General features: G+C 43.9%; 5 protein-coding genes and 1 pseudogene across 5 annotated transcripts in view; 3 read left to right on the top strand and 3 right to left on the bottom strand.

Annotated features, from left to right (window-relative positions):
- The window catches only part of PDZD2 (PDZ domain containing 2), a 156,517-nt gene extending 137,556 nt beyond the window's left edge, over positions 1-18,961 (top strand). The window contains exons 18-24 of the mRNA XM_054397824.1: positions 187-331; positions 2,013-5,622; positions 6,277-6,394; positions 12,177-12,278; positions 14,559-14,829; positions 17,003-17,137; positions 18,549-18,961. Of these exons, the coding sequence (XP_054253799.1) occupies positions 187-331; positions 2,013-5,622; positions 6,277-6,394; positions 12,177-12,278; positions 14,559-14,829; positions 17,003-17,137; positions 18,549-18,715 (4,548 nt within the window). The 3' untranslated portion in view covers positions 18,716-18,961. The remainder of the gene's footprint in view (positions 1-186; positions 332-2,012; positions 5,623-6,276; positions 6,395-12,176; positions 12,279-14,558; positions 14,830-17,002; positions 17,138-18,548) is intronic.
- Positions 18,962-34,355: 15,394 nt separating this feature from the next.
- On the bottom strand, positions 34,356-34,850 carry PMAIP1 (phorbol-12-myristate-13-acetate-induced protein 1). The gene is made up of 2 exons (XM_054398157.1): positions 34,799-34,850; positions 34,356-34,468 (listed from the first exon to the last, which is right to left on the bottom strand). Exons 1-2 carry the CDS (start codon positions 34,848-34,850, stop codon positions 34,356-34,358), a joined length of 165 nt encoding a protein of 54 aa, XP_054254132.1.
- A 60,329-nt stretch (positions 34,851-95,179) lies between these two features.
- CCBE1 (collagen and calcium binding EGF domains 1) lies at positions 95,180-206,372 on the top strand. The gene is made up of 11 exons (XM_054398057.1): positions 95,180-95,280; positions 95,412-95,492; positions 181,684-181,736; positions 188,319-188,453; positions 189,255-189,392; positions 194,262-194,368; positions 200,653-200,773; positions 204,204-204,343; positions 204,439-204,474; positions 205,019-205,054; positions 206,139-206,372. The coding sequence occupies exons 1-11, from the start codon at positions 95,180-95,182 to the stop codon at positions 206,370-206,372; spliced, it is 1,182 nt and encodes a 393-aa protein (XP_054254032.1).
- Positions 206,373-213,052: 6,680 nt separating this feature from the next.
- On the top strand, positions 213,053-214,030 carry MRPL17 (mitochondrial ribosomal protein L17). Its single transcript, XM_054397973.1, has 3 exons — positions 213,053-213,226; positions 213,322-213,390; positions 213,479-214,030. The coding sequence occupies exons 1-3, from the start codon at positions 213,053-213,055 to the stop codon at positions 213,746-213,748; spliced, it is 513 nt and encodes a 170-aa protein (XP_054253948.1). The 3' UTR covers positions 213,749-214,030.
- A 2,740-nt stretch (positions 214,031-216,770) lies between these two features.
- ARHGEF39 (Rho guanine nucleotide exchange factor 39) lies at positions 216,771-235,466 on the bottom strand. Its single transcript, XM_054397528.1, has 12 exons — positions 234,934-235,466; positions 231,947-232,124; positions 231,288-231,382; positions 230,782-230,902; positions 229,671-229,789; positions 227,607-227,677; positions 226,492-226,620; positions 222,867-223,096; positions 221,873-221,961; positions 220,158-220,234; positions 219,230-219,324; positions 216,771-216,920 (listed from the first exon to the last, which is right to left on the bottom strand). The coding sequence occupies exons 1-12, from the start codon at positions 235,464-235,466 to the stop codon at positions 216,771-216,773; spliced, it is 1,887 nt and encodes a 628-aa protein (XP_054253503.1).
- A 26,447-nt stretch (positions 235,467-261,913) lies between these two features.
- LOC128979889 (U1 spliceosomal RNA) lies at positions 261,914-262,064 on the bottom strand (annotated as a pseudogene).
- Positions 262,065-288,358: the final 26,294 nt, after the last annotated feature.

Here is a 288,358-nt window from a genome sequence, read left to right as displayed (position 1 = left end):
AGTTCCCCTATTGGCAAAAGCACAGTCTGATCTTTATTTACCTCTTGGCAAACTGACATTAGTGGTACCTCTGCTCTGTCATGATGTCAAATAGGGAATGTGGCTCATAAGCAATTCATTACATCTCTGCAATCTTTGCCCCTGTGGCAAGACTATATAATTTCTTTGAATCTGTTGTTGCATCAGGGATCCATGGGCAAGATGGCTGTAGGAGATGAGATTACCACCATCAACAGTATCCCAGTCAGTAAGATGACGTACGAGGAAATCTGCTCACTTATGCAGTGTCTTCCCACATCTGTAACCCTGGAGATCCAGAAAGCAGCATCAGGTGAGGGTCCTGTCAACCCATTTTACTGCTCTTTTTACAAGCACATCTGTCTTTCTTGAATTTTAAATTATGTTTTTTGTGGATGGGCAAAGTAAGGTAATAAAAGTTTCTCTTCTTTTTTCCTTCCCTTTCGTGTGTCAGAATTCTGTAATGTGCAGAAAGATGAAAGGGAAAACCCAAGAAAACTAGAATCTTACCAAAATGTTTATTTGCATGTTTCTTCTAAAGATTTTTCTAGTCTGAACTGAAATGTTTGATACCTCCTTAGTTTCTGCTCAGGGGCAATTTATGCTGCTACAGCAATATATATTCATCCCCAGGGACTGTACAAATTACATGGTGTGGAAATGCATGTTTTGAAATTCAAGAAGAACATAATATTTTGCTTCATTCTAGCTTGTGATCTTCTTTGTGTGCTTACTAATACCTGGGAGCCTAAAGTGCTTCCAGATGCTTCAGTTCTAGTTGTTCTTTAAGGAATTCCTGGCTTGATAGAGTCCTGTCCTTGTTTCCTTAGATTCCTGTGGCTTTTGCAAGCTAGTAGCATTGAGGTAGAGGCACATTGGCTCTCCTTTATCAGGCAGCTCTTCTGCATTAGGCTTCACCTCACCCTGTGCCACTGGCAGTCAGGAGGATCTCTTCAGTGTGTGATCCAGCATGCTGAAGCAGGGCAGTACTTGAGATCCTAACCTACCTATTTCAAATGGCCCTTCTGAGATGTCTTCCCTTTTGTTGACTGCAGGAGGAATCTGCACTTCTTAACACGGCTACCTAACTTACCTAAGTTGTGTGGACAGTCCTGCAGATTTGTGCAAGGATTAGAGAGATATGCTGGCACGTTTGAATATGTAGATAGGGATGCTGATTCTGTGAATACACCCCTCCTTCTCCATGCACCTTTTGGGCCTCATCTGGTAGCAGTGGGCCTCTGGAACACAGCTTGGATGAGGACAAGTGTCCCAGAAGCAGAGTAGAAAGGTGCCAACAGGTGCTTAGGGTGAAGTGCTGAAACTTGAGGAGCTGGAAAGCAGTGTGAACAGGAATGTGTCATAGTGCATCAGTGACAGGGAGCTCAGCGTGTTGCCCAGGAGTGGGTTAAATGTGTATTAGAAGCAAGGAAAGGTCTCTGCCAGCAATCCTGTAAAGCCCATATGCTTAATGTGTGTATAAAATCACCCATGCGTGTCACATTAAACACCTGCAGAAGTGCCAAGGGGATCAGAGTCAAGTTATTTATGCACAGTTTGTCACCAGGTCACCTGTTCACCTTTGCTTGCTATGCCAGGGCTTTGCATACTCTCTGCAATCTATTGGAGACATCTTCGATGAAATAGGTAATGAGAGGCAGTGCAGCTCAGTCTGATTTACTGCACACTGACACTTTGGTAGTTGGCTGCTTGTCGGCTGAGATTTCCAAGATGAGAATTAAACAGATTGTGCCTCTTCACCTTGGATAAGTGGATTGCTCCTTCCTGTGTGCTACTCAAACACACAGGATGATGATTAATTTGAGTTATTGTAAACATCATTACAGAAGAGGAAGAGTGCAGAGCAAAAGGAAAATAATCTGTCTGACTATGTGGGTGTCTATTTTTGTAACAAAACCTAGTGTTTTGTATATCTCTTCCTATATTTGACAATATTATGCCTTTTCTTTAAATTTATTTTTATCATGATGCAGCTGTCAGCAGATTTACAAACCTCATCATGTCTCCAGGGGTAGAGAGTCAAAATCAGGCCGATGTCAACAATATCCTTGCAACTGAGGAAGAACTGGGTGCTGGGAAGAGAGAAGGACCAAGTCTGCAAAGTGCTGGTGGTGTCTGTGTGGTGGAGAGAGCAACACTGCCACCTGAAGCCACAAGCAAAGACGTGCGAAAAGGTACCACGAGAAGCAGCCGTGCCGGGGAGTGCGCCGCCATCCCTATCACTGATATCGACGACTTGCTCAGCCAAATGGGTGCTCCTGAGAGCAGGGCTTCGCGCACCCCATCGCGAGCAGAAAGCCCCCTCCGAGATGAATACACCACGATGTGCTGCTGCGGGACCGACGAGGGCTGCCCTGGATCTGAGCCACGGCCAGCCAAGGAGGAGCTGATGGAAAAAAATGTGAATTGTGGAGCTAGTGCACAAGGAGTTTTGGGGCTCTCTGTGTTGGACTCCCTTAACACAGGCAAGCTTTTTACTGTGAATAAAAACTCTTTAAATAACTATTCTCGGAATTTTAGCAGCTTGAATGAGGATGAGTTGCCTGCAGCAAACTGTCTGGAAGGTAAAAAAAGCGACCCATTTCCAAAGTCAATGTATGGGGCTGCGGAGGATTCTCACTCAGATGCAGAGTCTGTCACAGAAACCCTCGATAATGCTAATGAGGTGTTGCTTGGGCCATGCACTTCTGCTAATGCCCCTTCAGCCTGTACTGTAATGGAATCAGATGAGGAGCAAATTGAGATTTGTTGTGTGAACAATGAGCCACAAAAGCCCACACTGGATCAGCATCTCACATCTGCAATAAGCTCATCCTCTCTGTCCGTGCTGGACTCTTACAGTGGCAAAGTTTTGCAAACTGAAGGCTGTGCAATGTGTGGGTCACTGGAGACAAGCATTAACAAGCTAGGCTTGGAAGATGATGGTGGTCCCACTCCATGTCCCTCACAGTGCTCAGATGTGTCCTCTGCACCCCTGTGTTCTCCTTCCTCAGTTTTCCTGCCAGAAAAAGACATCGTAAAGAATTCAGTCAGTATCCCTGAAGTTTATTCTTTCTGTAACAATGGTGCCTTAAGTACAGAAGAACAGGTGGGATTGGGGAACAGTAGTGGACATATGAAATGCTGTGAATCCAGTGAAGAGGAAGGGTCTCTGCACTGCAAAAACATAAGCTTTTGCTCTGCTACGAATGGCAATGGTGTGGAGAACAATTTGCTTCAGAAAGAAGGATGTCATGATAAGCAAAGATCCAAATCTGAAAGTGAAGCAGTGGTTGATGACTGTAGTCATTCTGTTAGCTATTGCTTAGTGAAGAAAGAAAACAACTGTTTGTCCAGCTTCTCTAAAACAGACAGCAATAATGTAAATGCATCATCATCAAGAGCAATATCACTCAGGTCTCCCTTTCCTGCTAGATCTAAAGATCCAAAGGCTAATACAACTCATGACTTGCCAGGGAAAAGTGAGAAAGTTAATTCTGTAACTTCAGGAAGGACTTCAAATGGAAAAGTCCAAAACTCAGGCACAAATCACTGCAAAGGAGCTGCTGTACCACACAGTCCCTCCTCACAGAAAAAATCCTGTCAGGAGGCTAAGGGAATGGCACAAAAAAGTATAATGGACACCCTTTTAAATAATCAGAAAGCCAAAGTAGGACCAAAGCTGAAAGGGTTCACCATCAAAAGCAAAGCAAAGTCAAATGCAGATTCCTCTGGCACTAATCCTACCAAAGTCAGTGGGGCTGATCAGAAAAGGGCTTCTGTTTCTCCACAGCTGTCCCCAAAACTTCTGGGGAAGAAAATGCCATTGTCCCGTAATTCACCTACAAATCCAGAACCTGGCAGGACCATTTCAGCAGCCTCAAGAACTCCAAAGTCAGATCTAGAAAATAAACCATCTTTGATAATTTCTGAAGATTCACTTCTGCCTCTCTTGAATGGCACCAGCAGCCCAACAGCAAGCAATGAAATCAAATGTGGCTGTGGGGAGCTAACAGACCTGCAGGAGTCATGGGGAAAGCCAAAAGAAAAGCAAGTTTCCATGCAGCCTATGGTGTGTCAGGGTAAGGGTACTAAGGTGGATGACTGTAGAGCCAGAGATGGTCAGTCCAAAGTCACTTTGTCTCCACATGGGATACCAAAATTTGAATATGTGAAAGGGAGAACTGAGAACCCTGAAACAGGCCTGAAACCAGTCAAGAGCATCTATACTGCAGATGACCATAGGCAATTAGATCTGCACAACACAGGACCATCTGCTGGAGGCTCTTCTTCATTGAGGTCCTCCTTGGTTCAGCAGGATCAGCTGGAAGGGCAGGAGATCCAGCGCACTTTCATTGAGGTGAAGCTTTCTTCATCATCCTCCTCTTCCTCCTCCTCCTCTGCCTCTTCCTCACCAGCATCATTTTTGCAGCTGCCATTGCTGGAGAAAACAGAAGAGGTGAACACAGAAGTGCCTCAGCTGGCTGAGGAGATGGGCACCATGCAGTATTTCTCAAAATCAAATGCCCCTGGAGACAGAAATCTCTGTGGCTTGTTGAAACCTGTGACAAGGACTTACTCAATGCCAGCCCAGTTATCAGGTCACTTGAGGGAGGACTGCCATGTTGCAGAGGTTCATCCTGTGGAAGGCCCCCAGGGCCATGCTGCAGAAGAGAGATACCCCCAGGCAGTGACAGGGATGTTAAAGATGGTCCATCTGAATCTGCCAAATGGTCAGAGTGGGAAGGAGCAGACATACACCTCCAAAAGCACACATAAGGTCCGTGACCCCAGCTCCTCATCCAGTGATGTTAGCTGCCCTGCCACCAATAAACTGAGGAGCTTCAGGAGGAATTATTACTACTATGAGCTGAACTGGCCACATGAACCTACCTCATCCTTCTCTGTCAAACAGAGGATAAAATCCTTCGAAAACTTAGCAAATTTTGACCGGCCCATTGTGAAGACCATCGATATACATTCAGCTGTGAGGTCCTCTCTCGCCAGGAGGTCGTGTGGTGGAATGCCTGCTGCAGCCAGCCCCACCGAGACGCCACGGGCTTTACGGCGGAGCCTGAGCTCCTATGGTGCCAGCTCGAGCCCAGCCAGTACCATGGCCAGGTCTCTCACCAGCACAGAACCCAAGCGTGTGGCGGAGGGTCACAAGGGGGAGGGAAAGCCCCAGAGGAGCGAGGAGGGCAGCGCTGGGGCAGACGTGTCTGCCTTTCCCCCCTCAGCCTCGCAGGCACGCCGCAGCCGGGGACTAGGACGTCCATTGCTGTCCCGCTCCCGGCTGCGGGAGCTGAGGGCCCTCAGCATGCCCGACCTGGACAAGTTATGTGGAGAGGGCTTCTCGGGACCACTGCAGCCCGCATGCTTCAAGACAGAACTGGAAATCACACCCCGCAGATCCCTCGACATGCCCACCCAGAGAAACACACCCCTGCCAACCCGCTGTTGCCCTGCTGGGGCGAGTGGGATGGGAAAGGAGAGCAGCAGCCCTCGGAACAGTGGCTCAGGAACACCAGCATCTGCCTCAGATGATGATGTGCCCCATGGCAGCTCTCCAGACCGGGAGTGCTCGGGAAACAGCTGGTCCATCAGGTTGGTGTTGGTTTGCTGCCGCTGTTTTGTTTTAAACCCCACAAGCCTCTCCCAAGGCAAAGCTTCCCCACTGCCCCATGTCCACCCCAAAGCATATTTCAGCCCCAGCCCCCATTCCCCTCACAATCTAGAATGCCATTCTTCACGGTCTTGATTGCTCAGAGCCGCCGTGCTGCTGTCTGGAGGCAGCCACAAGGTGAAACACTTTACCCTGGCAGGGCCAGACTCCTCTGTGTCCACTCTAGGTGGTTTGGGTCAGCTTCTGGCCATGTTAACAGCACAGCAGCTTCTGTGAAGACAGCACAGTGCTGGCTGCCAGGAGGGCCTGCACTGACAAATGAGCTTGTCCTGACAGAAGCAATCTTCAGATGTGGCTGTTTCCATGGTTTTTCACTGTCTGTTGCTAAAACTATTGGGGAAAGCAGAGCGAAACAGAATGGGGACTAATTTTCAGCATAATTTTTAAATTGCCTCCTCTGCCTGTTCCCATTCTCCCAACATGCACCATTTCCTACCTGTTTTCAAGATTTCTACTTGTTAATGAGCTGGTCCTTCATCATTTACCCTAATGCAACCTATGTTGTATACCTGATATCTAGCTCTAGATGCTGTAGAAATCTAAAGCTGTCTTTTATATTTTTCTGTTAATTTTAGTTTGGATCAGCTTCTCATCTCAAGTCTGGACCAGCAAAAACTGCAGTCTGTCTTATCGGGAGTAGTACCAAAATGTAATGTTGATGCTATGCTCCAAGAAGTCAAAGCACAAATAAAGGTAAAAACTCATAAGATAAAGCTAGATTATCAGTGACATTTTTAAGGGTTTTCTTAGTGGCAGCTCAAATATCTTCCAATCAGTTTCAGAGCTCCTTCAGTAGTCCTGTGGTAGGTTACAGCTGATGGTAGTTTTACTAATGCTGGTTTTTGAATGCCTGCTCTAAACTCATAATAAATTTGAATGGTTTTTGTATAACAAAAGGGTATTGTTTGTCCAGAAGGAAGGCAGTTTTGGGCCACAATAAATAGACCTATTTTAAGTGGAGAATTATGCCTCCGTTTCAGTTATTATTACAGCCAAGGAACTTCTGAATTTGCCAATGAGGATTTTAACTTTCCACGAATTATCTGGGTCAGACTCACTTACCCAACAGTACAAGAAAAGCTTTGCTCCTCTCTGTGCCTAGAATCATTTGCCTTTTGCTAGAAATAGCAGTGATGGAAATTGGAATTATTACATTTAATGCCAAATGGTGAGTTGAACATGGGAAAGCAACTGCTGGAGAGTTTGTGGGAAACTACTGTGACCTTTCCATTCTCTCCTGTGGAAACTGATTATTGCATTAAGGTAACTGCTTTGTTATCTAGGTGTTAATAGAAGGCATCCAAAGCTAAGTGATTGCCAGAATATTACTTCTTTGTTTGCCGTATTTTTGTTAGTGAGGTACATCCATAACCTTTTAAAATCAGAACATAAGTTGATAAAATAATGAAGGCACTGTAGGGGAAACTGCCATCTGTTCTGCATGACTGCTGGGTGAGCTGCATTTACAGTATTCCTGAGTCTTGTTCACAAAGATTGCTATTTCAAATGCAGAACAGGCTGAGACGAACAGGACCCTCCAAAAATACTCTACTTTACCAGGGGCAGCATAGCTAAATCTTGCAAGTCCCAAGATCTTGGTAAGTCAAGGGAGTTTGGTAGGTTTACTGATAAAATAAGGATTGGATTGTACTTCTGACCAACAGTAATTAGGTGTTCTATAAAGTATTTTGCATGAAGGCTTGGAAAGATTTATGCTACTTGTCAAAGGTCAAGCACTCAAATATTTACAAACCTGAATGTGTTTTGGAATGCAGTCCTTGTCTGCATAATTTCTTGCCCGTATTTCAGCTCAGCGTGGCATTCTGGAAAGTTTTATTTTAGTCAAATACTGGATTTTGGATTTAAATGTACAGTAGGACAGTTCTTCGTAGTTACACTATTGCTGAACAATGAGATGGACTGCCTGATTTGGACTGAGAGCTTCCCAGGAAAAAGTTTCACAGTATCACAGTATATCAGAGGTTGGAAGGGACCTCAAGAGATCATCAGGTCCAACCCCCCTGCAACAGCAGGATCATTTTGGGTAATCAGCACAGGAACACATCCAGGTAGGTTTTGAAAGTCTCCAGAGAAGGAGACTCCAAAACCCCGCTGGGGAGCTTGTTCCAGTACTCCGTCACCCTCACCGTAAAGAAGTTTCTCCTCATGTTGAGGTGAAATCTTCTATGTTCTACTTTGAACCCTTTGTTCCTTGTCTCATCACTGTGAACCACCAAAAAGAGCCTGGCCCCCTCCACTTGACACCCACCCCTCGCATATTTATAGACATTGATCAGATCCCCTCTCAGCCTTCTCTTCTCAAGACTAAACAGCCCCAGGGTTCTCAGTCTCCCTTCATAGGGGAGATGCTCAAGTCCCCTAATCATCCTCGTGGCTCTCCATTGGATTCTTTCCAGCAGGTCTCTGTCTTTCTTGAACTGGGGAGCCCAAAACTGGACACAGGATTCCAGGTGTGGTCTCACCAGGGCAGAGTAGAGAGGTAGAAGAACTTCCCTAGACCTGCTAGACACACCTTTCTTGATACACCCCAGGATCCCGTTGGCTCTCTTGGCCACAGGAGCACATTGTTGTTCCGTGGAGAACTTGCTGTCCACCAGCATTCCAAGGTCTTTCTCTGTGGAGCTGCTTTCCAGCAGGGCAGCCCCTAACCTGTACTGGTGCTTGTTGTTACTTCTCCCCAGATATAGGACCCTGCACTTGTCCTTATTAAACTTCATGAGGTTTACCTGCACCCAGCTCTCCAGCCTGTCCAGGTCACGTTGGATGGCTGCACGGCCTGATGGGGTGTCAGGCAGCCCCCCACCCCGAGTTTTGTATCATCAGAGAACTTGCTGAGGGTACTTTCAATGCCCTCATCCAGGTTGGTGATAAAGATACTGAACAAAACTGGACCCGGTACTGATCCCTGGGGGACACCACTTGCCACAGGCCTCCAGGTTGACTCTGTGCCACTGATGACAACCCTCTGAACTCTGTTCTGGAGACAGTTTTCAATCCACCTCACTGACCAACCATCTAGGCCACATCTCCTGAGCTTTTCTATGAGGATGTTATGGGAGACAGTATCAAAAGCTTTACTGAAGTCAAGATATATGACATCCACTGCTCTTCCCTCATCTACCCATTTGGTCATAACTTCATAGAAGGCTATCAGATTAGTTAGACAGGATCCCCCTTGGTAAATCCATGTTGGCTACTCCTGATAACCTTCTTGTCTTCCATGTGGTTAGAGATGACCTACAGGCTGAGCTGTTCCATCATCTTTCCAGGGATGGAGGTCTGTAGTTGCCTGGGTCCTCCTTCTTGCCTTTTTTGAAGACTGGAGTGACATTTGCTTCTTCCAATCATCAGGCACCTTCCCTGTTCTCCAGGACTTTTCAAAGATGATGGAGAGAGGTTCAGACACAGTATCAGCCAGCTGCTTAGCACTCGTGGATGCATCCCATCATCCCATGCATCCCATGCAATCCCATGGATTTGTATGTCTTCAGATGGTATAAGAGATCTCTAACCCTGTCCTGACTGAATCCACATCTCTCCAGTTCTGCTCCCTTGCTTTTAGAGACTGAGCTTCGTGAGGGGCTGCTCATGTTTGTGTGTCCCTTCACTCTTACCCATAAGCTTTCAACGCTTTTATCATCTCCCCCTGGGTTGAGCTCAACACATTCCAGTTGTTTATTCACACAGAGAGCAACTCCACCACCTCAGCTTGTCAGCCTGTCCTTCCTGAAGAGAACATAGCTCTCCATAACCACATTCCAGTCATGGGAGCTGTCCCTCCATGGCTCTGTAACTGCAACAGGATCATAACCCTGCGACTGCACCCAGATTTCCAGTTCATCCTGCTTATTCCCCTTGCTTCTTGTGTTGGTATACAGACACTTCAGAGACTTAGCAGAGGAGTATCTGTTACCATTGTGGGTGTTGCATAATCCACTATCCCCTACAGCCCCTGGGATAGCAGTGGAGCTGGTACCCTGCCTCACAATTGTCCCAGGAATGTCCTCAGTGAGGGTTGTTTTTCCCTCTTCCCCCTTCAAAATTAGTCTAAAGACCTACTAATCAGCTCTGCCAGTTCTTGTCCCAGGATTCCTTTTCCTCTCAGAGATAAGCAGGTTTTTTTCTATAGTCAGCAGGCCTGGAGTCTTGTAGAGTAGCCTGTGACCAAAGAACCCAAAAACCTGCCGTTGACACCAGTCCCACAGCCAGGCATTAATCTGCTGGATTTTCATGTTTAGTCCATCAGTAGGCCTAGCTAGTGGGAGGACAGAAGCAAATACTGCTTGTGCTCCTGACCCCTTAACCATTCATCCCAGGGCTCTGAAGTTCTTCTTCATTGATCTCAAACTTCTTTTTGAAATTTCATCATTGCCTACTTGGAAAACCAACAATGGGTAGCAGTCATTTGGGCAGATCAGGGTAGGAAGTTTTCTTACTACATCCTTGACCCTAGCCCCAGGTAGGCAGCAGACTTCCCTAAAGAGTGGATCAGGTCTGCATATAGGACCCTCAGTGCCCTTCAGAAGTGAGTCCCCAGTGACCAGCACGCAGCGTTTCTTCTTGACTGCAGATGTTTTGGCAGTAGGTTTGCTTGCCCCTAGCCTCTCTGAACGACATAAACTAGGTAAGTTTGTCATCATCTTTTGCTCTAAAAACTGCAGAATTTAATAAGTGCTAGGATTTAATAACTACTACTAATATTTAAAAAAAAGGTAAATATACAGGCATTTTGTTGTTTAAATTTCTACTTACAATGATCTTTGGCTAACAGGCTGAAGAGAGGTGATCACCTGGCAGCCTTGTGTGTCTCCATTATGGGGTCAAACAAAGCAGCAAGCATCTTTAGCCAAATCTCTGTGCTATATATTACACATGCTGTCTGAGGAGAGCATTGAGAGCTGGAGTGGAAGGAAATGCATGACCTCAGCAATGGAAAGCCAGGGTTTATATTGTGTTGCTGACTGGCACAGGACATATGGTCTTCACACAGCCCTCTAATATCAGAGCTCTGATACTTTTCTTCTTCTCCAGTGCAAGCGAAATAAGTTGTGATAGCAAGGACTAGAAAGAATATGACCTCTTAGACAAATAGGTTGCTATAGTGAACTCAACTTTGACTGTCATTAATTCAGTCGAAGATACATACATGTTTCTATTACCCTCATTGCGCTTTGAAAGGCCTAGATACTTAACTGATTTTGTCATTACTAGCTTAATATAAAGACATTCTCACTTTACAGATCAGAAGGGTCTTAGCATCTGAAAAAGACTGTGGGCTAAGATGTTCATCCCTGACTTCTCCTCCCTCCTCAAATACTGATGGATCACTGATATGGAGCAGGGTGGCATCCGTTTCTGACTTTGGCTTTGTGCATTGCAAAGATGCCTCTAATGAAGAAAGTCTTTCAATGCCACTTCAGTGGACTAAATATGTCACTGATTGCTAAATAGATTAAGAGGTTGGTTGCTGTTGATTTCAATATTGACAGTTTCTGGAAATGACTGATGTTGGATATGATCCCAGGGAAAAGCTGAAAGATCTACTTTCTACTCCCTGCTTCTGATGCTCTGACCCACAGACAGTTACTATCCCCTTAGTCCCCAAAATGCTGGCTTATAGTACCCTTACACCACAAAATGTGGTCTCTCTAACAGCGTCTGGTTTTGTCCTAAAAACAGTTAGGAAGATATCATCAGACATGCTGGACAGGACTGCTTCTTTCTCATGGCAATTTCTGCATTTTGTCAGCAGGCAATTACTTGAAGAGACCAGCTTTATACCTTTGTTCTGCTCTGGAGCCGACTGGCAGTCTGGCACCATTCCCTTCATGTGCTATATGCTCTCATTTCCACAACAGCACAGGTTTTAGTCCCTTTCAGATCACTAATAGGCACCTTACTTTAATCTGCCAAGTGAAACAGTTTTCCTGATGTCCCATGTAGCCTTCCAAAGCTTCAGTTTGTAGCACTTGCCCCTTGGAAGACTGACCAGCACTGTGTAGAACAGGTTGATGCCCTGCTTTACATCTTAATAAGTGTCTTTCAAGGGGACAACAAAAATTAATAATTCCTGGAAAGTACAGTCCTTAGTCTAGAAAGGTGTGTGGGAACTATTGAGTTTTGACTGCAAAATGTCATGCAATGTAAATTCGATTACAGCCTGTGAAAATTAGACTGCCCAAGATATTAATACTCTTCCACTATACTAATTCCAGCTTTGTTTTCTAGCCTTGGGATGACTGTATAGATCTCTGCTATCACCTGAGTTCTCTTTTCTGGATGCTACCCATCCGCAGCCTGAAAAGAAATTCATTTAATGACTTGGGTTTAATTCCTTGAATTGCTTTTTTTACCTGCCATAATCTGAGGATACCGGGAATGTATGCAGGAATTTGGTCCTGATCTTCATTTTTGTTTTTCTTCTTCTTCCCCTTGACCTCCGCTTCTCTGCTAGAATAAAGAAGACACATACTTTGTAGTCTTGCACAAAGAAGAAGGAGCTGGCCTGGGATTTAGTGTTGCTGGAGGAATAGATCTGGAACAGAAATCAGTCACAGTAAGTTTGGTTGGGGGTTTTGTTGGTGGTGGTTTTGTTTGTTTTGTTGGGTTTTTGGTTTTGCTTTTTTTCTGTGGTTTGGTTTGGTTTGAGTTTCTGTTCGGGTTTTGGGGTTCTTTGCGGGGGGGTTGGCTGGGTTTTTTGCAAAGCTTGCTTTATTTCAGGCTGATGATTAGATCAAGTGTTTGTTTATCAAGACTCAATGCAAGTTATTCACAGTCATAAAGCAGCATCTCTCAGAGCTGGCTGCATTGCCATCTGCTACTGAAATCAAAGAGTGTCTGGGAAGCTTAATTTTTATTATTGGAGATGGATGTCAATTATGTTTTCAGTCTGTTAAAGGCCTGTTACTGGGTAGGATCAGCCAGATCTAAATCCTATGCCTGTAAATAAAATTGTGTGTGCAGCTGCAGTTCATGCAGCCTTTCAGGGGAGATTTTTATCCCTAGCCCTTGAAAATTATCTTCATGCAGCAAAGTTTTTTAAGGATTTTGCAAATCCTGAGAGTGACTGTTTCAGACCTCAGGAAACATTCTAGATTTCACCTCACAGATTATGTTTTGGTGTTATTTAAGACCTGTGGGTGGCCAGTAAATGAGGATTATTGTTTTGTTAGCTTGCTTTAAAAAAAAAATTAAAATTCTTACATGACATTCTGAACCAAAGATACCGTGTGGCATTAAATGACATTGGTGTGTAAAAAAATGATAGCAGGCAACTGATAGGCTGTTAAAAAACAGACCCGTGAGATAAAAATACAAGACAACCCATGTCCATGTGTCAGTTTCTTTGCACAAGATAGACATTTAAGTCCTGCCCAGAAAGAGAAAGATCTATTAAGTGCTGACATTAGAAGAAGGTTATGTTTTCAGTCTTCGAGGCCTGCAGCAGCCCTTGCAGGAATCTGGTTTTTGCTCCTAGACAGGAGCAGTATAAGTACACAGAATATAATAGTCTATTTCAGCTGGATGGGACCTGCAATGATCATCTAGTCCAACTGCCTGACCACTTCATGGCTGACCAAAAGTTAAAGCATGTTATTTAGGGTATTGTCCAAATGCCTCTCAAACATCTGACAGGCTTGGAACATTGACCACATCTCTGGAAAGCCTGTGCCAGTGTTTGGCTGCCCTCTCAGTAAAGGAATTTTTCCTGAGGTACATCACCAGATGTCTTTGATATGATCTCTGTATTCCACTTACTTCTTGCATCTAGATGCCTGCATCTATCAATTGAGGCTGTTATTCCAGGTTTGAATGGCTGCTTAGACTCCCTGGAAATGTCTCTCCCTGGATCTGTATAGGGTTGTGGCAGGTGCTATTCTCAGCATGGCCCTGCAATGAGAGAGAATGGGAACCTTTTAAAAGGCTTCCAGTTCCTTGCTATTATTCTGGGTATTAGGAGAAATTCCAAGAGAATATGATGTAGAAATGTGTGCTTGTGTCCAGATTTGCTGCCTTGGACCTAGACCTGTGTGCATGGGAAACCATGTTCTGGCTGCTAAAATTACACTGCCTGATAGGCAAGTCTTTAAATACTGGGTCTTGAGTCTTCCAGTCAGTTCCTTTCTATAAATGACACACATCAAAGCCTCAGATGCACTTGCCTGAATTGACTCCAAGTTTAATCGACACTGAATAGAGTTTTTTTTTTTTTCTCTAGGAAAAAATATTTCAAGCCACTAAATCATCACTTTTACATCTGTTTGCATGCTTTTTGATCAGCCAAATTGTGGTGGACAATTAAATACTTTTTCATCTGCAGTAAGTCAGAGCCTTTCTGTGCGCAGGTGCTGTTCACTGCTTAGAAGCATGCATTTGAAAACAGCACAGGATGCATGTCCCAGTCAGAGTGAATTTGGAGAGTGGGTGTCACACACCATAAAGTTGTTCTTGGTGTTTACTGTAGCATGGGTGTAGATTTAACCTGTGTGTTACTTGCTATATGTTAATTGAATACCTTTGAAGAGTTCAGGAAGAGCATAAGTGACTTGTGACATTACATTCCTTAGCTGGTTTTGGCTATCTTTGGCTTAGAAATGACCATGCAGTAATAGCACTTTTTTCCTCTGTTTTCTCCTCATTTCTAACTGCAGTTCTTGTCTAATCACTTGGCCCCTAGTATTTGAGGCTGTTCATTAGAGAAATGCTTTGTGCCTGATATCCAGGCAGTGCACATCGATTGCAAACTTTGGTGAGCTTTCCGTGTTCACCTTGGCTTGTAGAGCCCTCTGTGTGGTCATGAGGTTAAAGCAACTTTAAGTTAAAATCTTTCTTGTAGGTTCATAGAGTGTTTTCCAAGGGAGTGGCATCTCAAGAAGGGACTATTCATCGAGGAGATCTTGTTCTGTCAATCAATGGCAAGTCACTTGCAAGCTCAGTCCATGGGGATGTTCTGAATACTCTTCATCAGGCAAGACTACACAAATACGCTGTCGTTGTCATCCAGAAGGAAAAAGACAAAGCAAACAATTCCTCCAGACCTGAGATATCAGCTACTGGCAGAAAATGTGTGGGGTCTGGAAAAGATGTTTCCATGGAAACAGGAACAGGTATGATCTTTGTCCAAGAACAGTTGGAAGGCTTCCCTAGCAGAGCAGACTGCAGGGGAAAATATCCATGTGTTTTAGATTAAAAGTGTCTGTGCCTTATGTCATTGAAGACAGCAAATGAAATTACTTTTATATTTTACTTGTTCTTTTTGGAGCAGTTTGGGGTGGTTTGGTTTGTTTTTTGTTTGGGTTGGGGTTTTTTTGTTTGGTTGGTTTGTTTGGTGGGATTTTTTAAATATCATAATCAGCCAGAAACTTAGAAGAACATTTAGGGCCTGATCCAATTTCTAATCAAGTTAGTGATTCCACATATTCATCCAATCCAGGATAAACTCATTTTAAGTCATAACAGTAGTCCGCACAAGAAAGCAAACAAGAAAAAAGGAAAAGAAAAAACAAACCCAAACCTAAACCTCAAAGAAAACCCCAGGCCCTGCAATTTGTTGTGCATTGGAATATTGGAATTGAGTTTGCTCTTTCTAATATCAGATTTTGTACTGTTTCTTCTAAAACTGCTGCTATTACAGTAAGCGGAGTTAAGCCAAATCCAAGTCAGCCATCCCATAAGAAGCTAGGGATAAATAGTTTAAGAGGCATTCTGGCACTGGAATGGTAAGTTCCTATTTAGGAACAAGACAGCATTTCAGTGTGAAGATTGCACTGTTACAAAGAGATCTCTCAGATTTTTTTGTAGAATTAAGACACCTGTTTGTATACCACTGCTTTGCAAGCAGGGGGGTGACCTGCTTCAGTCCTGTGCACCGTCCTTGGGAGGTCATGTGCAGTGGTTATGGCTCCCTGCTGAGAGATTTGGAATGTGGCTTCCCCTGCCTTCCTGGGCAGTACCAAGCATGCAGCTCAGACCACCCCAGAACGTGACCATGGAGCAGCCACTCACCCAATTTTAATCCACTGGCTGTAATTTTTAAAACATTTTTTTTTCCTCTCTGCCTTCCTGGGCAGTACCAAGCATGCAGCTCAGACCACCCCAGAACGTGACCATGGAGCAGCCACTCACCCAATTTTAATCCACTGGCTGTAATTTTTAAAACATTTTTTTTTCCTCTCTGCCTTCCTGGGCAGTACCAAGCATGCAGCTCAGACCACCCCAGAACGTGACCATGGAGCAGCCACTCACCCAATTTTAATCCACTGGCTGTAATTTTTAAAACATTTTTTTTTCCTCTCTGCCTTCCTGGGCAGTACCAAGCATGCAGCTCAGACCACCCCAGAACGTGAACATGGAGCAGCCACTCACCCAATTTTAATCCACTGGCTGTAATTTTTAAAACATTTTTTTTTCTTCTCTGTAACAGTTGTTACAGGCTGGGCACAGGCACTAGAGGGCAACATTATCTCATAAACAACGTAGTAACGGGTTATGGAAAACATCCACCCTGCGAGGCAAAGCACATCTCTAATGTTTTAGATTTAAACATTTACAGTTGTTTGACATAATGGTATCAGTAATCTGTGATAATGCGGAGTGTGTGATTTTTACATTCATACAGGACAGAGAGGGTCCTGTTTCCAAAACTGCAGATTTACTTCCTCCTAAGAAAAATTATATTTTATGTCAGGTACAGCTATATTGTGTTCTAAAAATATTTGCTATGTAGGAGGCAGGATGCTCTCACAAGTAATTGTGGTTATTTCTATAGAAATGAGACCAGAAGTGGTTATTCACACTTGTGAATGAGTACAAACTTGCCCTTGAGAGGATAGAACATGTTCATGCAATGTAACATTTAATTCATTTCTGTTACTTAAAAAGATTAATTTTATTGAATAAGCAGGTAGTAACAAATGAAAGAAAAATAAATGCTCCCTACTCACTATTTTTGTAATTTTTCAGTTATTTTGTTGGTGTTTAGATTCTTTGGTAAGTCTGCCAAGCTTTAATTTTGCCCAAAAATATGCCATGGCAGGTTTTTTTGCATGTTGAACATGCAAAATGAGAATGTCTCCGTATGTAAATACATTTTGTACTGTCTTCCATTCACAGCTGCAATAATACACAGTCACTAGGTGACTGCATGTTCAGCATGTTCTAGTCTGAATAGGAACTGAACTCTGAACTGCTTTGTCACTGCAGCCAAAACAATCTCAACCAAAGACAGCTTGTCATTTACTGTCGAATGCCTAACAAGATGCTGTCTGTATTCTGTCACAGATCCAAACCTGGATATGAGTGATGTCATCTGTGTTGAATTATTGAAAACCTCTGCTGGTTTGGGATTCAGTCTTGATGGTGGAAAAGCTTCCATTGCTGGAGACAGGCCCTTGCTTGTAAAAAGAATATTTAAAGGTACTACAAGCATGCCATGGATATCATCCCAGTTTTCCTTTTGCGCATCATTCAGACATTTAAATTCTTGGGGTCTTTTTTCTTTTTTTTAAGCAAGGGTGGTTTTTTGTGGCCTTTGTTTATTACTACTTGCTAGCCAAAGTGGTCAGTAAAAAAAAAAAAACACTCCTGGGAATGTCTAGGGTTTTGCATCTGCTAGTAAATGTTTGTGAAGCAATCTTATTTACTAAATATGATGCAGTTACTTCCTGGACTTGTCCACTACTATATAGACATTAAATTACAGCAGTAGTAGTGTAAGTAACGTTTGAGAAGTTTATACATCATCTGATGCTCTTTTTTAAGAGAAGTACTATGCAGGTAATCAGTGTGGTTTCAAAGCACAATCCTGCATTATTACCAATTATTAATTTTAGTCTTCTTGGTTTTGTTTTGGTTTGGGTTTTTTTGGTTGGTTGGTTGGTTGTGTTTTTTGTTACATATCAGTATTAGCTTTTGCCAAGAATATGTGATGTTTATATTCAAAACTTGCCACTCCTGGATGTTTTGTTTGTTAGTAGGTATAGTTAAATTTATATGAAACATGTATAGAAAGGAAACAAATCCCAAAACTATCCTGTGATTTTAGTATGTCTTAGTCTGGGATTCATTAGTGAAAAAAAGCAGAACTTCCTAAAGGATGCTGCAACTCAATGAGAGTGCACAGCATTTTTACAGGAGTACTTCTCAGTGGCTTGTTCTCTCATCAAGGCAAAAAATCAAACTGATACTTCCTGAATTTCACATCAGTTTCTATGTGTGTTTGTTTTCTCCTCTTTAGAAAGTGATTCTGAAGGTAAAGGATATGTTCAATTTTTGGTCTCACTAATTTGTATCCTTCGATACAGTTCAATTCCCCTCCCTGTGATAGCTGATACTAGTTATATTATCATTACAAAAAACATTTTTCTTGAGCTTTGAAGGGTATGTTCTGCTCTATCTCTACTGTGTTTGTCCTACATTTGCCACCTGTGTTGGCGTGTTCATTGTTACCCAGGTTTTACAACCTACTGCATTATCTTATTATTACTGTATTAAAATTCCATTTGAGAAAATATATCAATTCTACATACAACCTGCATGTTTGTTTTATCATCCAGGTTTTCTTATAGCTACAGAGATAACATACAGCATCTTCATTTACTCATGCTGCTTCCTTCAAAACCTGTCATTTTTCCTGGGGACAAGGGTTTAAGGTTAACATAATGTTTTCTGTGAGATGCAGCACGGGGTAGGTTGAACATAAGTGATTTGTGCTGAAATTGCCACTATTGGGAAAATGGTTCATCACAGTAGAAAGCAGATTTCTGTGGGTTTACTGGGTTTTCGTTGTTTTTTTTTTACACTGACTTTTTCCTTCTTTTCTTCCTAGGTGGTGCTGCAGAGCAATCTGGAAACATAGAAACTGGAGATGAAATTCTTGCTGTTAGTGGAAAATCATTACTTGGCCTCATGCATTATGATGCTTGGAACATTATTAAATCTGTGCCAGAGGGCCCTGTTCAGTTACTGATCAGAAAACACAGATCTTCAGTATGATGGGAGCACTACATGTTCACACTTGCTAAAACAAAAACATAAAAGTGGCTACAAGCTATCTTTGTTTCTAAAGTCACACAAAAGTGTCTTAATGTTCTACAGAGAGGTGCTAAGAGCCTTGAAGAACCACTGAGCAAGCACGTGATGAGCATCATAAAATCTCACTTAATTATTGGGGATAAAGAAAGCCAAATGTTAAAGACATTTTTTTATTATGTGGCAGTTTTAATGGAACTTCAAGACCTCTCCTGGGTCTGATTTAAACTATTTTGACTGAGACAAATAACACTGTGCCTGTCCCTGATATTTTTAGTATCTGCAGAGCGCTGGGAATATAAATTGTTGGTTGCCATCCTGTTGACAAGGATGGGTATTTAGACTGTACTATATCACTTAGTTGTAATAAGACTTTAGGACACTTACTTAGGGTCTGGTCCTTTTTTCTTTTGTAATAAGAGAATGTCTGGAACAATCTCACTTTATTCTTCTAAGTGCAGTTTTGCTAAAAATGCATGACAAAAGTATAATTTTGCACAACTTTTATGCCTAAAACATGAGCAGTTTATTGCAGATCTGAAAAATCCTCTGATTAAACTGATGAACTAACTCAGCATCCACCACAACTGAATCTGCTCTCGGATGCAACTTAACTCTGAAAGCACTTGTCATGAATGCAATAGAAATCTGTGAGCAAGAAAATCATGTCCAAATAATAGGTGATTGTCCACCGAGATGTGGACTGAGTTGTTAGTTATGCTTAAAATGGAAGCGATAAAAATTGGGGTCTGAATCTTCAAATTTAGACTTCTAAAATTAGGCACCTTTACTATATATATATTTTTTTTAAAGAAGGATAATTTCAAGTGCTGAGCACTTGCAGAGCCCACAGACTTCAGCAATTGCGAAGTACTTCTGAAAGCTGGGCTGCTTTTATTTGGCTACAAGAGGTTTAAGGCTGCCTGGCTTGAAACACTCAAGCTGGAAAGTGGTGGTCTAATGACGGGGATTATAACAAATTAAATCTGAACAGGCCATACTTGTGGTGGCTTTTAATTGCTCTTTTTTGTGTTATCCTGTCACATATTTATTTTTGCTTGTGTGAGAGTGGGTGAGGATGTGTGTGAAAAACACAAGTATGCCCAGCTGCATCAGGAATGGGTTGATGCTGAGGGTTCTGGATGATGAAACTGAAAACTGTACATGGGAGAAACCATGGTCATAGAAACAGCAAAATTCAAAGGGGTGTAATGCTGCAGGCACTTAGTTTGGTTTTTCTCACTTCTACTCACAATAGAGGTATCACAGGATCACAGGATGTTAGAGGTTGGAAGGGATCTCCAAAGGTCATCCAGTCCAACCCCCCTGCCAGAGCAGGACCATAGAATCTAGCACAGGTCGCACAGGAACACATCCAGATGGGCCTTGAAAGTCTCCAGGAAAGGAGACTCCACAACCTCCCCGGGCAACGTGTTTCAGTGCCCTGTGACCCTCACAGTGAAGAAGTTCCTCCTCGTGTTGAGGTAGAACCTCCTGTGCTGTGGTTTATATCCATTACCCCTAGTCCTATCACAGGGTGCAACTGAGAAGAGCCTGTCCTCTCCCTCTTGACACGCACCCCTCAGATACTTATAAACATTTATCAAATCCCCCCTCAGTCTTCTCTTCTCCAGATACTAAACTGCCCCAGGTCTTTCAGCCTCTCCTCATAGGGCACGTGTTCCAGTCCCTTACTCTTCCTGGTTGCTCCCCGTTGGATCCTCTCCAGCAGATCCCTGTCCCTCTTGAACTGGGGAGCCCAAAACTGGATGCAGTATTCCAGGTGAGGTCTCAACACAGCAGAGTAGAGGGGGAGGAGAACCTCCCTCAATCTGCTGGACTCACTCCAGGGATCGGTAGTGGCTGAGTGTTATTTATAGTCTGCTGTGTTGCAAGGAGCATGTATGGGTACAAGAGATTAGACTCTTGTTATTTCTCTTCATACATTGAGGATAGCTGAACAACATAAAAGAGATACAGGAAGAAATGGGCCCGTGTCCTTATCAGCTGAGAACAAGCTGTTTGTTCCAGAGTGCCAAGGTTGTTCAACACATTAGGCTGGAAGCTGCTTGCAGGCAACATACCCAGGGTGAAGAGCTCTCATCTTGGAACCAGTCCAAATCTGAAGTGCTGCCTACATTTATAGTAACGCAACACATTGCATAGCTATTACAAAAAGGTCTGAGCTTGTCACATGGTGCTACCCCAAGACAGCATTATAGTTCAATTAATTTACATTTATTCAAGAGTGCTTGGAGCAATTGCTTCCAGTTTAGTGGAGCACTCACTTTGGCACATTTCTGTGACAGCTGCATTAGACTGCAGCTGATGGTGTGCAGAGGAATACTCAGTTCTGCAAAGGCAACTGAAGACCAGGTGAGCGGAAAAGCTGTGCAAGGTTTGCCTAAAAGTTAGAACAGATTTAATTAATTTTCAATGACATATTAGCATGTGAGTCCAGGGAGAGTCACATCTTTTTGGTTACAGGAAAAGCAATACTACATAAGTAGTCCTACAGCTGTTTTGCCTGCAGGATTTCTGCTGAAAATAATTCAGGTTCAGTGCTGTGAAATAACTATGGGTTGGGTCCTCTGTGACCCCGAAGCTCAGCCACTCTGTCAGGACCAGTCTTTGCCTCCAGTCACCTCAGTGGTGGGAGAATGCAGCACCTGTGGTCATGGGACCCCACTGAGGGTGCAGGCCTGTGCTGGAATAAAAGAGGTTACCCCTGCATATTTACTGTATTACCTACATGGAGAAGACATTTGGCAATGACAATTAAAAGGTGAGGCCTTGTTCAGGAATGACCAAAATCTGACCGTAACGGTGTGTATAATAGGTACATAAAATGCATGTGGAATTTAATGCAGCGTAGTGAATACATACCTGTATGCGTATAATATGTACAAGTGCAGTACTGACTTTTTGCTGCTTTAATGTGGTAAATCACAACTGTGTTTTAGGAGATGGCATTTTTGTTCAGTTTAAAATTTTGGAGGTTCCAGTGCAGGGAGGCATGTATCTCCCTCACTTCTAAACCGGTAAGAGCTCAAAGGTAAAGTCTTCATTTTGTAAATTAATTTGAAGTGTCTTAAGATGATAGGTGGTGAATATTTTCAGACGCTTATTTGCAGGTACTGTTCATTGTGAGTGATTTAGAAGGCTTTGATTTTCCAGTAATTGAATACTGTTGAGTATTTTACTTTACATGCACGTAGATATGTGTTGGATGAGTAACAGCAAAGAGAGGCGGGGATTTTTTGTGTGTGATTCAGTAGTGGCTATAATTTAAGAGATAGGTCTAATGTTTTAAGTCTGATAGTTACTATGGGTAGAATGATACAATACTAACATTACAGCAAGAAGAATAGTATTTAACCCTGATTGTTTCTGTACCTGAAAATACTCTCTCTTTTTTTGGTGAAAGAACAAGAAACACTTTTATTGATGCTACCGGTGTTGTTGTGATTACAGTAGCATTTCCTGATGTCTCTGCTGGGGTGACATTCCCCATAAAATCCCCAGGATTTATGCAGTGTAGGTGTCTGCTTTATTACAGGATGGGTAGACAAAGCAGATGCAGTGAACCTTTGGTTATGCACCTGGAAAAGTATGTGTTATTTTCCTGAGAGCCTAGCCGCACCAAAATGACAGAGGGCATTGCGTTAGTCCATCAGTATTCAGTAGTTTCGCAAGCATGTTTGGCATATCAGTCCCCAGGGTGATTCTTTGCCAGGCTGGATGGTTGCCCAAGCCCTAGGAGAGCAGTGACTCTTCAGAGGCTTGCAGCTGCGTCTTGCAAGAACAAAAAATCAAGATGAAATTATGCACTTGGTCCACAAGTCATCACTGGGGACTTGAAGGCATTCTGTATAAGGTGAATTTGTTTATAGATGGAGAAGACCTGGTGAAGGTTTTTGTCGCTTCCAGGCCTGGGGCAGCTCCAGGTGTACATCTTGAATATGAGAGTGGGCTCTGGTGCAATACATGCATATTCTGCAGCCTTCTGTACTGGGAAGCTCTTTCCAGTTTCTGTGGGGACTGCATCTGTATTAAAAACTGTGAGGGAGGGAGCAACATCAGTTTATTTTCTTGCTAAAATAATGAAGGTAGATAAATATTAAGAAACTGTTGAGTGATAAATATTTTCTAATGACTCTCACTTAAAATTAATCCTAGCTAATGTTCTGCGGTGGTTCTTGTCAAAATCTGAAGGAACTGTTCCCAGATGGGAATGTTTACCTGCTTCTACATTTAGGGTATGTAAATGTACAAGTGAAAATATTAATGAAGAGTAGACTAGATCATGTGAGTAATGGGGATCCCACTTTAAGTAGGTTTTGTGTGTTATGCTGATACACTTATTGTATGATACTGTATATTTACACTTTTTATTTATATAAATAAAACTTCTTTTAATGAAAGCTCTTTAATATGCCTTGTATATTATAAACAGGTGAGTGCAATAACATGAAATAGCTTGTACATTTTTCAATTTACTGTCTCTGTTCTGTAAATCTGTATCGCCATAAACTGTTTTGTTTGGGTTTTTTAGTGATTTTGAAAATAAATGGTATCCTTAGTACTCCTCTAGATATTTATTTCTGTTAATCTAACGTCTGTCAGGCCCACAATTGGCCCATCACCAGGACAAAGCTGTCACGGAGAGCACTGTCGGGGATGCAAATCTTAACACTGTCCAAATGTGCATCCATGCTAGAAGTGAAATACCACCATCTAAGAACTGTCATTCAGTTTGAGGAAGATTAAAGCATTTATGAAGTGTTAGAAGGTGTTTTAAAGGACCTGCCTTAGGATCTTGGAAGCTGTACTTCTTCTGCAAAGACACTGGAGGGCAAAGGTGAAATGTGGAGCTTCATCAAGAGCACGTTGCCTATAAACTCTACCTCTTGCCCAGCCTCTGGGCAGGTTGTATGCATAGGGAATATGTATACACAACTAGTCCTAGCCTGATACTTCTTGTCTTCCACCTACCCTGTGGACAAACTCCCCTTCAAAATCCCAGGGAGCTGGTAGAATGGGTTGGGGTGGAGGCAACCTCTTTGTAGATGGAGTGGACCTGAAATGGAGCCCATAGTGATAGGTGAAGGCCATAACCTCCAAACTGGGAATATTTGTTTCAAGCAGTCCCCCTTTTTACATGCACAGCTGGCTTCACCATAACTGGCATAGCAGCTCTAAGCAAGTCTGCCTCTGAGAAAGATGCATCCCAGAATGCTGTCCTCACTGCTGCTTTGATGTGCGGAATGCCAAAGGTGTCCAAAATCACAGAGGTAATTGGGCAGCACGCAGACACATAAGCTAGTAAGTCACTGCAGGGCGGGCTGAGCTGGAAGAAGGAACTGTTAAGTGTTTATATCCATACTGCAAGGCCACGTACATTCCTTCACGTTTTAAGCATTGGACTGGGTGCTTGTTGCTTCCATGCTAATGGCTGGAAGTTCCCATCCAGCTCACAGCATGGCACAGTTCTGCCCTCTCCTTGGTGCATGTATGGCACTTACCTCTATCTCTGCAGCCATGCCTTGCACACCCCACTGTTTCTTCTGGTGTATAGTGCTGCCTGAAAGGGCTGAGTGTGTTTTCCTGCAAAACAAGAAAGGTGTTCATTTTGTGGCACAGGGGCATTTCCCTCTTACCCTGGGCTTGTGCCCTAAAAGCTGCTGTGTTTAGTTTTTGTTTTCTTCTCTGGCTGCTGTGCCATGGGGGAGCAAGAGGCATGTGAGGAGGAAGAGGTCCCTGTGATTCACTTCACAAGAAAGGCTGACAGGTCAAGCTCCCAGTGTGCTCTGGGTAGAGGGGCCATTTCCTTGGCTGGAGGAGAAAGGGAGGAGCTGGTCTGCCATCTGCATTGGGACCTTTTTTTTTGTCTACATTCCCCTCTCTTGCAAGAAAGCCATAATGATGGGATTTATGGAGCCTGTGTTGTTGTGCAGATGACATTGTGTAAGGTGTAAAACCAGTACTGTGGGAGGGGCATGAATGTGTTATGTGGTGGGTGCAGCCCCCTTGAGGCACGTCTGCCTCTGGCTGGAGCCTGTCTTCTCCCCCAGGACTATATGGGAAAAGAGGTGGTGTGGTTTAAGCCAGAAAACAAGCACGACCCAGCCACTAGCTCACTCTCCCACATGGCATGTGGGTTGAGATAAAGGCAGTTTAACAGATAAAGAAAAGTCACATGCACAAGGAAAACAGCAAAATGAGGAATTAATTCCCTGCTTCCCATTGGCTGGCAGATGCTTAGAGCTGTCTCCAGGAAAGCAGGGCTCCAATCACACAAAACAGTTACTTAAGAAGACTGTCACTCTGAACATCCCCCACTTCCTCCTTCTTCCCCCATCTTTGTATACTGAGCATGATGTCATACAATGTGGAATATGCCTTTGCTCATTTGGGGTCAGTTGTCACAAAATCATAGAGTCATAGAATTTTTTTTGGTTGGAAAACACCTTTAAGATCATGAAGTCCAACCATTAACCTAGTATTACCAAGTCCACTTTTAAACCATGTCTCTAAGCTCTATATCTTTTAAACGCCTCCAGGGATGACAACTCAACCGTTTCCCTGGGCAGCCTGTTACAGCGCTTGATAACCCTTTGAGTGAAGAAATTTTTCCTAATATCCACTCTAAACCTCCTCTGGTGCAACTTGAGGCTGTTTCCTCTCATCCTGTTACTTGCTTCATTGGAGAACAGACCAGCACCCACCTTGCTACAACCCCCTTCCGATAGTTGTAGAGAACAACAAAGTCTTCCCTGAGTCTCCTTTTCTTCAGACTAAACAACACTGGTTCCCTCAGGTGCTCTTCATAAGACTTGCTCTTCAGACTCCTCTCCAGCTTTGTTGCTCTTTTGCAGACCCACTCTAGCACTTCAATGTCTTTCTGCAGTGAGTGCCCCAAAATTGAACACAGTTCTCAAGCTGCAGCCTCACCAATGCTGAGTGCAGGGGCTTGATCACTTCCCTACTCCTGCTGGGCACACTGTTCCTGATGCAAGCCAGGATGCTGTTGGACATTTGAGCCCCTGGGAGCACTGCTGTCTCACATTCTGCTGGCTGTCAACCAGCACCCCCAGGTCCTTTTCTGCTGAGCAGCTTTGCAGCCACTCTGCTGCAAGCCTGTAGCATTTCATGGGGTGGTTATGACTCAAGCACAGGACCCAGGACTTGGCCTTGCTAAACCTCATACAGCTGACTGCAGTCCATGGATCCAGCCAGTCCAGGACTCTCTGTAGAGCCTTCCTGCCCTCAAGCAGATAGACACTGCCATCAAGCTTGGTGTGATCTGCAGACTTACTGAGGGATGAAATCTATGCCCTCATCTAGATCATGGATATTAAAGAGAACTTGCCCCAGTACTGAGCCCTTGGAAACCCCACTCATGACCAGCCACCCACCATTGGGATTTAATTCCATTCACCACAACTCTTTGAGCCCAGCTATCCAGCCATTTTTTAACCCAGTGAAGTAGTCACTCCTCCAAGCTGTCACAGCTGTGTCGCCTCTCAACTTCTTTATGTACCCACTCACTGGTGTGGTGGGGTGAGGTGCAGAAAAAAACCTTTAGTCTTTGTAAGCACTGCTCAGCAGTAACTAAAACATCCCTGTGCTCCTGACACTGGTTCCAGCATCCATCCAAAACAGAGCACCATACTAGCTCCTATGCAAAAATTTATCCCAGCCAAAGCCAGCATGAAAGGGAAAAGACACTTCACCATGAAGATCTCTCTTTTCCCCTTTTCCCTACTGCCCTCAGTTCTGGGCCCGCCCAGCCCCTCTCCCCTTTTTCACTGATTCCCCTGGATCCATCCTTCTGTCTCCCCAATCTCTCCTCCTGCTTCCTCCAAACACATGGCATGAGCTAGGGTCAGCAGGGCTCAAGCCTCAGACCAGGCCTGGCTCTTCAGAGATTAGACCTCATCATCTTCAATTAAAATCTTAATTGCCCTGGATAGCGGCTAATTAAAGAGTAGTGCAAAGAGAGAAGATACAATGGACTTAATCTGTAAATGGATTAGTACATGTGACTTCATTTATCCACTAAGACACGTGGAGTGGTACATGTCCTGGTTTGAGTTAGAACTGGATCACTTCAGTTCAGTGATTTTACTTTTCAGCTCAGTCTCTTCTAAATAACTTCAGTTTCTTAAGTCAATGGCATATTTTTGCAGACAGCATCTGCTTCAAGAAGTGACAATAGCTGATGTTTATAGTTACTACCAAGGATTGAGGTGCAGGAAGGTTCTTGCTTATACTTGCTCCCATGGTGACTAAGGTCACTGCTTGTATGCCACATGGCGGGTGCAGTAAAAAAGAAATCGCTCCAGCGGGGAGGACTGGACAGCACAGGTGTCCCTAAACTGACCAACAAGGTATTTTATTCCATATATGTCATAGTCCTTATGATGCTCAGGGATCACAAGGTTTAAGCTCTCTTATTCTATGGCCAGTGTGCAAGGAGGACTCTGTCCATTCTGCCTTTGATACCAACCTGTATGTTCCCAAGTTCTAGAATCCAGCTCCTCAATCCGGTTCCTGTCTGCAGCTGAGTCCATCCTGGGACTTCCCCAATGCCTGCCCACAGTCAGTGGTGAAATTGACACAACTGTCATAAGAGTGGGCTGGGCTCTTTATTGGGTTTGTATGTATTTCATTTTATTGTTATTATTTGCATTAAAGAGATTTATTTTTATTTTCTAATACATAAGTCTCTCTCCTTTACTCATTTTCTAGGAAGGAAGAGAGTTTAATAGAGAGTATCTGTCATTTGTCTAGTGGTCAGCCCAGCCCTAACCCTTTACAGTGGAAAACTGCATTAAAGTTCTACCTAGGTCAGTTGTCTTTCAGGCCTTCTGAAGGCCTCAGGGCATTGGCATATGGGGAACTTGGCATGAAATGCAGGAGGAATTTTCAGTTTCAGACATGGCTGCTTCTTATTCCTGTGTCATTAACATAGAAAACTCAGGTCTAAATGAGATAAGTAGACACCTGCTTTGTTGTTTGCAATCAAGTTTGCTATTCTACTTTAAAAGTACTGATTTATTTGTAATTTTTAATACTTTTGCCATTCTCCTGTTCCCTGTTTGCATTGCTCAACACAACTTGTATCCAAATAGGGTCCCTGTGTCTCTGGTGTGGCTGTTCATTGCTACAAAACCTCATCTTTACCACATTTGACCGAAGGCTAGGAGATTTCTATCCAAAGACTTTGGTTTCTAGTGTACAAAAAAACCCCACAAATAGAAGCTGTTCTTTCACGGTTAGCTACTTTACCAATTTGACTGAAGGCTAATGGTCACTGTCTCTGACTTCATGCAAAGGTGGTGTGAAGGAGAGCCCCTGGAGGGGTTGTTTCCCCATGGCCCTCCCCAGAGTCAGTGGCTGACAGGAGTAGAGCACTAGCCCATAACTGGGCATGATCACAGAGTCACAGAATGGTACAGACCTCTAAGAATCATCAAGTCCAACCCCCCTGCCAGGGCACGATCACCTGATGCAGATCACATAGGAACATGTTCAGACAGGCCTTGAAAATCTCCAGAGATGGAGACTTCACCCACTTCTCTGAGCAGCCCATTGCAGTTCTCTGCCACCCTCAATGTAATGAAGTTTCTTATGTTTAGATAGAACTTGCCGTGTTCAAGTTTATGGCCATTACCTCTTGTCCTGTCACTGGAGACCACTGTGAAGAGTCTGGCTGTATCTTCATGACAACCACCCCTCAGATGGTGTGTAAGCATTAATAATCAGCCTCCTCTTCTGTAAGCTAAACACTCAGCTCTCTCAGCCTTTCCTTATATGATAGATGTTTCAGTCCCCTAATCATCTTATTGACCCTGAGCTGGACTTTCTCCAGTAGATCTGGAAGCAAAGGGAACAAGGGGAAGAAAAACTTCCTGGTGCCCAGTTGGTCCATCAGTTTGGTGGTTTTTTTTTTTTCCTTATTATTTATGAAATACTAGATTGTGTAAGCACTCTCACAGCATCTTCACCCTGTGTCCAGTATCCCTAGATCAATAAGGGCTTGGAAAACACATGTTATCTAGGGCTGATTTCCCACTGCTTCTGGTGAAGGAAATTGGGTCATTTCTCCTTGTGAAGGAGTATGGCTGAAACCAGACTGTCATCACTAGCACTTAGCAAAAGCTTAGCAAAAGGCCAGTTTGGACCTTGCCTTAATGAAAAAAGCCAGACATGTCTTGCTCTTTTCATGTAGTCACATTCCTCAAAGCACTCATTTCAGCTAAAAAGACTCCACAAATAAATGATGCCATGATTTATAAAGCTTTTTTTCCTTTTAAAAGTATAAAATCCCTCTCATTAAATACTCATAAGAAACAACACTTCATGCAAATAAACATCCTTCCCCAAAACAAGAAGTGTGAATAGAAGGATGTTTTCTGGCAGCCATGGTATTTTCTGAAGTTAGGCAATAGGCTAATTTTGCCTTTCCCTGGATAGTCCTGTATGTGCTGGCCTCACCTCATCATGCAGCTGAATCAGTCTGATACTGCTGCACTGAGCAAACAAGTTACCAGAAGCTGTTGTTACTTGGACTTTTCTCTGCCTATCAAAGCCATTTCTTTGATGTGCTACTGACACCATGGTGGTGCTGGGGAAAGCCCAGCTGTTGTCAGTAAAAATTACCTCCCTAATTCCTGATCCTGGGCAGAAGGGATCTGAATGTCATGGCTAGATTACATTTCTTTAGGGAGCACAAAGGGAAAGTGCATGCAGAAATTTGCCCTTAATTGCTGCCACACAGTAAGTGGCAAATGTGGCTGTGATCCCAGCTTGGATCCCAGAGCAGAGGGAGGAGGCACAACCATGATACCCTGACCTGGACAGAGCATGACAGTACAGGCAAAACCCCAAAGAGTGATGGATGCCATCCTGGGGCTGTCCTGTGCTCTGAGGCCCCCAGGCAGGCACTGCAGCACTGATGGCGGTAATACAGCTGATGGCAGCTTCAAGACCTCTTCACTGGCTTTATTCAGTGATGCTGAAAGCAACTGGTTTGAGTTTTGCAGATGGATTGTACCCTGCAGGAAGGTGCATTGGCACTTCAAGCAGTGGCAGTGGCACAGAGGAGACGAAGGAGCCGAGCCAAGTGGTACTTCTACCATCCTTTCTTGTGGAGGAGGGCACAATGGCAAAGACCATGCAATTTGAAATGGGTAAACCAGTCTTATTTGAAGTCATTGCCATTTCATGGGTTATCTCCTGTTCTAAAGGAATGGTGTCTGCCTCTAAGCTTTCAGAGGGCTTGCTGACTGGTGAGATTTGCATGGCAAAGAGACTGCCTGAGAAGGGAAGATAGACTTGGCATGGCCAGTTCCTTACACCATCAGCCAGACAATATAGTGACGCACTTGGCTAAAGACCCTTGTTTGCAGCTGTGACAGCCTTCTCACTGGCAGTCCTACCATCAGACAGTCACCTACTTCATGGAAAACCTTGCCAGACTGAAGGCAGCGCATAATATCCCCAGCCCTTCCTGTCCATCCATGTTGCACCTTTACAAATGCACATCATACCCTCACACCATCATGTGTCAACAGGAGGAAAATGACAAAATTAGTCCCTTCCAGCAGCATGTGCTAAAAATAATGACCAGCATCAGAGACATTGTTTTTCAAATGGCTCAAAAAATATCCCACAGACTGAGGGGAGGAAGAAGGTGTTGTCTGTTGTCTAGCAGTTTGTTTATGAAATACCACTTGTGCATCCAGGCTCAGGTGTGACCATGTGAACTTGCTGACGGCACTGAGCAGATTTTGGCCCAGGCGAGCACAATGTAAAGGCAGCTCAGGCCACATGTGTTGCTCTGGCTGGTGCCTGCTGGACATGGCTAATGGGGAGTGCTATGGGGTAGCAGTTCAAGCAGTTTGCTTCAGCAGGTGGGTTTGGTTTGTTTTTTTTTTGATACCAGCTGCTTTTGAGTGAGTCAGGCACCTTCAGACAGCAATGCCCTGCCCTGGTGATGGGATTTTTTTCCCCTGCCCTTTAGGGAGGAGCAAATCACAAACACCATGCTCTGACTGTGACCTGGCTGGAGAGGGGCTGGTCTCCAGCTGGCACTGGGTGAGAGTGTCCAGATGTTTTCACATGGCTGATGACTCTTATGGTTTGCTGGTGGAGCCATGCAAAATGCACTGTGCAGCACCTGTGGCAGCACTTGGACACTAGGTTGATGGGCCTTCTCAGGACATCTTTGCTGATGTCCCCTGAAGTAAAGCCCTTCCAAGCCTCTGCTGGTGGCTAAGTGGGAAAGAACAGCTTGTTTGCGGGGATTTTTTGGTACACTAGAAACCAAAGCCTTTGGCCAGGAATCTTAGTCCTCTTCTCACTGGCATTATATGCACTGGTCATGGTGGTCCATGTCTGTGAAGCCACAAAGCAAAAGGCAAAGTCTGTTGTCTGTGGCATGGCAGGTGAGGATCTCAAGCTCTCCTCTCCACAGACACATTTCAGTTACTGCTTTAGGAAGGAAGAATAAGCTCTGTGTTACCCTTTTGCTGTTCCCTTGTAGTAAGCAATATAATTTCTCCCTCTTCCAAAACTCCAACTTCAACCTTCAGTCAAAATCTGACCATGGTGAAATGCTGCATTCCTTTCTGTCTGCAGCCAAGACAAAACCTTTAACTTGGATATCTATCCTTCACTGATTCCCAGAGATTTTCTCCTTCAAAGCTGTAATACCTCTGGTAGGGATAATAGAACCCCTGAAACCACCAACTATTCTGCAAAAGGCAGTTACTAGAAAATATTAGGATATGGTTATGTCTTGTTCCTCTTAAAGGGAGGAGTAAAAGCCTCATCTCCCAATGCATAACTACTGGCACTCTGCTTCTGCCTGGGTGTGTGCCTGCTGACTTGGAAGTATGGAAGGAATTTGTATAATATAATGACACATTCAAAATCCATGAAAACCCACTGAATTATAGCAATGACTCATTTTCTTTTCTGCAAACACTTCGTATTTATTATCTCAGCAAGAATACAGGACATACATACACAGAGCATACAGCAAAACATCTGACCCGTATCCAGAATAGGCCTTAAGAATAACTAACTCAAGTTGAAGAAGCTGTATAGAGGATCCTTCGCAGAAGTAACAAAAGGAATCCTAGGGCAATGTAAGCAAAGGCTTACTTATATACTGGCACTGATAGCTTGGATCTAGGTCTTTTCCTGAACTCCTGGTGAATGCTAGCACTCTTCAGAATATTCAAGCACAAAAACATTTCACAACAAAATAGTCTCTGCAGATCTAGATAGCAAAATACTGTAACTCTGATATCCCCATCATTTATAAAGACACATTTTATACAGAACATTCATATGTGCTACACAGCCTGAAGAATTCGGCAGGCTCTATGAAGCCAGCACCTTGTTTCCTAGGGAATTTCAAAGCAGCATACACTGAGCAGAACACTTTTACTCTAATACGTTTGAGCTAATGCTAATGCTTTCCAAGCTAATGCTTAATTTTCCTGAGTCCTAGATAGGCACAATCATTGTTTAGTGATGACTCCACCATTGTTTGATGAAGATTGCAACAGGCCCAGGGCAGCCTTTGATGAACTACTTTGTTGAGTTGCATGTGGTGCTATCCTGGGGAGCTGGTGTTCAGATGAACAGAAACCCCTTAAATTTTAATAACTGAAAAAAACCAACCTCTGTGCATATGAACAAAACATGTTACTTTGAAGTACTAAGGTGAATGAAAACTATTTGTGAAACATCATGTTCTCACTGAAAAGGTTTTAGAGGAGGGAACCATGTGTGGCTCAAGCCAACAACAAAGCTCCCAGTAATTCCACTGTGATGGTGTTAAGTCAGCTTCTGTTTAGTGAAATCAGTGGCAAGTAACAGCTGTACACAGTTGGTTGTGACAGTGACCAGAGCTGTATGACAAAGGAATATTCAGAAGAGCTACCCCAAAAATATAAATTATCAATACAAGTAAGAATTCACTTCAAGGCATGAACAAAAACATGTTGTTTGAACAGAACCAGAATGTGGAAAATGCAACTATCCAGCCTTACATACAAGGTTAGTTAAGAGAAGGAACTCTGACCATTGACATAAGAGGTAGCTACAAAACATGGTCTGCTTCATCTGTTTTCTTGCAAGCTTGCATCCATGAAAATATACTGTTTAGGCTCATGTCTGACGTGAACTGACCAAAAGAGTTCCTGTTTGCCTTGATGGCAATCAGCACATGTCACTAAGGTCTTCAAAAGTCACTCAAGGGTAATAATCCCTCAGTGAGCTAAGTATAATGCATCACACTGGATATGCTACAACATCTTCCTCATTCCAGAACTGAAATGAGGTTGCCATGAATTGAAATGGAAATAAAATACAAGGAAAGAAATTTCACTTGTAATTACAGTTAAATATTCAGAAATCCAAGTCTACTTTCCTGTATGATCTGTAATATTCAATTCTATTAATATTATTTCTTCAAAGAGAGGTAGTTGCTTTCTTTGAATAAATAACATTTGCAACAAAAACTGAGGTTCCACTTGGATTCTACTTTAAGATCTACTTCTACTGAAGAGTTTGTTTGTTACTTACAAAGACAGTATTCTTTATACAGTACCACTGTATTGTTCTCAATAAATTCTTTGTAATATTGAAAGAATCCTTCCACCAAACACAAATACCTCAATATCTGTATCTATATAATATATATTAATTTCTAAGTCTTATATCAATACTATACTATTCTCCCTTCAGTGCTGCATGATTTCCTTTATATCACAAAACATTGCTTTCTTCTAGCTAATGACGTATTTTGATAGCACGTTTTGAACATCTCTTCATAGTATCTTTTAAGCTAACAAGTAGCATTCAATTAATAGTTCTGTTAAATACTCATTTCACACACATGGGCTGCGCATATTTATAGTTTATGTATCATATATATAGAAATATATACATATATGTAGACTAGAACTATGCAACATCATGTTAATTCATAAAATTGTAATTTTTACCCTAAAAAGCAACATCCTGTAACAAATAATCTTTCAATAACGACAGTGGTTTACTTAACCAACAAAATAATCCCACCACCAGGTCTCTGTCCAGCAGAATCCATGTTTTAGAAATCAAGAGCAGTCAGAAACTGAGCAACTGGCTTTTGCACGATGACACACAATCCCAAATTCCACGACGCTGTACTTTTTTTGGCTTTTTCCTGAAGGTGGTCTGAGCTCCTCGCTGAAAAGTAGCTGTGGGACACGAGGACCAGAGGGCAATGGGAAACCCAGGCTCCTGGAAGTATTCGCAGGTCAGGATGGAGGGCAAGTTCTGTCTTGCCCCAAGTCTCACCAAGCACATGGCAATGTGACTCTGCCCATCGCTATCTTTTTCTCCACCTGGCATTCCTACGCCAATATTGCTATAACACTCTTCAAAGAAATCATGTTGCAACAGCCATCCTTCAGCGGCTACAGGCAGCAAAATGCAATGCAAAGAGCTTTCTTTGGCTCCTAGTGAAGTCTCTTGTTTGGAATCCACAAAGCCAAGGTCTTGTCTTGCTTTTCAGAGCGCTGTGTCCGAGTGGACCTCACGTCTCCGGGCAGAACAGCTTTGTCAGGAGGTTCAAGATCTTTTGCCTCAGGTTCCACTTGTCGCCGATCCTGCGCAGCTCTAGGGCGCATTCCGCCACCACTTCCCGCTCTGCAGGGTACACGCACAGCCGTCACCACCCGCACCGTCGCCTGCCCACCCAGATTTGAGTTTAATGTCACTACTGTACATTCTAATTTCTCGCCTTTTTTCTCAGTACGACCCTACCTCCCACCCCCTCCCCCCAACTCCACTCTAAGCAGTGGCTGCACCCAACTCCGGCCGACTCGCCTCCACAGGGGCGGCCGCATCCTGATGCCCGCGGCGTGTCAGGCGCTGCCCCCGCTCCCGGTGCTGGATCCGAGGAGGGGCCGGGCAGACAAGCGTCGTATTAACCCTTCCAAAATATCTCCTCATCCCGCTCCCTTCACCCTTCGGTACCTGAAGGAGCGGCGGGCGGCGCGGTCTTGCGCAGAGTCCTGCCAGGCATCATCGCAGCGGCGGGGTACGACACTGCTCGGTAGGGCACGGCGGGGCACGACAAGGCTCAGCAGAGCACTGCAAGTCAGCGGCGGCACGAATGCAGGCGAGCGGGGCGGAGCACTGCTCTAAAAGCAGCGCGGCGGGGTTTTTCCCTCGCCATGACGTTCGGAAACCGCGCGGGAATCCCGCCCCCCGCCACCCCCCGTCACCCCGCCGGGCGATCTGGCGGGCGGGTGCGGCGTGCCAGAGCGGGCCCGGGCGGGGCCGGCGACAAGGAGCTCTTCCGACGACACCTCCGCTGCGGGACGCAAAGAAACGGCGGGATAGGGTGTGCTGGAACAGGAGGAGATGGAGGGATGAGGCGTGCTTGGGGGAAAAGAGGTGGAGGCGTGTTGGGGGGTGTCTCGTGGTGGCCCAGGCGCAGTGGAGGGATAGGGTTCCCATTGCCTGGGGCAAGAAGAGGCTGAGAGGTGCTTGCACCAAGCAAGGAGACATGGAAAAGTGGGCAGTGCTTGTGGTGGTGGTACAGCAGACATGGCTTGGAGTTGCTTTTGTGCAGAGGAAGAGGTAAAGGGATGAAGTGTGCCTTCAGGGAGAAGAGATGGATGTTTGGAATGGACTTGTGCGCCAAGAGAGGTGGAGGGATGGGGTTTTCATCTCCTGGTCAAGAAGAGGCAGGAGAGTGATGCCGATTTGCACTATGCAGGGAGAGATGGGAGGTCGTGCTGTGCTTGTGCTGGTGGTCCAGGAGAGATGGACAAGGTTGTGCTTGCGCTGAGGAAGAAGAAGTAGAGGATGGGATGCAGTTGGACAAGCTGAAGAAAGGGATGGAGTGTGCTTATGGTGGGCAAGAAGACAGAGTTAGGTCTGCTTGTTCTTACACCAGGAGACATTTCTGACATGGTGCTGTGTTATAAACAAGGTGATGGTGACCTTAGCCTTCAACAAGCCATAGGGAAACAAGCCCATACCATATGCCATTTACAACTTAGGACCTCCCCCTACTGCTGGATCCTCCTCCAAAGCAGCATACAGTGACACAGCTGACATATTGTGGCACGCTCACCTGCACTTACTGTAATTTTAGATGACTCTTCTTGCAAGCAACTAGAGATGGAATTAGAAAGTCACCCTCGTGACTTTGCGATGGCTGCACAGTTTTGGGAGAGCTGCCAGTGATATGTGAGTCACTCATCTGCCTCCTGTCTCTCAGAGAGCTGATACTTGTTGCGATGGCACATAGGATGGACCTTTGTTTTTAGGGGGAAACAAAAACAGCTTGAAGTAAAGAAAACACAGATGGGCCAGACATAACAACAGACTTGTGGCTGAAAACTAGTAAATGCTCACCTCTTCCATCAAAACACAGCTTCATGCAGGAAAAGACACCATGGTGAAATACAGACCCAGAAAGGGGCTGTGGAGAAGCTCTTCTCTGTGGGACGGCTCTGAAATCAAGTATCTGGAAAAGCTGTTGACTTTGGAGTATGTTGTAAGAGGCAACATCATCAGCTGTGCTCAGAAACCATTTCCCCTGTGTATGTGCTGTAAGCAATGGCACACCTTATTTCCCTCCCTGCTTAGGAACTGCAAACCCCATTGGCAGAAAGTAGCTGGCACAGTGATGCCATGGGGCTGATGTGGGAAAGGCAGAGGTGCTGGCTTACAGGGCATTTCTCAGCGTGAGAAATCTAAACAATGACTATGGCTGTATGAGGCTTTTGCATGGCTGTTCCTGGGTTGGTAGCTGGGCTGTGGTGGGCACTGGGTTTGGTAGCATACTGCAGTGTGCTCTGCTGGGTTGTGACCTGGTGTTAGAGCATCTTAGGTTGGTCACAGAGGAGTTTCTGCTGATTTTGAGAAAATACTATAATGTTATTCTGTCATCCTTTTGTATAAAACCTGTATGGCATGCAGGATTATTTAGTATCAGAGAATGTTTTGGTGGGGATGGGTCCAAACCATCTGCAGTGAGCAGGGACACCTTTAACTAGATCACTTGTCTCAGACCTTTATCCAAGCTGGCCTTGCATGTTTTCAGAGATGGGGCTTATGCTACCTCTCTAGGCAGTTTTGCCTGATTTGATGTGTTTAGGATTACATTTAATCTCTTGAACACCCGTGTTTGTAACCTGTCCTGTTCAGGGAGAGCTGCCCTTTGACCGTATCATTCCTGTTACACAAGAAACTTTCTTCAAAACAAGTTTGTTGTGTTTTAGATGGCAGGAAGGTAACTGAACAGCTCAGAAGCATGTCAGGCTGCATGATGTCATCCCTTGCAGTGGAAGTACTGTGTGCTTCACCACGTGATGCGTAAGGCTGCATCTCATGGCTGCTCCATGAATTGTCGCAGCCCCTCCATGACACCAGCACGGGGGGTGCTTACCAAGATCCCTGCATGCCCCCAGTGCTCTGCAGGAGTCAGCACACCCAAGTATAGGGAAAGCACCCATGAGCTGAGTCTGCAGGGAAGAGGGACACACTAGTGCCTTCACTGCTGGGCATGTTCTTTTGCTCATTTATTTTGCTCATTTAAGCAGAGCCAGGGATGACCTGGGACTTGTTCTTTTTTGTGAATTTGAAGAGAGATCCAATACTTGGGCAAGTTGGGTAAATTACTGTTTCTCCAGTAAGGGCAAAAACAGATTAACTTTGATTCTGTCCTGCTTAGCAATACTTGCTTACTGAAAAGGGAGATGATTGTTAAAGGCAACTTCACCCTGTATCTCTGCAGCAACACAAAGAGATGGGCCCTTCTTTGGAGCATATGTGGGAGGGTAGATGCCTTCCTATCAGAGCAACTGGGCACAAGCCAGCAGGGCAATAGAGTTGATGGCATTCATTTATTCTTTCTATTTTATCTTAAAATAGCAGTAGGCTAATAAGAATGGTGGGGGACTTTATTGTACAGACTGGATTAACAGACACACTTGTGAGCTGGAGTATCTGAAGTGCTTATCTCCCTTGTCACTGCAGTGGTGTAAGGCAGGAAGCTCCACTGTTCAGAAGAGAGATGGCTTGCATCAGCTCTGGATCTGGTTCATCTTCCCACAGGGATTTACTGGGGTGTGGGAGTCTTACTGGTGTGTGACAAATCACAGTTCATTAGGGCACGAGCAGCACATAGAGGGGCCGGTGCCAATTACAGGATTGCACAACAGGGGCAGAGCAGAAAAAGAGCCCATTGTGGTTTCAAGCCATCAGCAAGCTCTGAATTTTTTTTTTCTTGTTTCAGTTTGTTTGTTTCAGTTCCCTTAAATAAAGCAGTATAGCTATGGAAAGCACAGGCCTCTGGGAAACTGCTCAACCAGAGCAGCCACAAAAACTGTTTCTTGTTGTGGTGCCACTGAGCATGACCACAGGTCCCCAGGTGGGCATATCGCCAGTGAGGAGCAGCCCAAGGAGCAGCCTTCCAGTTTATTTCTGTTCAACAGTACTTAAAATTAGTGCAATTACACACATTGCGCTAGAAGAAAGAATCATCCTGAGATAACATGCCCCAAGCTTTGATGGTGTCTGGGTGATGTGGTCTAACCAGGAACATCTTAGTGAAAGCCAACGTGTGCAGCACTCAGGATGAATAACAGAAGTGGGCAGGCTTGCTGAATGGAAAGCGAATGTTGCAGAAACAAAATCAAGAGTAGAAGAGAACGGAAACGAGCTGGCTTTTTCTCTGAACTCAGTTATTTGTGCTGAATCAGCTGGTTTTGTGTCTCACTATAAGTTCTTAGGTAAATCCTTGGTTATTGAAGTTTGTTTTCTCCTCTTCCCAAGGCTGCTTGGTGTTGACAGCTCTTGTGTTAACTGAGAAGCTGCTTGTTTCTCTCTCCCCCTTTTCCTGTTTCTGCAGACCGCAGAGTTGGCAGTTCCTGTTGATCCTTGTGCGTCCCAGTGCCTGAGCAGGAAACTTGGCTCTGTTGTCAGGAGTACAAACCAAAGGTCATTTTGGGAAAGCACAGCAGGGTGTGGCCATATCAAGCCACAGAGGGTAATGGCCCTGGTTGGGTTTGTTTTTGTTTTTGTTTTTGTTTTTGTTTCAATGTTTCTTAAATCACTGACTCTCTTGCTTTCTCTTCTCTTTTCTTCCAGGGATCTCTCTTATCATTACAAGTAAATTGTCATAAATTCTCGAGCTTTAAGCCTTAATCTCAACATTACTTTTCAAGGAAATGGCTTTGTTCTGCATTAGGGTAGCAACTGCATCAAAGCTTTGGCGTCTTGCAGCTGCTGCTCCACTGCTAACACCTCCACTAAGGTGAGGGAAGAAGCTAATGCAAATTGAAATAGTTACTTGAAATATTCCAGACAGTTCAACTTTGAGTTGCTGGTGTTGATCCGGCACCAGACAGGAAGAGAAACTAGGAAGGCCTGCCTGCATGCTGCTCACATGTAGCCCCCACTTACACTGGACTTATCTGCTGTTTAAATATTACCTAGTGGCCCTGCCATTAATTCTTAGACTCTTCTTAAGCTGTTCTCTCTCTCCTGCTTCCCTTGAAAGCTCAAGTGAATAATTTTCGTAGCAAAACATGAACTTGCATGGCTTGTACGTATAACAAGCTGTGGTGGTCTGTTACTGGCAGAGGAGATGAACAGTTAGTTTTTCTTCTGCAACCACCTTTGTGCCAAGCAGGTTAATTACTTCAAAAATGCTTCTGAAAAAAACAGGTTGGGAAAAAGAAGTTTTCTTACTGAGAGCAGTAACATTTTATTGAGCCTCTCCTGGATATTGCTGGAATGTAAGAATTGTAAGAAAGTTTATACTGACTGTGTGCTCTTTAATCAAGGAATAACTATCAAGAAACATGACTGAGTTTTCCAGGTCACAGATTGTTACACAGTCAATTCTAATTTAGACAGGGCAGATTATCTGGTGAACTGAATTTTCTGTAAAAGCAGAATCAAAAACACTTCAGGTTACTCCTTGTAAGGTCCTTCCCAGTTCAATCCATTGGTAGTGACGAGAAAACTTTCAAAAGATACCAAATCGGTGTAAGTGTGGGCAGAATTCATTTGGTAGTTTGTTAAGTGGGTTTAGCACTCATGAAGATGTCAATATCCTCATAAAAGCCTGTCTTTGCAGCTGCTGTTTAGAAGTGGTAGATTTAGTAAAGTAAATATTGGCATAGATCACTGTTTATCAGGCTGGTTGAGTATTTGTTGAAGGGCTCTGCTGCATGTGTGTAGGTGTCTTTGTAAACGCCAAGTGTACTGTTAGCACAGCTGCACCATCACTGCTAGTTTTTTGTGGAAGTCCTTCCTTGGATGGTGACTATGGTTATTTTCTGTCTTGCTATCTTTGTTAAGAATTTGAACGTGCTCCATTTCTGGAATTCTTTATTGCTTGCTAGTCTGCTAGATCTTTTTCAGGCTCTGGCTACCTCCTGTTACCCCTGTTCCCCACTCCTCCTCTGCACTTTGTCATAATTTTTGTGTATGCAGCAGGTGTGAGATTAAAAAAAAAAAAAAAAAGGGAAATCCCATGTGTGAAACAATTGGCGCTGTCCTGGCATGCTGGTGCCTTGCAGCTGAGCCAGCAATCTGGCAGCCCATGCAGGGCTCATTGTGTGACTTGCTGTGAATCACTGAAGCCTAACAAGAGAATCAAGGATTTCAAAGAAGCTTTGCTGGACACTGGCATGGTCACCTGGGCTTCCTAGTCTGGTACTGAGCTGGACCTTGTTGCTGCAGTGCCTCTTCTGTACTCTTCCACTGCTCTTCAGCTGGGACAGGAGCTATCTCGCATGGTTAGAAGATTTTCAGACTATTCCAATAATGTCTTCTATTTGCTGGGTCTTGAAAGTCCCTTGTTTGAACAAAGACTTGTCTAGTCCCTTGAAATATGATAAAGCCGATTTCATTTAGGGCAATCTTGAATTTAGCAAGCAGATTAAACATAACGCAAAAAGCTGAACAGAATTAAAGAGAAAAAGCAGGAGTCAGCCCATGTAGGACACAGTATCTATTGTGAAGCCTTCTCCTCTGAAATGTTTAGGGTTTATCTGTTTAACACACTGTAAAGGTTAGACCTTTACATTTGGAAAAGGCAGACAGTATATACAACACTAAAAGGAAGTGTAAGATCTCTACAATTTCTATCGTCTGTGATTTGTATGAATATGAAGTTAGGTGTGTTTGGCTCTGATCCTTGTTCTAACAAGGAAATGAGAATATGATTTGAGTATCTTTTAAAAATACCTGTATAGGGAAAAAAGGACACAAAAGTATGAGACTACATCATGAATAGGCTATCACAGGCTAGATCTCAGGAGCTGGCAGCAGTATTGGAACAGGTGCTGCCTTTATCACACAGATGCACACATACCACCAAGATCTATGCTTTTTGGGGTGCTCTGATGAGTACTAACAATCTCCAGCCACCAGAGCATCACTGGGGGAAGCTGCACCATTTCCATTTCAGGATCTGCATGCTGCGTCATGGAAGTGTGAAACCTGCTGTATGCCCTACTTCTCTACACAGGCTATGCAGGCTGAAATTTTGTCCTGGTGAAAAGTGGTGGGGTGACCATAGACTCTGAAGGCAGGGGGACCACTTGGCTCATCACTAGACAGACAATGGAATTGGATTGGTCCGAGAGGGCTGACAACATCTCATGTTGTGAGGTAGTTTCACTTTAAAGCTTTGCCTCCGATTGTGCTGAAATGAGCTCATTTCCTTTTCGGTTTTATTTTTCATATGCACAGACATACAGGGAGGGGGAGGGTATGACTTTTGCTGCTTGTTCTAAATGGGAGAGAAAATGAAAAGCCTCCCCGGAGATGGAAAGTCCCCTACAGCTGCTCTATAGATATGCCACAGGAGCTATAGGCACAAAGGGCTGCAAGAACAAATGCTCTTGGTGCTTTCTCTATGGCTATGAGCAGCTCGTAGAAGAGACGAGGGCATGCCAGAAGTGGTGAGACAGGGTTGTCAGATGCAGACAGTAATACTGCCTCCCCTGAGTGCCCATCTATTGCCATGCTGACTGGAGGCCTGGATCCATCCATATTTTTACTTCAGAGGAGTCCTACTATGGGAAGCAGCTCCGCATAGCACTGCAAACCTGCAGGCATGATTCCCCCTTTGCTAAGTGAACACCACATTCACCTGCTTTGTTCCTTTGTTTCCAGGTGACATCAGGGAAAGCAAAACCAGAACAGAGGTGTACATGTTTGGTGGCCATGCTGGCCTTGAACATGGGGACAAGTTTCTCCCATGCATCCACGGTCATCTGGTGGGTGTTGCCTGCTCCAGCACATACACTTTTGGCCATGAGTGTGCCTCTGTGTAGCGCTCCTTGCTGGTGGGAGAAGGAGAGCAGCTGGAGTGATCTTTGACATTATGAATGCAAACAAGTCAGAAATAAGAAGTCTCCTTTTGAGGGTTAGGACACAGTGTGCTTCCTCACCAGACATGCCTCTGCAGATGCACCAGCTGACTCCAAGGGTTATAAAGGAGAAGTAAATAGGGGAAATGGGAGAAAGGGGTTTGCACTTGACAACAGCAAAGGTTTTTTTTTTTTTGTACTTAACAATTTGTTTCTATTCTCTGGGGTCTCTGTGCTTTGAGAAGGTCCTAGTGTCAGCTACTTCTTTGCTCTGTCATGGGTCTGGGTGCTGTGCACATGTCCCCTGCACGTTGGCAGGGATGTGACCATCCCTACTTGTGCAGGGGAGAAATGGAGGAATGTGGGTAGCTGGGTGGGGACAGCAGAGCAGGGGTCAGGGTGAGGAAGTGTGTGGGCTGTGTCCTACAGGTGAGAGGGGGACCCGATGTCACACAGTAGCACCTTGAGTTGTGTTATGCTTTGTGGCCATGATGCCATCCTCCCTGCCTGTTTCATCATCCTGCAGTAAGCACATGGCTTGTGAATCTGCAAGGAGCTCTCATCTGCAAAGACACAAGAAGCCAGGGGATTTTTGTTTGTTTGTTTGGTTGTTGTTGTTTTTAACACAAGGCAATTTAAATGCCAGATGGTGTCAGGAGTCTGGCTCTGTATGCAGTTATGGCAGAGCACAGTGGCAGGCAGGGATGGAGTGGAACACGGACAAAGGACTCCCAAAAGGACTGAGGAAGGGACAATCAGGGAGAGCCTGCCTGGGCAGGGCCCAGCTGCTGCTCACTGACCTGAAGCTCTGGGGGTGCCAGGGACAATTTGCAACATGGAGTCAACAGGACCCTGGCAATTAGTCAAGAGCCTGTGGGTCGGTTTGCTGATACGGTGTTAGGGGTACTTTCCCTGTCTGGACCCCAGTGCTGCAGGCAGTGGTGCCAGCAGGAGATGCTCTCTGAAAGTGCATCTTGAGCACTCAGAGGAATCAGCAGAACACCCTGGGGAGCAGGTGCCCCAGCAGGTGCAGGATGGGATGTCCTGTAGGGGGATCCAGGAGGGCTATAGTGTCCCACTGAGCATGGCAGGGAAGAGGAGAAAGCTAGCAACATCCTCTGTAGGCCACCTGCATCAGGCTGCCCCACAAGCCACTAAATACCCCTGCAGAAATGCTTCAGGTATGTATCTTAATATTGAGGTTTATTTCCTGCTGGGAGAAGAGTGGCTCACTGGGTCCTCTGCCTCAGGTGCCCTTGCTGACTCTGTGGTTCCTGGAGTGTTGCTGGTGACCCCATGGCATGAGACTGTTTTAACTGACCATAGTGTCTCCATTGAATGAACCCCCGCCCTGCTTTGGGATGTCTATTATGATCCTGTGGTGTGTGACCCTGTCAGGGGATAATGGTCACTGTGCATTATGCCCTACTGGAGTGATCCTGGTGATGACCCTGTCGGAATTGAGTGCTCTGGGGTGTCACTGGTGGCTATGGATGCTGGGACATCCATTGGCTGGGAAGGGCAATGATGAGCAGGCCTTCCCTTGCTGGCCTCTTATGGGTTTCTCCAGATTTTTCTGGAGACCTGCTGTTGCCACCACCACCTCATTTTCCTTGAGCTGGTGATGAAGGTGCCAATTCCCATAAGTCAGGCTGGAGAGTCATGCAGGGACATGGATTGTGGGTCCACTTGGCTTCAGGGCTGTTGGTGATATCATTGCACCCCTGTGCTTTAGAAGAGGCCACTTTAAGCAAAAATCACTGTGTACTTAGCAATTTAGGAACCTGAGTCTCCACCCCAGGGGCTGACATATTCACAGAATTATGTGTTAGGGCAGTAAATCTGGTAGTGGTTGTGTCAAGTCTAAAAAGCCAGAAGGCTTGGACCAGGGAAACACACAGCAGTTTGGAAGTTTAATTAAATAGTGTGAAATTTCAGGTTTGGCTCAGGACTTTATAGGAATCACCTTTTTTGTGTCATCTCATCAGTTGCCAAAAAGCAGAAAATGACAACACCCATGAAAACAGTAAGTGAAATATCTTGCCAGGCTTTAAAAAAAAAACCCTCATTAATAAAAGAGTTCTTGGTACTTTACGTGGAAAAACAGCATTGTGAGGTCTGTCAGTCAATGATCTGTTTGACCTGGAGTTCTGGAATAGCTCCAAGGCATGATGGAGAATCTCTGGAATCCCTGTTTGTGAATTTATCTCACAAATAGCAAAGCGTGTACAGTAAGCAATGCACAGTACTAGTACTGGCAAGCCTGAGGATCATTGTAAGCATCTATTATATTCTTTGCAATTCTTATTTCTGATTCTATTTGTTTCTGTGTCCCCAGCTTTCCCTTCTTTCACTTTTAAAAATCATTACTTTTTTATTGTGATGCTTCTGTATATGGAACAACTGTTTGTGTCTTCATTCTATGTGATGTACTACCAACCAATCACCTCACTGAATTAAAGAAAAAAAACCCTAGAATTTAAGCAGGCCTGGTGAAAAGTAAACATACTGTTCTTCTTTTTAATTTGTTGTGTTATTATGGTCTGTTTATCCTGTTGTAAGATATTTGAGATGAGGGTTATTGGTTCATGAGACTGGCTTGATATTGTAAACTTTATTAATGTCTGATCAAATTATGTTTTAAGTTTACATAGATAATTTATAAGAAAGTAGTTGTAAATGTGAGGTACACATGTAATATGTTTTACTTGATATTTAGAAGAGGTTAAAGGAAGCTTACATTCTTTCACAGATACTCAAGCAAAATTACCTGTAAGCTGAAAACCTGTAAGTCACAGCCTCCCTTCAATCAAAGAAGCAACAGTAGTGGTTCTGTTTCATTAGTGTATTTGGGGGATTTATTATTGAAGAACAATTTAAAATATCCTAAATTCTGATTTCTTGTGTTCATTCTGTTGTGAATATTTCACTTGTTCTGTTACTTTTAATATCCTCCCAGCAGAAGAGGACCTGACAAATCCAACAAGCTGTAAACCCAGCTTCTATGTGCAAATTTAGAAGTCAAGTAGTTGAAAGCCGGAAAATGGAACTTGTTCTGTAACCTCCCATGATAATAGAGACCTTGGTGGTTACAGACTTCTCCAAAGAGCAGAACATGATGTTTGCAGAACAAAGCTCAGGACAGGTTTCAGAAGAGAGCAGAACTTGTAAGAGTTGCAGTTGTGGTACATACAGATATTTTCTACCTGATTTTTTTTCTTCTTTTTCTTTCTTTTATTTTTTTTCTCTATTTATTTCTCTTCATGCTCTGGAGTTTAATGCTAGGGCATGATGCAGAACAGAGTTTTTTGGAGGGAGCACTTGAGGCAGACTGCTGCTGAAGCAGTGCTGTTGGCTCGACCATGAAGAGAGAGATTTTCTTGTGCTTGTTCTCTTAATCGCTAAGGTCTTTCCAGCTGGATGCATCTGGTTGCTCTGCCATCCCCACCAGTAATACATGTGGGCACACCCGTTGTGATCGAGGGAAATTCTCAGTGTGGGTCAAGGAGCATTTGGCAAGAATGTTATTAGACTCATTAGAATGTTATCAAAGTCACTATGTTCTCTGCTATAGTGGTATCAGTGGATTGTCCTACAGCTGTAAAGTACTTAGATGCTGTGGGCACAAGGGAGAATCAGCACAGCACGTTAAGCTTTGCCAAGCAAGGTCAGCTCAGGCACCTGCATGAAATGGTGGTTATGGGGCACCTAAGAAAGATGATCCTTGGACTACTGAAAATAGAATGGCAACAAAGTAATATTTCCCTTCTTTTATTGTACCAGTTTCTGGTGGTCTAGAAGAATGAAGACTTCCCAACTCAGAGATATATCTGAGGACTACCTATTAAATATAATTAATTACATTAAATCCTAAAAGAATAGGTTTTCTTCTGATCCCATTTGCACTTTTGACTTGGACACTATTCTTCGGCAGTGTGGCTAAATTCTGCACAGGGAGTTACCGACCTGCAGGCTGCTTATCGTAGTTCTAAATCATCATCTAATTGTTTTTCTGCTAGCTCTGCCAATGATGTGACTCATTTCTTATTTGAATCATTAGCAAGACAAATGTGTGGCCAGATAACTGCAGTAAAATTCAGAAATCCAGGAACGATTTCGGGAGACAAATAAACCTAGGGGAAGTCTGTTGTGTCTGTAAGAACATGTGGTTAGTCTTTTTAAATTTAAGCCTATTGGCATAGAAAATCAGCTGATGGGAGAGTCTGTTTAAGAACAAAACTGAGAAAACCCTTTATGCAAAAGATGAAACTTATCAAAATTTGCCTATGTGATTATACTTACTGAAAGGGAAGAAATAGAACAACTTTAAATTATATTTTTTAAACGTGCTTCAGCCAATAACATGATTAAAATCTATCTATCTTCACAACTCTTTGTTTTGACCTTAACTCATGTTTCTACAGTTCTGTAATCAATGGTAGAGAGAAGAGGATTAAAGGCCCCTCTACAATCCATTCTTTTATCAGAGAATTCATAGGAATTCTTATTTCTAGGTACAGAAATAAAATATATATAACCCAGGATATTGCAGATGTGGACAATGTTATGGATGGGGAGAAGGGGTCCTTTTAAAAGGATAAAATTTAGAAGTTTTAAAGAACTGAAAATTTTCCCTTATTTCCAGGTGATGAAGCATAGAAATGGATGGAAATGTGAGGAAAGTTGCACTTAGCTAAAACCATTAAACTATGTTCTCAAAGAGACTAAAAATGCAAAACCTGGGAACATAAAGAGAAACGTGTAAGAAAACCCAAATCTCTGAGGATCCCTTATGACAATCAGTGTATTTGGCTGACTCCCTCTTATAGAGACTGGAGAAACAGTGCCTTGTTATCTGGGGTCAGGTGCTCTGCTTGTGATTAAATTGCTAGATAGTGTGGATATAGTGCTAGATAGTGGAAGGTCAGTCTTTATTTAATATTGATCCTTTCTACTCTCCATTAGGTCATGGAGTTTTTGCCTAATCACAGCCACTCAGTGGAAATCCCCATAGGTAATATTTTCTCCTTCAGTTTTTTTTTTCTTTGTTTGGTGTTTTGTTTTGGTTTTGCCTTTTTTTTTTTTACATTTGTTGTACAATAGCTATATGGAAATTGTTGCTGATTTTAGAGCCATTGGTGCAGAGTACAAACATTGAAGGAGAGGCCACCCAAGGAAAGACCTAATCGTCAAATAAATAATTGCCCTTCCCTATCTTCTTTTCCATGGGCCTCAGAGATGGGGACTGAGCCAGGCTCATGGCACTGGGACAAGCATGTCTGAGCAAGGGATGGGATACACCATCTTGTTTGTTGCCTCAATTTAACAAACCCAATTACCTGATTTAATGCTTGAATCAATGGAGTGCTGTTGCTTCCCTTAAAACTTGTTCCTTGAGTTAGAATATTGCTGTGTCCCCTCAAGGAGCTACCCCAAATGGGTCACCTGCATGACTAAAGCATCAATGTCAGACACATGCCCCTCCTGCAATATCTCCTACCCCTCTGGTGTTAGCTTGGTGTGCAGAACTGTTGAATTCCTATCCTGATTTCTGGGATGATGGGTATTGGTTTGAAGATGCACTAAAAGGTGCTGCCCCAGCTCCATGTCTCCGTGGGTCTGTTCCCAGAGGAATGGGATGTTAACCACTTCTGCATACTCAGAGAGCAGGTTTTCCTTCAGTGGTGGCTTCTGCTACCTACCTTGTGTTGGTGAAAGTTCTGGAAAGTGAAGTAATCATAGGAACTCTCAGTGGTGCCTGACTCTCTGTGTTGTAGTTTTTTGAAATCTCAATCTGTAGACTTCACTAGGGAGGTTTTTTATTTCTTTTGTTCTTTTTTTCATCTTCTTTCATATTTTCTCTTTCTGTTTTTAATTTTTTTGTTAAGAGGTCATATCTGTGTACCATCTTGTTGAACCTCATCATTTTGCATTGTAGGACTGTTCAGATATCTACAAAAATTATTTGTACTATGTGCTACAATAAGGGAAACTTCAGATGACAGTTCTTGGCAGAATTTCATTTACTTGCTCAGCTGAGGTGGCCAGAAAAGCTTGATATTCTGGTTCGCTCAAAGAGGACCTGAAATGACACATGATCTGTTTGCCTTCATATTTGAAGAAGATGCCCTCTTGGGTATGGATATGCCAGAGTTAACAGCTGCTTTAAAATACTGTGATTTGTCCTTTGCATGGTAAAACTCATTTTACCAAATTCATTCCTTGTGTTAACAAGGGCATAATAGTGATCAGTCATGCTTACTTAAAGGGTTTACTTAAAAAAGAGGGGAATGAGCAAGAGGCAGAAAACACTTTACATTTCAGAGGAGGATGGACAGACTTTACACAGACAGATGTGACAGCTATGCAATGAGTTTCCAAATACAGCCTTTATTTAGACAACTTCATACCGTTTCCAAATGGAAGAAGGGAGGCAAGGTCTATTTCATTTGATGTAGTCCTCCAAAATGCATTTCCAGCTCTCCAAAGAAATGGAGAACATACGCTTACTAAGGATATTCTTCAGTTCAATCCTGAGAAAACCATGATGATGCTATGCTGTATCTGCAGTGCTATGCTGGCCATCTAGGTGTGCTGGGGACCTAGGTGTACAAGATGCAGTGCAAGAAAGCGCAGTGTGGGAGGACTGGAAATTTTGAAGCTTCCAGAGCCTTTGAAGCCACTTTGCAACGAAGGGGGAAACGACAAAGAGTGTAGAGAAAAGCACAGGAGATTGTAAAAGATAAAAGTGCTGGGGACAAGTGGCTGTGGAAGCAGTAAAAGGAATCTCTAAATAGTATCTTACTGTCCTGCAGCTGATAAAGCGCCAACCCATGGGTGATACATGGAGCTCAGTGCAGAAAGCTATTACCAAAGCTTTTCTCAGGAAAAAAAATCCTGGTAAACAGCTGTTTTGGTGCTCTTGGAATGGAAAGACAGAGCTGTTCTGCAGAGAGGAAAACTAATGGAAAACAAAGGCTGAGTATTCAGGAAATCCTGTGAAAATGAAGGCTTTGCCAGAGATAAGTCAGGGGGAGACAATGGAACCTTCTTGAAAATGGGTATTGCATCACTTCCACAGAGGGTTAATTTACTCCTCTATATGTGTGGGCATGTTACCACTAACCAGGAGTCACCCAGCAGAGCAGTGAGTCATCCACTGAAGCAGCCCTCAGACCCAGTAAAATCCCATGTATTATCCTGTTTTGCTCAGATTATATATCCAGTCACCTTCATTTTACAAACCAAACCCAAAGTAACTGATTCAAAAACCACAAGAAAAGCACAGGCTTTCAAGGCTGTCAGAAAGTAAATACCTACATTTGTGAACTCTATGACAAGCTTTTCAGACATTACTTGCTGATGAAATGCTTAATCCTTAAAAAGTCCCTGCTTCAAAGCACGCTGAAATTGGTCATCCTGTTTTTGTTGCACTTCTGTAACTACTTATGCTGAAAGGCCCCTAAAGCCCAGTACACTAATCTTTTCCATGCATAATTTTGTGAAGAAGCTCAGACCTCACCTTGAAGTGTCGCTTGCTGATTGTAGTGATAAAGCTATTTCTGCCCAGCAGCTACAGATCCTTTTGGGCAGTCGGCTGAACAGTTCCTTTTCCATCATCATGTGGTGTGATCAAAGGTCAGTGTTGTCTCTTTAAGAATACGTTCATCTGTGTGTCACTGAGGGAACTTTATCTGCCTGAATGAGTTGCTGAAAAGGAGCAATTGTGTTTACCCCTTTTTCCATAAGTGCCTCTTATCTTGCTTTATCTTATCCTGCTGGCTAGTTGAAGAAGCAATGATCATCTGAAGGTGAGATCCCATTTGCCTGCTTCAGGGTCCATGCTTTCACTTAATGGCAGTTACAGAGAAAAATAGTGCTCTGGAAGAACGGGCCTATGAACTGGTTATGAGAATGCAGCAGGTGCCTTCAGAAACTTAGCACACGTCTTAGAGTTTAGACAGCACAACTTGAGGGGCTGGATCCTACCCTGGAAAATTGAATTCCAGTGTGACTGTGTGAGGCCTTCAGACACAGCTCACCCATGCAAAGAAATATTTCCTGATAGATAATTTGATATTACATGTTTGAAATTCACATTGCAGCATAAATTCCTCCAGTTTGGAGGCAGGCACAATACCGTGCCTTTAGACAGGCGACCAAAAATTACTGTCAGCTGTTTGCAAACAGCTGCAAGTTATCTCCAAAAGATAAGAAAGAAGCAGCAACTGCTTCTAATTATTTGGAATTGAAAAATGGATTTTAGAATAGAATGATGTGTTTAGGGATAGTTCTTGGCCAGAGAAGCCAGTTAAGTCTATCAAAATTATATTTTTTGACTGTCCCTCAAGTCTCTAGCCTGTAATCCCAGACAGGCTGGGGCAGGACTAGGAGCAGCCTGCCACATTTGTGGTTTGCACATCCTTCTCTCAAGCCTTGTACTGCTGCTGCTGGCTAGTATGGGTTCATGGAGGAGAGGCTTCATTCTAGTCAGATAGTCTTTAATAACAAAAAAGAACTTCAGTCATTTGAGAACAGAAAATAAAACTTTCTCTCCTGATGCCATAGTTTTCTAGAGGAGCTAGAGACAGACATGGGTGCTGTTTCTGGTTTTTGCATGAAAGCAACACTGCTCCAAGTTCTGCTTCAATGTCATGAAGTGCCTTAGTGGAAGTTTTAGATGTATGGTTGTAGTTTGCAGCTTGCCTGGCTAGGGATGATTTTTCCAGCTTCCCAGAGTGATGGGTAGGAACAAGAGTGGCTTTTTTTGGATCATTGCAAATGTACAGTAGTAGGGTGAAGGTACTATATCTGTGCTGCAAAAAGTAGGCCAGGGAGCAAGAGGAGGAACAGCCACAACATTTTTGCATTGGTAGGGTCCATGTGGCAGCCAAACCCTCATCTCTGCAGCTCTGCTGGTGGCAGTGCTTTAATTTTGCATCTGGGCTGCACACTGCCTACAAGCCTCATGGGAGACCAGGGGCATGGTCTTGTACATGTGGGTATCCATTAGCACATGCCTGTGTGTCTTCTTCCTCGGGGCCCTCCCGGCTTGGGATCAGGGAGTGGCAAGGGCTTCTCTGCTCAGTGCTAAGTCTGTCTGGCAGAGGTTGCCACCGTATCATCTAAGCTGCAAAGGGAAACTGTCTGGCTGGAATTCCAGTACCTCAAAGCAAAGTGTAGTCTTTTAGTCTAGAATGTTTCAAAAGCAGGTGATACCAGGCTTTGCTCCAAACTGTTCTTGGGGAAGCATACATTTCATAGAATCATAGAATCAACCAGGTTGGAAGAGACCCCCAAGATCATCAAGTCCAACCTATCACCCAGCCCTATTGAATCAACTAGACCATGGCACTAAGTGCCTCATCCAGTCTTCTCTTGAACATCTCCAGGGTCGGCAACTCCACCACCTCCCTGGGCAGCCCATTCCAATGGGCAATCACTCTCTCTGTGAAGAACTTCCTCCTAATATCCAGCCTGTACCTCCCCTGGCACAACTTGAGACTGTGTCCCCTCATTCTGCTGCTGGTGGCCTGGGAGAAGAGACCAACCCCCACCTGCCTACAACCTCCCTTCAGGTAGTTGTAGACAGCAATGAGGTCACCCCTGAGCCTCCTCTTCTCCAGGCTAAACACCCCCAGGTCCCTCAGCCTCTCCTCATAGGGCTTGTGCTCCAGACCCCTCCCCAGCTTTGTTGCCCTTCTCTGGACACGTTCCAGTACCTCAACATCTCTCTTGAATTGAGGAGCCCCGAACTGGACACAGTACTCAAGGTGTGGCCTGACCAGTGCTGAGTACAGGGGAAGAATAACCTCCCTTGTCCTGCTGGCTACACTATTCCTGATACAGGCCAGTTCTGGGCCCCTCAGTTCAAGAAAGATGTTGAAGTACTGGCTCAGCAGGTCCCTTACTGCTTCCTCCTGGATTACAGGGGGACTATACTGGTCCCTGGCTCCATCCACCAGTTCAGGAGGCCAGTTTTCCTGAAGACAACCTGTTCCACTATTGAAGATTGAGGCAAAAGTGTGTTAAGTACCTCTGCCTTTTCCTCATCTTTTGTTACTATATTCCCCTCCACATCCAATAAAGAGTGGAGGTTGTCCTTGCATCTTCTTTTGCCATTAATATATTTATAGAAATATTTTTTTTTCTCCTTTACAGCAGTGGCCAGTGTAAGTTATAAATGGGCTTTTGCTTCTCTAATTTTTTTCCTACAAGACCTAGCAATGTCCTTAAACTCTTCCTGGGATACCTCCCCTTTTTTCCAAAGGTGATACACCCTCTTTTTTTCCCTTAATTCCTTTAGAAGCTCCTTGCCCATCCAGTCTGGCTGTCTCCCTCATCGGCTTCTCTTCCAGCACATGGGCACAGTCTGTTCCTGCCCCTTCAAGAGTTCTTTCATGAAGCAGGTCCAGCCTTCCTGGACCCCTTTCTTTTTAACGGCAGGTTCCCAAGGAACTTTCTGAGTTAGTTCCTTAAATAAGCTGAAGTCTGCCCTTTGGAAGTCCAGGGTGGAGGTTTTGGTGCTGCCCCTCCTGGTTTCACTGTATATTGAAAACTCAATTATTTCATGGTCACTGGACCCCAGGCAGCCTCTCACCACCACATCTCCCACCAGCCCTTCTCTATTTGTAAACAGCAAGTAGAGCAGGGCTGCACCCCTGGCAGGCTCATGTAACAGTTGGGATAAGAAGCTATTCTCCATAAACTCTAGGAACCTTCTAGACTGCCTCTTCTCTGCAGTGTTCAATTCCCAGCAGATGTCTTGCAGGTTAAAGTCACCCACAAGAACAAGGGCAAGCAATCTTGAGGCAGCCTCCAGCTGCTTGAAGAATAATAAATCAACCTCTTCTTCCTGGTTGGGTGGCCTATAACAGACTCCAACCAGGATGTCAGACTTGTTGGCCTTCCCCCTAATTCTTACCCATAGAGTCTCAACCTGATCATCCTTAATCTCTACTTCTGTATCCTTCTATATCCAGAGCCTCCCTAATATACAGGGCATTCCTACATCCCTTCTCCCTCTCCTGTCTCTCCTGTCAGTTCCCTCTCCTGTGGAGTGGAAGTTCTCTCTACTAGGACTAAGGAGTCAATTAATTAAAATAAATAAATAAACAAAATAGTATCCAAAAAATGTCTTGCACTTGGCCACAGTGAGCCATGCCAGATTTAGCTTGTCAGGGCTGTTCACCTAGTACTGTCTAGATATGTGCTTGCAGTCCTGCTCCAGAGGTTTGTGTAATACAGAAATGGCATGTTTGCCAAGCGGGAAGTCATCCCTGGCTGGTTTCACTCTGATCTGAGCAGCCATAACCTAACCACCCCCTGCAGTAGAAATATATCTTCCAGCACTTCCTGGATTTCTGTATCAGGGGGAGATGGCAAGAGGTTGTTCACTGGGAATGCTTATGAGTGTCCTGTGTGCCTTATAACTGTGTGCTTTATACCTTGAACTTCCCTTGAGGGGCAGGTACCAAGAGGTTTTGCTGCGACTTAATGTGGCTGAGGATATGTAGAAGTGGAAAGGACAGGATTACAGAGAAGAGTCCTTATTTCAGAGTAACAAACCTTGCAGAAGTGGACTTTGAGCAAACTCTGAGCCTGCCTGCTCAGGTCTTTAGTTAGTCCAGAAATGGCAGGCACCAAATTGATCCTGAGCATTCTTGCTCAACCTGGAGAGATTTCTGGTCAAACCCATAATTTCTGTACATGCCATAGCTCTATCTCCCAAATAACACCTATTTCTATAGTAAAGCAGTGATACCTTCTGACTTTGAAAGGAAACTGTGTTTTTGTTGCTCTCTTTAACCTTTAGTAAGGAAAGAGAGAGTGTACAAAAATGACACCTACTGGACACATCTGGGTACCCTCTCTAGCAGATGTCTCTAAATCTAAACATATAGATGTTTTAAAGCATGTGGTGACTACAATGACTTGGCTGTTTTGGAGGCTTGAGAGTCTAAGTACTTCTGGGCCCTAATAGGATTGTGAGGTATTGTTATACAGCAATCTCAAGATGTCAAGACTAATGTTTCTTAGGAGAATCTGCACAATTTCTGTGATTCAGTTCCCTTGCCTTTAAATTGTGAATTCCTGTGGTTTTTTTCCCCTGCCACATCAGGATCGCATTGTTAAGTCTTTGAATAGCATTTTAGAGATGAATAATTAAAGCTCCTTCTTGTTTAAAACACTTTATGTACCCTTATGGCACTCATTTTTAAAAAGGATAGGAAGAAGGACCCTGGGAACTACTGATCTCTCAGCCTCACCTCTGTACCTGGGAAGATCATGGAACAGATCCTCCTAGAAGCTATGCTTAGGAATGGGAAGACAGCATGGCTTCATGGAGGCCAAGTCCTGCCTGGCTAGTGTCCTATGATGGAGTGACTACATCAGTGAACAAGAAAAAAAGCTATGGATGCCATCTGTCTGGATAAGGCCCTTTGCATGGTCTCCCACAACATCCTTCTTTCAAAACTGGGGAGAGATCAGTTTGATGGATGGTTTGGTGGATAAGGAATTGTTTGAATGATCACATCCAGAGAGTAAGTCAACAGCTTAGTGTCTGGATGGAGATCAGTGACAAGTGGTGTTCCTCAGAGGTCCATAGTAGGGCCAGTACCGTTTAATGTCTTCATCAGTGACATAGCAGGACAGAGTACACAGAGTACACCCTCATCAAGTTTGCAGATGATACCAAACTGCATGGTGCACTCAACATGCCTGAGGAAAGGGATGCCATCTAGAGGCACCTGGACAAGCTGTAGAAGTGGGCCTATGTGAACCTCATGAGGCTTAACAAAGCTAAGTGCAACGTTCTGCACCTGGGTCAGGGCAGCCTACAGCATCAAAACAGGTTGAAGGATGGAGGGATTGAGAATAGCTTGGCAGATAATTATTTTGGGTACTGTAGAATGAAAGCTGGGCATGAGCCAGCAATGTGTACTTACAGCCCCCAAGGCTGCATCAAAAGCAGCAGAGCCAGCAGGTTGAGGGAGGTGATTCTGCCACTCTGTTCTGGTGAGACCTCACCTGAAGTGCTGTGTCTAGCTCTGGGGTCCTCAGCACAAGAAGGACATGGAGCTGCTGGGGTGGGTCCAGAGGAGGGCCACAAATACAATCAGAGGGCTGGAAACATTCCAAGTTGGTTTGGGTAGGGTTCAGAGCAACCTAGTCTAGTTGAAGATGTCCCTGCTTATTGCAGGGGAAAGGTGGGGTGGTCTAGGTCACCTTTAAAGGTTCTGTCCAGCTCAAACCATTCTATGATTCTATGATCTTTTGTGGATTAAAATTTAAGAGACAGAGATAGAAAACGCAGGATGTTCACTCTCATACCAGCAAAGAAAAGCTCATCATCCCAGACTATTTTGATACAAAAGCAACTTTGTCTGAAATAGGGTAAGAGTACCTAAATATTTTTTCTTGACCCTGATTATGCATCCCAAACTAGCAAGTCACAAGGTGCTGTCCTGGTGTAGGAGAGATGTAGCCTTTAGGCTTGAGGTTCTCATGCAGGTGTTTATGCAGAGGCCAGCACCACTTGGGCAATGCAGGATGAGAAGAGGCATGGAAGGTCTACTTCCATAAGTCTTTACTACAGCACATGGCTCTTCAGATTGGATTTAAATTCAGATTTTGGAATTCACAGCTGCTGCTACTGGGGATATTCAGACAGGCTCAGATCTGCATGACTCTACCCACTTACTGAACAACAGTGCATTTGGTGGGTTTGGAAGCAATGGTGAGAACAGGGGATTATACTTCCTGTGATTTCATAATTCTCATAAGGCTCTTAGACTGAAGTAGTTTAATTTAAGTGAACCTCACTCTTCCAGAAACTATCATGCTGAGTTAAAGAGAGGATATTTAACTAGGGGATTGGGAAGGCCATCTCAGACAGATGCTGAATTGTATCTGATGGGATTTCCCCCCACCATGTCTACTGCTTCATAGTTACCTAACTTAAATTTCATCTCCCATTTCATTGTCCAGTTTTTCATTGATGCAAGATTATTCAGCAGTTTCTTGCAACTCAGTGCAGCAGTCTGTCCTACAAATTGTCCAGCCCCAGGAATGTCAATGCCTCATCAACAGGAGTTATGTTTGCATGTTCTCACATATCTGAGGAGACTGCAAGCAATGTAGCTATTGTGAGAAGTAATTGTGGTTTTACAATGTGAAATTATCTTCTCTGAGATGTCTGGCCAAGGTTAGGATAGGATTGATTTCAACACCAACTAAGGACAGTTTGACAGGTGAGCACTGTGACTTCTTGGCCGATAATGGGAATCTGGAGTTGGATTAGGGTGAGCACAGAAAGGAAAAGTTTTGAATGTTGCTGCAGTCCTTTAAAACATTGGGATTTATATGCAATACATAGAACAAAACATGCTGTCAAGAGGTAAATTGTAGAGAGAGAAAAAAAAATCCCTTAGAAAAATATCAAAGAAAAACAAAAGAATCCCAAAGATGCAGTCAGAAGCAGTGCATACGTGTTCCTGTTCATCAGCTGTGTATTCGGTTGAATTTTGGCCTGGATGACAGGTCCTCACCATGGAGGAGCTTCAATACTGAGTAACCGGAGCTTTAGGGAGAGGAATGGATGAGTTATACCCTGTTTCTCAGTGATGAGGAGGCAAAGGGGAATTTATTTTCTGGTGGCTTAGCTCCCTCTGCTGTATATGTGAATTGAGGGCTGAGACAGGAGGATTTTGATGTGCTTCTGAGTGAAATCAAAGGTGGGGATTCAGAAAAACCATAGAAGAAATCCCGTGTCCATATGTGTCAGGCTGTTATTTGCTCAATTTTTTTCTGCTGGCAGTGTCCAATTGCCCAGCAGCTTCACCAGGGCTTGTGGTGCCAGACAGGGCCAAGCAGACTGCTGTCAATGTTTGCAAGTCAGTTTATTTATTAGGAAACTAATACTTCCAGTTCCACGTGGGAAGATCGTCATTTTCTCACCACTGCTTAAACAACAGCTTACTATAAGAACAATGAAACATTTGCACTATTTATTGCTAATGGAGTTGTTGGCTCCTAATGGATAGTTAGAGTACACATTTGCATTTACCTGCTTGGTTTCCTTATCTGCACTGCTCATTTTCGATTTCCCTTTGGTGATCAGTTTCCCTTGTCGTGATCACGCACTTCTCATTGCAGTAGGCTGAGGACAAACAGTCTGCTGGCAACTATCTTGTCAAGAATACCTACAGGGCATTTGAAGTGAGTAGTTTCAATAGCCTCATTCCTACTAAGAGTGAATTAGAATAAATAGTAAGGCTGCTTTAAGTGAACTCTGTTCAGTAAGTTAAGATGACAAAATACATCTAACAGATTGGTAGCTGGATGTTCTCTACCAGCTCCAGCTGTGTGTTGCTGGCAAAAATCAACAATCAGCAGAAAAATCTTCAGTTCCTCTTGGGTTTGTGTGCATAATAAATGCCAGATACTTAGAAGTTGTACTGTAATAAGAGAAAAACTTATTAAGAACTTCCTTTGCCCCAGAACAAGTCCAGCTGGTCTGAAGTCCAGCATGGACTGTGTTTTTTAAATAAAGCTGTTAATAACCAGAACTTAAACCCATCATTAGGTGCCTAAATAAAGGACAAGTTGTTTTCTCTTCTTTTTATAACAATCAGCCCCATTTGAAAATCAGGGTTTGCATTCATACAAAAGCCTAAAGCAGTCAGTTGGACTCTATCAACTGCAATGAATTGGGGATGGGCCTGTAAAAAATTAAGAGGCAAACATTTGACAGCACATCAATTGCCTTTGCAAAGGCTCTTCAGGAACTGCTGTTGAACAATGCAGAATATTTTGATATTTCCTCTCCAGGTACAGCTTTGTCTAGGTGGGAGAGACCATAAAAAAAGCTGCCTCAAACCTTGTGTTCAACTTTATTGTGTAAATACCTGAATTCTTTGCTATTTCCTTCCTATGTTGTGTTTGTCTAGATTATTTTAACAGACGAACGTTGTTCCAGTCTTTGCATATTTGGTTTTCATTTGAACTCAGATTAAATGCTGTGACAGGAAGGCTAATACGCTCGTTTCAGCCAAGTATTCATTCCATAGATGGTTGTTGATTAGCCAAACTGTGACCCTGAAAAACCACTGAGGAAAGGCTGAACTTTTCGGAAAAGACAGAAGTAAGATGTTTTGCCTACTTTTACGCCAGCTTTTTTAAGACTGCCAGCATTCAAATCCAGGCAATAGGGTCGTGATGTTTATGATGGTGTCTCTGTCCTCTGGTGTTTTATCCATAGTGTTACCCCTGTAGAATTAAGTTCCTGGGATTTGTAAGAGAAAAGTATCAAACAATAATGGAAATTACAGTAATCTTCAGATGAATCAGAAGATATGAAGGAAAGATGCACTAGTTATGTTTAGATTTTGAAAGGTATTGCAAATGACCATTTGATTTAATATGACAGATTTAATCAAAGGTTACTGGAATATGCTATAAATCAGAATTAGATACTTGTGAATGTATCTTTAACTATACCTGACTGCTTCACTTTCTGCCACTGCAAAGGTCAGGGCACACAGTCATAGTCATGACGTGACTCAGCCTATGATTGCTTTTAATCTCAGCCTTCAAGGACAGTGGTGATCTGCTCTGCATCTTTAGACATCTGCAGGTGTTTTTATTTATTAATCTTTAAGAAGTGATTTAGTTCTGGTGCCACAAACATTCCCACAGGGGATTTACCGTGCAGTGTAACAGTGTAATTCTTCAAATGAAGCAGATTCTGCTGAATTCCGAGCAACACTTTAGTTTCTGGAGCCAGATTGAATTTGCACCATTAAAGGGATTCATCTGTTTTGTTTTATCACTGAGTAGGAGACCCTTACCTCTGCTGGTGTCACTAACCCCTGAGGCAGACAGAAGCATCAGAGCCCAGCTGGTGGGAATCATGTGAATAATGTGAGACTTATCAGAGCTGGAGGGGAAAGGGAAATTTGGTGGATGATTGAAGTCTGTGTTACAGCAGTTGCCCCAAGCAATGGCAATTTTTGTGTTGTAGCTGTAGAGCTGATGTCCCCCATAAAGGAGGCACATGCTTGAGGTTTTAGACCCTTCTTCAAGCATTGGTGAAAACATACTTTAAATATGTGTGCCTTGTCTCGTGTGTCAGATTCTTATTGCCTTGACTCAAAAGACTACGTAAAGTTCTTGTTTTTCTGCTGAATGCACCATGAGCTCCAGACAGATTGCTATGTCTTGATTATTTCTAACATGTGCTTGTTTATGAGCACCATTTCTGTGTGTTTGATTACTTCATGCTCATAGGCCAATTAGAGAAAGGTCAAAAGATTGGTATGTTTATGTACATTCAGATCTGAAAATGACTGTGCTCTTTGAGGCATGCTACAACCTGCTTTGTTGGGCTGACAGCGCAGAGCTGGGTGGAGGCAGAATTGATTGCTGACCGGTTATCTTATCTGAAATGCCACTGAGTTAGAAGCACTCCTCTGCTTCACAGGAGTCCCATGTCTGTACACCCATGTGTGGCTGGGTGAGGGGATGACCTCTCACCTGTGGGATCCACTTTTCTCCTGGCATTTCAGCAAATGAAATAAGCACAGTTAAGGCAGGCAGGTGCTGGTTTGGGGAAATGTCAGCACTCTGCAGAGACATGTCCTTGAGCCGCTCATAGGAAATCACAACATTGAGCCGGGAGTCAAAAGGTGGTGCTGTTACTGCAAGGAAGAGGAGGGAAACAAAAGTGGATCCCGAAGTCTTCAGCGGTATTTGGGGTCAGCCAGGGAGCAGGGGGAGAGAGCTAAAGGCTGTCTCTGCTTTTTCCAAGTAATGCAATGCGCAAGGACTGTCTTAATGTACAGGACACCTGGTGCTGGTGGCCAGGGCCCGGGAAAGTAACAACGTGACACAAAAATATGCAGCTGAAGGGAGGGGAAGGAAGAAAAGGAGGAAAGAAATCACAGGTTTTCACCTTGTGAGACATCAGACAAAACAATATTGGAAAGAGGTGGCAGGTGATCCTGGGCTGGGCTCTGCAGGGCAAACAGCTCATCAGGTGCTCTATGAGGAGGCAGCCACAGAGCTGCCACTTGAAATAAACATAAATAAGGAAACGGAAGCATTGAAGGTTTTCAGACATAAAGGCAAAAGCAGTGGGAGAGTGTGGATGTATGTGGCAGCAAGATGCAAATGAAACACTCCTGAGAAGGTGTCTGCTTTGGTGTGTACCGAGGTGTATGTCAAATGGCATGTTGACCTAGTCAGATCTAGATAGATCAAATCAAGACTGGCACAGTAATAATATTTAGGTGCTCTGCACACAGATTAGAGCAGAACTTTTTCTCCAGTGAGAAAAAGTGTCTCCTATATGTCACCCCCTTGTAAGCCTCCTTCTTCCTATGGAAACCCTTGCATTGTGGCAGGAAAGAGGTCTGAATCCCACTTAGCAGGTGTCTGATGTGTACTGGATTCTGTCCTTTGGGGCTGAAATTATTCCTATCCACTGTTAGGACAGTGAGGTTGCACAGATGATGTTTCAAATTCAACCTTTGAGGGATCCCTCAGGTATGACTTCAGAAAACAGTGTGAAGTTCAGTGCACAGTCTTGGCTGTTGGGAAGTTGCAGCCTCAAGTTACTTGAGGAAGCGTCAAGGTAGCCAAGCCATACCACCGTAGGTCTGGACAAGAGACGCTGCAGTGACCATCTGAGGCACTGGGCATGGCATTCTGTGTTCTCCTCCTTGCCCTATTAGGTCACAGCTACAACCTCATTGTGAAAACCTAGAAAGGGGAGAACTGAACTGGTATTTCTTCTCCATGCAGCTACCAGCCTTACTGAATGACTGCAATGGGATATTTGTTAAATGAATTGAAAACATTGCTCAGGGATGGGCTAAGCTAAGACACCACACACATCTATTTTTTGTGCTTGCAGATTAATGGCAGAAGTTTTAAGTTCCCGTTGTGTTATTCAATTCATGCGTATGATTTTGAGCTGGAATATCCTTTATTCTTGCATTCTTGCCTGGTTTATCCTCCAGGACCTCACTTTCCTCCCAAAGCTAAATGAAAATAAGCCCAGAAAAGGCAATGGATGACAGAGGAAAAACAGAAGGGTGAAGGGTTAAAAATACAGGACCAGGAGCCTGAATCGGGGCCCCCAGCACACAGGTGTAGGCCCTGGAAGTGCTCTGTCTTAGCTCTGCCACTCATCTGTGGTTTGCTCTGACCATGTCCTCATGCTTCTCCTGGGCTGTGTCCACTTAGTGCCTGAACTCTGGACACTGGTGTGTGTTCACAACCGTTAGACCTCCTAGAAAGCAGCTAAGTCATGTTCCCTTGGGAGGTAAGAGTTGGAAAGACTCTATGTTTGCTTTTAAACTACGTACAGCTCTGATTAATACCAACAGAAATTATTCAAAGGTCTTGATAGGAATGCAGCAGCATAGTTCTGTAATCAGAATCTTGGTAATCAGAAACACACCAAAGAGTAAATGTATGTGTCAACTTGTCCCTGTGACATAGGTGTGTTGCACCTGAAGGACAGATAAATGGAAACAGACAACAAATGTTTGGAAGAGCTGTCACCATGTTTCTCTGTGTACTATCAAGCTCGCATAGTAACTCAGAGTACTCGCTGTCAGTGATATTCGTGTTTGTACTGGATGTTTCCACTTCTTATCACCAATGTCTTAAATCTTGTTTATTGAACTCTGGGCCAGTTTATTCAGGTTTAATGACTCTTCCACCACATGTTTTCATTTCAAGCTCATGGAGGCAGAGGCATTTTCTGTGCTGTTACACGGCTCTTTCAGGAGGTTTATCTTGGGTCATTGGTTGAACTAGTGGATGAATGATAGGAGTGTGTGCTGTGGTATTTTCTTTTTTCATTTTCTGTCATCCTTTCCTTTCCTTTCCTTTCCTTTCCTTTCCTTTCCTTTCCTTTCCTTTCCTTTCCTTTCCTTTCCTTTCCTTTCCTTTCCTTTCCTTTCCTTTCCTTTCCTTTCCTTTCCTTTCCTTTCCTTTCCTTTCCTTTCCTTTCCTTTCCTTTCCTTTCCTTTCCTTTCCTTTCCTTTCCTTTCCTTTCCTTTCCTTTCCTTTCCTTTCCTTTCCTTTCCTTTCCTTTCCTTTCCTTTCCTTTCCTTTCCTTTCCTTTCCTTTCCTTTCCTTTCCTTTCCTTTCCTTTCCTTTCCTTTCCTTTCCTCTCCTTTCCTCTCCTCTCCTTTCCTCTCCTTTCCTCTCCTTTCCTCTCCTTTCCTTTCCTTTCCTTTCCTTTCCTTTCCTTTCCTTTCCTTTCCTTTCCTTTCCTTTCCTTTCCTTTCCTTTCCTTTCCTTTCCTTTCCTTTCCTTTCCTTTCCTTTCCTTTCCTTTCCTTTCCTTTCCTTTCCTTTCCTTTCCTTTCCTTTCCTTTCCCTTTCCTTTCCCTTTCCTTTCCTTTCCCTTTCCTTTCCTTTCCTTTCCATCATCATCTATTTCTCATTTGTGTCTTATATTCCCTTTTTTTTGCTTGTGTAGAGGGTCACTGGTGAGGACAAAAAAGAATGTAGTTCCTAGAGTATAGCTTTAGCTTGTATCACAGCTTGTCTCCCATAGAATGGGGGAGATGGTCCTGTGGTTTATGCACAGAACTTCAGAATTAAATGATCCATGTTTTTTTCTTGGTGTTGCTATAATCTTTTTGAGGAAATCATGGCTGGGAATTCAATTATGGGATATATTTGTGGTAACATAAAAAGGTTGTGGCTTCAGTAGAAAGCAGATTGAGTTGTTCTGTCTTCATTCCTGCTTGTGTAGGAGGCCTTGGTGAATACAAAGGAGGAACGTGTATTTTTCCCAGAGGATACTCTCTGACTGGGGGATATCAAGCTGTAATAAATCTGATTTTTTTGTGTAGTTCCCACACTGTCCTCACATGCTTTCACAAGCACAAAGAACAGCTTCCAAAAGCCTCTGTACCAAACACTTGCAGAGCCTGGGCTGGCAGGGGGGGCTGTGTTTCTAAATGCACATCTAGAGCACAGAGACACTGACCTCTTAGTTGCAGCTTACAGATGCATCTGTTCATGAGTGAAAGAGCTGTGGAAACTGTCATGTGAGCTGTGAAAACTGTCATATAATCTGCTTCCTGTATTTCAGGCCATGGTAACAAATAATCCAAGCCACAGTATTCTACTGCAAAAAGTTTAAACTTTCTCACTGAGGGGTGAACACTGGTAATTTTCTCATCCACCTGATGAATATTGTGCATAGCCATCTGAAAAGCTCTGAGGGATATTCTCAGAGGCCATTAAGCATGATGTGTAATTGACTTAAAGCATCTCCAGACACTCTTGCCTATGGCTTACTTTGCTTAAGGGTGGTTTTTCTGTTTTGCAGATGAGATTGACTGAAAGGGAATCTTTGCCTTGGAACCTTGCCAGGCTTCCTGGTAGTACCCTGTCCTGTAGTCTTGTTCACACTGGGGTTGCTGAACTTAATATATGTCTCCTGAGTGGGAAAACTGGAGCCACCAGAGACATAATGTTCCCACTTTCTCTTTTTGCAAAGTCTTTCACCATTTTGTACCTAAAGAAGCATGAGTGTCAGCTACTGTCTGTTTTAAAACATGGAAAGCACATAGGAAAAATTAAGAAACCTGTCACAGCTGATTTTTTTAGGGGGGCAGGCTGAGGATTGTTGTCTTTCCTTCATGTGGTGTAAATTTTTGAGCCCTGTGCAATATAACTTGTTAGCTTCCTTCCTTCTTTCCTTCCTTCCTTCCTTCCTTCCTTCCTTCCTTCCTTCCTTCCTTCCTTCCTTCCTTCCTTCCTTCCTTCCTTCCTTCCTTCCTTCCTTCCTTCCTTCCTTCCTTCCTTCCTTCCTTCCTTCCTTCCTTCCTTCCTTCCTTCCTTCCTTCCTTCCTTCCTTCCTTCCTTCCTTCCTTCCTTCCTTCCTTCCTTCCTTCTTTCCTTCCTTCCTTCCTTCCTTCCTTCTTTCCTTCCTTCCTTCCTTCCTTCCTTCCTTCCTTCCTTCCTTCCTTCCTTCCTTCCTTCCTTCCTTCCTTCCTTCCTTCCTTCCTTCCTTCCTTCCTTCCTTCCTTCCTTCCTTCCTTCTTTCCTTCCTTCTTTCCTTCCTTCTTTCCTTCCTTCTTTCCTTCCTTCCTTCCTTCCTTCTTTTCTTCCTTCCTTTCTTCCTTCCTTCCTTCCTATTCTTTCCTTTCTTTTTTTCTTAGCAATGTTGTTTTTCTTCCCTTCAGAAACAATCTCATCATCCTGCATAAGGCCTAGAAAAACATATTTGATATTTGTCTCTGCCATACCATCTTTACATGGCACTGGTTGAGTAATTAAATTGATTTTTCTAATTTACAGCTCTGAAGAGGAACATGAGTGATTCCTTATCTCATCAGTTTATTGTGGTGATAAGTGATGTACATGTCATTTTAGAAAGGAGTTGATGGGGTTCAACACTGCCAGAAGACAGATAAATTCCTGGTTTGGGGGTTTTTTTGGTAGTCTATGTCATTCCTTCCCACTAGCTTGCCTTTTTTTCTTTAATGTATATTCCTATTATTATTAATTTGTGGGTGCAGATAGAGTCAGATATTGACTCATGGTGACTGAAAAGGTAAGAGCCTGTTGTGGTTAGGGTGGTTGTTCATAGCATAACTCTTTAAATGATCCTTATTAAATTCAGGAGGAGACAATCAATTTTGATTTCATCACTTGGGCCTGAGATAAGAACAAGCCTAAGGGAGGAAGAAGGGAAAAACGTAATGGATTTATATTGAGAAGTCTTTCCCATATGGAGTAGCATTTCTAACCTAAGAGTGATTCTTGTTTTCTTGTTAAAGATCAGTATGATGAGATAATTCGCAATAACAACTTCTTCCCTGGTTTTTGTGCATGAGCAAACCCTATTGACTGGGAAATGCTGTCAGACTTGTTTACGGTATACAAAGTTCTGTGAAAGGAAGTGCATTTCATGAGCGACATTTGTCTCCTTCACTCTATCTGCCATTTCTGTGGCTCTAATTGCCGTGTTTACATGGAGGAAATGTTTGATTCTTATGTCTGAAATATCAGTGACATCTTGTGTGGTGTATGTTGCAGATGAACATCACTGATGTTCAAAGAATCATAGAACGGTAGGGGTTGTAAGGGACCTCTGGAGATCGTTCAGGATGTCATTGTCCCACTCTGCTTAGCACTGGTGAGGCCACACCTGCAGAAATGTGTTCGAGTTTGGGCCTCTCTCTACAAGGATGTTGAATTGTCCAAAGAAGTGCAGCTAAGCTGGTAAAGGTCCTTGAACACAAGTCTTATGAGGAATGGCTGAGGAAACTGGGGTTGTTTAGTCTTCAGAAGAGGAGGCTGAGGGGAGACCTCATCACCCTCTACAACTACTTCAAAGGAGGCTGGAGCAAGGTTGGGGTCAGTCTCTTCCCACATTCAACAAGTGACAGGACAAGATGAAATGGCCTTACGCTGTGCCAGGGGAAGTTCAGGCTGGATATTAGGAAAAAAATCTTCACAGAAGTGGTTATCAAAGATTGGAATAGGTTGCCCAGGGAAGTGGTGGAGTCATCATCCCTGAAGCTATTTGAAAGACTTGTGGGTGTAGTGCTTAGGGATGTGGTGTAACAGTTGCTTAGCAGTAGAGGTGGGATTGTGAGCTCCAGGACTTGGAATTGATCTCAAAAGTCTCTTTCACTCTCAACAGCTCTATGATTCTATTCTGTCTAGTCCAAACCCCCTGCTAACACAGGTACGCCTAGATCAGATTGCACAGGAATGTGTCCAGGCAGGTTTTGAAAGTCTCCAGATAAGGAGACTCCACAACCTCTCTGGGCAGCCTGCTCCAGTGCCCTGTCACCCTCAAGGGAAAAAAAAGTTTCTCCTTAAAATCAAGTGAAGTCTCCTGTGTTCTAGTTCGTACCCATTGCCCTTCTCCTCTCAGTGTCGACCACTGAGAAGAGCTCAACCCCAAGCTCACGACCTCCACCCATTAGATATTTATATGCATTTACAAGATCCCCTCTCGGTCTTCTTTTTTTTTTTCCAAGCTAAAGAGCCCCAGATATTTCATTATCTCCTTGTAAAAGAGATATTCCAGTCCCTTCATCCTTGTGGCCCTGTGTTGGATGCTCTCCAGTAGATCCCTGTCCCTCTTGAACTGGAGAGCCCAGAACTACTCCAGGTGTAGCCTCACCAGGGCAGAGTGAAGGATGGGGAGAACCTCCCTTGACCTGCTGGCCACACTCCTCTTAATGCACCCCAGAATATCATTGCCCTTCTTGTCCATGAGGGCACGTTTCTGGCTGCACAAAAATAAAAAGAAGTACAGTAGCCACTTAACTGTATTTGTTTAAAACAAGAAATCGTTCTTAAACTGTTCAGAGCTCTGCCTGTGTTCATTTAAAAGGCATTTTTATGTAAAAATTAAATGCATTGAGAATGAAATGAGATCAGTCTTACTTGCAAGCCAACTCTAGCTTGCAGGTCAAGAGCACTCCTATGGCAGTGGTGTGCCTTTGACTGTATCCCAGGAAGTTTGTGGGTTAGCTTTAACCAGACTTGTTTATAGTCCATGTTGTGGGTTTAAAGGACTTGCATGACTAACCGTGGAGTTGCAGCTATATTTCTGTTCGGTGAATAAAAGTCTTTTGGAGATCTATATACTAGCTCCCAGAGAAGTTTCCTCTTTTGGGGGACAGTGGCAGTTGTACATTTTCTGTACTGATAAAACAGTGACTACAGCAATCAACTGATTGATTTTTTGGCTCCTTTCTTCCCACTTCTGTAAAAACTCCTGAGATTTTCTTTAACCAAGTATTCTTTGTTGCATCTGTCCAGTTACTTTGTACCAGCACTTTCCATTTTCTGAGGCTTTCTCGTAGCGTAATTACAGCAGTATTAATTGTTTCATTTGGCCAAAAAAGGCATGAATAGATGCTGACCTCATGAGAGACAGCTTTTTTTCCCCTGATCCTTTCAGCACAAAAAAAAAATTCTTATTTTCTTTATTCCACTATGGCTACCTGCCAGAATTCCAAGCTTTAGCCTATGTTCTGACCATTACATCATGCTTTTTACAGGGTTTTCTAAGCAATACTTGACAGGAGAATAATGCTGGTGTCATTTAAATGGATGACAAACCTTTTGTGTCCCTCAAGTCATCTGGAGACCAGTGCTATGTGGGTGCTGACTGCTGCTCACAGCCTCGGTGTAAGAGCATGTGTTTTCCCAGTGATGTTAATATGTGTTGTGGGTTTGAGATGAGGGCTTTTTTTAGCAAGCTGGGACTTAACAGGGGATGGTTTTCACCAAAATTACTACTTAGTCTCTGAGATACCAACCACCATCATAACAATAATTACAGTCTGTTTGGGAATGGAATACTCAATTTTAATTTCTGTTGCAGAAACATGTCTCTCACACAGTATGTGGCAAATTTACATACTTCTAAGAATGACATTTCAGCACGTTCCTGCTACACTATTGCTCTGAGTTAATTCTGCTCACCAACAACAATTAGACAACTGGATCATGTCAGTGTTAGAAAATTCAGTCCCCAAAAGGGAAGGGATACTCTTCTTCCAGCTTCTGCCCTGTACTCTAATTTTTTACTATTTTTTAGCTTACAGTATTGTGAGTATAAAATGATGGAAAGTGGATCAGTTCTATGTGTGGGTGGCTTTTTTTTTTCCCAGTTGTTTGTTTTTGTGGTGGGTTTTTATTCATGTTATGTTTTTGGTTTTGCGGTTTGGCTACTTGGTTGGTTTGGAATTTTTGTTTTCTTTTCTTTTCCAGTAGCCTTTGTTCTGTCAGTGAAAGCCAGGATATGAAGTTTCATTGGGAACAAACTTAGTTACAGAAAGAGGTCTAAGTGAACTGGCAATCATCCTCATTGAAACAAACAATCAGAGGAATAAAAAGTGGAGAACAACTTGTATGTCATGAAGTTTGCCTGGAAAAAGCTTTGGTACTTGCCAGAAACAAGAAATTTAGGCATGGCAGAACTTCAGAAGAAGGGGAGAAATGACAAAAGGATTTTTAACATTGAAATTGGTTTTGTAGAGATGCCCGTGATAACTTTATTGCTCTCCTGTTGAGCTCCAGCACAGCCCTAATGTGTTAGGCTCTGTCCAAAAATAAACAGTATCCTCTAGCTACAGGCTTCCCTAAAGCCTGACATAGGAAAATAGTTCCAGCCCAGCATGATGAACAGTTTTGAATTCTCCCTTTTGCCTTTTTTTTATGATCTCAAGCAAATGACCTGCTAGTTCCTGGTCTTATTTGTTGTGTAATCGCATGTCCAGAGGTGCATGCCACAAAGCATTTTTTTTCTACATTACTTGCTTTTGGGATCTCATTTATCTGGTGATTGGTGATTTTAGTCTGGATCTGAAAACCTCTGTCAAAATTGTTGCAGTTCTGTGCAGAATTTAAATTTTAACAAATCAGAATTTCCTAAAAGGGGGGGGGGAAAAAAGAAAATAAAAAGTACTTTTTGGAAAGAGCTCCCAGCTGGTACTGCCCAGATCACAGTATCTGGCATTTCTCTGAAATGAGAACAGATGGAAACTTTCAGGGCATTTCATCTTGCTCTTCAGGTTTCTAACCATTTGCCTTCAGGGGGTGGCATTTGAGAAACACTATATCTGGTAAGATGCATAAGAAAATGTAAAAGCTGGCAGTACAGAGTGACATGTTCCTTGAGTTTCATCTCCCTGATCTGTAGCTTCTGAGTTTACAGCCTTAAGTTTAATAGCTTGACTGAAAGGACTCTGTTACAACCAACTCAGGAATAGCTAAGATGTCACTTCCATGGTACTTGCTTTTGATTTTTTTCCTTTCCACCTTTCTTATTTTTTCCCCTGCTTTTGGCAAAGACAGCCTTTATCCCCCCACCTTAATCAGGCCACAGACTGCAAATATCACTTTTTCTACTAACGAAGAACAAGGTTAAAGGCACTCTACACCTCCATGTCTGTTCCTCAGTGAAAGGGAAAGGACAGAAGATGCTGTATTGATCAGACTAGGAAGAAGCATTCAGAAGCATTCAGAAGAGAGCTCTGTTAGTATATGTATATTACATTTAATAAATACTCTTAACTTATGCAAGGCTTCTGACAGGGCATGGCTAATTTTGGACTGAGTGTGGCTCCTTGGTGCACTGGGAGTTGGGGAAAGGAAGGGAGAGTTTTGCTTTCCACTCTGGTCTCCTGCTGAAGTTGTTTCTTAGAATAGAGTCGTTTCTTGGGAACTTTGAATTGATATGGGGCTGAGATTTCTAGGCAGTGGCCTCTCATGTTTTGGTCAGTTCTGTTCCAGGATTGTCATATATGTATGAAGAAAATGTTGCGCTTACGTGCCAAGAAGAGCAGCTGTAGTGGGTCAGGATAAATGTCTATCCAGCCACTTACTCTTTCTTTGACAGTGATGTAACAGATGCTTTAGAAGAATTTAATAAGACAAGCCTAGAGCAAAAACTCTGGTGACTTCCAGAGCCAGAGATGGTATCTTTGTCTTGAGAAATTCCTGATGGATTTTTATTCCACAGATCCATCAGACGGGGTTTTGAATCCATGCAAAACGCTCAGGGTTCCCATGGCAGTGAATTTGCAGTTTAAACAGACCTTGTGTGAAGATGTATCTCCATTTGTCCCTGCTGAAGTTCTTTTTTTATTCACAGTTATTTTTTTTTCTAGCTTTTTGACACACACCTGCTCAGGGCTATGCAGGCCTTCTGCTGCCCTGCACAGCTCTGCTAGCTGTGTCTGCTGCGTTTCCTGTAAGCTATATGTAAGGCAGTATGGATCTGGGATTCACTCACCTGGGTACCTTTTTCCACTGAGAAAACTTGTTTGTCTGTATATTCCCCCTGCCTCCCTCCCCTCTCCCCTGCCTGCTATCCCCTCCCCCCTCCCATCCCCCCCAATATGTGAACATCAGATCTTTCACTTTTGTCCAAGGGTTCTATATTTTCTGTAGAGTCTTTGGTGATACTGTCAAGTTTCTTATAAAAAGTCATAGCTTGTGTCCATGTTGTTCTTGGTGGTAAGGCAGATAGACAGAGATGGCCTGTTTTCCCCCTTGTAGAGGCTAACTCATTTGAATATCAGTCTCTGAGAGGTGGTATGGACAAAGCAAACCAGGACACACTTAGCTCTTCTCTCTGTCCTAGGTACCTCTCCAGTGCTCTGCCAGCATACTGAAAAAAGCCTTTGTGTGATAGGTGAAGGCAACATGCAATGTATAATCCTAACTTCATATCCATAAAAACAGAACTACAAGACAGCCTGTACATCATGTCAAATGCTCTTTTTGCTTCCTACACTCACAAACTATTCCAACAAGTTGTTGTAGGGCAGCAGAAACAACGTAGATTTCCCAATGAGATCAATTGCTATGAAACTCCACATGTCAACCTAGATTAGAGAGTGCTAGCTCCAAGCTGTGTGAAGTAAGTGGCTCTGGACCACTTTGGCAGTACCTGATAATCTTACTTGCTTTCTAAGCTGTGCAAAGACAGAGTTGTCATATGGTGCTGAACATGGAAATGTAGGTGGGTTGTCCACTTGGAGTGTCCCTTGCAATTGTTCTGCAGAACTGAACCTAACTTCTGTACTCCAGGTTCGGGCCAAGTGGAGATAGAGGGTCCTAAAAGAGATGATGTCAGGAGGGCAGGTCTGCAGGCAGGCATAGGACACATTTTCTTTGAATTAGTTTCTTTCTGAAGAGCCAAAAGTGAAGCTCAAACCAGCTTTGATGAACTTTGTCTTTCAGCAGCTGTTTCTGACCAGCCCTTGCCTACTTCTGCTTTCTTGGCTCTGTGTTGTACCACACAAGGTGCTGCATGTTGTGCTGTGTGTGATCTGGTGTTTCTGCAAGCAACTCTTAAAAAGGGAGGGCAAAGGGGATGTTTCTTACAAAGGCATCTCTGACAGAAGAAATAGGTGTCAATCTGTTAAACCTGTATATCTGGTAGCACCGTTTCTTAGCATATTTGTGTATAACCCCATGTCTTCATAAGTACTGTGGTATGGATCTAAACTGCACGTCATCATATTCTTATCTTTAAGTCCATTTGTTCAATGCACTAATACAAGAAAAAAAATCTGTTCACAGCCCAGTGTATTTTAATAACTGCAGTAACTAAATTAAGGAGCAAATCCGAGCTTGAAATACTCTGCCCCTCTAGACCTCTCTTTCAGCCTCCTCAGTCAGTTCTTGGTGGAAACCAGGCTAAGGTCTTCTTGCACTGTTATATGCGAGGAGGTAGAAGAATTACTCCAGACTGATGCCAGCACATGAGTGAGGAGAGAACAGGACCAAGATTGACTCTTTCAAGATGCAGAATCATAGAATTGTTAGGATTGGAAGGGATCCTCAAGGATCATATAGTTATCATAGAATCATAGAATGAGTCAGGGTTGGAAGGGACCACAAGGATCATCCTGTTCCAACCCCCCTGCCATGGGCAGGGACACCTCACACTACATCAGGCTGGCCAGAGCCTCATCCAGCCTGGCCTTAAACACCTCCAGGGATGGGGCCTCCACCACCTCCCTGGACAACCCATTCCAGGCTCTCACCATTCTCATGGCAAAGAACTTCTTCCTCACGTCCAGTCTAAATCTCCCCACTTCCAGCTTTATTCCATTCCCCCAGTCCTATCACTACCTGATAGCCTAAAAAGTTCCAACCTCCCTGCCATGGGCAGGGACATCTCCCACTAGATCAGGTTGCCCAGAACCACATCCAGCCTGGTCTTAAAAACCTCCCGGGATAGGGCTTCTACTACCTCCCTGGGCAACCTGTTCCAGTGTCTCACCACCCTCATGGCTGTCACAGTGAAGAACTTCTTCCTAACATCCAATCTGAATCTACTCATTTCTATTTTCGCTCCATTTCCCCTAGTCCTGTCACTACCTGACACCCTAAAAAAAGTCTCTCACCATCTCTCTTGTAGACCCCTTAAGATACTGGAAGGCCACAATAAGGTCTCCTTGGAGCCTTCTCCACACTGAACAGCCTGAACTCTTTCAGTCTGTCCTCATAGCAGAGGTGCTCCCGCCCTCTGATCATCCTCGTGGCCCTTGTCTGGACACATTCCAGCATGTCCATATCTTTCTTGTAATAAGGGCTCCAGAACTGGATGTAGTATTCCAGGTGGAGTCTCACCCGAGCCGAGTAGAGGGGGAGAATCACCTCCCTCGACCTGCTGGCCATGCTTCTCTTGATGCAGCCCAGGATCTGGTTGGCTTTCTGGGCTGCAAGGGCACACTGCTGGCTCATGTTGAGGCTCTCATCCACCAGCACCCCAAGTCCTTACCTTATCTTCAGGGCTGCTCTCAAGCCAGTCACTGCCCAGCCCTGTATCAGTGCCTGGGATTGCCCTGACCCAGATGCAGGACCTTGGGTTTGGTCTTGTTGAACCTCATGAGGTTGGCTTGTGCCCACCTCTCCAGCCTGTCAAGGTCCCTCTGGATGCCATCCCTTCCCTCCAGCGTGTCTGCTGCACCACACAGCTTGGTGTCATCAGCAAACTTGCTGAGGGTGTACTCAATGTGACTATCCCTGACTCCAACAAAGGTGTTGAACAAGACTGGTCCCAGGACTGATCCCTGGGGTCTCCACTTGTCACTGGCCTCCACCTGGACATGGACCCATTGACAGCCACTCTTTGGGTGAGGCCATCCAGCCAGTTCTTTATCCACTGAATGGTCCACCCATCAAACCCAGACTGCACCAACTTGGAGACCAGGATGTGGTACGGGACAGTGTCGAAGGCTTTGCTCAGGTCCAGGTAAATGACATCAGTTGCTCGCCCCTCATCTATGAATGTTGTGACCTTGTCATAGAAGGCCACCAGGTTTGTCTGGCAGGATTTGCCCTTGGTGAACCTGTGCTGATTGTACCCAATCACCTCTTCATTATTCTTCTGTCTCAGCAGGGCTTCCAGGAGGATCTACTTCATGATCTTGCCAGGCACAGAGGTGAGACTGACTGGTCTATAGTTCCCTGGGTTATCCTTCTTTCCCTTTTTGAAAATGGGAGTTATGTTTCCCCTTTTCCAGTCAGTAGGGACCTCTCCGGACTGCCATGACTTTTGGAATATAATAGAGAGCAATTTACTGACCTCATCTGCCAGTTCCCTCAGCACCTGTGGGTGTATCTCATCGGGTCCCATGGACTTGAACACTTTCAGGTTCTTCAGATGGTCACCAACCTGATCTTCACTCACCATGGGCAGTTACTTCTTCCAGTCCCTGCCCTTTCCGTGATCCCAGGAGTGTGGTTGGAGCCCTTGCCAGTGAAGGCTGAGCTAAAGAAGTCATTGAGAACCTCAGCCTTCTCCATGTCACTTGTCACCAGCTCCCCTGTTTCCTTTCTAAGGGGGCCCACACCTTCCCTACTCTTCTTTTTTACCATTAATATACCTGTAGAAATTTTTACTGTTCCCCTTGATTTCCCTGGCTAGATTTAATTCTAACTGAGCTTTTCTAACCAGGTTGCTTGCTGACTGGGCAGCTTCCTTATATGCCTCCCATTCTAGCTGTCCTTTCTTCCACTCCTTGTAGAGTTTCTTGTTGTGTGACAGCATGTCCAGGAGCTCCTTGCTCATCCAGGCAGGTCTTCTAGCATTCTTTCCTGCTTTCCTCTTTGTGGGGATACTTTACTCCTGGGCACAGATAAGGTGATCCTTGAATACTGATGAGCTGCCCTGGGCCCCTCTTCCCTCTAGGGCTTTGTCCCATGATAATTTGGCCAGTAGATCCCTGAAGCCATCAAAGTCTGCATGCCTAAAGTCCAGGGTTGTAAGCTTGGGATATGTCCTCCTAGTTGCCTTGAGGATCTTAAATTCTATCATTTCATGGTCACAGCAGCCAAGGTTATCCCTGAGCCTCACATTGGTCACCAGCCCTCCTCTGTTGGTGAGAACAAGGTCCAGCAGAGCACCTTTTCCTGTTGGTTCCTCTACCATTTGGAGGAGGAAGTTGTCATCTATGCATTCCTGGAACATCCTGGAATGCTGGTACCTAGCTCTGTTGTCCCTCCTGCAGATGTCAGAGTGGTTGAAATCCCCCATGAGGACCAGGGCTTGTGCCTGTGAAGCCGCTTCTATTTGCCTGTGGAGGGCCTCACCTGCTTGGTTCCGCTGGTCAGGTCCAGAGGTCTTGACTTCATTTCCCTTTGCTTTTTAACTCTGCATAATATTGGAAGATTTTGGGTGGTGGTGTTTTTTTTTTTTTTAATGTCAGAATGTGAAGGAAAATAAATCTCTGTATCTGGAAATCTGGTTTTACATGGAAATCTGGCATACCGAGGTTCTTTCCTTTGACAGGACTCTACTTCTGTGAGGCTTTCCGTGTACAATGTTTTAAAAATTAAGCAGTACAAAGTGCCAAGTCATCAGCATTTCCTTTCTGGACTCATGGTTGCTATAGCCTTCAGTTTGATGCTGTTTGATGCTTTCCAAATAGGAGCAGGAGTTTCTTTGTGGGTATTTACCCATGAAATACTCAGAGCAATTGCTTGGATTTGTGCATCTGAGTCCCTGTGAACAATCCCTGGTTTGCCAAAAACTGTTACATGCAAAAGACATTCTGATAGACTTTCATTGAGCATAATCTGCATCAGTAGACTAGCAAAAAGAGTATCTCTGACAATTTTGTGTCATCTTACCTTAGAAGACTTGTATTTTGTGTAAGCTTGAAATGACAAAACCAAAGAATTGCTGGAAATAGGAAACAGTGGATCACTGAAATAGGGATTCATTTCTCAAATAGAAAAGTCAAGCCCATGAGAACTTGCCATTTCTTGCTGAGAACAAGACTCACTTTGGAATTTCTACTCAGTGTTTCAGCTCAAAACTGTTTGGTAAAAAATGAAACAACTGCACAAAGTGGAGCAACTCATCAGCTGGGGACAGTTCTGACAACAATACTCAAGACTGCACATTAAGGCATCAGTAACATCTTCCAGTCTTGCTGGCAGGAGAAGGAAGAGAGCACTAATTCTTCTTTGTTTATGCTAGTTTTGGCTGGTTTGCATTATTGATATGTCCCTTGAAACTTTCTCTGATCATTTCCCATTGAGCACAGAGGCATGTGGTGGTAAGCAGAGACCTGGCCTAGCTGCTGGACTTTCTCCTGCTGAACTCAGCATCTGAGCTGTTCATAGCAGCAGCAGCAGATGTTTCTGCTTTTTAGGGTCTGTGGGAACATCGCTTAACTTCTTTATTTTCCCTCCTTCTTTGTAGGAACAAATGCCAATACAGCTGAAGTCCAAAAAGCTTGACCTCAACCTTATGTTATTATTGGAAGGTATTGCAACTGGATATCCTATTGTCCATTCTGAAGTAATAAGATGATTGCTATTAATGCTGTATTTGCTTCCTCGTGCACAGTTTCTACGTGTTTGTTATTCAGCTACTTCCTGGCAATAAATAGGGGAACATATAATCACTGTTGCATTCAGTGCAAGGGATTTCATCTTGTTTTGAAAGCATGAGACAAGCTTAGAAATAAGCTTAGTAGCAACTAACACAACACATTACCTTTGTCGTCTTAGCGCCATAAGCAGTCACCTGGAACATGGCATGAAAGGGATCCTATTCAATTCTCTTTGTAAGGTGTGACTGTCCTGAGTGCCCAGAGACTTTTGCCAAAGAGACTCTTGTTAGAGAGGGCATATACTTTCAGGAAAAGATGGGCTGTATGCCATATTTCTGAGTGTGAATTAACAGCTTTCATTTCTAGCAGAAATGAAATCAGAAGTATGCTTAGCGGTGCTTGATAAGCTAAGTGCCAAATTCATGCATCCCTTGGCCTCCCTGCTCAAGTCCCAACACTTTCAAGGTGTCAAGGCTCTGTGGCTGGTCTCAGCACTGGCTTTTCCCTGAAGAAGAGATAACCTTACAGAGTGTCTGGAGAGGGGCTGTGGGACAAAGCTGTGGCTAGGTAGGATATGAAACACATCTCTGCTTTTGCAGCATGGGCTCTGACTTCCTTTCTACTCCTCAGTTACCTTCAGCAGCTCAGAAAACTAGCCAATTGGCTGCTTCTTGTGCTCAGAGTCATAAAGTGGGGATGACATCCTGGGACTTTGTCGAACAACTGCAATTTCTCAAGGGCAGTAATGAGGAGGAGGGCATTTGAGGCATGCAGGGTCTGTCTGTTATGCTGCTCAGCAAAGGAAGACCAATTACTTCTCCCACAAACAGTTTTGCCACTTGGCTTCTTTGAGCAACTGTTGTCACAAGCCCAACTGTCAATGTGGCATTTGGTGGTAGTCTTACAAGGATAGTGTGTTAGCAAGTTGAGTTTAACACTGGTGCATGTTATACAATAATGATCTACGGTTATATGGTCTAAAGGCAGAGAAGTGACAAACTTCCCACCCATGTAATGCTTCAGTCTCTCTATCCTCTGTCCTTTCTCTCTCTGACACTAGTTTTGCAGTCAACTCCAGAGTCAGTGGCACTAGGAACAGACCAAGAGAACCTTTATTCTAGATGCTGGGTATCCTAAGCCCTCTCACTTCTACATTAACAGTGAATTTCCATAGCATGGCAAGACGAGAACATTTCTACTGTCATTAGTAACACCACATAGTATTTTTATGGGTATAAAATGTCATGAGAGCCCCTGTACTTTTTGCAAGGGTAAGTTATGAAGGCAGACTGCTTAACTTGTTGTGTCCTCCACAGAATCATGACATCACAACCCTCTATAGCGTCAATCTGCTGTTCAAATGTTTCCTCTCTGCCACACAATAAGCATCAATGTAATTCACATTAAAATATCTGTTGAGGAAATGTGCCTGAAAAACGGATGTGTACAATGTGGTGATCCCCTCAGTTCCCACGGGAGTGGTGCTGTTTGGACAGAGGCTCTCTCCAGCTGTGGAGGAGGACCAGCTCTCACTTGCTCACCTTCTTGTCCTGTGCTTGTAAAACCCTTCATGCTGTGGGTAGCCTGGTCTGTAACTGGTACTCAAAGACTCTGTGACAGTACCGATAGATAGCTCTCACAGATGGACCGTTTTGGATTTGCTTGGCTTGGCTGTGGTTTGTCTTTTTCAAGCTTGGATCTTTTGTACGTTTGAACTGAAGAGTGAAGGACATTTCACTTCCCTATTGCAGCAAAGTAAACCTGCTGCTCTGATTAAAAACTTTGTTTCTTCTCTTTCTTTTCTTTCTGTGTTTTATATTTCACGTTCTATTTCCGGTTATCTAGACAAACGTAAACTGTTTCACACTAAGTGTTTATGATGTTCATAATTACACTTGAATGTGAATTACGTTTTAGTCTATCACCGCCAAAATGCGTTGTCACTGCTGAGAATAATTTGGGATGTACTGCCATCTAACGGCTGTGCTAACAACAGGGGAAACAGAAGGGAAACGGAAGGGAGAGCTTGGCTCAGATTCAGAAAGAAAGAAGTTTTACAGCTGCAATATGGGAAGTGCTTTTAAAGCACATTGCTCTGGTCTGCTGTAGGAGCCTATAGAAGAACATGGACATATTTGTATTTTACTGACATAACTTGAAAAATTTTTGAGCCTGTGTCGTTAAACTTAGTGGCCCTTAAAATAGTTTTTAATTCCAGTTTTAGAAAGGTCTTCCTCTGGCTATGGCCTGGCCTCTTTTAGTAGCAGTGTAAATAAATGCCTGTGGCATTCTGAAACAGAGGTGTTTGTCAGGACCATCTCTCACCTCCTCTGCTGATAACCCTCATGCATTTTGCCATGATTTCTTCTGAGTGTGGAAACAGTACCTACTCCCAGCAAGGCTTTGAATATTTCTACTGGGCAAACAGATGTCTTTTTTGCTGCCAAAGATTTGGCCATGTTGAAGTATGAGCCTTGGCAGGCATGAGCTGTTGGCCAGAGGCTGCAAAACAGCTAGGACACATGGGAGCCTACTGGGAGCACACATGGGAAATTCCACAGAGAGGGGACTATGCTTCTGCATGTGCTTTGTACAATAGTGAGATTGTTGGTCCTGTAGTAAAACAGGGAAAAAATGGTGAAAGATTAACAATGTGAAAGTATCTTCCCTTGCCTCTGCAGCCTCAGCAAAGCCCAGAAGTTTGTGGAACACATGTGCACCCTGTTTCTTTCATTGGACCTGTATTTGGCTGCCCTAAACCTCCTTCTGCTCAGTTTAACCCAAGCAATGCCCTGGATTCTGCTTTGCTGGTGCTGCAGCATCCCAGAAGCATCCAAGGGACACATGGCCCCTTGTGTGTATGGGTAACTGTGAACAAAGGGAGATCTTGGGGCAGAAGCAGCCCTCCAGCAGAAGTGGTGTTCCAGATAATATTTTCCTCACCTCTGCATCACCTAGAGAATGATCCCACTTTAAAAAATTGCTCCTTGATCAATTTAAACTGATTTTCTTTTGATAAACCACTCATCTGAGCATCGTTCCACAGCTCTTGTGTAGACCTAAATGAATGGCACAGTGCAACTGTCCAAGCAGTGTTGGATACAGTTACTTAACCCTGTTGTATTTCCCAGGAGAATTGGGGAATATAAACTTCTTTTTCCTTCTGTATTTTTTAGTGGCAGTCTTGTAAACCTATCTGATATCCAGAATGCATACACATTTAAGATGTGTGGAGTGTGTACTTCATCTGCTATGGTTCACATCTCAAGCTTAACTGAAGGGAGGGGTGGGAAAGATATGACTCCAAAAATGCAATAGTTACAGAAATAACCATGTATGAAGTGAACCAACTGGGTGAAAGTTCTAGCTGTGAGATTAAATTGCTTAATTCCCATAAGATTTGAAGAGTTAAACCCACATAACCAGTTAATATATTAATTCAAATCTTATTTTTAAAAAGCCAACCATAACATTGTGCTTAATTTACCTATGGATAATGACCACCTCTGGGAGTGCAAACAAGTTGAATTAAATAACTAAAAAATAAGCATTTGAAGATCATTCTGTCAGTGTCCAATAGAGTGCATCCCCAGTTAATACTATAGCCTCCAACTGATCGGCGCTGTGGACTTGATCCTCTGGGGAAATTAAATCCTGCACAGCCTTCAAAGAAGTAACTGCTGGCAGTAGAAAAGTCGCTCTGGAAATATGCACAAGAAAGTTATATATAGTAAAGAAAACTGTTCTCTGCCCTGTGTGCAGGGAAGGTGCATACAAAGGGTTGTGCTTCAAAAGGGAAGCTTTTTTTCTCTGCAGTAACAGGACCAGTGAACAAGACGTGCAGCCTGAAGTTTGTCGATGTGTGCAAGGTTTCCAGTAAAGAGCAAGCTGCCACTGTTCAGGTGGAACCCTCTTCCTGCCAGGCTGCTTGCCTGAACCTAGGCTGAACCCTGAGACAAGAGGCTTCAGGTGCATTGCATATATTTTTTTTTCTCCCCAGTTTCTTCAGTCTTGCAGCTGAGTAATTCTGGATGAGGATCACCCCTGGCCCGAACTGAACTACACCCAAGGTCACTTTGGCTTAGGCCCTGCTTGCCCAGCAGTCACAGTATTGTTCCAAGACTGATTTATTGTGCTACACCCAAATGAACTCTCTGTGCCTGTGTCAGGTGGTGTATGTATAACTAGGAAATTATTTTTTTTTACTCAGCCATTGAAATTCCACCATGGACAAAGTTCTGTTAAATCTTATGTAACTTCGATCACTCAAATAAAATTTAGTTGCCAACAGGAGGTCAAGGGAAGTAATTTAAACTTGCAAAGGAAGGTATCAGTTAGGATATAGGAAGTTAGGGTTTATTGCATTTGGCCCAAGCTGAACTGTAAGACAGGACCTTAAGTCACTTTTTTAGGTTGGTCTTCCGAGCTGACTCCAGCGCTGCAGTTCAAATAGAGTAACTGTTGTAGTAGTTAGTTTGTTGTTGTTGTTTGATTGTGGTTTTTTTTTCAATCTTTAAAAAAATGCTTGTCCAGTGTAAAAGCATTTTGTCAGATGGTAAACTAGTTCAGAAGAAAGAGCAATGTTTTATGCAAGGGATTTTTTTCTATATGGAAAAAACCAGGAAAATGGCTTTTCTCTTTCCATTGCAAGAGATAAGACAGCAGGAATCATTTTGGAAGTCTTGATTCAAAAGCTGTGATGTCAGCTAGTAAAATTTCCTCTATTCACAGCTTAGTAGCTCATTTATAGTTATCTTTAGCACAGAGTGATTTGAACCCAATCCTCATTTAATGGGATAGAGTCAGCGCTCTGTTTTCCTACCTGGGAGTGCTGCTACTTCCTTGATGTATTTGTTTTGCTCTTGCTACCCAGTGCTTTTCCTGAGGCAATGACAAAACCTCTCTTGCAATCAGGCTTAGTTTTTCTATTCCCTTAAAACCACTTTCTCACTCAACAGACCACATATGATGGTCACTGCAAACAGCTGCACTTTCTGGAGAAAAGAAACATTAAAAACACAAAGTGAAATCTCCATTCAGCAAAAGTCATTGAAACTCCTGCTTACATCCTAAAATACTGAGTTGTCAACAGCCTTCCCTGGACCAATACACATCTGCTGACTCTTACTGCATAATGTGTGCTTCCTTCTCACCCACACAGAAATGTTGGCAAGCGTATGGGCACTTGCTAAATCTTAGAATATTGATGTTCTGAGCTGATGAATTAATTGTGACTTCTTCACTAGGCTGGTTTTCCAAACATAGACTTCAGTGGTTCTTGATGTCAAGAATGTCTTTCCTCAGGCAGCTAGGCTAAAGCTAAGTTCACATCAGTTAAACCTCTGTATTCCTTTTTGAAAGAATTGTTTTTTCATCTGGCCCAGAGGGCTGGAGCACCTCTCTTATGAGGAGGGAGGGGACTGGCTCTTCTCACTTGCTCCCTGTGATAGGGCAAGGAGCAATGGGTGCAAGCTGCAGCACAGGAGGTTCCACCTCAACTTCTTTACTGTAAGGGTCACAGACTACTGGAACAGGCTCCCCAGAGAGGTTGTGGAATCTCCTTCTCTGGAGACTTTCAAGGCCTGTCTGGATGCATTCCTCTGTGACCTGAGCTAGATTGTATGGTCCTGCTCTGGCAGGGGGGTTGGACTCGATGATCTCTTTGGGTCCCTTCCAACCCCTGACATCCTGTGATCCTGTGATTTGCTGAGAGAAGGCTGTGGGGACATCTTATTGCAGCATTTCAGTACTTCAAGGGGCCTTACAGGAAAAATAGGAACAATATTTTTTAACAAGGCCTTTTGCATCAAGACAAGGGGTAACTGTTTAAAACTAAAAGAGAGTAAATTTAAATAAGATATGAGGATGACATTCTTTACACTGAGAGTAGTGAGACTCTGGCACAGCTGGCCCAGAGAGGTGGTAGAAGCCCCATCTGTGGAACCTTTCAGGGTCATGTTGGACAGGGCTTTGAGCAACCTGATATGGTTAAAGATGTCCCTGCTCACTGCAGAGGGTTTGGAATAGATGACCTTTAAAGGTCTGTTCCACCCTAAAGCATTCTATGATTATGGTGTCCCCTGGGTAAAGTAGATCTGGCTTTCAAAACTGCATTGCTGAAACTGTGTTAGAGGACATTTTGTCTTTCTGCTCTGCAGTGCCAAGTCATTCAAGTTTGGTCTGTGTTTTGTGGATTGTCTTAGTGTGACATTGCTCATCCAGACTGACAACATGACATTGCTGTGCACACTTGAGTAATCATGTTGAATAATCATCTCCAAGTAGTTGTGGTGGGACTTCATCAGTGTAGCTGTTGTTTGTGTTATGCAGATTCAGTATTCATTTTCCTCAATGGCTGCAGATAATTTGGACAACAGGTCAGAAAAAGGAGAGGAATGTGTGTGTGCCAGTTTCAAACATGGTCTGTGAGTTGTTTTAAACTGTTTTTCTCCTGGGTATTACAAACCAGTGGGAAAAAAAACATTTCCAGTTGTGGGCTCTTGGTAGAGCAACGGGCAGCTGTAGATGCTCTTATCACACTCTTTTAGCCATTTAAAACAACTCAGAGGTTTGACAGTCTGTGGCATGCTTCCAGTGAAAAGTGGACTAATTTCTCCTTTGGTAAAAGTCTACCATTGATTTCCATAATGGCAGAAACCAACCTTTATATTTACCACTTTGTTAGGAACATACCTGTGAGATGGCACTTCTCATTGGAGACATCCAAGAAATCTCTCAATTACAAACAAATGTGGCCTGAAATGGGGCCAGAAGATCTGAGCTCTAGTGTCATAAAGGCCAGAGCTTGCCAGCTATTCATGTAACAGTCTGTAGAGCAGAAAGCAACATATTTCTCATGAAAACTCTGGACTAGGACAGAGCACTGATTATAGCTGGGCTAGGACTATAGACAGCCATATATATCTAATTCATCCCCAGAGTGTGCATTTTGAATTTAAAGTATTTCATGTCAGGAAAGGTGTGCTTGCCACTTTGTATTTCGCTTGCAAAGGACTAACTGGAACTTGGGCAGCAGCTGAATGTTAGATACACCATGGGCTTTGTCAGCACAAACTAGACTTGCACAAAACATGTTGAGTGTCCAAATTATTTTACTGAGTCTGGTAAAGACTGCAGTAAATCATGAGAAACTGAAAAATAAACATGTATGAACTAGTTTACCAGTTTGTTGCACTGTTAATGATTACCCACCCTTCATTATGGAACAGCACAAGTATTGTAGCTGGCATATCTAACCATTAGCCAGCAAATGCATTCACTTCCTTCCAGACTGAATCACTAATGGGAGAATGTTCTGTTATACATTCATCGTGTCCAGTGCAGAGTGGCTGAAGCCATTAATCCCTGGAGCAGGAGTCCTGTGTCCAGTTTTTGGCTCCTCAGTTCAAGAGAGATGTTGAGGTACTGGAACGTGTCCAGAGAAGGGCAACAAAGCTGGTGAGGGGCCTGGAACACAAACCCTATGAGGAGAGGCTGAGGGAGCTGAGGTTGTTTAGCCTGGAGAAGAGGAGGCTCAGGGGTGACCTAATTGCTCTCTACAACTACCTGAAGGGAGGTTGTAGCCAGGTGGGGGTTGGTCTCTTTTTCCAAGCAACAAGCAGCAGAACGAGGGGACACAGTTGTGTCAGGGGAGGTACAGGCTGGATAGTAGGAGGAAGTTCTTCACAAAGGAAGTGATTGCCCATTGGAATGGGCTGCCCAGGGAGGTGGTGGAGTCGCCATCACGGGAGATGTTCAAGAGAAGACTGGATGAGGCACTTAGTGCCATGGTCTGGTTGATTGGATAGAGCTGGGTGATAGGTTGGACTGGATGATCTTGGATGTCTTTTCCAACCTGGTTGATTCTATGATTCTATGTCAACGGCAGGGCTAGGATGCTTCACTGGAGATTGAAACCCCAGCTCCAAAACAGGGCTACTGTGGGCAAGGAGTCACCTATGCCAACCCATACAGGGGAATGGGAATTCTGGGATAGTTGGGTGGGTGGAATGACAGAGAAGAGAAGGCAGCAAGCCAGGATCATCTCGTACAAATCATGCATCTAAGAGAGGTTGGGAGATTTCAGTGGCTGACAAGAGGTGTTAGATGAATATTCCTCAAGCTTTTCTTCTCTGTGGGAGGCAGAGGACCCAACTTCTCTGTGGAATATGGGACTGATTTTGGCCAATGGATATTCTGTCTAAGATCAGGGAGGTACTGAATAAACAGGGGAGCCCTCCTGAACTGCTTCTTGGCTGCTGTTTAGTACAGGCCTGAGACCTGGAAGAGCATCTGGAGGGATTCCTTAGCCAAACAGGGAGATGACCGCAGGGCAGCAAGGCCATGTTGATGCATCACTCAGCCAGGCTCTGCACTCTGGCTGCTTGTGCCATGTCTGACAGCCTGTTTGCTTGTGCAGGCTGCTCAGCTTGGAAGTGCCTTATCCCAAGTGCAGTATTCATACACATTCTTGTAACTCATTGAACCGCCCTTTGCTCTCATGGCAACTAGCCGCCTAGATGTACTTAATCCAAAAACAAGTGTTGTAGATTATAAATAGCTTCTGCACACACTAGAATCGTTTTCCAAGGAAATATTTGGATGCTGTGGTGCCTGAAGGAAGAGTCAGTAAAGAAAGGCAGCTTGGTTCAGTTAAATGCCAAGCTATGCACTGCTAATTTCCCTTGCTGATTGGTATTGTCAGGACTGTTTCTTTGTTTGCTGTTTTTTTTGATGACCATTACTATGTAGGCGGGAAAATAAGTAACTTTAGTCATAGCTGCAGAGTCATAAAATCAAAACACTTTGTTTTCTGGATATTGAAATCACCCTCACCTATCTGAGAAATTAAGTATCATTCAACAGATACTTGTTTTCTCTGCAAGTCTGTCGTTTTGTTGGTGGTGGGTTTTGTTTTGTTTTGGGTTTTTTTGGTTTTTTTTTCCCTTGGATGAAGCATGGACCTGGAAAAGCTATTACTTCATACATTGCAAAAAAGAGAAATACAGTTTGCTGGCTGCAAAGAACCATTTGGAATTTCAAGAACAAAGTAACTTAATTCTCCAGTGTTTTGGTCCTTCCAGAGCTCCGCTGGAAGTGGTGAACACTGTTAAGCACTTTAATAGAGCTGACTGACTTATTTTGTCTTTCACAAGTACTTGGATCTCTGGTATCACAGTATCCTGAGGTCTTAAAGAGCTCATTTTGTGTTGCTTGAAGACCTCTGGAAAGTGTACACCATTAATCACCAGGCATGTCAGTCTCCTGTGGGGTCTGACAGTGTGGGGCATGAAGGGACTGAGGCCCACATCCTAGAAGGTCTTGGCATGTCTAATGACTGGTATCTTCCAGAGCAGTATGGAGCCTCTGGGGCTTTGGAGATCTTGGGCCCAGTGGCTCACCCACTAGCTGTGAGGAAGCAAATACCTAAACCCAGATCTCTCTGTTCTGGGACCACACCCTGTGCATTCAGTGTGGCTAGCAAGTCCATCAACAGAACTATTTGCTTTTATTTTACAGTGGTCACCCAAGCTGTGAGTGTCACCACTTGAAACTTAGAGTGATCAGTGAGGGCAATGCTGATAACATCAGGGCTGCTCAGCATAGCCTCGGGTGGAAGGATGTCTGTTTTCAGCTTTCATTCTCAGTTGTGTCAAGTATAATGTCTGCAAAAGAAAATACAGAAGGTATTGAAGCCATGCTCGGGGATAGATGCAAGTTCTTCACAGCTGCTGCTGAGCTGCTGCTGGCTCCTTCTGTGTTCTGTTTGCACACTGGGCAGTGAAGGTGAGACAGGAGACTGTGAGCTTTCAGTTTCCTGTGTTTTGAGCTGGCATGGACACTTCTTCAAGTTGCTAACACATCTTTGGATTGAAATACAGACACATGGATGGAGAATGTGAACAGAACTGTGGGGTTTAACCCCAGAAATGTCCTACTCCATGTAAAGTAATGGTTGCTTTAAAGTTGTGCAGTTGGTACAGGTGGCAAGAGGAGCAAAAGTTCATGGCAAAAGGCAGTGTTGGTTTTCTTGGGTGAGTGTGTAATGGTGTTAGTAATGAAGATCTTGAAAGATGCAAGGCATGCAGATCCTGCCCTGTCTGCTTGTAATATTAGAGGATCTGCAGAGGGTAAATGTGAACAGGAATGTGTGTCACAGATTCATTGGTGTAAAGCACCCACAATTCCTTTCTCAGGCAAATCACCCTTCTAGTGACAGACAAGGATTAGAACACATTTAGCCTGAAGTCAAACCAGGTGTAAATTGCTTGTTTAGGAGAGAAAGATCCCTTTCAAGGCAAATTTCTATGTTTATCCTAGAAATTAACGCTTCAATAAATGGACATCTGAATGTGAATTTTCCCTTTTTCTGTCAGGAAAATAATCTTTCCCACCATGCTTTGTATGCTTCCTGCTTGTGGTCAACAAACTTTTAAAGTCTCTCATATTCATCATTGTTCACTGAAAGTCATCACTTTGCAAAAGAACATTTATTTATTTATTTACTTATTTACTTATTTTCCATAACTGTTTTTTGTCCCTGTGAGTGTCCCATGGCACTGCTGGAAACATCTTCCTCTTTGTCCATCCACTGTGAGGGATTAGTCCAGAAGCAGCACTGATACTTTTGAAACAGGCTCTGATCTGGTTTTCATATTTTGTATACTTTTCACGCAGCCATTAGCAGAACTACACAGCATTTATTGCTGATCATGACGGGTGCCTGGAGATTCATTTTCCTGCAATGAATGTGCCAGAGTGTATTTCTGAGTAATTTATTGTTGATTTGTCAGAGTGGCCAGTCCTCATAGAAAACAGTCTTTTATCTCTGACACAACCAGCATGGCTTTAATGGGAAGGGACTCTTTAACTGAGACAGTTTAAAAACACTTGCCTTTTGACCCCTTTCTTTGAGATGTGATTGAATGTGTGGAGTGTTTTTGCAAGGAGTGCAGAATAAATAAGCAGTGAGTGAGCTGTCACAAGCTGTGGAGTGAAGGTCATATTCTTCTTTTTTTCACTTGTGTTTTGCCAGGTTAACTTCAACGAAATGAGTGACTGGTCCGAATTGAGCTCATTTCTGTGATGAGTTACATGTGTTGCACCAAAGGGAAGAGCAAAACTCCAGTAAAAGATGCCTTATTTAGGAAGAAATCAGAGGGGGAAAAATGTATCACTACTAATAAGGTGACGAAAACGACATGCAGGAGATAAAAAGCATGCATGAAAAGCAACTTACTGTTATTTCCATAGCAGAGAAAAAATGCACTGCCAGTGCAAAGCTCTTGCTTTTCTGTTTAAATAACCATGCCAGGTTGCTTTTCCGTTTGAATAACCCACCTCAGCCTGTGAGTGGAGGGGTATTATAAGTTTTGCTCAAGTATAAATTACATGCAAGCTAAAATATTTCTAGTAGATTAGGTTGGAAGATGAGGGGTGTGTGCATGCATGCATGTGTGTCCCTGCTTTTTCAAGGAAGGCAGATGCAGTTAGCACCCCAGAAGAGGCAGAATTCAAAGTCTGAAACATACCCATCCATCTCAAGCCTTTCTACATCTGCCTTTGCACATAACTATATATGAACAGGTGCACTGCACTCTCCAAGAGGTCTGGAGAACTTTGGGGGTTCCATCCAGTTTCACTCATGTTAATGCATCCACCACTGGAGAGTGCCCAGAGCTCCACAGGATCTTGAGCCAAAGAAAATACAGCTGGGAGGGGATGCCACAGCAGGGGCACATGTACAAAGTCTCTAGGCTACATTTGCTTTGGCATGGGCTCCAAGGATTGCCATGAGCAGAGCAGCGTGAGGGCCGCTTTGCTTTCATCACAGACTTTCCTCAGCTTCCCTACACAGCCTTGAATATGTGCAGTACTTTAAAACAACATTAAGGCAAGCTGTGGAAAAGCAGCCTTTTCACAGGTGTATCCACAGCTACCTGAAATGCCATGGGCTGTATTAAACCTTAGTTGGATACCAGCTGCACAGCTATTGAGGCAATTTTGCCTACTCTGCAGGTGGGATCATAGTCTGCAGGAAGCTCCATGTGCAGAGACCAGACCATGACAGATACCTCAGCTTAATGTGACTTGCTGTGAGTGAGTCGATAATGGAGAAACTTTATTTTAGCAGCTCTGGAAGAAGACACTGCAGTGTGCAGCACTACTCAAAGGAATCCATATAAGGACCAAGTAGGAAACAGCAGTTATATATTCTGTAGTGTGAAGTATCTACTTTTATACATAACAGGTATATTTTGCACTTTTAAAGATGTACATTTTATATTTTTATACTCTCATCAGGGTCAAATTTTGCCCCTCAAATACCTTAGACTTCATGTAAGCAAACCTGGCCAAAGGTGGGAAAGAAGAGATTAGGTTATGTTGTAGACAGTGTGCTGAGGTTCAGAGATTAGGACCCACAGGCTTACAAGTATTTAGACTGTGGAAGTTCTGGGTCTACGTCATTTACCCAAGGTTGTGCAAGCAAATTGAGGCAGAGGAAGCAATTGAAAGCATTTTCTGCACTGTTTTGCCTGCTTGTGTGCACGAGAATATCATGTGTGTGTGAACATGTTAAAAAACACATTTTTGGACAGTTATTTCATCCATTCTCTTCTAATGGCTTCCACTTACATATCTTGATGCCCTACTTACTAGAACTTCTTTCCTAGCATTTATAAACTGTTGACTGAAACTGGTACATCTTTGTTCCTCCATGAGCAGTATTCTGTATTCCAAAATAAAGGGTTATTGACCAACCATATGTAATTCAAAACAGACAAGCCACCTTTTAGTTGTGGGAGACATTTTCACTAAGGTCTCCTCTTGCTCGAGCCTTTATATGTAGTTTCTGCACTTTTCAGTGTGCACTTTTCAAAGACAAACCCTGCACCTTGCTGGGGATCTATCATGATCCAAAATGTGTGTAGTGTGTTATTATGACCACTTACAAGCACTTTTTGGTGGCATACACATGCAACAGTCTTGAGTGTTGTACATCCTTTGCCAGCAACTTGCACAGCAAAACGGGGATGCCACAGCTTTTTAAATTAAAGGACCATCTAATTTCTTTGGGTAAGAATGCCACCATGATGAGCATTTGCAAGCAAAAGAACTGCAGCTTAAGTTTTAGCTTAATTTACATCATCTAGTTTTGCACCTTTTCTGTTTCTTGCAATACATGTGTGGGAACTGTGCAGGAATTTGTTTGTGCCTTTGGTTAAAAACTGATTTCTTGGTCAGTGACGTTCCAAAGTCTTTCTCACCACCCAGGGCTTCTAGAGAATGACATTGCTATGGGATTATCACAGAAGCAATTGCTGCTTTAGGTGGAAAACCTCATAAACTTCAGAAGCACAGGGACTTCTTTCAACTGTTACAAAGGCTGAGTGGAAAGGATCTGTTTATCTTGCTGTCCCTGCACTTAGAGCAATGGCCCAAGTCTTGTCAAAGGAGCCCAAACTGACAAGAAGCACATACACACCTCGGAGGCCAATGGTCTTTAGTAGTTGTGATGCCATGGAAGATTTCACATTCTTAGCTCTAACAAAATGGAATTCAAACCTAACTCTCAAGAAAATAAGTCAGCTCTGGATAGCATCATGCCATGTCCCCTGTATCCCTCAGGATTTGTTTTTGGTGGATTAGAGATATCGTTTACCTATTTTCTGCTTGGTCAGCAGTGCCATTGTTTTAGCTGATATTTTCAAAAGGTGTTTATTTTTGCTGCTAATCTAAGATGAGCCCTGTAATTATCTGTGAAATGGAGGAAGCAATCCAGGGCAATTCCTTTCTGTAGTTGTGCTGGTCTCTGGAGGCAATGCTGGATGGTCACTATTATAATGTTTTCCACAGGGCTTTTTTCATGGCTATTTTAGAAATAGTTGCATCACATTTCAGCTACCTCCGTCCTTCATTAACATGTTTTACTAAAAATGCCTCCGACAGGAAGCAGAGACTTTTTGTCTCGTAGATGGATTAAGTGCCATAGTAGTGTTTGTGATGAGCAGTATCTTCTTTCTGCCTCAATATTTTTATTTCATGTGTATTTTGTGCCATATTTCACATGTTGGGCTCCAGAGGTAAGAGAACACCTTATCCCTGCTAGGCAAAATAAATAAAATATTTAAAAATTTCTCAGTGTTTCATCTTTTCAAGATACAACATAGAATGGCTGGAGAAATGGGATAAGAAATGTAACTGCTTTCCCTTAGATTTTTAGCCCTTCTTCCCCTCGTCCTCTGCTCTTTGCCACCCAAACATAACTTGGTGCTACTATGACCATTTCATTGTCTTCTCAGAAGCACTTCCTACCTATTGCCTGCTCTGACAGATGCTCTGCAAGCTGCTTTAATATCATCTTTCAGGATGTAGAGTCATAGAATCATAGAATGGAGGGGTTGGAAGAGACCTCTGGAGATCATCTAGTCCAGCCCTCTGCTGATGCAGGAACACTTACGTCAGGTTGCACAAGAACACATCCAGGTGGGTTTTGAAAATCTTTGGAGAAGGAGACTCTACCACCTCTCTGGACAGCCTGTTACAATGCTCTGTAACCTTCACAGAAAAGACTTTTCTCCTGAAATTCAAGTGAAACCTCCTGTGTTCTAGTTTGTACCTGTCGCCCCTTGTCCTATCACTGGCCACCTCTCAGAAAAGCCCAGCCCCATCCTCATGACCTCTACCTTTTAGACATTTATATGCATTTATAAGATGTCCTCCTCAGTCTTCTCTTCTCCAGCCTAAAGAGACCCAAGTCTCTCAGCATCTCCTACTAAGAGAAATGCTCCAATCCCCCATCATCCTTGTGACTCTCTGTAGGACTCTCCTGTACCCATCCAACTTGAACAGAGGAGCCCAGAACCGGACACAATACTTCAGGAGTGGCCTCACCAGGGCAAAGTAGAGGGCAAGGAGAACCTCTCTCAACCTGCTGGATGCACCCCAAAATAGCATTGTCCTTCTTGGCCACAAGGACACATTGCTGGCTTGTGGTGATCTTGTTGCCTGATCGAATTCCCAGGTCCTTGTCCACAGAACTGCTTTCCAACAGGTCAGCCCCTAACCTGTACTGATACATGGGGTTATTCCTCCCCAGGTGCAGGACTCTGCACTTGCTCTTGTTGAACTTCATGAGGTTCATGTCTGCCCAGCTCTCCAGCCAGTCCAGGTTTTGCTGAATGGCAGCACAGCCTTCTGGTGTGTCAGACATTCCTCCCAGTTTTGTGTTATCAGCAACTTGCTGAGAGCACACTCCATCCATTCATCCAGGTTGCTGGTAAAGATATTGAACAATACTGGACCCGGTACTGACCCCTGGGGAACACCACTAGCCCCAAGCTTCCAATTAGACCTGGTACCATTGATCACAACCCTCCAAGCTCATTCAGCCAGTTCTCAATCCTCCTCACAGTGCAATCATCTAACCCACACTTCCTAAGCTTCCCTATGAGAATGTTATGGAAGACATCATAAAAAGCCTTGCCAAAGATGAGGTAGGCAACATCCACTGCTTTCACTTCATCCACTCAGGTGATCACACCATCATAAATGGCTATCAGCAAACGTGATTTCCCTTTGTGAATCCATGCTGACTGCTCCTGATAATCTCCTCATTTACATGGGCAGACCTCAGGCCATGCTGCAAGGTTCCTCAACATTTTTTCAGTTCCTTTCTCTTCTATGATTTTCCTCAGCTTCTTCATCTCTCTTTTTTTTTTTCCCCTCCTGCCCTCTCTCCCACTTGGTGTGCCAGACCTGCTTCCTATGGACCCACTGATCTCTGATGGGTTTTGATTTCTTGTTTTGCCTTTGCTCTTCCTATTTATTCCTTGCTTCATACAACCTTTTACAGACCAGGCAGATCTATTAATCACAAAGAGGCAGGTCTGTTCACCTTTCTTTAGGGAGCTAGATATAATTATTCAAGAGATAGACATAGTTTTGGTTTTTTTTTTTTTTTTTTTTACTCTCTACTGTCTGGCTCTGGCTTTTTTTCCTGAGATGAGACTCTAATTTAGATGTATCCTGGAGTTGAAATGACACAGAAATTTCTTATGTTGCCCAAGCCTGAGTGACTGTATAGCAGCTGAACTTGGATTGTGCAACATTGCTTGGACCTACAAGACAGGTTCGTTCTAGGCATTCACCTGTAAGGGAACCTAGCTCACAAATGACCAAGATGAAGCCTTTAAAATCTGTAAAGCACCCTAAGATGAAGATGTCCTATAAAACCTCTGTTTTCTGTTTGTTTACACCTTCAGTCCTGCTCTGATCTCTCCAAACATGTCAATGCTGACAGCTGGAAGTCTGGTGAAGTTGCCACCAAGGCACTCGATGCAAACAGAATGCTGTAGTGGGATTAAGAGTATTTACAATAAATGGTTACTTGTTTTTTAATTGAAGCAGATGTAAAATGCACAGATGCAAATGTCAGTTGTAAATGGATTAAGAAAAATCAGTGTGTGTTTCTGAAGATTCCAATGAAACATCTAAACCAAACCTAAACAAATAAACAAAAGCCTAACATCCTACCCCTGTAAAAATGATAGTTATAGTACTTTTAAATTGAAGTAGGGAAAAATAATCTTCTGTGTTCAGGATCACCTTTAAACTTTCCAAACTCCCTGCATTGCTACTGCATCTAATACAACAGCTGTGATGGAGGTCTGTGTGTAGTAGGACAATGTAATAACTGCTCAGGATCTTGTGAGCTCTTTATGATTGCAGATGACCTCAAGGTATTTATAAAGAATCAAGAATGCCTGGTATACCCTTCTCCTCCTGTTCTGCAGTGTGCAAAGTTTGTGTCTTTCCGCTATGGAAACGGGCTTCTGAAAGAGCCTCTTTGAGGCAGTGATCAAAGTTTGCTTCTGAGCTGTTCCAGCTCAGTTACCAGCAAAATCCAAAAAAGAAACTTGTGTTTGTATGATTAATTTAACAACATCCTTATGAATGAACTGCAGGAAACAATGCATCTTCCTATATAAATAGTATAAATAAAACTTCTGATAAGTACTTTACTACATTGAGTTCCTCATTCTTTTCTTTGAGAGCATTCCAAAACTCAGTGTGCAGCGTAATCAACTTCATACATGCTCAAATTGGGCAAGTCAAAATTAACATGACCCTGCACAATTAAAAGCATCTCTTGCACAAGAAATCACATTCTGCTTATTTACTATACATGAAAACAGTCCAAGATAATTCCTTCCCTGAGGCAACAGGAACATTTCAGTGTTTCCTTAACCACTGCCACCCTTCATCACTTTCCAGGAAGCAAGTCTTGTTCTCCGGATGGCCCTGACTGCATGGTCATTAAAGCTGAGATGAAGCTGATGAACTAAAATGATGAAACCCTCCACTGCAAAGTATGGTGCGGTTTAACCTCTCTTTTCTATCAGCTATTGATCACACTTTAATTCCTTTAATTCTGCTTTGGAAAAGAGCTAAATACTGGATTTGCTTCACCTACAGGTTTCCTTGTTTAAATTAACAACGCTGTTTGCAGGAGTTGAATAAATACATATTTAGGCTAATATAATATTTTAAATTAAAAAGATTGTACAGTGTGTTGATACACACTGGCATTAAAGTGTGTGTGGCAGGCATTAAAGAAAAGGCAGAGAACATAGTTAAGGAATTCATGTAGTGAATCAGATCTGCATTCAATGGCAGTTATGAAAACCCCCCAGCTTTTTGGAAGTACACATATGCCAGGCCTTTACAGAGATTCTTAAAATCAGAGTCCTTTCAGAGTCACAACACATGGGTGAGGGCTGGAAATCATCCAAAGGATTTCTGTTCTGGGCTTGGGTATGATTCAATTTGTTTTAAAAAAATGAGCTTTTTGAGGGACTTTGACCACTTCTGGAATGTGGTAAATTAAATTCTTTGTTACCTACGGACAGACATCGCAGGGGTTACAGCAATGCTAACCTCTTTTCATTTCAGTCCTTGTCACTGGATACTTTCTTCTTGGAGTCAGAGGGTAAGGAACAGGATGTGGAGACAGGTGTCTCCTGAGTGCTTGGGTACAAGCACCCAGGTCTTGCTTTTGTTCCTGTTATCTCCAAATCAGGAGCAGCTGTCTGAGATAGATGAGGGCTTAGCCCTGTGAGGAACACCCGCAGTTTTCTCTGGCTTCAAGACAGCAAGTCATGTCTTTGCTTACTCATTATTTGTGTAAAGGAAAGAAGTTATGACAATAGAATAAACATCTAAAACTTCCTGTCAATAGCAAACATGAAAACAAACATGGAAAAAAAAAATCTGCCGTGCTGAACTCCTTTGCTTAAATGATCACAGAAACAGAAAATGAAGTGGTACCTAGAGCAAGGAAAGCACAGAATCATATAATGCTTTGGAGTGGAAAGGACTTTTACAGATAATCTAGTCCAACCTTGAAATCTAGTCCAGCCTCAAATACCTTGAAGTGGCAGTTAACAGCACACAAAGCAGACTATGGTCACAGCAGATGCTGCATAAGTCAGAGAAAACTTCAGACAATTCCCAGAATTTCCTAAGAGTCCATCTATCATTAGTCTTCTGGGTACCGGGTAACATACCAAAGGGATTAACAGCTTAATTGTAGCTGATTCATATACAAGGGTTTATTTATTTGTTTATTAGGGTCTTCCTGTTACAGACAAGGAAACTGAGGCACAGAACAGTGATGCGACTCATTCAAATGTTGCCTATGGCAGGGAAAAAAAACAGAACAGGGGTTGCTCAAGTCTCCTTACATCCCTTTATTACTTCTATGCTGTTTTAATAGAAGAGATATAGTTTGTTATTTGCATATCCCTGACTTTTCCGACCGTGATGATTTATGAGAACAATTTACTGCTGGAATTTCCCTGACTTTTCAGGCTGTAAATTGAGGTTACTTATACTTGAGGTGAAGGTGCTAGTAAGGCTGCTTTGCATGCTCTCATTTTCAAGTGTTGTTTCATACTCATAAGAAGTTGTGTGGTGACCAAAGCCAATGCACTGGTCAAACACTGTGCTCCTTTTGCAGGTTTGCTCTTTTGGTCCCTTGCAGTTTAAGAGTGAAAACAGTGCACGGCAGGGCGGGCCAGACCTGATGCACAGCCTTATCTGAATCTGTTGTCGTTCACCTCCGTTTTATGAATGGCGGGGAAGTGGCAGCCCTGCACAAGGATAAACAGCTCTCGCAGCAGAGATGCTTTGAACTGCTCCGTTCCTTTGGGAAAGAGATTTAAGATAAAGCCGAATCTGGAAAGCATCAGTGATGGTGCACTGAGTGCCGCTGATCACCCCCCCACCCACGGCCTTGGACCTTTCCACCACTTTCTGTCCCGCTCACTCTGGGACGGGCGCCCGGCCCCCGGCCCGTTCTCCGCGATCCCTGCAGCAGGGCGGCGGGAATGGAACCATAAAGGGAGCTTGATGTCCCCTCACCCCCACCGCCTATCTGCCACCTCCCCGCCTTGTCCCGCCCCGCCTCAGGGCCGCACATCTGCCGGCACATCTGGGCGGGCGCGGCCCTTCCCCGCGGACACATCTGGCGGCGGCGGGGGGCGGCCCTCCGCCGGGGCGGGAGGAGCGGCGGGTCGGTACAGCCCCGCCGCCGGCCAGGGCGGGCAGAGCCGGCGCGGCGCGCAGGGGAGAGGCGGCCCGATGGGGCGGCCGGCCGGCAGCCTGGCCCCGCTCCGGCTGCTGCTGCTTCTGGCGCTGGGACACGCCTGGACCTACCGGGAGGAGCCACACGACGGCGACAGGTGGGTGTCCTCCCGCCGCGGACCCCCATGCTCCTGTTCCTCTGCGTTTCCTCACCGCCATCCACTACTACCTTTCCCTCCCGCCCACCGCCTTTTTTTTTTCTTTCATAATCCCACTACCCGCCTTACAGGGAGGTTTGCTCCGAGAACAAAATCGCCACCAGCCGGTACCCCTGTCTGAAATCCACGGGCGAGCTCACCACCTGCTTCAGGTGAGCGGCCGGTGGCGCGGGGGGGCAGGACCGGAGCCGCGGGGCATCGGCGGGTCGGGGCTTGCAGCCCCAGCGGGGCCTGCGGCACACACGCACGTTGGTGTCAGCAGCTGTGGCAACTGTTTGCCTCCCCTCTGTTCTTCTGCTAACCCACCCTAGCGTTTCTGCCACCCCAAGCACTGGGGAATGGGTAACATGGTGGCACCCCTCTCACGTTTTGTTATCTCCTTGGTAAGTCCTGTGCTTGATCCGGTAAAGGTTTTGGTAACTCACTGCAAACGCGACCTCGGAGGCATCGGCTAGAGAGGGTGTGTGTAGTTTTGGTTGCTGGCCATCAGTCATTGATACAGTGCGAGTGGCTTTTTCCAACTTGGATGTCTAGAAGTGCATTAGAGCTGAAGCTGCATTGGTTGCTGGATTGACTGAATTCATGCCAGACGAAAGACTTTCACATTTAGGTAAAGTGTTAGGTGAATTGTACCCTCAGAATGAGTAACTTCTTCAGCAACCAGCTCTGGGGGAGACTTCAGTAAAGGCCTCTCAAGTAAAATGAAGCCAACCCTGAGTTTTCATGTTTCAGCAGTGTATTTGAGAAGTATCATCTGTTTTTCAGAAGAATTCTAAAGCTGTTTAATAATTACAAATGTACAGAACAGTTGACAGTCGAATGTGTTTTTGAAGAAACATACACAGAGTATGGACACACTCATCCCTTTACTGATGTCCTCTGATTAGTTCAACCCGCACAAATGAGATGATTCATCTGTGAAAGCTACTTCTTGTGAGAAGTTACTTCTGTGCGAGTGGCTGTGCTCTGCCTGCAAGTGTATGCATGCCTCTGTGTGGCATGGAGACGCTTATATATATATCCAAAATAGGAAAAGGCACACTAATAATTGTGAAAAATGTGGCAAAGATCTTCCCTTTCTTCCCAGAGTGTTTTCTGTTTGTAACAGCTGCAGACACACGGTGCAGCAGTGTTGTCCTTCATTTACGTGCTTGGTTTGTGCCCTTTGGCAGCCACAGCCTCCTGGGAAATTGTCACTCTGCTGGCCAGTTCTCAGCATCCTGACAGCTCCTGGGAAAGGCTCTGCAGGGACTGGAGACCAACCTTCCCAGCTTCCCTTGTCTTCTTTCTCTTTTCCCCATGAAGGTGAGACAAAGGCCACTTACAAGTAGCTCTGTTGCATTCAGCAGCACTCAGCACTTTTTTTTTTGCAGGGAAGGAGAGTAATTGGTTGAATCTGCATCATTTCTCTGGTTTGGGAGCAGAACACTGAGGTAAATAAGGTTGTGCTGAGTGGGAAGTTACGGAAGGAAGAAGCTGGAGTAGGAACTGCATAAAGCAGCACACACATGACTCTCCTGTTAGTTACTGCATGTCCCCAAATCTGTCTGAGCAAAATGGGTCTGCTTTGTGTGTAATGGATGAGGACTTCACAGGCTCCACTGGCTGCATGTGGCAGGACTCTGGCTGCCAAGTCCCACTTGTACGTTCTTTCATCCTCGCTGAGGTATTTCTGACCTTTGAGCTCTGGTTGTACTGAGCCTTTCCTCCCTCCTCAGCTCTCTGCCTGTACAATCCTATTGGGTGCAGCGTATTCACCATCCCAAACCAGCACAGACTGTGAATGAGTGTTTCCAAACTGCAGCATTGTACTCTAGGTTGTTTTGGTTCATGTTTTCACAACTTTTCTATAACTACGATTGCTAGGGCTGTTTTCCTTTAAGAAAGAAAGAAAAAGATTATATGTAATCATGTGTTTTCAAGGTCTAACCTTTAGGATCAGGTGAGGAAGGCTCCATCCCCCACCCTGTGAGCTCACTTTCATGTTGTCTGTATGCTTGACAGCAGGACAGCATTTCTGAAATGGAGACATGAGGCTCGGCAGAGCTGCTCTGCATGGAAGACATACCTGAGCTCTGGTGGAGACCAGCAGCATCACCCACCTGTGAGGGTGAACCTTAAGGGAAGAGCAGCATCCCTGTTGCTCCTGATAGCAAGGTGAACTTCCAGCAGGCATGTGGGATTAGCTTTGTTTTAATTTAGGATTCATTAATATTTTGAATTTGAGTGTGTTAAGGAGATAGCAGGAAACCTACAAGTGTTAGCTAATGATGTGGTACCTTAAGGTGGGTTTTGTTTCATGGGATGTTCAAGTACTTTAGGATGAATTTTTCACATCTGGAGTGATGGCAAGTATTTAAAACAATTCAGCTGGGCAGAAACTCATCTGTGGCTTTAGGGATCTTTCCTTCCAGGTTTCTGAGACACTTGCTTTTGGTGTTCTAGTATTTATTCTAATAAAATTTATTTTTTTATCTTCCAAGACAGTTTTTAAACAGTATTTCATAATGAAAATAGTTATGAATAATGAATAATTTGTATACATTTTTAGAGGTGGTTTAAACAGAGAGTTAATGTCATCTGCTATTTACTATTACCATACACACCTATTTCTTTTCTAGGTCAGAATACCTTCTGTGTAGAAATTAAATAAACTGATACAAAATCTATCTCATGAGGCATAAGGCAACATGCACCACTACTAATGATCTGCTGTACAGTTAGTTCAAATGTATTTCTTTCTTTTAAGTGACATGTCAAAATTTCTGAGCAAAATCAGTTTTCCAAAGCGTAAATTCTTGTCTGAAAACAACTTCATACTTTCGTTCTTCCTTTTGGAATTTTTCATGAAAATCAGCATGTTTGCAGAAAGCACTTAAATGGAAATAGCATCTTTTCATAAAAAAAAAAACTTCCTCTTTTTTTTTTTTTTTTCCCCCAAAACTAGATTAACTCATGAATAAAGATGAGCCAAATAGAGGGCCAAGCCAAAAGTGGGGCCAAGCACTGAGAATATATTGGCATTTTTCCTTGTGGTCATAGCAACCTTGTACATAATTAGATGTATTTTCCTTTTTTTTTTTTTAATGTGTGCAGTGTGGCCCTTGGCTTAGTTTGATTTGTATTTTTTTAGACGTTCTCAGTATTTATTTTCATAAGAGTATAGAGGAACAGATGCAAAAAAAAAAAAAGGAGTGAGTGCTTGTACAACACCTTTTCAGCACAGATCTCATTTAAACTCTTGTGTGCAACTGCACAAAGTATCTGGTACTAATGGTCCCATCATGGGGTACAGAGAATAAGTTCTGAAGATTGTTGATAGTGTAATAGTCCACTAAGGCTTTCACTTCCTACTGTGTGCAAAATTAATCAAATTTCATGAAGTTTGGGCAGCACGAGCGTATGAGACCCCAATCACATGTTGCTGTCTTCTCCAGCTATTTGAATGTGATGTTAACCTGTGTCACTCTCAGACAGGCTTTTAAACAACTTGCTGGTGTGTGAACTACATGAATGTTTACAGTTTTCTTCAGTGCTTCCGTGTGTTATCACTTGAATGTGGCAATTCAGTTTGTCCACCTTAGCAGCAGTCCATTTCTTTATAGTCTGTCATTCATTTTCATTTTAAATAGTGCATTTTAAACAGTACATTGTTTTGGTGGTCCAGAAGGAAAAGCAGCATTGGAAGTAGGTACCCCCTTCCTTTCTCCTGATTGTGTAGCTGTGTTCCTGTAAGGGGATGGTAGTGACTTTGTCACTTTCAAGTTCAGGAGGCTCAGCATCAAATCTGGTATGATTTATTAATTGTGGTTGTTCCCTTTTTAAAAACCAGCAAAACTTGATCATCTAAATAACTGTTGTATATTCAGAGAGATAAATATTATATTCATTAGAATTAAGAGAATCTAGTGGAAATGGTTCAGAAAGTCAATTAACAGAAACATGTGCTAGTGGCAAGCTGTTTGCCCATCACCAGCTGTAGGAAGACTCAAACATGAAACAGACAGGAAAATGAGAGTATTTGTATCCCTTGACTGCAAATCTCTTTGTCTACTAGATACATAAATAATGTTGGAGACTGATTTGAAAGAAATGGATGTGCTTCTCTTCAGAATGTTTTGATTAAAAAAAATAATAAGGACTAAACTGGGGAAACCAACATGTATGAATCAAGCAGATGAAAATTTGAACCTGTATCTGTGTAGCCTGGAAGAACACTTCAGCCACTGACTTCATGGGCAAGGGGAAGGTTTTAGTTTTATTTTGTTAATCTGAAACTATTGACCTAATTCCCTCTGTATTTGCAAAAAAAATTGATGAAATTTGTTGACAAAACACATTTTTTTAAACAAATGGTCTATTGACCTGGTGAAAGAAATTATCCATCCTGTCTGCTATCATGATAAGCACTTTCTGTTTCCTGGATTTGTTGCTGAGAATGAAGTGTGCAAGTTCCTGAAGGAACATATTATACTCTAATTCTCTGTGTGTGGTGATAGAGGCCACCCCTGCTCTTTCCTTCTGCAGGACCAGCAGGGAGGAGGAGATTTAGAATAAGAGTGCTCAGCAGAATAGTAATAGTAAATGATGGTAAAATCGTTGTTAAGATGAGGCAGATCTTGATGTATTATATCTGCCATTAAGCCCTATGTCATAGGGCTTAAATCTTGGCTTAGAACTTTAACTTTTTTTTTTCTGGTAATATTTTGTGAGCAAAAGGTTATGTAAATAGAATTAACACATTTCAGTGTAGGTTGTCAGCGTCTTCATCTGATACTTAGCAACTACAAGTATTTTACAGAGGCCTTCCTTGCATGTCAGGTTTTAAATTTTGCTCTATACTTCATAAAAAAAGGACAGTTAAATGTATTACAGAAGAGAATGCATGTATATTTACCCTCTGCTTAATTCTGATGCTAACCAGAGATTTCATGCCTCAAAAAGCATTTCCTCTTACTCTCTTGAATGCTCATGCTGCTGGATGAGACCACTGTTTGCCTAGACTGTACCATTTTGCACATTCTTAAAACATAAAAGTAATTGCAAGTAAGTTGGATTGTAGCTGTTTCACAAAGAGCAGCACTTTCACTAATAGGCCCTTGGGGACCATATGCAATTCCTGGTTCTCAGATACTCAGCACATAGCATAGCTTTCCAACAGGAAAAAAATTGCTCTATAAAATTTTGAAGCCTTCAGCTGGAGTAAGGAAGAATGACGTTTTGTTATCTTATCTTCTAACATTTCTTTTTAGAGATTTCTTTATTGTTGCATTTGTGTTTTCTCTCTGAAGTTTTGCTGACCATTGCAGTTTCAGTAGACTTGAAAGAGTACCAACTGTTATGTTGTAAAAGCAAACCCAAGAAGTGTATCTGATTAGAGCAAAGTACTGTGTGATCTCTGGTTATCTTGCAGGGAAATGCACTCTATGGTGGAATTTTACTGAAAATTTAAGAGAGGATATGATTTCTAATTTTGTTTTGGTTTTAGAAAACTAAACATACACAACAGCTGTAATTCCATGTCTGCCAAAAGAGTTTCTTTATGTTTCAGTAAACTAAGAATTCTTCTTTTGCACGTAGTTCAGTGGTGAACTGCCACAAGCTGCTAGCTCTGTGCGTCTCTCAGGGCAGCATCAGCATCTGTGACATGCGCATGCAGGCTTTCCAGGAGCGTGCTGCTGAAGCTGCAGCTATGCTACTTGGTGATCAGATTGAAAATTAGTTATATATTTACCCTATGAAGAAGACTGTGAACATGCATATAGTGTTGGGCCTTTTGATCTCCACATCAAACCATCAGTATGCAAATGATGTCTTCAGCAGCTTGGCAATAAGGCACATCTATGGGAGGAGTTCTGCTTTCGAGTCTTATTAGTACCAGTTCTACTAACTCGTTCACTAGCATGGTATTTATAAAGAGCTGCAACTAACATGGGTGTTCCCCTATTTAAAACCATTTTTGTTGTCTGTTTTATAAAGACATTTAAAAAACCTTCCTGGGAATTGTCATCACAGGCAAACTTTGTATGTATGACTAAAGAACATTTTGCTTCAATACGCTACTTTTTTTACAAAGCAGTGTATGCTGCAACGATTCTAAGATATTATCAGCTTTCCTAGATTTCTTTTTTCTTACTACTACTTTGAAAGTAGCACTTCTAAGCATGATGGTTCTGATTGCAGTGAGTCCTTAGCTTGATTTGATTTCCTTTGCTGTGATTACCAAGGGAACAGATTGCTTGCAGTTACTGAGACACATTTTGAATATCTGCCAGCTTAAAATAACACCAATGCCACAAGTCTGTAGGTTTACATACTACATTTGGGTGGCCATGACTTTCTAAGTCACTTTATTGTCGCTGGTGCTAAGGCTAAGGATCTTAATTTTCTTACTGAATTTCAGTGAGGCTAGGAACACCTGAGATCTCAGCAGATGTGGATGCCTGCAGGAAAGGCTCCTACAGCAAGACGCAGTTCTGCTGTGGTTTTAATGTGCAGTGACTCCACTCTACAGCCAGTTCACTCCAAAATGAACCAATGTAACTAATGATCTTTCAAAATACTGTGTTATTACTGTGAGTGGTGCACTGAAGTAGGACATGCTACAAGTAAAGGTTGATGTCTGGAAAATGGCTCTTCATGTAGTCAAGAAGCTTTTGATGTTCACATCAAAGCAGTTTGGAGAATTTAAAACTGGCAAGCAAGAGGTTTATGATAAGTCCTCTCCTTGGTGGTTTGATCGATAATGAAATCCAGGTGCATTGCATTATGGTTTTCATCTACAGAATATAGGGTTAAATATGAACTGACTTTCCTGGGCATGTTGTCTTATTCAGAGACTCCAGACAAACAAAATAGTAGCCACAGGGCCTCCCATGGCTGATACAAAATATGTAATAAAAATAAGCCGCCAAAGAGAATATGACTTCTGTAATTATTGTAAGCATTGGATATACTCCCTAAGGTCAGGCTGCTTAGTCCTTAAAGAAGTGGTTGCATTTGCTCTTGCTAACAGCAGGATGTTATTAGTACTTCTGTTACTGCTTCCATTGTGATAGCTGGGCTGTTCTGTATGGGTTGCATTCAAAACAGGCAAGACAGAAAAGGCAGAAATGGAGGGGTAAAGACACAGAGAAGCAAGGAAGATTTAAAAAAAGAAACAAGACGGCATGGAGCAGGCAGGGGAAAAAATAAATGTAGATGTGAAAAGAGAAAAATTCCATTGTGCTGGTGGTTTGTGTGACAGATGTGTGTGATAGAAGGGAGGTAATCACTTCCCAAAGAAATATAATTTAAAAGCATCCAGGATTCTACTTATTAGAACCCAGGAAAACAAAACATCAGCCAAGCAAGCACACACATATGTGCACACTAGGGAGGATGCCTGTTCTCCTAGCTAGGCTTGAAGCTAAGCTATAGGAGTTGATGCATCTTCCCTTGACAGCCTCTCCCCATTCTTCCTTCCTTGTTTTGGAAAATCTCTCTCCCCCTCTGTAAAGTGCAGGTCTGCATGAGGGCAGGAGGAACACCTTACAGGCAAGTATTTAAATTACCTGTTCAGTCAGTGCTTGGTTTGGATTGCCTTCACTTATTGCTGCAGGACACAATTATTGGGAAGCAGTTGAATAGGAAATATTTAAAGTACACTCGGAAAAATAGATCAGGCTTGTTAGACATCCCAGATAAAATGGGATTATCCATAAACTGCTGTGAAAGCCATTTCCCAGTACAAAAAGCATGTGGGCAACAAGTTTTGTGAGACTTCTGTGCTTCCCTGTTTTTCTGCTGTTGCATAATTGGAAGAGCACTCTGTGTGCGTAGTAAGGTCACACAAAGCAGGTATGTGTGAAATACCTGGTGTGGCCTGTACTGCTTGTTTACAAATGTGCAGAGACACTCTACCTGTGATTTATTGCATTTCAGATTGCCCTCATTTTATGCAATGCTGGTCATTTGGGACATGAGTGACCTTGAGCTTAAGGTTTTGGGTTTGTCTCCACTGCAGTGCCCTGAGATGACCTTTTCTGCCAATGTATGAGTTGTTGCTGAGTGTTTGATATCATCAGTGTCACTTCACCTGGAGCTGTTGGGGATGGCAGAGGGCTTGCTTTGTGCTAAATTAGTGACAAGGAGAATATCTGCTGTGGACACCTTTTCCTGTGTTGCTTATGTCTAGCTCAGACCCACATGGCTCACTCCAGGGTCCCTGTCTGTAAAATTCACATGCAATTAAGAGGCTAAGGAAGAATTGTCCTTCCCATCCAAATCAGAGCTGACTTATATTTACAGTAAAAAAAAAAAAAAAAAGGCAACAAATTTTCCCCAAACTCTGCTCAGATATTTTTTTTCTTTCTATTGTCCATTTTCTATTTGCTCAGTTTCAAACCAATGGTGGATTCTTTTGTGAATTAACTGTGGCAAATGTCACTCTACTGCTCTACTTTGCTATTTGTTCTATGTTGTTCCAGTCATAAGCAGAAACAATAGAGAGCAGAATCTGTACAGTGCTGACTCAGTTTCTTCTTGGCCTAGGGAAAGAAGGCAATTTGTTTGCATTTCCTTGAGGGTAGCTCTGCTTAACAGTTGAAGAGAAAAAACAGTTTAAGTTGTAGGCAGTAATCTCAGATCTTGGTTGTCTTTGGAAAATCCTTCTTGCCTAGAGAGTGTTTTCCATCATGTTGTGTTGATTTCATCGTTGATCCTGGTTCAAAAAATGAAGTTTGAGACCTTGAAGCATTTAGTGTACATACTGCTATAAAAACACGCATTTCTGGGGGTTTTGTTAAACTTAAGTTCTTGCCATAGCCACTGTAATTGATGAGCTTTGCTGGAATTTGAATAAGGTGAAATACACAGGGATACTATTCAATGTGAGGATAGGCTGAGAAATTTGGAGTTGTTCAGGTTGGATAAGAGAAGGCTGCAAGGAGACCTAATTGTCCTGAAGGACATAAAGAAGGTCTATAGGGAAAATGGGAACAGTCTTTCTAGCAAGGTCTGTTGCAACAGGACAAAGGGTGATGGGTTTAAACTAAAAGAGGGTAGATTAGGACTAAATATAAGGAAGAAATTTTTTATAGTGAGGGTGGTGAAACACTGGCACAGGTTGCTCAGAGAGGTGGGCAGAGAGGTTCCCCAGAGAGGTTGTGGAGTCTCCTTCTCTAGAGACTTTCAAGACTCATCTGGAAGTATTCCTGTGTGACCTGCAATAGATTCTGTGGTCCTGCTCTGGCAGGGTCTGGGACTCGATGATCTCCTCAGGTGCCTTCTGACCTTGTGATCCTGTGGTAGAAGTCACATGCTTTGAAACATTACAGGTCAAGCTGAATGAGCCTCTGAGCAGCCTGATCTAGTTAAAGATGTCCCTGCTTAGTGCAGGAGTATTGGGCTAGATGACCTTTCATGGTCCCTTCCAAGCTAAAGCATTCTATGATTCTGTGTCGGTATATGGTATATAACTTTTCTCTTTCCTATTCAAATGATCTGGGGGCTAAAGTCATGCATATACTTCCTGAGGTGATGGACACAAGACAAGGACCATGGAGACAAAGTCCCTCCACTGTGAGTGAAGACAAGATTCGTGACCACCTGAGGAAACTGAACATACACACATCTATGTAACCTAATGAAATGCATCCCAGATCCCCAAGGGAACTGGCTGATGTAGTTGCCAAGCCACTCTTCATGATATTTGAAAAGTCCTGGCAGTCAGGTGAAGTCCCTGGAGGTTGAAAGAAGGGAAACATTACACCCATTTTTAAACAGTGCAGAAAGGAGGGGCCTGGAAACTATTGATCTGTCTGCCTCACCTCTGTGTCTGGGTAGGATCTTCTTAGAAGCTCTGATAAGGCACACGGAGGACCGGAAGGTGACCAGTCTAGTGGCTTTCTACAATGGAGTGACTACATCAGTGGGCAAGGGAAGGTCAATGGATGTCATCTGTCTGGACTTCTGTAAGACCTTTGACACAGTCACCCACAACATCCTTCTCTGTATGTTGGAGAGATATGGATTCATTGGGTGGCCTGTATGGTGTGTAAGGAATTGGCTGGATGGTTCTCTTCAAAGGGTAGTGGTCAGTAGCTCAAATTCTAGATGGAAGCGAGTGTCAAATGGTGTCCCTCATGGGTCTGTACCTGTACAAGTGCCATTCAATATCTTTGACAAAGATATAGTGGGATCAGTTTCCAGATGACACCGAGCTGAGTGGTACTGTTGACATTCGTGAGGGACAGGATGCCATCCAGTCGGACGTGGACAAGCTTGATAAGTGGGTGCAGGTGAACCTCGTGAGGTTCAACAAGGCTAAGTGCAAGATCCTGCACCTGGGTTAGGACAGAGGACAGCTCTGAGGAAAAGGACTTGGGGGTACTGGTGGATGAAAAGCTGGACATGAGCTACCAATGTGCACTTGCAGCCCGCAAGGCCAATCATATGCTGGGCTACATCAAAGAAGCATGGCCAGCAAATCAGTAAGAGATGATTCTGTCACTCTACTCTGGTGAGACCTCACCTGGCTTACTGTGTCCAGCTCTGGGCCCCTCAGTACAACAGGGACATGGACCCAAATCAGAGGGAGGGCTAACAAAACTGACATACTGGTTGGAGTCTGTTATAGACCACCCAATCAGGATGAAGTGGTCGATGAAATATTCTGTGAGCAGCTTGAGGCTGTCTCAAGATCATCAGACCTTGTCATTGTGGGCAACTTTAACCTGCCAGACATCTGCTGGGAACTTAATTCAGCAGAGAGGAGACAGTCCAGAAGGTTCTTGAAGTGTATGGAGGACAGCTTCTTGACTCAGCTGTTATGTGAGCCTACCAGGGGTAAGGCTCTGCTTGACCTACTGTTCTCAGAGAAGGGCTGGTGGGAGATGTGATGGTAGGAGGCTGTCTAGGGTGCAGTGATCACGAAATAGTGGAGTTTTCAATATGCAGGGAAATAAGGAGGAGCAATAACAGAACCCTTACTTTGGACTTCCAGAGGGCAAACTTCAGCTTATTTAAGCAACTGATTTGGAGAGTACCCTGGGTAGTAGCTCTTAAGAACAAAGGCGTCCAGGATGGTTGGACCTACTTCAAACAGGAACTCTTGAAGGAACTCTTGAAGGCTGCCCCAATGTGCTGAAATATGAGCTGATGGGGAGGGCGACCAGCCTGGATGGGCAAGCATCTCTTGAAGGAATTAAAGGAAAAAAGAGGGTGTGTTGCCTTTGGAAAGTGGGGGGATGCAACTCCTGATACATTTAAGGGTGTTGTTAGATCATGTAGGAGAAAAATTAGAGATGCAAAGCCCAGTTAGAACTCAAACTGGCCACTGGTGTGAAAGACAATAAAAAGCATTTTTATAAATATATTAATGCCAAAAAGAGGGGCAAGAAAAACCTCCACTCTTTATTGGATTTGGAGGGGAATATTGTAACTAAATATGAGGAAAAGGCTGAGGTACTAAATGCCTTTTTTCCTCCATTTTCAACAGCAAGGTGGACTTCAGGATAACTGGCCTCCTGAACTGGTAGATGGGGTCAGGGAGCACTATAATCCCCCTGAAATCCAGGAGGAAGTAGTTAGGGACTTGCTGAGCCACTTGAATCCTCAAAAGTCCATGGGACCGGATGGGATCCATCCAAGGGTACTGAGAGAGCTGGCAGACGAGCTTGCCAAGACACTCTCCTTCATTTTCCACCAGTCCTGGCTCACCAGAGAGGTCCCAGATGACTGGAAATTGGCTAATGTGATGCCCATCCACAAGAAAGGCTGGATGGATGAACCTGGAAACTACAGGCGTCTCAGCCTGACCTCAGTGCCAGGCAAGATTATGGAGCAGATCATCTTGAGGGCAGTCATAGCACACATGCAGGACAGCCAAGGGATCAGGCCCAGCCAGCATGGATTTCAGAGGGGCAGGTCCTGCCTGACCAACCTGATCTCCTTCTATGACCAGGTGACTGCCTGGTGGATGTGGGGCAGGCTGTGGATGTAGTCTACCTGGACTTCAGCAAGGCCTTTGACACCGTCCCCCATAGCAAACTCCTGGCCAAGCTGTCAGCCTGTGGCTTGGACAGCAGCACTCTGCACTGGGTTAGGAACTGGCTGGAGGGCAGTGCCCAGAGAGTGGTGGTGAATGGTGCCACTGCCAGCTGGCAGCCTGTCACTAGTGGTGTCCCCCAGGGATCAGTGTTGGGCCCAATCCTGTTCAATATCTTTATTGATGATCTGGACGAGGGGATTGAGTCCCCTCATCAGTAAGTTTGCAGACGACACTAAGCTGGGGGCAGGTGTTGATCTGTTAGAGGATAGGAGAGCTCTGCAGAGGGACCTTGACAGGCTGGTCAGATGGGCAGAGTCCAGTGACATGAGATTTACATCTAAGTGCCAGGTTCTACACATTGGCCACAACAACCCCATGCAGCACTACAGGCTGGGGACAGAGTGTCTGGAGAGCAGCCAGGCAGAAAGGGACCTGGGGGTACTGGTGGACAGGAGGCTGAACATGAGCCAGCAGTGTGCCCAGGTGGCCAAGAAGGCCAATGGCATCCTGGCCTGCATCAGGAATAGTGTGGCCAGTAGGAGCAGGGAAGTCATTCTGCCCCTGGATTCAGCACTGGTTAGGCCACACCTTGAGTCCTGTGTCCAGTTCTGGGCTTCTCAATTCAAGAAGGATATTGAGACGCTGGAACATGTCCAGAGAAGGGCAATGAGGCTGTGGAGGGGTCTGGAGCACAAGCCCTATGAGGAGAGGCTGAGGGAGCTGGGGTTGTTTAGCCTGGAGAAGAGGAGGCTCAGGGGAGACCTCATTGCTGTCTACAACTACCTGAAGGGAGGTTGTAGCCAGGTGGGGGTTGGTCTCTTCTCCCAGCCAACCAGCACCAGAACAAGAGGACACAGTCTCAAGCTGCACCAGGGGAAGTTTAGGCTTGAGGTGAGGAGAAAGTTCTTTACAGAAAGAGTAATTGGCCAGTGGAATGTGCTGCCCAGGGAGGTGGTGGAGTCACCATCCCTGGAGGTGTTCGAAAAAGGATTGGACGTGGCACTTGAAGCCATGGTTTAGATAGTCATGAGCTGCTGGGTGATAGGTTGGACTTGATGATCTCTGAGGTCTTTTCCAACCTTGTTGATTCTATGATTCTATTCTATGATTTTATGATGATGGAGGGGATCCAGAGGAGGGCCATGAAAATGATCAAAGGGCTGGAATACCTCTGGGGTTTTTCAGCCTGGAGAAGAGAAGGCTCTTCGGGAACCTTATTGCAGCCTTCCAATGTCTGAAAGGGACCTACAAATGAGCTGTGGAGCTCTGCTTACAGAGGCCTGTAGTGATAGGACAAGGTGCAATGGTTTTAAACTGGACAAGCAGATTTAGATCGGACATAAGGAAGAAGTTTTTCACTGTGAGATGGTGGAACACTGCCACATGTTGCCCAGGGAGGTGGTGGAGGCCTTACTCCTGGACACATTCAAGGTCAGGCTTGATAGAGCTCTGAGTGACCTGATCTAGTTGGGGGTGTCCCTGCAGGGGCTTTGGCCTAAATGACCTTCAGAGGTCCCTTCCAACCCAATGCATTCTCTGATTCTATAATGTTTTAAGTCAGAAAAAGAGGCAAATCCAAAACTATGATTTTTGAGTTTTTGAATGGATTGTTCTTATCAAATTAACAGGCTTATTGTAAGACCAAGGCAAGTTACAGTAGTTTGGGAAAATACAGGATAATACTCTTCTGGGCCAGCAAATGTATGACAAACAGTGCACTTTCTATGGAGAAATTAGTGGTGCAAAACTTCTGATGTGAAACAGCAGTGTTCATGTTGGCTTCATCATTGCATAATCTCTATTCAAGGTGGAAGGCTGGGTTGACTTCCTTCTTCTTCATAACAAGACATGTAGGTCCTGGAAGCACAGTCAGAAAAAAGGGTGAAGAAATACATGAAGCATTATTGTGTTGTTTTATGAGTAATGTGTAAATGCTAACAGTTTGGGGGGGTGAGGGGGGAAAGCATGGTCAGAATTATTTTTATAAGAGAGAGCGAATAACTGTATGGGATGCGTTATTTCATTGTGAATAACTTCCTGCCTCGAGCTCCAGTGTCTCAGTGAAATGTTAATATCATTATGATCATATTCAACACATTTAATACATGTTGTAAATCTGACATCTTGCCTATTGAACAAGACGTTATTATCATGCTCAATTTTCATTATAAAGTTTATTATCATAACTGCACCAAAAAAGCGGTGTTGTTTCCTAAACATTGCTCTCTGGAATTGTGACAAAACCCCTTAGTTTAGAGATTATTGCCTTTGAGAGCTGAAATGAGGTATAATTCAAACAAAAATAGCCAAAGGGAAAATTACTTAATCTTTATAATCACATCTGTGGAAAGAGGAAAAAAAAAAAAAAGGGTGAAAATGAGGTTGAGTAATCTTTGGTAAATCTTAGTGGTTGAGGAGCAAGGGAGTGAGAGAAGGACTTGAGGGATGGGGGGTCACTAGAGCTGCTGCTTGGTAAATGCTTCATCCTCCTGGGAATATGTGCTTCTAACTTCAAATTCCTAAGGCAGGAGCTAGGAGTAGTGCCAGACAGACGTGCTGGCAGTCTGGGTTGATCTCTGCCTGCTGCTTGGAAGACAGTAGCATGATGAACCCAACCATGGGTGGTCTGTTGTTCTGCACAATGGTACAGACAGTCTATGAGCAAGCATGGCCTCAGACTGTGACTCCTCAGATGTTGTCTTTGTGATATGTTATGTAATATCCTGCTTACGTGGAAAATAATATATTTGCATAGGCAGAAGTAGAAAGGATGTTTTGACATATATTTGTATTTTGAAAGCTCATTAGTTTTTTTTCTTTCTTTTTTTTTTTTTCCCTGAAGAAAGTGTACATCTACTCCACTGGACTTTCTACACCATGGAGGCTACTAATGCATATCCAGAGAGCAGTTGGTGAAACTGCTTGAAATGTCAAGACTGAGAGATGAGGATCCTATAGCAAATGTGTCATTGTGGCTTTTGTTTATTTGGTTGGTTGGTTTGGTTTGTTATTTGGTTTGGTTTTCTTTTTTCTAATTTTCATAGAAAAAATTGCAAGGTTTTCTGTTTTTTAGATGAAATAACTCAAAATGGGATGTGATTTGAAATGGAAAATGTGGGATACATTTTTATTCTACCTTATCCTGCTTGCCTTCTAGCTTGTCTAACAGCAAACCAGAAGATAGTAGTGTTTCTTCTGAGAGTCTTTCCCTGCCCACTTGCATCCCCTTTTGTCTCTCTTACAGACAAAACCCTTTAAATTAGAGATGAGGAAGGGAAACATGGGACAACCTGATGCTTTTTAGTTTTTAGACCTCTTTCTGTTTTCTGAGTCTGCTTTAGGGAGTCCAAGTGCAATCTACTCTCTTGCACTCTCTGTATACAGTCTGTGGGTAGAAAGGAAGAGTTATCTTTCAAGCCAAGTTAACACATCTCATTTCCTCTTAATTTTAAAGCTTCTTAAAGCAAAATGAAAACTTCACTGTGATAATAACCTCAGTGAAGAGCTTTACCCACAGAAGTTTTATAAAGACAGATCTGCATTCTTGGCATGTCCTCTGGGTTCAAAGTAGATTCAGAGTGCATTCAAACCTTATCCTTGTATCTGATCTTAAGCTAGGTGCTTTTTCTGGAGAAATCATACTCTGTGGCACAGGAGCTCAAGACAAATACTAGGCATGCGTGAATGTGTTTGCACACCGGTCCCTTCTTGATATTCTTAGAAACTCACTGAGATGACTCTTTTGGTCCCTTGCACGAACTGGACCTGAGCAAAGCCTTCGACACTGTCCCACACCACATCCTGGTCTCCAAACTGGTGACACATGGGTTTGATGGGTGGACCACGAGATGGATAAAGAACTGGCTTGATGGCCTCACCCAAAGAGTGGCTGTCAATGGCTCCATGTCCCAGTGGAGGCCAGTGACAAGTGGAGTCTCTCACGGATCAGTCCTGGACCAGTCTTGTTCAACATCTTTGTTGGTGCCATGGACAGTGGCATTGAGTGCACCCTCAGCAAGTTTGCTGATGACAGCAAGCTGTGTGGTGCAGCAGACACGCTGGAGGGAAGGGATGGCATCCAGAGGGACCTTGACAGGCTGGAGAGGTGGGCACAAGCCAGCCTCTTGAGGTTCAACAAGACCAAGTGCAAGGTCCTGCATCTGGGTCGAGGCAATCCCAAGCACAAATCCAGGCTGGGCAGTGACTGGCTGGAAAGCAGCCCTGAGGAGAGGGACTTGGGGGTGCTGGTGGACGAGAAGCTCAACATGAGCTGTCAGTGTGCACTTGCAGCCCAGAAAGCCAACCAGATCCTGGGCTGCATCAAGAGAAGTGTGGCCAGCAGGTCGAGGGAGGTGATTCTCCCCCCCTACTCTGCTCTGGTGAGACCCTACCTGGAGTAATGCATCCAGTTCTGGAGCCCCTATTACAAGAAAGATATGGACATGCTGGAATGTGTCCAGAGAAGGGCCACCAGGATGATCAGAAGGCTGGAGCACCTCTCCTATGAGGAGAGACTGAAAGAGTTCAGGCTGTTCAGTCTGAAGAGGAGAAGGCTCCGAGGTGACCTTATTGTGGCCTTCCAGTATCTGAAGGGGACCTACAAGAAAGCTGGGGAGGGACTTTTTAGGATATCAGGTAGTGATAGAACTAGGGGGAATGGAATAAAGCTGGAAGTGGGGAGATTCAGGCTGGACGTGAGGAAGAATTTCTTCCCCATGAGAGTGGTGAGAGCCTGGCATGGGTTGTCCAGGGAGGTGGTTGAGGCCCCATCCCTGGAGGTGTTTAAGGCCAGGCTGGATGAGGCTCTGGCCAGCCTGATGTGGTGTGAGGTGTCCCTGCCCATGGCAGGGGGGTTGGAACAAGATGATCCTTGTGGTCCCTTCCAACCCTGGCTGATTCAATGATTCTAACTCTAAAGATGCTGTATAAAAAGATTTGCTGATGGTTGCACTTTCATAGCTATTCTGCTTTCCCTAGACCTATACCAAAGTGTGTCAGTTTGGGAATTATTCTTCATCATGCTTCTTAGCATCTCATGAAAAAAAAAAAGAATGCAAAAATCTGTTAAAGCAGTTTGAATGCATCTTGACATGAAGCGAGTTCTCTGCTTGACTTTCCAAGCTGAGTTCATTGGCCAGAGCCTTGTTTGTGCTGTTTGTTGTCCTCAGACTGACCCATATTTGAGTTGTGGTTTTACTGAGTGTGTCTGTAAAAGGTCCTTGATAGTGCCCCTCCAGATTTATATTAGGGGGAGCACTGTAATCTGGGAGGCAATGCTGTTTAACCTTAGGATAGGCTTGCCAGGGATTGAGTTCTAGCTCTAGATCCTTGGTTAAATTTCTGTGCTCCTCATGGAGTCATATCAGGCCAAATTATGCCTTGGGTTACTCACTAAAGTTTACTGTGGGATGTCAGTATTAACTATGTTTCCAGCTATAAAACAAGGGGAAAAGCCTAATTTATGCTTCCCTGAAAAAAAGAATTTGGTAGCATATGCTGTAGATGTGTTCCAGTTACAGCAAAGGTCACCATAAATTGAATCTTCAAATAACTTGCTAGACTTAGTTAACTTATGATTTGCTCTCGTTCCTGTTGAACTAAATGCTACTGTTTGAGATAAGAAGAAAAAAAATGCTTCTTTTTTTTTCTAGTATATTTTTTTATATATCTACCAAGAGACAAATAGGATTTTTGTGATGTTTTCTTATGTTGCAAAAATATCCAGAGTATTTCCACAGTGGGAGTAAGCTAATGGTACATCACTGGAATATCTCCAGTAAAAATAGCTGTGGTGAAGTGAAGAGAGCAACAGAAAACAAGCAGGCAGGAGCAAGAATGGCTAATGTACACATATACTTATTTACATATCCTTGGTTGCAGTATGGACTGCTGGACAATTTTAAGTACCAGGAAAAAGAGACTTCAAACTTTTTCAGTGACCTTACAGCCATTACAGTTATAAGTTGTTCCAATGAGAAGAAATTGTTCCAAGAAAATTTCCTTAAGGACTTGAAAGATTTAATACCGGACAAATATATCTTCAGGATGGAAATAGAGAGGAAACATTCCTGTGTTCAGATTTCTCTTAAATGTGTATTATAGGGCTGAAGACTCTGGCTCTATTCCATATTGTCCAGTTTGTGGCTTTACTCTGTAAGGCTTCTCTTTTGGAAGAAAGAGACAAACAAATGTAGAATCCTTTTATTAAATACCATCTTGACCTTGCTTTATGGAGATAAATAGTCCAGAGGATGAAAAATTACATCAAGTGTTTATTACTGAACTCCAGTCTCAGTTAAGAGAAGATTAACTGTTTCAAAAGACCAAGTATCGTGCCTGATACACTGGAAAAAAGCTGCAAAGCAGCATCAGAGAACTGTAAAGGAGACCTGTTCCTACTGGCATTCCCTAGTGGTCAGTACTAGGTCTCCAGTGTTGTTCAGTATCTTCATCAGTGACTTGAATGAAGGGACCCAATGTAACCTGAGCAAGTTTTGTATCAGCTGATGATGCAAAACAGGGAGGAGTGGCTGGCACTCCAGAAGGCTGTGCTGCCGTTCAGTAAGATCTGGACAGACCGGAGAGTTGTGTAGAGGTGAACCTCATGAAGTTCTACAACGATAACTGTAGAGTCCTACACCTGAGAAGGGATAACCCCACGTATCAGGGGTTAGGTGCTGACCTGATGGAAAGCAGCTCTGCAGAGAAGGACCTGTAACTCTTTGTGAACTACAAGTTAGCCATGAGCCAGCTGTATGCCCTTGGTGTCAAGAAATCCAATGGTCTCCTGGGGTGCATGAAAAGGAGTGTGGTCAGCAGTTCAAGGGAGCTTCTCCTTCCCCTCTACTCTACTCTACGCTACTCTGCCCTAGTGTGGCCACATCTGGTGTACTGTCTGATCTATTTGTTTCAAAAGAGACAAGGAACTACTGGAGAGGCTCTAGTGGATGGCTGCAAAGGTGATGAGGGGACTGCAGCATCTCTCTTTCAAGGAAAGGCTGAGAGACATGGACTGTTCAGTCTGGAGAAGAGAAGACAGAGAGCACAGACATCTTATCTATAAAGGGGGAACTATTAAGGGGATGGGGCCAGACTCTTTTCAGTGATGCCTGTTGGCCTTCTTGGCCATGAGGGCATGCTGCTGGCTCATGGCCAGCCTGTTGTCCACTAGGACTCCCAGGTCCTTCTCCACAGAGATACTTTCCAATAGGTCAGCCTGTAGTGATACAAGGGGTTCTTCTTCCCCATATTCAAAACCTGCGTGGGTGTGTTACTGTGCAACCTGACCTAGGTGAACCTGCTTTAGCAGAGAGGTTGGACTAGATGACCTCCAGAGGTCTATTCCAACCAGTATCATTCTCTGAGAAGTCTGTTTTCAAGTTATGCAGTTGATGTTTGTGGGAGATGCTTGAGGGCACAGATTTCAGAAGTGGTCCTAATCAAATGCTGCCATTCCTGATTGCCCTGTTGGCTAACAGGGCTGCTGTGGGGAAGACCCTGGCCATGAATCTTTACATCTTCCCAAACTGCCCCATGATATTGGCAGAGGGAAGCAGAGGCTTCCAAAATTTTAGTTTGGAAGTCAAGTGTGAAATGGGTGTTCTGGAGCTAGGTATCTGAGTGAAAAGCTACTTTACTCCCTTGTGTTGTAGGAAAATGGTAGTTCCTAAGTCTATTTATACAGCATGAAATAAAAGGTCTGTTTATGAGGGAGGCTTCTTTGGAGTAGCAGATTCTTGGTAAATACAGAAGTAGAGGCTAACTTCTTTTAGAAATAGGTTTTATTTTAAAAATGGCTAAACTGCAGATGTTCCATGATTTAAAGTTTCTGATTACTGGAATTGTCTCTGAAGATACGTTTCCAGCTTTTACCCCATAGAAAGAAGATATTCCCCATTTGGAAGCCCCTTTGAAATCTTTCATGATATCTTTATGAAGTGTAACTATAAGTGTCTTGGAGAGAATAGTTTGTTTTTGGCATCCCTTCTTACGGAAGAATGAATCTTACAAGTAAGTGCAAGAGGGTGTTTTTTAAATATGATTTGGTAGCAGTTGCAAAAGTAACAGCATGTAGGACATGGCAGCCTTTTTTGCTGTTTTACTCAGACTAAATCAGTCTCTTTAAAAGACTTTGAGAGGCACAGACGTTTCTGCTTTTTTTGTTTGCATTGTTTATATTAAGCTTTTATTAGTTCTGTTTACAAAATATGTATTTTTTTTATATTTCCTTCTCAAAAAGTAAATTTTCTGTAATACACTTTTCTGTCAAAAGCTCTGACGTACTTCATAGGCAACTGTTGGATGATCAGTCATTCCCTCTGAAAAGTCAATGATTAGATGGAGAATCAGCCATAGAAACCTTCATTTTTCCTTTGATAGCATCTAGCTGAAAGTCTACTGAAGGAAATAATTTACACACTTAGTGTGTCAGCAGTTGGAGTTAGGAAGTTTCTGCCAATGTCGTAGCTGTCTGTAGTGCCAGAGCATGAATTCTCTGGGGAAAAAAATTATGTTGAAATATGATGGCATTTACATATAAAAATGCTATGTAAATTACCATCTCATCCAAAACAGCGTGAATACTTCCTGATTGTTTGCTAGTGCCTGTGGACAAAAAGGTTAGCTGGTTAGAACCTGTTTCATAGCACAAGAGCAAATTTGATGTAACTCCATTGGCTTTGATTGAACTTCTTAAGATTTATGCTGTTTTAAGTGATGGTAAAAATGAGACTTAACCCCTGAAATTCAGCTTTTGTGAAATGTCTCACAGTTCCCTTCAAGATGAAGTAATTTGATTGGATTTTACAAAGAATCATCTAACTCAGCTGTCGTGAGCAATTAAATTCTGGGCTTTTAGCACTTTGGTGTCTCACCATAGATTTTTAAAGTTATTTTTGATTGTGGATAGTACAAGATTTAAAAAACCAAACCCAACAAAACCCAGCAAACCCCATCTTGGATAATTTGTTTGGATAGTCAGCAGTTCTGGGCTGATTGTAAATAAATAAATAAAAGTTGTGTAATTTAAAAAAAAATGCTTTTAAGTCTCCAATGGACTGGTGTATTTTCAAAAGGAACTATAAGCAGGCCTTTGTATTCATAGCTCTGTTTTGTCAAGATCAGCATAATTTTATCCTCAGCCCTGTGATACTTTTGGTACAGATTGTCAAACCGTTTGGATTCTTCTCTCTATTGATATTTTCATAGGAGTCAGGTGCATGCATATCATATGAGGACCTGTGCTCAAGTAGAGGGTATATGAAATGAAATATTACTAAGGATTGGTTAATTCCTGTACATGGTAGAACTTTGTAATTTACTGACATGAAAAATAAACCAAACAGATTATAAATATTATTTTAGAACATGATCAAATCTGTGTTTAGTATCTTTGATACACAAACTAGGATGCTGCTGTATATATACTTCCTCTATGGTCACTCTCTTGTTTTTCCCTGAATTCTGCATTTAGGAGCATTCCTGAACTGCAGAAAGCAGAAAAGATGCTTAATTTTAAGGTTTTGTGTGCTGCTTCCAAATGCCAAGGCAGAATTTATTCTCTCTTTTCTCTTGTTAATTATATCAGAGGCTCAGCAGTGGTTTTGCTCCCAGGGTGGCATTTTTTCCTTCCTTCATGTGTGACTTTAACTCATGCAGTTCTATACAGATAGCTGAAAAGTTGCCTCAAACTTTTCTTAATTGCTTGCAATATTTTGAACTTTGTTAAACACTGCTGCAAGTGAGCAGAGAGGTGAAAAACACTTCAGCCTGATCAAGAGTCTGGGGAGAATGTCTAAGTGTGGCAAAGCAGCAACTGGGTATGTCCAGAAGGGAGAAGCCCCCACCAGTATCAGGCGTTATACTGTCCTCACCACAGTCCCTCGTACCATGCTGTGTGACATGGGACTGTGGGTGAGTCTGAAGACACGTGTTTGATCACAAATGTAAAGATGCATTGGTTTTGAGCAGAAAGTTAATTCTGGGACATAAGGAGGTGGAAATGCAGAGATGCAAGGTGAGCGTCCCTGAAACTCTCCATCAGCCACAGTGGCAAAGAGAAGAAAGCCCATTAACTTGAATAAATAAAGGGGAAATGATGCCCTTAAACTCTGGGCTTCTTGCTAGAAGTCAAAGACAAGATCAGGCAGGACTTCTCCCAAGGTGTCCAGAACCATGAGGAGGTGCTCTGAAATGCCCCTTCTTAAGTTGTCTGAGAAGAGCCAAGGGGTGTGCATCTCAGAGGAGTGAATCTGTCTGCTTTAGAGTTGTCACTCCAGACAGTTTTCCTTGAGGAATATATTCAATTGCTGGAATGTTTGTGCTTTTCTAACACTCTTACTTGGTGGATCATCACCTCTTGTACCTAGTTGTTTGGGAATGAGAGAAAATAAATAGTGGTCAATACTTGGCAGGCATTGATCCCAATAGGGATTACCTAAGCCCTTTGCTGTTCCATGTTTTATTTAAAGAGGCAGCTTGTTGTAGGTAAAATTAATTTATCCGCCCCAGTGGGAGTATTGGAGCAATTGTCTCTATCAGGAGATGATGCTGGAAGTGAGAGGCTTATCTGCTGGCCAAGGCACAGGAGGAAAGATCTGGTTACAGGACAACCAGGAACTAGAAATGAGAAATGCAAGTGTGGTGCCACAGTATATACAGTGAAGTGTTTTCAGCAGTGGTGAGAACATTTTAATACTACTGTGCAAACCCTTGGTGAGACCTCATCTGGAGTAGCCTGTGAAATTCTGGTTGTTAACTTGAAAGGATGAAGAGTGACACTGGAGACAAGAAACAGGGACAGCCTGTGTCATGGGAAGAGGGAAGTAGTTTAGAGATGGAAATAAGCAACATGCCTCTTGGAAAGCCAGACCTCATTTAAAAGTTATGTAACTATTTGAGTGATGATGAATAACAAGCTGTAAGACATTGGATTTGTTAGGTATAGTGCTATATTCATTTGAAAATCAGCTTCTGGATTTGGAACTGGTTTGTATGGGGAAGTGTTTATAATGTGGTCTTGAAGGCATCTATATGCAAGTGCATAACTTGGAGACATTGTCTTCCTTTTGCTGCATAGCTTAGATGCTTTCACTAGCCTGCAAAACTGCATGCAGAGTAATTTTCTTCCTTACCTGTGTCATGTAACCGACTACCTATTTGGCTGAGCTGAGCCAGTTTATGTTAGTAGTGCCACCACCACCCTCACATCCTCTAGGCTGTGGTCATGCTTACTCCTGCTTGGAGATGTTTGGAGTCACCACAAGCAGGCTGTTAGGATACCAGCTCTCTCCCTCACACTTGCACTGGTTTTGCCACTGACTTCTTCACACATCATGGCTGGTGCTTCAGAATCAGTCGCTTCTTCCTCTCCAGCATTTTGGCTGGGTGTTTAGCTTTGTTGAAAATGGTGAACGTGGGAAATCTTATCTCTTGTCTCAATGACTTCCATAGCTGTGCTCCACATCCTGTGACGGTGCTATCTCTTTATGAACGTCTCCTTTGTCATTGTTAACGTGGAATAAATATCCCTGGAAGCAAACAAAACAAGGAAATAGAGAAAATACTCGCTATAAAACAGTTCTGTTTAAATTGAAGGTCTTCCCAAGGAGTTTGCTAATATACAATTAGAGTACAGCATTCTGTTTCTAGCCCTGAAGATCAAGTTTTCCTTCTGAATTTTAGCAGGATAACATGGGCTGTTTTATTCTCAAATGTCAGAATCTCTTTCATGGACCTAAGTCATGATAAGTCTTACGTACAGACAAAATGGAGATGGAGCCTTCTTGTCATGAATGTGCATGAATCCTTAAATTAGCTAATAGTTAATTATTTAGCAGTATTTTATTGCAGCCATTTCTGAGGGTGGAGAGTAATGTTTGATTATGCTTTTCTCAGTATCTGATGCATGGATCTGAGCATCAATCCCACGGCATCTCCAGGGACACAGCTTTGGGACATAACCTGTGGTATTATTCAAAGAACTGAACTTTTTATGAAGTTGTTCCAAGTGGCATGTTTGGAATTAGCTGCCTCAAGACACATGTAATAAAAGAACTTTTTGTATGGATGTTGCCTGCTCAAATCCAATCCAGAGGCTGCTTGTATACAGGTTGGGATATTTTGGCTCTGATTTTTTTCATTAGAAGAGTGAAGTGATGGGTTGTCTTGTTTAGGTGACTTTCACAGCTGCTTGTTACCAAATAGTAACAGAGCCAAGATTTGACCTGGAGGTTAACTCTCCAGTGACCCTTAAAGCTGGAATAACTGAGAAAGCAGCAGTTGCATCAATAAAAGCTTCAGATGAGCTGAGGGCTGACAAAAAGGAGAATGTTGCATATATGAACTGAACCCATGCCAGCAGAAAGCTGATACAGGAGCAGCATGAGCGATGTTATCTCCCTGTCAGACATGATTGTGTTCCAGAGGCTGCAAGGTCATATCTTGGGTTTGCTTAAGGCCACGTGAAGACAAAATACATCCTTTATATACCACTGTAAACAGGAATACAAAACAGGGTAATTAGTGTTACCAGAATGAGCTCTTTGCTTCATGGAACTTTTGTGTCTACATCTCAGCCAAGAAGAAGTCTCTTTCAAAAAATGCTTTCCATGAAGTTTGAAATTATTTAATGGCCAGGTAGAGAGAGGCTGTGGTTGTACTTTGCAGTGTGTGTAGAAGTTACTCAATCTAGATGATTTTTATCATGAGTAGGATATTACTATGGAATGACAATTTACAGGATGAAGTCAAGACAAACATGTCCCAGCTGTCCACTTAGCTTTCAACTGAACATTTAGAGCAGTTTTCTTCTGACCTCCTGTATTTAAGGGTCATTACCACAAATACCAGAAGTTTTGGGGCAGATTCTACCCTTTTTATTATTTTTGAAGTCCTTGGGATTTAAGAGAAGGACAGCTCGTGAGTCACGACAGCAGACCATCTCCAAAGGCATTCTGATTCCTTAACGGAAAGAAGCTGAAGCCTGCCAAATACTTGAGAGTTACTGACACATGTACCCATCACAAGCAGCTCTTTAGGAATAGCCACCACACAAGTTGGTGACCGTGAGGAGGGCTCTTGGTCCTGACAATAGTTTTAGAATAATGCCTTCACATGGGTGTTTGATGTATGTGTGTGCCACCTGGCAACAGTTCTGTAGCTTTTTATATGAAACAAACAGAATGGAAAAGATACAAGTAAACATCATCAATTACTTTTTCCAGTTCTTGATTAAATTGTTAGTATTCTGTGTCAGTTTAACAGTCTGGCAAGTCTAAGGCCAGGGGTGAAATAAGCTAAATGAAATATTTTACAGAAGAACAAAGTAGTGGATTTTAGCTTGTAGGATTCTTTTAATTTGCTGAATACTGACACGATGAAGTTACTTGCTGTGAGACGATGTGTTTCAAATGCAATGTAGAACTAAACCAAATCTCATCCTTAAACTTCCTGGGTTTTGACAGGACCTCAAGCCCTGGGGACATGAGGCAGCAGCAGCTGACACCTCACTGCCAGTGAAGAACCAGGACACCTTTTCAGGTGGATTAGGTGGCTGGAAACTTTTCTATAGTTGTGTCCTATCTCATTGTCCAGTTTTGCCAACCCCCCCCCCCCCTGTTTTTTTTTTTTTTTTTTTTTTTTTTTTTTTCTTTTTTTATTTTTTTCTTTTTTCCATTTTGTTGCCTAGTACAGAGAGGAACATGAATATGTGAAGGTTTTGTTTGGTTTTGTTTTTGTGGCACTCACCAAAGGAAGCTAGAAATAAGCCAAATATAAGCCAAATATTTTTTATGTAATTACTTGTTACAGAGCAGTTGCTGTCTAGTTCAGGATTTTAAAATATAGTTCCAGCTCTAAAGCCAATAGATGTATTTCATGCTGTTATTTTGGCAGGGATCTCCAGAGGGGGTAAAATTTAGCAAAATGGGTGGAGGCCTCAAGAAACATTCACTTTCTTGGAAAAATCTGGATCGACCAAATATTATGGGAGAGATTGGAAGAAAACAAAATAATCTCTCGGGAGGTATCAGAAGTAAAATTTTCTCAGACAGTATGTGGTCTCTCCTATCTGTCAACTGAAATAAAAATCCAAATGTAAAACCAGAGCTGGGAAGCGCTTGGTAGAATCTGACAATCCTTGAGATCTGCAATTTATACCTGGGTCACAAGAAAAAGTTGAAACAGTATTTTATGCTGTGACAGCTGTAAGCTTGCTATAAGTTTTAAGAAAAGACAGAGTGAAGTAAGAGCTGTAATTTTAGCTGTAAAGTTTAGGATCTCTGTTCCACTTGTCTTGAATGCAACCTCAATACACACTGCAGAATGAAATCAGCACAAGAAACTGTGCTCTGAATAGAAGCTAGATACATTTTCTTAAACTCCCCAAAAAAGCAGGATTTGAGGAGTAGAGATCACTCTGTTGCTTTCCCCTCCAATATAGATTACCATCTCACAATTTAGTCCATGTACAAGTTTTTTAGACATATGGCATTTGTTCATTTGTTGGATTGTGGGGGCTTTTTCTCCCACAAACTAGGGTGGTGTTTTTAATTTCTGATACATAGCAGTGGTTAAATGAAAGCAATACCACTGAGGCCCTGAGCACACAACTGTATTCAGTTCAGTTCCTCTAGTGTGAGGAACGCTACCCTGAGCCTCCCTAAATACAGCTCCTAGTCTGGGTGTGCAGCACCTACCTGTTGTCCTGACATCATTCTGTGTGTTTCCAGTGGGAAACAGCCATGGAGTGGCAGCAAGGAAGCACAGTGGGGACAGACTGCATCTCACTGAGGACACTTATTTTTTATTTCTCAAGCAACCTGACAGTGGGAACCAGCTCCTGCTAATATCAGTGGCATTGAAACTCACTGATTGGGGAAGATATGGGTAGGAGGTTACACTAAATGTCCACAAATCCTTAACAGTGATCTGTTTTGAGGAACGGAGTGATATTTACTGTGGGATAAAAACCTCAATCACTTGCCTCTTCACTGACATTTTGCCAGTGGTGTTTTAATGCTTAGACCACACAAGAAAAATGGTGTTCCAGATATATTGCCTCCTTAAAGAGTAACTCTGAGTGACCTAATGTTTGTAAGTGTTATTCAGAATCAATTGGAAATGCAAAATTCCCAAGCGATTACATTTATCACTTGTGTGATTAGCATGCTTGTGGAGTATAAAGAGCGAAACAAGTCCAAATGCAGTTCATCAGTGGAAAGAAAATTTGCCACAGATACTGAAATGTTGAAAATGTAGGTAAGCATGATTTTAAGCTCTACTTTGAAAGGATGATCAAAAGACTTTTTTGGTGGGCTTTTCATTATTGCTCATCCCCATAAATGTCTTGGCAAATAGAGTTAGCTTGGGAACTGATAGGAATGTTGACAGCATCACTGTACTCAGTTGAAGGTTTACATAGTCAGATGTGAAATCTTGTATTATGAATTACTCCAGAGCGAGCTTTTTTTGTAGTGAAACACTCCTCAGACAAGCTCTACTTTTAGCATAAATTTATTTAAATATGCTAATATCAATAGTATAATATTTATCATGTTCTATTGGGATGTGTACTTAAAACCATCACACATGTATATAAGAATCTTTATACAATATATATATAACCTTACATATATAATGAGTTATATATTATTTTATGTATATATAAACATAAAATAATTTTATCATGCCCTAAGGCACAGTTTTACATCTGTAGAATCTTGAAAATTGCTTTTTAATTCAGATTTCAGTGTAGATACATAGTTGTCATATCTTGGATGGTAGAAGGTCTGTAAAACCTGGAAGATCCACTTTGTTGTAGATAAACCACAAGGACTTCAGCAGTCTAGTTGTATCTTATTTTTGCATCTTTGGTGGCTCAAGAAAGAACATAAAATTGCATTTTATTTTATTTTTGAGCTTCTTTTCAGAAAGATTTATTCATTTTAGGTTTTGGCTAAGATTGAAGTAAAGGATTTTTCCCAGCTTACTATATTTCAATATTCCTCCATCCTGGAGAAAGAAGCTGGGAAAAGAGGGGAGAAACTAAAAGTGCAATGACAACTAATATTGCACATATGTTTCATTGACTTTATAAGAAAATTTCCTTTGAGCTGTTTTACTCCCATTTTTTTAGCTATTAAAATATGTTGGTGTTAATGTTAAAAATATTTAAAATGTTAAGTGTTAAAATATGTTAAAATTTTTTTCTCTCTCTCCTTTTTTTTTTTCTTTAAATAATGAGATAAATAAGAACATGTTCCTTTTTTTAAATGTTCATCTGAAAAAGGATCCTTAGAAAGTTAGCTTATTGATGACAACTACTGCCAAAACTATTATCCATACATGGGAACGTTTCATGAACAATGCCTTATTTCTATATCTTCATTCATTTGGGAACATGAATTTTGCTGATCCAGAAAGTGCAGAGATGTCTACAAGGCCTTCCCTGGGAACTCAAGCTGGAAGGTGCTTGTCCAGGGGACAGCTTTTGAGACAGATTTATGCAGCTTTGTGTTTGCATGCAGATGGAGTTTGCTGAGGGGCTGGGAACACTTTTTATTTGGTTTGTTGTCTTCTTTCTTTAGGCTGACTTTGCCTGTCTTTGTTCACTCAGCCCCCAGAGTATGCTGTGGTTGGGACCTTGCACTTAATTCACATCAGGGGTTTCAGTAAACACTTAGTAAATAACAGATAATGCATTTAAAAAAAAAAAAAAAGTAGAAGTTCCAGGATGCATTTTTTAACAGCTTTAACACCTGCGTTATTGGTGGGTTTTAACAGTATTGTGTGCTGCTTGACCATAATCCAAGAGCAGTCATGTATCAATTTGGGAGACACTCAGACTGAGGGGACCTTTTGTCTTTGTTCCCTTCTGCTGAGTGCCAGGTCTCTCTGTTGGCATCATTTATGTTTTGGATTACTTTGTCATAAAACCCAGTGTGATGAGGAGTTGAGTGCCTCATCTGTGCATGGCATGTGAAATTACAATGGTGATGGTGGCCTGTGACATGGGGGGATTGTTTTAAAAACTCCCTCTTGTCCTGTCAGCCAGGTGTCTCAGCTGGGCTCTGTGAGGGTGGTGGTTTTCTCAGTAAAACCCATGACTCACATTTTCTCTGCTTAACCAATGATTTATTCCTCAAAATGGCCCTAACACGCATTTCGTTTTAATTGCCCTTGCCTCATGAGAGCAGCTTGGCTCATCTGCTGTGGCCTTTGAAATCCTGATGACCACTTACTCAAGTAAATGTAATATAACCTGTGAGCTAGAGCTGGCTTCTTTGCTCTGCTCACATTTAACAGTGTCTTCAAACGAAATGCATCCTCAAGTGTTAAACCAGCCTGCTTGTTGATGACATTAAGCTGTTTTCCATACCCACGGTCTAGCGGTGCTCAGTGTGAATTGTCCTGCTGCTGGGGAAGTCACCAGTATCCGTGTACGCCACCTTTCGTTACGCAGCTTAATGAGATTTGGTTTCCCCATTCCCTGGGAAACCAGCATGGCTTGCAGATGGGTAATAACCACGTTATTTTTCTACTGCTACCATGTCCCCATGCTTCTGAGATCCTCTCTGAAGAAAAGGCATAGTTGTGTATAATGGGCTGTAAAGGGAAAAAAACCCAAACAAGTTAAAACAAATAACAATGTTATAACTTCTTATTGCTAAAAGGTATTTTAAACAATAGACAGAAGGAATACATTGCAGATTTATTTTTTTAGGTTGTTTTCATATGAGTCTTCAGGTAATACTGAGAGGCTGGTTTGTAATTTCTGTGCTAATGGCAGATGCCCAGCAGGAGATAATTATCTTTCAAGAGTACCTGGCTTCTTTTTTAGGGACTCCAAATAATTGGCCAACAAAGAGGAAATTGTTCCAAAATTTTAGCTTAGGAAGACGTTTCCCAAACTACAGGCTTTTATCAAGAACAAATGAGATATTGAATGAACGTGCGGACAACCACTTAAAATCTGACTAAAGGAAAATTCTGCTGCAAACAACAAAGAACTACAGGAATGTGTTTTGTGAAAGTCACAAATCATTGAATTAAAATTTCTCAGAGCTGACTGCTCTCCCCTCCTCTTAGGGCACAAACAGAGGACGTATTTTTCCATTTTCAAACTTTTTTAGGCATAGAGTCTATATAACCATCAGAAAGAGAGAAGCTCAGTCATATGGCTTTGATGGGGAATGTAAAGGTTCTGTTGAAAGTTCTTATCATTTACATCTGCATTGTGAAGAAATACTGGGATATCAAATCAGTCAGAAATAAAGCATCAGCCAGGTCACAGAAATTACACACAACTTTTATTCTTAGACTTACAAGAAGACATGAAGTCATCAGATGGCAGTCTGTCTTTTACCAATATTATCAGAGCTCTTTCTACATGATTGCTTATTATTCTGATATAATGTCTAGTATTAATGTAGCATCTTTTCAGTAGTGCTGCTAAAAGACTAATTACCAAAATACCTCAAACCATCCCAAACTATAGGAAGGTAAATGTCATTAAATATCAAAAGTATAAACTCATTAAAGGTGATGACAAAATTGTGCTCATAATTAGCATCCTTGAACCCTTTTGTTTGTACCTCTTCTTAAACACTTTTTCATCTTCGATCGATAAGAAATCATGAACTACTTACCTCTAATGTAATTAAGTTATGCAATTCCTAAGTATTTTAAAGTGAAGACATGTTTAGAGTAATTTCCTGTTTCCATAGTGTGGCACACCCAGAAACAGGGTAGAAAATCAGTTTCTTGTACTGTGCATATCTCCAGGACATTCCCAGTCACTGAAGCACTGTTCCAAGCTGTAAATAAAACAAGAACAGGAGGTTGTACTGAGGTCTAATACACTGTGTGTGCTTCAAGTGTTAATAGTGCAACCACATTTTCTCATTTTCTCCAGATTAGAAATATGCTTTGCTATATATGAGATTTTCTATGGACTTTTTTTTTTGGTTTTGTAGGTTTCTTCCTCCCTTTTTTTTTTTTTTTTTGATCCCAGTATTTTTGCTGCCTGCATGGTATTTTGAATATAGGTGTTTAAAGGGTGTGTGATTTGATTATTTATTTCTGGCCAAAGCATAGCAGGTGTTTTGTAACACCTGCTTTTCATTTTGTGGTGATAGATGACTGGCTGACAGACGTGTGTGGCAGGAAATATGGTTGTGTCTCAGACATGCCAGGACATCCTCTGCTTGGGCATAATCAAGAGTCAGATCCTTTCCTGCTAATGCTGAATTAAGACAGAGTTCAGTTCTTGACTGGGAAGTTTTTTTGTGAGCAAGAAATTTGTGGCTTTAAAAATAGTTACAGGATATTAAGTAGTCATTAATGAATTTAAAGTAGATCAGTATGCTAACTGAAAACTGAAGAGGGCTCCCGGTGCCGAAAATGTTAGCCAACATAGGGTAAAAAAAAATTGTTTTGGGAGGTCTTTAGTCACACTGGAAGCTGTCGCATCAACTTGTATTGTTACCCAAAGGGCTTGCTAATACCACACAATTAGTTTAGGCTACAAATATCTTCATAATCCTCCTGTCAGAAATGCTGCTTTTTGAGATTTTGCCTTGTGTGAGTAATGTCAGTCTTTCCTTTTTTGGATAAAATGTCCATTATGCAGTCCACTAATACTTTTCCTGTGGCAGGCGAATCTTCACACACTACTCATCTCTTGGATGCTGTTTCTCATGCAAATGCAGATCACACACTTTTTTAGCCATTTAATGCTCATGATGCTTGGCAAAATGATGCTGCATCAAGGAATACCAGCCATTCATTGCCCATCCAAATCCCAAAGGGATGCCTCCAAGCCCTTTTCTTACATAGTTTTCTTGCCTGTGGCCTGTCTTTGGTCTATGAGTTAATTGATCCAGTATTTTCTGAGATAACTATCTTAAACTTTGACAATTCAGTTAGGAAAGCAGTTGCACGTGTAAATCAAAACCCATATGCTTTCAGCACTCTTGCAATTAAGCAGTAGTACTATGGTTGGCTTATCAGGAACAAGAGTGGAATTTTTTTCTTCTTTAACTGAGGACTCTTGATTACTGACCTCGGGAGTTCAAAGCTCTGAGAGAGGCCTCAACTATCAGACATGCTGTGATCATTTGGTGTTTCTCAGCGATGCTGAATGAATACACTTGCACCCCCAGATTTAACTAGTTCCTCAAGGCTTTATGTGATGCTGAAAGAAAGGTTTGCTATGAAGTTCAGACCAGATCTTTAACCTGCAAGACAAAACAGCACATTGTTTGACTTCCATAGAGTTTTGGTCTCTTTTCCCTGTTGATTTACCAAAGGGCTATATATTCAGTAGTGATGGTGTGGAGGCTGCAGACTGCCTTCAGAAGACAGCTGTGGATGCAGCATCCTCACTGCTGTGGATTTTTTTTTTTTTTAATGACATTTCACACTCAATGAATAGAAAATGCATCGAAATAAAAATAAATTAATAATTGACAGAAATTAGAGACCTCTCTTTGATTATGGTTTAGTAATAGTATTTACAACAAAGTCTTTTATCAGCGTTTAGGGGGAGTGGGGACAGCCACCAGAGTACAATTAAACTCCATTTAGGGGGTTTAATTTGTGCCTTGGTGTTGAGGAACTAATTCCAAAGCTTAGAATTATAAAGAGGATTTAATCACAAAAGATTAAATAAATCCCAGCTATATTTGACAAGCATCACACTCTTTAGCAAGTCGTATGACCCATAATTATTCTCCAAAAGCCTAATTAGCTCCATTCCTTATTTAAACCATGTGTCTTCCACAGCACTCTTCTGGTGAGGCTTGATCTGCACTGCCTTTTTGATACATGTTTTGCTAATCGGGCTTTTCATCCAGGCAGTTAATCAGCCCTTTCCTGCCACAAAGCCTGGCTGCCCTACTCCCCGTTCAACAAGATTCTTTAGACATCTCATAACCCGTCTGAGAAAGCTTGTGTGGCCAAGTGCCCCAGGGCAGGCGATAGAAGGAGTCAAAGGCCAGCGTGATGGAAAGCAGCATGATTTAAACCTGTCTGGAGAAACTTCTGAGGAGGTTTTTGCTAGAGGCTTTCATTCCACCTGTTGCCCTATGACCTCCTCCACTGGGACAGAGACACGTTTTATCCTCTTCAAGGAAACATCTATTTTCTTCTCTCGAAACAATACCATTTCTTTTCTATGTTCCTGTGCTTTTTTTTCTAAGTGAGGTTTCTAGCAGGGAAAACTTGGGGTATGTTGCCCAGAGGTTCTATATTGTATCTGGGTGCATGTCATTCTGCCAAATGTACGTACTTGGCTCAGGAAAAAATAAAATCTTTTATCTCAGCAAAAATTCCTCAGAGAGAGTGTGTGAACCTTTTCAAATACTTGAAATTATTAATGGAGTTGCCTCCTGAAGTGTTATGTAAAACCTACATGTTCCTGTAAGCCAATATGTAATCTGTTCACATCTAATAGTGCTGGTGAACAACATTTGTCAGAGTTCATTTGGCTACAACTGTCCCTTGTTTTTGCCCCTTTAAAACTCAGTTACAGAATTTTCACAGTACTTTCTGATGAACAACAGCAAAGAAATAAAGGAGCACTCATGCATACTGATGGCTTGCATGTTTTGCCTGAAATCTTTAATGAGTGGCTGCACTGTGCAAATGCTGTTTCCCCTGCATCAAGAACTGATTTGGAGCTGAAGACCAGACATCTGGAGAAAGACGTGGCACTGCCACATTTTCTATGGCTGAATTCCTTTGAACCTCTTCACTCAGCTGTGTTTCTCACTCCACTTTAAGCTCACTAGGTGACTGGATTGTCTGGGAGCAGAGGTGTGTAACTCTCACACAGGTATCAGAGCAATGCTTTGCAAATGCATCTCAATTACACTGTGCTTGATTTCACTGTTCAGTTATGCCCAAACGATTCTTATTATCGATTGTTTTATTCTGTGATGCTTCAAGTGGATGACAAATAATGTAGTTGTCTAGAAAACCAACCCAACCCCTGTTGTATGGAGTAGGGGTGCTAAACAGGGAGTCAGCTGAGTCGCTTGGGGTAATATTGTCAACTTTGTCTGTTTTGTTTCATAAGGTTGCTTGTGGAGGCCAAGAAAAAGCCCAAGTGAGGTGTGCAGTCCAGGCTCACACAGTGGTGCAGTCTGCCTCTTTCTGCTGAAGGAGTGTGGACTACAGAGGGGAGCTGACATGCCATGCTTATAGAAGCTGCAGGTTTTCTATTAATATTGCACAGACTCCATGCTAGAGACTGTGAGATGTCTGTCACCAGCAATGCCTTTGGGAATTTGTAACACCACCAGAGCTGGTGCCAGCTCAGATGCAGGGTCTCTAACCTGACTCTGTCTCCATACCAAACCTCCAAGGGTAGGAACAATCCCCATGAGATGCTGATCACCATGGTTAGGACGAAAGAAGGCAAATATTAGCGATACTTGGGGCAGAAGGACAGTGGTTTGGCAATCCAGAGCTAAGATGAGCACAGCTAGCACTATGCTTTGAATGTTTTCCAGGGGATTGATTCCTGATGTTTATGGCCCAGTCTCCTGGCTTTCAGGTGACATAAACTTTGCCAGCAAAAATTTCATTCAATATGCACTAAATCACTCAACACGGGAGATATTCCTTAAAATCAGTATGTGCTCTCAGATTTTTGTGTAGAGAAATTTCCCAGGAGGTCACAACAGATGTCAGATGTTCTGCTTCTAGCATCTTCACAGTTTCACCCTCCCTTAAAACAGAGGGATACATCAAGATATTTTTTATAATTGCAACCCACTGAAGAGGGAAACTATTTCGCTACACTTCTGCAGCTAAAGTGTTTTCCTGTGGTGATATGATATGAAATCAGTTAAATTAAAAAACAAAACAAAACAAAAAAACAAACCAAACCTGAAAGCAAAACAAAAACAAAACCAAAAAAAACCCAAACCGAAACAAAACAATATATTTAGAAATAAGAATATTTGACTCCTGAACCTGAAGAATTCAATTACTTCAATTCACCTACTGAGATTCTGTTAGTTATCCTGTGAATGTCCTGCAGAGTCAGGTCTGAAAACAGTAAAATCTGTGGCCAGACCTAAAATGAGAAATATCACCAAGGAATAAAGAATGTTGGCTAATTTATCTGAGGATAATTTGTTATAGACTTTTCTAACAACAGCTTTAAGCATGCCAAAAATTACAACACAATTTGATTTCTTTGGAGGGGCTAAAAAGGAAAAGAAAATAATTGCCCAAGGAAACATTCTGTATTTATAAAAAGCCACATAACTGCAGATCTTATTGTGCTAGGTCCACTTCACTTGGCACAGATGAGGAGCATGGATGCTCCCCATGGACTTTCCCTTGGACTGGCTCCTTCTTGTCCCTGTCACCCTCTCTCCCCAGACCATTTTCTCCTTCATTCCCCTGTATACCAGGCTGTTGTTAGTCCCCAGAAATGAGAAGTCCTTACCCAGCCTGAATTAATGCATTCTGAGTCAGGTGAGCCCTCCCCACACCCATCATGCCACAGCTGTTATATATGTGCCAGGATTATAGGATTCAGGTATATTCCTACAAAGTAGGATGGAGAGGAGTAGGGACTCTTATTACAGCACTAGGAAGATGGTGAAAAGAAGCAACACAATATGGAGTGTAAGTGGCAGGAGAACTGGTAGCAGAAAATACAAATTCGCAGCTCAGGAGAGGAATTGCTGTGAGAGGCATTTTGCTCCCTGACACAACATACCTTTGCAGCTGCAGTTTAGTCCCAAATCCTGCATGAGACAGTTGAGAAACTGGAGGCTTTTCCAAGACTACAGAGTTGCTTTCTTAATGCACCAAAACCTTTGTATGACCTTATCCTCTAATCCCCTGAGTGCAGCATTGTTTAATCAAAACAAAGAGGAAAAAAAATGAAATAAAAAAAAGAAGCCTTTATTTTGTTAATAATAATAATCATTGCTATGTGATTTCTTCTTCACAGTTTTCAGCCAGCAGTCACTTACCAAAAATAGCTGAGGCGTTTACGTAACTGAGAGCCTGAAAAAGAGATATTATCTACTTTGTTGTCCAGGTCACTTCAAACTCTGAATAAATCCTGTGCCAGAGAAAGTTATGGGATGTTTCAGTTTTGGGGGAGTTGGGTAAAAGGAGGTAAGTCTCACTGGCTTTGGTGAAGCCAAGATTTTCAAAGGCAAATGAAGTCTGTTTACTTGATTTTTTGGGTCCATGGTGACTCTCTAACAGGAATATAACTCTTCCGGGATGCAGTGGGGAATAGTTTGAAACTCAAACCATGGGAGCTAGGACACAAAGATATCTCAATTCCCCAGCCATACTGAGCCAGTGGACAGACTCACTAGACTAGCAGGTGCTAGACTTGCTGAAGGTCAGCTTTCCTGTGTGGTCAGGCACATATGACAGGTTTGTTGGTGGCTCTTAGGGTGCTTTTTGCCAGCAGGGACACAGCTCCCTGGGGGATAACACTGGGCCTGAGCACAGCATCGAGAGGCTGTGCATCAGGCTACAAAAGAGCCTGCTGGGAAGGCCAAGATGTTTTCACACCTTTAAACACCCATGTGGCAAAAGACAGCTCCAGTGGTGGCTGTTGGCTTCACACTGAGGATACCATCTCCTTAGGATGCCACCTTCTTATTGATGGAAGAAGAGAGGGATGCAGGAGGAAAGCTGTGTGGTACTTACCTACAATATTACTGGAGACAGGTCTGGGATAGACAGACTTCTGTTTGGACATACCTCTGACAGTTTTCTGGTATTATCAAAATTTGGTTATTTATACTGTTCTTATGACTATTAATTTACAGAGTAGTCTTTTTTTTAATAATATTTCTTCTGTCTGGGCATTTGGAGAACACATGCGTGTGGTTAGCGAGGTGACGGTCTGATTTAGTTTCTCAATAACATGAAAATAAGATATTCCCCTTAAAAAAAATCACGAAATATTAGAAGAGCCCAAATGCTACACTTAAAAATGGCAAAACACTGAAATTTGCTTTAACAGTTTGGATTCACTAACACATTCCTTTTATCCCTCCTAAACTTCTTGGCTTACTTTAAAGATTCCTATCCAGATTGTCTCTAGCAAATCTATCCTACAGATGGGTTGCACAATTAAAACCCATCTTATTTTTCTTTCTTAGGCTTTCAATGTTATTATCAAATTCTGGATTGATTGTTATTTTCTAATCTTAATTACCATGTCATTTTAACTGCACAGATGGGTTTTAAAAATAATTTGAGCTGGGACCGTGCCGAAAGCTGCATTTGGGTTCCTGGAGGTTGAGGGAAGCTTTGAATCAAACAGCTGGCAAGTTTACTAGTTAGAGAAAGGCAAGCACAATATTGTCAACCTGTGCAGATATCAGCAGGAATTCTTGGCTGCTATGGTGGAGTTGCTTAACCTTGAGGTTTCCTTGGGAATCTAGGGTCCAAGGCTTTGCTTAACACCTGAGCTGCTGATATTCAAAAATCTCTTCTTGGGAAGGAAGGGATGGATTGTTGTCTGCAGAGCAACACAAGAAAGCAAACCCAAAAGCATGAAGTGAAGCACCCCCTGGGCTGTGCAGTATTCCTGTCTCTGTTACAGTCTGCCTCCCTCAGCACTGATGAGATCCCACTCTGGTGGGATCCTGCACCCTCAGGGGCAGCAGCACACTAGAGCTTCTGTCTTTGCAGCAAAGATAGTTTCGTGGTTCCTCCTGTGAGAGTGTGAATGATCCCCTCTTGTCCCATATCAATGAGGACTCTTAAAAGTACAAGAAAAGGTTGTGAGCTCTGCTTGGTGATTGTGGATTTTTAGAGACCTCTCAAATCCATCAAGCTCTCCGGCTCTGGTGGTACCACATACTTGAGAGCCAGGGTACAATCCTTGCAGCTTTAGGCTCCAACAAGACACTGTGGTTGAAAGTTACTTCCCTCTTTGTAACTCTTCTTAGACCTGTTTGATGTGATGTACTGAATGGCCTTATTGCTAGAAAAAAAAAAGATGATTTCACCATCAGGCGTGTCACCATGAGTGTCCCCCTGGAAATTAGGTGTTTGTTTTTCAAGCAGATTTTCACCTGCAGTTTCATGATACAGAGTACTTGGTGGTACTGCAAATTTCTCACATCTCCCCACCCCCTGGTGCCATCCCCACACTGCATTGCCAAGGCTCAGCCTGCATGGTAGCTTCAGGCTGGCACCAAGAACTGGGTTAGGGAACAGATCTTACCTTTTCGCTGTTGGGTTTGGGCCTTTTTCCTCTTTATTTTCCTTCATTTTACTTTCAAGGCAGAGAGGTTCCTAATGTGGCTAATGGAGTGGCTTGTGTTTGGGCTGGGGAAACACTGTGCTGCCAGGACTCAGGGCTGGCAGGGAATCTGTGCCCATGGTGTCATTGCTGCCGTTTACCCTTGGAGTTGAATGTTTGTGCCTTCAAAAATGATTCCTAAATGTTTTTGGGTTAGTTTTGTTTTTGTTTTTTAAGAATGTTCACAAGCAAACCTATATTTCTAACCTCACCTGTAGGTTGTTTGCAAGCAGCCATAGTGTTTCATGGAGCACAACCAATAATTCACTGGATACAAGAGAGTCCTGGAGCTTTGTGAATTTTCCCCTAGATGATGCATGTCCAATCATACCCTCCTTATTGCAGTCCTGAAAGGAACAGCATGAGACAACTGAGTTAATTCCAAATACCAGTGTAAACCTGAAAGTTACCTTTGGGGTGGCAAAGCAACAAGTCTGTGTCATTGCAGGAGCTACCAAGGTTACTAATCCACATTTAGGGAAGAGGTATGTGTGTGTATATACATTTAGCAGTTGTAGGCTAATGTCAGAAGGCATTTTGGGAGCTGAATGAACTCACTGCTCTCAGTGTTGCTAAGCTTAATACCAAGAATAACCCCAAAATAACAGAAGTGTATATTTAATTTGTTGTCTTTTACAACTGGAAGCATATTTCATATCAAACTTTATCATGCAAAAGTTGAATCTCAAGTACTTTCCAAGTTAAAGAAATTGTTGAAGTATCTAAAAAGAAGGGAAAAAAATACCTTGTATTCAACAATCGTTGTTTATAAAAACTTCAAAAGGGAAAAAAATAAGAAATTTTGCTTCTGTGACCTGAGCCTTTGGCATCGATCCAAACCCATTTGCATGCTGAGTTCATCCATTATACACTTTGTCAAATCTTTCATATAATCCCACTGTCTCTGCTCTTAATCTTGAAAAAATAGGCTTTTGTTTTGTTTCTGACTCCAGAGGATAAAGAATAAGAGACTGTTTGCAGCATCATCAAACCTGGGTGGGCATTTTAATGTGTCTTACACATTTTTCTATTGTGTAAGGGCATTTCCCTCCTTGTATGTGAATCTGCTGGGTGCCCATTGTTTATATCCTCTGCTGGTGTTATCTCCAAATTCTTCCTCTTCTCCAAGGGAGTAGATTTCTCCACAACAGCTTCTCTTCTAGACTCAGAAAAGCTGTCTTCGTGGGGCTTCTGGCAAGGCACACAGGTCTGCTTGTGGGCTGCCACAGGGTGAGCACTCCTGCAGGGAGGAAGCATATATTAAGCCTTTTTTGATAAATAATAGGAAAACTGTAGTATCTCAGGAGGGCGGGGGATGCTAGGCTACTCTGCCAAGGACAGACCTTGCACGAATAGACTAAAATCTGTAGCCTGCATTTTCACTGTGATTTTAGCCTATACTTTATGAGATTCACTATTTTCTGTAAAGCAGACTTTGTGTGCAGCTGTTTATTGCTTTTTCTTAATGCAACTGGTGATGTTAAGTTCCAGTCTGTATCTTTGCATCTCTCAGGAGAGAAAGACACATCCAGCTGTCAAAATACCACATTGTGGTGGGAAGGGAAAAAAAGGCAACATTTAGTCTTGGATTTGTCAAAAATGTTTGTCACCTATCTCTTCCATTTTGGATCACAATTCAAATAGCCTTCCTATGTGGAGGTCTACAAGTCCCCATATGTTACCTTCATGAGTAGCTGTTGTTCATTTTCCCCTTTATCATCTCTTGGAAAATAGCTCCACAGCTCAAATAGCCATTGTGTGGGTAAAACTTTAATTCCTTTTATTTATTCTCAATTCTTACCAGCTTTATCTCATGCTGCCTGCTTCTTGTAATGGCGCCTGTGATGTTATATTGAATGGCACAGCGTAGTCACACATTTTGAGAGTTTTCAGCTTGGCAGACTCTAATATGTTTTATGGACATTTATTTGGTAAAAGTTATTCCAGCACAAAAAGTTCCTCCAATAAAGTCTGTATTTCTAATCCCTCACATTGCTTAAATCTGATTTCTAAGACAAACATCTCTTAAAATGTATTTTCCATTAGGTAGAAAGTTTTTCATTTGTATTCAGTTAGGAAAGAAATTGTTGAGGGACTCACTTCTGTTCAGGAGATTGCCTGTTTGTAGAAGCAGAGAAGATTCATGGCCAGATTGAGCTTAGGCAAATCTCTGTTTGCAAAGTTTAGGGCCAGTTTCTGCTGGCACAGGGATGGCTGACCACTGCCATGACTCCCTGAAACCCCCTTAGCTGCCTGCTGTGGCATTATTACAGATTTCTGTCAGATTTCCATGCTCACTCTGCTTGCTTTGCTCCACTGAGATGATGCACTTCTTTCCTGCAGCTGGTTCTCCAGCTATGCTCGTGGTTTCTGTTCAAGAGCTGTAACCTGTCCTTGATGCCCAAAGTGCCTCAGCTGCTTTGAGTTAACACGTGAAAGGCTCTAGCATGCCAACAGCCTGGCTCCAGGGCTTGACTTCCAGCCCTGTAGCAGTTCTGCCTGTGTGGTCATGGCTCAGACCCCACATGGGTCTAGCCTGGAAGGAAGGCATGTTCTATCCAGGCTCTTTTCAGGGACCACAGGAAACTGTTTTACCACTTGGCTCATGCGACAAACTCATCCTTACCCAAAATGTGACCTGTAGGTTACCTGGTTCTCAACTCCACTGAAGGACCTGATATGGTTGACATGAAGAAACAGCTCTTCATTAATCCTTCCATGGTATATCACCAAGACCAGAGTCTCCTGGCCTTTTGTTAAGCTTCGTGGAGAGGTGGGAACTCAACAGAAGGGCTGGTCATTGGGCTGGGTGTCTGATGATCTCTCCTGGGATGGGTGCACATGGGGGCTCACAGAGAGGAAATGAGCCCGCGAGACGTGGGCTCTGCTGCAGGCGCTTTCCTTGGGTGTCTTGTTTACACAGAATGGGGATCATGGGATTTACTGATAACTCTGGGAAAAGGAAGAGCTGGTGAAATGAAGGCTTCTTATCTCTACCTGATGTGGCATGCAATCCAGAGTATAAATTACAGTTTTCATCAAGTACTAATGAAGAGGCTCTTCCTGAAATGCAAAGGTAAAGCCTGTGAAGCATGCTAAGCTGCTGTGTGCTTTTTAACCAAACTGCTGGTAAGTGACTCCTCAGATAACTCCTTAGCCTGCATATCTGTAAACTGTGGGTGTCATTTGGGTGGGAGAGGTGGAAGGCTGAGAAAAGAGCTTGTTTCTGTGCTTTACGGGATGTCCTCGGGGTGACTGTGAGAGGATATACAGGCTGGATGCTAACGAGTTCAGCAGCTGCTCGAGTGATGTTACTTTCCCACTCTCAGCACTGAGGCTGTTGTTGCCAGGCTGGGTGTTTTTGGGTAATAGATACCTATGATGGGTGCCAAAGCTCCTTCAGTCTTTGTGGGCTTTTGTTTTCCTTTGTTCTTTCAAAGATTTGAACCATTTCTGCTTTTGAAGAGACTCTCACTTTCTTACAAGTATTTGACATCATGGGCATAAACAGCAAGTTTTTTAAGCTCCCGAGAGCATCTCTGAAGTTCTGCTAATGCCTAATATTGACAGAGACAGTGAGTTGCTGTCCCAGTCCCTGCTAGCCTGAGTGCCATAGAGAGGGACTGGTGTGCCAGCAGGAATCTACAGAGCAACTCTCACCAAGTGCCCAGATACCAGTGATTTCTCTCTTTCTCTCGTGGCCATCCTCTCTTGCAATTAAAGGATAAATAGACCAGGTTTTCTGAGAGGTTCAGGGACAGGTCTCATCAGTACACATAGCTGAATCATGTTTTCCCCTAACTAAGTGGTAGATTTTATTACTTCCAGAGGTTCAAGCCTATTGCTAGAATCTTAATGCTACTAGTTTATCTTTCTTGAGGCAATGTAATATTTTCTTGGCTATGTAACCTATCTTCCTGTGCAGTGAACAGATGTTTTCATTGGATTCCTCGCATCTCTGAGGATGCTTTTTCCTGGATGTTTTACATTCAGTTAGAATTTATGAATGCGTAGAAGCTCCTTGTGGGATGTACTGCATTTCTTCCCAGTGAGTTTCCCAGGGCACTGGGATGCTTGTTGGCGTTCTGGTGTTTCACAGACTTGTGTGAACACAGCTTTCAAGAATGCTTTGTCAGCCAAGGGTCTCACCACCTTCCTCAGCTGATAATTAACAGACATTAGTAATTTTTCAGTGCAGGTCTTTATCGTACTGTTGCACTTTCTTCATGTTGAACAGCATTTTTATTCTAAACCTTTCCCTCAGTGCACAACACAACATCCAGTAGTAACAGTGAATCATTAATTTTTACATTGTGGTGCTTGTGAAATGATTAGGGGGAGTGGTTTGCTAGTCCTTAGTCGTTCAGCTTGGCTACACTAAAGCCTATGCTTCGTTTGCCAGTGTAAGTATGTTGCTATCCCTCTGGGTCAGTTTTTGGTTTCTGCTTTTTACTTAAAGGTGCAGCTTTTTGAAGATGACTTTCTGTCATTGGTACTTCAGTGAGCCTGACATGCCTGCACTGCACCATGAATAGCAGCAAGTACAGCTAATCTGTTTTGTTCCTTGTGTGTTTTTCCAGTTGAACATACACAAACAATTTGAAATGAATCTTCAGATATTTGGGTAAGAGCTCTATGTATGGGATGAGGTAGTCGTCTGCTATGGGATTAACTCGTGGGAGAAGTCCTTCAATTCATTCCAGTTTGGCCTTAGAAATATGTTTTGGTTTAGTTGGTGAATTTCTGAATATGAAATTAAGACACTAGGGCAATGGTTTAGACTAATGATTAATGAATGCTGGTCCAGTTACAGCTGTTCTGTGAAGCTTTTTAATTAGACTAGCTATGGAATAAAAAAACCCAGATGCATTTATGTTTGACAGCACATACCCAGACTAATTCTTACTGGTTTAAAAATCAATGTTAAGCTCATTTGTTTACAGTCTTTTTAAAGTGGTATTGATTTTGGTTGGTTGGTTGTTCTTGGTCTTTTTTTTTCTTTTTTTGGCTTCTCTTTCTTTATTTTTTTCTCTCCCCTCTGTTTTTCTGGAGGAGCGTGTTATGTGTTATGGACGTTGTTTATCCATTCTAACACATTAAGCAAACTTGGCAAAAGAAGGCATGAATTGCCTGCATTGACTGCACAGTGTATGGGCTGTCCCCTGGTATTTTATCTCACTTGGTTGTGCTGTACTGGCCACCAACTATCAGGTCATGAGCTTTAAAGCAGTCAGCTTGGGAGCTTTTTTGGACTCAGACTTTGTGTATTTCAATTTTCAGGACTTAGCACTCCTAAATCCCAGTTTGGAGTCAGAAAGATATGTATACTCTTGGTGCTGAGAAGATGGGATGCATCTGTGTCTTGTTCAGGGAAGTGCTGCATACATCTTTGGAAAGGAGACCGTTTAGTTGAAGTCTGGGTCCTTCAATCACATTTGACAATCTTGGATCTTTTTTGGCTTAGCTGCTGCTGCTGGGTGTCATTAGATGTGTTGCTTTGTGCTAAGGCCAAAGTAATTTTGGTATTGCAGTGGCTGACTTCTAGGCAGCCAACCACCTAATGAAGCCCAGATCCCAAAGTCAGACATCCAGACTTATCCAGGCAAAACACAGGGCCTGCGAGAGGGAGCTCTGTGAAAACGCCTGAGATGGGATATGCTGCCTGAGCAAACCAGTGGGGATTTGTGTTAAGATGTTCCTCAGTGCAGCACTGGCTGCTAGGAACCTTCTCCTGGATCTGGATGCTTAAGGTATTGCAGGCACATTTATTTTATTGAGAAAAGCAGAGCCCTGCCTGACAGTAGGAGATTTGCATCAGGTGCATGGGGGCTTGGTGGTGGCAGAAGCAAGATGCTGGTGCCCTTCCACTGCATGCCCCAGCAGAAGGGTTCAGGGCCTCAGGGCAAGCAGCGTGGTTGCCAGTGACAGAATTTGTGCTGGACTTGCATGCTTAGTCCTTAAATTTTCAGGGGTTAATTAGTGTTTCTCTCTTACTGCTTTGGAAAGGACTGGATAAAAAAAAAGCTACATGGTTATCAGATGTGAAAAAAACTAGATATCAGCCAATCAACTTTTAGATACTTGGATGGTGAAGCTGTTTTAATGAAACTGTTGGTAACATGTCATACACTGTGTCATTTCACAAGGCCAAAATACCTCTTCAAATAAAAAGCAGCCATGCTGGCAAACAGTGTTCAAAGACAGTGAAATAATTCCTAAGGGAAGATCTGCTTTTGTGAGGAATTCCCCAGCAAAAGGCTGGGAGATCTTAACAAACAAGTCCTTTTAAACTGCCATGTACTTTGAAGCCTGAGTGAGCATTCATTCAGCACAAAAAGCAACAGTGTAGGGCAAGGGGTGGCAAGGCTTAGTCAAGGTGAAAATGAAGTTGGGTCTTTACCCAAAGCCATTGTGAGCACAAACTAATTGCTTCAGTGGAGGTAATAAAAGATATGTTATCCCACATTTAATGAAAAGCAACAGTGAAAATACAAAGAGCTCATTTCAGGCTTCAGTTATCTGATGTTTATTGCACACAACCCTTTCTCAGGATGGAGACCCAAGAAATGTGTTGCCCTTTGAAGTGTGGGCTATGTGGCCAGTTGCCCATTTTCTGGTTTATGGCTAAATCTGCTTAAAATGAATCATTTTCGTCTTTCCACTGGCAGAGTGTTCTGCAGAGGGGAGAGGGCAGACACGCTTCTTGATGAGCACTGAGGACAAGGCAAACCAGGAAGCACTACATCCTGGGGAGTGGGCAGAAAGGAGGGTGAAGCAGAGGGTGAGCTCAGTGAGATGCAGAGCACACACAGCTCTCAGCAGAACTGGGATGTTTGGCAGGACCATGAGAATTGACCACAGGCTTTGCAGTGAAAAGCACTGAGTGGAGCTATTATGGAGTGAGTTTCTGTTCCCTTTAGTAAGAGTAGTACCTCATTGTAATTTTTGCTTATCCTGCTAGTATTTTCAAGTCTTGTTCAAAACTGTTGAGTTATCTCCAGTGGTTAGATCATGGTATTTGGAAAAACAAGTTTCTTGACAGTGCATTTACTGCGTGTGCTAAGTTACTGAAGTCTGTGGAAGAATCCCCACTAACATCAACAAGCTTTGAACTGGGGCCACAGTCTGCTTCCAGGCAGTAATAAGCACTACACATTTTTTCTATCAAAAGCAATTATTTTGCAGATGAACTGTAATGAACTGGCTGAGAAGTATACATTTTTATGCCATCTATAAGAAACCCAAACTGATTCAGTGGACTTGAATCACAGTCGTATTTAAATTTTCTTGTATAAAACAGTAACATACTTTTGAAACTTATCTTACGAAATGTTTTTCCTTATGCTCAAGCATTTTGCACCAGCCTCATGTTTGCAAGCAGGGCCAAAAATTGGCCAAGCAAATGGAATGGATTAAGATAGACCTTTTCAAGAAATTGTGTTGTTAGCAATCTTAAAATAACATCTTTCTTTCCTCAAAAAGTAGACTGTTGTACTGTGATATCATTGTGTAGCCATGACTTTGAGAAACAAAGTTATTTATATTAATAAAAAGTATTTTAGATGAAAACACTGTCAAAACAATCTCCAGGAAAGTCATTGTTGTGGACTGGAAAGAATGCTACTTCACATGTGTCTAATTATTGGGGTAAAAATATGAATCTTGCCTTGCATCACAAAAATCAATCTGCAATAGCAGGAAATCCTGAGCCATTTATGTAGAGGTTGCTTTTTCATTATAACTGGCAATTGATTCCAGCTTCTAAATTCTCAACAGCTACAATAATACAATGTTAGCTGGGCTGTAGAAAGCAATGCTCTGACTGAGTCTCAGCTTATGTTGTAAATCAAAAAAACCCCAACCAACAGTGGAAATGACTTGTCAGAATGCAGCGATGTGCTGTAACCTTTTGGCTATGAGTACAGAAATCAGTTAAAATAGAAAAATGCCCAAATCCATGAGGAAAGGGATGATTGTTATCCTCCCTTCCTCAACCTGTGCATACCTGCACTTACACAAGCTAAGGAAATGTGAAGTGATGTGTGGGTTGCTGCTATTCATGCTGCTCCAGGGCCTTGCATTCCCAGCCCCAGCAGAGGATTGTATTGCACAAACACAGAGCAGGAGGAACAGCCTCTGTGACAAAACATCTGTGTTTTGGGGTCCACATAGAAAGGCAACAAGATGCAGACACAGGGCGTTGGGCTAATATAGTGTTGGTGGCACAAAGCCTTTAGTGCACAACAGCAAAGGAAGTAATCACAGCAGCCTCTGCTTCCCAAGGGTCAGACATGGGGATTTAAACCAAGACTGTGCTAGGTATACCTGGTAGTGAGTAGCATCAGCTCTCATCTGTCAGAGGCACTGGTGCCAGTATAACACCTTGTTTGATGCTAATATATGCAGTGTCTGACATCTTTTTTGTCATCACCATTTAACTAGGAAGCAATTTCACCATCTGTCTTGTGTTTCTCACATATGATGGAATTGGTCTAACACTGCTGCAGGTATCTTGACACAGATGCTTTCAGTCTTGTCAGCACATATACTGCATATTTTTTGCATTCTGCTTTCTCTTCACAGTACCTGTTTTTCACTCTCTGATCAGTTCACTTTAACATGTTGGATTTTATCCTCCTCTAATCGATGTTTCTACCCGTCACACACACTCTTAAAGATAGAGTGCTTGCCACAAAACTAATTTATTGACATCTTTGCATAGGGTAAAACTTGCACAGGGCATTGAGCCTCCCAAATAGGGCAGTCAGTTGCTGCCCAGATGGTGGTAGGAGGCTCTATTACAGCAGCCTTTCAAAAGGATGAAGTGAGACTCTCTAGCCTTCTGTGCTGCTCAGTTTGTACAGTCCTGCTGGCCATGCTTCACTGCAAGCATGATCTGTCCCTACTGTTTGTCTTAAAACTATAGAAAATATCTTCTACTTGCCATAAACATACAAGAGACTCTCTCTCATGATCATTTCTGCATCTGCAAGAACAATTCTACTGGCCACATGCAAGTATCTTTCCTCCATTTTTGCTTTGGCTGCACTGAGGAGCCTCTGGGACAACCATATTCTCTTCCTTGATTAGGAGACTTGAGCATCTCCCCTATGAAGAGAGATTGAGATCCCTGGGGCTATTTAGTCTTGAGAAGAGAAGACTGAGAGGGGATCTGATCAATGTCTATAAATATCTGAGGGGTGGGTGTCAGGAGGAGAGGGCCAGGCTCTTTTTGGTGGTGCACAGTAATAAGACAAGGAACAATGGGTTCAAACTTGAACATAGAATATTTCAGCTCAACATGAGGAGAAACTTCTTTAAAGTGAGAGTGACAGAGCACTGGAACAGGCTGCCTGGAGGGGTTGTGGAGTCTCCTTCTCTGGAGACTTTCCAAACCCACCTGGATGCATTCCTGTGTGGACTACCCTAAGTGATCCTGCTCTGGCAGGGGGGTTGGACCTGATGATCTCTTGAGGTCCCTTCCCACCTCTAATATACTGTGATACTGTAATCAGCACGTTGAAGTGCACGTCTGTCAGCTGGCCTATGCACACCAGGGACAGCCTGGAAGAATGGAAATCCCTACTTGGAGCCTTCTGCAGAAGAGTCAAATACCATGCTGTGAAGACAGCTAGTAGGTGGATCACTCCCCATGCCTCACTCCAGGCCATTGCCCCACCGTGCTGAGATGTGCTGAGGAGATCCTGGACCACCCAGAAAATGAATGACTAAGCCTGGTAGGTGTGTGCAGTGGCACAGCTCCCACACTTGGCAGCACTATTGCTACAACTGTAAGGCAAGCCTGAATTTTCATCCTTATATCCCATCCATTAATCTTACCACATAGTTTGCAGCTGCTGGATTGAGAGGCAAGCATTTGCTGCTGTCTTCCAGATCCAAGGCAGATGTCTAGCACTGCTCATTTGATAGTTGATAATTAGAAGGGCAACTAAGGTAAGCAGCATGCACCTTGTGTCACACCCACTGGTATCTAGAGTGGCTCCAAAAGAAGATATTCTCTGACTTTTATTTTCAGATTCATTATAGAAAGACTTGCAAACAACAAGCCTTGTCCACATGGTTGTGTGCTTTTCCACACGCTGTAAAGTCCCTGGTCTGCATTCGCTGCCCTTTAGCTTATCTTGAAGGATTATTTTCTGGCCTACAACATGATTCACATATGATTCCTCTTTCCTTTGCCTGACCCAATTCCTCAAACTCACTGTTTACTATTCTTTTCCTCTGATAATGTTTGTACAGTGTATTTAGAGAAGAAGATGATTGTCTTTTCCTACATGTTAAGGCACTCAGCTTCTGCAGGGATTTGTGAGGAGCAATCTTCCATTTACAGCAGACATCTTCTTTTCCAACACTTTGCCAAGAAATTCGTAGACTGGTGTCCAAACACTGTTCTGCAGCTTCTGCATCAGAAATCACCACATTTGCACACAGGCAAGAATCAGATAACCCTCAGTCAGGATTTCTTTCATGGCTGGGCTTCTCACAGGGACAACAGCACTGATCAGAAGTATACAACAGTTTCTATATGGGGAGGGATGGAACAAGTAAAGATTTAGAAAAGAAGCAACAGATGAGGAGTAACAGAGATCTCTGAAGTCAGGAGTGAATTGTTCACTGCTTTTCATAATGAAAAATCTACATGCATTTTATTAAGTGTGTAGTAGGATTATCAAGTGGTAGCTTCACAGATGGTAAAGTATACATTGCTTCAGAAGAAAATGTAATTCAGGGTAGAAAAGTCAATTGTGAACTCCTGGGCATCTTGAACATAGCGATACCAATTATGCCTTGCTTGTTCTATTACCTTTATGAATGACAACTGAGGAAAATGGAGAATGTTTGGAGCCCAAATTCTCCTTTTGCAAATTATTGGTAAAACCTCTGCCATGCAGACTGAATTATGTGGTTTATTAATAATAGAAGACAATGGTGACTCTGGCTGTAGGGTGCCAAGCCATCCCTCCTAGGGGCAGGCTGGGGACTTGTTACAGGACTTGAGGCACTGGGGACTCCTGTTTTTTTTCAGAAGGAGCAGGAAGATAGCTCCTCTCCTAACACTGGCTGGATATATTGGTATTCAGAAAAGAGATTGTCCAGTATCTGATTGACTGGCATGTCTTGGAGAGTTGAACTGTGCCTATAACAAGATCAAGGCAGGGCTTGCCAGATGTCTTTATTTGTTATTAAGTTACAGAGCCCCTTTTCTAATATTCTGATTCTGTGCTTGTTTACCCAGGGATTTATTGGTTTATTTGCTCTGTGAGTCACTGCCCTCTGTTCAGAGAGCACATGCATGCTGCCGTGCGATGAGAGCTGAACGTGGTTAGCTGCACAGTGACAATGAGGCAGCTTGCCACTGGACTGCACCAGCAGCTGGTGGCACTGGGCTGTGTAATGCCTTTGTAATGCAAACACGGTCACAAAAATATTTAATTTCAAGTCTGTGGTAGTTTTAGGCTATGCCTTTAGAAATGTTGGGGGGGAGGGAAATTTTCAACCCACCACGAAGTCTGAAAATGGTGTCTGTCCACATTATCCATTTTATACCCATGGTTTCTGTCCATATTACCCATTATGTCCCACAGTAGAGAGTGGCTTGAACTGTGGTCATATGAACACAGGAAAATTAAATTGTTCTTTCATAAGCAAGATTGAAAGCTGGAGATATTTTTTCAGTGCTGTCAGTTTATCTAGCTGATGTCTGTAATGGGTAGCACTTATGTGGTGATTCACTGTTGCTTCTCTGCCACTTTTGCAAACCGAACCAAAAAAGTAGGAGCATGGAGAAAAATGAGAGACTGGGGAGTGAAAATGAAGCAATGCTAGGTGAAAAATAACCCATTGAAACAGGACACTGTTATTTACGGTGTATGTAAAACTAAATCATAGCAAACAAACTAGCCAAATTGGTGCTGGAAGGTGCATGGATGGTTTCTCTGCTGGGATCAGTGGGTGAGCCCATGGATAAATTGCAGGCACTGAGAGTAGCAGAAAAATAGAGTTAAATGGACCATTTGCAGAAAAAAAATGCTCACTTTGTTCAGGTTCTATCAAGCAGAATGAAAGATACCCATTTTTAAATGGAAATATTTTTGACATTCAAGCATAAATTAATCTCTTAACCATTGCCACATTGGGAGCAACAGGAGCCTGGCTGTGATTTGTAGCAGTTGCATGTTGTCGGTGCTTTGAAGAGCAAGACTTGTCATTCATCCTGCCAGAGCAAACCCAAGGGATTTGGGATTGGTTGTGCACCAAATGTCGGAAACAGAGACTAATTATATCAATGAGCTCACCAATAAATCTGTTGGAAAACAGGAAGTAATACCTGGGTCGTGCTTTCTTCAGATTTACGGTATGAAATAAGAATTTAAAAATATTTTGTTTCCTGAATCATTCCTGCATAAGAAAACTTGAAATGCTCTTCAAGTTACCTGGCATTTGATTTATTTTTCTGTTGAAAATGGCATTAAAATGGACACAGTCATAGAAAACACTTGAATTTTGATTAGTTGGCATTTTCCAGTGCTAGGTGGGTCTGTCTGGAGTTTTTGACCTGACATGTTGAACTCAGAGATGATCCACAAAGCAGAGAGCTCATAAGAGGTAGTTAAAATAAGTGGGGTTTTATTTTCAAATCAGGTAGTTCACATGTGATGATGCAAGGGCAAAATTCTTCCGGTAAGTTGTTCACAATTTGTCATTTAACGTATCGATGGATGCAGACATTTGTAGATATATTTATATGACACTAGGATCAGTTACTTTGAAAATTAACAGAACTAATTTGTATCACAATATAGTGCCACATAGAGACTCATTTCTTTGTGAAGCACAGCAGCAGCAAATACTTGAAGCAACCCCATCCCCTCTCAGTACTACCTCTGAGCCCTCCCAAGTGAGTACACCCCAGTCATGGGTGAGAATAAATCTTAGGGGGAATGACTGAGGGAGCTAGTGCTGTTTAGTTTGGAAAAGAGAAGGCTGAGGGGAGACTTTGTTGCTCTCTACAACTACCTAAAAGAATGCTGTAGAGAGGCTGCTCTTGGTCACTTCTTACAGGTAATCAGTGATAGATCAAGACAAAATGGCCTCAAGCTGCAACTGGGTAGGTTTATACTGGACATTAGGAAAAAAAATTCATGGAAAGAGTGGTCTGCCCAGGGAGGTGGTTGAGTCACCAACCCTGGATGTATTTGAAGGTCATTTGGATGTGGTACTTGGGGACATGGCTTAGGGGTGAACCTTGTAGAGTAGGGTTATCGATTGGTCGTGGTGATCCCGAGGTTCTTTTCCAACCTGAATGTTTCTGTGGTTCTGTGATATTCTGGGGAATAACCCTGTTGGGATGAGGTAAAAGATTAACGTGATGGTGAGGGGAGGCTCTGCAAGGTGGTAGGAGAGGCTGCTTTAGTGTAAAGCAAATTGCACAGCATCACTGCAAAGCAGTCAGGGCAGGAGCCTGTGAGATTGCTCAGCCTGCCCTGTGCAGAATATTCCACAATCTCAGCATCAACGAAGTGCTATTAATAATTTTCCTAGGAGCCTGGGACACACCATTGTTCTACATAATGAAAGGAAAAGTAAATAAAATAACTCCTATTGTAGCTATTTAAAAATACTCATTCTGTGGAATGCTGCTTTTTAAAAATTCTCTGGTTTCGATTTTTCCCTCTGTGTAGACTGACACTGGCACTTTTCTGGTCAGTGCTGTTTAATCAAAAATCTGGTATTGATAATATAGAGGCATAAGGACTAACCCTTTGCCTGCTGTAATTCCACTGGCAATAATTTACTTACGTCAAGCATAGCTGTGGAATTTAACTTTTTGTTTTACTTGTTGGATAGAAAATGCAGTATTAATCAGTTCTTGAACATCCCAGTGGGATGTGAACTTGCAGAGTGTGTGTAAGAGTTTGTTGCCCCTTTTTTAGTGATAACAAGCAGTTGTGGTTCTGACACGGGTGTCAAGTGTTCTTCAAGTGAGATACGGAGAGGTATTAAAAATGCAGCCTATCATCTTTGAAAACAAAGATCGTATACAGCATTGTTGGCCTGTATCACACTTTTTGGTCTCTGAGGTCTATATGAAACTCTGGGTGGCTGGCAGCTCCAGCAGGACAAGTGGCATTTTTGTCCACCTCTGACATGACTGAAACAGCCTGTGTGTTCACCAGAAGTCCAATCCTTCATTAACTACTTTTGCTCTGTTACTTATAAAACGTCATAGCAACATAAATATGCTACATGAAAAAGTTGTTTAAAATACTTATCCAGAGTTGGTGACTCAGCCACCTCCCTGGACAGACCACTCTTTCCATGATTTTTTTTTTCATAATGTCCAGTCTAAACCTACCCAGTTGCAGTTTGAGGCCATTCTGTCTTGTTCTATCACTAATTACCTGTTTTAAATACTTATTTTGTTGCATATGAGCCACATTTCCTGGATATTTAAAACCAAATATGCTGGCAAACTTTTCCCAGTACTTCTAGAAAGATGTGTTCTGACAAGCACAGATTAATGTGCATGCATGTCTCTTAAGTGCCTGTAGTGCTTGAGCCTGGATAGTAAGGTGTCTCTGCTGAGGATTTCCACAAGGATGCTGCTATATGTCACTTCTGATGGTGGACAAGAAGCTGGACAGGAGCCCACAATGTGCACTTGCAGCCCTCAAGGCCAGTTGCATCCTGGGCTGCATCGAAAGAAGTGTGGCCAGCAGGTTGAGAGAGGTGATTCTGCCACTCTAGTCTGGTGACACCTCACCTGGAGTGCTGTGTCCAACTCTGGGGCCCACGACACAAGAGAGACATGGACCTGCTGAAGTGGGCCCCCAGAGGAGGGCCACAAAGATGATCAGAGGACTGGAGTACCTTTCCTATGAAGATAGGCTGAAGGAATTTGGGCTGTTCAGCCTGGAGAAGAAAATGCTCCAGGGAGACCTTATAGCTACATTTCAACATCTGAAGGGGACCCACAGGAAGGCTGGGGAAGGACTGTTTAGAAGGGCTTGTAGTGATAGGATGAGGGACAATGGTTTGAAACTGGAGGAGGGTAGATTACGTTGGACATAAAGAGAAAGTTCTCTACAAGGAGGGTGGTGAAATACTGGAATAGGTGCCCAGGGATGTAGTTGAGGCCCCATCCTTGTAGACATTCAAGGTCAGACTTTATGTGGCCTGAGGTAGCCTTATGTGGGTGGAGGTGTCCCTGCATACTGCAGGGGGATTGGACAAGGTCACCTTTTAGGGTCCCTTCCAACATGATGCAACCTGTTAATCTGTGAAGTAGCTCCATCATGAACTGTACAATAAAGCAGCCACAGAGCACATGATATTAAATGGATTACCAAAGAGTCTTCTTGTTGGCCATGGTGCTTGCCTGCCTACCTCCTGTAAACAAGCACCAGAACATTTTTTTTGCAAGGGGAAAAGAACAGTGTGCTTTAGAGAAGTATGATAATTTGTCCCCTAAGGGGTCATTGAAGAATATTCTTTAGAGTAGTTATTTCTCTGGGATAAGAAAGGCTGTAGGATTTTAGATGTTGTGCAGGTTCTGGAAAAACCCCATCTAGTTAACAAACTTCTTTTCTCTTTGTGGTAAAAGCTTATTATTCTCAGCAATGAATTCAGCCTGACAAGAAGCTCAGATCTGGCTTTCATTTTAATAGCCCTCCTCCTCCTCCTCCCCTCTGCTCTCCTCCGGCATACTTTTTTATTTCTTGCAAAGGTTTTCATTTTACCACAAGCATAATTCCAAGATGCAATAACATTGTTCCCTTTATTGGGTTGGTTTTAGTTGTTGCTTAGTTGGTAATGCAGGCTGGGTCTCCTGAACAACATGCTCTGACTCACCTCAGGAGAATGCCCTGAGCATAGCTTCACTCCTCATGGGCAATGGCTTTCCAGTCTTACTAGGGGCATCACAAGGTGTGTATTTTTCCCTGGTATATCAATATTTTGGCTTTGATCAATAAAGGGCAACAGGACAAAAATACCTCCAGTGCTAGAGGGATCAGAAAGTAAGGTAGAAATTAAGATGAAAGGATATGGCTTTCATCTTGCATTTCTGTGGTAGGGATCTGAACAAAGCTGAAGCAGGCAGCCTGGCAATGCCAGGAGCACCAAGCATCCAAAGGGTAGGCGATTGCCCCTGTGCTCCTACCAGCCTTGGGCTCTCTGTTCTTCAGTGAAGTGGCTGTCGACTGCTTCCTTCTATACACAAACACATGATCTTGCTGGTGTGTCGTCCTCAATTATGTTTTCCATTCATTAATCATCACTTGGGAGGAATGCCAGAGAGGAAGTTGTTGTGCAGTTCCCTCTCTTGTGTCCTTGCTGATACAAGGTCTTCTCATGTTCTGGTATTAAAAACATGACTCCTTCTTTATCACTGTCTGTAGACAGGGTGCAGCTGTAGTCAGCAGCGCCAGCTGGCTGGAGGTGCAAACAGCTTCAGCCTTTCACTCCTCTAATTTCTTGTTTGTGAGTACAGAGGTCAACTTCCCGAGTGGTTCCACTGCTAGAGCTGTATGTCTTACATGGGGTACAGCCATGGGTATCTCAGCCAGTGGGATGGGAGAGAGGAAAAGCTTCAAAGATGAAAGCAAAGAGTGTTAATACTCAGTGTGTCTCTGAAGTGCTGGAGCAGGGAGTTTGCAATGACGACACAGGTTTCTGTGACTTAAAAAAAAGTAGAGTGAGCTCTGCACAAGTCACCAAAGACAGCTGTGAACCAGCATGTCCACCCCACCAGGGCATGAGAGACTCAGAACCCTGCAAGATCAGGCCCTGCAGTTAGTAAACACAGACAATAAGATTTGGGGTTTTCCCCCCACCTCTAATGTTTTCACCACCAAAACCAAACTTTATGTGTAACAGATGGAGCCAGTGTGCAAACCCAGGGTGCCTGCTCATCTCCCAGGCTTGACCTTCGTATGTAGAAAAGGGCAAGGAATTCAAACTAGCTATTTTAGCAATCTCTGGCAGTTTGATTGGTTTTTAAGTGCTACAAAACATGTTTTGTATTTAAAACAGTGTCCACTAGAATCACCGGATTTCCTTAACATTGCGGCAATGCGTTTTAAAAGAAAACTAAAGAGAAACCTAATAGTGTGGCTGACTTTCTGGCTCTGCCAAAGATTCAAGAAGTATAAAATTAGATAATGTTCTAGAACAGAGTCAACTGATAGGTTTCGAAGCAGGACCTTGTTTAAAATCACTTTGGGGTAGTGGCTATTTTATTGAGCTTTTAAAGTAAAAACAGTCAGCTGTTGCCTTGCAAAACACTCCACTAACATGGAAGTTACTATTCTATAACTTATGCTTCTCTTATATTCAAGAGCATTGGAAAGGAAAGGAGATGGAAATCAGTGTCTGGCAGTCCTCTACAAGCAAGTGTGTAATGAGAAGAGGGAGGAAACGGTACACCCTTGTCCTCTGAGGTGTACCAAAAAGTACCCAGTGCTGCTGTCCCCATACATGATTGTTGCACAGGAAAGGCCTTTGCAGTGGTGATGAAGCTGTTCCGAGCCATTTCTGTCCTGACCACTGTGCCAAGGAGGAGCATCTGCCCTGGGATGAAGGTGGAGTGGAAGATTAAATCCTATTTTGTCTGCACCCAGAGCAGCCCTCTTCCTCCTCAGACCTCTCTCTCCCCTTGTCTTCTCCTGAGGACAAGATTGGGAGGTTTTTATCTGTATTATGACCTTTTTCGTCTGGAAATGGTGGTGGAGGACATGTAAAAATGTAAAATGTGGAGGACATGTAAAAATGAAGCAAAGGCAGCAGAAAGGGAAGGTTGGTGAGAGCTGGAGCTCACCTTCTAGCTCCTTCTGGCACAGCAGACGTTTTGCAGCCTTTTCTCGGGTGATGCCTAGCTGGGGACCATGGTTTGCATTTGCAGTAGTAGTGAGTGTTCACAACTGCACCCAGAGTCTATGGGAACCAGTCTTCAAACACAGAATGGTGCAAGACCTCTGAAAACTTAGCCTCTTGTGATCACAAATTGCCCCACACAAAGTGGACATTTTTTATCTTAATCTCCCAGTTTCAGCTCCCTGCCTGGCAAAGAAAGGAGGAAACTATCAGTTAACTTCACAGAAAGTGCTTATTTTTGTGTCTGTCTAGAGGAGTATGTACCTAGCTCACTACATAAAATCAGCTATATAAGATATGTAGTAATTAGAAAACTGTTCTTGGACAACTCCTTCATCTTTCTTTTCCCACTGCTAGAATCCTAATTTTGACTGAGTAGTCATGTTTTGTCTCTTGTGCTTAATGCAGTGTTTTTAATCCTGTAATCTCTTGGCTTCAGCTCCTGATCTCCAATCTGAATCCTATAAAGTGCTTTTTGGAAATGTAGGCATGTTGCTGGAAATGTATGCACGCTAGTAAATTTTCTTTATCTCTCATAGCAGTAATACTTTTCAAAAAACTTTGTGGCGGTGATAAGGACATGCTACCCATGAATCTGTCCTTAGCTGACATATAGTTCTGAAGTGTTTTCTTAGCCCATCAGTAAGATCATGTCCAGTGTTTCCTTTGTATCTCTTTGAGTTTCCATTAGTCAAGAATTTATTGCAAAAGGTGAAACGTCTTTTCCAAAAATGCAAGCCCAGAGATTTCCAGTCAAATGCTACAGAGAAGACTAAAAATACCATGCAGATCACATAACTGAAAAAAAAGAATGAATTGTCTGAGCTTAGTGAACACATTTTCTGTTCGCTTTCTGGGGTCCTTCTCATTGTTCACTGTCTGGGACAAGGCTGTATTTTTGTGAGCTCTTCCCCTCTGATTTCTGAAGGAAAATAGGTTCAGCATTGAAGCAGCTGCCTGTCTAAGCACCTAGCAGTGACCAGGAGCACTCCTACCTTCCTCTTTCCTCCTGCAAATCAATGCTGTCTTGTTTGTCTTGCCCCTGTCTGAGTTTTGATTTCATATTGCAGGGTCAGTAACATAATCTTGCAAAATATTTTCAGTTTTGAGAAAAAGCAGCAATGCTCCTCTTCCTGTCCCCTGTGGCTTTTTCAACGTACATCATCAAATCATACAATTGTTTTGGTTGGAAAAAACCTCTAAGATCAAGTCCAATCATCAGTCTAACACCACTATGGCCATTAAACCATGTCCCAAAATGCCATGTCTACATTTTTTGAAAACCTCCAGGGACAGTGACTCTACCAAGTCCCTGGCCAGTCTATTCCAGTGCCTGACCACTTTCACTAAATAAATTTTTCCTAACATCCAATCTAACCTCCCCTGGCACAATTACAGGCCTCGTCCTGTCACCTGATACTAGGGAGAAGAGACCGATCCCCACCACACTACAACCTACTTTCAGGTAGTTGTAGAGAGCAGTAAGGTCTCTCCCTCACATTCCTCTTCTCCATCATGTTCTGGTTCAGGTGTCACTGTGTCTTCTGCAAGCTACTAGTATATCTAAAGACCCTCTAAGCCCTTGAAAGAAGAAAAATAACAAACACTACCTGGAATTAGAAATGTGCTAGTCACGGCACAGCTGCTACCTGTGGAGTTAACATTTTTTATCTCTGTTTTTTTATCCGTGTGAAGGACAGCCCCAGAGCAGACCTGTTTTCTTTGGCTGCTGTGGTATCACAGGGCTATGCCTCTCGCCAGCATTCTCCCATAATCCAGGCCTGTTTGTCTTTTGAGTCTAATGCTTTTGTTAAGTGGTTCTCCGCTGCTGTTATTTATGTGGGGCAGAGTGTGCTCAAGGAGAGGCCTGTCAAGATTTATATGCTGTCATGTAAAGCATGTTTTGGAAATAATGGCATAATTGACTATGAAAACTACTCCCTTTTGCAACAACCGAGCCTGTTGTGATGACTAGCACACTGACCAACAGCCACTGGTGAAATTTCACCTCTTGAAAAATGACAGGTGTATTTATGAAGTAGGGAGAGCTTGCCACATGCCTCTGTTAAATTTGCAGATGTCTGTTAGGGCATAACCAAAGCTCAGCTAGAAAAGGGTACAGCTTTACAGCCTTTACCTCCTCTGATGTTTGAGTGATTTGCTTTTGGATGGTGCTTTAAGGAGCATTCCTTGATTTGGGTTTCTGAGCGTGATGCTGCTAAAAGTGTCAGCAGTTCTTGTGGAATTTTGCAGTGTGTTGCATTCTCAAGTGAAAGCTGAAAGGAGTGAGTTACTTGGGAAAACAGCAGTAGCTTCAGGGTCTGAGTTGACTGGGATTTGGGGCTGAGCAAGCACTCATTGCAGTGATTGTGAGCATTTGCCACACAAAGTGCATCACAGTGCTCAGCAGCATGTGGTTACTGACTTGCTGTGCTGTTTCATTTCCCTGAGCACTGAGTTTGGTAACTGTAGGTGTCAAGAGGGGATGACTGTGTTTGAGGGCAAAGACTTCATACAAGCTCCTGCCTTTTTCTTGTGTATGGTGATCTGGAGTACAGAACATCCCTGCTGATGTGATAGCTGTGCAGTGAGCCCTTTTATTGTGCCCATCCTGTGAAAACTATGAGTGTTGTAGGCTGTGCAATAGGATGCTTAACTGTGGGTATAGGAGTCTATGTCCTGAGTTTTTTCAAGGAGAACAAGGACTTGCCTGTTGTCTTATACATATACCTGTGCCATTCTAACTGGGACTTTGATTTTGATCTTGGTCTTTTGATGATGTCTCTTATTCCCGGTTGACATTACACAATGCTAGTAAAGCACTGTGATTACTCTGTAATTTTTTTGCCAGTTGCATTGCCACTGCTGGCTGATTTTCAGGCTTTCTGCCAGCCCTGCGTTTCCGTGGGTACCATGGCAGAGGTAGATGGAATTTGGAGGAGGTCAGCCCTGGAGTTGGTTCACATTGCCATGGCCAGAATGGAGGCTCAGAAGCCTTGAGTGAAATCCTTCTTGCAGCTCTAAGACATTAAAAGCTTGTTGCTTGTAGAAGTGTTGGTATCCTGGCCCACTATGAGCTACCTACCATGTGCAGTCATTCAGAGCAAATGGAAACCTAGCTCATAGTTCAGCTGGGACGAGGTACAAGCTGAAGTCCAGTCTTTTGCTAGCAAAATAAATACTTCAATGGCCTCCTAAATCCGCATTTACTTTGCACCTATAGGTTGACTTATGAAATTCAGTGAATCCCTTCAAATACTCCACATGTTTCTTGTTGACAGTGAAGCAGTAGAAGCAGGCTGGTATCCATCCCTGCTGGAAACGTTCATGTCAAGGTTTCATTCCAGGAAAATCATTTGGGTTGTTCTATAAACTAAGTGAGCTGATCCATAACATTTCATCTGGCTGTGCCAGGGACATGTAACATAGTAAGAGGGGAGGACTTTTCCCCTCCTCACACTTCAGAGCACTCTCCAGGTCCAGGAATGCAGTTATAATCCTCGTTTGGTTAGAGGAGACCATTTAGCTTGCAGGGTGACATAGGAATTACTACTCCTTTCATGGGAGAGAGATTATGGCCATGTGGTTTTTCTTTCAGATTTGGGGTTTGGTTTCCATTTACAAGCAGTTCTTGTAAACAGACTCTCTCTGCTTCATTTTTGCTAAAAGGCTTCTTGTCATAACACCCAGGGGGCTGCTTTATCTTGCCTTCATATGAGCCCAGGTAGCTGGGCAGGCTGAGAGCAAGCTGCTCTTGCTCGATGTCCCTGTTTGGAGCAAGAGATTTGAAGCAAATCAAAGTGGAACATGCAACCATGGTCCACCAGTGTTCAGCAGTTTCTAAAGGGCTAAAACAGTGTGGTGGTGGATAACTTGGTGCAAGCTTAGATAAATCACTGGTGAACAGCAGCACAAGAGCAGTGCTGGCGAGGACTTCTGCTGTGCCTACATCCTGTCTACAGTCAGCAGCATCTCTGTGCCTGCCTATGCCAATGGGCACAAGCAGGCTTGTGGCTACAGACCCCCCCCCTGAAGCCAGTCCTCATTAATTTGTCTGAGTCCAGTGTGAACCTCCTTGGTCCTCTAGCCTCTATCTCACCCCAAATATTTCAGTTTAGTATTGCAAGAAAAAGTATTTGTTATCTGGTTTATTTAAGTCTGCTGCATTATCATTTCCATGGGTCCTCTGTAGATTTGATGAAGTGAGACATGGCACAGCGCTGCTCCTTATGTGTCTTCTCCACATTGTTCCTGAGTTTCAGCCCTCTTTCCCACCTCCCTTTCACTGTCCTGTTCACTGTTTTTCCTTCTAGTGAAAAAGACCTTATCTTATTTACAACTGTAGTTTCCCTTCCATGCTTTTGAATATCCCTACCCCTTTTCTCTGGATCTTTAACATCTGCCTGTACAAGTGTCTTCTCATAAGCTTCTTGGGAGCTGGGGATGCAATTCAATTTAGATATATAGGATTGCCTTAAGGGATTTTGTCCCAGAGATGTAGGTCCTGGAATGCTCTTTCACCTTCTTGTAAGCTGATAGGTTACAGACTGGTCAACCCTGTAAAGTGTTTGAGGGCTGCAGCAGATGGGTCTGCTGGAGCCTGGTGATCCCAGGCAATGATGGGCATGCAGCATTCAGCTGAGGAGTGAGGAAGGGGCACCCAGGCTCTGCCCAGCTCCTTGGGCATCCTTCTTCAATGGCCCTCTATGCTGGCTGGGAGTAGGATTGCTGGCTCCAAACACCTTGGTGGCAGGGTAAGCAGGTCCACAGTGTTGCTCCAGCTGCAGGAATGCCTGGGTCCTCTGGGGATGTTGGAGCAAAGAAAGTAGGTTAGTGCCCTCTGGGACCTTTGTGCAGTCATGCAGCAGGGAGATTGTGGATTTCTGTGCAGATCAAGACATGCCTTTTAAGCTCATCCCCTACTTTCAAATCAACATGAATCATAAATGTTTCTGATTAAAACATTATTATTTTTTCCTTCTGTGAAGATGTCATACTAGACCTTATTTCCTTGCTTTTCTTTCTGCCTGCTGGCCTGCAGGGAAAAACCCAGGCAGGATGAGGTGGGAATGGCAGACAGCACTGTCCAGCACATGCTCTGCTTGATGCACTTGCCAAGCAATCCCTTTATGTCCAATGCACGCTGGCTAGCCCAGGCTCCGTGGACATGGTGAGGGAAATCTGGATGTGATTCCACGTCCGTTTAAAAAGCCCAACTGTTGGAACACCCTGTTGAACCCAGGACAGGCAGGTCTCTAAGGCACCATGTGTACAGAGAGGTTCAGCACCACAGTGGTGGTTTTGTTTTCAACCGAGCTGACAATCCCACTGTGTAATGTAAGGGGTTTGGCCATCTCCCTGTGTTTTCGTGTGAAATGGTGCCATTCCCTTGGCTTCCTTCTCTGAACTACACATCCTTACATCAAAATCTGTTTGCTGAGTGAGAAGCCATTCTCAGTCCACTGCTGGCTGATGCGTTTGTTCTCCTGTGTGTCTAAGTAGCAAAGAATGTATAAGTAAATAACTATTTGGTGGGGAGAAATTGGTAATGGAAAAAATAACTTGAACATGATTCGATACAAATGCACTGTTTTGATTCAAACTCATGGGTTACAAACATTTCCTGCAGGCCAGTGGGAATTGGAAGACTGTCTTTGTGGAACTTTGAAATCTTAGACGTTTGAAAAATGAGATGATCTCTTTGCCTGTTACAAAACATCAGACAGCAATCAAGTCATATCTTAGCAAACAGCCATTTTAGATAGAAGAACCAGGAGAGCAGGATCAAGCCTCTAGCTCACAGAGGTGCCACAAGCATGAGTACCATTTCTTTTAACCTGCCATCACTTTGAGTATGTTAATACATTCTTAACTTGTGTATTTTGAATGCATAGAGGGATTACTGTGATCCCTGTTATTAGGAATTGAGCTAAAAATAGGGTGACAGCGTTAAGATGAACCAAAAGTCTCTGCCACTGGCAAAATCTATGAGTAACTTCCTGACTGGCAAAATGTTTCAGCTTGCTTGGATGTAAAACAGACCTGCTCTGAGAAGGGTTGCTTATCAAACCTGTTTTCCCTTCCCTGGTTGAATAATGGACTGCAGCCACCAGGTCCAGGACCCCCCAGTATGCTGGGATGAGAGGGACAAGCCAGGCAATGGTGGGTGCAAAGCCCTAGTGGCTGAGCCTAAGGTAAGATGTAGTCTTGCTCCAGAGTTCTCAGTCTGTGCAGCTAGGGACGCTGTGAGCATCACTGGGTGGTCCTGGCAAAGCAGTGCCAGTGACTGGCTGTGAGCTTGCTGAGGCCATCTGGCTCTGCCATCTTCATGGGGTTGAGGTAGAAGCAGAGATAACTTTAGGTTCAAACACTGAACTGGAGAAATTCAAGAAATACAAGGCCTCCCCCAGAACACCCATACTTGGGAGTTGGAAGTCTCATTTTTGCTTTTAAGACAAGGACAGTCACTTACAATTTGCAAACACCACTTCGCAGTGAGGAAGTTAAAATTTTTGGTGTTCACTTTGGGTTCTTCTTATTTTTACCTTAAAATCAGTAATTTGCTGAAACAAGTAGGTATTTTCTCTCCATCTAGGGAACTTTTTGCTACCCCAAAAAAAAACCACAATGAAATGCACCAGTTCAAAGCCTGGGCGTCCTTGAGGACAGAGGAAAAGTCACAAGGTTCGCTGTCACTCATCAGCCTGGGAGATGCACTTGTAGATCAGCTGGGCCCTTCCTGGCACTTCCAGGCTGCCTGATCAGTCAAGCTTAATCACTAATTAGCTACCTCCAGCCCTTTCTCTGGGAATTATGATAATGAACATAAAGAACTGTTTATTCTAAATGAGACTTCCCAAGGGTAACAGCCTCCTTGGTGGCTGTAGAACTGGAAAGCAAGCCTGAGGAAACACCAGGGTGCTGTGGGTTTTGGCAACAGATGATAAACATTTCTTTGTGGATAGAACAGAGCATGCAATTTACTGCCCAGCTCTAACAAGAGCAGTCTTGACCATTTTGCTCTTCTTTGCCATTGCTGTCAAAAAGCAAAAGCTATATCCCAGTCAGAAATTGAGCAGTTGATGTTTTGTTGTTGGCTAAATTTACTGGACTTCATTTGTGCAAAGTGAATTTATCATTTTTATAAGATCTCAGATGTTCTTTTAACAGTTTCATTGCTCATGGGTCCTGTTCATCCTTCAGTAGAGCACAAGGGTGGTGGGATCAGGTAGAATCCAGACAGTTGTGCAGGTCTGTTGAAGGACAAGAGACTTCTGTTGGATTCCCTGGTACTTTTGCATCACATAGGTAAAAGGTGATGATCTAAAGCCAGTGAGCTTGGTCCTTATGCACAATCACCTGTAATTTTTAGCACTCCCCTGAAGCATTTACTTCAAAGATCTTCCCTTAACAAAAACTAATCACAGTGGTTACTTGACTGCAATTTTGCTGTCAACCTCATGTGCAACAAAAGTCTATTTTTCCCTATTTTATCCCCAAAGGCACAGGACAGAAGAATATATCAACATAGAACAATGTCTGGGCAAAGCAATGAGTACCAGCAGCCATACCACCGCCAGGCCCACATTAGCACATTCAAAACTGGCTTGGGCATCTTTGAACATTAATGCACAATATTCTCCGTGAATTGAATTAATTAAAATCCAGAGATGTGAGTTGTGTGCCAGTGAGGCCAGTACCCATGCCATCTGGTAATGAACGTGGGAAGTTTCTTGGCACAAGCTGTTGGAGAAGCACTGGGCAAGTCAGGGGCTGTGCTCAGTGGTGAGGCTCAGCGGGTTGTTCAAGAGGGTTAAGTTGTGGAACCTGCCTGACACAGGTGTGTGAACTGTACACCAGGCCAGAAAAAATCTGAACCTAGAGCCTAGGGTCTTCATTTCCATGACTTTTCACCACAGCCTGTGTTTTACGGTTGTCTCACCATAGACATCAGCCAGTGCTGCTGGATAGTGCACTGAGCCACTGCAGCTGCTCATGGTGTCAAGCTGTGCTGCTCTGGCTGCACCTTCTGCCAGGACCATAGTAGGATCAAAATATTCTGGCAGATAAAGCAGAAGCCAGACATAATTGGAAAAGCACAGAGGGACAAACATCGTCTCTGATGGCTTCAAGGAGCACTGAAAGGGAATTCTGTGTGCTAAAAACAGTGATCAAATTAAATCACTGTTGCACACAGCAGTGACCTTGTGACTGCAAAGGGTTTAGCACTCACAAATTAAGCCAATGTTAGCCACATGGCAGCATAATTTTCATTGGACTTCTGTGATTTTCTGTTATGATTCAGCATTTAATTACATGGTTGTAGTCTGGGTTTTTTTCCTAGTTCTGTTTTTGGAAGAGTCTCCTGAGAGGTCCAAATGCAATGAAATTCTAGTATTGCAACATCTCCTTGGTTTAGAAAACAGCCTAATCCACAGGGAGGGTCAGTAGATCTGTGCAGCTGAGGGGGCAGCTGCCCTTGTCTGCAGCTCTGCAAACAGAGTTCCCCTAAGAGCTGCCTCAAGGCCAACCCCTCTCTCTACGAGCTCTCAGCTCACAGTGCTTGGCTGTCAAACCACAGGCCCATGCCCAGCCTCCCACGTGGGTTGATGCATTTGTCTGGGGGGTGCTGGGGCTGTCTCCTGCAAGGAGATACCTCCACAGGGTCTCCCCAGCCTGTCACAGGAGGAGGACTGCAGGCTGTGACTGGAGGAAGTCAGCAGAGTGACCAAGGAATCAACCTCCTCCTCTTGGTTTTTTGGTGTAAATTTTCCCATTTCATATCCTTTGACATGTCTGTCCCTCTCTGAATACAGAAGGACTAGTGCTAGGCCATTCATGCCTTTTGCTGTGCACACTGGTGGTGTGAATTTGAGATGAAACTCAGCTGTGTCACAGAAAATCACATGTAACAAGGGATGTGATGACATTGAGCATCCAGCACTCAGAATGCACTCATGTGGGGAGCTCTGTCGTGGTCCATGCGTCTGTCATAGCTGTGGTTGGAAAATACACTGGGTTAGGAATTACTGTTTCATCAGGGTTTGCATAAGGACTTGGGCTTCTGGTCCATGTCAGGGCTGCATTGGTGTCAGTGTAGCATAAATTTCTTCTGTGAAAGCTAAAGTGTGGTGTTAATTTGGCAGTAAAACTAATGAGTTCTTTAAGGGAGAAGTCTAAGAAACCTAAGAAATTATCGATTTTCTGTAGATCTCTTACATGTTGAGCTGAGGTTTTATTTGCAGCAGTCATGCTCTTGTGGTTAGCATCTTACTACTACCAATGCTAATAAAGAGTGTGGAGAGGTCCAGAAATCTAAGTCAGAGAAAAACATGTAGTGTCACACATTTCTAAATGAAGGTGCACTTTTTATTTCAAGGAAAAGTGGAGGGTTTTGTGCCAGCAAGTACCACAGAAGGCCTCAGTAGCAGCTGCAAGTTCTATGTGCAGGTAGGTGAGCATGGTGGTGTTATCATTAGGTAATGGATTTCCTTGCAGAGGATGATGTGCTCATTACTGCTGAACACCAGTCCTGTGGATTTTGCTGGGTCCTTCAAAGAATTAGCAGAAATATGGACTTGGAGAGACCTACTGCCCCGACACTGAATAGTTTCTCAGTGTCACTGTAACCTGGATTGCTTCAGTATCTCCAAGTCACTGAGGACCACACATTTTTATTCTGCTTGTAATGCAGTCTGCAAACTGCATTTGTAATGAACATGTGCAGGGTCAACGGGAACAGGTAGCTACCCGACAAAACAAAGGACACAAATAGAGCAAACCTGCTCCTTTAAGAAGTGCACCACCCACAGTGCCCTTGCAGAACAGGCACAAGGCTCTGCAGGAGGAACTGGTTGTGAGCAAGGATGAAGGCTCACAAAGGCCAAAAGTGCCACAAGGGCCAGAAGTGCCACCGAGGCCGACTCACCTCAGGCCAGCCATAAAAACTGACCCCAAAAAGAAAAATGGAAGGGTCGTTGTAGGTGACTCCCTGCTGAGGGGAGCAGAGGGTCTGATGTGCAGACCAAACCCGCTTCATAGAGAGGTCTGCTGCCTCCCTGGTGCCCGGGTAAAGGATGTCTTAGGTAAACTTCCCACCCTTGTGAGTCCTTCAGACTATTACCCACTTCTGTTTTTTCAGGTGGGTAGTGATGATGCAGCAGTGAGAGGCTCACAATCAATTAAAAGAGACTTCAGGACCTTGGGGCAACTGCTAAAGGGATCAGGAGCTCAAGTTGTGTTGTCTTCCATCCCTCTGACATCAGCAATGGACGAGGGAACATTTAGGAAGAGCCAACAGGTCAATTCATGGCTCCAGGACTGGTGTCACCGACAGGGGTTTGGATTTTATGATCACAGCACAGTTTACAGGGCACCAGACTGCAAGCAACCAATGGGATGCACCTGTCCCAGAGGGGGACAAGGATTCTAGGCCAGAAGTTAGCAGGGCTCATTGACAGGGCTTTAAACCAAATTTGAAGGGGGAAGGGGCTGTTAATCTCATGCTTGCCTGTGACAAACTTTGGGGCAGCTCACCAGAGGCAGAGGGATGGAGTGCTAGCAAGGGCTCTCAACCTGTTGCCCTGAGGCAAGCCAAGGATGAAGCACTGGGACACCCCAAGGGAATCAAGGGGGATTTGTCTAAGAGGGTGCCACGGCCAGCCCAGCTGAAGTGCCTCTAGGCAAATGCACACAGCTTGGGCAAGAAACAGGACGAGGTAAGGGCCACTGTGCTGCTGGGATGCCATGACATAGTGGCTGTTACTGAAACTTGGTGGGATGATTCCCATGACTGGAATGCAGGGATAGATGGGTACAAGCTCTTTAGGAAGGACAGGCAGGGGACGAGGGGAGGAGGTGTTGCTCTTTATATCAGTGAGCAGCTGGAACCAGTGGAACTCCACCTGGGGAAGGATGATGAGCTGGTTGAGAGCATATGGGTGAAGATTAAAGGGAAGACAGGGGAAGGGGATGCTACTGTAGGGGTCTGCCACCTGGCCAGCAGAACCAAGCAGATAAGGCCCTCCACAGGCAACTAGAAGTGGCTTCAGGTTCACAAGCCCTGGTCCTTGTGGGGGATTTCAACCACCCTGACATCTGCTGAGGGACAACACAGCTAGGTACCAGCATTCCAGGATGTTACAGGAATGCATAGATGGCAACTTCCTCCTCCAAATGGTAGAGGAACCAATGGGAAAATGTGTTATGCTGGACCTTGTTCTTACCAACAGAGGAGGGCTGGTGACCAATGTGAGGCTCAGGGATAACCTTGGCTACTGTGACCATGAAATGATAGAATTTAAGATCCTGAAGGCAACTAGGAGGACATATCCCAAGCTTACAACCCTGGACTTCAGGCATGCAGACTTTGATGGCTTCAGGGATCACCTTCTCCATACCCAGGAGCAAAGTATCCCCACAAAGAGGAAAGCAGGAAAGAATGCTAGGAGACCTGCCTGGCTGAGCAAGTTGCTCCTGGACACACTGTCACACAAAAAGAAACTCTACAAGGAGTGGAAGAAAGGACAGCTAGAATGGGAGGCATACAAGGAAGCTGCCCAGTCAGCAAGAAACCTGGTTAGAAAAGCTAAAGCTCAGTTAGAATTAAATCTAGCCAGGAAAATCAAGGGGAACAGTAAACATTTCTACAGGTATATTAATGGTAAAAAAGAAGAGTAGGGAAGGTGTGGGCCCCCTCAGAAAGTGACATGGAGAAGGCTGAGGTTCTCAATGACTTCTTTACCTCAGTCTTCACTGGCAAGGGCTCCAACTACACTCCTGGGATCACAGAAGATAATGGCAGGGACTGGAAGAAGGAACTGCCCATGGTGAGTGAAGATCAGGTTGGTGACCATCTGAAGAACCTGAAAGTGTTCAAGTCCATGGGACCCGATGAGATACACCCACAGGTGCTGAGGGAACTGGCAGATGAGGTCAGTAAATTGCTCTCTATCATATTCCAAAACTCATGGCAGTCTGGGGAGGTCCCCACTGACTGGAAAAGGGGCAACATAACTCCCATTTTCAAAAAGGGAAAGAAGGATAACCCAGGGAACTATAGACCAGTCAGTCTCACCTCTGTGCCTGGCAAGATCATGGAGCACTGCTGAGACAGAAGAATAGTGAAGAGGTGATTGGGTACAACCAGCATGGCTTCACCAAGGGCAAATCCTGCCTGACAAACCTGGTGGCAGCGATATAGGCTGGTCCGTGACTGGCTTGACAAAAGGACTTGGGGGTGCTGGTATATGAGAAGCTCAACATGAGCCAGCAGTGTACCTTTGCAGCCCAGAAAGCCAACCAGATCCTGGCCTGCATCAGGAGAAGCATGGCCAGCAGGTTGAGGGAGGTGATTCTCCCCCTCTGCTCAGCTCTGGTGAGACCCCACCTGGAATACTGCATCCAGTTCTGGAGCCCCAATTACAAGAAAGATATAGATGTGCTGGAAGGTGTCCAGAGAAGGGCCATGAGGATGATCAGAGGGCTGGAGCACCTCTGCTATGAGGTCAAGCTGAGAGAGTTGGGACTGTTCAGTCTGGAGAAGAGAAGGCTCCAAGGAGACCTTCTTGTGGCCTTCCAGTATCTGAAGGGGGCCTACAAGAAAGCTGGGGAGGGACTTTTTAGGGTGTCAGGTAGTGGTAGGACTAGGGGGAATGGAAAAAAACAGAAATGGGTAGATTCAGATTGGATGTTAGGAAGAAGTTTTTCACCATGAGGGTGGTGAGACACTGGAACAAGTTGCCCAGGGAGGTGGTAGAAGCCTCATCCCTGGTGGTTTTTAAGGCCAGGCTGGATGTGGTTCTGAGCAACCTAATGTAGCGTGAAGTGTCCCTGCCCATGGCATGGGGGTTGGAACTAGATAATCCTTGAGGTCCCTTCCAACCCTAACAATTCTATGATTCGATGAAGTACACTGCTTAGCATCCTGCCTTATCTTTCATTAGATTTTTATTGTTGCGTTTTAGGAGATTTATCCACAGAAGTGTCTGTGTGGGCAACAGTAAAAATCCCAAGATAAATTTATTCAGAGTTCTTATGTGCAGTTGTGATACTGGATTTCTGTTGTATTGTGATTCATTTAAATAAAAAACATATGCCTGAAGCCAGTGCTTTGTAGATAAGGCAGACATCTGGCTGAGATTCCACATTTGGGAATGTAAATGATGCAGATGGTGAGATTATGATACACTGTGCCCACTGGGTTGTAACACTGACGAACAAGCACTTCATTAGGTAGGAAAGGTGGGGGGAGAAATCTGAACTAAGAGGTGAAATTTCTTGAGGAATGTGCAGGATATTAATTTCAGTTTGGGGCTTGCATGCATCGGTTTAGGGGAGTCTGCTTCATGCCACATGCCAAACCTTTGTACTAAAGGTTTTCTATTAGAGCATGCCAGAAATAATGTAGCACTTTCAAACAGCTTTGCAGAATCACACTGATAGCTCAGGCTATAAAAATGTTGAGTTTTCTTCCTTGGAGTGTTTTGGGAATGAAAACCATCTTGTGAATGGAGTAGGAAAGAAAACAACTAGTTTCTTTCACTCTGTGTAAAATTTTACCTCCACAAAAGGGTACTGTTGCGCAGTGTGGAGTGGATTCAAAGACAAACACACAAGTATTACATGTAGATAAATTGGTGGGAATGTAGGAGCAATCCAAACTGACACATAAGGTATGTGCTGAGAGGAAAAGAGGTATGAATTTTGCAGTGCTAATCGAATCTTTTCTAATATTCATTTAACCTCAGATGTAAATTTAGCATTGTCTCTACAAGCTAGCACAGACCAATGCCTTGGGTGTACAATGTGTTTGCCTGCAATCTCCCATTTTGGAGACAACATGCAGTTTCCATGGTGACCTAAAATTAGCTTGGGGAGAGACAAAATGACTGTCAGCCATGGTCACACCAGTAACCATAAGCCAGTCTGAAAACAAAGATGCCACTTTTCTATCTTCTAGACTTCCCTAGAGGTCACTCTGCATTATAATTAATTAAGTACAACATCAGCTAGAAAATTTCTGGAAGTTTAGTAACAATGATCATAGCATATGTTAGAGAACCATGAGTTTGTAGGAGGAAATCACCTAAACTTTCTCCAGTTGTTTGGTTTAGATGAAGGTGATGACTCTTGCCTATGACCAGGGTCATAGTCTCTCTTTGGCAGCTGATCATTGTGGCATTTGCCATTGCTTGTCAACAGTTCCTGCAGGTGGTGGGGCCCCATCCTGCCACTGGCAGCTCTTAGTGCTGTCACTCATTTGACTTGAAAAATAGACTTTAAGAGCCCAAGGTATATCACATTCAGTTACCACTTCTATCATAATTACTCTCAGAGAAAGATGTTTTTAAAACAGTAGGTGCTCTAAGGATGATGCTGATACAGTTGCTGTGGCTGAGGCAGGTGAGACTGTCAGTCATCCCCTTGCTCTGCAGCTTCAATATTCATCTCCTGAGCACCTGTAACAGCCTGTCTTCTCTTCACCTTGCTCTGAAGCCAAGAGGGCTTTCCTTTCATGGGATGGAGCCTGCTACCACTGGCACAAGAGGATGCTCCATATACCTGTGAGGATGTCATGGAGGAAAACAGTGTCCTCTCAGCCATGTGTGCTGTGATGTGAAAATGCTATTGAAATACTGTTTAGAGAATTAAGGAACTAGCAGAAAAGAACATGCACATTGTAGTGGTCACCTCATTTATAGTGGGGTTTCAGTGAGGGCTGTGCAGGCCGGTTTAGGTCCTTCTACAAAGAGTCAGACAGGCATTACAGTAATAAGAGGTTTCATAGAGTCAGAGAATAGTTTGAGTTGGAAGAGACCTTAAATATCATCTAATTCCAATTCACTTGCCATGGACAGGGATACATTCCACTAGATCAAGTTAGTCCGAGCTACATCCAACCTGGCCTTGAACTCTTCCAGGGATGAAGTGTTCACAACTTCTCTGGGAGACCTGATACAGTGTCTCTCCACCTTCACTGTGAAGGGCTTTCTTCCTAATGTCTAATCTACCCTCTTTCAGTTTAAACCCTTGTCCTATCACTACACCCTGTGATAAAGAGTCCTTCCCCATCTTCCCTGTAGCCCTCCTTAAATACTGGAAGATCATTATAAGGCTCCCCAGAGCCTTCTCCTCTCCAGGCTGCACAATTGCAACTGTGAATCTGTTCTCACGGGGGAGGTGCCCCTAGATAATTTTTGTGGCCCAGACAGATGATTTATACTGTAATACCTTGAATGTGCTAATGGTAAAGGAAGAAGAAACATTGCACTGAGTGTTGACATTAAACAACAGACTGAGCTGTTCAAGAAGGAATTTTACCTAGATTTACCAAAATTAACTTCCAAAAAAATGGTGTTGTGAGAGAAAATCCAAAAGCCCATGGCAGAACAATGAGGAGAGAGAGGTTCCACAGCAGATGAAACTCATGAATGTCACAACTGGGCTAGTGCACAAGATAGTTGTCCAGAATGATCTGCAGGGAAGAGAAACCTGAGAACAGGAGGCAAACTGAGGGATGTTCATAAAGAAAACCACTGCCTCACACAAGGAAAAGCTCTGATCCTGTACAAATGAGCTCTTGCAGAGTGCCTGCAAAAGCAGGCTAGAAGGGTCCAAAGCAAATAAACGTGATTCTGATCTCACTCAGGCCCCAAAATTTACTTATGACCCCAAAATTTAAGCTGATTTGGATGCTTCAAAAACACCAGAGTTGCTCCAGTGCTCACAGATCTAAACTGCTGCCCCTAGCTAGACATGCTTCACAAGCTCCAACAGAGGCATTGCCAGTTTGATTGGTTTTCAGGAAGGGAATATATATACACACATATATGTATATAATATATACATTTGTCATATGCCTGCAGGCACTAGTATCTGAAAATGCAAAGTGGTTATGTTAATTATGCTGAGATGCACCATTAATACAAGGATAATTGCACAATACTGTGAGCCAACAGTGAAAAAAAGAGAGAGTTAAACAAAAAAAAAAGAACAGATTTTTGGGTATGTGCCAGTAATACCAAAATGGCAGCTAGAAGCATCACTTGGTGTTTTGCAAAGCCCTCAATAAAACGGTAAAATTAGACAAACTGTAGGAGAAGAACTAGCATCACAGAGGAATGGAACTTCTCTTTTTAGATGAAGTGAAGTCCTGGAGCGAGTGCAGAGGAGGGCAATGAAGCTGTTGAAGGGCCTGGAGAATACATCTTATGAAGAGCAACTGAAGGAGTTGGGGCTGTTTAGTCTGAAAAAGAGGAGGCTGAGGGTAGACCTCATTGGTCTCTACAACTACCTGAAAGGACATTGTAGAGAGCCTGGTGGTGGTCTCTTCTCTCAGGTAATTAGTGATAAAACAAGAGGGAATGGCCTCAAGCTGTGACTGGGTAGGTTTAGATTGGACATTAGGAGAATTTTTTTCACAGCAAGAGTGGTCAGGCATTGGAATGTGCTGCCCAGGGAGGTGGTTGAGTTACCATCCCTGGATGTGTTTAAAGGTCATTTGGATGTGGTTCTTGGGGACATGGCTTAGGGGTGAACCTTGTAGAGTAGGGTTATCAGTTGGTCTTGGTGATCCTGAGAGTCTTTTCCAACCTGAATGTTTCTGTGGTTTTGTGAAATAGCCCAGAACAAATCAATTAACTGAAACAAAGCACACTATAATGCAAAAGGTTTAGATGTGCTTTTCTGTAGGCCACCCAACTATCCATAAACCCACTGGTTACATGTTGTTAATAACATCTTCATGCCAAAGTGCTTTACAGATGGACATTCTAGATGGGTATTTTCTCAGTTATTTACTAACTGGGGACATATACCCACTTCTAAAGGGCAGCACAGCAGTGTGTTAGGAGCACACACAGTAATTCAAAATGCAGCAATAATACTGGGTATATTTTTATCTTTGTGGATAATTTCATTGCAACTATAAATATTTTCCTCCTATAAAAGCAAACAAAAAGTAAAATAACATTATGCAGTGGGCCAAGGGCTTCAAATCAGTATGATCTGTTTCTTTACATGCAATTATATATTTCTTAATAGGTAAAGTGAGCAATAATGATAATATATTTTTCTGGGTGAAGCACAGACCTTTACTACCAGCTGTGCTTCGGGTCAGAGTGGTGTGGCTTAGTTTCTATGATTAAGGAGCTAAACCAGCTAAAGCTGTTTTTTTTCTTCCCAGGCAGCATAATCTTGGCAAGGTCACAGATCCTGACAGTGCAGTTTTCCTTTCTCAAGAAAGATCTGGTTTAGATAAGCACATTTTAAAAAATCTGAGTTGGACTGAGGAGTTGGAGGCTGTTTTCCAGCATTAAGTAGTGGTGTAAAAAGCTGTGCGAGTTTCCTCCTAGAAGTTATCCCGTTTGAGGCTCCCCATGTGTTCAACACAAGTAATCTCAATCAGCTCAGAACCACATCTTCACCCTCCACCTGAGGATAGGAGGGTCCAGGTTTGGGTTTGTCACCTACCCCCTCAGCAACCTTGCACATCCCAAAGGATTTTTTCCTTTATTTCTCTGTCCCAGCAGTAAGGTCTGCCCCACAGTGGGTTTGTTCTTCCTTTGGCTCATTTTAATCCTTTTGCTCTCAGTGTTTCACAGCTGGCCAAATCAAAGTGCCTGTTGGTCCTATTTCATACTGTCCAGGCATCATGCCTAGTAGCAGTGTTCATCCCTAGATTTGGGGCAGTGGATTAGATGGTTGGAAGAGAGGCTTTCTTTCAGCTGGAACATGGCTGCAAATAGCAAGCGCGCAGAGTGAAACAGAGGGTAAATTGCCTGGTGGCATTTCAGCATCTCCTACCAGCCTTGTGTTCAATCACAGTAGGTTATTCAGAGCTAAAACTGTCTTCCAGGAGCTGGAAGAGAGTGGAGAGAGAACAGCAGCCAGTGCCAGCCCCATTAAATTAGTCAATGTGAAATGGGGTCTCCATGGGGCTATGGCTGGAGGGTGCTATGTTAGGGCACAGCATGGTTACTCCTGCAGTTAATATTTGGGTAATGGGTCAGGGACACCAGGTTCAAGCTCTGTCTTTCTGGCTTCAAAGCTGAATCCTGTGCAGGATACAGCATGATGGGGAAATGGAAGGAAGTTTTCTGAAAACAGCTTTGCTTCTGATTTTTAAAATTGGCCTCACAAATTAAAGATCAGGATACAGTGACTTTGAGAGGGCACCGCCGGTCTGGTACGCTCTGTGCTGAAATCACCATGGCCCATTCACTGTCCAAATGGTATTTCTGCTCCCATTGTTTTTAACAGAAGAGCTAAAGGCTGCATCAAGAAGCTGCTTCATGAACTTTCCATTATCTGCTGACTTCAGTCTCAGTGGAGCAGCATCAGCTGCACAAGCACTACTGCTGCACAAGCTACTACTGCCGCGTCCCGGATACCAAGCCTTCTAGTGACACCATATAAATAGCAGCTCGTTCCAGTAATGCTTGTCTGCTTAGTGAATTGTTTCAGGATTTACTCCATCCACCCTACCCTGCAACAAATAACCTGCAGATGTGTGGCTCTAAAAATAATCCTTGGCATTGGGGACATGATATAGCATCACTACATAATTCAACAAACTTTTGTACTGCTTTGTTTTAAAAATGAATCTTTTCTGTATGCTGGAAGCAGTTCGTGGAGATGAATTCTTTCCTAACAGAGACTGCTCAGTATATGGAAAGTACTTTGCTATCATCTCTGTGGACAATAAACATGTATATGACTTGTGAACATGTTATGTTAAGAATTATTTCTTTCCTGGGCCAATTCATTAAGTCTGTATACTTAATAAGCAGTTTTGGCTTTTACGAGGTCTTCTCTGGGAACAATAAAACAGAACGGAAAAAGGAGAGAAACATCTGGATCAGTGAAACCCTCTTGAAATAATACCTTTTTTAGTGTCTTTATAGAGATTTCCAGGGGCTTACATTAAGAAGTTAATTCCATTGCTGCTATTGATGTTGAAAATATATTAGAAGCATGATTTTAACTTGGTCTTGTGGCTGAGGTAGTGATCAGAGTTGGCCAGCTCTTTTGTTTGAGAATAGCATCATGACAAATAGCATTGTTTGTGTTTCATTCAAGATTTACTACTTTTTCCCCCCCTGTTTTTCTCCTCTTAAAATTCTATTGTGAATAGGAAGAGGGGAGAGAAAACAGTGGGAGGGGACCAAAGCTGCAATTCCATTATAAGTTGGCAAAATTTTTTTTCTTTTTTTTTTTTTCCTCATTTCTTTAATCATTTAGAACAATATCCACTAGGGATACTTTTTATGTTTAGTTACCTACAGTTTTGTGCACTCATTAATAAACTGGACCTAAGATGCTCAGAGGCTGAAGCACATTATATTCAGGAGCCCCAGGGAGCTGTGTTTATTCATTATGGGAAAGAGGGAGCTAAGAGGCAAATGTAATTGGTGTCTCCAACTGCCTAATGAAGAGTTGGGAGTCATAGAGATGACAAAGCCAGACCTTCATAAGAGGTGCACTTCAAAGGACATGAGGCAAGAGCCACGAGTTGCAGCAGGGATATTTGAATTAGATATAAAGGGGGAAAGTGCACAGTGAAATGGTTAAGCACTGGGAGAGGGTTCCAGAGAAGTGGGACAATCTCCATTCCTGAAGACATTCAAAACTCATCTGTGTGAGTCTCTGAGCAGTTAGCCTTGCTGTCAGATGTGCATGGATCAGATGATTTTCAGAGGTCCCTTACAACCAAAATCATGTCATGAATCTATTTGTCTAAAAGTACATATGGCTTTTTTCCCTAGGATTTATTTCTGCTGCATATCAGATGGCTGAAATCTTGACATGATAAATTCCCTTGGCTGCACTGAAGCAGTGGGACTCTAAGCAAGTACTGGAAGGATACAAATTCTTAGGTGGCTGTTAAGCACCCTTGTGCAATTTGACTGCTATGCTTTTTGCATTCTTGTAAAGCGTGTGCTCTGAAGATGGCCATTTCATACCCCTTGTCTGTAGAAGGTAACTAGAGACTGTGTGGCTTCCCATTAATCTGGAACAATTCACATGAACCTCCATAGCCTGTGCAGTGTCTTGTCTTTTCAGTATGAGTTTTGCACAATAGAGAGGCAGAGTATCCAAATGCAGACATCATATCTGTTAGTTTCCAGCTCAGTGCTGGAAACTGAAGTGTCACCTGCACATTGTGAGGACAAGGTGCTCAGGGGTGCATCTTTCTGAAATTGTCTTTGTATGCTATTTGGCTTTCCTAAAAGCCAATGGCTTTGTGTCTGGCTCTCTCCTCTAGACTATTTAAATCAGAAGCACTAGCCTGGCCAGGCTTTGTAACTGTTTGCTTTCTTCTTGGGGTTAAATCTACAGAACTATCACAAATTAAAATATCTGTTAATTATCTGGATTAAATGTCTTTGTCTGGGTCTAGGGAGTAAATTGATGGTTTAGGTTATAGATAGATGGTGTGTCTGCAAAGGGAGTACAGGAGCACAGATATGTGTCAAATCCCAAATCCATCAAAACCAGGAAAAGGTTTGCAACAATTTCCAGTGACTGATGTCAGACTTTATTAAGTTTATGCCATGAGTGAGTGTCTGAAAGTATTCTTCCAAGAAGTTGTTGAGTTGTAGCACATCCTCAGAGCTGAGAATGTGCTAACCCATAAGCCTATTCCCAACATGAAACGTGCCAGGGATTTCTGCAGAATCATGATCATGGCAGCTCATTCATAAGTGAATATAGAAGTTCCTAGCTTGTCTCTGAAGGTTAATTGGGATTTATGTCTTGTTTGGAGGACAAGCTTTAGAAATCTGACTTCCTTACATAGTTTCTATAATGTGTTTTTCTCCTTATGCATGTGCAAAAGATGCTTGCCTTTTATTGTTTATCAAAAGGAGTTTGTTAGACATTGCTTATGCAGCATTTTTGTGATCTTGTTGATGAAAGATGCTATATAAATGAGGCTGGATTGGATTGGATTCAGTAAGCCTAAGAGCTTGCCAGCAATTTATTGCTGTTTGACTCCCATGACCGAGCATCAGCACAGCAGCCAGTGAGCAAGCACCACTCCTTGCAACACTGCTCTGGCTCTGCCTTCCATACTGAAATGGAATTTATTACTCTCTATCTTGCATGAATACTTGATAGGAAATTTGAGCTACAAAATGAAGAGTCACGGAAGTTTGAGAAAATCCAAGATACAGGACAGATGTGCTGTGATTAGTCTTGTACTCTGGCTCACCTTGGGTTAGATAAATAATTGAATGCGTGCCATCAGCAAGACATACTATTTACAGACTTGGAAGGAAATTTGGCTTGCAGTCCTCTAACTGGAAGTTGGAGGTGGTGCAAAACAAAAGACTTTTGCTCGCTTTTTGTACTTTTAATCTCAAAGCAGTGAGTTATTTTAAAACACAGGCTCAGTGTTGGATCATTTCAATTGAGATTTAGAAGGCTACTTTTTCTTGGAAATGACAATGTGTTTATGAGGATGCATTATACTTGCCAGTTCATTAGACTGTACAGTAGAGGCAAAGAGTGCTATTTTTGTGTACAATTAAATTCTTTTCTTCCTCTCAAATTTCGCACCTGTCTGACATTAAATTGCTTCTACAGAATCTGTGCCAACTTCACCTGTGAAACTAAACAAAATAATTTTCTGGGTACAATGCCAAAAAATAAAATACATTTGTAAGAGAAGGGAACAAGACAAAGCTGACAGCATGTATATAAAGCTGAGTCTAAGCAGATGAGAACAGTCAAAAGTCTTTTATTTAATCATTCTGCTATTTTTGACATGCTGTTTAGTGATAAACCGCATGAGCACTCCCCTTGTTCCCTTTCATTAAGAAAACAAAACTAAACTAAACTAAACTGAACAACAAACCAATGAAATAAAAATCTATGAAGGGAAGAAAATACAATCCAGCAGTGAAGAAATCACATATGTGATTTTGAGGATGGCTTTTCCAGGGGCAACAGAGGTAATCACCTTTTTGAAGTTGTGCAATACTGTCTTTCTCTTTAAGTGCTTAGAGAATATTCACAGGCAGACTTTTTCGTATTTTTTTGTGGACTTCAGTATACTAAGCAAGGTAGAATCACCAATGAGTACCAGCACCACCAATTGGTCTGTGCTAGAGGAAAAAATGGTGACTAGCCTGTGGTTAGTTGATGTGTTTGCAGCACCAAGGCTCTAGCTGGGCTGCGTACTGACAAGGGCCAGTGTTAATTCTGGCCTAGTACCACAGGATTATGGCTTCCCTCAAAATGTGATGCCCTAGTCTGTACTGTTCATGTGGGCACATTTCATATGGAAACATTTCTAAAAGTCTGTATTCTGGCCAGAAGGGACCCAGAAACCTGAGTTTAGTTGCCACTTCTTCCTGCAATCAGCAGAAGGTCATGAGATTTTTTTGTATTTTTTGTGTCAGGCTGCCAGCAGGGCTTTCATACCAACCCCTTTCTCTGCATCCCCAAAGTCCTAAAATAAGCAATGACCTCCTGAGACTGCTGGTCTGCTGACACAGGTGAGTGAGTGTGTCAGGCAAGTGGTTTGCTTGCCCAGATTTTCTTTGAACACCTCCACTGAACACATCTCATTTACTTAACCCCATCATGGCAAGCTGTCCAGCACTGTGTCTGTGGAGAACAGAGCCCCAGGGACTGCTACAAAAGGGACAGACATTTCTAGTTGGCTAAATTCCCCAGACCCAGGAAGTTTCGATTTCTGTGCATTCTTGAATTTCGTGCAGGTCATTCCCTATCATAACTCCACATTTCACAAATTCCCACACAGGGTAGAGGGTTTCTTGACACCCTTTGAAATATTTTTTGCTCTTTGTAGAGGAATGAGCTTCATGCATTCACAAATACGATGCTCTGCAGGGGCTGCAAATCATCAAATCAGTTTGGAAGGAGCCTTCTGAGAAGAAGGAACAAGAATTTATACTCCAACACCATAAAACTCCCTTTGAGCATAAAAAGATGACATGAAACAGCACTTCAAGTAGAGAAGTCAGTTAACAAAGCTGTACAGAGCAGCCAAAGAGTGTGTCTGAGAGCTCTCAAGGGCATTGGTCAGAGGCTCCCTGGGTAAGCACTGGCGTGATTCCACAGAGTCAGCAGAGATATGTGACTTTTGTCAGGGGGAGTATCTGGTCCCTGTGTTGCATTCATGGAAGGGGAGCCCAGGAACAGTGAACCTTATCAAAACCTTCCCATTAGCAACTGGAACAGGATTTCATTTCTGGTATCTGTCTTGTTAGCCACAGCTGAGTAAAAGAGCAGATAGCAGGACTCTTTTTGGTTTTTTTTCCCTAAGAAAAAGAAAACCATCATATGTGGGTATTTTCACTTGGCTTAAGCAGCTGACAAGACACATGGCTTGGCAATGCATTAATCACTGAAAATCAGACTTTCAGAAGAATCAATGAAGAGTTTGCAGTGACCTTCTGTCAGAGGTCTGAGTTCCAGCTTTGCTGGCAAAGGGTTGTCTCTGTGGTTGTTGAGACAAGTCCAGCTTTATTCAGTCAGTTAAGAGAAATAAAGAATTACACTCGTGCATACAGTGGCCATAGGTGCTGCAGCATTTCCTAGGCAGCAGAAGATATCACTGTATTCACATTGTTTATTCTCAGCTGGGACAGTGACTGGAAGGGCTTGAGCTGACCTTGGACCTTGCATCACACCCAAACATAAATTATCACTTTACAAAAGCGTGAAGGAGGACGAAGTCTGGAAATCATGGCAAAGTGTATGCTGAGCAAGTGTCTGCAGGGGGGCCATCCTCTCTTACTCAAGATTTCAGAATGTGTCTCACAGAAACGCAAACAAAACCAAAGTGGATTGCTTCAGTTTTACACCACATGGCCATAAATTTTCTCTCCATGTGAACTACAGTGAAACTGTGCACAGCTACAAAGCAGCTTCCTTAGTACACTTGTGTTGCAGAGGGCCTTTGTGCATTCTTGGCAGACAGCTTTGTCCCTCACTTGGATTTTATACAGAATATGAAGGGGGAAAAAGATTGTGGGTTGGTTTTTTTTTTTAATATACCTTGTTTACTTGCTCTCACATCTGTCTAATTACATTTTATAAGTTAATTGCTGCATTTTATATTTGCATTTTTGTTGCCTTGTGTTTTCCTCAAAGTGATCAAAAAGAAACACATAGCAGAAAATAAGGAACCAGTCTAACAAAGACTCCTTTGTGCAATTAAACACAGCCATGCCATGACTTTTGCTGACTTAGATCTTCAAGATATGGCACAAGTTCTTTTGAGGTCACATTATGATGTTGTCTGAAGAAATCTAGTTTAAAATCTTTTTCTATTTTTTCCCCAATAGGGAATTGTTTTGTTTTTATTTTGTTAAATACATTTGCTCAACTGTATTACCAGTACTTTTTACCAGCAATGACATGGGGAAACAGTATTGGTGTATCTAAACCTACATAAAATTTTAACCTGTGACTCTTCTGACATTCACGGGTCAGAAACAGCAAGTCAAAGAGGAAGGATTTGATTTGCTTGACCACCTATGGTGCTGCTTCATCTTCCAGTGAAGAGATCTCAGGCATCAGCTGAGTTACTGAAGCTGTCCATGTGTATGTTCCTAGCCCAAATGAATGCAAGGTGAAGTGCTTCTGCTGAAATTAGCTCTGTGTGGAGCCGTCCTGGAGACAGACTGTCTGAACTCCAGAATTGTAAGGCTACAGTAAGGGTAATATTTTATCCTAATAACTCAGTTTCAGATTCAGTGTAGGGATTTCTTTGTCTACTTTGTTCCTAGGAGGCAAATATTTCCTAGAACACACTCTTCTACTTTTCACATCTATAGCAAGATTTTCCCTAACATATTTGCTTATCTGAAGTCGGTATTACAGAATCAGAGAATGGTAGGGATTGAAAGGCACCTCTGGGGATCTTCATATCCAGCTCCCCTGCTAAAGGGGAGCCTGCACAGGAACATGTCCAGGTGAGTTTGAATATCTCCAGAGACGGAGACTCCACAGCCTCTTTGGGCAGCCCATTCCAAGTGCTCCGTGCCTCTCAATGTAAATAAGTTTTTCCTCATGTTCAGATGGAACCTCCTGTGTTCCAGTTTGTGCCCATCACCCCTTGTCCTGTCTCTGGGCACCACTTTTCAGTCTGGCCCCATCCTTTAGGTATTGCCAAGCACCGACAAGCACTCTCTCAGTCTTTTCTTCTCCAGGCAAAACAGCCCAAGGTTGCTCAGCCTCTCTTTCTAAGAGAGATGCTCCAGTCCCTTATTCGTCTTTGTAGCCCTCCATTGGACTCCCTCCCTTCTTGTCTGTCTTGAATTGGGAAGCCCAGAACTGGACACTTTACTCTAGGTATGTCCCCTCACTAAGGCAGAGTAACGTTTTGTGCATCCCAGAATAACACTGGCCTTCTGGGCACGCTGCTGGCTCATGGTTAAATTGTCCACCAAGGCTCAGAGGTTCTTCTCCACAGAGCTGCCTTCCTGTAGGTCAGCCCCTAACCTGTACTGATACATGGGGTTACTCCTCCCTGGGTGCAGGACTCTACACTCGCCCTTGCTGAACTTCATTAGGTTCATTTCTGCTCCATGCTCCAGCCTTTCCAGATCTTGTTGAATGGCAGCAGAGCCTTCTGGTGTGTCAGCCACTCCTCCTGGTTTTGTATCATCATCAGACTTGGTGAGGGTACACTCTTGTCCAGGTCATTGATGAGCATGTTGAGCAAACTGGACTGAGTACTGATGCCTGGGGGTCGCTACTAGATACAATGTCTATAAATATCTGAGGGGTGGGTGTCAAGTGGAGGGGGCCAGGCTCTTTTTGGTGGTTCACAGTGATAGGACAAGGAACAATGGGTTCAAACTTGAACATAGAAGATTTCACCTCAACATGAGGAGAAACTTCTTTACAGTGAGGGTGACGGAGCACTGGAACAGGCTGCCCAGGGGGGTTGTGGAGTCTTCTTCTCTGGAGACTTTCAAAACCCACCTGGATGCATTTCTGTGCAGACTACCCTAAGTGATCCTGCTGTTGCAGGGGGGTTGGACCTGATGATCTCTTGAGGTCCCTTCCAACCTCTGATACACTGTGATACTGTGATACTGTTACACAGGCCTCCAACTAGACTAGGCACTGCTGATCACAGCCCTCTGAGCTCTAACATTTTCATATAAACATCTAAATAAGACATTAAAGTTTTCTTCTTCCTTTCCCTTCACATTTTGTCTTTGCCTTCCCCTTTTCAGTTACAAGAAGCTATCATGTATCTTTTTCAACATAATAGTCATGACACAGTTGAGAGTTGCCTCTGTATTGAATTTAACCAAAATCACAATAATGCAATCAAGCTGCTCTGAGCCAGCTGTTGTCACAGCCCGAGTCACTGCCATGGCATTGCAGATGGTTAGAGGTTAATTATCACTTTTAATGTTTATGCATTTCAACTGCCCGTAGGAGCCCAAATCACTCCTTTCCCTCTCACAAAGAAGTATTTTTTCAGTTCATCTTACCGTGGTCTCTCTGGCACTGCTGTCAGCCACGGTCTCCCAGGGTAGAGCAGGAGGTGGGCTGGGGGTGATGGCAGTCCTGCACCAGGTGGAAACAATTATAGGAAAAAAATGTGGGCAGTGCTGGATGAGTTACTGCTGATAGCTGCCAGATAAGCTAACTTAATAAAGTTGTGACTTAATTAAGCCACATTCCTTGCATCTTTCCTTTCGTTCTGTCTGTCTAGGGCGATGCTATCAAGCAGCTACCAATTTTCAAGATGGGGTGGAGAGTGCTGTGCTTGTGTACCACTGTGTGCCTGGGATAGGGGGGACCTGCATGCAATGGGACAATTTCCAGGGCATTCCTGGGAAAAGCTCAGATGCTCTCTCAGTCTGCAAGGTGATGGGTCACAAAAGCCTGCAACAAAGGCAGATACACTGCTTGCCTAGTCACAGATGGGTTTATTGTTATTGAAGGTTTGATCCTAAGCCCACCTTCTTATACTTCATGAGCACCTTGATCTCCAAAGATGGGAATAGCTCAACATCTTCATGCTTCTCCTGCAGCTACTTGTCAGAAAAAAAGGGAGGGAGACTTTGCTTTAACAGAATCCCTGTCACTATGGATTTTCTTGCCAGTAACACAAAAGCTAGACATTGCAGTGACTGAAATCATGGTGCTCAGAGCTCTCTGTGCATCTGGGCTTGTGCATTTTCCTGAGTGAAGATTGCATAAGAATCAGAAGTTGCTATGTTTTTAATAGCTGAAGCACCTCATTAATAGTTGTGACAAATAAGTGTGACAGAAGTATTTCCATGTGGAAGCCAGATTTAAAGTTAACAAATCAACTTAATTTCTGCTTAGATCCAGACTTCAGTGGTTGAGCTTTTTACACAGCCATGTATTAGTTTGTGTTCACATGTACAGCTCCATAGCAACTGCCTTGCTGAAAGCTACTCCATAACTAAAATTAGCAGTGAGGACCCCCTCTTACCTCTCATTATGTATAACGAGATTGCTGCTGTGCAACATTGATAAGGCATGTCAGCCTGGAGCTGGATGCCTGAAAATGAGTATTGCTATTAAAATGCCTTTGCTAATGATCAACTCATGTGTCCATCATTTTGATGGATTTCTTGTTAAGAATGTAAAAAGCTAAAGCAAGCAGGAATCCCAGGGCTGCGATGCAAAGTTCAGAGAAACAGGTACTGTCATATTACATTTCCTGTGCCTTAACCCTCAAGTAGTGGTTTTCCTGGCAAAATCACATTGGTGGCTGAAGCTTGCTGTGTTGTGTGGGCTGCACCAGTACAGACATTAGTAATCTTGAGCTGGGAAGTGATTATCATGGGGAACTGCTTTCTGCAGTGTGATTCTGAAAGCAGAGCAGCCTTGCTCTAAAACATTTATTTAGGTGTGATTTAAAGCTTACATAATGTGGAAAAATATTCAAGTAGTTAGAGAAAATATTTCCAAATCTCCTTACCAGTAAACCCTGGGAAAATTCAACAGAAATTGAAAGGGAGACTGAAAACAAGGAAATTATTTCTCAAAAACATCTCATTCTCCTGTGGAACTCATTGCTGCAAGAAGCCGTTGAAGAGATGGATTTCAGCAGGGGCTTGGATATCTGCCAGGACAACATGATTTCCTGGTTGCTTTAACAGGAGCAAACTCTGGGTGCCAGGGCATCATTTAATGGCATGTGGTGGGCTCTCAGTATGTGGTTGTGGGAGAGACGTTTGATCAGGGCAAGTGGTTTGGGCATCAGGAAAATCCAGGAGGATGGACAAATCCACAATTTAACCACAAGAAAGCCAACAAGTCTAGCCAAAAGCCATTGCTGGCCAAGTTGAGAGGAGAGAGGCAGCTCCTGCAAGTTGCCCAGCAGGTGAGCCCTTACCCAAGAGCAGGCTGTGATGGCTGAGGTTTGCATGTGATACCACAGGCCACTCCAAGTGTAAGAGTCCTAAGGGTCCCAAGCCTGAAAAAGCAAATGGAATTCCCAGGGTGAAGGGTATAAATGGTGAAAGCTGCTGCTCCCTCCTTCTAGTTAGCTTTAGCTGGCACAACCTCGTAAGTCAGCATCTCATGGCAGGCATGCCCTTCTTTCCCATCTCCCAGCTCTCTCTGAAGCCAGTCTGTATCTTCTGAAGAGAAGCTACAAGCGAGCCTTTATCAGCCTCTCTTTTTCTGAAGACAGGAGGAGATGAATGTGTGCTTGGAAAGCCATTGACATGGCTTGCAGCATATGAACAGCCTCCAGTGCACCTTTGAACTCATTCCTCCTGCATTTGTTTGTCTTGCAGATAAAACTTCACAGCAGTGTTTGGAGAAAAGTCTAATGAGGGACCACTGTTTGCATAACAAAGCAAGGCTTCCTCTTCAGATGTTCAGCCTTCATTAAGCATAATTTATATTCCAGCTAATCTTTGGAGGAGGGTAAAATATGGAGCCAAAGTTTGTTTTTACATAGTTTGGAGTAATGTATTGTTTGTTTTAAGTGGTCAGTTGCAAATGATGATAGTTGATTTAAATTCAACATCATGATGGTATGTGATGGCTGCACATTGTCCAGGGGAATGTTGTGTCATTGACTGCTGTGGCTTTAGCACTCTTCTGCGTCAGTTAGTGAATCAAAGACTAGGACCAAATGGATGGTTTCCCAGCCTTGCAGATATTTCAGCATGTCCACACAGCATGAAAAGCTGAGCATTTTTGAAATACAGGTGTGTTTTTTTTTTTCCCCTCAGACTCATGTAAACTTAATAAAATATCACACTGAACAGCAGTTTCAGTGCTTCTCTTTTGGCTGTCCTGGTAGACACTAGCATGGGACTCTGAAGATCATCAGATCAGTGAGTAGTTCTCAGTGAATAGTTCTCAGGGTGATAAGAGGCACAGCTGTTTGCTCCTCGCTGTTGCAGGGAGTCCTAGTGACTTGATGTGCTTTGCTGCCTGGAAAGCAAATAGGCACGTATGTTTAAAATGTTGTTACAGTTGGGTATGTAAGAAACATTTCTCAGCACAGAACAAAGTCTCTGTTTGTAGCATTGGCATATCAAAAGTATCTGATGCTGTTTAGTCTTCACTGCAGTTTTTTCCCCCTGGCTATGTGTGATACTCTCCATTGCTCCAGCTGAAATACCCAATATATTTCACTTATCACCTTCCAGGTTTATTAGAAGATGAAAAACTGACTGATAACATTTATCTCTTGTGTACTCCTCATGGAGACTTTCACCTTCCTGCAAGTTTACATTGTAATGACGGATGTTTGAAAACACCCTTCACTGTATCATGAAAATTATGACCTGAGTTCTGTATACAGATGGCACTGAGGTGTGCTGCATCTGTTCAACACAAGGGAGCAGGGTTTTCAGAAACTGCTTGGGATGTGTGTGAGTGGGTCGGTGTTGGGGTACCCAGCCCCAGGCTCCTGTACAGTCATTTAAAATGCCACATGGACTGAGTGGCGGGTTTCTGAGTTGCATTCTTTAATGCTGAGATACCTCCAGCTGCAAAGGTCAGGATCCTCATCCTGTTTGGTTCATCACATCCACAATCTATTCATGACTGTTTTTAAAGGTATTACCAACCTTTAGAGAATATATTCATTTATTAATTTATTTATGTTGTTGTTTTCCAGGAAAAAGTGCTGTAAGGGTTATAAGTTTGTTCTTGGACAGTGCATCCCTGAAGGTATGTGGTTTCACTGTTCTTACCCCTCGTGTCTCTGTGCATTTGTCACTCCCCATTCGCCCTGCTCTCCACACTGTGGGTTTGGAAGAGCATCTCAATATAATCACAGGTTCAGATGTATCTTGTGTATCAATGAGGGAACTGTTTCCAAGAAATTGTTGGGAAAATAAAAAGATCAGTGTCTTCCAAAAGTTTCACTTGTCACACCAAGCCTTTATCTCCCCTACGCACACGTGGCTGCACAGATCTAGTAACATGACCTGCTGCAGAGGGACATATTCTGCTCTTGGATAGGTACACAGGAGTGCTCTGTACACCCAGGAGCACACCTTTCCTGTTTGATGGGGATCCATCAGATCTGACACAGCCAGACATTGGATCTGGCACAGCCAGACACAGGATCTGGCACAGCCAGCTTGGCTTGTAAGTGCACAGAAGGCGAGTGACTAGAAAAGTTACTCCTGCCTTTAGTTACCTTTTTCCCCAAAGACATCAGCAAGGGGAGAGCATTGCTAAATGGCACCTCTCTTCCACCACCTCTCCTGGTTGTGGGCACAACTTCCTTGTCGCCAGGGCAGTGGGAGATGGAGATTACTCAGGGCAGTTCATTCAGTAGTGACAAGGGAATGATCCCCACCTGGAAGAGGAGGGCTGCCCATGTCCAATGGAGGGCTACAAGGATGATTAAGGGACTGGAGCACTGCCTTACAAGGAAAGGCTGAGAGACCTGAGGCCGTTTAGTCTGGAGAAGAGAAGACTGAGAGGGGATTTAATAAATGTTTATAAATATCTGAGGGCTGGGTGTCAAGAGGGAGGGGACAGACTCTTCTCAGTTGCACTTGTGATAGGACAAGGGGCAATGGATATAAACTACAGCACAGGATGTTCCAACTCAACATGAGAAGCAACTTCTTCACTGTGAGGGTCCCAGAGCACTGGAACAGGCTGCCCAGAGAGGTTGTGGAGTCTCCTTCTCTGGAGACTTTCAAGGCCCATCTGGATGCATTCCTGTGTGACCTGTGCTAGATTCTAAGGTCCTACTCTGGCAGGGGCATTGGACTTGATGATCTTCAGAGATCCCTTCCATCCTGTGAAATTAGCATACTGGAGGGAGTATCATAGTTTTGCAGTGAGTTTTGTCTTGGTGTGTGACATGAGATGATAGTTCCCATGTGAGATGATCACTTGGAAGAAGTGGTTGTCCTGTGTTCTACAAGGTGGATGTGCACACAGGAGGCAGAAGCCCTGAATCCCTTTGGAGTAGAAAAGAAATCAGGACTCTACAGTCTGACCTTCAGCTTTCCTATGGACTGTAACAATTTTGTATGCTGGTTATTCACTAAATATAATGCATGCAGCAGGAAAAGTAAGACGAACAAAATGGAAAATGAGAACCATGCAACAGATCATGTTAGGCCTCTTATTTTCATTTCTTGATGTTTGAAGTGATTATGACTGCAGCTTTTGTTACGTACCCACTGACTTTGCTTAATCCTGTCTATTAAGTGCATCACAGTAACCTAAGAGTTTCTGCCACTAATTAAATTTCTCTGCTGGCTGTGGTTTCCCTCCCTTTGTATCTCCACTCCTCCTTTTTCAGCTTGAGCTATATTTTGCCTTGAACTTCAGATGCCACAGCAATTTCTGTAACATCCGAGATGATCTTGATCTGTTGGTAGAGGGACAAGAAACATGATTCAGTGCAACACTCATTTCATTTATTCTGTTACGAGACATCACTTGGATCTTCACACATTGTTTTGGCATAATCTTGACAGAGGACCTGTATGAAATACATATCCTGACACAAGCACATAAATACATTACAGATGTGAGTTTATTAGAGCACATCTGCACCTTTTAATTCAGTACTAGCAAATCAAAACTCTGAGAAGTAGTTCCAGTCCTGTCTTCTTCTTGATTTAGCAATGGCTGCAGGGAGAAGGGTTGGGAGAGGGATACACCCTCCCTTGTCCACCCTCTTACAGCTGCCTCAGGGATGCACAGCTCTCCTTCTTGGACAACTGTCATTTAAATAGACTTTATCCCAAAGGCTCATGTCTTTGTCCATATCCATCTCTGGTTTCTGCCCTGTTATTCTCATCTGCCCTTGAAAAGAAGAAGAAATCAATGCAGTCTAGTATGACTCCATGCCCCTGCGTTTGACATTCTATTTACTTGGGACTCACCGTCTTGCTCTAAGTTTCAGCTGCGGGAGCAATGAGCAATGATCCTCAAGAACCACTGAGTGGAGTTTACTTTGTATGTCTGATTCCCCCTGTAACATCTCTTCTTGCCTCACCTGACCAGCGAAGCAGGTCAGAAAAAGTGCTCCTCACCCTTTTTCTCCTTTGCTTGGAGACTCACAGCTCCAACCAGGTCCTGTCTCACAGCTTCACTGAGAGTCAAGCAGGGACAGATGTAGTTGAAACAGCTTCTTTGAGAGAATGCTCTCACTACCACATGTTTATTAATTAAATTTCTTGGCTGTGGATTAATTCAGGGAAAAATACTCTATGACACTCATCAGGTCTGCTCTTTCCTCACTAATGCTATTTCAGAGATGTCCTTGGAAAAACTTTCCATGTTGGATTGTCTTTCCTGACATTTCACAGAATGATAGGGCTCAAAAGGGACCTCTGGAGATCACCTAGCCCACCCCACTTCCTAAAGCAGGTTGCACGGGAACAAATCCAGGTAGGTTTTGAAAGTCTCCAAAGGAGACTCCACAATCTCTCTGGGCAGCCTGTTTCAGTGCTCTGTCACCCTCAAAGTAGAGAAGTTTTTCCTTATGTTTAAGTGAAACCTCCTGTGTTCCAGTTGGTACCCATTTCCCCATGTCCTATCACTGAAAAGAGCCTAGCCCCATCCTCTTGACCTCCACTGTTTATATAAAATTCCCTCTTAGTCTTCTGCAGGCTCAAGAGCACCAGTCTCTCAGCCTCTCCTTGTAAAAGAGCTGGTCTGGACCCCCTAAACATCTTTGTAGCCCTCCACTGGACTCTCTCCAGCAGTTGCCTGTCCTCCTGAACTGGAGAGGTCAGAACTGGATACAATATGCCAGGTGTGTAGGGCACAGGGCAGAGAAGAGGGGGAGGAGAACCTCCCTTGACCTTCTGGCCACACTGTTCTTCATGTATCCTGGAATACTGTGGCTCTCCTTGGCCATGAAGGCACATTTCTGCCTCACTGATGAACTTGACCACCAGCACTCCAAGGTCCTCCTTCTCTGCAGAGCTGCCTTCTAGTTGGCCAGCCCCTAACCTGTACAGGTGTATGGGGTTATTCCTCTGCACTTAAGATCTTAGTTAGGTCTTAAGATCTTAATTAGATCTTAAGTACCAAGCAAAAGCATTACGTTAAACTTTTTGATATCATTCATAACTGCTTAGATGAAAAGCTCAAAGCAAAGACAATAGGAGTAGCTGTGAGACTGAACAGTGTGGGGCAACCTGCCTTGTGAACTGAACCAAAATTACCTAGAATGAGGAAATATTTCATAAAGGTCTGAATAAATTCATCCTGAAAGTTTGTTTTTCCCTAGTATCAGGTCATAGAACAAGAGGAAATGTCCTGAAATTGTGCCAAGGGAGGTTTAGATTGGATTTTAGCAAAAATTTCTTTACTGAGAGCATGGTCAGACATTTGAATATGTTGCCCAGGGAGGTGGTGGAGTCACTGTCCCTGGAAGTGTTCAAGAAATGTGTGGATGTAGTGCCTTGGGACATGGTTTAATGGCCGTGGTGGTTGTAGGTTGACAGTTGGAGTCGATGATCTTAGAGGTCTTCTCCAACCAAAACAATTCTATGATTCTATGACTTGACCTTGTTGAACTTCATGAGGTTCACCTCTGCCCAAGTCTCCAGTTTGTCCAGATCTTGGTGAATGGCATCACGCCCTTTGGGGTGTCAGCCACCCCTCCCAGTTTTGTATCATAAGCAAACTTGCTGAGGATACACTCTGTTTCTTTATCCAAGTCACTGATGAAGATTTGAGCCCAGTATGGACCCCAGTTACACTGCTTCAGTTTTTCATATTTTTCCTAAAGTCTGGAACAGCCTAATCCTCACTGAGTGGCTTTGATTAATCCTCAAACTACATTTCTTAGGCCGGGCTGCCAGATGAGAGTCTTCAACATGGACAGGCAGGTCCATCCTTTATTCTGCAGAGCACACAGAGGTGGTGCAGCAGCTTTTGCCTGAATTCATCCCAGTTGTGAGGACTCCTCATGAGGGAGTCCTGCTACCTTGGACACACAGCTCTGTGACGTGGGACCTGCCCACAGCCATTGTGTGATTTTGGTTGACAGGGTGGGATCCACCGGTAGAAAGAGTTCCACCTTCTGGGTTCTTTCTCAGCTTTGTATGAAAGCAAATGAAGCAAAGGTCTTGGTGGAGCTCTGCTAAGGTGAATATGAAAACTGTATTTAAAGAGTGGTTGCATAAAATACGGCAAAACAGATGATTAACAAGAACTGGCATTGTTTAGTCTAGAGTAAAGGAGACTGAGGGGAGATGTGATAACAGTTTTTAGGTATGTGAAAACATGCTGCAAAGGGGAGAGTAAATTGTTCTTCATGGCCAAGAAGGCGGCAAAAATAATGGGCTTAAATGGCTGCAAGGGGAATTTGGATAAGATATGAGTAAAAGGCTTTTTATCTGCAAGGATAAAAAATGTTGGGAATAGTGGGGCATTGTGGGGCATCTCCAACCCTGAGGGATTTTAGGTACAGGTTAGACAAATGTCTGTTGAGAAAGGTTTATACATAGCTAATCCTGCTTATGGTGGAAAGGGGTCCTTTCCAGCTCTGTTTTTTATGATTTTGTTAGGGCACACCTATTCATGGAAGCACAGGGAGGACAGAGAGAGGTCTTTTTCTCTCCACCCTGAATAGGCTCAACATGGCACAGGACAAATCCAAAACTTGCATGAGCACACTGACTAAGCAGCAGGCATGTTCACCTAAGTGCTGGGCATACCAGCCTGTTCTCCATCTGATTTTATTTCAATGGAAAATGAAAATTGCAGCAGTGCCCAGGAAAAACACCACTGATGCTTTGTATTTTTGACTTCTAATGCCAAATGCAATTGCAGTGTGCAGCATTGCATAAAAAGCCCAAAACAGTCCCCAGGCTGACCATGTCTGAAGCCAAGGACCACTTTTTCCTTCTGTGCTTGTGCAAGACTGAATTGTTTGACCCTGGTTACTGCTGGGGACCTTGGAACCACCATTCACTACCACAGCATTGTGAGCAGACTTAGTTGTGAAGTAAGAAGGAAAGAAAGAATGCCTGCTATTCAAAAGGTGCCAAGCACAAGGGAGGAAATGCTCGGCACCATTACAACAGTGTTTTTTGCCTAAGGGGCTGTGCTGTGACATACAGCAGCTTGTTGAGTCTCATTTCATGCTTGTGTATACCTTAAAACAAATCACTTTACTGTACTACATGTACGCTCTGTAACAGCAAACGTGGTTTCACTTGCTTTGCCCTCTATTAGTTAATTCCAATTGTTTGGAAAATCCACCCTTCCTAGAGATGTCTGCTAGTCATTACTGTGAGTCCATAATGAGTCTGAGTTTTATTTTGTACTGCATGTGTGGAAACCCGGGCCATTGCTGGGAACTCAGTCGAAACACTTAGGTTTGGTTAGATGCTGTTTATATTTCTGGTGTAGCCCACTAGTACCCAGTCACAGGAGAGTCACAGTGACAGCCACATGGATGCTGTGTGTAGGATGATGTTCCTCTGAAACAATCACAGAAACTGCCACTTCCTTTGGCATAAACCCCAACTTTCAGCAGAGTTTACCTGAGATGGTTTTGAGACCAGATGCTTGTTTTGTGTTTGCCGTGGCACTGCAAAGCCCTTGCACCCACAGCATGGGGCTGCCCATCTGCTCCCAGCCCTGCAACCAGCCTCATGCCAGGGACCAAATCCAGCCCCTGGAAGGTCAAGGATGTGTGTGAGCCACTGTTTTGCACTGATGTCCATTGTTTGGACTTCAGCTCTGCTGCTACATAGCAAATCAGAAACAGATTCACTCCCACTCGTATTTCAAATGGGGACTTCAGTCTTTTGGTATTTCACTTACAAGCCTGGCTAGCAACTTGCCATACCATAATATGCACATCATTATTACTAAGAGTGATAACGGTTTTGTAACAATGTGTTCTTTGCTAGAAGAGTCCTGGCTTTGAAAAATGGCTGTCAATTTTAATTAACTTTTGCTTATTATATAGTTTCTGCCCAGATTTGGCACTTTAAGATTTGTGACAGAAAACAGAAAAAATATTTTAGGTAATTTAATATTTCTGTGAGATGAATTCTTAAATTCTGCAAACTGGGAAAGTGACCCTTGTTTAAAGCCTAGCTTTAAGAAACAGGCTGCAAATCACTGACTAGCAGTTACAATTTTACTATAATTCTTTGCTTGTGTCTCACTAATGTTTTATTTCTACGCTCCTTCAGTCCTTAAAAGGACTGTAACTCAACTTTATTAACTAGCATAAATATTTGCTGTCAAAGTATCTTCCAGCTACTGCCACTGGTATTTTCCTTAACCACACTTTTCTCTCTCTAGACTATGATGTCTGTGCTGAAGCTCCCTGTGAACAGCAGTGCACAGATAACTTTGGGCGAGTCTTATGCACTTGCTACCCTGGGTACCGCTATGATCGGGAGAGGCACAGGAACAGAGAGAAGCCATACTGCCTGGGTGGGTAGAAGTGCTTGTTGAACTCATCTCTTGTTAATGATGTGTCTTCCTCCCTCAGGTCCTTTAGGAGTCCGTTTAGAGATGAATCCTTTCTTATTTTCATTTATATTATGGAAAAAAAAAAGAAGTAAGGTATATTAACATAACTATATTAAGGACTCATGCCCTGAAGTAAGAGATCTAAATCACCCTGAAATTATTAGGAGGTAGTACCTAAAATGAGACATGAGCACACAAACACTTTTGATGTGCAGGGCTGATGTAATTTTCCCTTTATTAATTCCCTCTGGAGGTTTTGAGCTATATTTGATGTTTCACCCTAATACAAGGACATGATTCTGACAGTAACTCTTGAAGCACTATGACCAGACCTAATTCTGAAAATAAATCCTTGGGGTTTGATTCAGATGGCCAGTATCTAATTCAGGGCTGATAACTTATGTGTAGTCCTTGTGTGGCCAGTCTTGCCCTGCTCTCTGTGGTTGGCTGTGCCAGGGAGAAAAAGTTTGCAGGATGGAGCTTTGCTTGTGAGAATAATATGTGATGGGAAAGGGGTAAAACTGAGGGCTTGTTCTTGCTTTTCATTGTTGGTTTCAAATGGGCAAGCAATTCAGACTAATAGGATGCCAGGTGTGTTAATAGTAGTGCAGTTTGCAAAAAGCCCCATCCCAAAGCATCAGTGGTGCTGCTATTATTTATTTAACCAGAAAATGTCCTGATACCTTTAAAGGAAGCCTTTTGTTTCACTTGAGGTCTGAAACCTCCAGCTTTAGTACATTGTGAACTCTTACTCCTCTCCAGATATCGATGAGTGTGCTACGAGCAATGGGACACTCTGCTCTCAGATCTGTGTCAACACCATGGGCAGCTACAGGTGTGAGTGTCATGAAGGCTATGTCCGGGAAGAGGACGGCAAGACATGCACCAAAGGAGATAAAGGTATATGCTAGTGGGGCCTAAAGGCCCTGGGACAAAGGTCTGGCTAAAAGGTTGGTCTCTTGTAAAGAGGAACTGCTCCCTACACTACACTTGGAGATGGAGGTCTGAAGCTGGAATGTAGCTTATACTGCTAGGCAGCCCAGGTTGGTCACTAGGTACCTGAACACCTGCAGAGCACTCCTGCCACACACTCTCCTTCTCCACGGCTCATGAGCTGCACGCATACACACACAAACACACACACGCACACACTAGTAAATCAGTAGTCACATCAGTAAAGAAAGAGCACAAGTACTTTCAAGGATCTGATAAGCATTGTTCCCTGGGGAGGCAGGGTGGCCAAGTGGTGAAACTTGCTGTTACAGCTTTGGTTAAACCGTTTCTGCTGGACCCGTCTGATAAAAGCCATATTTTCCTCCCACATCAACCTGGATTACACCTAGTTTGCAGCCTTGAGAGACAAAGGAAAAAAAAAAAAAAAGCCAGCTGCTAATCCTAGTAAGTCTTCAAGAATTTAATCTGTTAATTAAATTAACTTCTGTAACCTTTATTTTGTGCCTACATCTGAGATTAGCAAATGGTCCTGGGTTAGGTGCTTATTGTCTTTAGGCACTCTGAGGCTCAAAAAAGGTGTGTCTGTGAACTCCACGCAGATTTTAAGCATTGCTTAAATCAATTGCAAAATGACATCAAGTAACACTGAATTCTGCTGACATGCAATTAGTTTGTGTGTCTTATGACTGTGGACGCATATTTTCTTTTTTTCTTTTTTCTTATTTTTAATGAGAATAATTTGTGATGGGAAAGGTGTTAAAGTAAGGGCTTGTTCTTTGCACTGTTTGGGTTTCAAAGTAGCTATGTGAGCTGTGTATAACTTACATCAAAGTTTTTTATCTCATGTAGAGTACAGCGGATTAATACCGATATGACAACTTAAAAAGAAAGCAGGAAGAGAACAATCTGTATTCTATTAAAAAAAAAAAAAAGCACATAACAACCTGTTTTGATGAATGGTGACTTACCATAAGTTCATCAGTTAATGCCTGAATACATGTATCATTGGGTGCTCCAAATCCCACTGGATGTCCAGAGCAATTTATAATTTTTATTATCCTCTGCAAATCTGTAACTGGAGCCATTACCTTTAATCATTCCTTGTAGTTTTCAAATGTCTTGGGGGGAAGAGGAGGGGAGGGGGTCATAAAGGAAAGAGATACAACCTATATAATACCCTAGCAAATCGTTTTTTTAGTTAACTTTTCTTTTGACTAGTTCAAATTTCCTGACAGAATAACGTCCAAAGCATTTAGGATAACGAACCATCCAAAATATTTAACGCTGTGGAGATAATTCTAATATTTGCAAAACACTAATTTTACTCTGAAGGTACATTCCATGTAAGTCAGCTCCAGTAGTTAATCAAGAATTAACGATCCACCATCTCTCAATACATTTCCCAAATCAGCTGTGTAAAATAGAGGAGGACACTTTATGCTGTGTTACCCTGCTGTACTCCAGGTTAATGTTGCTAATTGCCAGGCCTCTGATGGATGGAAACGCACATCCCAAAGAAAATCCCAGGGTTCGGGCAGCTGTGAGGAACCAGCTGTAGCAACGCACCACCCCGTGGCCAGCCCCAGTCCTGCAGCCACACTGGAATGAACTTCCTAATGAGCACATTTGTTCTTCGTGGTAACTGGAACACTTAAATTTGGTTTTAAAATTTAGTGTGAGAGACATAAAAACATATGTAGCCTTCTCCATCTCTAACCATGTTGCATCTTTCCTGTTTTCATTATGTTGTGCCTGAATGGTGCAATTCAGGCACATTTTTGGCTCTGTAAGTCAGCTGGACCACGAGCTTTGGATTTGTTCTTGGGCACAAGAATAGGGAGTATTTTTTCTGTGTCTCCAGTCATGTTGCATTTGACAGAGACAATACAGCTACCCGTGCAAAGTAGGCAAATTAAACCATCTCAGCAAGCTGAGCCCAGATAATGTAACACAGATGATCAACTCAACAGTCTCCATGCTAAGACCGCCTGCGGCACAGCTCCCTGCAGAGCTCTCCCCCGCCAGCATCTCCTTCTCTTCCAGCGTCAGCAAGAGAGGGTCTTCGAGCACATGCAAAGAAAACACATCACTCCCCCAAGCAGATCTCTTATCGATAGGAACCATGGGGCTCACCATTGTCTTACCAAGATGAAAGGACTCCTCCTATCAGGACAGCAGCATCACACATAAGCTAGACTCTGTGCTTTGCAAAGCCTTCCAAAAAATGGGGCTGGCTCAAGCCTTCTCTGAAATAATTTTAGTTTCCTGGTGTAGATCTGTGCAGTGGAAACAGGCTGTGCCTTGCTCACTGCTGGCCAAACTGACCCTGGCAGGTGACCTTCATTTCTGCACCATGCGTGGGTGGTTCCATCTAATTGCTTCCTGCCCCTTTGGCCTGCCCTAGACGGCTTCTGGCTTTATCCATGCTTTATCCTGGCTTTATACATAGTTTGATCCTGATACAGGATCAGATGAGGGTAAGAGCAAATGCTTGATGGATGACTTCTTCCCTGGGCAAATCATCACCTCTGTCTGGTATGAGTTAGGGGGATTACACCTCTCTCCTGGGATACAGCTCATGCTTGCTTATACGATGCTGTTGGACTTCTTCCTCTGACGAGTCAATCCAACTGGATTTGCAGAAACCTCACTGGTATGATATATCCCAAACATTAACAGACACCCCCACACACACACATTCATCTCCATGGATTGTTACAGCCTTGTTTTATCTACACTTGTCAGCCCCATGTGCCACATCCTTCTGGAAGATAAACTGGATTTTGTAATGAAACGCTAGGCCAAATTCACTGGTTCTTAATCTGCATGTAATTCCACAGATTCTAGTGGGACTGCATTAGGTTTCAAATAGCAGAGCCTCTGGCACTTTCTCCCTATGACTCTGTGTTGCTTTCAGCAACATTTTTCAACACAGTAAGGAAGAACTCATTTGGTAAGATAGCTATTAAAAGTAATTTTGGTTAAGTCTAGTACTGAACTCAAACTTTATTGGACTTTGAAAGAGACAGACTTTTTTTTCTAACGGCTATATATGTGTGTTTGTAAATCTTACACAAGTCCAAAAATGGACATAATTTTTTCAGAGGAAGATGACAAATTGGAGAGGGAGGAAGAACTCCATGAGGGAGCCACAATACTGAGTTATGATGGAAAGGAAACTTAGTTTAAAGAAATATCAAGAGGTGTCTTTATCACAGCATACCAGTATCTTGTTAAAGGGAGGGGGGAAAAAGGCAACAAACAACTTCATGTTGCTGATTCTTTATTGTCTAAAAGAAAGGCTTATTATGGACAAAGAGTCTTTGCAAGGAGCCAAAGGCTGTGGGGCTCACGACAAAATCACTAGCATTAGAACTACAGCAGTGAGGAAGGAAACCAGCAGATGCTGTGGAGTCAGGGCCCTTACAGCTCTCTCCTACCTGATTAGGAGACTAGGGGAATAAATCTTTCTCTTCCAAAGGCAAGCATACCTTATGTGGTATTATATCCAATGGTCTAGAGGTACCCAATAATCAATTTTTCCTAAATGTTCACATCTGTGATCCATAGATAACCATCTGATGGATGCGATACTCCTCACTGGATTCTTCAAGCACTCAAAATCAAGTACCACATAGTACCTTTAGTATGGAAAACTTACCGTTTCAAATCATTTTACATACATTTCTGAAAAGGTAAAGGACATTAAAGTGTGTGTCCAAGTGAGAAGTATAATACAATAGCTAAGCATACTCTAATTAATCCTTTTTTGAAGATTTTAAGGATTTGGTTTAGAATCATAGAATCAGTCAGGGTTGGAAGGGACCACAAGGATCATCTAGTTCCCACCCCCCTGCCACAGGCAGGGACACCTCACACTACATGAGGATGGCCATAGCCTGGTTTCTTTATAACCAGGAGCATATGCAGAGTTTTTCCATTACAGGACATGCTCTGAAAGGCTGGTGTTCAAACATGTGCAATAACCCTTCCAGATAATATGATACCAGGTGACCCATTACATGCAGAGCCTCAATACACTTGATGCTTCTCAACAACTACACATGAAGGGGTAAAAAAAGCTTACCTAGAGTTTGCCAGTAAGTGCTGTCCTGTGTTTTGGAAACCACGTTTCTCTTTAAGCAGACATCTGTTAAACCAATGCTTGTTTGTGATGCAAAGTGCTTCACTGTGTATGGGACTGGGAAAAGGATAAAAATAACATTTGCAATATCTATTACAGTTTGAATCACTTATAAGTGGATTCTTGAAAAGATTCCATTCATGTGTAATATCAACAGGTGTGACCCTATCTCTTGTGTGGATTTAAATCCCTGTCATTAATTTCAATCCCCATTTCTGCTCAGGTTTATTCCATCACATAGAGGAATAACTGGAGATGATAAAGAGCAGTTTGTGCAAAGTGAGCGAAATGACCATACTGTGTGAGGCATTTTACTCTTAATTTATAGCATATGAAAATTTGCCCTGCAAGGAACTGTAAATCAGTTAGATCTATAGGATTATTCTTCCCTAAACACAAAGCTAAAAAAAGGGGTGTGAACTTTTCCAGGTATTAAAAAAGAAGCTCTTTGGGGATTGTTAACTGGAAACAGCTGGTTTTAAAACGAGCTCAGAGCTGTCCATACAAAGTTTCTCAGCCTTACATAGCAGGTCACAATCAAAGCATCAATGGTGGCAAAATTCTCTTCATAGGCTGGGAAATGTAACAGCCTTCAGGTTGCTTTTGCAATGACTTTATTAAATTCTTTCCTTTGGATATTGATATTTACATTGGAAACTGCTTTCTTTCAGCTGGACTTCCCGAGAAATCTGAAAATGTGGCAAAACCAGGGACATGCTGTGCCTCCTGTAAGGAATTTCATCAAATAAAGCAGACAGTTTTACAGCTGAAGCAAAAGGTATGAGCACTGTGATCAGCCATGGCTTTACCAGACCTGCATGGGTTTTGACAACTGGGCTAAATCTAAGTGTTTGGAGCTGTCACTGCCACGTGTTTTTTGTGCCCATAAAGATGATGCTAGTATGTTTTTAAATCATGCAGGAACAGCTTCTCTTCCTTATGCTTCTGTATGGCTTGTAAGCCGATTGCTTACCAAGCCCATGGAGCTATGTTACCAAGTTCATGGTAACAGAGTCTGGCAAACATCCATCACTATCTGAGCCCAAATATCTTGGCAGTTAGTGCTGACCTCAGCTTTTCATTCATTCTGAGTGCACCGGGTTTTGGACGTGATCCACCTTTAGTATAAGCAAGGGCAAGACATTCTGCAAAGGTGGTAACATGGGAGAACATGACTTTGCATTAATAATGTGCTGACAGAGGTGCAAACAGGAGGTATGTGGCTAAACAAAAAAAATCACAGGATTTGTTTTTTTAGTTTTTTTTTTAAGAAAAACCCTCAGCCCCAACCTTTCTTGTTTTCACTTGTATCCTTCCAAAAATAATGCACTGTGAAACTTTCCCTGGCTTTTAATTGCTCCTATATGTGGCCTCCTTCTGCACTTGAGTAGGACTGAAATAACCTAGACACCCAGCCTAGAATTTGGAGAGCCAAGTGCAGGATGCAAGAGTAGTGTTGCTTCAGGTAACACCTCCTTTGAACATTTAAGTTTCTTCAAATGTTCTGCAGGAATATTCTCAGGAATTCATGTTGACAAGCTGTAATTATTTCACTCAGGGTGCTCATGTAATTTGATGGCGTCAAAACACGACTTAGTGTTTTCACTTGTTGCATTTAACATTACTCAGTGCTATCTATGTTAGCAAGAAAGAACTCTCTATCACTAAAATGAAATACACTGAGGTCAGAGAATCTCTATCTCAAAAATCTCAAAATGAGGTATTTTCTTTCAGAATGAGCATGAAGACAAACATGGAAGTGACAGAATTTCATGTGTAATGGAAATTCCATTTTTCCAAGGAAATGGTAGCAGACAAGTTTAAAAAGGATCCATACTTTTGAGTAGCTATTTGTTCAGTCACAGTTTGTGATGCCAAGCAGGCTCATACTGACTCTCCAGGCAGGATCTGAAGTCACACTGTTGGTCATAGAATCATAGAATTGCCTGGTTGGAAAAGACCTTAAGATAGAATTGTAGAATCATGGAATGGTTTGTGTTGAGGGACCTCCAAAGGTCATCTAGTCCAACCCCCATGCAGGAAGCAGGGACAGATTGCCCAGAGCTCTGTCAAGCCTGACTTTAAATATCTCCAAGGATGGGGCCTCAACTACCTTCCTGGGCAACCTGTTCCAGTGTTCTACAACCTACATAGTAAAGAACTTCCTCCTCATGTCCAACCTAAATCTACTCTTCTCTAATTTAAAACCACTGCCCCTTGTCCTATTCCGTTGCAAACAAGTCTCTTTCCAGCCTTCTTGTAGGTTCCCTTCAGGTACTGGAAAGATGCCATTAGGTCTCTCTGAACAATCCCAGCCCCCTCAGCATGTCCTTGTGGGAGAAGTGTCCTAGACCCCTGATCATTTTCGTAGCCCTCCTCTGGACTCACTCCATCAGGTCCATGTCCTTCTCATGTTGAGAGCACGAGATCTGGACGCAGTACTCCAGAGTAGGGTGGCAGAATCACCTCTCTCAGTCTGCTTGCCACACTTCTTGTGATGCAGCCTAGCATGCAACTGGCCTGGGCCACAAGCACACGTTTTTGGCTCATGTCCAACGTCTCATCCACCAGTACCCCCAAGTCCTTTTCACATGGCTGCTTTCTATCATCTCATCCCCCAGCCTGTACTGATAATGAGGACTGTTCTGGCCCAGGTGCAGGACCCTGCACTTGGTCTTGTTGAACCTCATGAGGTTCATTGAGTCCAGCCATAACCTAACTTCTCCCTGTACAGAACTGTTGAACCATGTCCCTAAGCACCTCATCCAAACATCTTTTTAAAATCCCCAGTGATGGTGAATCCACCACTTCCCTGGGCAGCCAGTTCCACTGCCTGATGACCTTTTCGGTAATGAATTTTTTCCCAATATCCAATCTAAACCTCCCTGGTGCAACTTCAGGCCATTTCCTCTTGTCCTTATCACTTGTTACCTGGGAGAAGAGGCTGACCCCCATACCACTACAACCTCCTTTAAGATAGTTGCAGAGAGTGATGAGGTTTCTCTTCAGCTTCCTCTTCTCCAGGCTGAACAACCCCAGCTTCCTCAGCCTCCTCACAGGACTTGTGATTAAGACCCCTCACCAACCTTGTTGACCTTTTCTGGACATGCTCCAGCACCACAGTGTCCTCTCTTTAGTGAGGTGCCCAAAACCAAACAAAGTACTTGAGGTCACCATTACTTGTTTACTGCAAGAATTGATGGAAACCAATGGCTTGAATTAATGGAAAGTTTTCTGTTTAACTTCCACTGTTAGGTGTCTGTATTCAAAACTCACTCCTGGAAAAGTAGAACCATTGATACGAGTCACTGTGGGCACTAGTGCTGTAGCTATAGCCAAGCTAAGCATCTCAGTCTTGCCTCTTAGCTAACTGCTGTCATGATGCATAGCCCAAATTGTCCCAAGTGGGACTTGATCTATTTGGCATCCTCAGACGGAGCCCATTCATTGGGTTGTGCCTCACACAGACACGCATGGAAGAGATAGTCTCCTGATACCCTCATCATTTTTTACCCCACAAAGAGGAGAGCTTTTGTCCATGCTGAGAGGGGATCTGATCTCGTGCTGTTTCTCTGCCCAGGGAGACATGAATCTTCATGTTTCACCAGCTGCTCTCAGCGGCCAGGCTCTTCTGGGGAGGATGTCCCTCAGTATCTGTGGCTGAAGCTGTTCTGTTTTGCACATAAAAATTCATTTCTGCCTGCCAGAGAAACGGTTTATGGGAATGAGTCTTCAGTCTTGTGGTTAAAGCTTTCAGATTTTATGAACTTTGTGCAAGATTATGTTTAGCAGAAAAGTCTGTGTAGGACCCAGTCCAGCAAACACTACATGAGATATGCTTCTGAAAGTGAGAGGTGTGGGTTTTGTGTCTCCTTAGGAAAGCACAGGGTGAATGCAAGTCCTGGTACCTTCAGTGATGGTACTCAGATCTTTTTGGAGGATTACAACATCCATTCCAGATCCAGAATGTTCTCATAGAATAGTTCTAGGATCAGGAACAGAAAGTCAACTTGCATGGTCATCCAGTGAGATGCATCGTTCCAGTATCTTAATGGGACTGTGGGCAGTCCTGGGTTGGTCTCTGATCTTGCTGGAAAAGAGCAGAAAGTTGGAAAACTAAAGAAAGAGATCTGACACGAACGACAATTAAAAAAATCAAGTAGGCACTTCAGCACTTGGAGTTGGGGCATTGATGGATCCTAATACACAGATTTGTTTAAACATCTTAATTTAGAAAGCCATGTTCTGCAGCACACCTGTCAAGCACTGTCAAAACCATCTAAACCACAGGTCTCCTAGAAACTACCCCAAAATCCAGATGCTGCATGCAACACAGCATACGAGTACCGTCTTTCTTTACATTTACCCTTGCTAATATTTGCACGCACATGGGAAAGAAAAAATATTTTCCAAGGGCCATTAATATTTGGAGCTGTGGATGGAGAAAGCCAAGGTCACTCTGAACCAGGATCTTGGTTCAGTTAAAAGGTCAAATAGAAATCAGGACAGTGAATATAGCCAATCCCTAAGAGGATGTGAGTCAAAGTTAAAAACATACGGTTTGGCCCCAGCGTACTTAACAACCATTTTCTGTCCAGAAGATATCAAAGAGAAGTCAGCCAGACCAGAGCCTGGGTATTTTGGCACTCCTAGTGTATGCCTCAAGTCCAGCTGACTCAGTGGGGAGGCATGCGTAGATGCTTTCACAGCAGCTATGTGATTTTTTTTTTTTTTTCAGCTTACTAAGTTGTTACAACAGCCTTGCTGGCAGGAGCAAGTCAATATTTAAACAATAGAAAAGAATACATTTCCAAATCCTCTTCATGATGATGAATCTTCTGCACGAAATGCACCTTTTTACTCCAGCCTGGACATTTGCAATATAACCAGAAGAATATTAGCAGCAGGGACTATGTGCTAAGTGATGTCTGTTTATCAGCTGGGATAGCAACTGATCCCAGCAACAGATGACCAAAATACGGTCTGGCCAGAAATGTAGGTACAAGCTTTAAAGAAGACATCAATTAATCTATCACTCAATGGTGGCCAACCATAAGAAGGAACACCCACTGATGACACAGAAAATATTCCCACAACAAAATGTCCAAAAAATATACTGTTCTTGGGCAGTCATGGGATTCATCTCTGCATCTCAGTTTTAAGATGGCAGCACTGGCACCACTGAGCCCTTTGCTGGTTTGTGTTACATAGTAGGAGTTTTGCAATCGTATGTTTTTATCCAGCTAAGATCTTTCTCTGGACAGGACAGATGCGCCCCTGGGAAACAAAACTTCAGTATGCTGACCAGAGCTGGCTAGTGGACTTCCCTCTGCTGGTCCCTGGCCAGTGTGGATATGAGAGCTACCAGCTACTGAATTTTCCCCTTCAGCTCCAAGTGTGAGGTGCTGTGACCCATGAAGTAGTCTTTTATCTTCAGCAGTCCCATGCTTTTATCTGTGCTGCAATGGCTGGGATATTGGCTGAGAATGCTGCAGGGTCACTGAAAACAAAGCAAATGTTTTCCTTTGGAAACCCAGAAATGATAGCCCACCCCAGAGTAGTAGGCATGTTGTATCCCTATTTTCTGTGTGAGCATGTTGATAGGACTAAGCATATAAAAACACCCTGTGGGGCCTCTGTGAAACGCTGACATCATCCAGCCACTGATTTCTGTGGAAGTGGAGTAAATCTACCAAATTCTTGTAAGACTTACATCTTTAGTCCAGTCATCTTGACTTTGGAGCAGCAGTGGTCTCCAAAATCTGAGTCACAAATGGCTGATAAATCCTTGTATTCCTGTCATCGTATTTTTAGTTCCAGTCTGCAAATTCAAACTGGTCTTTCAGAAATGCCATCAGGAACTCTCAGCATTTCTAACTTGCTCAATTTTGCTTCCTTTAGAATTGTTCTGTACATCATCTCCAAACTGCAAATAGCACTGGCTGCCCTTTAAGTGCTTTCCTAAAGTAGTAACATTTTCACCAAAAGGAATTTACCCAGTTTTAGCATTATTTTCTTTCCTGTACATTGCAAACACTGAAATTTGCACCAAGAGCAGGAGAGTGCATATCAAATAATTAAAAAAACAAGGAGTCTTGAGAACAGTCCAGTGCAGGGAATTCCAAATAGTCAATTAAAAGCACTGTCAGATAGCAGGAGTCATTACATATTTTACCTAACGCAACAAATGTTGCAGAATCCAGTATCAGGTTATCTGATGAGCCAAATTTATTCAGCAAACAACCAGGCTGACCCAGGGACAGATCTGCCCCGGTATTGCTAAAATAGCTCTTCAATTTCATTTGGTGGAGAAAAATTCCCAACTCTGCATGCAGCCAATCACCACTAATTCTTTCCTTGCTGTAGACCAGCCTCCTGGCTTGTCTTTTTCCTTCAGCCGCCTCTGGAGAGACTAAACATTTGCAGAATTTTCTGAATATGTTTAGTTATTTAATATATTCAATCTGGACAGATCAATGCTTAATGGATAATTAAACATCTGGTGCAATGACATTTTAAACTACAGTGTGCAACTCCTTACATTCTCACTTACTTTAGCTTTGTGTCTCCATGCACAGCAGATCCAGACATCTGTTGGGTTCAATAGAATGGCCACAGGGCCAGATCCACAACGGTTTCAGAGCTCTGATTGAAACCTATGAAAAGTTAGTAGCTTCTGCAGCAACTGAGAACATAAATATCTGAGCAGATGCTGCTCCGAGAAAGGGCAGTAAACTGGGAAAGCTTCAAATAAGGAAGAAGAGGTTTCTTGAAAAGATCCAGGCAGTTATGAGATTTTCTGACAACTTGTGTCTGTCTTTGTCCCAAATTTCAATTGTCCCCTGTTTGGATTGACTTGCAGTATTTCCACAATGGCTTGAAAAGTGAACAGTCTCACACAGTGACATTTTTGTCTGATTATTTCAATGAAAGGTATGGTAACACAATCTATATTTTCCTGGAGTATTTACACATACTGTTTATCCACAGGAAACCTTAACTAAGAATGTAATTTATCCAGCTGAACAATGAAGATCTTACAATGGTTTTTGGTTTTGGCAGGTTGCTTTGCTACCAAATAATGCTGCTGATCTTAGCAAGCAAATCACTGGTGAAAAAGTGCTTGCATCTAATGCATATATCCCTGGTCCCCCAGGCCAGCCTGGCCAACAAGGCCCTCCAGGTAAGACACAGACCAGAGGGATGTGAATGTGCAACAGTGCTCTGCATCATAGGATCATTAAGGTCGAAAAAGACCTTTAAGATCATCAAGTCCAACATTAATCAAACTACCATAACTACTAAACTATATTCTGAAGTGTCACATTTCTTGAATGCCTCCAGGGATTGGCGACTCCACCACCTCCCTGTGCAGCTTGTTCCAACATCTCACCACTCTTTCAGTAAAGATGTCTTTCCTAATGTCCAATCTAAATCTCCCTTGGCACAATTTAGCCCATTTTCTCTCACCCTACCACTACTTACTTGGGGGAAAAGACCAACACTGGCCTCACTACAACCTCCTTTCAGGTAGTTGTAGACAGCAATAAGATCTCCCCTTAGCCTTCTCTTCTCCAGACTAAAGCACTCCAGTTCCTTCAGCTGCTCCTCATACAACATGTTCTCCAAACCCCTCACCCACCTCGCTGGTCTTCTCTGGACATCTTTCAGTATGATAGGACTTCATCTGTTTCACATTGTGGTTGCTATTATTAAGTTTGCATTTGTGCTAAATGCTTTCTGCTCGTTATGGTCAGCCTCTGCCAACTGTCTAACATCATCCATTATGTCTTAAGTCTCCATATGTTTCTTAGCATGCAAGCTGGGTTTGTCCTTTATGTATCAAATTTCTCCCTCTCCCTGGGATATCTCACCTGCTTCATTCCTGTTGTCATTTCCTGTATTTTAATTCTTCTTTGAAACACTCTCCATTTCACAGTAGGAATACCTATTGCTTTAGCTCACTCTCATTAGCAGAGCAGAAAATGTGCTTTCAGTTTGTGAGGGTTTGTTCCAACTGTTTCATTTTTCCTCATCTGGTTTTGCAAGGATTCGTTTTTTTGTTTGTTTTATATTGTGTTGCAGATTCAAAGGAATCTGAAAAGTAAAACTGCACTCACACCTTCTTTTCTAAGGTATAGCTTGAAACAATGAGAAAACCAGAGAGTTCTTAGAGTTGTAATTTGAGCCAAGACACCTTGCAACCAGCTACCAGTGATACTAAAAATTTTGCAAACTCTGTTAAATTTCAAGGAATTTTAGCATTGTGCTTGGTTTCAGAAATATTGTTACAGAGGACTAGCAGATATTCCTTAGGAGGTTTCAGCAAGGTTTCTGATACCATCTCCTGTAACACCCTCATAGGTAAGCTCATGAAAAGTGGGTTGGATGATTGGACCATAAGGTGGATTGGTAACTGGCTCAACAACAGAGTTCAGAGAGTTGTGATCAGTGGTGCAGCATCCAGTTGGAAGCCTGTAGCCAGTGGTGTTCCCTAGGCATCAGTACTGAGTCCAGTTTTGTTCAGTATCTTTATCAATTATCTGGATGAGGGGATTGAGAGTACCCTCAGCAAGTTCGCTGATGATGCAAAACTGAGGTGGGGTTGCTGACACCCTCTCAGGCTGTGCAGCCATCCAGTGAGATCTGGGCAGGCTGGAGAGCTGGGTGCAGGCAAACTTCATGAAGTTCAGTAAGGACAAGTGCAGGGTCCTGCATCTGGGGAAGAATAACAACATACAGCAGTACAGGTTAGGGGCTGCCCTGCTGGAAAGCAGCTCCATGGAGAAAGACCTTGGTGTCCTAGTGGACAGCAAGTTCTCCATGGGACAAAAATGTGCCCTTGTGGCCAAAAGGGCCAGTGGCATCCTGGGGTGCATCAAAAAAATGGTGTTTAGCAATCCTAGGGACATTCCCCTCCCCCTCAGCTCTGCCTTGGTGAGACCATACCTGTATTACTGTGTCCGGTTTTGGGCTGCCCCGTTCAAGAGAGGCAGGGATATGCTGGAGAGAATCCAACAATGAGGATGATTGCAGGACTTGAACATCTGTCTTTTGAATAAAGACTGAGAGAACTGTGGCTGTTTAGTCTTGAGAAGAGAAGGATGAGAGGGGATCTGATCAATGCCTATAAATATCTGAGGGATGAGTGTCAAGATGAAGATGCCCAGTAACAGGACACAGAACAACAGGTACAAGCTAGAACACAGGGGGTTCCACCTCAACACAAGGAGACACTTTGTTATGGTGAGTGTGATGGAGCACTGGAACGGGCTGCCCACAGAGGTTGTGGAGTCTCCTTCTCTGGACACTTTCAAAACCCGCCTGGATGCATTCTTGTGCAGCCTGCCCTAGGTGATCCCGCTTTGGCAGAGGAGTTGAACTTGATGATCTCTGGAGGTCCCTTCCAACCCTTAACATTTTGTGATTCTGTGATTTGGTTTACAGCCTACTTAACTGGCTCCCTGACTCCCCATTTATTTCCATTTTTGTAGTCTTTTGTTTTTGAGTCTTTATCTCATTTTCTTGGAGAACAAGTAGCTTCAGTCCTCAGTATATTGTAAGTGCAGGGAAGTATGGTTAGAGATTCTGCATTAGACTCTGAAGGGTACAGTGTGCCTGTCACCTTGCAGTCTCTTTAACATAGGTGTGACTGCAGGTCTTCCATCTGGTGTCCTCATGACTGAGCTATCCAAGGTACTGTAACAGATTATTATCTGTTCCCTTGCAAATCCATCCCTGTGTACCTCCTCCTCTGTCCTGTCCTTACCAACAGTGTGGCTGTGTCTTCTAAGGAGCAGTCCAAGAACTTTGTCAGTCAACATGATTTTACTCCTTTTGAAAGCCCTAACTGTACTTGTTCTGTCCTCCTAAACCCTTTTTACTCTCTTTTCTACATCTTTCATATGCCTTTCACCATGAAGAAAAGGACTTTCCTCTCTGATTATAAATCACTTCAGCTAGTGATACTTTAATGGTCATTATTTTGTGCAAATGTTGTTTCAGGTGTGCGATTTTCTGTTTTGATTGTCATATTTTTTCTCTTGAACTAAACATATGCTTTGTTGCTTTTGTGCTTCCTAAAAAACTAACATTCTCCACTGAAAAGGATATGAAGGAGAGTGGAAGAGTAGAACCTTTTTTGCTGCTAAGACATTGACTACTGAACTGGGCAACAGAGAGGTGCAACCCAGTACTGAAAAGGGCTTGCTTCTGTGCAAGCTATGTAGATGCCTTTGACCTAATATTCTCATGAGCTTTCTCATGCTTTCTTCATATGAAAATGTGACTTGATCTTTTCTTGTTTGTGTAAAAATAAGCCATTTCTGCTTTTCTTTTCTTTTCTTGCCCAATCTGCATCCCTAACCAACTGTCAGTGGCAGTCTCAGCTTCTTTGTATACGTAAGGTGCAAATGTTTTGTGAACATCTCTTGTAGATACTGTAACAAGGAGTTCTGTCTCACAACACTGCTGTGTTGGTTGTGTTGTGGATGTGGGCATGTTAGGACAACCAGTCCATTGAGTGGTTCAAAAAATGGTCAATCCTCACTGCTTGCACTGATGAAGTGTCCTGAAGACCTTCTCTTGTTGGTAACCTTTGCTGTCAATTGCAGGGGCTCCAGGACCAAAAGGAAGTCAAGGAGTTCCTGGGTCACCTGGACCTCCTGGACAGCCAGGCCCTCGTGGATCAATGGGACCTATGGGCCCATCTCCAGATATATCACATATTAAGCAGGGCAGACGGGGCCCTGTGGTCAGTATTCTCATTTCCTATCATACATTGCACAATTGGCCCTTGCTCCACAATGTCCACATCCTTGTGAATACTTTCTCTTGTCTTTTTTTCAGGGCCCACCAGGAGCCCCAGGGAGAGATGGTAGCAAGGTGAGGAGAGGTACTGTTTTGTATAATGTAGGCACACGCACATGTGAAGTGCAGGGCTACTAGGCATGTCCTCTACATACATGCTTTTACCACCTCATTACCTTTGCTAAGCTAGAAACATACCGCTGTCCCATCCCCATCTTTCTGCTATTTTGTGCTTACCATTCTTAAGAAGTCTTGCAAATAGCCCTGCCAGGCTATCTGTCAATCATTTTCCTTTCCTTCCTCTGCCACTCTTTTGGCTTTTGCATGAAGAAACATTGATGTTTTATCCCATTTCATTACACTGCTCTTTTGCGCATTTCTCCTGTTCACTGGTTTGCTTGTTACTGTTGAAATACCAGAAATGCCCAACTCTTCTTCCACCAGAATTAGTGGCAAACTCCTTGCATTCCTCCTTCACTTTCTTGTCTTCTTCTGAACAACAGTAAGCTGATGATTTTTTGATCTGGGGACAGTAAGTTACAGAGGCTGCAGAGGCAAAGTGTAATTTATTTCATTAACTTCAACGACAACAAACTAACTTAGGTGCTGTTGATTACAGGGGGAGCGAGGTGCACCAGGACCAAAGGGGATACCTGTAAGTACTGCTCACAGGAGGAATTTCCACAAGAGAGTGATGTCGACCACTAACAACATATCAGCCTAAAGATAAAAACAACCAACCAACCTCTGCTGTGTCAAGAGCACAGTGAAAGATACTTTACATGCACCAAAAAAAAAATGCTCTTGGAAAGAAAGTAGTTACCTGTTTTCGTCCATGTGGTTTTGCCTATGCACCCCTTCCCTTACAGTCTGTGACACTGATGGCAGAATGTACACCTCTGCCCTCCAACAATGCCAGGACATCTTCAGAAGGCAGTAGTGCAGTATTCCATGCAGAGTGCTAGTTAGTACAGTTCAGACACCACTCCCAATGAGAGTTTGATCCCTGGAACCTTTTAAAATCCTGCCCCTTACCTCTCTCTGGGATTGGGGAGGCTATAGACTATAAGCAAGTCATCAGGAGAAGGATCAGTATTCACAATCTGTTTTCAAGATAAATTGTTTAAAAATTTGTTTCTTGTGGTGTTTTCTCCTTGGTGGAAAGGATTTTTAAGAGTGTGTCCAACAGGGCATTCTCAGTATTAATCAGCTGATGGGCTTTGTGAAGTCAGCTAAAAAGAAATTATTTTCTAAAATCAAATAAAAGTAGATGAATACTAATATATTTAGTAAGTGATGGACAGCCACAAGGTTGAAAAGATACTTTCCAAATAACAGCATTTCTTTGGGGCAGGAGGGAATAAATAAATAATAGCTATTGATTGGTCATTCCAAGAATGTAATTCCTGTTAGTTTAAGAAAAAGGAACACAGGGAACCAAGTTTCATCACCTCTGTTCTTATGAGGTGTCAAGATACTCTTAGGAGGCAGATAGAGCAAAGGAATTAAGTAACAGAAGAGATGAGCATCTTGTCAGTGTAGGCTCTGCCTGCAAAAACATTTGCCTTCTTTTGAAAATTGTTTCCTGAGAAAGCTAATTCACAAATAAACTATTAACTTTGGGCAATTGATATGAAGCAGTATTTTACTGAGTTACCCCTTCAAGCATAATTATATAACCTGTTTGAAAACTAAGAATGAGCTGGAATTATTTTAATAACTGTGCCTTGTGACTGCAGGGCCCACCAGGTTCATTTGATTTCCTGTTGCTGATGATGGCAGACATTAGAAACGACATCGCTGAGCTGCAAGAGAGAGTGTTTGGACACAGGACTCATTCATCAACAGAGGAGTTTCCATTACCTCAGGAATTTACAAACTATCATGACACAGTAGATTTTGGATCTGGAGAAGACTATAAACCACAGACAACACCCAGAGGCTCCAGGATACAGAAGGCAGCTCATCCTTAGCTACCCTCACTGAAAAATAGCATCCTTTTAGAGTTCTTCAATATAAAAATGCACTGACAATGTTTTGTTGGTTTTTTTTTTTTTTTAAATATATATATATATATATATATATATATATATATATATTATTTCCCAGTTTTCTCTCTGCTTTTCCTCAGCCATGCTGCCTGTACTATAGCTTTGTGATTTCTGGTAACCTCCTTGCATTAATTCCGTACCTTCAAGCCTGCACTGTGCGATGTACCTAGACTATCAAGAAAACCTTCTTAGTATATAATAGAATTAAGGCATGCTCAAGCTAATGGCACAGACTACAGCTTTTCATCTGCCTACTCTGCATTCTATGTCCAAATGACCCAGTACCTAAATTTTGCCAGGGGTAGAGAGCTATCTGAATATCAAATCTGAATGACGTCAATAATGAAAACTTTGGTCAACAGTTACCTTATACCACCAAACTCAAGTCTCCAGCCACTGTCTCGAGGCTTAGGTGAATGTGAAAATTGGATCCCTTTTCCACATCCAATGCCAGCTTTAAGTGAGAAGTATCTTCTTCTATCATGCCCCACCACAGCAGAAAAGGGAAAAAAAAATATACAGTGAAGCACTGATAAAAATGTGCTGCTGGAATCTCAAAATTATTTGGGTTTGTGTTGCTAGAATGTTGTTCAAAGAGAGATAAAAAGATGTGTTCCCCCTAAACTAATGCTACTTTTCCATTACTATTCCCTCTGCTCAGTGTGAAGGCCAGTTCTCTTCCTGAACGAATTCATGCTGGATACATTACATAGAGATAAGCAAAAGGGGATGTATAAAGCAGGAAGACTAAGCATAAATGCATCAAGCAGGCTCACTGGCAAGCACAGAATCAATCCCAGCCTTGCAAAAAGAGTCAGATTCTGACCTCCTGCAGGGGTCTATCTTGATGAAAGGATGAATTCCAAGTGAAATTCAGACCAGAGATATGCTTCATGTTAACAAAGAGCTTCCATCTCACATGTGAGCATCCTAAATGGCATTCACAGACCTGGAATACAGAGTTGCACTGTACTTGGCTGAGTATATGAGGAATGTGAGTAGGTGCAGGACCGCACATGACAAAAAAATTCAACTGGTACGAGGATGGCTAAGGTGAGGCAGGCACATGGGATTCTGTATTTGTGAAAGGGGATAAAAGGGATTGCCCTTTTTTTACACTGGAAAATTGGATGCACAAATTAGACCATACCTCACGGATGATGTATATTACCATTTCTTTTGGAATTACCACAGCTGCTGAGGACTTTGCCGTGTTTAGATGATGAAAGAAGATAGTAAGCACAAAAATTCAATGTTGTATCTGTGTAGCTGCTACTTCTACGGTATGTTTAGTGCTAAGTCATGTCTATGTTACAAATGCAAAGAAAAACTTATTTTGCTGTGTTTTTCAGGCCTTGCATGTTCTAATAGAATAAATACTGGTAAAAATGTAAGCAGGCCCTTTTCAGATAGCCTATGAAGGTTTGGATTCCCTTCCATATTCTCTGGACTTTCAAAAGATAGCTGGTGCAATCCTAACACCACTGGTACAGGTCATGTTGTATAAACAGCTGGCTGTCTTGAGTTTTCATATCTTTTTATATTAAGATGATGTGTTTATTCCTGTAATTGTTTTCCAAACTCCTTGCTGTCATTATGCCATAGGCAAGGGCATTGGCTTTAAAAACAGCAACATTCCATATTTCTCTTCATGTTATATCAGTATTTGCAAAGCAATTAATAATTTACTGAGATATGTTAGAAAAAATGATAGTGTTCTCACTCTGTGGTCTTTGGGCTTTTGCTCTGGGTGGAGCTTTGCCACCAGCTGCAGATCCAAATGGGCCTGTGAAATAAGGATAATTAGTGAATAATTTAGAAATAAGATAATAAGGAAATTAGTGAAATTTGGGGATAGAACTTGTGGCCAGAAGAGGGATGGTCTTATGTTCAGCAGGTTGAAAGAAACCTCTAAGACAGCATGAATCAAGGCATTTATTTCTTATTTTAATTTCAAGCAGGCAACTAGGTATAAATAACATCATTCATGAATATGCAATTTCAAGTAAATCTGTTAAATATCAAATGCGGTACTTGTAACTCTTGCATATGTTTGCCACCACACCCTATGACCTGCTGGATCAGGTCAATCCCACTACAGAATTAGTAGCTGCAGATTTTTTGACCATCAGATACTGAATGACGAGTTCGATGAGTCACTTCCTACATATCGAGTAAATTCTATTGCCTCCTGCCCACATAAAAAAGCATTCTAAAACCAGCACTTATTTCAGTTCTAAGCTCTGCTTTTCCAAATATTGACAAACACCAAGTGAGAAGTTCCTACAGTTTGACCACCAAATTCAGGGGTAGGTAACAATGGCACAGATCTATCCAGGGAAGGGAAATCCTGAGACTAGAACAGAAAATTCAATAAAATATATACTTCACTCTAAGTGCAGATTGCTGTCCTACAGACTCATGAACATAAAACGTGGCACATTTGCACATGTTTCTGAGTGGAAACCTCAGTAACTTTCATTTCTAGAGTCTGCATCATTCATTGGTCTTCACAGCCTAGACAAGAGTTTCCCACAGAGAAGCTCACCGCATTTAAAAAAAAAAAAAAAAAGTGAAGTGCTCCTTGGGTTTGTGCTTGTGGTTCATTCTCTTCTTTCCAGACTCCCTGCCCCAAAGCTGTTGGTGAGTCCCAGCCACAAGGAGAGACATTATGGTAAAGCCAAATCCAGCTGGCATGACACACAAATTCTTCCAGCTGGGAAAGCCCCTCTGAGCACAGCTGGCTGGGAAGGTTCAGCCTTCTGTCTGTGTCCAGCTAAGATCTTTGCATAGACCTTTCTCATTTTATTTCTAATTAATTGTAGGGTAACTTCTGTAATACATTGTATCAACAACGTTTCATTAAGATGACTAAATACATAAGGACTCTGAGAAAAGTGACTTTTTTTTCAGCCTAGTCAAACCTTTATAAAGCCACAACAGAGAAATCATTGTCAGTCTTAAGATTTGTAACTGGGTAGCCAGAGAATCCATTATTTTGTAAATTATTTATTACTCTCTGGCCCCAAAAATAACAAACTCCCAAAGAATCCAAGAATGTAGAAATATCTACACTCCTTACTAGTTTCATTAATAGGCTCATGCACACGTCAACTTTGTTTCACATAAATACTAAGTATAATTTTATTAGAAATATTATTTTGGTGCTAAGACATCAAATTATAAGAGAAGCATATTAAAGAGTTTCTTATTGTATTAATATCAGAAATATATTTAATAGAAGCATTTGCAAGAATGTGTAATGATGAGAAAACGCTGATTGTTAATGGGTGTAATGAAATCATATAGCTTGGAAAATATTTTCATACGCAGAAAACTGGTCTTTTTTGCAAAAAGCAAAATACTGGCACAATAGAACCATATAGTAAGATTAAATCTGTAAAAGGAGAGAAAGAAATTAAGGTAATGCCTGGAGTTACTGTTGGCATCACATCTCGAGTAATCTTCATTCTAGAAGTATTTCAGAGATAATATGCTAAACCCCAGAGAAGCAGCAAAAGACAGGGGTGAAGTCACAATAATTTGTTAATTTCACATTAAAATCCTTATGTCTATTCCTATTACACATTCCAGTAACTATACTGTTCGCATTCACTTTATTAATAGAAGTGTATGAAATACTAAAATATGTATAAAATGATTGTGATTTTATGATGTATTCATAATAACAAAGATATTTTTCTTATGTTGTTGGTAGCTGCTTTTGTTATACATCCTTTATGTGAAATACAGACATAACTGGAAGAAAAACAAGAGGCAGGAAACCTCCATGTTGCCCTTCAGCATTTTTCTTGGAGCTGAACTATAAACACAGCAGGAGGACTATGGGGGCACAAGCTCTTGCAGAATAGGGCAGGCTTCTGTCTCTGTGTAAATAAAGCACACACCAACTTCCACACACCTCCTGCCCCATGTGGGTTACAGGAGGCTGGATCCAGCAGCCTTTCCCAGTGCTGTCAGTGTAGACAGCTTCTATACAGCCTGTAGAGGTGATACAGGGACACAAGACTGAAATCCTGCCGCTGGTACTGGGAAGAAGGGGGAAACAAGACAAGGAGTCTGGCAGGCCTTTGGGCTCTCCTCCGCAGCCCCAGGAGCATCCTGTGAGGGAAGTTCCATACCCTGCCCCATCTGTGGTGAGGGGCAGCATAGAATGATAGAATTACTGTGGTTGGAAGAGACGTTTAAAATCATCAGGCCCAACTGTTAACCTAGCACTGCTTATTCACCATTAAACTATGTCCCTCAGCACCACATCTACATGTCTTTTAAATACCTCCAGGGATGGTAACTCCAACACTTCCCTCAACAGCCTGTTCCAATGAGTGACAACCTTTCTAGGAAAGAAATTTCACCTAGTAACAAATCTAAACCTCCCCTAGCGCAATCTGAGGTCATTTTTTCTCACCCTATTGTTTGTTACTTGGGAGAAGCGATTTGACACCCACTTCACTACAACCCACAGGTAGAACAGAATCACAGAATCACAGAAACATTCAGGTTGGAAAAGACTCTCAGGATCACCAAGTCCAACCCATACAAACTACAAACTTCACCCCAAAACCATGTTCCCAAGCACCACATCCAAATGACTTTTAAAGACCTCCAGGGTTGACTCAACCACCTCCCCTGGGCAGCCGATTCCAATGCCTGACCATTCTTTCTGTGAAAATTTTTTTCCCAACATCCAGTCTAAACCTACCCAGTCATAGTTTGAGACCACTCCCTCTTGTTCTATCACTAATTACCTGTAAGAGACCAGCACCAGCCTCTCCACAACATCCTTTCAGGTAGTTGTAGAAAGCGATGAGGTCTCCCCTCAGCCTCCTCTTTTCCAAACTAAACAGGCCCCGCTCCTTCAGTCACTTCATACGACTTATTTTCCAGGCCTTCCACCAGCTTTGGTGCCCTCCTCTGCACTTGCTCCAGCACCTCCACATCTCTCCTGCACTGAAGTGCCCAAAACTGGACACAATACTTGAGGTGTGGCCTCACCAGAACTGAGTACAAGGTGACAATCACTTCCTTACTCCTGCTGGACACAGCATTTTTGATACAAGCCAGTATGCCATTGGCTTTCTTGGCCATCTGGGCACATCTGGGCTCTGAGAGCCACACTTCCCCAAGTCTAGTGTTGCTCGGGGTTGTTGTGACCAAGTGCGGGACCTGGCATTTGGCCTTGTTGAACCTCATCCTGTTAACACTGGCCCATCAATCCAATCTATCCAAGTCATAGAATCATAGAAACAGTCAGGGTTGGAAGGGACCACAAGGATCATCTAGTTCCAACCCCCCTGCCATTGGCAGGGACACCTCACACTACATCAGGCTGGCCAGAGCCTCATCCAGCCCTGACCTCCAGGGAAGAGGCCTCAACCACCTCCCTGGGCAACCTATTCCAGGGTCTCACCACTCTCATGGGGAAGAACTTCTTCCTTAAATCCAGTCTGAATCTACCCTCTTCCAACTTTGTTCCATTCCCCCTAGTCCTGTCACTAAAAAGTCCCTCCCCAGCTTTCTTGTAGGCCCCCTTCAGATACTGGAAGGCCACAATAAGGTCATCTCAGAGCCTTCTCTTCTCCAGACTGAACAGCCCCAATTCTCTCAGTCTGTCCTCATGAGAGGTGCTCCAGCCCTCTGATCATCCCTCTGCAGAGCCTCCTTACCCTACTGCAGATCAACACTCCCACCTAACTCGGTGTCATCTGCAAACTTGCTGACACACTCTATGTCTTCATCAAGGTCATCAATAAAGATGTTAAACAGAAGTGGTCCCAACACTGAGCCCTGAAGAACACCACTTGTGACCAGCCGTCAGCTGGATTTAACTCCACTGACCACCACTCTTTGGGCCCGTTCACCCAGCCAGTGCTTTATCTAGCAGAACCTACAACCTAGTCTCCACAATCACGTAGTTGTAGAGAGCGGTAGGGTCTCCCTTCAGCCTCCTGTTCTCCAGACTAAACAACCCCAGTTCCCTAAGCCACGCCTCGTAACACTTGCGCTCTATACCCTTCACCTGCAGAGTCACTTTTCTTTGGACATGCTCCTCTCTCCCGTCAGAAACCACCCTGGTGGTCTGCCGCCACGGACACATCCTCACCCCGAGAGTGCCCTGATACCGCAGACAGCAGCGGAGCTGGCTGCGGCGGGGCGAGGGAGCCCTCTCTGCGACGGCAGACGGCGCTAGGCCCAGCCTCCGCAGGGAACTACAGCGCCCGGCACAGGGCGCCTCAGCCAGCGCGGAAACAACCGAGGTGCGCCCGCGCATTGCGTCACTGCCGTGCGGCGAACGGAAAGTGGGGACCGGAGGCGTACTCGGCCCACTCTGACCAGCTGAGATGGGCCCGGCCCGGCTTCCCAGCTGTCTTCAGACCTCTCGGTACGCGACTCCAGGCTCCAGCTCCCGCCCAGCTTAGCGGTCCCCCTCTACGCAGCGTGGCCGTGACGGCCAGTACGGGCGAACTACAACTCCCGGCGTGCTGCGTGGCGGCGTGCGGGGGCTGCCAGGTGACGCTTCCCGGCATACCCTGTGGCGGCGGCGGCGGCGGCGGCGGCGGCGAGGATCGAAGGGAGGCGAGATGCGGCTGTCGGTGGTGGTCGCCATCTCGCATGGGCGCGTGTACCGGCAGCTTGGGCTGGGCCCGCGCTCGCGCCTCGACATGCTGCGCAACCTGGTGACGGCGCTGGTGCGCCATGAGCGCATCGAAGTGCCCTGGGCGCGGGCCGACGAGATGCGCGACTATGCTGAACGGGTGAGCGGCCTGGCTTGATCGGAGCGGAGCGGAGCGGGGCGGGGCGGAGCGGCAGGCGGCCAAGGGACGCTGACGGCTCTACTTCCTTCTCGCAGCTCATTGACTACGCCAAACTGGGAGATACCAATGAGCGCGCCATGCGCATGGCGAATTTCTGGCTGACGGTAAGTACCGGCCTCCCACCCCCCCACCCCCCAGTCCCTCCTTGCCCCCCACAGCCGCCGCGCTGGAGCTGAGTGTGCTGCCCCGCAGGAGAAGGATCTCATCCACAAGCTGTTCAAGGTGCTAGCGCTCCGGTTCCAGCCCCACCCCGGCAGCTACACGCGCATGCTGCAGATCCCCAACCGCGATAGCATTGACCGCGCCAAGATGGCAGTCATTGAGCTCAAGGGGAACCCCTTCCCACCGCTCATCGTTCGGCGCCGTGACACCGAGAAGACGCTGCTCAACCAGCTGCTGAAGGGTTATCGGGAGGACAAGAAGTGGGCAGCCTCAGAGGCCCTCAAGGGCACTCCTGTTTAGGTATCCATTTCTACCCTGAGGGAGGCCCCATGCCCACACAGGGGTGGGGCTTGGCGTGAGCTGCCCAGGCACCAGTTGGCTTGTTGCAGTCCTGGAGCACAGGAATGGAAGATGTCCCAGGAGATCTGAAGGTTGATTTGTAACTTTAAGGCTCCATGATGGAGGCACAAACTCAAGCTTTAACTTGCTTCTTCCTGTAGCTTGAATAGAGACTCAGCAAGAGGAGGAAATCAAGCTGGGAGCCATAATGGTTGATATTCTCTATGTAAATAAATTCTGTTCAGAAAGTGAGTTTGCTTCTGTTCGGATTTCATTCCTGTGCACATATGAGTTAGTAACTTACTCATCAGATGCTATTAACAGCTTCTAGTCCAACAGCCCTACTCTCTGGGTCACTGTCTCCATTGAGATAGTGTGCAGCCATTCAGGGCACAAAATGCAGTGAAAATTTGATTTTGCTGTTCAGAAGCAGTGAATGCAAGTAGGGTGGTCAGACTGAGTTAAAATAGGCAGCACCAAAGTGACTTCTATAATAAGGAGTCAGTGTAAGCAGGCGTCATCTCTGCTGTATCATCAGCATCTCAGCCTCTGCGTATTACCATATTAGAACAAAAAGGATAGTGGCAGGATTTTCTCAGTGATAGAACTACTGGAAGATAAGAAACTTGAATTACTTTATCTTTGATTTCAAGTACAGCTAGTTCCTGTAAGTCTTACCTGTAGCTTCTGAATGAAGAACAAAAAGGTAATTACCACAGTATCACAGTATATCAGAGGTTGGAAGGGACCTCAAGAGATCATCGGGTCCAACCCCACTGCACAAACATGTTGAGTGCCTTCCTCCCAAGTTTCACAATCTTAAGACAAATGCAAGGTCCTGTGTAGTGAGAGCTGTATGGAATGGTAAAAAATAAATTCAAGTGATAATAACTTAAAATCAGCAATTCTCAGTTCAGGACGCTTACGGTGTATGGTATCACGTTTTAATGAGTTCCAGTGAGAAAAGAACAGAATCACTTGGAAAGATCAGATCATCTAAGCCTGGTATTAAACCATGTCCTTCAGCACCACATCTCTTGTTGACCTGAAGGGTTAAAGCCCCAAACATGCCATAGCCCAGACAATGGGCTAAGTACCTGCAAATGTGCAAACCTGGACACTTCCTGGGTCCAGATGCCCAAAGAAAATGTATAGCACGTGATAAATATGGTAGGCACATGTGAATGTGCAAACCTGGACACTTCCTGGGGTCCAGATAAACATATACCACGTGTAATTAACTTTGTAACACAGCTGTGAACCGTGTCTGCCCCTGGCCATGTTCAGATATGCCCCATCTTAGAGGTCCAGTTATCAGGGTTCTGTGTCACCAAAGGGCATTGATTGTCTTCGGACACTATTTAAACCAGCCAAGAAGTCAGGCAACTTGCCTTGTCCTCACCTAGACAGCAACAAGAACCAAATGCTGCCCAAGTAGCAGCTGAAGAACCTGCTTGAGCAGACCAACTTCACCTAGGCCTTGCGCCTGGACCAAGACAGAAAGGGGGAAAGCTCCAAGGGAACTGAATCCCAGCAAAGGCCACAGCAGGGTGTGAGAGCACAGCAAGAGAGAGGTCCCCTAGCCCTCTCTGATCCAAGGACTGCTCAAATTATAGCCACAGCATCTGGGAAGATACCAGACAGAGGAGCAAGTCCTGAGTACCAAGCCAATCTGCCACGGAATCCCATTTGTGGGAAACCCACAGATCACAGCCCCTGTATTTCCAATCTGAATTGCTGTATTGGAAAGGTTACATCTGTGCTTAAATCATTTAACTGTCTTTATGTGTGCAGTGTAAAACCCACAACCGAATAATTGAACCTGTGAATACATTTTGTAAGTAAGTTACAGCAGTGTTTAAAGATGCCACTGCCAGGAAATACTAATTATAAAATGTATAAAAATCTGCATTTTTATTACACGTGTGTCTTCTAGCACCTCCTGGGATGAGGATTCAACCACCTCCCTGGGAAGCCTATCCAGTGTTTGATAACCCTTACAATATAGTTTAGCTAATATCCAATCTAAAGCCTCCCTGGTGCAACTTGATGCTGTCTCCCCATGTCATAGCACCACTGCCATTCAAGCAGTTGTAGAGAGAGAGATCTCCTCAGGCTCATTTTCTACAGGCTAAGCAACCTCAGTTCCCTCAGCTGCTTCTCAGAAAACATACTCTCCAGCCCTTTGACCAGCTTAGTTGCCGTTCTCTGGATATTCTCCAGCACTGCAGTATCTTTCTTGTAGAGAGGGGGCCAAAACTGAACACAGTACTAGAGGTGTGGCCTTTCCAATGCTGAGTACAGGACAAAAATAATTTCCCTGGTTCTGCTTGCCACGTTATTCCTGATAGAGGCCAGGATGCTGTTGTCCTTGGCCACCTGGCGTTGCTGGCTCATGTTCAGCCAACCAACAGTCAGCACCCCCAGGTCCTTTTCTGCTAGGCAGCTTTCCAGCCAGTCATCCCCAGGTTTGTAGTTGCATGGGGTAGTTGAGACCCAAAAGCAGGACCTGGTACTTGGCCCTTTTAAACATCCTACAACTGACCACAGCCCATAGATCCAGCCTGTGCAGGTGTGGTGAATGATGCTTATGTCCAAGATTATGTCCCAAATAGTGCCAGGACATGTCCCTACATGTTCAGCTTGAACCCCTTCTTCCCTCTCCCCTCTGGAGGGAGGGTGGGGAGGTAATCTTGGCACCACCGAGTCTAGGTAAACAATGTCCCTGGGCCCGTTGTCGTAAACAAAGCTCAGGCGACATGCTCATGCTCCCTTTGTTCAAGGTGTATGCTTACACTACATTTGGCAAAATCTCACTTCATTGGTTAATCTGTTTACAAAGGATGCTCACTGGACCAGTATTCGTGTGGCAAATGTTAAATAGGGTCGTTTTGGTAAACAAGTGCTCCATGCTTGTCCCTGTGCCTGTTCTCGTGTGCGTGCCTGTATTTGCCTCATGTACTGCATTGCTGAAGGGTCTGCTTTACCCAGGACTCGAACTGGCATTTCCGAGCGCTTCACTGTGGACTGCCACTGTTGCCCAACCGATCGCCGAGTGATGGAACCGATCGCCGAGCGAGGGAACCGTGGTAACCTGTGTGCACCGCCCGTCCCGGACCACTACACCCCCACCCTGTATTAGTTTGGGTTAAATTAACGAGGCAGGAATTATAAGATACAGTTATTTTTATTTTCCCAAAACTCCACCCCAAAACTGTGTACAAAACTGATAAAATTATTTACAGGTTCTACTCGGTCCTGAATTCTTCCATGATGCTTATGACAATTTTGACACAATTTAGAGAGTTCAGAGACTGGAAAAAGCTATGACACAAATAGCTTCACCCACTTATAAACCAAAGGCCAACCAATAACCCTTAGGAAGATATGAGCAGGCTGGGTTTACTCACAAGAATCAGAGTAGAAATTTGGAGATGGTCCCTAGCTCACTCTCTCTGCTGACAGGCTCCAGAAACTGTCCATTTGTAATCCAATTCGAGGCTCAGGCTTTACGCAATCAGTTCCAGGGAGAAGCAAAACAGCAGACAAGTCCCAGGCAGGCAGGGTCACGGCTTTGCTGGCAGGCTCCTGAGCAGGATTGGTGCCAGGGCTCTGGACCAGACACTCGAAGCAAGGCAGGTCACTCGAGGCAACAAGGCTTGAAGTGAGGCGAGGCTTCAGCAGATTTGAGCAAGGCTTGAGGAAGCATGAGCAAGGCAGATCTGAGCAAGGCACCTAGGCTACCTCGCCACTTGTGTATGTACAAAATGCCGGAGGTCACTTGGCCCAATGGGGCACTAAAGCTAACGTGTAGCTGCCCAATGGAAAGTGTTCTGCCAGGCTATGACCATAAAAGGCAGAAGCAAGGACCTTGTATCTGGGGGAGCTTACATGCTCTGACCCCAGATAGGCATCTTCTTTACCAGACAGGCAAGGTCCTGTCCCATTTGTTCCTTTTCCCACTTTGCCCTCTTATTGTGGCGGGAAGGAGAGAAGAGAAAGGACCCGTCTAGACATCTTAAGGCTTGTCTGAATTTGTACTGGGCCATGTGTCATGGCCTTACCACCACACAGCCTCCCACCCAGAGTGAGGATATCGCTTCGGCCAGACCGGCAGCTCCCTGGCCAACCCCTGCGGGTCACGAAAGAAGTCGCCCCAGCCTCACAGAGAAACCACTTTGCTGTGTCCTGCGATCACAGTGACAACGCTTTTCCCCCAGAGCAGGAAACTCTTCTCATGCAACACACTCTGCAGACTGGAAAGCTCCAGGACTTTTCATTCTGGGAGAAGCAGGAACCACACGGCACAGCACCATGCGGTCAGCGCCATTTTTTATTTATTTATTATGGCACATCCGTGCCACAATTTCTGGAATATAAACGCAGTGTCGAGGAAAGATCTTGCAAAGTTCTCAGTTCGTGAGTAAGCCAAATATTTCTTCATGAAGTTTCTGTTGAGGTTTGTGCCAAACCACCTGTTTGTGGGCTTGCAGGTCCATGACCAGCACATGCCCCCGCTCCCTCTTTCTGAATTGGTTTCATTTCTAAATTTCTAGATCCCTTCAAGCTGTTCAAAGCACCCGTATGTATACATTCTGTAGAGATGGTACTTCCAACTGAATACCTCTAAATATGGGCTATAAATAACTTGTAGCATAGTTTATACATAAATAAATTGAAAATCTCTATAAATATCTCTGCCATTCATTTCTCAGCAAGAGTATACATTTTTTAACAGCAGGTCCTCCTGTAGAGCTTTCCTACCCTCAAGCAGATCAATACTGCCATCTGGAAACTCACTGAAGGAGCACCCAGTCCCCTCAAACGGATCACTGATAAAGATACTTAGAGAACTGGCCCCGATACTGAGCTCTGGGGAACACCACTTGTGACTGGCTGCCAACTGAATTTAACTCCATTCACCATCATTCTTTCATCCAGTTTTCAACCCAGCAAACCTATCCAAGCCATGAGCAGCCAGTTTATTTAGGAGGATGCTGTGAGAGACTGTGTCAAAGCCTTTACTAAAGTTCAGATAGACAACATCCACAGCCTTTCCCCTATGCACTAAGTGGGTCACCTTTTCATAGAAGGAGATCAGGTTTGCTAAGCAGGACCTGCCCTTCATGAACCCATGCTGACTGGGCCTTATCACCTGGTTGCCCTGCACATGTTGCATAATGGCACTCAATGGTCTGTTCCATGACCTTTCCTGGCACCAAAGTCAGACAGAGTTCTGTGGTTCCCCAGGTCCTCCTTCCAGCTGTTCTTATAGATGGGCATCAGATTTGCCAGTCTCCAGTCAGCTGGAACAACCCCACTTAGCCAGGAGTGCTGGTAAAAGACAGTGACTTGATGAGTACTTCTGCAAGCTGTCTCAGTACCCTTGCTACTCAGCCCCACAGACTTGTGTATGTCTAAGTGGTGCAGCAGGTCACTTACCATCTCTTCTTGGGTTATGGGGGCTTCATTCTGCTTCCTATCCCTATCTTCCAGCTCAGAGGGGACTGGGTACACATCATCAACTGGCCATACCACTAAAGGAGCAGGAAAAGCATTGAGTACATCAGCCTTTTCCTCATCCTCGACCAATTTTTTCCTCTCTGCATCCATGAAAGGACAGAACTTCCCCTTAAACTTTGTTCGGTTGTTAATATATTTGTAGAAGCATTTCTTGTTCTCTTTTAGCAGCTGAAGCCAAATTAATTTCTGGTTGGGCTTTGGCCCTCTAATATTATTTTCCTTGCATAGCTTGCAGGCAGTGCTAGCAAGAGCTGCACTCTCTACAACTTTGTAGTCCTCTTGAGTGGCCTGGCTCTTCTTCTAACTATAAACTCTCCTTTTTAACCTGAGTAGCAACTGAATGTCTCTATTCAGCCAGAACAGCCTTCTTCCCTACCAACTGTGTTCCTGTGCCTTTAACACTTCCTTCTAGGGTACTGTTTAGCCTTGCTGGACCTTTAGGACTGCCTCCCAAGGGACTCTGTCAACCAGTCTCCAAAACAGGCCAGTCTGCCTGCTGGAAGCCCAAGGTGACCCCTCTCTTTACTTCTGTGATTGCTGTGCCTGCTGAGATAGTCCCCAACCATCACATCACCCACAACTCCTTCTAATGCTCACAAACAGCAGGTCCAGCAGAATGGCCTTCTCTAGTTGGCCCTGTTACCAGCTGTGTCAGAAAGTTATCTTCCACACATGCTAGGAACATCCAGGACTGCTCCCTCTGTGTTGTATTCCCAGCAGACATCAGGGAAGCTCAAGGCCTCCATGATGCCTAAAGATACTTTGCTCATTCTGTTGGGTGGCCTATAACGGGTTCCCACCATGATATCTGCCTTGTTGGTTTCCCTTCTTATCCATAAACACTCACCCCTACCATCACCGTAGTCAAAACACTCCATGACATACAGGGCCACCACACCACCTCTTCTATCTTGCCTATCCCATCTAAAGAGTTGTCAACCATTGATCATGGCACTCCAGTCACGTGAGACATCCCACCACATTTCTGTGTCGGCTTCTATATTATAGTTTTCTAACGTACAACTGCTCCCAGCTCCTTCTGTTTGTTTCCCACAGAGCATGCTTTAGTGAAGATGCACTTCAGTTGGTCTGATGGTCATGTCACCTTTTATGCAGGAAGAAGTCCTAATTCCTGACTGGCAATTCTCAGGTGTTCTACCAGATGTGGTACTGTTTAAGGAAGTAGGAAAAAAACAGTTAAACTAAAGAGCCAGTGTTCAGAATTACCTTAATCTTCATGTTTCTAATGACCATGAAACTGCCCTATTTGCAATTGTTCAAACAGAGGATTTCTCCATCAATATAAGATATGAACCAAACTGCTATTGCTGAAGAGCTTCCACGTTATTAAAAGTCCATGTTGAGGCTGTAATGAAATACTCAAGAGCACCTTATCTGTATTTCTTCCTTAAACTGTTCCTTCATCCTAGCAAACTGAACCCAGAACACAAACTGTAGCAGTCAGGAGAGGTTCCCTGTGCTTCAGGAACAGAGGAGCTGCCCAACTTTTCCCTGTAGCATTTTAAAGCTAGAAGGCTGATGGATATTGTGAAGGCGAAGGCAAATCCTGTCTCTGCATAATCTCTTAGGATTTAGATTAGGAATGCAAATGCCACTGGAGAAACACAAGTCTGTGTTACCTACCAGTTCGTTTCATGTAGTTCAGCAGATTAATTTTTCTGTGGGACTGATGAGAAACTGAGGGGTAGTATTCTAACCACTGCCCTTGATCTGTCCCTCTGTTACTTTCTTCGAGGAGGGACAATAACTGCTAAACTATCTTGGTAGAAAACTCAACTATATAAATGAATAAAAATGTCAAGGGAGGAAAATGACTGTGGCTTTGTAACAGGACGGTGTCATGCCTATGTTACTCTCATCCAAATCATTTGTTTTGATCAAAGGACTCAGAAGGAAGTGCAGGTAGGCATATAATGTAGGAAAACAAATGTGAGAACACTGATTTAGAAAGATTAGAAAGACAGTTGGATAAAAACTTTTAATGACAGAAAGCAAGTTAGGCTTGCATCTGCTTGCCCTTAAATTAATAATCAGAGGGGTGAAAAAAGTATGTAAAAGCTAGAAGCATCTAGGTTAAGTTGGGGGAAACTCTTTGATACAGTTTTGATACAGTACAAAACCTTTGTGTGCACACCTATCTTTTGCAATATCTGTATTAAGATTACAGCATATGACGAAGCATTCTTGATCTCACAAGCACTATGTGTAGCCTCTCTAAATACATTTCCTTTCTATATTCTTGAACCTTTCTTATGATTGTGTAGGCTTCCACCAAGAGGGGCAGTCATCCTGCTAGTATGTCTTGTACTTGAATGGGTTAGGTTTTCAGCTGCCTGTAGGGGAAAACAAAGAGGAAGTTCAATGTCAATATATGAGATCTGTTCTCTACTATTTCCTTGTATCTTAGCTATACGGTCTGGCTCTGGCAGCCATCACCCATATCACCATGTAACACATGTAAATGGACAGATCCACATGATCATTTTTATGTTCTGCCCTCTTCCCACAGGCCTCTTCCAACCATGGAAAACAGATGCCTACCTGACTGCAGCTGTGAGACACTGATACCAATCATTAATGTCGTCTTGGTCACTGGACATCAACAATAGTGTCTTGTGCGGAAAAGAAAGCTGAAAGGCAAACAGAATCTGGTGCTACCCTGTGGCATTCCTTGCCAAGGCAGCAACTCTGCTAACAAGAAAGCCATCAGCACTGAACTCAGCTCAGCCTTGTATGCTGATTTCCACCATTTTCTTTCCCAGATAGAAAAAAATCATCATTGAAAGAAGCCAGAGGCTGGACAGTACAGTGCAATTGCCAACCTTGCCCATTCCTTCCAGACATAGGTGACAGCTCATTTTGATTTAGAGGGCGTTTCGAAGTAGGCAGTTCTGAGCAGCTCCTCTTAAAGTTTTCTCCTGTATTCCAACCTGGTCCTAGGGGTCCTTCCATTACCATTATCTACAGATCATAGCTTACCCAAAGTGTCTGTTTTGTCATAGCTCACAAATAATGGGCTAACAGCCCTTGAGAGCCCTTGGGTGCTGCAACCTAGACAGACATGAACTTGGAAACCCCTGCTTAAGGCATCAGTGCCAGTACAAGACTCGGCAGCCCTCAAGGAGTTAGGTGCACAATGTGGTAATAACCACATTTTTGCATTCCGTTTTTCAGGGGTTTCTGCAAGTGCAGTCCACAGTCAGTGTAATACTATGTATTCACATTCATATGACTGTGGGGCTGTCCCAGCAAAAATGTGGTTCTGATGAGGCCATGTCAGTCTTACTGGGCCCTCCATACCTAAAGCAAAGTGAAGCAACTGACAACCTGTACCTCAGACTGCTCAGGAGGGCCTGCACTACGAAGGGAAAAAGACCTGAATCACTCAAGAAGAAAAGGGTTGCCCTTACTCAGGCCACCAGTTCCTTGTATTTGCTGTTGTCATCACTCCCATCTTCTCAGTCCTGGGGCTGCTAAGGCAGCTAATGACTTGACCCCACTGATGTTTCTGCCAGACAGAAGCAGGAAGACTTACACTGAGGAGCCCTCCCTGGCTTTGTGTGTGGCCAAACACTTTATTCACTCTGCACTGGTGAAGCGGGTAGACAGCCTGGCACGCCAGTTTGTTCGAGTTCCGTGGGTGCAGCGGGTGGCAGGGCTTAGTTGCAATGAAGATATCAGAAAAAAGGAAAAACATCCTGCGCTTCAGTTCTTCTCCCTTTGAAGGCACCACCAAAAGCCAGCCTTCCCGGATATACCAGCGCCCTAGGCATGCAAGGGAAATAAAGGCAGCTGTCAGATCACTGCTGGAAGTTGGGGGGGGGGGGGGAATTTGCTGCGAGAAACCGGAAACAGTGAGCTAAGGCTCGTGGGTTAGCAGGTTCTACATAATTACAGCCACTAGGAGGCGCTAACTACCAGCTGGGGCCAGCTCACTAATACTGAGAGCAGCCGTGCAGAAGAGCCAAATAACCCAGCACTCAGTATTGTGAGAGGTAGTCTGAAGTGGTTACAAATCCGCTGTGTCAATTAAGAGGCTTTCATGATATGCAAAGCTGTTTAAGGAGACCAGGACGAAAACACTGCTTGAAAATTGACATTAACAGAAGCTTTTGGAAAACATATAATGAGCTATCTTAAATAGTGTTGTCCAATTGTCAGTGACGAAACAGAAGTCAGCCTAAACTTTGAACACTATTTTCTCTTACTTCTTTCACTTGTGTGTACCAGTTAGAAAACTAAACCCCCACATTTCACAGGTCATCTAACTATATTCAAACATCTAGTACTTAACAGATTAAAGAATGTAGATTACTGCTTTAATGAGAACAGCAAAGAGGATACAAAACATATTAAAAGGAAGCTCTTAATAGGCAGCCTTATCAACCTTCTCTTACAGAATAGAGTCCAGTGCCATCTGCCCATGAATTGCAATATAACAAAAGGCAGAGAAAAAAACCAACAAAATAGTTTTATAAACCTAGCTGCGAGCAGCAATAAAACCCCTGACATCTACACAAGATGGACTAACTAATGCAGTGCCAATAACTAGAAGAATTATTATACAACCATCAACTCTTGGGAATTATGAAGAACCCTGCAAACAAAATTATAAACATTTTAAACAATGAGGTATTGCTATCTGTCCTGGCCTGGGAAACACACCAGAGAATTTCAGCCCCTATTTTTCATGCCCTTGTTTCTGGCTGAGCTACTAAGTACCTTTCAGAAACCCACACATTTTGTTTTAATTATGGACCATATATTAGTATTCTACAGTCACAAAACAGAGGCAAATGAAATACTTCTTGACTTACTCCACAGGAATCATTCCTCTTACCTGAGGCTGAGAAACAGAAGGGTAAGGTGCAGGAATCTATCCAAGTTTACCAAACAAATGGAAGGAAGGTGCCAGCAGCAATGGGCTGGAACTGCTACCCTCAGGCTAAGCTGTGATCAGATTCCCTGGCATATAATTTGAGCTGGACTCTGTTAAAAATCTTGGATATAGATCTGTGTTTGGGATTTCCAGGATCATGGGACTAAGAAATTCTTGTGAAACTAGGGCAAGAAAATATCCCTAGGGAAGCGAGGGATGACAGAACAGTGTGCTGTGTTAAGACGACAGTTTTGGCTAACATTTTATTTGCCCTGCAAATGGAAGGCAGCAAGGAAAGCAGAGTCTTTTCACTGGGAGCAGCACATCTCAGAGGCACTGCCAAATGTAGGATATCCCACTCCAAGCTCTCAATCTATCGCATTGTCTTTCCTTGCCTTTTCCCTCCTGGTAACAGTATGCAGTCTTAATAGTTCTGCAAAAGCTAGCAAGCTCCAGCAGCCTTTTACTTTTCTGCTTCTCACATCCAATAGTATTTCATTTTAGCCCAACTAATGGAAAACAAGATCATCACAATTTTCTGTCTTAGATAGCAGAAAGATGTCTATAAATCCTCAACTTGTCCTACCACTTGCCTCAGAATATTTGGAGACAATAAAAAAAAAAATAGGACCCAACATTTTCAAATGATGGCCATCTCTGTTCTATGCTGCTTTGGACTGTTGGTTGGGTTTTTTTTGGCACCTTATTATTTCTGTCACTCATGACTGACTTACCTTTTTACTCATGCACCACCCCAATGTGCCCTGGCACCCCAACACATGCCCATACTCAGTATAAGCAGAGCACACCTGTGTTACCTCCCTTTCATAGCATCACCAGAAGGATTCTAAGCATGGGAAATAGAAATTATAGCCTCTGATAAATAGCCTGTTTTACTACTTGTGCTGATTTGGATGGAAGACTTCATTTTCTTTATACCAGCTGGTACAGGGCTATGTTTTGGACTTGTGCTGGAAACAGTGTTGACAAATACAGAGATGTTTGTGTTGCTGTGTAAGCACTGCTCAGCATCAAGGCTTTTTCTTGCTTTTCATCCCAGCCCACCAACAAGTAGGCCAGGGGTGCACAAGACATTAGGAGGCAACACAGCTGGGACACCTGACCACAAGTGACAAAAAGGATATTCCACATCACATGACACCATGCTCAACATACAAAGCTGGAGGAAGAAGGAAAGGAGGGTGAGAGCTGGTGTTTATAGTGATGGCGTTTGCCTTCCCAAGTAACCATTATGGGTGATGGATCCCTGCATTCCTGAAGGTGGTGGAACACCTGCCTCCCAATTGGAAGGAGCAAACAAATTCTTTATTTTGTTTTGATTGTGTGCACAGTTTTGCTTTACCTGTTAAACTGTCTTTATCTCAACCTACAAGCTTTATTACTTTTACCCTTCCAATTTTCCTCCCTGTCCCACTACAGAAAGTTTTTTCACCAGAAATCCACACGTGAATTACAACCACATGGACAAGTACCTGGAGGTGTGCCTAGGAGACCTTTTCAACACAGTGACTTTGACACTCCTCTCCAGCTGCAGCATTGTTTCTAGGTTACCTCTCCAACAGCAGCACTTAGTGAGGGCACAAGAGAAGCCCCAAAGGGCCATTTCATAAGTGCCCAGACTGGACCCATTTCTCACAATATTTCATATGCAGCTCGAAGAGTGCTCTGGACATGGTGAGCACCCAGTCACACAACAGGCCATAAAGAAACCTGTCATTCAGGTTCATCTTACATGCCACTGACTATGACTTTATATAAACTCAGCTATCTACCCAAATACTCTGATTCCCAGCACAGTTTAAGCATGCAAATAAAAAGATTCTCTGTGAAGGGTGTGAGCAGAAGTCCATGAAGCTTGTATCTTAAACTGGGCTGTTGACACACTTAAATCTATGATTCCTGCAATGGACTAGGGTCCACACCACTTCTTACACTCTTGCAAAATTATTTAACGTCTATCATTCTTATCCAAGACTAACACTCCTGGCCTCCTTCCTTTTCTGTTGTTAACTTTCTAATTACATGTCAACAGCTCCTCCTGTCTGAATATCAGGAAATCAAGCTACTACTTATCATTATTTAAAAATTTATAAATAAAAAAAGTGCTTGAATTACTGGTTACATTCCTTCACCACCTGTCAATGGAATTGGGGCAGAAGGGGAAAACTGCTTGGTATGAGTTGAGTTAGGCATGAAGGTAAGCTTATCTCCAGTTATTTCTTCTTGGCAGGAAGAAAACAGAGCTGTGAGTAAGACTCACCTGGAGTCAAAACCTGAGTCTTTTGTCCTTTGAGCAGTTTCTGAACCCGAAGTAGCTGCAAGGAGTTCTCTCTGTTGCGAAAGATGTCCTGGACCCACCAAGATACCTCAGAAACAGATTTCACAGCCTCTGAAATTATAGCAGCATACTCAGAGGTTATCACAAATGAGTATGTATTACATCTTAGCTATCTTGCTGTGAAAAGATAAGACAAAAGAAGCAAATATTTTAAAGCAAGTATGAACAACAACAATTTATTCAGTAATGTCAGCAGGAGATTGGACTAGATAACCTCCAAAGGCCTTTCAACTGACACTTCTGTAGTTCTAGAAAACATTTATCACAGAATCATAGAATGGTTTGGGCTGGAAGGGACCTCTAAAGGTCATCTAGTTCAATGGCTCCTGCAGTTAGTAGGGACATCCTCAGCTAGATCAGGTTGCCCAGAGCCCTATCGAACCTCACCTTGAATATTTCCAGGGATGGGATCCTCAACCACCTCCCTGGGCAACCCATTCCAGGGCTCCACCCCCATTATGATAACAGGTGAAACATTAGATAGAGGAATAATTTCCTGGATTTGGAAGCAAACGTAGGAAAAATACCGCACAAGTATTGTAAACCACTAGTCATTACAGCAGGAAGCACATAAATGATCCTAGAAAATTGAGATATGTGATGCATAGTCTCATGGAATGGGTTGGAAGCAACCTTTTAAGATCATCTGGTCTCACTCCTCTGCCACGGTCAGAAATATTTTTTTATTAGATCAGGTTGCTCAAAGCCCTGTCTGGCCTGGCCTTGGGGCAATGGCAACTTCCATGGGTTACCTGTTCCAGTGTCTCACCACTCTCATTGTCAAAAAACACAGAGCTGCCATATCAGCAGTATAACCCCTAAACAACTTTCCCAGTCAGTTGCCCTACATTTTTGTTCTCAATGTGTTCTCAGGGACATCTTGGTGAAGGTGGAGACAGGAAATAAAAATCCACTAGAGCTGCAAGGGAAGAGAGATCTTTCCTCCTCTGCAAGTAGATAGAAGACAAGAATCCACACATTATTAGCAAGGAGGCTAATACTGATCAAAGTGCCAGCATCCACAGGTGGAAGCATACTTGCAAGTATCTGGTGGTCAGCACAGCCTGGCCTAGTGTTCTCCAGCAAGTCTCTGAGGAAATGCCTGTACCTAAGATACAGAGAGCAGGTTACTTCACAAAAAAGATACCAGGAACAGTAACATGTCCTATCAATAACAGAACGATGAACAACACTCCACCAGGCAAAGGAGTACACACCTCTAAGTCTAACCAAGCATCTTTTGGTCACAATTCTTCATTTATCTTCAAATTTATCAAATATTTTCCACATTTACAAGTCCTCAGCATTTCCTGGCAACCTGATAAGTCATTTCAAACATTACTTAAATTCATGAGACTCTCAACATGCAAATAAAAATGCCTTCAGCAGGAGACAAACTTTTCTTTGAACTACACAGGGTTTTTTATATGACATGAAAGCTACTATTCAGACGTATTTCCTACCCACACAAGGAAACACAGGCACTTCTACAAGAACGAGCAGTCGCCTTTTTTTTTTTTTTTTCTCCTTTCTTTTTAATCTGTCTTTACCAGGAAAGATTAGGTCTCTGCAAATGATTTCTCTCAATAAAGTCAATATTCAGCATGAAATGACAGATGAAATATCATATGGAATAGATTAATGAACTGGCAGAAGTCATATGATCTCTAGTATATGTAACAGAGTTTCAAAGAAACTTGAACATGAAAGGGCTGATTACTGAAAAAATTAGACTGAAAAAATTTTCTAATAAAAGCCCAAAAGTTTTCAAAAGAGCTAGACAGCAACAAATATACTGATATTTTACAAATTTAAAGGAACAATCCTAAGAATTACAGTAAAAAAGAAAGCTTACATTTATATCTGCCAAGCTGATTAAAAAAGGTCATAAAGCTACCTGAAAAACTGTGGTATGCTCACTCCCAGTTATTTAACAACAACAACAAAAGGCTCTTGGTCTCTCAGATTTGCTAAGAACATGGTTGAAGGGCAGCTACTTGATATATAGTGCCAGCCAGTGATATACAGTCCCAACAAACTACCTATACAGCCTGCCCCAAGAAAAGGCAGACTTTGAGTGCACGCAGCACTTGTACAGTCAGTCTGCTTCACAGAGAAGAAGATGCCTCAAGGGGAGAATGCCTCAATTTGAATGAGACCTCTCCAAGCTTAGGCTACTGTTCTAGGCACCAGATCTGAAGAAAGCATATGGCATTAATAAGCAGAGGGAAGAAAAGCTTCCCAGCATTCACTAATCTCGTCTGTTTCCAAAAGCAACCATCTACAAGACAGCAGAGTCATGGTGCTCCAGGTCAGCAACCTGCACAAAAAGCGGAACAAGATCATCTGTGGTGGAGAGCACCAGTTCCACAGCATTTCAGACAGCTTGCTTTAGTTCAGGACCTAATTTCAGTGGCTTAATGAGATAATAGAAAGCTTCCACTTCAATTCTGCCCAAGAGCTAGATGAAGGGCTTCAGAGCCAGGACTAAATATAGTTATCTCTCTGCATCATCTCCCATCGATGTACATCAATTTCACCTTACAAGCACATAGAATCACAGAATTCACCAGGTGGGAAAAGACTTGCAAGATCATCCAACCTATCACCCCGCCCTAAGCAATCAACTAAACCATGGCACTAAGTGCCTCATCCGGTCTTATTTTAAACACTTCCAGGGACAGTGACTCCACCACCTCCCTGGGCAGCCCACTCCAATGGCAAATCACTCTTTCTGTGAAGAATTTCTTCCTAACATCCAGCCCAAACCTCCACTGGCGCAGCTTGAGACTGTGTTCTCTTGTTCTGGTACTGTTTGCCTGGGAGAAGAGACCAACCCCCACCTGGCTACAGACTCCCTTCAGGCAGCTGTAGATGGCAAGAAGGTCTCCCCTGAGCCTCCTCTTCACCAGGCTAAACAACCCCAGCTCCCTCAGCCACTCCTCATATGGCTTGTGCTCCAGACATCTTCAGGTCTATTTCACCAGTGCTCCAATTTTGTGACACATTATGCAACTTTACCTCCCATAGCAACCAAGACACTGCCATGTTAATTTTTCCCTCTTATATAACATGCTGAAGACTCAGAATTGCTTACTTACTGGTGCAGCCTCTGCAGGGGTAAAGGAAGCAGATCCTCTAGCTTTCTCCCTTGAAACTGAGGTCGAGTTTCCTGGAGTTTCTTAAACTGTCTAAACGACTTATTTTTCTTCAGTTGCTCCTGTATGCAGCAGAAAAGGCATAGAGCTTTGAGACTCTAGAAAGGAATGTGTGCTCTGGTCTGCACCAGAGCTTAGAACTTTCAAATTCAGAGTTTAGGACTGCAGTGCAAACATCAACAACGTCTGTGCCAGTGGGCAAGCAATTCCCTGTTTCCTGGTCACCCTTTCTTCTTTTCATACACGTACAGTGGTATAGAGCTAGCATACTCAGCAAGACAAAATTAAGAGAAAAAGGAAAGCTGACTCAAAGAGGAAAACAAGAAGTCCACCAGTGGCTTTTTGCCACAAAGCAGTGCAACCCCATACTCCCATCTCCTCAAAGCAATGATCCAAAATGGCTTTTTCTCTTGGGAAATCTAAAGTGTGAGTATACACACACAGAGAGAGCAGATGGGAAACATTCTAGTATGTTCTGCAGGTGGGAACAAGCATGGACAAAAATTGGAAGTCAGATGTTTTGAATTCCAGATACAGCTGTCAGAACATTGAAATGAAAAATATACCCTTCTGAAGTTTCACAGAAGACAGGTTGTATTTGAAGAGGCAAGTGGGAAGGAAAAATTATTCTACTACCACAGGAAAAAAAATACAAGCAAAGGAAATTCCAGTTAAGATATAGTTAGTGGTAGCGAGAAAAACTAGGAGACCAAATAATTCACCATAAAAAGGACACTGTACCCTGGAATTCCCACTGCAAACACTCCAGTTTGCCTGACAAAACAGAGTGGGAGTAAATACAGAATTCTGAGAAAGATGTGCTCAGGATATTCACAGACATACACCAACACCTGAAACAGGCTTCAAAAATTTGAAGTTCTAAACAAGCAGAACTTTTCACCCTTCCACTATGGAAGACAGATTGAGAAAAAATATCAGCAGTCCAGAAAAAGGAGGAAAACTGATCACTTGAAATGGAAGAAAAGGGAACATTGTTTCACAAAATGGAGAAAGAGAGGGAAGAAAGAACATGAAGAACAAAGGAGATATTTACCTTCAAGGCTGTATTTGCCTGCTCCAAATTCTCAGCATAGTGGCCATAAAGCTCCAGATTTGGACAGAAATTTTCCAGTCCTGGCCCCAAATTCCCTCTTTCCAGCTGAAGTGAGAGAACACTGTCCACAAGAAGCAAAGGTAACTTGTGAGGGCACATTACTGACGGCATTCTCACAGCACCAGGTTCACTCTGATTTTGACCTTCCCTTGTCAGTCTCCAGTTTCTGTGCCAAATACATGCTTTAAGGTCCCAAAGTGACAGAAAATATCCTTCAAAAATACTGCAGCTTACTGGGTTTAAAACATTACCCAGAGAGCAGCTGGATACATGGATACACATCAGCAGTTTCCTAGGTAAACCTGTGAGTGCCATCAATGCTGGCAGTGCTAGAAGTGAATGCTTCTCTTAAAAGCTGTTGGCTTTATTTCCTAAGTTCTTACTTTCTCATCAGTATGGGGTCCTCCCTGTATGGTTCGAAGAATCACATCATTGTGTTCACTTACTGACTGGCCAAATATATGGATTCCAGGGGTCCAAATATGGTTTCCAAAACGGCAGGATTCAGCGTTCCCTTGGCCTTTAAAATCTTCACAAAGAACTAAGCAGGAAAAAAAGAATTTCAAACATGTAAAATTATCACATCTCTCAAAGGTTATTTGTGGCACACCAGAGAAACAAGAAGCTTCAGCCTGCACACTCTTTAGATCAAAATGATATCAAATATGGTGAATGCCTATCTATTGTAAGATGTAAGCCTTCTTGACAACGTTGAACTTAACTGTAAACATATGAAACAGCATTGCAGCATGGATATCTGTTTCAGTATTCCCAGAGGTGTGTTTTCACTACCTCATTCCCAACCTATTTTTGCCTTGTATGAAATGTAGAGGCACAAATATCCCAGGCATCTAAAGGCAAGTGCCCTGTAAAATCAAAAATTATGTTTATGTCTGTGTACAGACCAAAGCCATAGGGCCAAAGCCACAAGCACTGGGTATTACAGAGAAAGTTAAAGAACAACTACAAAGTCTTTCAGCCCCAGCAGTTCATCCATGCAGCAGGGATGTATCAAAGCCTTGCTCGCGATCCTTCCCTATGACAACACAACTAAGTACTTGCAGTGTGAAACCACCTGCGTAACAGAAGGGTCCAAAATACTCACTGTGACCACCAAATCCAACTGCTCCAGGTATTTGTATTCAGTTACTAGCAGCTCCTTTGCTGTCCGGCTGCGCTTTCTCTCCCAGCGAGCCCTCTGCTCTTCCACAGTATTTGCTCCAATCATGAACAGCACAGACAAGTCACTCATGACAGCTTCAGGGTACAGTAAAGTAACCAATCTGAAGAGTCAAGAGAGATGGACACACAGCAAAAGAATATCCTATGTTTCAGGGTAGGAGTCTGAGCTACAAATTCTATGCTATACTGTGAAAGAAGGGAAGTCAATTGCTAGCTGCTGTTATCAACGGTTTCCTTCTGCACTCCTAGCCATGGGCACAGGAGGCTTGCATCAACCAGAGGAACATTGTCAGACCACACTGTGAAAGCAAAAGCAGAACGTTACAATACATCTATAAGCAAGTCTCAGGGGTATGATCCCACTCACAAACCACTGCTTCCTGTGCTTTGATGGACTCTTCACACAAAGCTCTCAACAAACCCAAGGAAGTTAGTGCTGCAGGACAGAATAGAATACAGATATATGATTTATCTTGAGGGGGGAAAGAAAGAGACCACTCTTTCTTGTCTTCCTATGGAGGCTTCTAAGAAGCAGCTGGTATGCATTATCACTGTCTAACAACAGTGGTTTCAGAGCTGGGAAAGAATGAGCAACTGCTGTGAATCATACTATCCACATATTAGCCAGGTTCACTGCTGTTCTTCTGCAATTGTAGCATGCTGTTGTTTGCATAGAAAATGCTCTCCCTTTTATCATATTCTCTCAGACAAAGAGGCATGTGTTAGCAGAGCGCCAGTTAAATATTGCTCTTCCTTTCGATCAGGAGGCAATTCAGGCTGTTGTAGATGTGCCATAGCACGAAGTTTGCAGTTTCGCTCAAACCTGAGCTACCGCCACAAAAGTTCTGGCTCCACATAGATAAGCTATATGAAAAGCCATTACAATGGGCAATGGCTTCAAAATGGAAGTTTGATTTAGATGAGATATTAGGAAGAAACTCTTCCCCATGAGGGTGGTGAGGCACTGGAACAGGTTGCCCAGAGATGTGGCCCAAACCTGTAAGTGTTCAAAGCCAGAATGAATGGGCCTTTGAGCAACCTGGTCTAATAGGAGGTGTCCCTGCCCATGGCCAGGGATTGGAATGGGAAGGTCCTTTCCAACCCAAACCAGTCTGTGATTCTACACAAACATAGAAAGATGTGTTGTAGAGAAGGTAATTTGTCAAATACAGTTTTCTAGAGACATTTCAGATATCTAAATCATGTTTGAAACAAAAGTTTCATCTCAAATGAGTATCAACACTCAGCAGTAGTAGCAGGACCTTCTCCAGAGGTTTGTCATATTTGTTTATCACACAAACACAAGCCTAACCAAGGCCATGTCTTGGTCCACCAGGGCAGACTTGACAACCTCTCTGGATGGAGAGGCAGTGCTACAGGGAATTCTGTACAAGGGCATTAACATGCAACTGCAAAGTAGTCACCAATAATAGGCTAAAATGTCCCTATTCGCAGAGCACATTTAGCCAGGGTAAGTTGCAGTCAGGATTTTAATTTTGTGGACCAAGTTCTTTTAAAAAATAATAATTAAAACAAATATTAAAAAACAAAATCAAACCAAAGCAACCCACTAGACAAAAATGTTACATCAGATTTGACCATCTCCTGATCATATAAAGCAAACACACTCATTATTCCAAAATATCACAGAATTGGATAATGGTTTGGTTTGTAAGGACCCTACATCATCTAGTTCCAAACACCCTTTCATGGGCAGGGACACCTTGCATTGGTTCAGGTTGCTCAAAGCCCCATCCAACCTGATCTTGGAAAATTCCAGGGAGGGAGCATCTACAGCTTCTCTGGGCAACCTCTTTCAATGTCTCACCACCCTCACAGTGAAGAGCTTCCTCTTTATAGCTAATTAAATCTACCCCTTTACATCTACCCCATTACACCTTGCCCTGTCACAACAGGCCCTGCTAAAAGGATAGGCTCCCTTTAAATCTCCCTGGAGCCTTCTTTTCTCCAGGCTGAAGCCAAACTCTCTCTGCTTCTCTTCATAGGAGTGGTCCAGCCACAACAATCTTCATGGCTCTGCTCTGGATTCACCCAAACAATGTAGTACTTTGAACCATCTCAGAGTTGCCTGGAGTCCACTCGTAGACTAGAAAATGCTTCACCAGCTGGTGGCTGAAGCACTCCACCTTGCTTCTCCTCTCAGAACAGAACCCACTGAATACTTGCTCTACATTTAAGTCCATTATGATGCCCCATTAATAACATTCCTTGCAACATTGACAAGTCTTCAATTTTGAAGATCCTCCAAAAATCTCCCTTTATTACTACAGCACGGCTAGCCCTGATGCTTCAGAACTGTTAACCACTTCCTAGGTCAGCTCCAAGGGCCACACATCTCGTCCACACCTTACCCATGAGGACCATGACTGCTGCTCCACAAACCTCAAGTACAAGGAGGGTGGTGAAATACCAGAACAGGTTGCCCAGAGATGTGGTGGAGGCCCCCCACGGAGACATTCAAGGCCAAACTTGATGGGGCCCTGAGCAACCTAACCTAGTTAAAGACGTCTCAGCTTACTGCAGGAGGGGTGGGCAAGACACCGTCTAGTGTCCCTTCCAACCCGATGCGTTCTGTGATTCTATGAACCTCAGAGATCTCAGGGCAGCTCTTAGCTGCTTCCCTTCCTGTAGCCTGCTTTAAACCGCCTCACACCTGCAGCTGCCTTCCACCCGATGGGCGGCTCGGCATGGATCTGGGGTGCCCCCCAGACCACCACACTGAAGGCAGGGGCTCCAGGAAAGGAACGGGGCAGGGAACAGGACAAAGCACAGGCAGAGCACCCTGTACCAATGCACCCGCTCCCCTTGGGCTCTGGCACGGAGGAAAGTACCCCTCCTACATACTTACGGCTCCCGAACCCAGGCCACGCCGTCCCTGCCGTCCGTTACCTGCTAGTCGCCGCCGCCCCGCGTTCAAACGGCAGCCCTGCCCCGGAGGGCGGGCCGGGGCGGAGCGAGAGTGGGGTCGAGCGGGACCAGGGAGAGAGGCGGTGGAGGGGGAGGGTGGTGCTGTTGGCGCTGGAAAGTGTGCAGCATGGTGTCCGTGGGGGAGCGTGGTCCGCTGATCGGGGCGGACGGGAACTTGGCGGTACTGGCGGAGCTGGACGAGGCGGTGCTGCTGGACAGGCTGCAGGAGCGATTCCTGCGGCATCAGGTCTACGTGAGTGATGGGGGCCGGGGCAGGGGGCAGCGGTGGCGGGCGCTAGGCTGACGGACTCTCCGCTCTCCACCAGACCGACATCGGGGACATCCTCATCGCCTTGAACCCCTTCCAACCCCTGCCGCTGTACGGGAGAGAGGTAAGTCCCCGCGGGCTCCGCCGCCCTGGCTCCGCTGCCCCCAGCCCCTTCACCATCTCTTTTTCCCCGCCAGGTCTCCGAGCGGTACCGACACCACGAGAGAGGCACGCTGCCGCCCCACATCTTCGCCGTGGCCAGCCGGGCCTACCACGCCATGCTGGGCCATGGGGGCGGTGGGCCCCGGAGCCAGTGTATCGTTATCAGGTGAGGGCTGCCTGCGGGGCCGGACAGTTGATGGAGTTCAGTGATGGCCCTCGAGCGCTCACTGGGCTCTGCCCGCTGGAGTGTCAAGAGAATGTCAGCTCTAGGGCTGTTGGTGATCAGTCAAAACCCAGGTGGCGTTTGCAACGCATTGCTCTTCCCGACTTGCCGTTTTCCCAGACAGGATAGTCTGCGGATGGTGAGCAGAGGTGTGTGGCTAACAAAGCTGGCTTTTGTGGAGCAGCTAGGCGGATGATGCTGGTAACACAGCTATGTACGTCAGCTTTGCTTTTGTAGGTGACGCTCTGGGAGAAACTGCAAAGCCCTCTTCTTTGGCAGAAAAGCTCCCAACATAATGGCTGTAATTAAGGCTACAAATAATGGAAAGGGCCTAATTTTTCAAAGTGGAGCTTTCCCAAAGAGCAGGAAAGAGAAAAGCAGAAGCTTTTTTGCCCTAAGACCTTTGGGAATCTAATCAAGAAAAATCTTATTGCCATGGGCAGTTTTGTGCTAGAAGGGAGAAAAATGGGCTCTTGTAACCCAAGAATGTACTAGTGTCATGAATGTTTCACTCCATTACATCAGTATTGTTCTGCTGAAATTGTACAGGGTAGCAGATACTGCTGACAAGTAGAGACAGTCGCAAACAGCATCAACTAGCAGAGAAAACCTGGAACATCATGGAGGAGAAAGCCTCAAAACATTAACTGCCTTTTGTGGGTATTGTAGAGGTGGCATGCCAGTTAAACTGTTAATTGCCAGTGTGTTTGAGTAAATACTCTTTACTTTATATTGGTGTTCTGATAATTTTATCAGTATTTTCAGCCTGTGTGGTGTGGCAATGACTTTGCTGAATCACTGCTGAGTGTTGTGGTAGGACTGAGAGCTACCTTGAGGGTCACTTGAGCCTCACTCATTTCTCTAGCCTGCAAGCCATCAGAGTTATGCTTTAAATGAAGTGCTTTCAGGAAGCATGCAAATGGAAGAGGTGGCTGTTAGGAATGGATAATAGACACAGTATTTGTTTAGAGAGATGGAAGACAAGAAATTGTAACTTGTGGGTGTTTGCCAAGAAGTCAGTGGTTTGACTGTTTTCTGCCAGCAGCTCGCGGTTTCAGAGATGAGAATCTGAACTATTCATGTGCGTCTTGCAATCCTGTTGACTGGACTCTGTGGTGCTGTTACAGAAATCCCATGAGTTTGCTCTCTGCAGGTGATGAAGTGGTCATTAATAAGGTTACGTACCATAGGCAAAGCTGTGTTGGAGCGGAATGAGGAAGTCATTCCTATTAGACTACAACTGATCAGAACAGCCTGTGAATGCACCAGGCTCTGCTATTGTTTATGGCCTCTTTGGTGTCTGCAGCTTAGACTAAGAGATCTGAATGGCATGTTTCAGTGGTTGATGAATGAGGTGGCTGCCCCAGGTGACCAATGCTCGTTACAAGCAATTTGTCATTTTGTCTTCCTGATCCCAGTGGACTTTAGATAGCCTAGGTATGCTTGCTGTGGTACAGTATTTGGATCTTCCAGAGATGACATCGTGAACAGGGGCAGTTAAATACCAACAGGTAGACAGTATTTGCAGGACCTAGTGAAGCTGTTGTGTTTGTTGGCTGGTACAAGGACAAGCTTGAACCACAGAAGTGCTCACTTACAGTGCTTTTGTAGTGGAGGGAAGTCACTGGCAACAAAAAATAATTTTGTATACCAAGTAGGGGCCCTGTCTGGATGGCATGGTCTCAATTCACAAAACAGTCTTATTTTGTCTGTGAATATTTGGATGGTGATCTAATCTGTGCTTGAAATCAGGTATCTGTTGTAGTATTTGAGGTGTTTAGCCACCTATTACACGTACCTGATCCCAAATGCATGGTCACTGGGAGCTACAAAGCAGTAAAGCCGCCCCAGATGTTCAAAAGTTGAGTGTGGAAATTGAGATCTTTGGTAGTTACTGTGCCTTTTTTTTTCTTTTTTTTCCCCTCCCCCTCTCTGCCTACACTGAAGTTGTCTGCTGCTACCCGGTTTTCAGTCAAGGACACATTGTCTCAATGATTGTACGTTCTCCCTCCCAGGACAGGGGAAGCTGTTTGTCTTGTTTGCCTTAGGGGTGGAGGTGCTGGGCATGCCTGATGACCGAATGACAGGCACTGCTGCCTCTGTGGGTGTGTGGGCAGCTCTGCAGCCTTGTGCCCATGTTCTCAACCAGGTGATGCATGTGAGGGTATGACGTGCCTGAGATTTGAGATTGCCGCAGTATCTCAAGATCAGAACTCAGTTGTGGATATGAAATGGGTGGGGCAGATCTCCTTGAAATAAAGAGGAAGCTGTTGACTCCAGCATGTTTAGGGGAGTCCATGTATTGGATCGCTTCTTTTTCCACATGTTAGATATGTTTTTTTCTTAGAAAGCAGAGCCAATGGCCTGCCTGGTGCATCACATGCAGAAGTGATGACATGGAGTGCATCAGTACTCCCTTGCAGATGAGGGAGGGATCAGGTCTTTGTAAGACCTGCTGTGTGAATCTGGTGTGAGGCTGTTCTCATACATGCAGTTAGCTAAAAAGTTGTGGAACTCTTGGACAGGAGAGCACTCTCAGGTGATGGGGCACTAAGAGATAAGGGGCAGAACACCTATACTTTGCAACTGCTGGAAACTCCTTTGCTTTTCTTGGCAGCGGAGAGAGTGGTGCAGGGAAAACAGAGAGTGCGAAGCTGTTGTTGCAGCACATAATGAACCTATGCAAAGGCAACTCACAGCTGGAGCAGCAGATCCTTCAGGTAGGTCATTACAGGATGGTGCTTGAAGATGCAGAAGCAACACTGCTGCAAGACAACTTGTATTAGCCTCAGGAAGCCTGCTGATGAATCACCACTGGAATTCAGGGAGCAATACATAAGACATAAGAAAATAGTGGGTAAGCTGGCCACAACTTAGAATGGTTGGTAGTCAGTCATTCTGTTTGCTAAGAATGTAGTGGTATCTTAAATGGGAAAAAACTGTTGCAGTAATTTTTCATGTTCTGTGACAAGGGACTAGGGTAATTTTTCCTAATAATTTCCTGTATGAGGTAAGACAAGGACTTTCATTAGAAAAATGAGCAAGTAATACTTTAACCTCTAATGTGATAGATTAAACAGAATGAGTTCTTGGACTACTTCATTTTAAAGTCTTATGTTTTCAGGTTTCCTGTAAAGCCAGAGGCATCTTTCTGTGTGTTGTGAATTAACTTTGGCTGGAGAGGAAGTGCCCACCAAAGCTGCTCTATCACTCCTTTAACTGTACAGGGAGAGAAAAATATGACAAAAGACTTATAGGTTGAAATAGGGAGATTATTCAGTAATTACTGTCACAGGCAAAACAGACTTGATTTGGGGAAAAATAATGTAATTTATTGACATCAGAGCAAGATAATGAAAATAAGAACAAATCAATAAACTTTCCCCCCACCCCTCCCTTCTTCCCAGGTTCAACTTCACCCCTGATTACATTACCTCCTTCCTGGAAATGGCACAGGAGGACAGGGAGTGGAGGTTGCAGTCAGTTCATCACATGATGTCTCTGCTGCTCCTTCCTCCTCCCTGCTCTTTCCCTGCTCCAGTGGGGGGCTGCTCCCATGGGAGATAGTACTCCACAAACTTCTGCAGCGTGGGTCCTTTTCATATGCTGGAGTTTTTCCCTTCTATGGGGCATAGTCGTTCAGGAACATAGTGCTCCAGTGTGGAACCAGCACAAGTACTGCCAGTAAACCTGCTCCAGCATGGGGTCCTCTTTCTCCATTGGTCCACAGGTCCTGCCAGGAGCCTGCTCCAGCTGGGCTTCCTGGTTCACAGTCTCCTTCAGGTATCCACCTGCTCTGGCATGGGGTCCTCCACAGGCTGCAGGTGGATGTCTGCTCTGCTGTTAACCTCTGTGGGCTGCAGTGGACAGCTTGCCTCACCATAGTCTTCACTACAGGCTGCCAGGGGAATCTCTGCTCCAGCAGTTGGAGCATCTCCTGCTCCTCCTTTGTCACTGAACTGGGTGTCTGCAGCATTGTTACTCTCACATAGTCTCACTCCTCTTGTGGAGGGCTTTTTTCCCCTTTCTTAACTATATTATCCTAAAGATGCTGCCACTATCATTGATGGCACTATCAATAGCAGGTCCATCTTGGAGCCAGCTGGCATTGGCTCTATCAAGTACAGGGAAAGCTTCTAGCAGCTTCTCACGGAAGTTAGCCCTGTAGACCCCCACTCCAAAACCCTGCTAGATAAACCAAATACACTGTGCCATGCTTTGGCTCTGGAGTGACGTACTTCAGCGTGGTGTTATCTGATCCGTGGTAGATCGGAGGTGAATGCCTGTGCTCTGTTGTGAGAACATGGCATTGTTATACCTGCCGGCTGCACTGAGAGCTGGCTTGGGCCATACTGCCAAACTGCTTCTGAGCTGAGCAGGTTCAGGAAGCAGGATAGCTGTGTTTGCTCCACATAGTGCCTGGAGCCAGCCTGCAGATCTTCCACTGGAAAAAAAGTTTGCTTCAGTCTGGGTGAGTTGTCCTTGGAAAGCCTAAAGATGGTGGTAAGGAAATAATGGGCATCTTGTTTGATTCCTGTAGGTATATTCAAGGACTGTCAGCTCTTCTGGGCTTACAATGTCATGTGGTAAATCTGTGTTCGGCAGGCTGCCCAGCGTATGCCCATGGCATATACTCAACGGCATACCCAAAGCATCATTCCTGCAGTCTGCAGACATTCTTTGCCCAAAGTCATATCAGCTTGTTTGCATCCAGGTTGCCAAGACAGCCTGGTTTTACTTTTAGTTTCTTGATAATTCACTGTCCTGAGTCTTAATGGTGTCTACAAATTTCAGTAGTTATCATGCTTACATTTACTGAGTGCCTTATCTCTTGTTACAGACTCATGGAATAGTTTGGGTTGGAAGCAACCTTAAATGTCATCTATTTCCAACTCCCATGCCATGGGTAGGGACATCTTTGACTAGATAAAGTTTCTCACAGCCCTGTCTAATCTGACCTTGAACACTTCCAGGGATGGGGCATCTGAAACTTCTCTGGGCAGCTTGTTCCAATGCCTCTGCACCCTCATAGTGAAGAATTTATTCCTTATATTTAGTCTTTCAATTTAAAAGCCATTGCCGCTTGTCCTATCACTATATGCCCTTGAGAAAAGTCCCATTTCAGCTTTCCTTGTAGACCCCCTTTAACTACTGGAAAGCTGCAGTAATGTCTTTACTGGTTGCAATCATTAATTAGTGATACCATATCAGATGTTTTGTGGAAGTCTGTTACACCAACCTTATCTTTTAACAAATCTTTGCTGTATTTGCCTCTCTCAGTTCCTTTATCCAGAGTTCGATAAAGTAAGTGCTCTTGGCTGCTCATGGAGTGGTCGCCATTCCAGCTGAATGTTAAAATAGTAAATTCTAAAGTAAAACTTTTCCAAGTAAGTTAGATTGGATTGCTGAATTTGAAGAACGTTTATTCTGCTTGGTCACTCGTTTTAGGTAAATCCATTGCTTGAAGCTTTTGGCAATGCCCAGACAGTGATGAATGACAACAGCAGCCGCTTTGGAAAATACTTACAGCTGCGTTTCCAGAAAAATACAGGTGAAGTCAAGGGCAGATGGTTAAACACTGGAGGGTTTGAATCAGGTAGCCAGAACTTGTGGAGGTTGATTTTTTTTGATGCCTGGCTCCCTGTGGGACGTGTGCAATTAAGTAATAGCTTATAGCAATCACAGCCTGGGTTTGGACAGCATTGAGTACTGGAAGGATATTGTGGTAGCAGTGCAGCAGAGGTATCAGTAATACTCTGGTGCCAGAAGCCTTGGTTGCTGCTAAAAGGAAGTGAGCAGACGTCTCCTAGATGATAGGAAGTATGGAGAAGCCCATTTCCAGGATGCAGGGCAGCCTAGAGAGTGTTGCATACAAGAAAGTTACTACAGACAATTCCACGTGCCTGTCACCAAATTGGAGATGCGTAACAGTTCAGTCAGCTTCCTGTCCCCAAGTGCAAAATTTACCCTGTCACCTTCTTGTGTGCAGTGCAAGGTGCAAAGCTGAATGAATATCTCCTAGAGAAGTCACGTGTAGTACAACAAGATACCGGGGAGAGGAATTTCCATATATTCTACTACATGTTTGCTGGACTCTCGTCAGAGGAAAAAGAGAGGTATGGGTTACTGGATCCTTCACTTTACAGGTAAAGATAAATCTTAGTTTAGTCTTCGTGATGGGGGGTGGAGGGCAAAGCAGCATAATGGAACCTATACCTCTGCCCTGTGGCTCCCCTGTGGTGTGTGGTACAGATAAATAAATGTAAGGTGGAATGGGATCTGAATGGAGCTACATGAAGAGATCTTGTGGGTCATCATGGAGGCTGGGAAGCCTGAAATCTCTTCTTTGCAGAAATTTTTGCAGAAATGCCTTGGAAGATTATCCCTTTTATGTCTCCACTGCTGCTGATCTGCTTTGTTCTTTTGGTGTAGGAGTGACTTGTTGTGCTGATTGTGTGATGGTTTTGTATGGGATATGCACTTTCTCAGGTACATATGTGGACGATATGGTACACAGGAGGTAGCACAGCGCTGGAAGCACAAATATCAAGAGGTGTGCAATGCCCTTGACATGGTGGGCTTCCAAGAGCAGGTCAGTTCTGGAGTTAACTTCCATCCGTGCTTCCTGCAGGCACACAGTTTCTTCCTGGCTCCAGTTTGGGGCTCAGTCCTGTTTCTCTCCTCTGGATTTTCCATGCTGCTTCCAAACCACCTGACTCTGTCAGACTTTGTGTAGAGCTTCTTCCCACAGGCTGCCTGTGCTCTTCCTTCACCTTTCCAAATTCTGGGGCTTTTGTGTTTTAGGTTACATGCTGAGAAATTTTCAGTCTTCTTTCTTTTGTGTTTTAGGAGCAAGTGGACATGCAGGCTATCTTGACTGGTGTGTTGTCTCTGGGGAATGTGACCTTTGTCCCTGAGGAAAGCAATGGCTCTGTAAAAGTGAGTGAATCCTCCCAGGGATGGCTGAAAGCTGCAGCGGTGAGTCACAAGAAGAGCTAATAGAAATGTTACAGATATGATGCCAGTTCCCACTGGTAGTGTGACTGCTGGAGCTAATCCTGCCAGAGATGGCAGAAGATGTTTCTACCTCAGAGTGTGAAGGCTTTTGAAGAGCAAGGATTTTTTTTCCAGAAATGCACAGTATGACTTCATGACTGTGTGTGGTTTTGCTGCTATTCACTCCCCAAGAGACACTTCCCAGCTTCTATTTCTAATGTATCTAGAGCTGGTGTCTTGCATACAACCATATCACACATGCCTTGTTGATTTTCTACATCACAAGCTTTTTTAAATTAAATGTTTTATGTTATTAAGTGATGACACTAAGCTGGGCAGGAGTCTTGACCTGCTTGAGGGTAGGAAGGCTCTACAGAGATCTGCACAGGCTGTATCTGTGTGCTGAGGCCAGCTGTATGAGATTCAACAAGGCCAAGTGCTGGCATCTGCACTTGGGTCACACCTACCCCATGCAATGCTGCAGGCTTGGGGCAGAGTGGCTGGAAAGCTGCCTGGCAAAAAAGGACGTGAGGGTGTTGGTTGACAGCTGCTGAACATGAGCCAGCGGTGTGCTCAGGTGACCAAGAAGGCTGAAAGCATCCTGGCCTGTATTTAGAATAGTGTAACCAGTAAGAGCAGGAAAGTGATTGTACTCCTGTACTTTACCCCACTGAGGCTGTACCTCAAACGCTGTATTCGGTTTTGGGCTCCTCACTATAAGATGGATATTGAGGTGCTGGAGTGTGTCCAGAGAAGGGCAATGAAGCTGGTGAAGGGCTTGGAGGACAAGTCTTCTGAGGAGTGGCTGAGGGAATGGGTTTGTCCAGTCTGGAGAAAAGGAGGCTCTGAAGACTTTCTTGCTCTCCACAACTACCTGAAAGGAGGTTGTAGGGAGGTGGATGTTGGTCTGTTCTCCCAGGCCTTTTTATTTTTATAGAATCATAGAATGGTAGGGGTTGGAAGGAATCTCTGGAGATGATCTAGTCCAACCCACCAGACATGCCTAGATCAGGTTGCACAGGAACACATTCAGGTGGGTTTTGGAAGCCTTCAGAGAAGGAGACTCTGCAGCCTCTCTAGGAAGCCTGTTCCAGTGCGCCATCACCCTCAAAGTTAACAAGTTTCTCCTTCAGTTCAAGTGAAACCTTCTATGTTTTAGTTTATTCCCATTGCCCCTTGTTCAATCACTGTCCACTATCATCCTTATGATCTCCACCTTTTAGATATTTATGTACATTGATAAGAGCCCCTCTCAGTCTTCTCTATTTCAGGCTCAAGAGCCCAGGTCTCTCACTGTGTCCTTATGAGAGAGATGCTCCAAGTCCCCCTATTATTCTCATGGCCTGTTGGACTCTCTCCAGTAGGTCCCTGTCTTTTGTGAACTGGGGAGTCCAGAGCTGAACACAATAGTCCAGGTGTAACCTCACCAGGGCAGATTAGAGGGGAAGAAGAACCTCCCTCGGCCTTAATGCGCCCCAGAAGATCATTGGCCTTGGCCACAAGAGCACATTGGTGGCTCATGGTGAATTTGTTGTCCACCAGCACTCACAAGTCCTTGTCTGCAGAGCTGCTTTCCAACAGGTCACCCTACCCTGTACTGATACATGGGTTTACTCCTCCCCAGGTGCAGCACTCTACACTTGTCCTTGTTGGACTTCATGAGTCCAGCTCTCCAGCCTGTCCAGGTCTTGCTGAATGGCAGCACAGCCTTCTGGTTTGTCAGCCACTCCTCCCAGTTTTGTGTCATCAGCAAACCTGCTGAGAGCACACTCCATCCATTCATCCAGGTCGTTGATGAATATGTTGAACAAGACTGGATCCAGTACTGACCCCTGGGAGGCACCACTAGCCACAGCATCCAACTAGACCCTGCACCACTGATCACAACCCCCTTGTGTTCTATCATTCAGCCAGTTCTCAATCCACCTCTCTGACCAATCATCTAACCCATGCTTTCTGAGCTTCCCTATAAGGATGTTGTGGGAGACAGTGTCAAAAACCTTGCTGAAGTCAAGGTAGACAACATCCACTGCTCTTTCCTCATCTGCCCGGCTGGTCATAACATCATAGAAGGCTATCAGACTAGGCAAGCATGATTTTCCCTTTTTGAATCCATGCTGACTACTCCTAATAATCTTTTCCTCCATGTACTTAGAAATGACCTCTAAAATGAGCTGTTCCTTCGCCTTTCCAGGGATGGAGGGAAGTCTGACCGGCCTGTAATTTCCAGAGTCCTCCTTCTTGCCCTTTTTGAAGACTGGAGTGACATTGGCTTTCCTCCAGACCTCAGGCACCTCCCCTGTTCTCTATGACCTTTCAAAAATGATAGAAGCTTAGCAATAACCTTAGCCAGCCCTTGGGGGTGCATCTCATTGGGGACCATGGATTGGGGACCCATTGGGGACACTTTGTTGGGTGTCCAGCTTCTCTAGGTGATCTCTAACCCAGTCTGTCTTGACTAAAGGAGAGTATTCCTTCCTCCTGACTTTCTGTCTTACCTCCAGGGACTGAGGGCCCGGATATAGCAGTAAAGATTGAAGCAAAGAAGGCATTCAGTAACTCCTCCGTATCCTCTGTCACAATATCAAACACCTCATTCAGCCGTGGGCCCACATTTTGCCTGGTGTTCCTTTTCCTGTTAATGGACTTGAAGAAGACTTTCTTGTTATTTTTTACATCCTTTTCCAGGTTTACTTCCAAAAGGGTCTTAGATTTCCTTGTAGCATCCCTACATGCTCTGATAATGTTCCTATCTTCCTCCCAAGTGGCCAGTCCCTTTTTCTAGATACTGTGCATTTTTTGCATCCATCTGAGTTTTTCCAGAAGCTACCTTCTCATCCATGCAGGTCTCTTGTCTTTCCTGCTTGATTTGTTACCCATGGGGATGCACCTATCTTGAGCTTGGAGGAGGTGGGGCTTGAATATTAACTAGCTCTTTTTGCTACCACTACCTTGTAGGACTCTAATCCCTGGGATTTTTCCAAGGAGGTTTCTCCTGAAGTCCAGAGTTGCAATCCTACTTTCTACCCTGCTACTTCCATGCATGATCCTGAACTCCACCATCTCATGGTCACTGCAGCCAAGACTGTCTCCAACCTTCACATACCTGACGAGACCTTCTTTGTTCATTAGCACAAGGTCCAGCAGCATGTCTTCTCACAGGGTCCTCCACTACCTGTGTCAAAAAGTTACAATCATGCATTGCAGGAACCTCCTGGACTGTTTGTGCCTCACTGTGTTGTCTTTCCAGCAAATATCAGGGTGGTCCCCCATGATAATCAGGGCATGTGGTTGTGCAGCTACTTTAAGATGTCTATAGAAGGCCTCATTGATTTCCTCTTCCTGATCAGGTGACCTACAGTAAACACCTGCTACAATGTCACCTGTCCCTTGAATATTACCCACATGCTTTAAACTCATTCTTCTTCCCCCACTAGGCACAGCTCAATGCATTCCAGTTGCTCTCTCACATTTTGACCTGTTTGAAATCCCAGCAATCTTGTGTTTTTTGGTTTTGGGGTTTGTTGTGGGTTTGTTTTTTTTTTTGCACCACCCTCTTTTTGTGTATTTCCTTCCTACACACTACATCTGTTCAGCATCCATCTTTTTGTCTTGCTCCTTAAAGTCATCTTGGTTTTTTTTCCCCATATGAGGGGAATTCCTGTTAAAATGATCACTGAGGGGTTCAGTTGTGTCCAAGTTCCTTTTGTTTCCTGTCTCATGTATATTTGTGTGACTGATGTTTGTTTTAGTTCAGACATTTCAGCACCTGCACAGTTACCTCTCTGTGGTGCTGTTTAATAACTCATTAAAACCACTCAACAGGGATTGTGGCTTGCAGGGAGGGTGAAGGGTGGCAGCACTGGGAGAGCAAAACAAAGTAATTCAGAGAGAGTGAGTGCAATAGTGAGCTCGGTCGCTACAAAGGTAATGCAGATCTCAGAGCCCACCTCTGATCCCAGTGGTGTGAGATGTTTGCAGCAATATGTACCTTACATCAGAGGTCAAAGGCCTCCATCTGAGTCATGACCCGATTACACTGGGTGTCACACGGATGCAAGGAGATACAATCCCTGCAAGTAGAATAAGGGTTTGCTATTGACTGTCCTCATCTGTTTCCTCTTTCCCAGGGTCAGTTTGGAGTCCAAGAGGATGAATTGTTGAGATGCCTTGTTTGTACGATGTCAGTGACCCGAGGCGAGCAGATTCAGCGTTTTCACACCCAGCAGCAGGCGGAAGGTTGGAAACAGTGAATTACAGTTGTGCTGGCTAGAAAGGCTGACCCATTTTCCATGACAGGGTATCCCCACACGTGTGTGACTTGTTGGGAACAAAGATACCTGTCTGTGCCTCTTCATTCCTCTTGCACAGAGGCAAATACATCAATGTTTATCTCTTTAGTCCCTCACTGACATGTAGGACCATGAATGCTGCTGTTTGATGTCCAGGAGCTTGCAGAGATTGAATAAATAAACAAGGAATTAGTTCTGCTTTCTATCTCAGTACAACCTAGAAGGAAAATATAGGTATTTGCACAAAAGAGAGGAAGGCTCCTGTTGCAGTGCAGGCAGTGTGCAGACCTCTAGGTGGTAACTGGAGAAATAACTAAGGGAGTGAATGAGATAGTACATTATCAGAGGAGTGAGATGAAAGAGATGAAAGGGGAGCATGTTGAAGTAGTAAGTGCAAGGTGTTATTTTTTGTTTCAGTAGAAAATAATCAAAGATAATTGCACAAAAAGATTCCATTAAAATAAAAGATTTTAAAAATAAATTTTAAAGGCATGAAATCCCAGGATTCCTACATTATTGCTTGAAATAAATTAAAGAAAAATAAGGACAAGAAAAAAAAAGAAAAGAAAAGGTTTCCCAAATATCTTCTTTTGCATCTCTCTAGATAATAAAATACACATCTCCCATCATGCAGTAGGTACTGCTGATTTGGTTTCCTTCTTAAAATGTCAGCAAGTTTTCCATAAGCTATATTCTCCTCTTGCCCACAGCGTTTAAACACTTAGCAGCTATGGGCTAGAGAAACAACCATTCAGTTTTCCGAGTACAATTTGGAGCCTCTAGCTCGGTTTAGCATAGAGGGGATCCATATTCAGTAGACCTGCAGAGAGAAAACGCAAGTCTCTGGTTACTCTAAAAAGTGGACAGACTGTTTTGGAAATGAAATATTCCATTTTGGATGATCTCCCCAAGTATGGCATATCCAACCTTGTAGGAAGATTGTGAAAATTTCATAATGAAGGAGCTCAGTGTGATTGTGCAAAGGGCCAGGTCAATCTGACATGCCTAATTTTTTTTTTTTTTAATCTTTAAAATAGTTTCATGAACCAGTAGATGTTGTTAGAGGTGAATTTATTGAATTGTATGTTCCCAGCTCTCCTTGGAATCCTTCAGTGAGCTGCTGTTGTTCTGTCTGTGCAGATGCTCGTGACTCCATTGCAAAGGTGGCATATGGCCGAGTATTTGGCTGGATTGTTTGCAAGATCAATGAGCTGCTGGCTGAGAATGTGGATCCTGAGGTGGAACTGAGGGAGATAGGTGAATTCTGCCTGTCTTGCTCCTCTTATTTCCACAACAAAGGAAAGACACAATATGAGATTTCACATAGATTGTTTGCAGGGATCCATTATCAAAGACAATGATCATGTTGGAGATACTAGTTAGCAGATGAAGTCTACAGGGCCTAGGCCAACACACAGCAGCTGGTTGGTCTGAAGCAATTGTGAGGTTGAAGTTCTGGGGTACTTTGGCTTTGCAGAAGAGCCAAATGTGGATATGGGGCTTCCCTTACCTAGCTGTCCAAGGGCAGTTATGGGAGAGGTGCTGACTTGACTGGGGTTTCCCTGTGCCGCAAGAGCTAGGTGATGGGGAATTTAGATGTGTGCTGGGATACAGGACAACCTGCAAGGATGGTTTGAAGGCTCCATGATGTGCTTTTCTTCCCACTTCTAGGCATCTTGGATATTTTTGGGTTTGAAAACTTTGCAGTGAATCGTTTTGAACAGCTCTGCATAAACTTGGCCAATGAGCAGCTGCAGCATTTCTTCAACCATGTAAGTTTGGGTGATCTCACCTTCTGTGGCAGGAAAAGCAGAGCACTGATATACATGCTATGTGAAGAAGAGCTTGGGAAAATTAGGTCAGTTGTCTGGAAGAGCAGAAATGGTGATTAGCAAAGCAGGGCAGAATCATAGAATTGTTTTGGTTAGAAAAGACCCCTGAGATCATTGAGTGCAACCATCAATGTAATGCCACCATGGCCATTAAACCATGTCCAAAATGCTATGTCCAGACGTTTCTTGAACACCTCCAGGGACAGTGACTCCACCACCTCCCCAGGTAACCCATTCCAATGTCTCACCACTATTTCCATAAAGAAATTTTTCTTAATATCCAATCTAAAGCTCCCTGGGCACAATTTCACACTATTTCCTCTTGTCCTATCACCTGATACCAGAGAGAGGAGACCAACTTCCATTTCACTACTGCTTCCTTTTGGGTAGTTGTAGAGAGCAATAAGGTCTTTCCTCAGCCTCCTCTTCTCCATATTACACAATCCCAGTTCCCTCAGCTGTTCCTCATGAGACCTGTTCTCCAGACCTTTCACCAGCTTTGTTGCCCTTTTCTGGTCATGCTCCAGCAACTCAAAGTCTTTCTTATAGTGAGGGCCCCAAAACTGAACACAGTATTCAAGGTGTAGCCTCACCAGTGCTGAGTACCAGGACATGATCACTTCCCTATTCCTGCTGGCCACACTGTTCCTGATGCAGGCCAGGATGCTGCTTGTTGGTTTTCTTGGCCATTGCTGGCTCATGTTCAGCCAGCTGTTAACCAACACCCCCAAGGTGCTTTTCTGTCAGGCAAATTTCCAGCCACTCTGCCCCAAGCCTGCAGTATTGCATGGGGTTGGTGTGACCCACATGCAGAACCTGGCACTTGGCTTTGCTAAACCTCATATAACTGACCTTCACACATCGATCCAGCCTGTCCAGAGCTCTTTGCAGAGCCTTCCTACCCTCAAGCAGATCAACACTCCCACCCATTTTAGTGTCATTTGCAAACTTACTGAGGGTGCACTCAGTTCCCTTGTCGAGACTATTGATAAAGATATTAGAGAGAAGTGACCTCGGTACAGAACTATCTTCCAGCTCAGGGGAATGGGTGAGACCAGCCAACAATTGGTCTTACTACTAAAGACTGAGGCAAAGAAGGCATTGAGTACCTCAACCTTTCCTCATTCTTGACCACTATGTTCCTCCCTGCATCTAAAAAGTGATAGAGATTCTCCTTAGTCCTCCTCTTGTTGTTAATATATTTGTAGAAGCATTTCCTTTTCTCAACATCAATCTTCTCTGCTGTGGAAGGGTAGCCACTCGGGCAGGGAAGGAAGAAGCATAAGAGTCAAGCAGTAAGCAAAGCTGGCAGAGCATGGACACCTGCGTTCTGAGAAGTGTTCCTGCTTTATGTGCTAACATCAGCAAATGACAGCCTTACAGATGAACATGCAGAACAGCAGTTCAGAGTGGGAAGGAATATATTCAGAGTTGTTTGGCCAAGTCTGCTGGGTGCTCCAGCCTCTTTTTTCTCTGTTTCAGCACATTTTCCAGCTTGAGCAGGCTGCCTATAAGGAAGAAGAGATACCCTGGGAGACTATCCCTTTCAACAACAATGAACCTGTTCTGGTGAGTGAGATTGGCAGAATTGCTCCATCCAGCCAGAGAGGGAGTCTTGGTCTTGCTATCATTGGGAGGAGACGCAAGTGGGGCAAACCTCAAGCTCTTCAAAGGGTGGTGAAATTGAGTGGATGCCCTGCAGTACTTTAGGTTAATCTGTAATGTGTGTCCTTTCCCTGCAGAATCTGCTTCTGGCCAAGCCATTTGGGCTCCTGTCCCTTCTAGATGAGCAAAGTGCATTCCCTCAGGTATGTATGAGATAGAGGGCAAAGAAAATAGTGTGGGAAAACGTATCTGGGCTGCAGAATGAGCTCTTATGTTGGAGAGTGACTTTAAAGAGCAGGATGAGCAAAAGTGTCCACATGTGTGACTGATGAGATAAGACAGCCAGATCAGGGACACTCTAATGGTATTGGCATCCCAGTACATAGTCAGAGAGTACAGCATAAACTGCTGCATAGCCATGGCCTCTTCCAGCACTTATTTTTGCTTCCTTGTGCCCTGATCAGATCTCTGTTGCAGCCTTGTTGTTTGATTATGAAATCTTCTTTCTTACAGGCAACTGATAAGACATTTGTGGATAAACTAAACAGCAGCTTCAAGGGGAATTTGTACTTCCAGCCAGGCCGAGGCCGTGTTTTGGGCTTCAGCATCATTCACTATGCTGGGAAAGTATGTAATTGTTTGCAGGAAGAATACTATTTTAACACGTGCAAAATAGGGAGAAATATGTTGCTTGGCAAATAATTTTGATGTTAAGGAGTATATGGTCCAATGAGAGAAGTGATGTGTTTCCGGGAAGTTACCTTCTTGATTTCCTGGGATTTCTGTAGTAGGTACAGGAAGAAAGGACCCCTGAGGAAAGTGGGGCTACCTCTGGGTAACACTGGGCATTAGCAGAATCTGCTCTAGTCATCATTATTCTATTGGACCTCTAGTCTTAAAAAAGTCCTTTATAAAATGAAAGCCCTCTATGCCCCGTGCAGCACCAGAGGACAGTCTAATGGCTTTGCCTTTACCTGTGGAGGTTTTAAAGCACAGCAGTCACTGTTTTATTGCAAGCACTAAGGAACACAGTGATAACAACCAGGTGATTTTGGCCCAAGTATGTTGAATTGATTTGAGGTAATTTTTTTTTTGAGGAGCAGTGGGCATGACAATTCATGTCCCTGTAATAGGCAGTTTAATAATCTAATCTCACCATTATTTATTAAATTATCACTTGTGGCATTCTTTATTACAAAAATTAACACCTAAAATAGAAAGAAATGCTAGGACAGAGATGAGAAAGGGAGCAAGAGAAACAAGGGAATGCATAACAACAGGATGGAAGCCTATTCAAAGGGAAGAGGAGGAAGAAATGAAAAGAGTGAAGCATGAACCAAACGTAACTTCACAATTGAGGAAAGGAGAACAAGAAAAGGTGGATATCTCAGCATTGTGCTGCATTCTTGTGGTTCTGATGCCTCAGTGTCATCTGTACAGTTTTGTTTTTCAGAAATTGCATCTAAATTTGGTCCATATGCACCTACAGAAATTCATGTGCAGGCCTGTGTGGAGAATTCACGAGTAGGAAAGTGTACATTGGGTTTATCAGTTGCTGCTGGCAAACTGTGGAGGTGGCTTTCACAGCAAGCATGTGAGCACAGCTGCCATACTGACCTGCTGCCCTTCCTCCTAGGTACAATATGCTGCTGGAGGCTTTCTAGAGAAGAACAGGGACAACTTGCCAGCCAGCATCCATGGACTCTTCATCAACAGTGTCACCCCCTTGCTCAGTGTGCTGTTTACAGGCAAGTCCCTCAGCTATGATAGGGTATCCCAGAGGAATCAAAGTTCACCTTGGCAAAAGTTAAGTGTGGGGACAAGGCTCATGTGCTATGAATGTGTTTCACAGCTAGCAGCCTCAGGGAGACTATGGGAAGGCTGCAGCCTGGAGTGGGGTTGCTGGCATATACTGAGTTGTCAGAGCTGTTTGTTTCCTTGTGGAAGCAAGGCAGGTTGTATCCTCTTCCAGAGAATTATCCACTGCTCAGATGTCTTCCATGAGATCACATAGTCTACCTTCTCCAGGGCCAGTGCAGGACTGTCTCCACTGGTCCTTGCATATACTATGTTCTTGCCTAAAAATGAAGCTGGACAAGGTCATAGCTTCTAGCTGTTTACAATGAAAATAAAGTGCTGTGAAGCCACAAACAATGAGTGTAGATTTTATCTTTTTGAAAGATTTTATTTTTCAGGTACAACCTGTCAAAAAAGCTATGAGGTTGTGCATTATTTCTCTCCCACCACTACATTTTCTTTTTCCAGCGGTTGATAAGCCTCAGAGCCTCTAAAGTTTTTTTTTTTTTTATGTAACCATTTAAAGAAAGGTCAGGTGGGTGCATCCTTGGAATTTCTCTGACTGAACACAGGCTTCTGGTGCAGAATTTTATTCTTTTTTTTTTTTGTCTTGTTCAGTCCATGCCACTTTCTGGGATTTCCAAGTAACTGGTTGATTTAAATTCTATTCTCCATTGTGTTTTTCACTGCTTTTGCTCAGGAGTATCTTTATTCATTACCCTTTCCACACTGTTACTGAAGATAATCAGTCTAGTCCCAACTGTTTGAAAGTGCACAACAGTAGAGAGATCCTGTTCTGAGACTGGTTGTCAAGTCCTTGGCAGCTGGTTCTAGGTGGCCTTGCTGAGTGGCCCAGACGACCTCCAGGGGTCGCTTCCAATCTCAACCATTCTGTGATTCAGATGAGACCATGGTATTGAAGGTATGCAAGGCAGTCATTAGATCCTTCAGCAGTAAATTCAATTTCTTCATCTTCTATATTGGCTGGTTTAGGTGGGCTTCCAGTTTGCTATCTGTACTTTCTTATTCTGTATTGTTAGATGCCCATTGATGATCAGAGGACTGGACTACCTCTGCTATGAAGAAGCAGGCTGAAAGAATTTGGGCTGCTCAGCCTGGGGAAGAGAAATGTCTGGAGAAACTTTGTAGCTACATTTCAGTATCTGAAGGGGACCTACAGGAAGGCTGGAGGAGGACTGTTTAGAAGGGCTTGTAGCAACAGAAAAAGGGGCAATGTTTTTAAACCAGAGCAAGGCAGATTTAGGTTGGACATAAGGAGGAAGTTCTTTTCAATGAGAGTGGTAAAATACTGGAACAGGATGGGCCTCAACTCCATCCCTGGAGACGTTCAAGATTAGACTTGATGTGGCCCTAGGCAGCCTGACCTAATTAGAAGTGTCCCTGCATACTGCAGGAGAGTTGGACATGGTGACTTTTGAGGGTCCTTCCCAACCTGATGCAATCTGTGAATCTGTGAATATTTATTTTGAAGGTCTTTTAGGGTTGTTCAATAACTGGATTGCATTGTCTCCTCAGCATCAGAAAATAATATTGTCTGTGTTGCATGATTCGTATATTTGCATTTTCTTCTCCTTTTCTTTATCTCTTTCCTTGTATTTCCATACGGTAAAACCTACAACCCTGTGTGTGCTTCAGCTTTTGTAGGGACACTTGTGTGTGAAGTGAGATTTGACTGTTTAAACGTCATTGATTGCCATAAAGATACAAAATTAACTTCTCTGTTCTTCCAGCCACTGTCTCCAGGACAGGGACACTGATACCTCATGTGAAAGCCAAGGTATTGCACTTTGGGTCCATGTAGCAATTGGTAAATGATGGCATAGTTATCACTTCAGACAGAGAAACTGTCTGAAAATGAGAACAGTCAGAAATTGCTTGAAAATAAGAATAGATAGAAACTAATTGGGAATAATTTCTCCTTTGCTTTTTTATTGGGTTTTCTGCTGGCTTGTGCTGATAGGTTTAGCTTGTCTTCCCTCCCCTGAAATCCATTTTCTCTCTTCTTTGCCATCTACCTTCCAACAGAGCTCTTTGGATGGCAACCAAGCACTTCTTCCAGGAATGAACTTTTGTTTTGGTCTGGTTTCAGGTCATACCAGGAGCAGACGACAAGTTCAACAGCACACGAAAACAGTCTGCTGGAGCTCAGTTCCGGGTAAGGTATAGTGCCCTTTGAGATGACTGCAATGTTATAGTGAGATTTTGCAAGCTGCTAAGCATAATTAAACCATCCAGATGAAGTGGGTGTGAAGCACAGCTAATCATGATGGGAGTTAACCAGTTGTTAGTAAAGCCTTGGAAGTGGGATTCTCACTGCAGGATATTGCATAGTGGGCTCTTGACAGTGCTTTAATTTGCTCTAGTCAGTCTTTGTCTGTCCTCATCAGCATTCTTTGATGGTGCTCATGGAGAGGATGTACTCTGCTAACCCACACTTCGTGCGCTGTTTAAAGCCCAACAGCAAGAAGGAGCCAGGTGTGGTGGACAGCCAGCTGGTGCTACAGCAGGTGAGGAGGAGCAGTGTTCTTTACAAGTACTTTCACCACATCTCTGTTGGGAGGGCAGACCCCCCAAAAGGTTGTGAAGATAGCTGAGCCTTCCTTTGCAGGACAAAGAGTAGGTACGCTTTTTGTGCATGTAAAGATTCTGGGTACTTGGTTGTTTCTTGTGACACAGGCTGCTAGGTCCAGGCTTTGCAGTATTAGCTCTCTCCAATTCTTTTTCATTAATGCAATGAGATCTGGTTCTCAGGCACTGGGAGTCATCTTTGCATCTCCTGGATGAGGGCTGGCATAGACAGTACTCCAAAAAAGATGAAGGTTCCTGGAGGTGACTATTCTCACCCAGCAGCCAGGGCAACTATGAATACGAGCCAAGATGGGATTGTTTTGACAGGAGCTGATACATGCTGATATGACTCTTTGGATATTGTGTCAGGTCTCAAATCCAGACATGTTAAAGAATATTGAAAATGATTAGATGAGTTCAAAAAGCTCTGTGCCCTGTTTAATGTATATAGGAAAGGATAGGAAGTTAATTCATGCCTCAGAGTACTTCTCCGTCCAGATTTGGAAGTAGAAAGCTATCCTCCAAGGGACAGAGGCAAAGCAGTAGTCATGCCTGGAAGGTGACATTATTTCAGTCGTTGGTTTCTATGGTTTCCAACTTTTAGTGGTTAATCATAAGAGTTACAGGATGTGGTAAATTCAGTCTTTAATCAAGGAAACATATTCAGAAAGAATTTATTTTATTTTGAACTAGAGAAGTGAAGCCATTTCTGGCTGCAGAAGAATAAATTGATGTCCTAATGGCCTGTTTCTGTTTGTTTCTCTATCCTCTTTGTGGTGCTGCTTCAGCTCCGGTACAACGGCCTGCTGGAGTCAGTTCGTATCCGAAGAGATGGTTTCTCCTGGAGACCCTCATTTGAGGAATTTGTTGAAAGGTTTGTTAAAACCTCTGAGTGTTCCTTGTTAGATATAGTTGGGGAAGTGAGCCTTGTAACCAGATATAGGCAAGAAGTGAAACGTCCTCTTTAAAGTTCATGTGCCTGATATCATGGGTTTTTTTGCTGTGGGAGGTTGAGTGGGAGAGACAGTGATTTATTATTATTTGTTGTGAGGGTGACATAGATCAGCTCAGCACATCAAGGATGTGGCTTTTTTACCTTGCTTGGATTATTGTTTGGTTGGTTTGCTTGTTTTGGGTTGTTTTTATTGGAGAGAGAGGGTGAGGGGGTGGGAGGCTATAGGGTTTTTTTGTGTGTGTGGTGTCATTATTGTTTGGTTGATTTTTTTTTTTCATAGATTTGTTTGCTTGTTTGTTTTTCACAGATATGGAATTATTCTAGTTAAACCAGATGTTTCCCTCACGAAAGAAAGGTAGGAACCCTTCCTTTGTTACATGCAATCCACTTTGTTCTCTCAGAGTAACATAGCAAACTGAGTAAAAGGAATGAAGTGAAGATGTGTTTTTGTGGTGGTGGGAAACACATATCCCTAGGCAAGGACAGTTAGTGTTTGAAAAGCATTTGGTACAATGAGGAGGAAAATGAGGAAAGTCTTTCAAGAATTGCTATGTAGCAATTCAGTTGGTATAAATTCATTTACAGTGAGGAATGGGAACTGGCTGATGTATCCAGTTTAGGGAGTCACAGTTAATGGTCAAGGGTGTCAGTGGTCAGTGGAACTCAGTATGGCAGGAGCTCAGACAGTTGCCGATGTCTCTCCAGGCTTTTTCCTGGTGGTGTCATGGGAGAAGAAGATAAAAACAGTGCTGAGCAAGCAACCAGCACTGAGTGTCTCCCAGGCTAGAGAAGATGTTTCTGGTTCCAGTTTTTTGTTTGGCTGGCTTTTTTTGTACAGGCATAACATACCCCTAGCACATCCAAAACTCAACTGTGCCTTATACACGCAAATGTCCCTCTAGCTTTGCAGTCTTAATTTGTCAGCTTTCTACTTCCCACATCTAGAGCAGCAACCCCCCACATCTTCTTTTCTATTTTCCCAGTTCCTCCATCCTGCTGTGACGAAGAGTGAGAGTGAAGCATGTAAAGCAGCCAGTTGATGTTTCTTCCCCCCCCCCTTTTTTTTTTCCTTCTGTCTTTTCCAGAATATTAAAATCCTTTTCTTAAAGGTCTCACCTTCACAGAGCTTCCTTGAAGTTACTGATGACACTGAATTATTACTGATGACACTGAATTAATGAAAACTGCCAATCCATTTTGGGACCCAAGTCAAAAATCTCTCAGATGAGAGAAAGACGATGGTAGATAGGCACTGTGATGTATTTTCAGGCACAAAAATAGCAAACAAACAAAAAATCACAGGATGCTTTTGAGCAAATAATACCTTAGATATAGATTTTGGCACAATGGAGGCTGCTGAGATAGAAAGAAAACCACTTCTGCTTTGCTATGTGAGATATTAGCAAAAAAAACAAAAAGGCACTACTGTTTCTCAGCCTGCATTTGCAGGCAGAATGGGGGAAGCTATCTGTGTGGTGCAGCTAGAGTATTGCTTTCAGTTCCAAGTGTAGATAAACTTTTCTGAGCAACCCAGGTTTTATCTCTAGACTCTGCAAAACAAAACTGGAATTGGAAAACAGGCTTTCTCACAGAAGTCGTGCTGTGCTGACCTTGCAATCTGTGTGATCCAGCAACCTTGGAAATGAAATGAGCCAAAAACAGTTCTGAGAATAAAAGAGACTGTAGAACTGCCTCCCAGGGGACTGGAGGAAACCTGCCTCTGGGAACCCCTTTGCTGTTGTTTCCAAATGTGATCCTAGCTGTACCTCAAGGAGCACTACAGACTGACAGCCAGTTCCTGAATGTGATGGGATGACAGTGGACAGAGAATATAATGCAGAATCGTTGAGGCACTTCTTCCCCCTTTATGCACCTAAACCCACTGGCTGAGTACTGTTTGCCTAGGATGAAAAATTATTTTTTTCACTTTTTCCTCTCTTTCAGCTGCTTGGAGATACTACAAAGTACAGAGCTCACGGGTTGGATATGTGGGTAGGTGTGGATCACTGTTGATGGGAATGGGTGGCCTGAACTGTAGAGATTGTATACAGATCGAATGTTATATTGTTGCCTTCAGGGAGAACTTTATGTGAGAGAGGCCTCTCCAAAGCATGATGGGTGCCAGCTTCCTCAAACAGGGTTTCACACTGCTTCTTTCTCTCCCCACCTTCACAGAAAAACACGACTTTTCTTTAAATATTGGCACCAGGAAGAGCTGGCAAAGTATATGGGGCAGATGGAAAGAGCGGCAGCTGTCATACAGAAAGGTGAGCAGGAGAGTCCCTCAACTGATCTCAGACCAGCACAAGAAAAATCCTTTCTCCAGTCCCTGCTCCACTGTTGCACCTTTGCAGATGGCAGAAGTGCAGGCTATGCACCGTCTTCATGTCTAGACCCTGTAGAATCCGAGTGCTCATTGCAGATCCCCATCTCCTCAGTGCTTATTCACTGCTGGGGAGAGCCTTCAGTGTGAGCTTTGGACAGTGAAATCTTGTGTGCTCAGGAGAACTGAGCTGAGAAGTGCGAGCACCCCGAGACCTGGCTAACTGTCCTCTGGAGTAAGGGCTTGTTTGAGTCATGCTGAACTAAGGAGAGGGAAAAGATGATAGAAGCAGAACTCTTCCTTCCTTCAGAGACTGGCAGAAGAGAATGAAGTTGTGAAGTATTGTGTTTTGGTTTTTTTCCTTTCCTTTCCAGGTAGTTTCTGCTCTGGCAGCCTGTTTCTCCAGACTGGTCACTGTGGGTGGCTTGGTACCTCCCTCTGCGCAGGCTCCATGTAATTCTCTTCTGTATGATTTGTTGTACTGATGAAGCAACTAAGTAGCTTCCAGTATGACTAACATCAGACTGTCACATGCTGTGCCTTGTTCACATCCGTGAGGAAGATGTGTGGAGAGTGGGAGATTAGAGAGTGTGGGTTTCAGCTGATGTGCTTTAGTACCTGGTGGAGTAGGCAGGATAATGCAATGTCTGTAATGCTCCTGGTGAGCCCTGTGTTCTCCTGTGGGCAGGCATCAAGGAAATCCCATCTCCTTCATGGTGTCTGAAGGAGAGGGGTGGTTGTTAGAGGCCCTTCTGTGAGACTTTGCTTTTTAGGTACTGTCCTGGTTTTGGGGTAACTTTCTTCCTAGTAGCTGGTGCAGTGCTGTGTTTTGGATTTATTGTGAGAAGAATGCCAATGACAGTGGTGTTTGAGTTGTTGCACTTAAGTTAAGGATTTCTCAGTTTCCCATGCTCTGCCAGTGAGCAAGTGCACAAGAAGCTGGGGGGCACCAAGGCCAGAACAGCTGACCTAAACTGCATACCATGGATCTTCCTGCTCAGTGTACAAACTGGGGGGCTTTGACCAGGGGGTTGGATCACTGCTTGGCATCGATCAGCAGGTGGTGAGCAATTATGTTGTGCATCACTTGTCTTTTTCCTGGGTTTTATTTCTGTTTTTTTGTTATACTCCTTTCCATTGCAATTATTGTTATTAGTGTTTGCATTTGGGTTTCTGTTGTGTTTTTTTTTTAGAGTTACTTATTAATTTGTTCTTAACCCATGAGTTTAATCTCCTTTTCAGTTCTCTTTCATGTCCTACTGGGGGGGCAGGCAAGAGTGAGTGTCTGTGTGGTGCCACAATAGGTATTCAGTGCCTTGGCATTAGAGAGGAGATTTTAGATCTGTAATTATTATTGTTTGTTTTTAAATCCATGATTTGGAAGCTTAGAGAGTAGAAGGCAGTGCTCGTGTGGTTTTGGCTGCCTGCTCAGAGCAGAATTTTCATTGATCTTTATTAATGTGATTCGAGTGTTGAGAGCTTTGCAGTGTGTGAAGGAATATGACCAAGTATGCTTCCCTGAGGGAGTGACAAAGGGATGAAAGCATTTTTTCCCTAACTATGGCTTTTGTCTGAACAGTTTTCAGGGGATTCAGATGCAGGAAAAATTACCTAAACCTGATGGCCAAGCTGAGAGCTCAGGCACAGCAGCTACAGGAGGAAGCAGAGAAAGAAAGAAGAAGGCAGCTGGCAATGGAAGCAGAGGCACAGAGTGAGTTGCCCCCACTCCCACTGCCCCTATGTGTGGTCATTCATGTGGGGATCACCTTGAAGTGCTGTGAGCTCCAGATGATGAAGATCTGCCTTCAGCTCTCCTGAGACTGAGAGCTTCCTCAATGCAGTGGGCAGGAATGTGCTGACGTTTTTGCCATTTGAAAGCTTGGCTTTTTCTGTGGGAAGTAGTAGCAGCATGGTGAAAGTCATTTGCCTGGATGTGGTGGGAGGAATGCCAAGCTGTGCCTCTCTGACATACTCTGTGCAACAGAGACTGTCCCTATTCTGGGCATGTAGGGAATGGGTCTCACAGATCTTGGTTGCTAAATTCCATCTCCTTCTTTCTTCTTGTTGCAGAAAGGATCTCCCTTCCAGTCCCCATGCCACGAAAGAGACACCTTCACCCTCATCCCTGTCCTTCCAGTAAGGAACTAAAGCCACCAGTGCCACGGCCACGCAGTAAACTAACAGAGGTAGTGATATTGGTTCTCCTTGGGGCCCTTTAGCGTGCTGGCTCCCTGCTTCTTCCATTTGCTGCATGCACATATTCTGCATATGGTCCCAAGAGAACACTGTCAGTCTTGTAATGCGAAATGAGAGTCCTTTCCTGCTGGGTTTAGTTAAAATGCATGATCAGGACCTTTGAAAAGCTGAAAGCAGTGTTTGACAGTTTGCAAATGATCACAAGGGACTCTGGAATAGGGTCACTACCAAAGTGATCCCTTTAAGTGTCCCCAGATTTTGACCTTGCATTCATGCTCACTTTCCTCTTCATTTTCAGTCCACTCCTTTTGATAATTTCTTGGACCCTTCTGCACCATGCCCTATTCTGAGGACAGAGGGACAGCATGGAGAAGAGGCAGAAATGAGGAAGCTCAAGAGAGGAGAAACTGTTCGCTGGTTCAAAGAGACACAGGCCAAGAAGGTCATGCAGGATGATGGAGCCTTTCCAAGCTGGCTGCATGGGATGATCAGCCGGAGGTGAGTATGCTGGAGCAGGTTGCGTTTGCCAGGATTGCAAAGTTAAAGAATGGGAACCATAGAATCAGTCAGGGTTGGAAGGGACCACAAGGATCATCATCTAGTTCCAACCCCCCTGCCATGGGCAGGGACACCTCACACCACATCAGGCTGGCCAGAGCCTCATCCAGCCTGGCCTTAAACAACTCCAGGGATGGAGCCTCAAACATCTCCCTGGACAACCCATTCCAGGCTCTCACCACTCTCATGGGGAAGAACTTCTTCCTTACATTCAATCTGAATCTTTCCACTTCCAGCTTTGTTCCATTCCCCCTAGTCCTGTCACTACCTGATATCCTAAATAGTCCCTCCCCAGCTTTCTTGTAGGCCCCCTTCAGATACTGAAAGGCCACAATAAGGTCACGTCAGAGCCTTCTCCTCTTCAGACTGAACAGCCCCAACTCTTTCAGTCTGTCCTCACAGGAGAAGTGCTCCAGCCCTCTGATCATCCTGGTGGCCCTTCTCTGGACATGTTCCAGTACCTCCAGATCCCTCTTGTAAATGGGCTCCAGAACTGGATGCGGTACTCCAGGTGGGGTCTCACCAGAGCTGAGTAGAGGGGGAGAATCACTTTCCTCAACCAGCTGGCCCACGACCTGGTTGGCTTTCTGGGCTGCAAGTGCACATTGACAGCTCATGTCGAGCTTCTTGTCCACCAGCACCCCCAAGTCCCTCTCCTCAGGGCTGCTTTCCAGCCAGTCACTGCCCAGCCTGGATTTGTGCTTGGGATTGCCTTGACCCAGATGCAGGACCCTGCACTTGGTCTTGTTGAACCTCATTGTGCCCACCTCTCCAGCCTGTCCAGGTCCCTCTGGATGCCATCCCTTCCCTCCAGCGTGTCTGCTGCACCACACAGCTTGCTGTCATCAGCAAACTTGCTGAGGGTGCACTAAATGCCACTGTCCATGGCACCAACAAAGATGTTGAACAAGACTGGTCCCAGGACTGATCCCTGAGGGACTCTGCTTGTCACTGGCCTCCACTGGGACATGGAGCCATTGTCAGCCACTCTTTGGGTGCGGCCATCAAGCCAGTTCTTTATCCATCTTGTGGTCCACCCATCAAACCCATGTGTCACCAGTTTGGGGACCAGGATGTGGTGTGGGACAGTGTTGATGGCTTTGCTCAGGTCCAGGTAAATGACGTCAGTTGCTTGCCCCCTGCTCCCCCCCCCCCAAAAATAAACCAAAAAACCAAAACCACAGTCCCCCACTACCACAAATTATGCAGTCAAGTTTCCCGCATTTGGGGAAATCGCAGGGGTCAGCACACCTGGAGTGCAAAGGATGAACCTCGCCCTGGGAAAACCACCTGCCTGATCATGGTGTCTCCCCTGCCCTGACCTGCATAGCCGTTCCTTTTAGGCTGTGAGCTTGTCTACGTTTAGCCTATATTCAAGGCAAAAATACAGCAGTTGCTCTGTCACCCAGTACCCCTCACTCAGCAGTGAAGGGGGATCGGGAAAAGGAGAGGAGGCACATAGGTTGAAATGAAAATGGATTTAGTAAAACAGCCAAAGAAATACTAATGCCAGTGTAAATTATACAAAGCTATACTCAGCCTAGCTAATGTGCAGTGATCACTACAGGAAAGACTGTATTTTTTTCAGATTATCAATGTGCACTTTACTCAGAGACATTATACAGCATGACGTTAGCTTGGTAAAGGACATTCCATTCCAATAGTTGACAGCTCCCCAGTAGCTGATTTTTCTTTTCTTTTTTAAAGACAATTAACAAGGCCTCCACATGCATGAATGCTTTCATCCATAAATCAAAAAATGCAGGAGAAGAGCTAGAGCCTGGAAGACAAAACTGTCTGAATTTGAATATAGACCATCATGAGCACTTCATAATGAAGGACATAGCAGATCCTTCCCAAGGCACAGAATGGTTTGGGTTGGAGGGACTTGGAAGATCATCTAGTTCCACCTTCCACTAGACCATGTTGCTCAAGGCCCTGTCCAACCTGGCCTTGAACAGTTCCAGGGAGGGTTCATCCACAACTTCCATGGGCAACCTGTTGCAGTATCCTACCTCCCTCACTGTAAAGAATTCCTTCCTAATATCTGGTCTAAATCTACCCTTTTCCAGTTTAAAGCCATTCCCCCTTGTCCTATCACTACAAGCCCTAGTAAAAAGTCTCTCTCCAGCATTCTTATAGGCCCCCTTCAGGTACTGGAAGATGACTATAAGACACTGAAGATTACATACTTTTGAAGTGGTGCTTCCTGTTGCTGGGTTTAATTTTCCACATGGCAGTGTAAGCTCAGCCTCATGTAGTAGAGCAGCCAAAGCAACCCTGAACTCCACTGGTGATTTGCAGTCACCTTTAGCCTGCTGCAGGCCATATGACAAGCACAAAACAGTGCTTTGTTGAACCGAGATGGGGAAAACCTACTTCCAGCAGGAATTTTCTAGAGCCAGATTGGTGTAATCCAAGCTGGTGTTTTTCCAAGGCACTGGGTTTACCTTGTGCATAGGTAATGTGTGTGTGCATAGCCTACTCATCTCAGCAATGCTTTGTATAGTGTCCTGTGCTGGAAGATAGCTGTAGCTTTTGTATTCATCAGCCCACTGGAGTAAGTTTGGAGCAGCCCTGCTGGAAAAGGCTAAGAGTATTGCACCTCCTCAGCCTGCTCAGCAAACCTGAGGCTGGAAACTTGTAGCTAGGAAATCATGAGTCAGATTCCAGCCTCCCTGTGGACTGGCAGCACTATCATGGAACATCTGAGATAGGAAGGGAATTTCTGCACAGAGGCAGCCGTTCATTTTCTGGAAAACTCTTCTGTTTTCAGGGAAGCGGAGAACTTGCTGAACGACAAGACCTTGGGTTGCTTCCTCGTTCGGATCAGCCAGAGCCGGCCAGGTTACACCTTGACATACAAGTAGGTGATGAACCTTGCAGAGGAAGCTCAAGGGAGATCTTCTTACTCTCTAAAACTACCTGAAAGGAGGTTCTAGTGAGGTGGGTGTTGGTTTCTGCTCTCAAGTAAAAAATGAAGAAAGACAAGAAGAAATGACCTCAAGCTGTGCCAGGCGAGTTTTAGATTGGACACTAGTTAAAATTTCTTTACTAAAAGATTCATTAAGCAGTGGAACAGGCTGCCCTGGGAAGTGGTGAGGTCACTATCCCTGAAGGGACTTAAAAGATATGTCGATGTGGTGCTGAGGGGTATGGTTTAGTGGTGGAGAAGGCAGTATTAACAGTTAGACTCGGTGACCTTAAAAGTCTCTTCCAACTTAAATGGTTCTTTGAAACTGAGTTTATGTATGGCTGGAGGAGATAACCTCTTCCACAGAGGAGTCCAGTGAGGGTAATGCTCAGCCTCTTCTGCCATGGATGCCTCAGACAGTTTGGAGTAGCAGACTCCACTGCAGAGTCTCTCTTCCCACAAACTAGATTGGTGGGGTGCTGTTGCTTCAAGCCTGCAGGTCCTGTTTAGGCTGTGCTCTTGGGCTGGGTGGGGCAAGCAAGTTTGGAAGAAGCATTGACTGAAGCAGTAGAGATGAGTCCAGAGGAGGACCTGGGGAGAGGCAATCAGAGTGATACAAAGGCATGGGCTTTTTACAGCCTCAACATAAGGGGTAGGACAGAGTTTTAATGAGCACAACAGGCATGGCAGGCAGTACAGACTGCTGGGGTTTGGATCTAGCTGCCAGCATTCTCCTGTCACTAGTTAGAGGGAAACAGACTGATCAGCCTCACCTCCATCCCCAGTTTGACCAACCTGATAGCCTTTTATAAGGACATAACCAGGTGGATAGATGATGGCAGAGCAGTGGATGGGATTTATCTTTATTTCAGTAAAGCATTTGACAATGTCTCCCACAGCATCCACGCAACTAAACTGGTCTGGATGATCAGGTAGTGAGGTGGGTGTGAACTGGCTGAAGGAAAGAAGTCAGAGAGTTGTGGGCAATGGGATGGAGTCTAGTTGGAGGCCTGTATCTAGTGGAGTCCCTCAGGGCTCAGTACTGGGACCAGTACTATTCAATATATTCATCAACGACCTGGATGAGGGCATTGAATGCACTGTCAGCAAGTTTGCTGCTGACACCAAACTGAGTGGAGTGGCTGACACAGCAGAGGGTTGTGCTGCCATTCAGTGGGACTTGGACAGGCTGGAGAGTTGGGCAGGGAGAAATGTAATGAAGTACAACAAGGACAAGTGTAGAGTCTTGGACCTGGGAAAGAACAACCCCATGGATCAGTATAGGTTGGGGACTGACCTGATGGAGAGCAGTGAAGGGGAAAAGGTCCTGGGGGTCCTAGTGGATGGAAGGTTGACCCTGAGCCAGCAATGTGGTCTTGTGGCCAAGAAGGCCAGTGCTCTTCTGGGGTGGATTAGAAGGGGTGTGGTCAGCAGGTCGAGAGAGGTTCTCCTCCCTCTCTACTCTGCCCTGGTGAGGCTGCATCTGGAATATTGTGTCTAGTTCTGGGCCCCTCAATTCAAGAAGATCAGGGAACTGCTTGAAGGAATCCAGTGCAGAGCCACAAAAATGATTAAGGGAGTGGAACATCTTCCTTATGAGGAGAGACTGAGGGTGCTGGGGCTCTTTAGCTTGGAGGAGACTAAGGGTGACCTCATTAATGTTTATAAATATGTGAAGGGTGAGTGCCAAGAGGATGGAGTCAGGCTGTTCTTGGTGATGCCCAGTGACAGGACAAGGGGCAATGGATGGAAGCTGAGGCACAGGAAATTCCATGGAAACATGAGGAGAAATCTTTTCATTCTGAGGGTGACAGAACACTGGAAGAGGCTGCCCAGGGTGGTTGTGGAGTCTCCCACTCTGAAGATGTTCAAAACCCACCTGGATGTGTTCCTGTGTGACCTGGTATAGGTGATCCTGCTCTGGCAGGGGTGTTGGACTGGATGATCTTTTGGGGTCCCTTCTGGCTCCTGACATTTTGTGATTCTGTGAAATTACTGCTCCTCCAGCACCTACTGACAGTGTGTGACACTCCAGCATGGTGCATCTCCTGCGTTTTTGGGATTTTTGTTGCTGTGGTTCCTGATCACGTGTGGCTTCTTGAGACAGCAAGTGCAGAAAGCAATGACTGGGTCCTGGAGAGATGTTGCAGCCCCATGCCATGACTGTTTCTATCTGTCTATCTCCCCAGGGGTGAAGACCGCTGCAGGCATTACATGATTCAGATGCAGCCTAACGCACGCTATGTCATCCTGGGTGAAGACCGGGCTCACACCTCGCTCACCGAACTGGTCGAGTACCACCAGACAGTGGGCATCAAGCCCTTCATGGAGATACTGACTGTTCCCTGTGAGCAGGTGAATGTAGAGGATCTGCAGCTTGAAAAAGGGATAGGGCCTGGGCTGTGGCCTCGGTGGACAGAGTTGCTGCAGCAGCATCTCTCTTGTGTTGCTGTTGGGGTGAGCGGTTCTGGCCAAGCAGCTTGGCCTTTTCTGCGTGCTCTGGGAAACACGGCAAACTGCATGCACTGGGGAGTCTTGGGGTTGGGGAAAGGTCCTGGTGGGTAGATGACATGTCACTTCCCTCCTGAATGTCAGCAGTGGGCACAGCTGGGTATTACTCTGTGTTGTGTTCTGCCTTCTGAATCCACTCTTCTGTCCCTTAGAAAAGTGAGGGTTTGGATTGCAGAGATCTGGAGTGCCTCACATTGGATTCCTCAGTAGCCGAGAGGGAGGCCTCTCCAGAGGGGCAGCCCTACCCCTCCACGCCTTCTACCTGCAAACCTGCTGTGCAGTCAGGAGCAGTCAAGGCTCTCAAACATGTGTGGCTGAGGAGGAGCAAAAATTTGCAAAATGAAGAGAGCCGTAACAAAAATAATGAAACGACAAGCTCAGGCAAGAAGATAGGCAGCCAACAAGCCTTCCCTCGCCTCCACACATCCATACGCCGGGCAATGCAGGAAATCCAACAGGTGAGCTGGGGCCTTGCCAAGCCTTGTCACCCATGACCACTTGGGGGACTAAATCCCGAGTCACAAGTTTTATTTGGTTGGTCAGTGGAAGTGTCAGGCTGGAGGGAGACCCTGGGAGACCTTCATTGAGATGCCCAAAGAAGAGTTCACAGCAGAGGGAGTTTGATGTGGCCAGCATCGCAGTCACTGCTCCTCTAATGCTGTATCTCTACTTCCTACTTCAGTTCCCTTCTGCTCCCTGGAAGACCTCTGTACAGAGCTGCTGTCAACCTCCCAGCACTGACAATGTAGAGCCTCGGTGACACGGTAAGAGACAGAACAGACCAGGGCAGACAGCAGTTGCAGATTCCCCAGAAAATGGAAGAGCATAGCGAGTCTTTCATTCCTGCTCCACCTGGAGCATCTCTTGGCCACTAACTACTGTTCAGGTAAAACAAGGTGGTGGCCAGCTTGCATTTTAAGACTGCAAAGAGGGCAGGAAAAATGGGGAGTACTGCGTCCAGTTCTGGAGCCCCTATTACAAGAGGGATATGGACATGCTGGAACGTGTCCAGAGAAGGGCCACCAGGATGATCAGAGGGCTGGAGCACCTCTGCTATGAGGAGAGACTGAAAGAGTTGGGGCTGTTCAGTCTGGAGATGAGAAGGCTCTGAGGTGACCTTCTTGTGGCCTTCCAGTATCTGAAGGGGGCCTACAAGAAAGCTGGGGAGGGACTTTTTAGGCTATCAGGTAGTGACAGGACTGGCAGGAATGGAATAAAGCTGGAAGTGGGGAGATTCAGGCTGGATGTGAGGAAGAAGTTCTTCACCATGAGAGTGGTGAGAGCCTGGAATGGGTTTGCCCAGGGAGGTGGTTGAGGTCCCATCCCTGGAGTTGTTTAAGGCCAGGCTGGATGAGGCCTCTGGCCAGCCTGATGTAGTGTGAGGTGTCCCTGCCCATGGCAGGGGAGTTGGAACTAGATGATCCTTTATGGTCCCTTCCAACCCTGACTGATTCTATGATTCTAGGAGATCATGAGCTAAAGCAAGGGTGAGAATATAAGAAAAGGCAGCAACAGTCTAAAATGAGGATTTTAAACAAGCTCTCAGCAGCTAGAAATACAACTGATTACTGATGCTGTACTAGGCAGGTTATAGGAGCATATGGAGTGGGCCAGTAAACCCCTTCTGATGCAGCTGGCAATGTCCAGTGTGCTGTTTGTCTGAAGCATCTAGTGGATGTGGAGCTTCCGTGGGAAGCCAATGGAAAATCCCACTAGGCAGGAGGAAGCAGTAGTGGTGCTGTTGTATACTTCTGTAATAAGCTGCATTTGTGTCAGCTGGGAGTGGAGAGAGATCAGAAATCTGTGCTATTGGCTGCAGATATGCTGCAGGGCTTGCAGCTTTGTGCTGGGATGCTGAGTTCCCTGTGTAGTTCTGCTCCCAAGAATTTGTGTTGGTGTGAAGCTTTTTAGTTGTGGCTTTTCTTGTAGTCTTCTAGATTGCTGAGAAAATCCTCCCCATGAGGTGTCTGAACTAAATGCTTCATACGTCTGGGCATGTGTATTGCTGTATCCAGGGGATGCTCCTTGTGCCTGAGGTTAGGCAGCAGAAAGACAAAACATGTGGGATCTGCCTAGACAACTGCAAGTGTGCTGTACTGGGATTGCTGAATGCAGCTCTCCTTTTACATCCTCCACTGAGTGATATCTCTTGACTTTCTTGCAGGTCAAAGCTGCTCAGCCCTGCCCTCTTCCAGCACTGCTAAGTGAACATACAAAAGCATACAGTACCCTTTTTTTCTTTTTTTTATTTTCTTTATATTTTTGCTGCACCTGGCTGGACCTGTTGCAGAAATTAGCTTTCATCATCACTCAGCCAGTCTTCACTACCAGTCTCATCCTGGAAGAGGGGAGAGAGTGGGAACAGTCACAGTCTTCACAGACCCACAGTGCCTGGCAGCCTCTGTGTCCACAGTTCAGTGTTCCTGGAGACCCTTCACCTCGTGCTGTTAATAGTCACAAATTGGGTATCTCCCAACAATTTATTCTCTTGCACACACTTGCACTGATTTTCTACCTCTTTCTTTTCAAGCCCTCTGTCTCGGTCCTCCATATCTTGAACATGTCCAGAGAAGGGCAACGAGGCTGGTGAGAGGCCTCGAGCACAAGCCCTACAAGGAGAGGCTGAGGGAGCTGGGACTGTTTAGCCTGGAGAAGAGGAGGCTCAGGGGAGACCTCATTGCTGTCTACAACTACCTGAAGGGAGGTTGTAGCTAGGAGGGGGTTGGTCTCTTCTCCCAAGCAACCAGCACCAGAACAAGAGGACACAGTCTCAAGCCAGGGGAGGTTTAGGCTGGAGGTGAGGAGAAAGTTCTTCATGGAGAGAGTGGTTGGCCATTGGAATGTGCTGCCCAGGGAGGTGGTGGAGTCACCATCCCTGGAGGTGTTCAAGAGAGTATTGGACATGACACTTGGTGACATGGTTTAGTGGTCATGAGGTCTTGGGTGACAGGTTGGACTTTGATGATCCTTGGGGTCTTTTCCAACCTTATTGATTCTGTGATTCTGTGATCTGGTGCTCGAGCTGCTAAGGGACACTGAGCTTGGGCAGTGGGGAGTGAAACTGGTGTGTCCATATAAAATGGCTTAGATTGGAAGGAACTTTAGAGATCATTTACTCCAACCTCCTTTGGGCAGCGACACCTCTCAAATAGACTTGGCTGCTCAAGGCCTCAGCCAGCCAGGCCTTGATCACCCCCAGGGAGGAAGCATCCACAGCCTCCTTGGGCAAACTATTCCAGAGTCTCATCACCCTCGTACTGAAGAACTTCTTCCTAAGGTGCAGTCTAAACCTGCTCTCCTTCACCTTAAAACCATTCCCCCTTGTCCTATTGCTAGACACCCTTAAGAAAAGTCCCTTTCCAGCCTTCCTGTAGGATCCCTTTGGGTATTGGAAGGCAGCTCTAAGGTCCTCCATGGAGTCTTCTCTAGGCTGAACAACCTCAGCTTCCTCAGCTTATCCTCACAGCAGAGGTGTTCCAGCACTTGGATCATCATTGTGGCTGTCCTCTAGAGGTCACTGTTGAGTGCAGAAGCACTTGAACAAGAGCTGAGACCCGGGGCAAGATCTTTCTCCATAGGAGGCTTCTGCCCTTGCATTGGTCTGCTGGCACACTGTTCCTCAGTCCTTAGTCAGTGTTCAAGTCAGAGTATCATTGCCGGAACCTTCTTGTTCATCCTGACTGGAACCACTACAGCTCTGGGCTGGACAAGATTTTACTTCGTACTGAGGGTAGAGGGCTTGCAACATAGAGGACCATGCTATTTGTTATGTATTTTTTGCCTTTTGAAATAAATGTATTTTCATTGAAATGCTCTGTGTAAGGAGAAACTCAGTGTTTTCTGTTTCTGGTGTCCGCAGTGGAGTTCAACCAGAGACTGCAAATGAATGACAACAGCTAACGCCTCTGAGGGCAGATACAGGATTATGTAAAGTGTCTTAGTGAAGAAACTGAAGGCTCGTGGGCAGCTGCCCCTGTAAGAGTGCTCTTCTCCCACACCAACCTCATCTCCTCACCTATGCCTCAGGAATGGCGTCTTTGCAGCCACCTTCCCCCTGGCTCAGTGCTTCTATGGCTGATCCCTCTGCACCAGAGGACAGCCGTGCAGCCCACCCCACTTCACCCATCCCTGGGAGAGGCAGGAATGTGGCCGAGTCCAGGCTGCACTGGCTAGCACTGTGGCCAGAGAGGCTTATTCATGCAGGGTGCATGGGTGCAGGGTGCTTGAAGCTATCTCTATGCCTTTAACTCAGGGGCTATTTCTTTTCCCTCCCCTCTGCTCTGTGGAGCAGTGGTGCTGAGCTGTACTGGATCACAGGGCAGCTCTGCAGAGGACCAGTCCAGGAAGTGGTGTCTGTTTCAGCCTGATGTCCTGGCTCTCCCCAGCACTGCCCTGCAGCATTAGTACACCTTTTCTCTTCCTTGTGCTGGGTTTTGGCAGCTGTTTTGGCACTGTTCAGGACAGAACCAGTCCAGGCAGTCAAAGGCTGCTGTTGGCAGAGTATTCCTGGCTAAGCCGAAGGGCGTTTTGTTGGACAGCTTTGGCCTGTGTTCCAGTGTTCTCTTTGGCTTCCCCCAGTGCTGGGCAGCTGGAAAGCCTGCCTTCTGGGTAGCACATAGAACCACTTGGCAGCCAAAGCATTTCTAAGAACTCACTAGTGCACAGAATTGAGATATTTGAAAGATATTTCATTAACAGAGCTGCTCTGTAACTCCTTCTTAGTTTCTGTGCCATGTAGTATAGTGTAAGCCCAAGGCTAAGAACCAACTGGAAAACACTGTTCACACCTGTAGTCTGGCAGCAATAGTGCTGAAGCAAGGAGGGTGGTGAAGAGTTTTTCTCCAGCTTCCAGTAACTCCTGGGTGCTGCTGCAGGCACAGATCACAAGTAACACAGAAGAGAAAGACGCCAGGGGAGGGCCAGAACACTGATGTGTGGGCATAACACACCCAGCAGGCTTCCCAAAACTAGAGCAGATTAATCCTTTGCCTCTGATTTGTTGGATAGGAAGTAGAGTTGTAATGTGGGCAGCAAGGAACTTGGCACAAACCTGGGCAACATGCCTGGGCTAGCAGATCAGGTTTCATCCATGTCTGCTACTTCTGCTTTTTCTGTGATATGGCAAATGGAAATCAAGGGAATGGAAGAATGAGAAGCTTCTGGGCTGAGGAGGTTACGCAGCACTGAAGGCATTGATGTGATTTCTGCAAGGCTCTGGTTTGCAGGGTTATTAGCAACCACTCAACACTCTGCCTACATGCAAGGTCATCTAGCCAAGCTTCTGGAGAGCAGTCTGGCTAGCACTGGGCTGTCATGGAGGAAGGTGTCTCAGCAGTGGGGAAAAGTGGAAAGAAAGGCTGGGAATACAATAGACTGATGAAGAAGAAGAAGAAGATGCAGATTAGAGTCTCTAGTGCGGTCTTTGCCTACATACTTTCATCTTATGGTGAAAGTCAGGCACTGGACCTTCATCTCTGTGTGACAGCATGCATTATGCTAAGAATTTCTTTCATCTTTTTTCCTAGAGATGGTCTCTACTGAAGAGGAACAGCTCCACAAGCAGCCCTGCCTAATTTCCAACGGAAGCATCTTGCCTTGTGGTTCTCAGAAAGTTACATCTTAGAAAAAATCAAAGAGCAAATTGTGCAAGCCAAAGTGGGAAAGCCATTCGTGTTATATCATGTTACAGTTCAGCTGGCATGTGATGAACTGAATGGGATGTTCTCACACCAAAGACAAATACCAGGCTGCACCAGGCCATGCAAGCAGGGGCAGCACTCAGAAGAGGTTCTGACAGCCTGCAGATCCCCCAAGCAGTGCATTTTGTGCCCCATGACACTTAAGCCGAGTTCAGAGAGGAAGGCTAGGAGGAAAAGTCTAGGTGGTGGAAGCCAGGCAGAGCAACAGCATCCAGGAAGGTAGGAAGAGCAGTGAGAAGGATCTGCAATCTACTGAAGTGAGAAGTGGAAGTGCTAGGAGAACCTCTGGGCTTGAAGGCTTGGGAGGAATTTGGGAATTGTCACTCCAGTCTTCAAAAAGGGCAAGAAGAAGGCCTGGGCAACTACAGACCAGTCAGCCTCACCTCCATCCCTCAGAAGGTGATGGAGTAGCTCCTTCTGGAGGCCCTCTCTAACCATATGAAGGAAGAGGGTTAACAAGAATAACAAGCATAGATTCACTAAGGGGAAATATTGCTTGACTAATCTGACAGCCTTCTACAAAGGCATGACCAAATGGATAGATGAAGGGAGAGCAGTGGATATTAGCTGTCTTGACTTCAGCAAGGCTTTTGATACCATCTCCTACAACATCCTCATAGGTAAACTCAAGAAAAGTGGGTTAGATGATTGGACTGTGAGGTGGATTGGTAACTGGTTCAACAACAGAGTTCAGAGAGTTGTGATCAATGGTGCAGAGTCCAGTTGGAAGCCTGTGGCCAGTGGTGTTCCCTTAGGATCAGTACTGGGTCCAGTTTTGTTCAGTATTTTCATCCAATGACCTAGATGAGGGGATTGAGCAAGTTCTCTGATAGTACAAAACTGGGGAAGTGGGTGGCTGACACCCCAGCAGGCTGTACTGCCATCCAAGGAGGTCTGGACAGGTTGGAGAGATGAAGGCAATCTCATGAAGTTCAATAAGGACAAGTGCAGAGTCCTGCATCTGGAGGGGAATAACACCAGACACCAGTACAAACAGCTCCATGGAGAAGGACCTTGGAGTCCTAATGGACAGCAAGTTCTCCACGGGACAGCAATGTGCCAACGGCATCCTGGTGTGCATCAAGAAACATGTGGCCAGTGGGTCTAGGGAGATTCTCTTCCCCTTGTGCTCTGCCCTGGTGAGACCACACTTGGAATACCACATCCAGCTTAGGGCTCCTCAGTACAAGAGAGACAGAGATCTCCTGGGGAGCTATGAGGATGATTGTGGCACCTGAACATCTCTCCTATGAAGACAGACTGAGAGAACTTGGGCTATTTAGCCTTGAGAAAAGAAGGCTGAGAGGAGGGGATCTTATCAACATCCGTATATATCTGAGGGATGGCTGCCAAGATGGCTGCCACTCTCCTTTTGGTGGTGCCCAGTGATAGGACATGGAACAACAGGTACAAGCTAGAACACAGGAGCCTCAACACACCTCAACACAAGGAGACACTTACGGTGAGTGTGACAGAGCACTGGAACAGGCTGCCCACAGAGTTTGTAGAGTCTCTTTCTCTGGAGACCTTCAAAACCTGTCTGGACATGTTCCTGTGTGGCCTGCCTTAGGTGATCCTGCTTTGGCAAGGGGGTTGGACTCAATGATCTCTGGAGGTCCCTTCCAACCCCTAATATTCTGTGATTGCCTTGGTTGCCTTTGTCTCTTCATTTATCTAGTCAGCAACTCCCCATCAGAACGGCTTAAACAGAAATTTCCATTCTTCTCTCCTTCCCTTCTCAACCCTTCTTGTTCTCCTTCTTCCCAGCTCTGCTTTCTGTTTTAGTTACCTCTCTTCTCCATCTGATCATTGTCTTTGATGTAGCCTTGAGGTTTAGGAACACAAACCTATGACCCAAGGACCAGTATGGAACTCAATCTCTTTTCATGAAAACTGGCAACCCTGTGTTATTTACTTTCTTCCTGGGCATCACTGCGGTATATGTTGATGCGTTTCATTCCCCAAATGTGTTTTAAAGACCTATTTAAAACTAAGCCTGAAAAAGGCTCTCCACACTGCTCTTAGCCTCACTCCAGCCTGTGTCAAGTGGTGCTGGGTATTGTAACAGCAGCTGTGAGGTACAATGTTTCATACCTTCTAGTTTACTTTGTTACCCACAGCAAACACTTGAACGCTGAGCCATTGCTTTGCAGCAATGTGTAGGCCAGGCTACTTGATGTAGGGGTCAAACCAGCGCAGGATTCTGGCCATGAAGATGGCCAACAGAGTATGCTTAGGACAGAATGAAGACCAGCATAGGCATAAAGTCTAAACTGAGCAATACTCAGTTTAATCTCATTCTGACCAAAGCACACTTCTATCTAGCAGTCCTTGCTGTATTGGCTTCCATAAAAGCACCTGACTGCTCTCAATCCATTCTAGATTCTTTTGCCTCTGTAGCAATCCAGCATAATTAATTCCTCAGATTCATGATGCATAGTAAAGAAGTACTTAAGTTTGGGTTTTTTTAAAATCTACTACGCTATTATTTAATCAATATGCTCTTATTTCTAAATAAGACTGTAAAACAAGTGATTATTTCCACAATATTTCTCTCACTGTACATGATTTCATATGCATCGGTTTCTCTCCCTTGGCTGTCTGTCCTATGCATCTGATTTTTTTTTTCCTTTTCTACCTCTTAATTCTGCTATGTCTCCTCTGAGAGGGGAGAGAACACAGAGCTGACCTCCAGGCCACTTCCTGTAGTGGGGATACCTGTTTTGAACTCTCTCTTTGTGCAGGTAGAGCTTGTTCTTGTAAATTACAACTCCCATCACTGACTTGAATTTACCATTTTATCAGCCATCCATTCATTGTGAGATCTTTCTTGAAGTGTGCAGTGAGTGCTTGTCTTCACCCACTGCATGCCTTGGCCTCACCAGCAACGTCTGCCCCATCATTGCTGACACCCTTTCCCAGACCATTTATAAATACTGCAAAAATCACAAGCCCTAACACAGACCCTGATGGCACAACACTGGTGTGTTTCTCTGCCTTAAACACTGACTATTTCGCATTCACTCTCTTCTGCCTTGTTACTAGCCCCAGGAGTAAGCATGTTATGGAGAAGAGCAGTTAAGGGTATTTGGTGTGGAACCTTGTGCAGAGTTTGGGGCATGCACACACATCCTTCTGCTCAACCACATCCGTGTAACAGGATTCCTCACTCCTTTAAGGAGTGAGATATGACTTTCCTCTAGAGTGAGGTTGTTTCTTCCCTATAATCTCATTTCTCTTTGTGTCCAAGGATGCTATTTCTAATTTCCAGTGTGGAATTCACATTCATAAGTCATAGGTCCCAAGATTTGCCCAAAGATCTTAAGAAAAAAAAAAAAAACCAAAACAAAACAAAGCCAACCAAAAACAGAAGCCCAATCCTGGCTCCTCATTTTCCTCCTGTCATTCCTCTGGTTTCAGGTTGCATGTCCCAAAGCAGCTGAGAGATTGGTGTTGAGGTCCCTCCAGACCTCTTGCATAAATGCCATCTATGTAATTTACTGTTTGTATTATAAATTTGTTTCGAAACACACCCTGTTGACACTTCCACTTTAAGCAAGTTGCCTCATTTGTTCCTGATGCTGGGGAATTTCCCTTTACTCCTTTGCATTGTGGATAACATATTGTGCTTTTCTCCTGAGCCTCTGTTTTCCATGAATGGTCTTTCACAGCTCTGTGACCTGTTCATTCTATGAAAGCTTTCAGTGTGAATTTTTTTTGGGAGGTGGTTTGATGGATTTGGTTGTTTGGGGGTTTGTTTGTTTGTTTGTTTTCCTGTTTTTCAGCTTATTGCTCTAACAGACTCTGTAACAGTTTTTCGTTTAATTTTCTGTGGTTACTCTCCAGAAAATTGCTGAGGTTTTAAGATGTGACAAAGACAGTGTCATCTTTTCATAGAATCATAGAATGTTCTGGTTTGAAAGGTGCCTTTAAAGTTCACCTAGGTCAACCCCACCCCTGCAATGAACAGGGATATTTTCATTCAGATCAGTTTGCTCAGAGCCCCATCCAACCCAACCTGGAATGTTTCCAGGGATGGGAAACCTGTTTTAGTGTCTTACCACCCTCATAGTGGAGAATTTCCTCCTTATATAAAGTCTAAGTCTTCCATCTCTTGGTTTAAAACCATCATCCCTTATTCTATCACTACAGGCTCTGTTAAAAGCACGGTCCCCATCTTTCTTACAGGCTTCCTTTAAATGTTAAAAGGCCACAATAAAGTGCCCCAGAGCCTTCTCTGTTCCAGGCTGGGCAACCCCAACATTCTCAACCTGTCTTCACAGGGGAGATGCTCCAGCCCTCTGATCGTTTTTGTGGCGTTCTTCTGAACCCATTCCAACAGGCCCATGTGTTTCCTGTGGAGAGGACCCCAGCACTGCAGGTGAAGTATCTCTGCAGAGGAGCAGAGGGTCAGAATCCCCTCTCTCAACCCTGCAGGCCACACTGCTTTTGATGCAGCCCAGGATTCGGTTGACTTTCTGGGTACACATTGACAGACCTCTTCTAGGCTTTTCATCCACCTGTACCCCCAGATCCTTCTCCACAGGGCCATTCTCAATTCCATCCTTCTTCAGCCTGTATTGATACTAGGGGTGGCCCTGACCCAGGTGCAGGACCTTGCACTTGGCCTTGTTGAACCTCATGAGGTTCACACGCGCTTACTTTTCAAGCTTGTCCAGGTCCCTTTGCATGGCATCCCATGCCTCAAGCATGACTGCACCACTCAGCTTGGTGTCATCTGCAAACTTGTTGAGGGTGCCCTCAATCCTCCTCTGTGTCACCGATGAAGATAGCACTAGGCCCTGTGAAGGCCCCTGAGGGACACCACCTGTCACTGCTCTCCATTTGGACATCGAGCCATTGACACTACCCTCTGGATGTGATCATCCAGCCAGTTCTTTATCCCCTGAACAGCCCACCCATCAAATCCATATCTGTCCACTTTAGATAGAAGGATGTTGTGTGGGACTGTGTCAAAGGCTTTACAGCAGTCCAAACAGATGACATCACAGCTCTTCCCTTGTCCATTGATGTGGTCACTCTATTGTAGAAAGCCACTAGGTTGGGTCAGGCAGAGCTTGCCCTTGGTGAAGCCATGCTGGCTATCCTGAATGTTTTCTGGTATGTCATATTTATTCTTTTGCATTTTAGTGTGGTTCTTCAGAATTTATTTGAGTTTCCTGGAAACCCACTAGAAAATCACATCCTGTTAGCTGCCTTTCTGTTTCTCACAGCCATCTTTACAGAGGAGGTTCCACACCACTTAGGATTTCAGGAGTTTTGCCTTGAGTTCTATTGTCTGCTTTGGAGGAAGCTGGGACATGGAGCATCCAGAAAAGTTATCACAGAATCACAGAAAACATCCAGTTGGAAAAGACCTCAAAGATCATCCAGTCCAACTTTCAACCCAGCACTGAAGGGTCAACACTAAACCATGTCCCCAAGGGACATGCTTGAACACTTCCAGGTATAGGATCAGAGCCCAGAGCAGCAGCATGGGCTGGGGTCCAGCATCAAGGGCAGTCTTTTGCCCCTTCTGTGGTACATTCACGCTTGAATGTTCCATACTCTGGGCAGTTGCTGACCCTGCTCTCACCACGTTTTGGTGTGCTGTTGACCACAGGGGCATGTTTGCAGCACAGTCCCTAAAGGAAGCAGATGGGTTTTGAGGCTCACAGCCACTCTGGACAGGGCAGACCAGGCTGGGGGGCGTGGGTTTAATTTGTGTTTTGGCCTGCGCATTGAGCTTGCTGCGTCTCTAGTTAGTTCTTCGCATCACAGATCCTGGCAGTTAACAGCCAAGGGAAGCTGTGGTGCACCACAGATTTTATTCCCCATGCTGTGCTTGGCTTCCAGTCAAGCAAAAACATCTGGCAAATTAGGATGTTGGAAAATGAAGGAGAAAGCCCACTTCAGAGTGTCAGGAGACCTGGGACAACATTTCAAAGAATTTCTCCTGCCACTTTTGTGCCTTGGAGGTGTCTACCAGCAACTGAGCAACAACAACACTGGTGTAGCCTACACCAGCACAGTTGCTGAGTCTCTGCCAAAGACATCACCTCACCCAAATATTATATGTAGGCTGGAATGACAGCAGCCACACAGCAAGGGCCTGCCAAGCTGAGGCTGTGCCAGCCTCACCCAGCTGCATGCAGTGTGCTGGGAGGAAAGCGAAGGGAAGTGACAGGTACTGTGGGAGCTCTGCACAGACCAAGGACAGCATGGTGGCTCCCTTGGAAAAACTGAGGCCGTGACAGCATGCAGCTCTCAGTCAGGAGTAGGCAGTGCTCACTGTATCTAAGGCTGCAAGAGATAACTACTGTATTTTGATGCCTTGAAGTTTGCTGTCACCCCAGACAGTGAGTGAGGGAGAAGCGACTGCAATCCCAATGGTTTACATAATGGCAACTATTTACCAGCACAAGCACACAGAAATGTTTCTGCAGAAGACAGCCTGGATCTGGCATGGTCACTCCTGATCCAGAGCTACTACTCCTAAATTGAGCTGTTTCCTGTAGAGCTTTTCATAGGTCTGCTGTGCTTCCTAATGCCAAAGTTGGGGGGAGAGTGTTGTGATGTGAGAGACAGGACGAGGCCTGATGCAAGCCAAGTGTTGATTTATTGTACAAAGCTTTTTCTTTATATAGGTTTATTGTACAAAGCTTTTTCTTTATATAGGTTAACATAACATCAGAAGGCAGCTTGTAATTGGTCATTGGTATGTCCATACTACAGTTTTAAATTCATGATTGGCTACAGAGAGAAAGTACCACACAAACGCATATATTTTTTCCAAGGCTTAAGCAACCGTCAAGCAAGAGATAAGGGGGCTCCATAATTGTGTCCCAAGTTTTGCTTTGTTCTTGTTATCAGGTCCCTGCATAACTCCCTTAGCTCACAGTGGCATCTAGGGAGCCGACCTGTCTGTGTTTTCCTTCTAGCTGCACTCTGTTCCCAGGGTTTGCCACCCATCAGGGTTAAAGCATCTCCTTCTATCAGTAAGACAGTGTCTGGGGTTCTGGTCCCTAAATCAATTCCTTCAGGAGAGTACTATAATGGATGCTGCTCTAGATAGAATCCTGCTCTGCACCACACTGCTTGGACTGGCCAGGAGTGTGGGGCACCACATGGGGTCTACACAGAGCTGCACAGTTGTCTTGATGTACAATTACCAGTATTTTGAGATGGAATTGCACAGATGCTTGCTCTAGCTCTTGAGAAAAAGCACCTGAGGTTTCTTCTAGCCTGGAAGGCAATCTATAAAGATGTTTACAATCTTGGCTATGAATAGAGCCACCTCTGTGTCTTTGCATCCACAGCAGGGTTAATATACAAACTGCCCTCAAACAAGGGAGAGTTGGAGTTTTGGAGGGGACTTTGTGTTTGAGATAGTGCTGCAAAACATGACCCTGTGCCATAGGTGATAACATTCTGTAACATTTGTCTTCAGCTTGCAACTATCATTCTGTTCTGGTTTCAGCCAAACTGAGGCACTTCTGTTCAGGTTTTTGGTAACTAAATGCAAGGTTTCCAACCCTACTTCTACTCATCCATAACTAAACTTTTCATTTCTTTGTGAGCTTCGAGGACATGGGGAGTGGCGTGTTGGTGCCAGTGGTTCCAAGAAGATGTGCTTTTTCCTCAAGACCAGGATAATCAGCCTGTCTAACACATGCATGCTGTAGCGAATGCAGGCTGTTCCTCCCGTCCTGGGGTGAAGGAAACTTGGCCACTTTTCAGCCAGATGGCTAATGGCTGGGACAGGGGACGTCGGTGCTAACACTGCATCAAAGGCTTAATGAATTCCAAAATCATGTGCTCCATGTGACAGCACTAATGCTCCCCTTCAGCAGCTCATTTGGGATTCGGTTAAAAACACATTTGTCTGACAAGTTCCCAGAGCTCGTTACTGCTCTTTTGATCCTGTTATCCCCTCGTGGTTCTGCTGCAGCAAGAGAGGCCAGGACTGGGTCTCCACTGAGCTGAGCACTCATTGGGCCTCACAGCTGTCCCCAGGCATTAGCCTGGCAGTGGGCAGCAGAGCAATGAGAGCCACACTGCCCAGGCTGCCCTGCCAACAGAGGGTTCACAGGCAGCGTGAGGGTTCTAGCTCCCCAGGGAGGGGTTTCCTCTTTGCTTTGCTGGGGTTTGCTAATGTCAATTTTTCTCAGACAGGTTTTTATCCTCTGTAGAGGATACAGTTTGAGAAAGAGGCCAATCTGCAGTTTAATAATAAATGGCCAAGGTTTCTCTGCAGCGTATGGAGATGACTTTGCAGTTGTCTAGCTTCACACGTGGTGCATTCTGCCCACACTGGATGAACTCAGTGTGATGTGTTTTACAGAGCTTTTCTACTTCCTTTTCTCGTACATATACACATCTAAGTATGTATGTGTGTAAAATAGTCCTGTAGTTGTGTGTTCTTTCTAAGTTTCAGTGATGAATTGTTCAGTTTTATCTTCCCACTTTCTTCACACTGGTTTGTTACAGAGTGTGCAAGAACAATTAGGACTAGGAAAGGTCCCTCCCTCCTCTCCCAAGTCCAAAATAGCTCAGTGGTTCTGCATTTTCCCCCTTTGTATACACCATACTCCTTTCCATAGGGACTGCTGCCAAAGGAGATGGTTGACCTAGTTGGACTTGAATAGGAGAGGAGAATCTGCTGTTTGCAGAAGGTTTTCCTTTGGTGGGTGCAGACTGTCTTTAGCTCTGAATGTGTGGCATGGCAGAGTCCTATCTCTGCCATTCTGGCAAGAGCCAAAAGGCCTGGAGATTCTTAGAAGGAACAATGTGAGTTCAGATGAAATGCAAAGGGCCTTCATAGCTCTTGAATCTTGGATGCATACAGTGTCAGTCAGCAACAGCAGCTGGGTATAGCACTGAGGAGCTCTTCTGCAGGAAGAGCTAGGCAATTTAGGGCATTATGTCTCACGTCTGTGATTGCCTGACTTAATGGCACTTAATTTGTTATTGCTAAGTGTTTAGCTAACTCTTTGCCCCTGTAAGAAAATGGGGTCTGATGTGTAAGACAAATAAAATGCTGGAAGACTGCATGTGGGAGGAGGGAACTAGCAGCTTCTGATGGAACTAAGACTGCACTCTCTGAATTCCTGCTGTAATTATACCTACTAGAAAAGAGTCTCTGCATAACAAGGTCTATTTGAGCTGCCACCAGGAAAGGGCATGTCAATTTATGGTGTATTAAGTCTGTAAGAGACCACAAGATCACCTGGCCAGGCATCTCAGATGGCACATGGGGATGCTTTCATCCTCACGATATCATCCAAGGCTTCCTGTCAGGGCTAAGGAGCACCCAGGGTGCATGTTGGCTTTGCTGCTAACAGATGGCTTATGCCAGCTCATTGTTCTGTTTTCTCAAACTGCCAACCTGAGGCTTCAGTGATGCAGCAGCCTGTGTCAGGAACCCTGGGCTACCTCCACACTCAGAGACCGTCTCCTTCCTTGGTAGCTCTGAGCTGCCCTGGCATCACTTCAGCAGCAGTGGGAGCTGGTTACTTCTACTCGCACTGTGAAGATCATCCTCCCTACTTCTGCTCATCTGAGCAGCTGTGTTCCTACTGGCTGCAGCTGCCAGTTGATCTCTCTCTCCTGGGAGCACATTGCTACAGTGCCTGCACAGACTTGCAGTATTGATGTTTTGGGCTTTTCCATCTTCCTGGAAGTTCAGGGCAGATGGACACTGGCGCCATGCAGGGCTGAGGGTTTTCTCAAGCTGCCTGTAATTCTCTCTGTCTTGTGTTCCTGCCTGGGGCAGCTGCACTGGTTACATTTACCACAGCATGTTGTACGTTCTCTGGTCCAGAACCCATAGCACCTCCACAGGAGCTTCTGTACTTGTGCCTGCATGGAGATACAGTCCCTCCAGCAGTGGCAAAGGATCCCAGTGGAGCCCGGTGCCTTCCTCTAGCATTTGAAGTAAAAGATGGCCAGACTGGAACATGTTAGCAGAAAAACTATTGCTAAAAAAAGCCATGAGGTTATGAAAGGTTTCAGGTAAAAATGTACTGGGAGAATACTGTGCAAAGGGCAGCTGCACAGAGTCAGGTCCCCAGTTGCTACATGAGCATCCTGGCAGTGCTCCTACTGCATTTTCCTGGCAGCATCAGCTTCCTCAGACATAACATGTGTCAGGAATCAACGTGACTGAAGAGGAGACCCAGGCACAACTGGGTCAGAGACCTGCAAGGGCCAGCTTGATAACACTGGTTTGGTGAGAATGAGAGTATGGGAGGATTTATCAGGGAGTCCTCTGATTCTGCAGCAGGGAAAAATAATGGCTGGTCTCTAACATCACACTGGGTAGGTGTCCCTAAACTGGCCTGTGTGATCCTGGGACACCTCAAAGTTGTTGTGCTCTGAGAGTGCTTCCGTCAGTTCAGGATCAGTGCTGCTAAATAACTCTGCCTTGTGCTGCACCAGCCAAAAGGCATAGATTAGGGTAGTGAAGGAACCTAGTGCATGTGATACCAGATCCTGCCAAGAAACCTGGGAAACACATTTATTTTTCCAGAGCACCTTGTTCAGGCAATGCTTCCCTTGTATGCCAGCACCAAATGCAAAGCTTAAGCCCGGGAAACCCAGGAGGAAGGCGGACAAGAAGGGGAAGAAACATCTTGGGAAAAGCAGCACTTTACTAACAGATGTAGTGAATTGAGACATCTTCACCTCCTCTTCCCAGTGTTCTCTCTGGAGTCATCAGTGCATGGCTCTGAGTCGGAGTTACACAAGGCACAGTCAGCTCAATCCACATCCCTGCGCCTTGCACCCTGTGTCCTGCTTGAGCCATCATCCAACTTCTGGGCAACAGGTCCCTCCACCCTCTGTCAGGAAGGAGATACTCAGAGGTTGTGCAAGGGCCTTCCCAGGACCTCTGTCTTTTCTAGCAGTAGTAAAGGCTTCCCCACTGCTCTTTGCCGTCTTAGCTCATACTGTGCTGCTGATCACGTCCACCCCAACACCCTGCTGGCACAGTTATCTGTGGGTTTTATCGCCCAACAATGCACACAACGTTATTGTGCTAAAAAGAAAACAAAGCCTAATCCATTTTAAATTAAAACAGTGCCCCAGTGTCACACAACTGATGCAGACATGGTCTGGCTGTGCAGTCCTGCCAGCTCCCTGAGAGCTTCACCCCAGAGTTGTTGGGCTGATTGACCACTCTTCTCCTAGCAAACATCAGCTGCAGCCTTCAGTCTGGGGATCTGTTCTGTGCAGACCCCTCTGATTCAAATCTCTGCTGTCTCCTAAAGAGCCTTATCACTTTGGGTGAGAAGGAAAGGGTTGCCATATGCCAGAATTTAGCAGCAGATGGAAACCAGAGAAGACAGAAATATCTGGGATCTTTCCATGGTGGTGTAAGGCTGCCATAAAGCCTTGGCTAGGTCTGGCCTGGTGTTCATAAAGTCTTGAATGACCTGGAGAGGAGGTGAACAAAGATATGTTTTGCAAAACAGGGTGCTGGTCTTTTCAACCCAAGAGACCACTTTTTTTCCTATACTGCTTATATTCCAGGAACCTAGTTTCTGTGATGGTCCCTTGCAGCTGCATTTGTCATCCAGCATTATTACAGAGACTGCTCAGGAGGCAAGGCTGGATCTCGGGGTGCTGCATTGCAGGAGCACGTTCCCAGCCTTACTCCAGGGTGATTTTGTTTCCAGCTGAAGTGTGCATAGACACCAGCCACAGATGTTGATTGGGGCAGACCAGTGGTGCAAACACTGGGTTGCACAGTAGAGATCAGTGCTTTGTGGTGGTGATGAGCAAGCTCACCTCCAGCTTCTCTTCACCCCTGAATCTGGCAAGACACCTAAATTTTCATCCTATTGTGATGAGGGACGTGCAGTGCCCCAGCAGCTCTGCTGTGCCAGGCAAGAGCTGTTTGGCTTGTTTGATCTATAGCTCTATTTTAGTTTGCACTATTGTGCAGCAGTCATGGGTGTGTGGATTTCACCCAGTAACCATCATGTTGCAGTGAGCCTTGCCAGTGGAAGCTCTGGCTGGAAATCCCTTCTGAGATTCCTACCTCTTTGTTCTGCTGCTGCTTGCTACTTCATGCAGGAGGGCCTGGTCCCCGAGCTACTGAAGGTCAATGCTGACATGTGCTAACAGGACTTGAGAGCCCCTAGCTTTTAATAAGCCTGATTTGGGCAATTAAAGCAGGTGGCCATGAGTAAAATCTCTTTTGTTTCTTTGCTGCAACTGCCCAGTGTACTTCTGCAAAAGATGCTTCTGTCCTGTGGCTGTGCATCTGCAGCTGGCACTAAGGCAAGGGGAGGATGGGTGCTGGCAGGCTGGAGCCAAGTAGCCCAGAAGGCTGTACTGGGCTGTGCTGGGATGTGCTAGTGTGCTGCCTCGGGGGAGCCTGTTCAGCACATGGCAAAGCCTCTGATTTCTCTGCAGCTTTCTGACTGTTCTCTTGGCTGTCCCTTCCAGCGTCACAATGCCATAAATATCATTTGTGAATCCAGCTTCCTTTTCTTCAGCCTGTTTTGCCAGCTCATCTCTGAAGAGGATGATGTTTGAGAACACAGATGAAAAAGTGTACTGGATCTCCCTTGACTCCGCTGTACCCTGGCCTGCTACGTGTTAAAGAGACTTCCTATTTTCTGTCTGCTGGCTTCCAAACAGAGATGCTCAGGGCATCTCAGCTGCACACCTCAGCTTCTGGAAGTGCTTGACAGCTGAGCAGTTCTTTCTCCTTCCAAAATGCCCTGCCAGGCTGACTGAGAGCTTCTGAGAGCTCTGCAGAGACTGGCTCTAGGTGTGGGTAACCTCTGTTTTGGAGGTTAATACAAGAGCCCTCTGGTAAAATGTCAGCTATGCTCAAAGGGTGGTAAATTGAGGATTTACTGTGAGGCCTGAGTGGCCTGGATCCATGGCCTGTGAAAGCCAACTATGTGGGCAGGCACCAGGGCAGGCTTAGGAAACGAAGGAGTTTTTCCTGGAAATCCAAGTGCTGGAAAAATGTCTTAAGTCCTATAAGCAGAATGGTATGAATTCCTACCAGGATCCTGTTTCAGGAGGAGCTAATTCTTTTCCAGCCAAAGATTTTGAACCAGCAAGTGGGCACAGAAAAAGGGTTCTTCCTTCATGAGAAGTTTTGGTGAGGCTGAAACTGACATAAAGGGTACTGTTCTGGCCTCCACATCTTTGAATTAACTTCAATGAGATATTGGAAAGGGCACAGGTAAAAATCACAGACTGCTTCAAGGCTGGGAAAATGCCATCCCCAGAGAGATTTAAAAGACTTCATTTGATTAGCTTATCAAGATGGCTTTTGAGAGGTGCTTCAGTTAGGGTACAGGAAAATACATGGGGCCTGTTCAGAACTGTGGGCTAACAAACAGCATAGCAGAATGAGAATGAGCAGTGAGGTAGTGCAGTCAGACTAATGAAAAACAAAGCATGTCATTTCTGCATCCATTGGAAGAGATTCCTAAAGAAAATCTTAACTTCTCCTAAGTTCTTAGATCTCCATTGTTTAAAGGTTTTTGATCAAACCGTGTGTTCCCCAGAGGTGAAGACTGAATCATGCACAAGCCCCTGGGCTCAGTGCCAGGGCTGACTGGGTAAGATGAGGCATATCTAAGCAGAATGGTCTAGTGAGTCTTTTTGCAGCTGTTAAGTCTGTAACTGCAAACCCCTCTGCTTGCTCTGTATCCTACCCCTATCCCAGGTACTTTCTATTTTATTTTCACTGCTCCAGATAAGACTCTGTCACAAGAGTGCAAAGTGGTTATTTTTAACTTACTGTCCCACAAGTTCCCCTTCCTTTAGATATCTGGCTTGTGGTCCAATGGTCCCAACAGAGTCTTCATTAGTCCATTCTCTTTTTGGAGAGGAAGAAAAAGTCACCACACAGGACACGACTCAATTACTCCTGATGCCAGTGGTTTGAGTAGCTCTAACCAGCACCAAATATTGTCTAAGTGGTGAAACATATTTGGTTTCTAAGGGTATGGAGTTTGCAGTTCCGGTGAAATGTTTACCAGGAAACATTTCACAACTTGCTGTAAATTACAGACAAGATCCTCAACTCTGCTCATTTTTATTAATTGAGACAGCATTTCTCTTTCCCTAATGCCAGTCCGTGATGCATCAACAGATGGGGGAGTAGCTGTGTGACTACCACACAATTCAGAATTTGCCAGTGCATCATCACCTGCCTGCACATCACTTGCACTGTCCACTGCATGCTTGGTTTAAATATCCAAGGAACCAGCCTGACTTGATGTTCATTAACATTGTTTCTTAGATGTGGGGAAACTATTGCATACAAGCTAGTTACATAAAATAACCTAGTATTGAGTGATAATATTTCAGTTACACAAAGTAGAAGGTTAAATGTATTTACAATCACGATTCTTAATTTCAGGGACAGCAGTTAGATAAATAAATTACAGAAACTAGTTAATGCAGTTACCTGGATCGAGAAGCACGAGGACTTGGCTTGGAGGAAAGAGGGACATGGAATTTTTTTTGTTCACTTGGTACAAGAGCTCTCTGAAACTTGTGTCCTGAATAGTGTGTAAATATTTTAGGAGGCAACTCCAGCCCTCAGTAGTTGTACAACTATGGTGAATGTCACTGAGAATGAACAAAGATTCTGATAGCAGTAGCAAAATGGTGGATCAGCAGAGGATGCTATGGCTTGGAGGCGAAGATGCGCATGGAAAAATGGAGAATTGTTTCCAGTTGAAATCCTGCAATGGAAACCCTAACACTCCACAATAGGGTCTTCAGTAGTGTCTGAAGGAGACTGGAGGAACAAGACAAAGGAGATGGCCCCTGTATAAAGATAAAAACCTCTACTATGAGGACAGGCTGACGAGTTGGAGTTGTTCAGTCTGGAGAAGGCTCCAGAGAGACCTTATTATGGTCTTTCACTACTTAAAGAGGACCTAGAAGAAAGATAGGGACAATCTTTTTAGCAGGGCTTGTTGTGACAGGACAAGGTGTAATAGTTTTAAACCAAAAAAGGTTAGATTTAGACTGCACATAAGGAAGAAATTTTTTACAATGGAGGTGCTCATAGGATCATAAGGATCACAGGATGTTAGGGGTTGGAAAGGTGTCTAAAGATCATTGGGTCCAACCCCCCAGACAGAGCAGGACCATAGAGTCTAACACAGGTTGCACAGGAAGGTATCCAGACGGGTCTTAAGAGTCTCCAGAGAAGGAGACTCCACAGCCTCCCTGGGCAGCCTGTTCCAGTGCTCTGTGATGTTCACAGTGAAGAAGTTCCTCCTCACTTTGAGATGGAACCTCCTGTGTGGCAGCTTACATCTATTACCCCTTGTCCTATCACAGAGTGCAACTGAGAAGAGCCTCCTTCTTGACACCCACCCGTCAGATATTTATAAACATTTATCAAATCACTGCTCAGTCTTCTCTTTTCCAGACTAACAGCCCTCTCAGTCTCTCCTCATAAGGTGCAGTGCTCCAGTCCCTTAATCATCCTGGTAGCTCTCCATTGGAGTCTCTTGAACTGAGGAGCCCAGAACTGGATGCAATATTCCAGGTGAGGTCTCACCAGGGCAGAGTAGAGGGGGAGGAGAACCTCCATCATTCTGCTGGACACACTCCTCTTAATGCAGCCCAGGATCCCATTGGCCTTCTTGGCCACAAGAGCACATTGCTATCCCATGGATAACCTGTTGTACACCAGGACTCCCAGGTCCTTCTCCACAGGGCTGCTCTCCAGCAGATCACCTCCTAACCTGTACTGGTGCAGTTTATTATTGCTTCCCAGGTGCAACTCTGCACTTATCCTTGCTGAACCTCATCTGGTTCCTCTCTGCCCAGCTCTCCAGTCTGTCCAAATCTCACTGAATGGCCACACAGCCTTCAGCTATATCAGCCAAACCTCCCAGTTTGGTACCATCAGCAAACTTGCTGAGCAGACACTGTCTGTCTGTCCGTCCCTTCATCAAAGTCATTGATGAAGATGTTGAACAGGACTGGACCGAGCACCGATCCCTGGGTTACAGCTCTCCAGCTGGACTTGGCACCACTGACCAGCACTCTTTGGACTCTCTTTTGTAATCAGTTCCTAATCCTTCTCCACTGTCTGTTCTTCTGTCCCACACTTCCTGAGCTTACTCACAAGATGGGAGACAGTGTCAAAAGCCTTACTGACGTCAAGGTAGACTACATCCACTGGTCTCCCTGCATCTACCCATTCAGTTATGGCATCATAGAAGGCACTCAGATTAGTCAAGCAGGATTTCCCCTTGGTAAATCCATGCTTACATCCACTTCTCTTGCAAGTACCTAGAGATGACCTCTAGAATGAGCTGTTCCATCATTTTTCCAGGGATGGAGGTGAGGCTCACTGGTCTGTAGTTTCCTTGAACCTCTTTCTTGTCCTTTTTGAAGACTGGAGTGACACTGGCTTTCCTCCAGTCCTCAGGCACCTCTCCTGTCTACCAGGATTTTGCAAAAATGATGGGGAATGGTAGAGAAAC

The sequence above is a fragment of the Indicator indicator genome, chromosome Z (genome assembly GCF_027791375.1).
Source record: "Indicator indicator isolate 239-I01 chromosome Z, UM_Iind_1.1, whole genome shotgun sequence".
Taxonomy (NCBI): Eukaryota; Metazoa; Chordata; class Aves; order Piciformes; family Indicatoridae; genus Indicator; species Indicator indicator.
Note: the sequence above shows the minus strand (reverse complement) of the source record. Positions and strands in the feature narration are given on the sequence as shown.

Bases quoted from the DNA above. Each gene is read 5' to 3' on its own strand.
- ARHGEF39 (XM_054397528.1), bottom strand. From the start codon at position 235,466: ATGTGGGGCGGCAGCGTGCCTCTCTCGTGGTGTCGGTACCGCTCGGAG. The intron at 230,903-231,287 runs GTAAGTGAACAC...TCTTGTGGACAG, and splicing joins TCCATATATTTGGCCAGTCA to TGTTCTCTCACTTCAGCTGG. The intron at 216,921-219,229 runs GTAAGTGACCTG...AAACTAATACAG, and splicing joins CCATAACCCAAGAAGAGATG to GGTGGGGGTGTAGTGGTCCG.
- CCBE1 (XM_054398057.1), top strand. From the start codon at position 95,180: ATGGGGCGGCCGGCCGGCAGCCTGGCCCCGCTCCGGCTGCTGCTGCTT. The intron at 95,493-181,683 runs GTGAGCGGCCGG...GTTGTTTTCCAG, and splicing joins GAGCTCACCACCTGCTTCAG to GAAAAAGTGCTGTAAGGGTT. The intron at 194,369-200,652 runs GTATGAGCACTG...TGGTTTTGGCAG, and splicing joins TTTTACAGCTGAAGCAAAAG to GTTGCTTTGCTACCAAATAA.
- PMAIP1 (XM_054398157.1), bottom strand. From the start codon at position 34,850: ATGATGCCTGGCAGGACTCTGCGCAAGACCGCGCCGCCCGCCGCTCCT. The intron at 34,469-34,798 runs GTACCGAAGGGT...TGTACCCTGCAG, and splicing joins GCCGCCCGCCGCTCCTTCAG to AGCGGGAAGTGGTGGCGGAA.
- MRPL17 (XM_054397973.1), top strand. From the start codon at position 213,053: ATGCGGCTGTCGGTGGTGGTCGCCATCTCGCATGGGCGCGTGTACCGG. The intron at 213,227-213,321 runs GTGAGCGGCCTG...TCCTTCTCGCAG, and splicing joins TGCGCGACTATGCTGAACGG to CTCATTGACTACGCCAAACT. The intron at 213,391-213,478 runs GTAAGTACCGGC...GCTGCCCCGCAG, and splicing joins TGGCGAATTTCTGGCTGACG to GAGAAGGATCTCATCCACAA.